Genomic DNA, 288,358 nt, shown 5'->3' on the forward strand with positions numbered 1-288,358 from the left:
AGGGAAAAGCCCTTGCTTAGTTTCAGGCATTAGAGGCTTCAGACAAATCTTCTTTACGAGTTTTGGAAGAGAGATTCATTGCTGCTTTTTCCTTGATGGGAATTCAACATGACACGGTAGCACACATCTACTCTTTCAAGCAAGGCGAGAATGAGAGTGTTAGAGACTGTGTAAATAGAATGAAGCAATACATTAATCGTTGCCCAGAAGATGAGAAGCCCGCCCAAAGTCGATTAATTTCTCTCTTCTTAAAAGGACTCAAAAATTCAACACTGCATACACATCTCTATGCGAAGAAGCATACAAATTTCAATGAGTGTTGCCATGATGCTATGGATTTCACCGATAACTTCAAATTCCAAGATGGTTCTGGCCCAGAGGTGAAACCTAGAGATCAGTGGGGTGATGACCAAAGTTCAGGGTCTAGCGCGCTAGTAAATCCAGACCAGATAGCTAACCTAGTACTACGGAGATTGGGACAGACCTATCGTCCACCCATGCAGCCACAACAACAGCAGCAGAGAATGAGGAGTGTACTTCCTACAGGTCCTCATCTTTGTGGAGCATGTGGCGGTAACCATAAAACAGAGGAATGTAATACCTTTTCTCCTCTAGTCACAAACCAATCCACAAAAAAGTGGTGCCAAGCCTGTGCTTGGAACTTTACCCACACCACACAGGAATGTACTCGCATTGCAAGAATGAGACAGGAACGTGAGCAGCCAAGGGGTGGAGTGGCTCCACAAATGTATCAACAGTATACTAATTTTGAACGTAAGCCACCGATGGCACAAGAGCAAGCACGACCTGTTCTTGGTGCTCAACCTCCTGCTCCTGGGACTGCTCCTGTGAGGGTTGTTGACTACGACAATTCAAATATGTGTAGAGAATTGGTAAACCCAGGCTATGTGGAAGAGGAATATGCATCATATTCATCCAAAGAAAATCTCTTTGAAAGTCCCACATACCCAAGCCCAGCACTGGACACTCAACCACCACTCAACCAGGGGAACAAAACTCTTTAATGTTGCTAGGCGGCTACCAACCTAGGACTCCAGGCCCCTCAGGTCAATGGCAGCCAAGGAAAGTAGAGGCCAAACCAATGGGCCCCTGTTATGAGTGCGGAGAACCCCATTGGGCTCGTGATTATCCACATCGCTCAAGGCAAGCATCTCGATCCAATACAACAGTACAACAGTTTCCAACAATTGAAAGATATTGTCTAGGGTGTTGTGTAGAACACTTCCCAAAGGATTGTCTGCTGAAACCACATGAGGAAGGCACCTCTCAACCAAAGGTCTCACTCAACCTTGTAGGCGCAGTTCCATCACCACCTTCATCTGAGAATGAGGATGTCGTGCCACTTAGAGTCATGACTAGATCACAGACACGAAACGCCGAAATACAAACTGATGAGACACCTCAAACTAGGGATGCAAAGACAAATCTAGTGGACAAGACCCTACAGTCCAATAGAAAAAAGACCACTAGGAGGAAGAAGAACCGAAACCAGCAAACTAAAAGTGTATCCACTAGTTCTCAAGATGCCTATAAACAAAACATGAGGGATCAAACTTTTACATCCCAAGAGGTGCATGAGGAACATCAACCTCAACCTCGGCCTAGTGATAAACAAGATGAGGCTAGTACGACTGAGGATAGTTCTGGGGGTTTTGTTTTTGTGGATAAAGTGAATGAGACTCTGGATGCCATCATTGATGCTCATAGAAGTCGCATTGCAGCTTTATCTGAGCTACCTAAGAAGCTTCAAGAATACCCAAACCCTCGTGAGGAGAAGATCAATCTAGCTGTACATCAGCACAACTCATTAGGGAAGCTCAGTCAATACTTGAGGGACCACCACCACCTATTCCTCGGGGCCCGACCTCTCTTAAGCCAACATTAGAAACCATACCAGAAGTGTCATCAAGTCGGGAAATGAAAAGTGAGCTCATTTCACAAGCTCATAGTGATAGGTCTGCACCAATTGACACCCAATTGAAAGGAGGCAATCTACCACCACCTAGCCTTGTCTTCCCATGCAATGATGAAGTTATTGATGCTAATGAGGACATGGCAAATGAGATGTGGGCTGGAGTTCATGAGAAAGTTAATGAGAACATGTCTTCTATTAGTTCGCCTCCATTCTCTGAGGTGGATTTTACCAGGGGCACGGAAAACAACTTTGGACGTCCAAGCATCCAGGAGGAAGTTCAAACAATTGTTTCTCCTAGAAGTAAGCAGACAATGAAAACCTTACCATCATATCTGGGAGAATATGAGAACTGTTCTCAAACCTTGAGGATACCCTCCATGCATAACAGAAGGACTAGGCTAGCGACTGCACACCTAACCTAAATGGGGGAAAAAGCGAAAATGCATGAGATTCATTTCACGACATGAAAAGTTCCCTGACTTTCACAGTGTAAAAGGGGTCCAGTGGAAAAAAAAGAGTATAGAAAATAGTCCTATTTGGAGGCTTATGTCTCCTAAACCGTGAGGCCCTAGTGCAAGATGGTATGGGAGTTGTGTTGGCCCTTCTTTTTGGTAGAGGCTTTGATAACCTGGTCCAAAATTCTCCATGCATCTGTCAATAAATGATCCATCCAGACTTCTTTTGCAAGCTATGCAATAAAAGGATGGTCATATAGCTTCATGCCATAGCTCTATTTCAAATTCTCATCTTCTCCCAAAAGTGAAAGGATAGATGCTTGCTTTGCCTTGTTGGACCATGTTGCTATAGAGATTTAATACTTCTTCTCTAAGGTAATCTTCATAGCATCTTCATATGGTAGACTCCATAAGATGAGCCACTCTTTTCCATGAGAGGAATTCACAATGGAAGATACCCACATGTACGTTGGGGAAGATATTGAATAAGGAGTAAGAGTTATTTTCTGAATTCGGGCATGGATATTTTCTCCTCCTACTCCTCTTTCTTAAATTAGTACTCAAAAGATTAATGTAAAGGGAAGGAAAAGCAAGCAATCAAATGCCTCCAAACTTACTATCATTTGATTATCTCTTTTGTCAATATTTGCAATTCGATTGCAAATATTTGCAATTTGATTGCAATGAAGGTTGCAATGAGGATGTGTTTGTTTTTTATTAAAGATATTACCTTGTCAAGATGTAAGGCTATGAATATTATAATTTAATTTAGATAGACTCAATTATCTCAACAGTAAAAATCTTTTATACATCATATTCAATAAATTTGATGAAATTTAGCATTGACAATATACTCGCTCTTTTATTTTTTGGTTGAACTTCTGAGGTATTGGAGCATTTGTCTCTATGAAGGTTTAAGACCATCCATATCATGGATGAATTTATGTTGTTGTTGGCGCATAATATATTTATTTAAAATTTTGAATGTCCATTAACCATACATTTTGTTTTCAACAGGATATGTTGAAGCATATAGCTTTGATTTCAAGTGTACAGAAAACTTACTATTGAGGTGGCACCAATCATTGGTGACTCATGTACCTAGAAGAAAAAGAGTTCCACCACTCCGAGATACAATAAGGAAACAAAGAAGAGTATTGATACTTGAACTCAATGGTGCTTTGCTTAAGATGTAAACTTGAATGTAACAATCTCATTGAAATTTGATTGCTTCTGGTGTTTTTAAACACCACACTCTTTGGAGATCCCTCAATTCTAAGGTTCCTTTTCCAAGTGTTCTTTGGCATTATTATCCCATGTTTTTACTTCAATGTCCCTTAAATTTGAGCATATATATCATAATTTATAATCTTGATATAGTGTCTAAGATGGGTTTTTATCTGTGGATCAATCGTAAACTTAGCACATTGTACTGTCATTGAGATTTACTTTTTGTTTTGTTGTTTCTAACACCACACCCTTTAGAGATCTCTCACTTCTAAGGTTCTTTTTAAGTGATATTTAGAATTCTTTTGGCAAATTAAATAAAGCCCATGTTTTTACTTCAATGTCTCAAAGTGGAGATAGTATTTAACATGTGTTGTATAATCTCAATTAAGTTTAGTGTCATGTTTCCCTTGTCCTTCCAATATTGTTGCATTGACGTATGTATCTATACAACTACAAACAAATACGCCAAATAGTTGTGTCAAGATATAATCTAATGGCACAAAGAGTGCACCAACAAATAGATGTTAGCTCACACTACACAAAAATACCGAGTTTCCAACCAATCCTATGAGAAATGGGACTCGAATAATTCCCAAAATTCCTAAATTTATCTTTTATCATCGAAGTATCGGGATGAGCCCTTTTAAAGCTCTGTATGGACAAGATTGCTTAACTCCATTAACTTGATCCGACCCATTGATTAAGGTCGAGATGTCCAGACAGATGCTTGACGACATGGAACAACAAATGTAGTCAATTCGTAAAGATATTAAAGCTACCCAGGATCAACAGAAGCAGTATGCAAATAAGAAGAGGATGACAGAAAGTTTGAAGAAGCAGACATGGTCTTCATTAGAGTACGACCCAAAAGAAGTTCTCTAAGTATAAGAAGTTATCTCCCAGATATTGTGGGCCATATTTGATTACAAAGAAAGTAGGTGACTTAGCCTATGAGCTTCTTGTGCCTCCTCATCTCAAAGCTCATAATGTATTTCATGTAAGCCTTCTAAAGAAATATGTGCCAAGCCCAAATCATGTACTTGATGATGAAATCCTAACCTCTTCAACCCAAGGGCAAATGGAACTCCAACCTGAAGAAATTCTTGATGTTCGAGAAAAGATTTTCAGGAACAAAATTCTCAGAGAATTATTGGTAAAATGGAAGTTCTATCCGTTTGAAGAGGCCGCCTGGGAGAATGAAGCCGATCTGTTTGCGGGATAACCTCCAGTTTGCGAGATGAGGACATCTCGCATTTTTCAAGTGGGAGAGAATGTAAGATTCCTCCCCAGCCTCTCAAGATGTCCAGCATCTTCCCCCTATAATCAAATCCCTCTTCAGAAATATAAAAGATCTTGTTTCTACCAGTTTTGGCCTAGAGAGAGAAAATATTCTAGAGAGAGATTATTCAGATTTTGAATATTTTTGGATAGAAAAAATTCTCATCTTATTAAAATAAGTTCCCCTAAAACATAAGTTCAAAAATATTTCCAGAAGGTGCATTAGAAATTAAGTATAATCTGTTCAAGAGGCATTATCTTAGGGGTCCAGATTTTTGAAAATTTTTAAATTAAGGTTCCTATGGACCAATAAGATTCATCCAAATAAAGGAAGGAGATAAATAGAAGAATAAAAAGAAAATCTCCCAAAAATGAGTAAATACTCACATAAGATGAAGAGTTGACTAAGGACAAGGTTAATAGTTAAAAAAGAGAGAGATATTTAGATGAAATGATATATTTTTTACACCTCAGTATGGGGGGATTCCCCTCATGAAGGAGGTGCCTATTTCACATGTGTGAGAGAGTTTTAAACTCCAAATAATGAGATATTTTTATCTCTCCTCTCTCCTGTTTCAACTAGATCCAAAAAGTGGACTAAACTGACCCAAAAATGGTCAAAATTGACCAAACTGATCTAGAAAATTCTAGAATCAGTTGGCTTGGTTAGAAGCTCACTTTTTCCTATAAATAGAAGCCTTCCCCTTTGTTGAAGCTTAATAGTGTTTTTGCACCTTTTCTTATAAATAGAAGCCTTCCCCTTTGTTGAAGCTTAATAGTGTTTTTGCACTATTACCCTACTTCTCCTAAGAGCCAGAAAATTATGAATTTACTCATAATTCATTAGTTCCCTCTTCTAAAGATTGGCCACTCTTGTTTCAACAAGAGTAGAACTCTCAAACCATCAAGCCAAAGGAAAGCTCTCAAATTCCTTCGTAAGTTGGAGATTCTTCTCTTTTCTATTCATTTTATGGTTTTTTATGATTTTTGTCTTCTCTAAATTGAATGTGATGTTATGCCTCATTGAAAAAAGGCATTCCCCTCTCTTCTTTAGTAAATCCAACCATTCTTATCCTAGATGAATGATTAATGGATAAAATCAAGTTTTTCATAATGTTTCTCTTTGATAAAGTAGAAAATGTTTACATTAGAATGAATTAAATACTCTTGGTGAACTTCTAATTAATTGTAGAGAGTTAAAATTTGAAAAATGATCAGCCATACTACGAAGGAGGTTATGGCAAAATTTTTCTAAAATTGTGAAAAATAAGTTTTACTTTTTTATTCAAAAAGAGTAATTCCCATCGTATATGTATTCTTAAAGTGTTATTTTTCATCCTAGATATAGAAAAATGCTTACTAAAAATATTTAATAAAAAGAAAGTGTTAAAGGGCTATTATCATCAATAAGCAATGTATTCTTCTTATTGCAAATATCTTGGCATTGATTCCAAACCTTGAGTAAAGGTTTAAACATAGCCTCAATAGTAGGCTTATCTGGCCTATACACTTTTCGAAGATTATGGATATAACATTCTTCTTGTCCCCACACCATAAAGAAATGATATTTCTTATGTGCATACTGTTGAAGAGTATTTACATAGGCACAAACATTCTTGTGTAGCATGGTGGACCAAATATTGGTTGCAAAAGTCTCTTGAAGCTCTTCATTAACCTTGAAGATGTTTGCAAAGCTGAATCATCGACATGATCTACCTCCACCATGTTGTCTTCATTATTTCTAGCATTTGAATCATGAGAGTTGATCTCTCTAGTAGGGCTTTCATGATGATGTTCTAGTTGAGAAATGTTATCTTCATCTTTCCCTTCTTTGTATATATCTGTAAGATTAAAATAAAATGCTATTACTTTTAGGATTTAAATAATACACCAAGGATAATACTAGTCATTTTTATATCTACACATATACTTTGTATCCAAACTTAGATTACTCAACATTGAGTGATGTACCATAATGAATTAGGAACCATATTACATGCCAAGACTTTCACATAAGGGTCAAACTTGAGTTTGAGCCTCACTTACAAGGGCAAAGTAAAGATCGCTCAACTTGAGATTGTGCCTTGTGTTAGAAGACATCCCCAAGGTTGGACATAAGTGGAGGTACGGCTCAAACTTAATTTTGAGCCTCACCGCTACACTAGGATATGGAGTAAGTGTAATTTCTTAATAGTAAGTGTGCATCATCATTTGTATTAGGCTCAAACTTAATTTTGAGCCTCTTAAGTTTGAGCCTCGCTGCTACACTAGGATATGGAGTAATTTCTTAATAGTAAGTGTGCATCATCATTTGTACCAGACGTTGGCATGAAATAAAGGATAAGTAGAATAGAAATATTCACTTTAATAGAAAAATGTTAAAAGTGAATCCAAAAAAGCCAATGTATTAATCAAAAGACTAATAATTATTTCAACAAATCCACACTTTGAACAAGACCTATGTTAATATTAGTAGTTGATAAGCTCCTTTCAATGATCACCATTCGTTGTACATTCATAAGCACTATCAATGCACTTTTCTACCTTTCTTTGGTTGAGAGCTTGATGGGCTATGAGCATGGTAGAGTGCTTTGCCTTTCTCTTCTTTGTAAGTGCTTGCTCCTCTTCTTACACCTGAGAGCTTGCCATGTCTTCAGCTGCTATTGTGCTTACATCAAGGACTTTTGTTTTGTCACCCTCCTTTTTATGTTTTGAAGAAGTTGCACCAGCATTTCTAGATGCTTCAAGTGCATTGTTCACTATGGCCCTACCTTTTTTCTCCACAATTTTCCTAACTTGAATGGTTGTTGTCTCCTTTTCAGGTATGGACTTTTTTCATGAATCCAAAGCCTTCTTTGCATGCCTCACCGCTTTCACCAGGTCCTCCACATTATCCACCCCTGAGTTGTTGTTTCGAGAGCATCCAGAGTAAAGATTGGTGCACCATGTGGTTGCGAGGTAGCGGGCGCTCTGCTAGCTTCCATTCCTGTGAAGCACCAAAAAAGTTTCAAAACCTTAGAAAAAAATAGATTTAAATGCTACATATCAAATCAAAACCTATCAAACTTAAGAAACTTAATACATGCTACAATTATTGATGCTTCACTTAGTTTTCTTGAATAGCGGGGGCCTCACTTGCATTTACTTAATCCATATAGAAGCTGGAGCCTAGATCTAAGTTGTGCACTCATATGCTAGGGGTACGCTAGCATAGAGAGGCAAAGCTCAAACTCAAGTTTGAGCCTTAAGGCGAAGTTCCATGTATGGGAGGCTTGAACTTAAGCTGGAGTCTAGATACAAGTTGTGCACTCATATGCCAGGGGTACACTAGTATATTGGAGCCTTAAGGCCAAGTTCCATATAGGGAAAATCCGAACTTAAGCTAGAGCCTAGATCCAAGTTGTGCACTCATATGACAAGGGTACACCAGCATATAGAGACAAGGCTCAAGCTCAAGTTCGAGCCTTTAGGCCAAGTTTTATGTAGGAGAGGCTCGAACTTAAGCTGGAGCCTAGATCCAAGTTGTGCACTCATATACTAGGGATACGCTAGCATAGATAGGGAAGGCTCCAACTCAAGCTGGAGCCTTAAGGCCAAGTTCCATGTGTTAGGGGCAAGGCAAAGAAGGCATTTTGGAAGGCACAATGGACGACAAGTGTGAAAGCCGGATTGAGATCCGAAGAGTTGTGGCCTTTTAGCCTTTTGGCGATCTATGTATTTGGCGGATTAGTTATCATGCAGCGTGTTCTGTAGGAAGCGCAAGATTCAGTATTTTGTCATATGTTTTGGCAGTTTGTAGTAGATGAAGTTTCAGTTTCTGTTTTGTTTTTCCTTCATGATGATGTAGCCTTGTTTTGGATTGATGAAGAAGCAGAATTTTCGGTGTCTTTGCAATTCATGTTTTGTCACATTCATTGTCTTTGTTCATGAAGAATGTTAGTGATGATTCTCTTCTCTTTGGCACGCGAGTAAACACTGGTCCGCAGAAGGATTTCCAGGAGGAGGAGCAGAAAAGTTTGGATGATGCTGATAAAGGCACAGGGGAGCTGGATAAAGACGAGAAGACAGAGGAGAAGACAGACAAGGAGGCAGTGAAGATTTCGGAGAAGGCACTAGATGCGGATGCGGATCAAGGGACTGCGGGTAACGAGTCCGCCTAGCGCTCCACCGGACAGTGCCAGGTGTTAGGGGCAAGGCAAAGAAGGCATTTTGGAAGGCACAATGGACGACAAGTGTGAAAGCCGGATTGAGATCCGAAGAGTTGTGGCCTTTTAGCCTTTTGGCGATCTATGTATTTGGCGGATTAGTTATCATGCAGCGTGTTCTGTAGGAAGCGCAAGATTCAGTATTTTGTCATATGTTTTGGCAGTTTGTAGTAGATGAAGTTTCAGTTTCTGTTTTGTTTTTCCTTCATGATGATGTAGCCTTGTTTTGGATTGATGAAGAAGCAGAATTTTCGGTGTCTTTGCAATTCATGTTTTGTCACATTCATTGTCTTTGTTCATGAAGAATGTTAGTGATGATTCTCTTCTCTTTGGCACGCGAGTAAACACCATGTAAAGTTAAGCATGGAGAATGAGCCTTAACACATAAGTTCCATGTAGGGGAGATTCAGTTTGAAGTTGGAGCCTTAAGGCTGGTGTACACTAGCATCAAGAGCAAAGGATCCAACTCAAGTTCGAGCCTTAAGGTCGGGGTACACTAGCATGGAGAACGAAGGCTCAATCTGAAGTTCGAGCCTTAAGGCCGGGGTACACTAGCATGGACACCAAAGGCTCAAACTCAATTTCGAGCCTTAAGACTGGGGTGCACTAGCATGGAGAGCAAAGGCTCAAACTCAAGTTCGAGCCTTAAGGCCGGGGTGCACTAGCATGGAGAGCTAAGGCTCAAACTCAAGATCGAGCCTTAAGGCCGGGGTGCACTAGCATGGAGAACGAAGGCTCAATCTGAAGTTCGAGCATTAAGGCCGGGGTGCACTAGCATAGAGAGCAAAGGAGCAAAGGCTCAAACTCAAGTTCGAGTCTCAAGGCCGGGGTGCACTAGCATGGAGAGCAAAGGCTCAAACTCAAGTCCGAGCCTTAAGGCCGGGGTGCACTAACATGGAGAACAAAGACTCAATCTAGGTCGAGCCTTAAGGCTAGGGTACACTAGCATGGAGAACAAAGGCTCAATCTGAAGTTCGAGCCTTAAGGCCGGGGTGCACTAGCATGGAGAGCAAAGGCTCAAACTCAAGTTCGAGCCTTAAGGCCAGGGTGCACTAGCATGGAGAACAAAGGCTCAATCTGAAGTTTGAGCGTTCAGGGCGGGGTGCACTAGCATGGAGAGTAAAGGAGCAAAGGCTCAAACTGAAGTTCGAGCCTTAAGGCCGGGGTGCACTAGCATGGAGAGCAAAGGCTCAAACTCAAGTTCGAGCCTTAAGGCCGTGGTGCACTAACATGGAGAACAAAGACTCAATCTAGGTCGAGCCTTAAGGTCGGGGTACACTAGCATGGAGAACGAAGGCTCAATCTGAAGTTCAAGCCTTAAGACTCGGGTGCACTAGCATGGAGAGCAAAGGAGCAAAGGCTCAAACTCAAGTTCGAGCCTTAACGCCAGGGTGCACTAGCATGGAGAGCAAAGGCTCAAACTCAAGTTCGAGCCTTAAGGCCGGGGTGCACTAACATGGAGAGCAAAGGCTCAAACTCAAGTCCGAGCCTTAAGGCCGGGGTGCACTAACATGGAGAACAAAGACTCAATCTAGGTCAAGCCTTAAGGCCGGGGTACACTAGCATGGAGAACGAAGGCTCAATCTGAAGTTCGAGCCTTAAGGCCGGGGTGCACTAGCATGGAGAGCAAAGGCTCAAACTCAAGTTCGAGCCTTAAGGCCGGGGTGCACTAACATGGAGAACAAAGACTCAATCTAGGTCGAGCCTTAAGGCCGGGGTACACTAGCATGGAGAACGAACGGTCAATCTGAAGTTCGAGCCTTAAGAGTGGGGTGCACTAGCATGGAGAGCAAAGGCTCAAACTCAATTTCGAGCCTTAAGACCGGGGTGCACTAGTATGGAGAGCAAAGGCTCAAACTCAAGTTCGAGCCTTAAGGCCGGGGTGCACTAGCATGGAGAGCAAAGGCTCAAACTCAAGTTCGAGCCTTAAGGTCGGGGTGCACTAGCATGGAGAACGAAGGCTCAATCTGAAGTTCGAGCCTTAAGGCCGGGGTGCACTAGCATGGAGAGCAAAGGAGCAAAGGCTCAAACTCAAATTCGAGCCTTAACGCCGGGGTACACTAGCATGGAGAGCAAAGGCTCAAACTCAAGTTCGAGCCTTAAGGTTGGGGTGCACTAACATGGATAGCAAAGGCTCAAACTCAAGTTCGAGCCTTAAGGCCGGGGTGCACTAACATGCAGAACAAAGACTCAATCTAGGTCGAGCCTTAAGGGTGGGGTACACTAGCATGGAGAACAAAGGCTCAATTTGAAGTTTGAGCCTTAAGACTGGGGTGCACTAGCATGGAGAGCAAAGGCTCAAACTCAATTTCGAGCCTTAAGACCGGGGTGCACTAGCATGGAGAGCAAAGACTCAAACTCAAGTTCGAGCCTTAAGGCCGGGGTGCACTAGCATGGAGAGCAAGGGCTCAAACTCAAGTTCGAGCCTTAAGGGCGGGGTGCACTAGCATGGAGAACGAAGGCTCAATCTGAAGTTCGAGCCTTAAGGCCGGGCTGCACTAGCATGGAGAGCAAAGGAGCAAAGGCTCAAACTCAAGTTCAAGCCTTAACGCCGCCGGGGTGCACTAGCATGGAGAGCAAAGGCTCAAACTCAAGTTCGAGCCTTAAGGCCGGGGTGCACTAACATGGAGAGCAAAGGCTCAAACTCAAGTTCGAGCCTTAAGGCCGGGGTGCACTAACATGGAGAACAAAGACTTAATCTAGGTCGAGCCTTAAGGCCGGGGTACACTAGCATGGAGAACAAAGGCTCAATCTGAAATTCGAGCCTTAAGACTGGGGTGCACTAGCATGGAGAGCAAAGGCTCAAACTCAATTTCGAGCCTTAAGACCGGGGTGCACTATCATGGAGAGCAAAGGCTCAAACTCAAGTTGGAGCCTTAAGGCCGGGTTGCACTAGCATGGAGAGCAAAGGCTCAAACTCAAGTTCGAGCCTTAAGGCCGGGGTGCACTAGCATGGAGAACGAAGGCTCAATCTGAAGTTCGAGCCTTAAGGCCGGGGTGCACTAGCATGGAGAGCAAAGGAGCAAAGGCTCAAATTCAAGTTCGAGCCTTAATGCCGGGGTGCACTAGCATGGAGAGCAAAGGCTCAAACTCAAGTTCGAGCCTTAAGGCCGGGGTGCACTAATATGGAGAGCAAAGGCTCAAACTCAAGTTCGAGCCTTAAGGCCAGGGTGCACTAACATGGAGAACAAAGACTCAATCTAGGTCGAGCCTTAAGGCCGCGGTACACTAGCATGGAGAACGAAGGCTCAATCTGAAGTTCGAGCCTTAAGACTGGGGTGCACTAGCATGGAGAGCAAAGACTCAAACTCAAGTTTGAGCCTTAAGACTGGGGTGCACTAGCATGGAGAGCAAAGGCTCAAACTCAATTTCGAGCCTTAAGACCGGGGTGCACTAGCATGGAGAGCAAAGGCTCAAACTCAAGTTCGAGCCTTAAGGCCGGGTTGCACTAGCATGGAGAGCAAAGGCTCAAACTCAAGTTCGAGCCTTAAGGCCGGGTTGCACTAGCATGGAGAGCAAAGGCTCAAACTCAAGTTCGAGCCTTAAGGCCGGGGTGCACTAGCATGGAGAACGAAGGGTCAATCTGAAGTTCGAGCCTTAAGGCCGGGGTGCACTAGCATGGAGAGCAAAGGAGCAAAGGCTCAAACTCAAGTTCGAGCCTTAACGCCGGGGTGCACTAGCATGGAGAGCAAAGGCTCAAACTCAAGTTCGAGCCTTAAGATCGGGGTGCACTAACATGGAGAACAAAGACTTGATCTAAGTCGAGCCTTAAGGTCGGGGTACACTAGCATGGAGAACGAAGGCTCAATCTGAAGTTCGAGCTTTAAGGCCGAGGTGCACTAGCATGGAGTGCAAACAATCTACGACGAGCAATGATTGACAAATTGCACACTTAGCGTGCAATCAAGTAAGCGTTTATATTGATATAGACAATCAATTAAAGAAGGACTTACTTGTTGCGTAAAGTATTCAATTAGATAAGGGAACACACGAAATGTAGATAGGCGCACGAAAGTCTCCGATGTCGCACAGACATGACGGATGCTTGAAGTGTCCGATGGCGTGTGGGCATGATGGTTTTGTAGGAAACAGAGGTCGAAACCAACGCAAGGCTGAGCGAGTACTTCACAGACAGGAAACACAGATGATTATGCGGGTGCCAAGCGGGGGGAAATTTGAAATCCAAATTTGAATTTGGTGAAAATTTGAAATTCAAATTTCAAATGGAGAGGTGATAGCCTCCGATTTTGTCACCAAAAAGGCTAAAAGATGCGGGGGTTTTATGACATTGTCATTATCTTGTCCATGATTTTGAGGCATCTATGCCTAGTTGCATCCTTGTTGTTATCATCTATGTAAATGTGCTTGGCTAAATAGCGGGTCCGCATATCATAAGCCAAAGCATATAAACTCTCTCTTGTGTTGACAAGTCAAGCCATAATCCTTGTACACATTTGAAGCCATAACCGAAGGTCTAAAAGTATGTAATGTTTTTCAAATTTGAATAAAGAAAAGAGGAAAGAGGGAGGACGTGTGATCTTGGGAGGTGTGGGAAGTTGCAACCAACTTTTCCTTTATCAACCCATGCACGACTTCTTTTCAACTCTCTTGAATTTGGCACAAACTCTCTTTCTTGGTTCTTGCTTCTCTGTGTGCTAATTCTTTCTAGCTATGGAGGGAGAAGATGAGGATGAAGAAGAGGATGATTTCATGCCTATCTTCTGTGTGCCTAATATAACCTAGGTTTAGGGTTTCTGTGTGTGTAAGGCTATGGTTTCTTAGAGAGAGAGAGAGATAATGTGTGTCTGCCATTCTTGAGTGCATCTTGAGTGATTCTTGCAGCTTTTATGGCTATGGGCTGAGCCCAATGCGTATATTTTGCATGTTTAGAGCCTGGATTTGTTGCAGATTTCGTGTGCTTGGAAGGCAAGTCATTTGGTGCGTTCGCCGAGAGATGCTAGCCACAAAGCTTGCAAGAAAGAAGATGGCTTCGAGAGGAAGAGTGTGGTGCTGTTGGACTACGTGAACAATTTGGAGGCGCAGCGGGAGGCTAAGCTGCAGGCCGACAAGAGGGCCCTCGAGGAGAAATTCCACCACTTCCTACTATTTCTTTTCACCTCGTTGGGCTATGGCTGGCATCCTTTTGCACAATGCAGACGGGGACCCCTTCTTTGCGTCAACCATGGAGCTCTCTGAGAGGCGAAGCTTGCCGATGCATCCCGCAGGTCTCATTAAAGTGAAGGGAGACAAACAATGCATCTGTTGGAAGGATCCAGAAAAAGCAATGATGCTTCTGAGGTCCAATCTAATGAAACTGTCCGACTTCAAAATCTGACTGCTGTTCAAACTGATTATTTAACTGACGGGGATGCTGCAAAAGATGGCCAAAATGATCAAAATTCAGGCTGGTTTGAAGTCAAGAAGAAAAGCAGGTCCAGCACAAAGTCTTCTATGCACAAGTCTACTCCTATCAGCAAAAAGCCAGTTGTACCACCAGGGAAGGCCAGAGCTTACACAGGACAGGATAGGAGAGAAGACTTACCATCCACACACAGAACAGCAAAAGATCTTGGGTGGCTATTAGGATGCAAAAGATGGAGCTGGATGTATGTTTACTGTAGTGGATAACATTGAAAGGTTGCCTGTATCACCATCAGCTGATCAAATGGTGCAGCTTGGAAAGGGCCCTAGAGAGTTGTCAGGACACCAGTTTAGTACAAAGCTAGTAGATACTCCAAAGTTTAAATGGGGGAACCTGGATGATGAAGACCTGGCACAAAAGCTACCAGTGGAGGATCGATTAGAGAAAATTACAAAAAAAAGCGTGCCCCTAAACCATCATGAAAGTGGAATGACCAAGAGGGAAGACTCGACGATATCTCTGGAAGGAGGAAAGCAGAGCTCTACAAAGGAATTAAATGGTATAAAAAGTGAAGATTCAGGGAAAGCATTAGCAGATTACCCTCTCACACCCTTCTTCACAACTTCTTCAACCCAACAAACATCACAGCTTCATCAAACTTCTCCCAAACATCCCCAAACTCTAAACTCCTACTCCATCTCCTACTTCTACACTACTTCATCTTCCAAACACATAGGATAAGGAGATACAACCTCTTGCTCACAACAAACCCATAAACTTCACAAAGAAAAAAACATCAACTCCCAACATCGAACACCATCCCCAACAATAGATACAAACATATAAGCGCTCCCTCACACAACATCTTCAACAAAGCCCAGCCACCCGATGCATCAGCCTTGCTGCGGAAAAATTCTCCGACGTAAGGATTTAAAACACGTTGCCCACTGTTTAGAAAGAAAGGTGCCATTGCTGGTCCATGCATGGATGTAAATGATGGATAAGCATCTCCAAATGCTAGTTGAGGCCCAAGAATCATATTGCTTGTAGTGGCACATGATGGAGGAGGAAACAACAGTACGCTTCCTTGAGAGTGGAAATTATCATGCCTGCTCAATGGTACAGCTGGAGGATGTGCAGATGACCGTGGGACAACTGGGCATGGATACATGTACGGGTTGGGTGCCAGATGAGAGACTTGTGAAGCAGACCCTCTCAAAGGGACAGATCTACTTGTCATGCCGGATATTACCCTGCCTGGGGGTTCAAATGTGTTCTCCACCCTACAGTCAGCTGATGAAATTCCAATCCAATTTGAAGCTCCACGTGAATGATGCCTTGCATGATTCCCCACATAAGTACTAGGGTTGAAATCCCTAGATGTTCCAACAAAACTTGGGTGATTGGTGGTCTCCCCTATAAAAGTATTGGTTCCACACCAAGTGACAGCAGCAGAGGAGACATTGCTTTGACTAAATGACGAGGTCTCAGGCAGACCAATATCAATGTTCCCTGCAAATTCTCGGTCAAAATTGGGGCACGAGCGCTGAGCAGGGGAAAATTTGAAATTCAAATTTGAATTTGGTGGAACAAATGGAGAGGGGAAAAATTTGAAATTCAAATTTCAAATGGGGGGGGCGGGGCGCTGGTGATGGCGAGAGAAAGGGGGGGCGGTTTACGAGAGGGGGGCTGGCATGGCGATCTGCAAGGGAGGGGTTGAAAAGATGCAGGGGGGAAGAGAGCTTGAGCTCTTGCAAGCACACACACACACTCACAAAACCCTAATAGAGAACACACAAGGTGAGAGGCTGAAATCTTCTTCTCTACTCAACACTCAACACACCATATACAAGAATAAGAGTACACACAATATGAAAGGTACTCAACCAAATACATACACGGGTTCTCTATAGTGTGAACCCGACTAAATGAGCTGGCGCTATAACTATGCCAGTCTCTAGAATGGCTGTCACACAGCCTGTCATCCCACTGGCCGCATATCACCCAAGATCTCACCAACCATGCCAGTGGTGTAAGTGTGGGGCCTATCCCCCAGGCGGGTCATCAGTGTCCACCGCCTCACTAGACAAGCTCGATATCTCAACACTCCCCCTCGAGCTCAACTCCATCTCATGTACACCAATTGAAGCCCTACATCTGCGGAGCTTCTTTGTACCCAATGCTTTGGTGAAGATGTCAGCTACCTGATCCTCTGTGCTGACATAAACAAGGTCAAGGTCTCCTGCCAAGACCTTCTCTCTGATGAAGTGGTAGTGGACCTCTCTATATGCTTCGCACACGAGCATTGAAATACTGGGTTCCTGGCCAACTGTATACTGCTAATGTTGTCACAGAAAATGACAACTTGTCTATCCACTGATAGACCCAAATCTGCAAGTAGCTTCCTCAACCAAGCTACCTCACATGCTGCCATAGCAGCTCCTCTGTACTCGGCCTCTGTACTCGATAGAGCAACCGTAGGCTGCTTCTTGCTGCTCCAAGTCACAGCAGCACTCCCCAAAGAAAACATGAAGCCACTGGTAGATCTTCTGTCTGAGATACTACCAGCCCAATCAGCATCTGTGTACCCATGTACACATATCTCTGTCCCAGTCTCATAGAATAGTCCACAATGCAAAGTAGACCTCACATACCTCAGTATGCGTCTCACTACATCCAAATGCGGTTTCCGTGGAACCTGCATAAACTGACTCACCAACCCAACAGCATAGCTCAAATCTGGCCTGGTGATCGTCATGTATATCAAGCTTCCTACTATGCGCCTATACATAGTAGGATCCTCCAAGATCTCTCCTGAATCTGCATTCAACTTGCCATTCTGATCTAATGGCATAGAAATAGGCTTACAACCTGTCATACCATACTTGGACAACATGTCCAAGCCATACTGTCTCTGCAATAATCCAATACCATGTGGTGACCTAATCACCTCAATGCCCAAGAAATATCTGAGCTCCCCCAGATCCTTCATCTCGAACTTCTGTCTAAGCAAGATCTTTACATCAAAGATCTCTGCATCATGGTCCCCCGTAATGATCAAGTCATCTACATAGATGACAACAAGCACAACCCCTCTATCACCATGTCTCACATACAACGAGAAATCTGCATTGGCTACATGAAAGCCAATAGTGACAAGATATTCAGAAATCTTGTCAGACCATGCTCTTGGTGCTTGCTTTAAGCCATACAAGGCTTTCTTCAACCTGCAAACATGCTCGGGGTGACCCACATCCTCATAACCAGGTGGCTGCAACATATACACCTCTTCTTGCAAATCCCCATGCAAGAATGCATTCTTTACATCCATCTCTAATGTAAAGACCATTGCTTTGACGTAGCCACTGCTATCACAACTCTCACCGTTGCCATCTTGGCAACTGGGCTGAAAGTTTCCTCATAATCAATCCCATATGTCTGCGCATATCCTTTGGCTACCAATCTAGCCTTGTACCTGTTTATGCTTCCATCACTGTTATGTTTAACTTTGTACACCCACTTGCATCCAATGGCTTTCTTGTTTTCAGGCAATTGCACTAAATCCCAAGTTTCATTTCCATATAGTGCATCCATCTCCTCGTCCATAGCTTTCTCCCAATACACATTTCCAACAACTTCATCAATGCATGTGGGCTCAACAACCTGCACAACCTTTGCCATATATGCATAGTGATGTGCCACATAACCATCATAAGTAAACCTTTGCACAGGGTTCTTCACTCTCCCAGATCTTCGCAGCTTTTCATTCATGGCTTCCATAGCCTTCTTTACACCAGGTGTTCTCATAGCTGGGATCCCAAGCTCCTCATCAACGCTCATATCTGAACCACTAGACTCTCCATCAACATGAGAATGCCCTGCAGAAATGTCAAGCATACCAAGGGGCTCAACCACTTTCTCTTTTCCTTTACGTGATGTAGTAATCACATTTGCAGGGCTGGTATTATGATGCAGCCTGCCACTCCATGGTCTATCAACAGACCCACTAGATGAGGACTCTCCTGGTCCACTCAAAGACTGTGATTGCTGACCTGCATTCTCTGTGCAACCACACTTCCACTCACATCAGACCCAACAGCTTCTTTTTCAGCAGCATACCAGCTGCTCATCTCATCTCAAAAACAACATCCCTGCTTACCCTCAACTCACGTGTAGCAGGGTTATAACACCTGTATCCCTTTTGCTCAAGGGAATATCCAATAAACACACATTTTTCAGCTTTCGGATCTAGCTTAGTTCTCAGCTCATCTGGCACATGCACATATGCAATGCATCCAAAGACTTTCAGATGAGACAAATCTGGTTTTCTGCCAGTAAACCTCTCCTCTGGGGAGTTACATCATGTATGGCTGCAGTTGGAGTCCTGTTCATGATGTATACTGTTGTAGAAACAGCCTCAGCCCAATAGCTATGCGGCATAATTTTCTCTTCCATCAATGCTCGCGCAATCTCAGCAATGTGCCTGTTTTTCCGCTCAGTAACTCCATTTTGCTGCGGAGTGTATCTGCATGTAAACTGTCTCCGAATACCATTCTTCCTTAAAAATTCAGAGAACTCATTGGAGAAGTACTCTCCCTCTCCATCTGACCTTAGGCACTTTACATATTTCCCTGTTTGCTTTTCAACCAAAACTCTGAAATTCTGAAAGTGACCTCACTCTTCTCCTTCATGAAATATACCCACACTTTCCTTGTGTGGTCATCAATGAAAGTCACATAATACCTGCAGCCTCCCATAGATATGGTCTTCCTAGGACCCCATACATCTGAATGCACAACATCTAGTGCATTTCTGCTCACATATCTGTTACGTGGAAACACATGCTTTGTTTGCTTCCCAAATTGGCATGCTTCACATATTTTCTGCATACCTTCCACTTTAAATTTTGGCAGCCCTGTCACAATTCCTTTTGTTTGCTTAGACTTCAATCTCTGCACATTTACATGTCCAATCCTTTTATGCCAAATGTCTGTGTCTGCAACAATTCTTGAACCATTTGCAAACATCGCAGCACTCATTTCAGGCATGTCTACATTCAATGTAAACATTCTGCCCACTCTGTTGCCTTTTGCAACCAACCTGCACTTGTCTTTAAAGTCTTCAACATAACAACCATCAGGGTTAAACCAAACCTGCAAACCCTGCTCAATCATCTGGCCAACTGAAACCAGATTCTTTGTTATGTTCGAAATGTGAAGTACATCTGCAAGGTACTTCACTTTGCCATCTTGCATAGACAATGGCACATCTCCAACATGGGCAATTGGATGAGCAGTGTCATCCCCTGTTTCCACAAAACCTGCTCTTTCCGGGTTTTTCATCTCCTTGAACCACTCCCCATGACTCGTCATGTGGTTCGAAGCGCCTGAATCCACATACCATACATTATCTTTTTGTGCTGCATCAACATTTTCAGACCTGGCATTCACGACATGCTGCATAACAAACAACCTTTCATTTCATGATCATGAGAAATGGCATGCTCATCCTCATTATCACGATCATCTCTTATTTCTTGATCATCGATCACAACATCTTCAATGGCATGTTCGACGTCATCTTCATTGCGGCTTGTTACATCCTCCATATGCTCCATATCAGTGAATGTATTATACATCACTTTGGAACGTGGTGCAATAGGGATGACGTACCACCATTTGATGTCATGCACCATTGGTAGATAGATAACCTACTCAAATACACATAGTACAGTAATTAATTAGCATATCAAAAGTCAAGGGGTACGCGAGTTTAGATATATATGTACATGAAACACATTAGTAAAAAAAATGCATACCTGCTCACATTGTTGTGGCAATACGAGCCTATCTTTCTTTGTTTGCCAGAACTTTGTAGAGTCAATAGTTACATATCCACTTGCATGGCGTTTTATCGTTGCATCAGGCCCTTTTTCCACCACGTCCATTTGCCATTTGACATCCAAAACATACACAAAGAAGCGACGAAAGTCAAGCCTAAATATGTCTTGGATTATGCCACAATAATCATCCATTTTTCCATTAGCTCCCTCAAAGCTACTAATGACACCGCAATCTTGTGTATTTCTCTTTTCATCAATTCTTTGTGTTCGAAAATGCTTGCCTTCACACCATATAGCATTGAACATAGTGCACTGGACCAAAATAGAAGCAATATTTGTGTAAGCAATGTGAATAAATATTAAAAGCAAATCACTTACAACTAATGCAAAACATTAGTTCTATGTACCTTTGACATGCATCCTCGTGCATACTCCCATTCTTCCGCCGTGATATGCAGCCCCTCGTCGCTCTCTGCTCTCTCCATTTCCTCATGCAACCAATCAACATGGATATCATTCGGAAGTGTTGCTAGATGTTTAGGGTACGCCTTCCGAGAGCCATGTTGCCTCCGAAAGAGAGCTCTTTTTGCTTGCCTTTTTGTCTTTGCATCCTCATATCTTGTAACCCATCTGCTCATCACATCACTATTAAGGATACAAGTGAAATTGAGATCATCAATCAATGTTCTGTCAATTACTTTACTCTGTCCTTTTCCTTGAGGCACAATAGAGGTCATCCTCAAGTCCTCTTCATTGCTCCATAGTCGTGGCAAAGAGCTGTCCACCTGACCAAGAAATTCTGAAATATATACAAGAGACTCTTGTATCAACCAACCCTCGGCCATGCTTCCTTCAGGCCTTGCACTTTGCCTCACAAAGTCTTTTAAGGTCTTCATGAAGCGCTCTAGGAAGAACATCCAACGTGCATGCACAGTACCACATAAAGCAATTTCGTCCACTAAATGCACAATGAGATGTAGTTGACTTGTGAGAATGGTTCGCGGAAAAGTCTCCTCTACCAAACAAACCACCTCCACTGCCATAACACGCGCATCATCCAACGTGGCTGGATCAATTGCTTTGGAACTAACATATCTGAAAAATAAATAAATAGTACGTTATACCTCATGCACGTTCATTTTGCAAGGTATAATGAAGGGTGATCTGAGCATGGGTTTTACATACCTCACAAGCTCGCCCATCTTATAAATACATTTTTTCAAACTCTTATTCGCACAATGGTCGATGCTAGTAGGTAGTATGAACTGCGCACATAAGAGCACATTTATGGTTTATGGCATTACAAAATTTAATTTCAACGTACATACAAGACTTGGAAAACACTTACTTGAAGCATCTTGTGCCAATCGTGGGACTTCAACCCATATAGTTGCTCAACGCCTCTTTTCTTAGTGGTTGTAAAGGCTCCCTTCAATGATCTCATGCATCCAGTGGGAGTACGCAAAGTGGTGATGGCCTGCTTTACCTGCTTCTCCTCTTTCTTTGATATAATCCATGGTGCAGGCGGAAGACGAACGTGCCCACCCACCTCTCGTGGCCAAGCTTGACGCATACGTCCTGCGACCCGCAAGTCCTCACGTACGCTAACATTGTCTCGTTTACCAGTAATATGTTCCCAAATACCAGATCCCACATTCTTGAAGATGTGCATGGGATCAAGAAGATGGTTGATCTTAAGATGGGTCCAATATGGCAGCCGGAAAAAAATGGAGTACTTGCACAAGGGATTGCTCTATGTGACCTTTAATCCAATTAGAGACTACACAAAACAAGATTGAAAAAACATCACTATACCTGTTCATGCCATCTGGAGGAAGAATAGTTGTAGACTCCCAAATACGCTTCCAATCTTTTGCACGAAGTGTTTGTGGAGGAATGTTACTCTTACTAGCAACATATTTAGGATGATCTGAGGGGAGAAATCGATGATGATTATCGAATATAGTCTTACACAAACCATCAGCATACTCATGTACTAACGAGGGGCCACAAACAGGACATGCATGTTTACCCGATGTTTTCAAACCTGTTAAAATATAAATAAAAGTTAGAATAATAAAGTCAAACCGTCTAATTAATATATATAGCCAATAGTAATAGAGTAGGGAGGTAATTAGAATTCTTACCAGAACAATCGCTGTATCCTGGAAAGTCATGCATTGTCCACATCAACACTGCTTTTAAGTCAAAGTGTCGAGAGGAGGGAGGCCTACTAATGTCCACCACCGCAACACCTCTCCATAGTTCCTCCAACTCATCAATCAGTGGTTCAAGATAAACATCCATATGCTTGACTTTATGTTTCCCTGGAATTAGAAGGGATAACATAAGATGTCCCTTCTTGATCGCCATTGATGGTGGAAGGTTGTAATTCACCAGCACAACTGGCCACACGCTGTATGCGGTGCTTTTGAAACCAAATGGATTCACTCCATCCATACCCAGGCCAAGTCTCAAGTTTCTGGGCTCTGTTTTAAAGCTGGGCCACTCATCTTCAATATGCTTCCAAGCAGGAGTGTCTGCGGGAATTCTCCACATGCCATCATCCGATCGATGTGAGGAATGCCATGACATGAGCTCTGCTATGGATTTGCACTTGAACATGTGTTTGATGCGAGGAATTATAGGAAAGTGTCGCAAGACTTTACGAGGTACATCAAAACTCTTCATATCTGTTCTGTACCTTGCTTCACCACAAGTGGGACATGTCAGAGCCTCCTTATGCGTCCCACGAAAGAGAATGTAATCATTGACGCATGCATGTATTTTATCATAATCCAGTCCTCCAAGAGATGTCACATATCGCCTCGCTATGTCTCTTGAGGTGGGTAGTCTATTTTCCTTTGGAAGCATGTTTGACAATAGCCTGCATCCAATATCATCAATTATAATTAGTCTTAAATCCTAAACCTTAAACCACTAATTCAAATTTATAAGTTAGAATGCTTACTTCAACAATGCGTCAAGACTTGCATTGCTCCATCCATAAACTGTTTGTATATTGAGTAGTTCAAGTGAAGCACGTAAAACTGAGAATGTGCACCCTTCAAACACCGGTGTCGATGAAGCTTTATAAAGATGCTCTTGTTCCATATCATCGTCGTCCATACCTTTGGGATCATCCTTAAAAAGATTCCGCACCATATCATCAAGCACCTCCTCTTCCACAACTTCGTGGGGTGCAGGGCTATTGTCGTCCCTTTCCCACTCATCTCTGACAATAGATCCCGAAGCTCCAGCATCATCTCGTCGACGCTTTACGTGCTCTCGTCGCGCGTAGGGTACCATGTTAGGGTGTGGTACTGCATCCTGCTTCAATTTATCAAATTATATGTTACAACTCTATTAATTTAATTTGGATACCATGAGTCATTTGAATACCATCAATTTACATCTACTCACCTCTAAACCTGTTTGATTCCATTCTCCATACATGGAGATGTGATTCAAGGTAATTCGACGTGCTCGTACAATGCATCCTTGACATCGATTACACATACATTTGATCCGTTGTCCCAACCACACATCGCAATTACGATGACGCATTGTCTCATCTTCCCCAGAACTGCTTGAAGAGGTTGATGACATCCTGTGTACAAATCAGAAAACACAAACTCACTATATATTTTTAATGAAAGCACAAAATCGCGTCTATTCACGCGGCTATCTCCTAAAATTCGCGTGTATTAACGCGGCTAATTCCTAAAAAACGCGTGTATTCACGCAGTTATTTTCTGCAAAACGCGTGTATCAACGCAGCTAAAAGCATATACACGCGAATATACCCGCCTTCATAAACGCGAACATAAACGCGGCGGCATATTTAAACTAAAAATAGCCCGCCTTCCCCAAATATAGATTTTGAACTTAGAAATCAACAGTGCATGCGTTTTCGCCTGTTTTCGCCTCTTCCAACAGCAAGGAGGGAGCAGAGAAAGGAGCACACACACGGGAGAAGGAGGGAGCAGAGAAGGAGCAGAGAGGACTCACTTTTCCAGAGGTGAGTCACTTTGTCCTGTGCCTTGTCTCTTTTTGTCAGATTTGTTTACTTTGCTCTTTGCTCTTTGGGTTTGTCTTCTTGCACACGATTGGGTTGCTGCATCCTGACAGGGGCGACAATGGCTGGTCCTTTTATCAGGACATTCTGTCTTTGTCGGGGGGTCGGGCTTTTCGAGAAAATTTTTTCGCAGGTCGCGTGTACGAACGCGTGTAGAAGCGCGTGTAACCTGTCTGCAGAGTTTTTTCACGCGCATATACACGCGTTTTTGGCCGGGTGTATACACGCGTTTTTTGACGGGTGTATACACGCGTTTCTGCAGACAGAAAACTGCGGCGTTTAGGGTTTAGGGTTTGCAGGCAATTGACTTGTGTAATGACAATGTGTGAGTAAAGAGACAGCCCATGATGTACATGATGATGTTTGTTACAGGTTCTTTATGGATATTCCAGGTTCTTCATCCGATCCATTTGCGTACAGCAATTGGTTGATGGAGATGATGAATCACTTTGGGCGCCAACCTGGTCCGGTTGAGCTTACAGAGTATATGTATGCCCATCCCCCTCCTTCCCTGCCTGGTGTCTGTTGAGATTCAAGCTCGATGTCAGTGTGAGCCAGCTATGCTATGTGCTGGCAGATTAGGTAGGAACATGTGTGAGACATAAATGACCGCGTGTCCAGCTGGTCATAGTGTGTGTGGACATTACATTAGGTTTACTTTGTAGTGTGGACATAACACTATGTTGTGTTCTCCTTGGTGTGTGTGAGAGAGATGGTGACTATGGCTTCTCTCCTTCTTTATGGTTGATGATTATGGATTAGGGTTTGCTTCTCTTGTGTGTGTTACATCCTGCTCCTGTTTTTTATCATGGTATCAGAGCCAAGAGCTCATTAGCTGTGTTGTGAGAGTGAGTGAGAGAAGAGGGAAGAAGAAGAAAAAGCTGTGAAGGAAGCCATTGGAGCTTGGAGCAAAGGAAAAGCTGTGGAGCACACACCGGCATCAGATCTGAGAGCTAAGGACCATTGGTGAGTGTAGCAAGACCCCCTCTGCGGATTGCAGGTATCAAAGAGCAAGTTCAGTGAAGATTGAAGGGCATAAAGCAAAGGAAAAATTCTGGTTTTTTCTCTAAGCTTTCATGGAAAGCTTGAAGTGAATGTATACTCTTGGCAAATGTATACACAAAGGCACATGTATTCGGGCTTGCAAATGTATTAACAAAGTGGACACAAACAACATACAGGATCTTGAAGCAGATTGATGCATACAGATTTGAGCAAAATCAAGTGAAAGTGAGTTTATGCAAAAATTTCTGGTTTTTCACAAAAACAGAAAACATACCCCCCCGTGGAGGATCAATTGCAGGAGCTAGAGGCAAAATTGAGCTAAACCCTTCATACCCAAGGTAGATTAGGTCATTGCTAAGAGGCCTATCTATTCAATTGTGATTTCCCCTCTCTCTACAGCCCTCTGGAGCAGGCGGTGCATGAAGATGCAGAATTCTGGACAGTTTTCAAAGCTTTCATCCTAATTCACTCATTTGGACACCAAATTGAATGCTTTAAAGCTTGGGGAGTTTAGCAAAGACATTGCTAAGGACTTATGATGCTTGGTTTCAGCTCATTTCATGGATTTGGAGCTCATTGAAGTGATTTATCAGAGGTGTGCAGGTTTACAGAAATTCTGTCCAGAAACAGAGCATTTTTAATCAAGGCATTAATCTTTGTCTATATCAAATTGGCCAAATTCCTCTGGTACAAGTAGAGTCCTATGAGTTGCTAAACTTTTGAATCAAAAAGTTTTGGATTTGGAGAAGATTTGAAGGAGATAGAGCAATTTTAGTGAGAGGTGGTACCTGACAGGTGCAGAAAAATTCAAACCAGAGGTTACAAAACTTGGTGGTTCTCATTCCCCTTGAAGAATTGGATCAAACCCTTCTAGGATATGTTGGAGCAATGTGTTGGGAAGCTAATGCAAGTTGAATCATTGCATTTGGACAAGATTTGAAGGATTTAGAGCATAATCTTGACTGGTTACTGGCGAGAATTTACTGGCGAGAAAAAAACCAGAAAATTTTTTGTGAAGGAGTTTCATTTGATTTCAACTTTGATCGAGTGTACATTGTTGGTGAACCATTGTGGGATGATAATGCACACAATTTGCAAGCATTTGATGTGATTTGGAGAGATTTGGAGCATTACAGGTACTTCGTACATTGTAATCGAAAGGGTACATCTACTCTATTTTTTTTTGCAACAATGGGAGATGGTCCGATACAGATTGTTGGAGAGAAGCTTGACCGCACTAACTTTCAAGTATGGAAGTTTCGAATGAAGAGTTTTTTGAAAGGCAAAGGGTTGTGGAGTCTTGTCTCGGAGGAAGACCCGGAGCCATATCTACCTCCTCAACCAAATAATGCTCAGTTACAGGCTCACAAGCAATGGGTAGAGCGGTCTTCGAAAGTGTTGCATTATTTTTCCATATGTGTAACAGATGCCTTGCTTATTCACATCCAAGATGCAGATACACCGAAAGAAGCATGGGGTATATTGTGCCGAATGTATGAGACAGACACTGGTGCAAGGAAAATACAACTTAAGCAACAGATTCACAGTGTAACACGAAGGAATAGGAGCATACATGAGTATGTTCAGGAAATCAAGGGTTATGCTGATTCCTTGTCATCGATCCATGCCCCCATGGATGATGATGATTTGGTTGCTCTCACATTGCGTGGTTTAGGCAAAGAATACAAATCTTTTGACACTTCCATCTCAGTAAGATTGGGAGGAATGCCAGACTTTAATGAGCTTGTGTCATTGCTCATTGTGGAAGAATTGAAGCTTGGCCTTGGTGGTATGAGTGTTACAGGTGGTGCATCCTCGTCAAGCAATGATGAACATGCAAGAAATCAAGCTTTTTACTCATCTAGAGGCTTTCGAGGCAGGGGAGATTCGCATCACGTGGACGTGGTGGTAATGGTCGTGGATGGCAGGATAGGCCTCCACAGCAGAATTTTCAGCCTTCATATGGTGCTCGAGGTGGTCGTGGTTATGCACCTCAGCGAGGCAGAGGTAACCCCCGTGGACGAGGACGTTGGCAAGGCCAACAAAATTCTATGCAAGATGTGGAATGCCATTATTGTGGCAAATATGGTCATATGGCGAGAGATTGCTTTCGCAAACAGAATGATTTGAGAGGGGGAAGAGCACAACGTGGTGGTCATTATGGTGGAAACTATGCACAACATGGTGGCAACTATGCATCAAGTAGCAATGATGGAACTGCAAATCATTTGTTTGCCATGAAGCATGTTGTGGATTCTATGACAACAAATGCTGAGAATGATGATACATGGTACATGGACTCAGGAGCATTAAACCATATGACATGTCATGGAGAATGGTTTGAGCACATGAAGCCAATGGATGTGAAGGGCTATGTGGAAACAGGTGATGATACCCAGCATGTCATTACACATGTTGGAAGTGTACCATTGGTCATGCATAATGGTCAGACAAAGTCTATGTCAGATGTGCTGTATGTGCCTTCGATCACTAAAAGCTTGGCCTCAGTTGGTCAAATGGTAGAACAGGGATTACAGGTTAGATTCAATGAGCATGGATGCTTCGTTGAAGACTTTAAACATGGATGTAGAGTGATTGCTAAAGGCAAGAAAGAAGGAAGACTGTTTAAGCTGGATGCTGGAATTCCTGAGCTAAAATCAGCCATGTTTTCAAAGAGCAATGGGATTGTGCAGGACATTGACATGTGGCACAAGAGGATTGGACATGTAAATATACAGAGATTAAAGAACATGCAAACAAGGGGCATTGTCAGTGGATTGCCTCGATTTAAATATAATGGACATATGCATGTTTGTGAAGCCTGTCAGTTTGGGAAGCAGGCAAGGTTGAGGTTTCCTAGAGAAGGAAACATGAGTAATAGACCACTTGAAATAGTGCACAGTGATGTATGGGGCCCAGCACAAAACCCATCTATCAAAGGAAGTCTATACTATGTGACATTTATAGATGACTTCAGCAGGATGACATGGATATATTTTTTGAGAGAGAAGAGTGAAGTGCTGGAAAAATTCATGGATTTTAAAGCTCTTGTAGAAAAACAATATGGCTGTTGGATTAAGTGTCTGAGAACAGATGGAGGTGGTGAATACACCTCAAAAGCATTTGAGCATTTCTTGCGGAAGCATGGGATAAGAAGACAGTTGACATGCAGGTATACACCTCAGCAGAATGGTGTGGCTGAGAGAAAGAATCGTGTCATATGTGAAGTGGCAAGGGCAATGCTCAATGAAAAGAGCATGCCAGATTACTATTGGGCAGAAGCATGTGCTACTGCAGTGTATATCCTGAACAAATCACCTACAGCAGCCATTCATGGAAGCACGCCTGAGATGCGGCTTACAGGTTACAGGCCAGATATTGGACATCTGAAAGTCTTTGGATGTGTAGCTTATGTTCATGTACCTGATGAAAGAAGACGGAAGTTGGATCCTAAAGCAGAGAAATGTGTCTTTGTTGGATATGCACAGGATCGCAAAGCTTACAAATGCTATAACCCTCAAACTAGATAAGTAGTCATCTCACGGGATGTTGTATTCGATGAGCTTGCTAGTTGGTATAAAGCCAAAGATGAGGGAGTCATTGACACACTTGAGGCGAATGTGCCTGTGAACTTGCCATCACAAGCAAGTTCTAGTTCTACTACTATGTCTGGGCCAGCAGAAGCTGAGAGTAGTAGCAGTGTACGTCCATGGTCAGGACGTCTGAGACATGAGAGTGTGAGCACTGGGAGTAGTGCTATGGATAAAGGCAAGAAGAAAGTCGAAGGAATTGGGATCACAGGTTATGAGTCCTCTAGTTCTGAGAGTTTGGATGAGGAGCTCGGGATACCTGTTGTACGCACACCTGGTGTTAGGCAGGACAGATATGTGCCACCACATGCTCGTGTTACAGGTGTACAGAGTGACCCGCATGCATTGCGGAGATCCCAGAGAGTCAGATATCCAGTGGAAAGATTGACATATAGAGATTTTGCTATGCATTATGCATACATGACATCTATGGTAAAGCATGTGGAACCTACATGCTATACAGAGGCTATTGGAGAGCATGTATGGCAGAAAGCAATGGATGTGGAGATGGACGCATTGGTCCATAATGATACATGGGACTTGGTTGCTCTACCAAAGGATAAGAATGTTATTGGATGTAAATGGGTTTACAAAGTGAAGTGCAAATCTGATGGGTCTATTGAGAGACATAAGGCAAGACTGGTAGCAAAGGGTTATGCACAGACCCAAGGATTGGATTATGATGAGACGTTTAGCCCAGTGGCTAAGATGGGCACAGTGAGAGCAGTCATTGCTATGGCTGCAGCTAATGGCTGGGAAATGCATCAGATGGATGTTAAGAATGCATTTCTGAATGGAGATCTACAAGAGGAAGTATACATGGCACAGCCAGAAGGGTATGTACACCCTAGATATCCCACTCACGTATGCAGGTTGAAAAAGGCATTGTATGGTCTGAAGCAAGCACCACGTGCTTGGAGTGATAAGATGAGCAGATATCTTATCTCACTTGGTTTTTAGACTTCTACAGCAGATTCTTCACTGTATGTGAAGAAGACACAGCATGGGATTGTTTTACTAGTCATCTATGTGGATGACTTGATTATTACAGGTGATCATAGTGCAGATGTGATGCATGTCAAGAAAGCTTTAAGTGGGAAATTTGACATGAAAGATCTTGGTGAGTTGAGATATTTCCTTGGCATTGAAGTGGTGAAAGATCATGCAGGTACTTGGTTAGTACAGCGCCAATATGCATTGGATATGTTGGCAAAGTATGGCATGACAGGGTGTAAGCCTATGAGTACACCATTGGAGCAAAATGTGAAGTTGCGGGCTGATTATGGCGAGGAATTGGATGATCCTTCCATGTACAGGAAGATGGTTGGTAGTCTCATATACATGACTATCACACGCCCGGATTTGAGTTATGCAGTGGGGCTAGTTAGCCAGTTTATGCAGAGCCCCAGGAAACCACATTTGGATGCAGTGAGACGCATCATGAGATATGTGAAAACCACAGCACATTATGGTTTATTCTATGAGAGTGGTAAAAGCTTGGACATACATGGCTACACAGATGCTGATTGGGCAGGTAGCGCATATGACAGGAGGTCTACTAGTGGATATGCTTTTACACTTGGAAGTGCCGTGGTGAGTTGGAGTAGCAAAAAGCAACCTACAGTTGCTTTATCCAGTACAGAGGCTGAGTACAGGGGTGCTGCCATTGCTACTTGTGAGGCTATATGGTTAAAGAGTCTCTTGGCAGATTTATGTGAGCCTCTTGATGGCAAAGTTGTCATACATTGTGACAACATGAGCAGTATACAGTTGGCAAAGAATCCAGTGTTTCATGCGAGGACCAAACACATAGAGGTCCATTATCACTTTGTCAGAGAAAAGGTGCTGGATGGTACAGTTGATCTTCACTATGTGAAGACTGATGAGAAGGTGGCTGATATCTTCACGAAGCCACTTAGCAGGGAGAAGTTTGAGTACTTCCGGACTATGTTGGGAGTACATGGGATGAGCTTGAGGGGGAGTGTTGAGAGTGTTGATATCCCAAGCTCATCTACATCTTCATCGGCAGTACATCATGAGCTTGAGAGGGGCTGTTGAGATTCAAGCTCGATGTCAGTGTGAGCCAGCTATGCTATGTGCTGGCAGATTAGGTAGGAACATGTGTGAGACATAAATGACCGCGTGTCCAGCTGGTCATAGTGTGTGTGGACATTACATTAGGTTTACTTTGTAGTGTGGACATAACACTATGTTGTGTTCTCCTTGGTGTGTGTGAGAGAGATGGTGACTATGGCTTCTCTCCTTCTTTATGGTTGATGATTATGGATTAGGGTTTGCTTCTCTTGTGTGTGTTACATCCTGCTCCTGTTTTTTATCAGTGTCTATACCCCTATCGCGAGTATCCAGGGCACTCCAGTGCCGTCTATTCCTCCGAGTCCGACGAGACGGCATGCAGCTTCTCCTCTTCCACGTCCACCGAGGAGACATACCTCGTCCCAGACACACTCACGTACACCCTCACAGCCACCATCACGTGCTCCCTCAGAGCCACCGTCACGTCAGGGCTCACAGCCACCGTCACGTAGACAATCCCCCAGTCGTGACTCCACCCGCAGCAGTAGGAAGAGTGGGAGTGGGGGAGGATGCGGCGGGTGCTTCGGTGGGGGAGGTGGGGGAGGTGGGGGAGGTAGTAGGGCACGGGGTGAGAGAGGAGATAGAGGGAGAAGAGTTAGAGGAGACAGTTCGGAAGAGGAGGAGATGAGAGAGATGGAGAGAGTGGTTTGCTATGATGTGACGGATAGGGGCGGGATAGTGATGGATGCGAGGGGGAGGGAGGTAATGGAATACATGCGTGGGGTAGTATCAAACTCATATAGAAATTGTTTTATTAAATTTAAAGATCAAAATAGCAGATTAGTTGGGGAGGTGATAGAGGCTGTACATAGTCGGTACCCCAATCCCCCACATGCTACATTCTCGGATGTATGGGGAAGGACGCGAATAAGGGAGATCTTAAGTAATAAAAGATCTCACCTTAAAAAACTCGCGTACGATGATCGGCTAAATGTAGCTGCGGGTGGCTATCCTGCCGAGAAACCTGCCACTGCGCACAAACGCGAGTGGAAGGAGGCAAAGAAACGAGCAGAGGGTGGCGTGAAGAGCAGGCAGCATGTGGAGGCACGACGGATCCAGATGGAGACCGTTGGATCTTCGCATTTCGGATCTGGCGGCGTCGAGTCATGGGAGGCAGAGTTCGTAAGTATCCTGCCACTTTATTTGATTGTTTACTTAATTCATTGATTCTATGAATTGTTTTAATCTTACAAATTGTGTTGATTATGATACAGCGACGGGTTACGGGGAGGAAGCCCACAACCCACGATACTGCGTATGCTCGCCGGCATAGCAAACGTGACACGTGGGCCATCTTCAGAGCCAAGGGACGTATTACGGACGCGCAGTTTGAGTTGGCCATGAGACCATACGGTCGACAGGTACTTGAAAATTCGTAACGAATGGTTTTGGTTTATTGAATTGCATATATATATACTTATATACTATATATTACTTGAACAGGCACAAGCTGCTGATGATCCACCGGCCGCCGCTGCAGAGGGTGGACGTGAGCACTACTCCTCGGACATTCCGACCGATGCGAGCTCATCTGAGCATGGGGGGAGCACCGAGTCATCATCTGGGTCTGAGTAGTACTCAGACTTGTAGTATCACATTCCATATTTAGGATGTGATTGTATATATTTTTTTGTAAACTCAAGCCATGGGCTACTTCGAGATATGGACTCCCTTGTATACATGTATGAAATTTTGATAGTAATATTGAATTGATTGATCGATAGTATTACATTCATGGCTGTCTTGAATCGTGTAATGACAATGCAGTATGCATTCATGTCGTTCTTGTCTTAATCTCCCTCGTGCATATGTTCTTCGTGGATGGTCTAATGGGATGGTCTAATGCACCAAAAACCCTAAACCAGAGAGTGCTATTGGGTGCTGGAATGCTGGAACAGTATTCAGGCACCAAATAGCACTCTCTGGATTTTTTTTATGCTCTCTGTTCGCGTGTATAAACGCGTCAACACTGCTAAAACTCGCGTGTATCTACGCGGATACCCTGGAAATTACGCGTGTATTAACGCGTATAAACTGGCAGTCACGCGTGTATAAGCGCATCTAAATTAAAAAAACGCGTGTATGGACGCAAGTAAAAACGCGTCTGGAACATGAACTGAGCAGAATGCGGCTATACACCCGTGTATAAGCACGTCTAATATAATAAGAAGCGTGTATAGGTGCGTGTATTAACGCGTCTGTATACAACAACGCGGGTATATACCCGTGTAGACGCGCGTCTGAGAGGTACTGTACACGCGGTTTTACACGCATGTCTCTGGCCGCGATTATACACGCGCTGATACACGGGCCCGCTACTTTTTTTCACAAGTCATTTTTAGCGGCTAAGAGCGCGGGTATGAGCCCAATCCCTTGTAGTGATATGCAAACTAATATATTATGCAAGTGAGGATGATAACTTTAATTGGAGCCTCCTAACAAACTAACATATGATGGTGAGGCTCATGAAGCCTCCTACTAACAAGCTAGCATTAGATGGATGGAGCCTAGCCTCCTAGCAAACTAGCATTGATAGGTGAGATTCAAACTTTGGTTAGAGCCTAAACTCATGTTGAGATTGAATTACATTTATAGTTCTGTGTACTACCGTAAAAACATCGCTTTAATCTTTCTTATTGAGATCTTGATTTTCTCAGGGATTGGAGGGTCTAAAACAAGGTGCTTCAGTGTTTCTCATTGATGGTTCTACAAAGGAAGGCACGTGGGGTTATTCATTCCATTGATGCATCTCAAACATGTGGTTTTCAATTCATTGGTGAGACATGTGCAGCAATACATGATGTTCAACAAAGCTTTGATGACACATTTCTCATTCCATTTGCCACAATGGATGCAAGAACAATGTCTCAAGCAGTTGGAAGCATCATCAAATGGCCATTGGTCAACCTTGTTATGGACAAAGACATTACTAATACCAAAGAGGATAATTTTGTGAAACTTCTTGTTGATCAAGAAGATCACTTTATAGATAGGGAGAGGTGAAAAGAGAAAAGTGTCATGCTCTAGGATGACAACAGATCTACAAAACTTGGCAATGGAGAAGGTATTACTGGTCCACGCATACGAGGCTATAAATTATAGAGAACTAGGGGAGAGTAGCTTGGGTGTCATTATAGAAGGATCTTTGCATCCCAGTTCAACTTGTGTTTCAGGTCTGAATTTGGTTAGTTTGCCGATCAGGCAACTCACATTTGATAATGGTGAACCATTAGTGAAGGACACAGAATCTTCTTCTATTGATGAGGGTATTCAAGATCACTTCATGCAAAAAAATATTGACAGACTAAACAATTCAAGTGATGAAAAAGAGGATGATGATGTAGAGAGCAATGATGGCGATAGTTCTGATGAGACAGACACCATGATGCCATGATCACTGACTATGATATCATTGAAGGGACAAATAAGAAAAGGAGCTATGTCCATAGGGTAAGGGTAATGATATCATGGAAGGGACAAATAAGAAAAGGAGCTATGTCCATAGGGTAAGGGTAATGAAAAATTACGATAAAACCCATGGAGCTAGCAAAAAATGTGATGTTGCAAACATTCACAACGTCGCAACCATTGATTGTTGCGAGAAGCGATGTTGTCAATTTGGAGATGGATCCAAAATCATGCAAGCTAGGGTACACTTTTGGGGACCAGAGCTATAGTACACGATACACATTTGTACGAGATTGCATGGGCATGGCCTATAGACAAGGTCAAGATGACGAGTGCTTTGATGGGAAGAAGGTTTGTAGTAAAGCATGGTATGTAATGCATGGCATTGGTAAGTCAACGTTCTATAGGCTCAAAAAGAAGTCTTGAATGGTGCATGTAATGTCAGTCATGGCAATAGTGGGATAATACGGAAGGGCATGACACATGTTGAGATGGCAAAATCAATCATACAGGGCTTCATAGATAATAATGCCGATCAAATGCCACATAGGTCAAGGACAACTAACATTCTCTGCACTAGCATATTGTTTCTCTCTATTGCTTTCTCTTTGCCTTTGCTGCTGTTGTAACCACTCACCTTTGCTGCTGTTGTAACCACTCACGTTTGCCTTTTATAACCACTCACCTTTGCCTTTTGTAGCTATGAAACATTGATGGCTAATTGACACCATACCTTGACTCAATATCCCAATGAAACGGTGTGGCCAGATGCAGAGGGTGATGAAGCCTACCTCTTGGGAAACTAGCATATACATGAGGTGAGGATTATCACTTTAATTGGGACCTCTTAATAGCAAACTAGCATATAAAGGTGAGGCTCAAACTTTGGTTGGAGCCTCCAAGCAAACTAGCATCTGTGGGTGAGGTTCAAACTTTACTTTCAGCTTCCTAGAAGCGAACTAGCATCCGCGGGTGAGGCTCAAACTTTTGTTGGAGGAGCCTACCCTTCTAGCTAACATATGCAAACTAATATATTATGCAAGTGAGGATGATAACTTTAATTGGAGCCTCCTACCAAAACTAGCATATGATGGTGAGGCTCATGGAGCCTCCTACTAACAAGCTAGCATATGCAGGCAAGGCTCAAGCTTTAGATGGAACCTAGCCTCCTAGCAAACTAGCATTGATAGGTGGGATTCAAACTTTGGTTGGAGCCTGAACTCATGTTGAGATTGAATTACATTTATAGTTTTGTGTACTACCGTAAAAACATGGCTTCAATCTTTCTTATTGAGATCTTGATTTTCTCACGGATTGCAGGGTCTAAAACAAGGTGCTTCAGTGTTTCTCATTGATGGTTCTGCAAGGACGGCACGCGGGGTTATTCATTCCATTGATGCATCTCAAACATGTGGTTTTCAATTCATTGGTGAGACATGTGTAGCAATACATGTTCAACAATACATGTGTAGCAATACATGTTCAACAAAGCTTTGATGACACATTTCTCATTCCATTTGCCACAATGGATAGATCACTTTATAGATAGGAGACCTAGAAAGAGAAAAGTGTCATCCTCTGGATGACAACAGATCTACAAAACTTGGCAATGGAGTAGTATTGCTGGTCCACCCATACGAGGCTATAAATTGTAGAGAACTAGGGGAGAGTAGCTTGGGTGTCATTATAGAAGCATCTTTGCATCCAAGCTCAACTTGTGTTTCAGGTCTGAATTTGGTTAGTTGGCCGATCAGGCAACTCACATTTGAGAATGGTGAACCATTAGTGATGAAGGACACAGAATCTTCTTCTATTGATGAGGGTATTCAAGATCACTTCATGCAAAAAATATTGACAGCCTAAACAATTCAGGTGATGAAAAAGAGGATGATGATGTAGAGGACAATGATGGCGATAGTTCTGATGACAGACACCATGATGCCATGAGCACTGACTATGATATCATTGAAGGGACAAATAAGAAAAGGAGCTATGTCCATAGGGTAAGGGTAATGAAAAATTACGATAAAACCCATGGAGCTAGCAAAAAATGTGATGTTGCAAACATTCACAACGTCACAACCATTGATTGTTGCGAGAAGCGATGTTGTCAATTTGGAGATAAATCCAAAATCATGTAAGCTAGGGTACACTTTTGGGGACAGAGCTATAGTACACGATACACATCTGTATTGGATTGCATGGGCATGGCCTATAGACAAGGTCAAGATGATGAGTGCTTTGAGTTCACATTTGATGGGAAGAAGGTTTGTAGTAAAGCATGGTATGTAATGCATGGCATTGGTAAGTCAACGTTCTATAGGCTCAGAAAGAAGTTCTTGAATGGTGCATGTAATGTCAGTCATGGCAACAATGGGATAATACGGAAGGGCATGACACATGTTGAGATGGCAAAATCAATCATACAAGGCTTCATAGATAATAATGCCGATCAAATGCCACATAGGTAAAGGACAATGATGCATGGAGCCCATGAGACCCAAAGTGTTCTACCACATCAATGTACAAATAGGTGGACATATTGAGTGAAGTGAATGACACACTTGTCTCATTGAATACCGGCCACTGTCACAACCATCATTCTCAAGATTATGGAACACAGAGTTCAGGACAGTTAGTTTATAAAAAACCAGCACCTTCTCAAAATGCGACATTTGTACGGCAATCAAGGTCAAGTTGGAATCAACAAAAAATCAAGAGGAGCGTGCCAGATACATGGCACACAAACAAGGGCACACATGTTGCAGCAAATGAGTTATAGAAATCTATACTGTGCTTGGAGGAGCTCTTCCAAAATGAACCCAAACAGGTATTTGTGTATTATACATGATAAGAAGACTGCCATACCACAAATTAAACCAGTTCCTAAATCTCTCAATGGGGTTGAGAGGCTTCCAGTATCATTAACAGGAATGCTCACTCATGGACATGGACAAACAACTTATGGTCACTTTGCCTTGGGGTTATGGCCAAGTGATCCCAACTTCACAATTTCATCTCTCTCAAAATGTTTAAGAAACTTAGAAAGAGTAGAGCAACACATGTATGGTGACTTGAGCTCACAAAACTCAGATGCAAAACCACGAACAGATCTTTTTGATTGTGTTTTGTTTACTATGGCCCTATATCAGCATATGGAAGTGCTGAAGGAGACAAACACATATTGCAAGTAGAGCATTAAGGAGACAGATGCAAAGACACATGTAGAAACAAATGTGGATACAGAGGGAAATCGTTCTTCACATATGCAGTCAGTCTTTCATACTAACACACATGTGCAGGATAGGGGCAATGGAAATGCCTCAAGTTTAATGCCATCAAATTCAAGGACATTTTTCAAGAGATTGCCAAGGACATTGTTGTTGCAACTTGACAATTGTGGTTCTGAAAATAAGAATCGTTATGTATTTGCCTATCTATCCCTATTGGTTTCACGAGGAGTGTTTGACATGTTGCAGCTTGGTTTTCTTATGGTTGGTCATACTCATGAAGATATTGATGCATTGTTTAGTCACTTCTCTGAGAAGTTGAGGAAACAAACCATTTTCACATTTCCACATTTTATGATCTTTAATGAGTGTGTTAGCATGCATCCAACACCCTTTCTCCTACAAAAGGTGGCAGACTTCAAAGGCTTTGTCAAGGGATGCTTACATGATGGAGCCGATAGCTTGATAGGACATTCAAAGCCATTGCAATTCAGGTTTTATATGAGTGATGGAATACCTTTGATGCAATACAAAGTACACCCCAAAAATGTTGATTGGTTACCAGAAAGCAATATAGAGTTATGGAAGAGAAATGACCAAGAGGACCCAAGCTTTCTGAAGGTTTTCCAAAAGTATTGCCACCCTTTGAGTATGTTAAGGAAAATGAGAAGGTTGTGGAGGGCTTAAAAAAACGTCAATTGGTGGAAAGAGCACTTGCAAGAGAAAGGAGACCAAAGTGATTATGGTAAGTGGATCAATTTGGTCCTTGCCTATTGGGAGAATCTTATGCTAAACATGCAGACCCCTAGTGCAAGGGAAGACATTGGATTTCATGACTTTTGGCCAAGGAGTGTGCGAAAAAGCTGAGCCTCTTAACCTTCAAGTGGAGGATGATGTAGATGAAAGGTTTGATGTAAATGAGGACCATTATTGTGGTCCAATGCGCAATAGACCTGCTAAAGAGTTCAACCCGACTCTTGATGTGTCTAAAGGAGATTTTGTGCTTGTACAACCTTGTGATGCAAATTACCCAATATGGTTGGGAGTGACAACAAGTGATGTTGATCAAAACAATAACTCGATAAACTACCTACAAGTTCAGATACAATATTGGGCACCAATTTCAAAGAAGAAGAATGCAAGTGATGTGGAGGTTTATAAGGATTGCTGGAACAAGTATTGGCGAGAGAATAGAAATGATCCTCAGCACTGGGAAGGCACTAGCTGCATCCCTTGGGCATGGAAGCCCAAGGGTGGATGACTTCTAGAGAAAATCAAGATTCGAAAGGATATAATACTCAAGGCCAAACAGAATCAATTGAATCAACATGAAAGTGAGACACAATCACAGGTCAGTGCAGTTGAGCAAGAATGATTTGTTAGCACATGGGCAACTAGCTTCATAATCTTTTAGCAATGTTGTACGAAGCTACCAAACTCATAGTTCAATCATTATTCAGATTGTAAGGCTTTCTTAAGCTTTTAGATTTATCGTTCACCCATTGTTCAAGAATTTTGATTCATGTTAACCTATGAAACGGACATTGAGACGTACTATGTTTTACGTCATTAATTTAAATATTCTGAGTCATGGGCCGGGCTTGTTGGCACCATATGTTAAGGATGAAGGGATTGGGTGAACGCCGATGAGAGGCGCACCTTGAATATCAGTAGGATAAGGGTTAGGGTCGCCCGGCCATGTATGGGCGCCCAAGTGTGAACGGCCAAGTCACCTATAAGAGTCAAATGTAACCCTAAAATCCTCATTCTCATGTGTTGTGAATACAAGAGTGCTCTTGCCTTATCTCTTTGGTTTCCTTCTCCTGCGTGTGTGAGAGAGAGAGAGAGAGTGAGAGAGCGATCGAGCACTGTGTAGCGGCACGGCGGCCGGAGAGGCGGTAGAGCGGCGACGGCGGCTCCTCCTTCACGGCTGCGACGCGGGAATCCTTCAAGGCGGTAGTTGAGCGGTGAGTGACACACCCTTTGGCATTCTGTTTGAGCTTCCTTCCCTGGTTGTATGCTTGCAGCCATTCATGGCTCGCATATGGTGTCCGTCGGCAAGTCCCCAGCTACGACCTGTGTGGCAAAAGCGCACATTTTTGGCGCCGCTGCCGGGGAGTTGCCCTGCACCAAGCTCCAGTTTGCAGCTCGGGCTGCTGCCTGAAGTTTAATTCACACTGTAGGAAAGCGACTGTGTGTTTGTTGTTGAGTTGTTTCCGTTTTTTGTAATCTGTTTCTGTAATTTGTCTTCTGCATTTCTGTTATTTTTTCGCTCCGCGTGTGGGCGTGTGATCTGTTATCTGGTTTTTTGGGTCGTGTGAGGGGGGATTTCTGAATCCCCAGACCTGTGCTGTGTGCGAACTGCGCCGCGGCCAAGGCTGAACCCTAAAGAAACCCTAGAAAACTTATCTCCCAAAAAAAACAGAAATAAAAAAATTATAAAAAATATAAAAAAATAAAAAATAAAAAATTAAATTTTATTTTTAAAGAAAGAACCAAACGTGTGGAGAGGAAAGATTTTTTAATTGGAGAAAAAATTTTTGAAAAGAAAGAACCCCAATTGACCCACGACCCAGGCCCCGGCCCCGGCCCGCGGGCCCCGGCCTCGGTCTCGGTCTTTTGATATATATATATAGGAGAGTGAGCCTCCATAGCTTTCTTTCAAGTGAGAGCTTATGGGAAGTTGTGCCCTATATGTAGCCCACTCACCAAGGAGTAAAGTGAGCATGTGGGATAAAGCCCTCACCCTTTCCTCCACAAGCAAATAGGCTTTTGCCCCTTCCCCCATAGGGAAACGGACTGTTTTGAGGACCACAAGAGCTCTGGATAGGCGAACACGGTGCTGTAAAGCACACTAGGACCCTTTGAACGATACGCTCGTTTTGAGCTATCACACGTCCTAGTCCAAGTTCGTAAGTAAGGGGGTCAAAAACGTGTTAAAAACAATCTAAAAACAAGTAAAAACAAGTAAAAACGGGGTGCGAAACACCTAAGAAACCACTTGTGTGAGTTTCAAGGGTAGTTACCAACGCACGTAGGGTACCCACGTCACATGCATCTATGTTCTGGTCGTGTGCTAGAGCCTGAACCACTAGAAAGTGTTTTAGTTTACGCAGGCTCACACCATCCCTCCACGTTAGCATCTTGGCCTTCGGCTGGAACCCAAGGGAGTGCAACCCAAGATCCACGAATAGTGGATAGTGACTCGTCCTCTGACTCAGAAGCCATGGAAGGACACCCTACCAAGAACCCTCAGGAGACAAGCCAAAACATGCCAGGTTGGGCCCCACAACCCGGATCTAGCATGTTTAGTCGTCTAATAGAGACCTTTAGTAGAGCTACACGCTTTGAGCATGCGACAAGCGAACTAAATGAAGAAGGAGGGGTAGTAGATTCACCATTCACATCTTATGTAGACCCTACCCTCCCAAAGAGTGTCTGTGTGGATATTCTACCCACTTCGTTTAATGAGGGCCCTACTGAGCTACCACATTCCGATGCTCTTCCTAAAGTAGAGGTCCCTAGAAGCCAATCCATAAGAAGTGACATTGCGTCCACTTCAAGAGAACCGTTTGGTACACCAAGTCTAGATGGGATATTTCTCAATGAAAATTGGGAATATGATCTACACACAGAGACTCTAACTGACCTATACACGGGTTACACATACCATGTAGGTTGGTTAGAAGTCCTACGATCTACATCTAGCGCCAGTAATCTAGAGGAGCAACAACAAATGATATGTGAGATTATTCATAGAATTATCCAATTTGAGAGGCAAAATAGGGGAGTGAACCTAGTTTCCACTGGCCTTATGAGATTTTTGGATACAGGCAAGGCCAAACAACCAACCCTATCACAATTGGAGACTCCCTCGGTGAGTCCCATAGACCCTTCGTATGTTGTTTCGCCTGGAGTCTCAATGCAGGTTGAGCCCACGAGTATTAACTTTAGCTTTCCAACCTTGGCTCAACTTTCCATTAAGGAATCCACAATGCCTACCCCAATGATGAGCATGACGGAAAGTGCACCTGTTTTACCGCTGTAGTTAGTACGATGCCGCTACCTAGTGGAACAGTACCTACAACAGCGCGTGCCAGTGCCTATCGACCATATGTACCTATTGCTACTCATGCTCATGTAGCTCCTACGCCTCTTAGTATGCCAATGGCGTATGCTCCACGAACGCCTTATCACAACCCTTATCCAAGAGGAGCTAGGCCTAGCCACATATCATATCCTACGTCGTTTGCCAACATACTCAGACCAACACCAACTCCTATCAGCCAAGCTATCCCAGAAGTGCCTCCACCAACTATGCCTGCTCACTTAGGTGATCTTGCAGCGTTTGCTCAGACGATCGGACGATCCATTGCGGAAAACATGCGGGGCATGCCTGATAGAGAACCTAGAAGCAAGGCAGTACAAGTGGCTAAGCTCACTCAAAACTTCAGTGGTAACGAGGATGTTAGGAAGCACATTGAAGTCTTTGAACACGTGTGTGATTCCTTGGAAGAGCACAATGAGTTGCATAAGTGTAAAGCCTTAGGCTTAACCTTGAGTGGGAAGGCCTGAGATTGGTATCGAACCTTAAGGGTTGAAAAGCACACTCACTACCCCACTCTCAAGAGATTGTTCTTGAAAGAATACATACGTGAGGGTGTGCTTTGGGGAGTAGCATCTCAACTCCAAAAGCTGAACGTGAGGAAGGGGAGTCAGTGAGAGACTTTATAAGTCGATTGAAGCATCTAAATTCTCGCTGCACTCCCGATGAACGCTTCAATAACAACCAACTCCTTGATAGATTCATCCGAGGATTGCGCCACGAGGACATTTACAATGGCCTAGTCATTAGAGGTCTTACAACGTGGGAAGCAGTCACTGCCAATGCAATCCAGTTAGAAGACAACTTGATGATTGCAGGTAAAAAGGTGTCTTCAGAAACAAAATCCGTTAGTTCGCAAGTATCTGGGCACGAGCCAATGACGGCGAAACCTATTGCCAAGGAGCCCAAGCTATCTGAAATGTCTGTGACCGACCTTCCTAAGGCTCTCCAAGAATACTTTAGGGGTAATCGAGCTCCTCAGAATAGCCATATGTACCCAAGAAGAGAGCAACAATGGTGTTCGGTGTGCTTAGGACCACATAGCACGAGTGAATGTCCCACATTCAGAGTCAAATTCAATGGGAATTGCAATGCATGTGGTAAGTATGGCCATCAATCTAAAGATTGCCTAACACTTAAGCGAATGTTGGCAAACCAGGCACCACTAGCTTGGTCAAACACACCTCAAGTACCCGCGCTAATGCCCGCACAACCTATCGAGCAACCGTCACTCACAGCACATAGTTCCAAGGAATCCGAATGTAGTCCAGTCTGTGCCGTTACCACCGCCAGTGCTAGGACCACAACCTCCACATCCACCAAGGATTACTCCAATAAACCAGATGGGTTGTGAGTCACATAGTGCATGTGGGGATTATGAAGAGGAGATAGACCCCACTGCTCCATACGGGATTGATACGTTTGAAATGATTTCCCAGTACTACATGGAGGATCATTTCGGGCAAGTTAAGCTTGTATATCAAGCGGCTGCTCTCACCACAAGAGGGCAAAACCTTAATACCTTGGCGAGGAGACCACCTCTTCAATGCTATGAGTGTGGTGGACCGCATGGTTACAAAAGATCGCTACTCAGATGCAACCAAATCAAGGGAGCACATCAGGAATGCCGGTACTTACATGTAATCGTTGTGGCATAGATCATTTGATCGCTCAATGTCCACATAATCCTAATGCACCCAAGATTACGCCATTGAATTTGGTTGAGGTCACCAACCAAGCACGAAGAACCACACCCGTTGTACCCGCGAATGTAGTTACACGGTCAATGCTTCAAAATCAAAACTACATTCTTGAAGAGAGGGATACTGCATCAATCGCTCAGGCAAAGAAAAAGAAAACACGGCGGAAGAGATCGCTTAATGCCACGAGCTCCAAGCCTAGTTCAAAGACTAACATAGGGACAGGAGACGACCCCGTGTATATGAATGATCCTGAAGATGATTCTGATTCAATAGAAACCATGGGGACCAAAGCCACTACCTTAAGGGAGGAACCCACTCGGGAGCTCAATGAAGGAGAATCAAACGAGTACATAAATAAGGGAAAACAGAAGGAAACTTCCTCGGCCCCACAACCAAGTCAGTTAATGCCCTCTCGACCACCCAAACTGACTGAGACTCCCCAAGACAAGCCACGTGGGCCAAAAACCCTTAAGAAAAAGCTTGGAACTTACCCAAACCCAGTTGAGGAGATTGAACAAGTGCAATACTTAAGGGGTTTTGGTGGAAGAAACACAAAGAGAACTGGAGCCAAACCCGAGAAAAATCAAAATTCCAGACACAGTGTTTCCTACACAAGTTCAGCCTCACAAGAGCCATAAACCGTTAGCTATACCGAGTATCATTCGGGAAGAAAGTGAGGATAGGACATCCGGAAGTGGGCAAACACCCTTCTTGCTGGAAAGAATGTTTAGTGAGGGAATGCCTGACCCCATTGAAGAGGAAGTAATTCCATCTTCACCAGTCCCTAGTCAAGGGGCGATATCTCGAAAAGTACCGTTGAATGTGTCCAAGCTAATGGATTTCATGTCCTCTGAGATCAAAACCACGATCATATCCAAATTATACGGAGATCCTGAGCTTTTCTTAGCTCTTCGGGCATTTCTCAATGGAGAACTAAAGGCGGGATTACCACAATTTGCAAATATGGATAGACCCGACACGCTTCAAGATGAAGGGGAACATTGGGATCTACAACCCAACCTAGATGAAGACTCGATCGTTGAAATACCTGTGAACAAGCTGGGTCAGTACTTTGAAGGGGACGAATCTAATGCCACCCTCCCCATTACTACCAAGGGATTAACTCTAAAGGGAATCCTTGATGGTGGGGCTGGAGTGAGCATTGTGACTAAAAACTGTTGGGAATCTATGGGAAGACCTCACCTCGAAGTCACAAACATAGTGGTTAAGATGGCAAACAGAACTATTGCTAAACCTATTGGAATGTTAAGGGACCTTAAGATCAAGGTCCTGGGATACAAGGTAAAACATACCTTCATTGTAATGGATTTCTCCAAGCATCCTATGTCATATCAAATGATCTTAGGATGTCCTTTCATGAGGGAAGCACAAATGGTGCATGACTGGTCGAAAAACCATGTCTATCTACAATTCCAAGACTCTGTCATTCGAGTTGATCTTGAGAATGGTCGTGCACATCCTTTAGGAAGCAAGGTTATCATCGATAATTGATCGGATACCATTGTTCACTCCGCCCCATTAAGGTATTGCTATACATGCAAAAAAGAGACTGATGATGGGAAAGATTCTCCTTATATGGATGTCCTACCGGGTATGACTGAGTCGGATAACGTGGATTGGGTACACCTAGCGGCAACCATAGACACATGGGGAAATAGAGGCACAAGTTGGGTAACACCTGAGGGGCAAAATATGCCACCGTTAGTGCCAATAAACATGATAGGTGTTATGCACTTGACTCCTGATAGCGAGAACGTGGCAAACTCCACCGACACTGAAAATAGCGAAGACTCTGACCAATGCAACTCTGAGTATGAATCTCAAGAAGAAACTGACCCTGAGCCTGATGGGAAAAATGAATCAAATATTCACCCAAATGTGGAAGCAAGGTGCTCAAGGCCTAGGACAGTGACCTCCTGCAGTTCATCCGAAAGTGAGGGGGACACAAGTGAAGATCGACCAAGTGAGTCCGAATCTGATAAAAACAAAAATCAAAAACTTGGTAAGAAGAAAATGAGACATAAGCACCAACGCTATCGAGCTAATGTACGCACTGCAATAAACAAGGAAAGATCCACTGCAGAATGGCTTAGTTATGTAGGAGCCATTGATGCTCATCGTCAGAAGTTAGTGGATAATTGGGGACAATACCTCCAAAGTGTCATGTGGTGTATTCCGCAACCTCATGACGTCGCCCAATTAGAAATTGATGAGAAGCCAAAACTAAGTCGTACTGCAAGAAGGCGGCAAAACCAAGAGTTGGCTCAGCAGCAAAAGGAAGTGGAATTGAAAGAAAAAAACCTGGCACAACAAGAACCAGTAGACTTACATCCCGCACCCGAGCATTTCAAATCATTTACCACAGGGGAACGTAAAGTGGTCTACACAAAAGCCCAACAAACGCCTACCAATGGGAGTAGCGGTGTCTACGATGACCCTGCAGTAGTTAAGGAGATAGACTTAGCAGATCCGGGTGAGGAGTCTAAACCAGTTTTTATTGCTCAAGACCTCACCAAGGCGGAAGAAGCTGCACTTACGAAGCTTCTTAAAGAATTCAAGGACATATTTGCTTGGACATATCATGATATGAAGGGTGTTCCAACCTCGGTGGTGCAACACACGATTCCAATGATTAGCACTGCTAAACCAGTCCAGCAACGTCCCTACCCAATGAATCCTAAGTACGCAAAGATTGTACAAGAGGAAATTGAAAAGCTGGTAAAATGTGGATTCATATACCCAATTGAGCACTCAGAATGGGTTTCTCTGATAATCATCGTGCCAAAGAAGAATGGGAAACTCAGAGTGTGCGTTGATCTCAAAAAGGTTAATGCAGCCACCAGAAGGGATCATTACCCCTTGCCATATTCTGAGCATGTGCTTGAAAGAGTGGCAGCAGCAGGCAAGGAGGCATATAGTTTTTTAGATGGGTACTCGGGTTACAATCAGATCACAATTGCAGTCGTGGACCAAGCTAAAACAGCATTTATCACGGAGTTTGGAGTGTTTGCCTTTCGCGTCATGGCTTTTGGCTTGACCAATGCACCTGCAACATTCCAAGGATTGATAAACACGGCCTTTAAGGAATATCTAAGGGACTTCTGTGAAGCTTTCTTAGATGATCTTTGTGTTCATTCCTCTTGGGACAAGCACTTGATGTGTTTACGAAAAATATTTGAAAGGTGTAGATTATATCGCATCTCCTTGAATCCTTTCAAATGCCAATTTTGGGTTAAACATGGAGTTATCTTAGGGCATATAGTGTCCAAAAATGGGATTTCCACGGACGAGAGTAAAATCAAGGTCATTCTGGAACTGCCACCACCCACCAACTACAAGGGAGTCCAACGCTTTATGGGCCACGTTGGTTATTATCGACGAAGGTTTATTCTCTTCTTCGCCGAGATAGCTCGACCATTGCATAAACTTCCTCTAAGATACCCAATTGAGTTACAAAGTCCTTACGTGGAGGTGCTGTATAATGCATTATTGGATACAGGAGCTCAACACAATTTGCTATCATATGGTGTGTGGTGTCAACTGGGAAAACCACCTTTATCCAAGAGTTCTATCCAAGTTCAAGGAATCAACAAGAAGAAAACCCCTGTCTCAGGAATTCTGCACACTCCGGTTGCCTATGATAAGGGAACCATAATTCAAAGCTTTTTGGTTATGCCTGCTGGTACCATGGAAGGGACTGTAATCTTAGGGCGCAAATGGATGATGGCCAGCAAGTGCAATATCGATTGGGCAACCAGACAAGTCACAACGCAAGAACCAACACTAGGTCTGACCGCTCAAAATCCCGCACCTAAGTCATCCACTCAAATATTAGATAATGAAAAATCACAAAGTCCAGTGGCAAAACCATCTTCGATTGTAGGCCACCCCTCTAACGCTTCAACACCAAGAGTGGAAACAAGCAAGGTGGTCCCTAAAGCTTCGCTTACTATGCCAAAGAGTACATACAAATGGGTCCCCAAAGCTTCGTTAACAGCTACTTCCCCTGCTCAATCTCGTTCAGCCACCAAGAAGCCTCCTAAAAGAAAAGCAGCTACCCACCCGAGAAAGGGCAATGTAACATTGCGATGGATCCCTAAAAAATTAATAGTAGCCCAAGGGTACCTCGAGGGGAATGACCAGATTTGGGTCCCTAAACATAAGCTGAATCCCTCTACATCACCTCTGAAACCTTGTAAACCGATTGTTGCCACCCCAATGACAATTCAAGACCGTGGTAAGGGAAAGGTAACAGAGTGCTCCGCACCACTTCTTCCAGAGTTAGTTTGGATTCCCAAACAATATCGATCAATACCACCTAGCTCAGGAAGGGGGGAGTCACATGAAGCTTCTAGCTCTTCATGCCAAACACACATTGATATAGAAGTTTCTACATGCTCTACACCTACTCTTGTCAACACCCAACAAAAAACCGATGAGTCTATGTCTCCCCTTGTAATAGTATCGTCGGAAACCATTTCCTCCATTCGTCAATGGGAGCATACACTACCATCTCTGCAATTGGATGTGGCCACAAGGGTCATAAAAAGCTATCTGCCCACATCACAACCTATGACCCGCTGGACAAATTGGTTCCAAGAGGCTGCAACATCATTGCAAATAATATGATCTACCCAAGGAAAGGGGGAGCATGTACTCACGCTCGACATTCTAATGCTTCCCCCTTAACCTTCTCCCCTGACCATGTAATTGCCAAATTCAAGGGGATGTATACATATAGCTTCATACATCAAAAAAAAAAACAAAGAAAAGAAAAATAAAAAATAGTAAAAAGAGCAAGAGCACAAAAAGAGGATAAATATCCGTATATATACAATCAAGAACTAGATTGACCTGTCATAAACCTACTGATGCTATATCTGTGTTTGCAGATATGGCAGATGCACGATCATCATACACTTCATCCACTCCCACCTTTGGTGAGAGGTATCATCTATACCTTTCTCAGATATTCCACATGTGCTATCCTGTAATTGAAACTGAATGGGATCGTATAGATGTACTAGCCAGAGAGGAAAATGTTGAGGAATTAGAATGGCTAATTCGCCTATTGACCATGACTGACCCCTACTCCGTAGAGGACATATCCCCGATAGCCCAATGCTTTCCTTTTCCACAAGATGACTATCCTCGCATGGTTACATTTTTGATGAGTTTATGTGGATGGGAAAATGAAAAGGAAATATCTGACAATGATGAATGGACGGATGAAACTCATGGCACTACTGAGGTTGACTTTATTTGTTTGGATGATGCGGATAGAGGCTTAGCCTTAGGGCTAAGACTTAGGGCTAGAGCCAGGACTCTACAACATGGCACTACTGAGGTTGACTTTATTTGTTTGGATGATGCGGATAGAGGCTTAGCCTTAGGGCTAGAGCCAGGACTCTACAACATCCTCTTACTGTATCCTCAGTAGTAGTGTGGTGACTGGTAGGTAGGTTAGCGTTTTCAAGTTTTTTCTAGTTTAGATTCCTTAAACAAGTCTTGAAATTTTCACACTGATGTGCCTCTCGAGGTATAGTGCTTGTTAGTTGATTGTACAGGTTGAAAAGTTTGAGGTGGGTTCGCTTTCAAGTCCTGAGACTACCGCAATGTTCATCAAAATATATCTACATCAAATTGCAAGCTGTCTCGTCAAATCAAGGAGATCTCCAATTACAGGTGTAATTCTTCCATACCCACTCTCTTTCATTTTTACTGTTCAATCAATTGCATAAACTATAATGCATGACCACACATGGAAATTGTCAATGTACTACTTAGTTTTTGAAGTTGCTTGCATGCTAGTGTAAATCATTAATGAGCTTAACTTTATTGGAAATATTCCTAGGCAGCATGCTGTCTTTAGTTAACCTTGGAGTACGATTGTCTTAGGTCTAGGGTCAAACCATCTTAATGTTTGACACCTGGCCATGTGTGTGTTGACCTCTAGGACATAGCTATTACCCCTTTGTCGAAAGGATGCAAGACAAATTATAGTTCAGGAGCAAAGATCAAAAGAAATAGATTATTAAAAAAAAAGCCTACAATAAATGGCAATACAAGTCTATGATGTGCTTTAATGTTGGCCTATTGCCTTATTGATACTTGGTAGGCGAGGAGTATTCTACTCCAGACCGCCGATGCCTTGGTTGGTAGGGGGTAGCCTTGCCTAAAGTGAGCTAATAGATTCCTGGATAATGCCTTGTGTTAAACATGGTACCAGGATCGATGTTAGTTTTGCCTTCGGAAGGTCGCCATTGTGTGTAAAAATTGTCACGTGCAAAAAAAAGAAAAAGAAAAAAAAGAGGCAAAAAGCTCCTGTAACTCTGATGTTTCTTGTTTCCCTAGGCTTGTGGTATTAACTTGTTGTTAGAGTAGACACAGTGTGGTCATGTGTTTATTTATTAAGCTTGGTTATTTTCCTTGACTTAGGCCAGTTATAAACCTTGATTAACCTTTGACACCTTGCTTACTCTTGATTTACTTTCAATAATTTTAAACTCCTGTTAATTTGCTACACTAGCTCATTCATGTGACCCTTAAACTAAGTTCTCATAGCAACATCCATTGTGGTCTAACATGCTTGAATTTATACACTTTATGTCTTTTGAATTCCAGCATACCTTCACTCTACTTCCCTGTTTTTAGACGGTCTACCACAACAACCCTCTCGAGCTTACCATACCATAGCTTCCGAGGACGGAATCTACATCAGGAAGGGGGCCATGTTAACCTATGACGGACATTGAGACGTACTATGTTTTACGTCATTAATTTAAATATTCTGAGTCATGGGCCGGGCTTGTCGGCACCATATGTTAAGGATGAAGGGATTGGGTGATCGCCGATGAGAGGCGCACCTTGAATATCAGTAGGATAAGGGTTAGGGTCAGCCGGCCATGTATGGGTGCCCAAGTGTGAACGGCCAAGTCACCTATAAGAGTCAAATGTAACCCTAAAATCCTCATTCTCATGTGTTGTGAATACAAGAGTGCTCTTGCCTTATCTCTTTGGTTTCCTTCTCCTGCGTGTGTGAGAGAGAGAGAGAGAGTGAGAGAGCGATCGAGCACTGTGTAGCGGCGGAGAGGCGGCGGAGAGGTGGTAGAGCGGCGACGGCGGCTCTGCGACGTGGGAATCCTTCAAGGTGGTGGTTGAGCGGTGAGTGACACACCCTTTGGCATTTTGTTTGAGCTTCCTTCCCTGGTTATATGCTTGCAGCCATTCGTGGCTCGCATACGGTGTCCACCGGCAAGTCCCCAGCTACGACCTGTGCAGCAAAAGCGCACAATTCAATACAGATGGTGATCTTTTTAATTCTATCACCTTGTCTTTCTTACAACTTAAAGTTACATTGAATATCCTTTCTTTGTTAAAGTTTCTATATGTGATATAAACAAACTTAATTCTGTGCATGTGTGTGTGTGCAAGCAAACTTACATCCCACCAACATCATATGTACTTGTTACAAATGTACAATAGTACATAAATCATATCGCATTATTCAAATGCATGTTGAGAACATCCAATAATAAATCTTGCATATCGCATAGTAAACATTGTATTGGATCTAACAAAGAATTGTCCCAAAATTGTGCATATTTTCCAAAATTCCTAAATTTGAGTTTCATGGCAAGAAGGACATTGGTACTAAGTGGGTTTACAAGTTAAAATGCAAAGCAGATGGTAGCATTGATCACTACAAGGCCAGACTTGTTGCCCAGCAAAAGGGGTATGCCCAGCAAAAGGGCATTAATTATGAGATGAGACCTTTGCACCCACATCTCATATGACTACCATTAGGTGTCTCATTGCTTTGGTAGCACATCATGGGTGGAATGTACATCAATTGGACATTAAGACTGCATTCTTGAATTGTGATTTACATGAGGTGTATGTATCACAACCTCCTAGTTTTTTTGTGAAAGGAGAAGAGTTTAAAGTATGTAGGTTGAAAAAGGCACTTTATGGCCTTAAGCAAGCTCCTAGAGCATGGTATGAAAAGATACATGCATACTTGGTTGTAAATGATTTTTGCAATAGTCCAACAGAGAGGAGTAAAGACACATTTTTGGTCATCGTTTTACATGATGACATGCTTCTCATGGAACCTGATATAGATCAGGTTTCAACCTTTAAGGTTGATTTGTAGTCATTGTTTGAGATGTCAGATTTGGGACCCTTGCATTACTATTTGGGGATTCATTTTATACAGTGCAATGATGGCATTGTTATGTTGCAGTCTTAATATATACAGAAGACATATGGAGACTCGAGTTAGTCTTCAAGATGCAAGAGACTCTTTTGATGATAGTTTGTAACAGCAAGCTGTTAGATCCCTTCTTTATGTGTGCAACACGAGGCTAGATATACATTATGCGGTCTCACAATTGAGCAGATTTATGCATAGCCCAAGTACAAAGCATTGGCATTCTGTTATGCAGATTTTTTGCTATTTATAGGGCACTCAGTATTTTGGATTATTTTATCCAAAGGGAACTGAGTCACAGCTGTGCATGCTTTCAATGATTCAAATTGGGCTGGATGTTATGATGCACAAGTGTCCACTAGTGGGTTTTACTTTCACCTTGGTGATTCATGTATATCATGGCATACACAGTGACCATTTCTAGCTGTGTGAAGGTGAGTACTGGTGGGTAGCTTTTATAGCTACAGTTGAGTGTGTGTAGCTCAGACGTCCTATGTGGCTGATTTGGGTGTTGGACAGTCGTCTAGCACTACGATTTTCACAGACATCCAGAGCGCATTAGGCAGTTGGAGATACCCAATGTTTCATGCTTGTACTAAGCACATTGAGGTGCATTAGCGCTATGTCAAGGAAAGACTCTCTGCGGTAGAGATCAACTTGGTCTATGTGTCTACACATGACAACATGGTAGATTTATTCACACAAAAGCTCTTCCTCGTTGAAAAGTTCAAAGATTTTCATAAAGCTTTGGGCTTACTACCTTTTTAGGATTGATCGGCCATACCCTGTACATGTTCACATCATCACTCTAGGGGAGATTTGTAACACTATATTATAGTGACATGTGAACACACTTAGGACCGCCGAGATAATTTTTCCCTCACTAGGAGGTTTTTTCCCTTGTGCGTATGTACACTCTCTTATCTACTCATTTTGGGCTGTGTACTTATCTTTTGTATCTCGCACACATTTGTTCATTCTAATCTAGTGAGTTTGTGTGATCTCAAGTCTCTCTATCTTGTGTGTGTGCATTGTTGCAACCCTAACCCTAATTTAAACAAAAGGTACAAGTCCGTTGTGTCTATTTTTTTATCATGAAACTGTGTGAGAGGACTTTGTAAGAAGGGCGGCATGATCTGGAGGAGGATATGTGCCATTCAAACAGCTTAATTACATAAATCTCACATATTTGGGGCTTCATGTAGAGAAACATATGTTTGTTCACCAAGAAGCTTTAACCAAGCATGATCTGTCCCATGCATTGCATACCCTTGGATAATATTAACAGTAGAGCCATGCCTTGACCTGTTTTTCATTTCTACTTATCCATGATTTTTGGGAAACATTTTTGAATGAATTTACTAATAGGCATACTGACATTCATTTTTGATATACCTTTGGATATGTAAAAGCATTTTTTCTACTATTATGTTTACATATTCAAATTATAAGTATTAAAGAAATTCCAACAATGTTTTGATCAAGGTAATATTCAAATATATATCTTTGATATAATGAATTTTAGTTCAATTCAATGTGCATAATTTGGATAATGTCAAATAATGGTTTTATATACATGTTTTTAAAAATATCGTTTTTTGAAGTTTGAAACTTATCTGTGCCTTCACTTTGTCACTCGGATTGGTCGTATGTTTTTGCTTAGAAAATGCTTGTCCCCCTATACACCCTAGTACTTTACCGCCTATTATTGAGATTCAAAAACCTCTAGACGTGCTGAGTGTCATCATGGAAGAAATTGAGGCCTCCACCCCTCATACTTTGATCCTTGATTAGTTCAAGGGACAGCTACCATATGGAAACCCTGAGCCCATCTCAAAAATGGAAGAAATTGAGGCCTCCACCCCTCATACTTTGATCCTTGATTGGCTCAAAAATGGAAGAAATTGAGGCCTCCACCCCTCATACTTTGATCCTTGATTGGCTCAAGGGATAGCTACCATATGGAAACCCTAAGCCCATCTCAAAAATGGATTTTCCACTCTCACTAGCACCTATTTATGGAAACGATGTCATGAATGCACTACTAAATATCCCCAAATTTTTAGACTTTATGGCCTGTATTAACCACATAGGTTAACATCATTTTTCAAGCGTGGTTATGCTTCTTGTAATCCATTATTATGTAATCGTGTGCTAAGCACTTACTGAAAAAAGATATATGGGATGACTTACGACTTGCGTAATGCCGGTCCTAGGAATGAGCCTAGATGTACATAGAGCTACGAAGTAAGTTCTGGGCCCCCAATTGTAAATGGGTAGCCGCCCATTGTAAAAAGTGAGCTCATGTATATAAGTGAATTATGAAATATGAAAAGACGTAATCCCATTATCACAATTGAGTCTTGCCGTCTCTCTCACACACACACTCTCTCGTGGTTATGGTATAGTGAGCTTGTGTTGGTGAATGCTTGGTTGTAGTGTGTGCATGGAGTGGATGAGTCTTGTATTCTCTTCTCTTCTCCTTCTTCTTGTCTCCATCTCAAGATCCCTCTTGCAAGCACATTGTCATTGAGTGGAGGTGGAGCTTTCCATAGCTTGCTTCTTCTTTTCTCACTACCCAGCTTGTGGATCTCCATTTGAGTGCCACAAATGGAGGTGGAGTGAGCCACTAGTGGCCTCACATTGGGGAGTTAATCATTGGGGTTGGATAAGTGCTAGTCTCCGAATTGACCCTTACATGGCATCATCCTCTTCTTCTCTCTAAGTGCTAGTCTCCGAATCGACCCTTACATGGCATCATCCTCTTCTTCTCTCTCTCTCTTGGAATCATCCTCTTCTTCTCTCCCTCTCTTGTGCATGGTAGTATGTTTTGATTAACATCTTTGGTGTTATTGTCGGCAGGGACTAGCATTTAGCTTAGGGTCCTCCTCCACACATTTTCACTTGCTAGGGCCATCACAGCCTGATTGGAGTGCAAATCCACTGGTGGTTTGCATGTTGGATGTGTTTGTTTTCTTGTTGTTTGATTTTGTTTACTTTTGCCATGGAAATCAATGGAGCATGAGGAGCGTCGAAGTCTTCATCGGATGGCAGGAGACACAAGTAGGTGCTTAATCCTTGCTCTTGAGATTCATGAATTTTTTGGTTTTTTTTAGCTTAATACTTTAATTATTCTTGGTTAATTAGGTTTTCTTAGGCATTCTAGGCATCATTGGGTAGCTAGAGACTAGCTCTAACCTCCCACAAAAAGAAAAAACCAAAAAAACATCAGGGAAGGACCCAAATCATCAGAAATCGGAGGATGAGAAGAGGCAAAATTTTTATTTTGTCTACCTTCTGAGAAGTGTATGGTTGTACCCTTCTCAATGCCAATGGTCGTGTCTTCTTTGCCATGACCGTGACTTCCCCAAGAGAAAATCTTCTAGAATCAATTGCATTAAAATGGGAGACTTCTCCTGCCTCTCCACCATCATCATCATGTCAAAGGATACACATGTCATACAAGTTTGATGGAGAAGGGTTTCACACTTAGCGAGTCCAAGTTGAGTATGCTCTCATGAGCAAGGGTTTGTGGCCTTTGGTGAAAGGCACAAAGCTGGTGGATTTTGATGATTCCAAAGTTGTGAAAGATGATGAACGAGCTCAATCCATTATAGCTCTAAATATGGACAAAAAACTCAACCATCATGTGGCCAACATGAAGACCGCGAAGGTAATGTGAGATAAGATAGCAAAGTTGTATGGAGCAAAGGGCAAGCACTGATGTATCTCTCTCAAGGTGAAATTTTTTGGCCTTGAAATGAAGAGTGGAGAGTCCCTTGGCGGCTTCATATACAACATGAAGAGCATAATGGGACAACTTGCAAGCATTGATGCAAGAATTAAAGAGGAGGACTTTGTGGGAAGGTTCTTCTCAAGGTAATTCCTGATGAGCTCCAATCTCGTCACCACCCTAAAGCACCTTCCCAACCCTACCTTCGAAAGCATCGAAGCGGCTCTCCTTGAAGAAGATCAACAACTACGTGTGAAGAACGGAGAATCTACATTGGCTTCTCCTCATACATCAAATGAGGCTCTTGTCATGAAGCATAACCTTAAATGCTCTTATTGTAACAAAAATGGCATACGGCTGATCAGTGTTTCAAAAGGTATCCCCATAATCTCAAATGTAGTAAGTGTGGAAAGCAAGGGCACACTACTTCAAGGTCTCACCAACATGCTTCTAAACAAGAGGTGGGAAGCTTTGTATCTAATACCTCTACTCCTAATGATGGACTCCTATGATAAAGGAGTGCTGTAATAAGTACACGTAACTCACAAGATAATTCTTGTACAAGCCTATGTTATAAAGGCTTTTTGTTTTTTAGTGTATGAGTATGTCCAATTCCTCCCCATGTCCCATGGTTAGCATTGAGGGGGGGTGTTGAAATTGTATGCTCGTGTTAGAGATAAGGTGTGTGTAGCAAACCATCTAATGTTAGAGATAAGGTTTGTGTGTAGCAAACCCTAGCCTAGAAGCTATAAACGGGTCAACTCTCTCTCAATATTGTGTGAGAGAGGGCATTGTGATTCCCTTGGGTCTATCAATGTATCGGTGGAAGATGATGACTTGGTAAGTGTCTCTTTGAATGGGCTTGGGCTTGGTGAAGAGTACAAGCCATTCAAGAACTCCATTGCAGTCAGCGAGAATATTCCCAACTTTCGGGACTTGGTTTTTATGCTGATCATAGAAGAAAAGTCTTTAGGTGAGGACTCTTCTTCACAAAGCAAGAACACATCAGAACAGGCCTTCTACTCCAGTTGAAGTAGAGGCACAAGTAGAGGTCGTGGTCGAGGCCAAGGTGGTGGCCGACAAGGAAATCAGAATTCTTGACAACAATAGTCCAATGATTCACAACAACAACCATACATAAGTGGAGGAGGTGAGTCTTTTCTTCTTGGGGTCTTTGCTTATCTGCTTCGAGATCCCCTTAGGTCTGGTTGCTCCTACCAAAACTTGTTCAAAGGTGAGGGTATCCAAATCATATTAGGCTATCGCCGTCTAAAGCTTTTCCCTCAGTCCTCACATAAACCACTGACTCAGTGTGGGTAGGGTAGGTTTATTGGGCTGATCCAAACACATTACAGTGCTCAAAATTTTGCTGCATAATCCTCCATTGGTGGCCTCTTCTTCAGACTCAACATTTGTAGCTTCTTCTTAATCTTCTTGCCTCATATTTGAAGCTTTTGGTGCTCTCCCTCTTGATTTCTCAAAGGTTCTTGATTCTGCCATTCTTTGCTAGTGTGCGGAGTCCCTTTCGAAAGACTTCTTGATGCGGTTGCCCTTCACTCCATGCAGCTTTCAAACTTTCTACGGTGGTACCACATTGATCTAATTGAGCTTTCTTCATTCTCTATGCACTATCCATTGCACTCCTACGACTCCCTCGTGAACATACCCACCACATAAGAATGTGCACACTTAATCTCTTATCTACCCCGACTAGCATTTCTATTTAGACTTGCTGTGTAGAACGAACCTTAGAAAAAACCTCCATATCCTATTCTCCTTGCTGGTGTACCAATTCCCCAATAGGATTTCCAAAAGTGTTGGTGTCTGGTGTAACATTCCCATCTTCATTAATACAAAAATATCCCTGTAATAGATGAATTTATGAGTTTTTATGGTGTAGAAGTCAGTGATTTTATTAAATGAGTCATTTCTACTTAGAATCTTCAAATTATGAGTCCAAATTTAAAATTTGCATGTGATTTTACCCTAATATAGGATTTTACAGCATCCAAAACAGACACCGAATCAAGCTTATATGCGAATTTTAGTTATTTTTAGTTTAAAAAAACGACGATCTTTAAACCTTAATAAATGCACAACTGGGTGTCCGATTGATGGATGGTCTGCACCTCAACGACCAGGGGGAACATCCTGGACATTTTTGTTCAAAAACATTTTCGCCCCCAAATCGAGCCGGTGCCCTAAATTTGGGAACCTCATCCCAAAAAGGATCGTACACACTCATTAGGGCCCCCGTACAATGGCCGCGTAAGGACCAAAGGCCGACCACCCATTGTATGGTCCACATGTACCGCCATGTGGACATCCACCATGCTGCCTCTGACCAAAAGGGTACATGCGTACCACACCTTTGCTTGTGCACCACCACCGTACGTTTCCCCAGGCTTATGCAGACCAGTGATCGCCACACTTTGATGGTACACCATCTGTGAGACCCCTGCCCTTCCACGATGCCCCCTCCGAGGATGCTAGCGGTGGAAGCAGTGTCAACCTCTCGCACGGGGTAGGGATCCACACTCGGGGCCTCACCCACGTATATCCAGACAAGAGACTAGCCCAGCGGTTCCTCTGAAACCGGAACCCGAAAAAACTTCCCTCGCCCGGAAGGCACAAGCGATTCTACCAAGAAAATCATCTAACGGGAGAATTGATCTAACAAGTCAAAGTCTTAACTAACCAACTGATTGGACCGAACCCAAAAGTCACATGGCTAGATCAAGGAAGAGACTTGCACTTGGTCCATAGAATCACCATTTTTCCTCCTTTAGAGGCACACTGATTCCCTCCCACAGAACAAGGGTCTTCCTAGGACTTAATCTAACTAACGTAACTTAATCGTAAGTATTTGTATCGTAGGAATCCCCCCGATCTAGCCTATGGGTTAGCCAACTACCCAACCACTGTATTGGTGGGATTCCTTTAGCAAAATTTGGTTATGTTTTTCCCGAGTACCAAGGAAAAGAGTTTCCAAGCCCCCTAGCCGACACTTCAAGCAAAATTCAAGGTAGTCATACCACACTTACACACCCAATATGAAATTGCCATTTTAACAGATTCGACTGTCTTTAAAATAATCTTTCAATGAAACCACAGTATAACTGATCATAATCCTCCCAAATATCGAGTCCATTGTTTTACAAAAATATATCATCCAGACTCTCCGTTGAAGACTACCTGGTCAACCCCAACGAGATCCAATATCAAAATTCAGTTCACAAAAGTGATTCCCTTCAATTCATCCGTATCTTCCTCGACGTACGCATGGGTGTCCTAGCAACCGCGAGCCCGTGCATCACCTGGTCAGAACCCTCTAGGATCCTACTTAGGTGTCCTAGCACTTCACTCTCAGGGACCGCTTCGTCGGTGCTCGCCCATCGAAAGCGCACCATTTTAACCATGCCGAGGCTGGTCAAGACCTCGACAGGCTTTGCCGAAGTGATCCCTCAACGACTCCCCACCAGCAGCACAACTGTTGCTGCAAAACGAGTCTCTCCTCAGTTAATCACATACCAAATGCTTCCTCCAGCATTCTGGCATAAAATAGTCCTTAAAAAAAAACAGAGGTTCTATGCAAGTAGTATTTCTGGTTTAAGTTTGATTCCACAAAACCCTTTTCCCATAATCCAGATTTTCTTAATGAGAATCATTGATCTCTCATCAGGGTAATCTACCCATTTGATTGAACTTCCAACTTGATTCTTGGTGATTTCAGTTAAAGGAAAACTATGCTAATTCAACGGTAGTCTATTCTTTGTGTCAAGATTTGGAATTGGTCTCATGAGGTTTTTGCTTGATTTGAATTCGAGAGATGGGGAAGTAGTTTACTGGCTGCCATTCTCACAGTCGTGGTCTAACCAAAATTATTCGGTTTACTTCTAACTTTGATTCCTAAGGATTTTCTTCAAATAAAAATCTACTGAACTTCTAATCGTAAGGAAAATTCTAACTTTATGAATTTCTTCCTAACCACAATAAAATTAAGAAATGGTCCTATATGAGAATATCAGGTTTTTATAAAAATACTCTTCTTCCACTTAATCCGATTTTGGGTATATATCAATTTGGTGATTTATCCACATAAAAATATCTAAGAATATTCTTTCCATCAATTTAATTATCAACCCTAATTTTTTAAGGTGGAATGATGGTGAAAATTTCTCTTTTGTCATCAAAATTAATTTAAATCTTTTTCTACTTAAAATACCATGAAAATTCATCTTATTGTAAGGTTCCCCCCTTCTAAAATAGGGGAAACACTTAAGATAGTCCACAAAGTCTTAACTTGAAGAAAATTTCCTATTCATCGATACCTTGACCATGTAGAGATTCAAGGATACGATTCATAGGTAAGACCTAGTCCTATCCTAGGGGGAGCATAATCTTCTAAAAATTAAATCACCCATAGGGTAATTGACCATAAATTGGGCAACTACTAGGCTTGATTTCTAGAGGCAATGCTTTTTTCCTCATCCATGCAAGGCATAGCCGCCGCCGCCGCTGGCCTAGTCTTCTAGAATACAGTTGCCCAAGAACTTATTTATCTCGCATAGGGCTTTCACTTAATCTGTTGGAAAGCTACCCGACTAATCGGGTCCACCCGTCCGTAGGATGGTGCCATCGGGGCATTCCATCCTCCCACTTTTCACCCTACTCACGTGTCAATTTGTTTTCTAATTAATCCTACCACATTGTTTGACATAAATAAACATGTTCCTTAATTAAGACCCTTTTCACAAGGTTTGTTAAAACAATCTTTTTACACAATACAATAATGCCAAGACAAGATTTATTAAAAAAAAGTTTATACATGAATCAATTTCATACAAGCCAAACCGGCTCTCTTATTCTTTTCCTTTATACTGTCGATGATCTAGAATTCGGCCTTCCAGACTCTACATGCTGGGCAAAACCCTATGGGACCATACACCTCATCGTCAACCCCGCTGGCGAGAGGACCATTAGGAAGTGAATGGGGTCTTCTTGGGCCCTTTAATTTGCCCAAGCCTAATCAAGGTGATTAAGGAATAGCCAAATGGGGGGTTGCCATGTGGACTGAAATGTTGGGTCTGTAAGAGAGGTGTAAGAGTGGTCAAAGGGTGCACTTTTTCCCCCAAAAAGAGGGGGAGGCAATTTTACAATTTTCGGACCTCCATAACTTCTACATACAAGCTCCAATTTGAGCGAAGATTATAGATCCGTGATCTACGCATCAAGAGCTTTCCATAGATATGTTACATGATATGGTTTTGTCCGCTAGATTTTAAATTCCATTTTCCCTCCAAAATTCAAATTCGAATAAAGTAGCCGTTTTGAAGCTTCTAATTAGAAAACATTTCTTCTTAAGAGAAAAGGTTTGACTCCTTAAACTGCCAAATAAAAGGGCCCAAGAAGCCTTCCATTGAGGTCCTAATGTCAAGCCGGCCTGTCCCCCTCTCAGGCTCCATCGCTCGATCCTCCGGCCTCTTAGAGGGATGTTTGCACACTAGGGTGGGCTATTTCACTGCACTAGCCTGGGCCCTCAGAACTAGGCAACATCACAATTACTCGCCTCAATCGGCGAACCTCATTCTCCTAATCGTATGAGGGATACCATGGGCCAACTTTGGGCCTTACTAATGTCTCTGCCGTCCGGCTATACAAGCACAAGAACGGGGCAGTATCAAGGCAGGGAGAGTTGTGCCTGTACCTTAATTTAACCAAGATAACAATCCATTTACTCAACTAAACCATAGGACTAGAATCCATGTTACCTTCTTAAGAAAACATTCCTTTTCCCAAAGATTTTTGCATTTCAACTTGAGATTGCGATAAGACATTCTTTATTTAAGGCATATGCTATTGTTTTAAAGAATACAAACTTTAACTAGTAAATCAATCAAATAGATCACTATTAACAATTAATAGAGAAGTCGGGGCCATACCTCAACCCCTAATAATGATATATAATTGCAAAACAAAATATGTATATACCTTATAGAAATTTGTCGTTTATCGTTGCCTTTGCTCTCGTTAACAAGAGCTTCAGAACTTGATATATGAGAATAGAGAGTCTTCTAATACCTTCTCTTACGATTGAAATCATCCAATCATCCCCAAGATTTATCTCCTCTTACTCCTACTCTGACTTTTCTCTCTTTCGAAGGTCTATGGCAAAATAGCCTTCTCTCTTGCAGGGCTACGGTGGGGTGGTTGCAAGATCAGGGTGCCCAGTTTTGTCCACTCAGGCACCCTGTAAATAGTAAAAAAACAGGCATTTGTTTACCTTTAGTGGCTAATCTCTCCTAGTAAATGAAGGAATTTCGTTTCAAGTTCTTTTGTTGAAACATCATATTCAAAGTTGGAAATATAGTTGCATAATTTGATTAAGCATTAGATAGTCAAAAGTCTTATTTTTCTTAGGTACAAAGTCAATGTATACACCCTGTCCCAAATTTGCGCTGATTCCATAAAATGCTAATATCTTTTACATATAAACTCATAAGAGATTCCCACTTTGTACCTTAGATCTTCACATAATATGGAGCTTAACTTGATTTTTCGAGAAAATTTTAAGATATTTGTCTATTTTCTTTAAATATTTCAAGGTCTTTAAAGTGTTATAATATACACCACTTTTTGTACCCACAATAGCTACCACTTAAAATCCTCAATCTTGTAGATCAAAAGAGTGGGTAGATACTGAGACATTAGTAGAATGTGGTGGTTAGTGAAAATTGCAAATCCAATGGTTGGATTTTTAATGATCTCTTTTTTAAAATTCTTCTAGACTATCAGAAGGCCTGCAAATATTAATAATCTAATTAGTAAAATTATATTTTTGATGTGAATCATCTAAAACCTATAGGGACTAGTGTACTTGTAATGGTGCGTCTACGGAAAAATAAATTGGATCACTCTAAGTATGGAAAGATCATTTGTTTATCATTTCATCATATTTTTAATTAATTTTAATTAATTAGACTAATTTATATTAATTTAAGTTATATTGGGTTAATTCAAGGGCAAGCATATTTTCTATTATTTGCTTGATCTCATTTTAATTACCTTGCCCCCTAAAATTTGCTCTCCAAGCATTGTCCCAGTCCATGGATAAAACTGGACACCCTGATCTTGCAACAACCCCGGTATACTATTCTCTCTTTAAAAGAAAAGCTATGGAGTCTCTTCCTCCGAAAGACTAGTTTTTCCTATGTAGAGACCTTGACAGAATTAGCAAATTGGTTTGGCCATAACTCTTTGATAAAAACTCAGAATATAGTCATATAGCCAGTCAAAAGAACCAAAAGCCATCTGCTCTACAAGCTTACGCGGGTAGAATATGCATACACGTTTGTATATAGCCACAAATGCGCCATCTTTAGAAACGCATTGCTTTTCCATATTCTTAGTATGGATGGACTCTAAATATGTAAAAGTACTCTAAATATGACCTCTTATCACCTAAATTCGAAATTCTATTTTTGGAGATACTTATCTCTTAATAGAACTATTCTTGTCTTCTTATTTCTTTTAGGATTTTTGGAGCTAATATTTTTATTTTAACACTTTCCTAATGTTTCTAGCCTTATCGTCTCACTCTTATCTAAGTACACTCTCTTTCCTTATTGAAATCTATATTAAAAGAGACACCTACATACATGGCTTAGGAGGGACCTTACAATCTCCTTCACTTAAAAGATTCGAGATGTCCTCATCTCGCGAGCTGGGATAGTATCTAAGTAAATCCTTCTGTCTCTTTTAAAGTGGTGTCCCCACTAGGTACAAATCTTCTTTTATCTAAACATTGTTCCGATTCCCTTATTTCATGTGTTTGGCTTGTTTTGTTGTGCCTCCAAAAGGTCTATTATTTTAAAGTTAATTGGCCTCATTATCCTAAGTTCATGCATCCATATACCTCTCAAATGCTATGAACCTTTGAATTCCTCTTATTCTATACCCCCATGTAATATGGTACTTGACAAATTATCATGGAGAAATGTAGGGGAATCAATCGTTTACGCAATCTAACCTATGATAGCAATTTCATAATCTTAGTATCGTCTTGTAAAATACCTCTATTCATCATGGCACATTACTTCACATGAATCTTGCACCAATCCTCTTCTATTTACTCATAGAAATACTTGTTGAATATCTTTAATCCTGCTATCCCTATTTCTTGACCTAATTTTTGCTCTAGCTCATGATTCCTTGTAGCCAGGGATGGGCTTGATATTCCTCTTAAACTAGGAGACCTCTTCTTGATTAACATGGAAGGACTCATGTCCTTCTCGACACTTTCTATATAAAAAAAAACTTTATCATAGTCTCTCTCTATAATTATGGCTTCTAAAATAGAGGATAGTTTTACATTCTTGATGAGGTTATTCAAAGGTAGATTAAGCTTCCAAATGAATCGATGAAGAAGAGTTACCTCATCCATCTCTAGAGCAAATCGGAGAAGTTTAACAAAAGTTTGGTGGTATTCTTTTAGGGTCTTCCTTTCTTGGGTTAGCTCCAAAAATTCATTCATTTTATCCTCTCGAAATCCTGGAGGATAAAACCTTTCATGAAGGTGTAATTTCATGGCATCCCATAACTGATTTTGGTTCTAGTGGTTAGATTGACAACAATGCTTCCAACTAAGTTTTAGACGCGAGCAAGGGTGAGCTTGCTTCTTTCATTATATTCATTAAAAGTTCAAAACTATAAAATACTTATCATAGCACCACATTTGATAAGATCTTCATTTGAAGGTAGTCATGATTAATACATCTAAGATCTTCATTTTTTTGAGAATTACACATCTGGTGCCTTGGGATTGACACATCCAAAGATTATCAGGATTGACACATCCAAAGATTATCAGGATTGACACATCTAAGATGATTAGTTTTTTGAAAATTACAGATCTAGTAGCTTGGGATTAACACATCTAAGAACATGATCCTCTGGGAATTACACATCTGAAGTTAGACCCATGTTTGTCTAAGATTGGTTCAAGATCTTGGATGATCTTCCTAGTGTAAAGCATCCAATGGATGGCATTCACACATCAACTATTCAAATCTTAATGGAGTTATAATCTTAATAATTTATAATATGCAAGTTAATGAGATATATCCTGAAAATTTCTCTAAACAAGTTTCGGTCTATCCTTCTAGTCATTCAGTCTCTCACTAGTTTCTTAATTTGATCACCCTATGTTTTTCCTCACAAAAGGTTTTCTTCCCAATCTTATTTCTCAAATTTATTGTACAAATATCTTGCGTGTGCACCTCCAAAATATAAGCACAATTTCATAGGATGATTGTCTCAACATGTGAGGATATTCAAATCACTTCTATGGCCAGTAGAGATGATGATTGATTCGTCCTCATACCATAAACAATCAATTGTTGATAGTTAACCTTTGATAAATAAATCCTAGGAACTAAGATCAGCTTTGATACCAATTGTAAGGTTCCCCCCTTTTGAAATAGGGGAAACACTTAAGATAGTCCACTAAGTCTTAACTTGGAAAGAATTTCCTATTCATCGGCGACACCTTGACCATGTAGAGATTCAAGGATATGATTCATAGGTAAGGCCTAGTCCTATCCCACAGGGGGAGCGTGATCTTCTAAAAATCAAATCACCCATAGGGTAATTAATCATAAATTGGGCAACTACTAGACTTGATTTCTAGAGGCAACGCTTTTTTCCTCATCCATGCAAGAGGCACAGCCGGCTGGCCTAGTCTTCTAGAATAGAGTTGCCCAAGAACCTATTTATCTAGCGTAGGGCTTTCACTTAATCTATTGGAAAGCTACCCGACTAATCGGGTCCACCCGTCCGTAGGATGGTGCCATCGGGGCATTCCATCCTCCCACTTTCCACCCTACTCACGCGTCAATTTGTTTTCTAATTAATCCTACCACACTGTTTGACATAAATAAACATGTTTCTTAATTAAGGCCCTTTTCAAAGGTTTGTTAAAACAACCTTTTTACACAATACAATAATGCCAAGACAAGATTTATAAAAAAAAAGTTTATACATGAATCAATTTCATACAAGCCAAACCGGCTCTCTTATTCTTTTCCTTTATACTGCCGATGATCTAGAATTTGGCCTTCCAGCCTCTACATGTTGGCAAAACCCTACGGGACCATACACCTTATCGTCGGGTGTTGTGGCGAGGACTCAAGCAGACCTGTCGCCCTCTCAGGCTCCATCGCTCGATCCTCCTGCCCCTCAGAGGGATGTCTGCACACTAGGGTAGGCTAATTAACTGCACTAGCCTGGGCCCTCAGAACTAGCCAGCATCACAATCACTCACCTCAATCGGCAAACCTCATTCTCCCAATGGTATGAGGGATACCATGGGCCAACTCCGGGCCTTACTAACATCTCTGACTATACAAGCACAAGAACAGGGCAGCGTCAAGGCAGGGAGAGTTGTGCCTGTACCTTAGTTTAACCAAGATAACAATCCATTTACTCAACTAAACCATAGGACTAGAATCCATGTTACCTTCTTAAGAAAACAATCCTTTTCACAAAGATTTTTGCATTTCAACTTTTGATTGCGATAAGACATTCTTTATTTAAGGCATATGCTATTGTTTAAAAGAATACAAACTTTAACTAGTAAATCAATCAAATAGATCACTATTAACAACTAATAGAGAAGTCGGGGCCATACCTCAACCCCTAATAATGATATATAATTGCAAAACAAAATATGTATATACCTTATAGATATTTATCGTTTATCATTGCCTTTGCTCATTAACAAGAGCTTCAGAACTTGATATATGAGAATAGAGAGTCTTCTAATATCTTCTCTTATGATTGAAATCATCCGATCATCCCCAAGATTTATCTCCTCTTACTCCTACTCTGACTTTTCTCTCTTTCGAAGGTCTATGGCAAAATAGCCTTCTCTCTTGCAAGGCTACGGTATATTATTCTCTCTTTAAAAGAAAAGCTATGGAGTCTCTTCCTCCGAAAGACCATAGCAATCTAACCTTCTCTTCTAAGATATTAGATAAGAATGAAGGGATATATACATCTCAAGCTCTAGAATTACCTTGAGGCTACTTCTGCCTTCTTACAGTTTTCCCTATGTAGAGACCCTGATAGAATTAGCAAATTGGTTTGGCCATAACTCTTTGATAAAAACTCAGAATATAGTCATATAACCAGTAAAAAGAACCGAAAGCCATCTGTTCTACAAGCCAGCACCGCGGGTAGAATAGACAAAAATGTCTGTATATAGCCACAAATGTCTGTATATAGCCACAAATGTGCCATCTTTAGAAACGCGTTGCTTTTCCACATTTTTAGTATGCATGGACTCTAAATATGTAAAAGTACTCTAAATTTGACCTCTTATCACCTAAATTCAAAATTCTATTTTTGGAGATGCTTATCTCTTAATAGAACTATTCTTGTCTTCTTATTTCTTTTAGGATTTTGGGAGCTAATATTTTTATTCTAACACTTTCCTAATGTTTCTAGCCTTATTGTCTCACTCTTATCTAAGTACACTCTCTTTCCTTATTGAAATCTATATTAAAAGAGACACATACATACATGGCTTCGGAGGGACCTTACAATCTCCTTCACTTAAAAGATTCGAGATGTCCTCATCTCGCGAGTTGGGGTAGTATCTAAGTAAATCCTCCTGTCTCTTTTAAAGTGGTGTCCCCACTAGGTACAAATCTTCTTTTATCTAAACATTGTTCCAAGCCCCTTATTTCGTGTGTTTGGCTTGTTTTGTTGTGCCTCCAAAAGGTCTATTATTTTAAAGTTAATTGGCCTTATTTTCCTAAGTTCTGCATCCATATATCTCTCAAATGCTATGAACCTTTGAATTCCTCTTATTCTATACCCCCATATAATATGGTACTTAAAAAACAAATCCTAGGAACTAAGATCAGCTCTGATACCAATTGTAAGGTTCCCCCCTTTTGAAATAGGGGAAACACTTAAGATAGTCCACTAAGTCTTAACTTCGAAAGAATTTCCTATTGTGACACCTTGAATATGTAGAGATTCAAGAATACGATTCATAGGTAAGGCCTAGTCCTATCCCACAGGGGAGCGTGATCTTCTAAAAATCAAATCACCCATAGGGTAATTGATCATAAATTGGGCAACTACTAGACTTGATTTCTGGAGAGGCAACGCCTTTTTCCTCATCCATGCAAGAGGCACAGCCGTTCGTCGCGCTGGCCTAGTCTTCTAGAATAGAGTTACCCAAGAACCTATTTATCTAGCGTAGGGCTTTCACTTAATATGTTGGAAAGCTACCCGACTAATCGGGTCCACCCGTAGGATGGTGCCATCTCGGGGCATTCCATCCTCCCACTTTCCACCCTACTCACGCACGTCAATTTATTTTTTAATTAATCCTACCACACTGTTTGACATAAATAAACATGTTTCTTAATTAAGGCCCTTTTCAAAGGTTTGTTAAAACAACCTTTTTACACAATATAATAAGCCAAGACAAGATTTATAAAAAAAAGTTTATACATAAATCAATTTCATACAAGCCAAACCGGCTCTCTTATTCTTTTCCTTTATACTGCTCCTTTATACTGCTGCGATGATCTAGAATTCGGCCTTCCAGCCTCTACATGTTGGGAAAAACCCTACGGGACCATACACCTCATCATCGGCCGTTGGGTGAAAGCAACCAACATTGCTTTTATTGAGACTATAGAGGCTTAGAAGTAGCACTCTTATAGCTTGGTACTATAGAGGCTGAGTAGTGCTGCTATGGCAACATGTGAAGTAACTTGGTTATAAAAGCTACTTGTAGATATGGGAGAGTCCATGGATAGGACTGTTATCATAGGTGCATGGATATATAGATATATATTGGTCTAGTAGTGTCTCAAATAGGAGATCTACTAGTAGCTTTATGTTTTTTTTGGAGTAGTGAGTAAGAAGCAACCAACGTTGTTTTTATTGAGACAATAGAGGCCTAGTAGGAGGCAACACTCGTATAGCTTGGTACTATAGAGGCCGAGTACATAAGCACTACATGCAGTTGACGAGTAACCTAGTGTATCATGCTAGGACATTGGTCGCTTTATCGGCTACCACACCATAGCATATGCCTTAAATAAAGAATGTCTTATCGTAATCAAAAGTTGAAATGCAAAAATCTTTGTGAAAAGGATTGTTTTCTTAAGAAGGTAACATGGATTCTAGTCCTATGGTTTAGTTGAGTAAATGGATTGTTATCTTGGTAAAACTAAGGTACAGGCACAACTCTCCCTGCCTTAACGCTGCCCTGTTCTTGTGCTTGTATAGTCGGAGATGTTAGTAAGGCTCGGAGTTGGCCCATGGTATCCCTCACACCATTGGGAGAATGGTGTTCACCGATTGAGGTGAGTGATTGGCTGCCTAGTGTGTAGACATCCCTCTGAGGGGCAGGAGGATCGAGCGATGGAGCCTGACAGGGTGAAAAATTGGGTCTTACAAATCCTTGTTCTAACAGCTATCTAAGTTGTTCCTCGAGTTCAATGGCTTCAAGAACTGGCATTTTGTACGTGCGCAGGGCTACTGGCTGAGCTCCAGGGATTAATTCTATCACATGATCTACTTCCCTTTCTTATTAGGCATTTAAGTTAGTTCTATTTTTGGGAATAGATCATCAAAATATTCTGGTTCTTTAGCCTTAAGCTTTGAGTCTACTGGGTTCATTTTGGGGTGGAAAGTTTGAAGCACTTCCGTGGACTTGGAATCTTTTAAAGTTAGACGGTGCAAGCTTTGGCGGGACCTTTAGTACAAAGGCTTTGGCAAAATCTTTTGCCATTCTTACTGCTTCAGCCATGGACACTGGCTTGGAATTTTTGACCAGTGTCGTCGAAGGGAGAACTAGGTAGATGGCTGTAGGAATCTATCTTACATGATTATGCTGTTTCTAAGATCTTCTACCTTGGTAAGGGATTTTTCAATGTTTTGTTTATCAAAGGGTAATTTGTGACAGAACTATTTGCCAAGGGCCCTTTGTTCTTTGGGTTAATTCATGTCTTTCCCTTCGACCCTCTTTTTTATGTTAATAAAAGTCTACAAAATGCGTGTCCTGTTTGGGTCAAGGTGATAGGTTTTCCCCCTTTGGCTGAGACTAGCTTTGCATGATATCGCTCAATCTCTTGGCCCTTGGGGTGCGCCAGTTCTCTTTCAGAAAAAGAAAGATGGAACGCTTAGACTCTGTGTGGAATATAGAGGTCTAAATCAGCTGCTGACAGTTAAGAATAAGTATCCTATCCCAAGAATTGATGAGCTTCTGGACAGGCTAAATGGAGCCCAGATCTTCACAAAGATAGATCTCAAATCCGGGTATTACCAGATCAAGATCAATGATCAAGATATACCAAAAATAGCCATCAATACTTGCTATGGGCATTATGAATTTACTATCATGCCATTCGGATTAACTAATGTCCCAGCTACATTCAATCACCTAATGCAAGACATCCTCAAAGAATACTTGGATGATTTTGTTCTAGTTTTATTTGATGACATTCTGATTTACTCAAGGAATGCAGCTGACCATGAGACTCATGTCAGAAAAGTTCTTGAGATTCTAAGGAAGCACCAACTCTTTGCAAAAAAGAGTAAATAGAAGCCTCCCCCTTTGTTGAAAAATAATAGTGTTTATGCATTGTTACTCTACTCCTGCCAAGCCAAGAACTATGAATTTATTAATAATTCACTAGTTTTTTTGACATTTTCCTCTTCCAAAGATTGGTGGCCACTCTTGTTACAAACAAGAGTAGAACCCTCAAACCATCAAGCCAAAGGAAAGCTCCAAGAAACTATGTAAGTAGAGATTCTTGTAATTTTCTTTATTGATTTTATGTTTTTCTAATGTTTATGATTGTTTGAAGTGATAAATGTATAGGTTTGATATTGAGAAGGCACCATATGAGGAGAAGTGATTATAGACCACACCCCGGCGCTTTCCAAAAGAAGTTGCATAAACAAGGACCAAGTGTGGTAGTTGTGTTTGGGGTAAGCTTTTTGTGAATCGGAAAGACTTGGAAGGCTCAAAGATTGAGTGAATGGGTTAAAGGGATGATATGATTGAGTGGGGAGAGGAGTAGTAGTGGAAGTAGTAGAAGAAGGAATCATAGTAGATGAAGTTGCTATAAAAGGCATAGATGATGTAGGGGGATATACCATAGAGGGCATAGAAGTATGTGCATAGGAAGGCATAAAGGACAAAGAAGAAAGAGTGTATGGATCCGTAGAAGGTAATGGATACGACGGAAAAGAGAAAGTAGAAGCACCTACCGAAGAAGGAATTGCACCAACTTCCGTTGTAGTAGTTGCCGGTCCAACCGTCGTAGGAGATGTAGGATCCATAGTATCTTCAAGTTTGCCTTTGCTTTTGGAGTAGAGGACTTCCGAGATCCCATACGGAGTGGAGGGTGGGAAAACACAAGAGAAGAAGTGTCATACCTCCAACGTAGCCAATAGATGGGCTGTCCACCAAGGAAGTATCTCCAAAATATGCACACAGATAGTGCAAAAACGCAGCCACAAAATGCAGCTGATATATGAACCAATAGACTCCGTAGGAACCACCAAAAGCAGTCTGTGAAGAATAACTCAAAAACGGTGAGGAATTTGCGAAAACTTTCTTCTACAAAGTTGTAGACCACGATGATTCCAGTAGGTCACGTGGGCACAATCCTCAAAAACGTATCCGTTTAGCAGATAATCAAGCATGTAAGAGCTTATGCAAAAAACGTAAGCGGAAATTCTGCATGCAAGCAGTCTGCGAAGAATAACTCGAAAACGGTGAGGAATTTGCGAAAACTTTCTTCTGCAAAGTTGTAGACCACGATGATTCCAGTAGGCTCACGTGAGCACAATTCTCAAAAATGCATCCGTTTAGCAGATAATCAAGAATGAAAAAACGCAATTAAAAGCGGGGTTGTTGAAGAGGACTAGAGGTAGAGAGGAAGAAGGATAAGGAGACTCTATGTGTGCCACCACCTTGCTCTGATACCATGTGAGAAATAAGAGATAAGAGAAGAGACAATGTACTCAAGAACTCATCAAAGAACCACTAGCCAACTTGATTAGAAATGAACTACAATGCCTCATATATATAGGAAAGTTCCTCCACCCTTTCCTCCACCCAAAAAGTGTGTAAATAGGAAAAAATGGAAATGAATGCTATAAATCCCAAAAATGCCTAGAGGCTAAAGAGTGTGCCACTAGTGTGACACCATCTGGAGATGACACCTATCCAACAATAAATGGAAGCTATGCCTTGATCGAAAAGCTTTTCCCCTCTCTTCTTAGAATCAACCCTTCTTTATCCTAGTTAAGTGATAATTGTTGGAATTAAACTTTTTATAATGTTTTCTCTTTTATAAGTGAATTTTGATTAATCTAGATTACTTCAAATCAATTAGAGTTAATTTTTAAGACAAATTAAGTAAGAAAATTTGAAAAATGGTCAGCCATACAAAGGAAGTTATGGTAAAATTTTTGGAAATAAGTATTATCTTTTATTATGCTAAAAGAGTAATCCTCCCTATCATTTCTATACTCTAAAAGTGTCATTTTCATGCATAGAAGATGCATATTGATTATTATTTTTATTATGAAAGTGTTACTTTCAAAAAAATAGATTTTTATGCATAAAAAAATATTTTTTTAAATTATGAAAGTGTTACTTTCATCAAAATAGATTTTTATACATAAAGAAAAAATTTTATTATTATTATGAAAGTGTTACTTTCATCAAAATGGATTTTCATGCATAAAAGAATATTTTTATTATTATTATAAAAGTGTTACTTTTATCATTATTGATTTTTATGCATAAGAGGATGCATAAAAGAAATTTATTTTTATTATAAAAGTGTTACTTTTATCATATTTGATTTTCATGCATAAAAGATTATTATTTTTAATTATAAAAGTGTTACTTTTATCATTATTGATTTTTATGCATAAGAGGATGCATAAAAGAAATTTATTTTTATTATAAAAGTGTTACTTTTATCATATTTGATTTTCATGCATAAAAGATTATTTTTATTATTTACAAAAGTTTTACTTTTATCATTATTAATTTTTATGCATAAGAGGATGCATAAAAGAAATTTATTTTTATTATAAAAGTGTTACTTTTATCAATTTTGATTTTATGCATAGAAAGATGCATAAAGAAATCTTTTTTTTATTTCAAAAGAGTTATTGTCATCAATTTTGTTTTTATGCATAAATAAATGCATAAAGAATTTTATTTTTAATTCAAAAGAGTTATTTTCATCAATTTTGATTTTATGCATAGAAAGATACATAAAGAAATCTATTTTTATTTCAAAAGAGTTATTTTCATCAATTCTGATTTTATGCATAAATAGATGCATATAGAATTTATTTTAATTCAAAAGAGTTATTTTCATCAATTTTGATTTTATGCATAGAAAGATGCATAAAAGATTTATTTTTATTTTGAAAGTATTATTTTCATTGAAATCGAACTTATGCATAGATAGATGCATAAAAGATTTATTTTTATTTTTGAAAGTGTTATTCTCATTAAAATGGAATTTATGCATAGTAAAATGCATAAAAGATTTATTTTTATTTTGAAAGTATTATTCTCATTAAAATGGAATTTATGCATAGTAAAATGCATAAAAGGTTTTTTTTAATTCGAAAGTGTTATTTTTCTTAAAATTGAATTCATGCCTAAATAGATGCATAAAAGGATTTTTATAAAAGTGTTATTCCTACTAAAGTTGTCTTTATGCCTAATTAGATGCGTAAAGAATCTTTATATCAAAAAAATTAGAATTCTCCTACATTCTATAAATACGTGTGATAGGAATCAGATAGATGTAAATGGATGTGGATGTATGGATGTATGTATGTGGATAAGGATGTATGAATGTCGAATGTGGATATGGATGTATGAATGTGGAATGTGGATATGGATATATGAATGTAGAATGTGGATATGGATGTATGGGATGTGAATGTGAATGTGGATGTATGGATGTGGGCATAGATGTGGATGTACGGATGTGGACATAGATGTGGATGTATAGATGTAGATATGGAATGTGGATGTGGATGTATGAATGTGAATGTGGATGTGGATGTATGAATGTGGAATGTGGATATGGATATATGAATGTAGAATGTGGATATGGATGTATGGGATGTGAATGTGAATGTGGATGTATGGATGTGGGCATGGATGTGGATGTATAGATGTAGATATGGAATGTGGATGTGGATGTATGAATGTGGATGTGGAAATGCATGTATGCATGTGGATGTGGATGTGGAAATGGATGTATGGATGTGAATGTGGATATGGATGTATGAATGCGGAGGTGGAATTGGATGTATGATGTGGATGTACGAATGTGAATGTGGATGTACGAATGTGGATGTGTATGTAGAATAATGAATGTGAATGTGTATGTGAAATGATGTATCGTTGATATGAGTGAATAGATGAGATGTGATGACATGCGAATTGGAATGTGAATATATGATATGTGATGTGAATGAATCTGTGGGGGTGATGAGATGGAAAATGATGTGATTGGATGAGAATGAGTACATAGGAATAAGTAATGTGGACTGATGAGGGATAATGTGGAAAGACAAGAGTTCATTATAGAAACTGTAATTGTGAACTGTTTGTAAATGACTGTTTTATGTCAAGAATGCTGGGGAAGCATTTTGACTGTCTTGAGAATGTGATCGTGGAGACCTACCTGATAAAGTTGCAACAGCTGACGAGAGTCAATGGAGGACGTCTCGCATTGACTAGCCTCGGTTAGATTTAAATGGTGAGCTTCCGGTACGGTGGATGAGGGACCAAGGAAGCGGCTTATGAGTGAAGCGCTAGGTGACCTACGAAGGATCCTAGAGGGTGCTGACCATACGGTGCTCGGGCTCTGGGTCACCGAAGATACCCACACGTGCATCGTGGAAGATATTGGAACAAGGAGTAAGAGTTGTTTTCTGGAACCGGGCATGGATCTGGTTGACTGACCTTGCTGGTCCTCAACGGATGAGTCCATGGCTCTTTTATATGGATCTGTTGGTTGATCTTGTTGATCTTCAACGGAGATTCCATCTTGATTTTTATAAGTGATTATATTGCCGGGTACTATAAGCTAGGAACTATTGAAAAGGCCCCTGAGTGGACAGGTGGTGAGCGTTCTGGTTGCCAATGATGCCATAGATACTCCGATGAAGGAATGATTTTGGAAATTAAGATTCAATCGGATATTTTGGAGGGTTGTGATCAATGATACTATGATTTCATTAAATGATTGGTTTAAAGATGGCTGAATCTGTGAAAAAAGGCAATTTCATATTGGGTGTGTAAGTGGCATGACTGGTGTTAAATTTGCATGAATATCCGGCTAGGGGGCCTAGGAACTCTTTCCCTTGTACCCGGGATAAAACCTAACCAAATTCTAAATTGGATCCCATCACTACAGTGGTTGGGTGGTTGGCTATGGACTGATGGATTCGTAAATCGAGACTCAATTTCTGTTTAGTTCGATAGATGAAGTAAATCCCAGACAAAAATTGTTCTATGGAAAAAGGATCAATGGTTGTGCCTCTCGATGAGGAAAAAAGCATTGGTCTCTATGATCCAAGTGCAATCTGTCCCTTGATCTGACTATGGAACTTACGAGTTCGGTCAGATCAGTTCAGTTAGTTAAGGCTTTTGACTACGTTAGGAAAAAGTTATCCTGGTGGAATTGCCTGTGCTTTTCGGGCAAAGGAAGTTTTTCGGGTTTGGTTTTGGAAAAACCGATGGATTAGTCTCTTGTCCTGATATCCGTGGGTGAGGCCCCGAGTGTGGGACCCTAACCCCGTGCAAGAAGTGCTACTTCCGCTACTAGCACCCCAGAATTCGTTGCACAGTGGGGTCAGGGATCTTACAATTTTGACATCAAATCATAATCCTGCACACACCCTACATCTCCGGAGCTCTGACAGAAACTCAACACACAAACCTTTGTATGAATGTATGCTCTTCTATGTATGTGTGTGTGTGTGTGTGTGTGTGTGTGTGTGTGTATGTGTTGGGTGTGTGTGTGGGAGCATATATTGATATCAAGTTCTACACCCCCTACTATTGGGCATATTGGGCACTGATGACATTAGTGGGGATGTCATAGTATCTAGTCCATACTATGCATGATGGAGCTGATGATTATATCGTCTTGTGGATGACTACCATGATTTTATAACTTGCACTCTCTTATAAGGAGATTTTGGGCATGTTCTTGGATTCATCTAGGTATATATACATGATCTTGTGCACACCATGCATATGTCTCTCATCCAAGAGACTAACTAGCATAATAAATAAGCATGCAAACCGAGTCGCAGAGCAGGATTCACTAAGTCCTGAGTTGTGGCCAACACTCTAGACTTCCTTGTAACAAATGTAACAAGCTGTGTTGTTTGGCTTAACACTTTTTCAACCCAAGGAAGTTTGCCAATTTCCTCAAACAAGAGGTCCAAAGAATGGCATGCACATGTAGTATAGAATATGGTCAGCCACTCCTGCTTAACCAATTCCCTAGCTCAAATGCAATTCAATGCATTATCCATACACACCTGCACAACATTCGTTGGCCAACATCGATGATAATCTGCATTCAATGTTGGAAAATAAACTCCCCAGACTTGTACTCCCAAGATGTGTCCAAACTCCCCAGACTTGTACTCCCAAGATGTGTCCAAACATTTCAAGAACACCATGCCATTGTGGAGCATGCCAAAAGTTGAGGATAGGCCTATGCATAGTGTCTGACTATCCATCGGAGATAATGGTGCACCCATATTTCTTCCATTTGTCCCGCACACCCATGATCTCATGACTGTTGCATTTGACCTCATCCACTAACTTAGTAGTGCATAAGGTATGGTCAGATGGAGGCACATATGAAGGACCAACATGTCCAATTACCTTCGCCATCTTCTAAAAGTAAGGACTCCTCATCACTTTCCAATGGGGAATGTCCTCCGCATAAAAGAATTTGTGCACTGCAATGGTTGCTTGTTTTCATGCTTGCACATTCCATGCATTTGCCAAATCCCCCTTTCCTTTAGACATCTTCCTCTTCTTGCATGATGTCCCAACATTTGCATTACCCCGCTGACTTGTGTGCTTCCTTGTGTGCCCATTGATGAGGATCCCACACCCCCTTGCATTTGAGATACATACCACCTATATCACTAACCAATGCATCCACAAATGCCTCTCAGCCATGAATAGTGCTACAACTATCTACATGCAATTTCCCGCAAACGTCTTTGAGCTCTTCTAATACACTGGGGGGTAAGGTCCAACACCATGGCGAGCCAAGCCCAACATGTGTTCCCTAGTGAAATATTTGCATTTGCAAGTGAATTGCCCTTTCCCAAGGGCCTTCACTTGAACAACATACTGCTACTTTGGTCGCTTAGTTCCACCCATCTATAAACACGGTGGTTTTGAAAAAACTTCATTAGGTGAGGAGGAGGCAAACATCGTAAATTGTAATTTGTGCACATGGCCTTTAGGTTTGAGGTTTGAGTCTTAACCACTAACTACGCTTGTGTGACATAAGGGTGAAAGCATGATAAGGTGGGCTGCAAACCTATGTCCTAGACAATGGTTTACAGATAATTTTCTAAATACATCTTATGATGATATTAAATCCAGTAATATTGGTTGTCTTCAAGTGTGGTAGCAACCAATGCAACTGGTAGAAAGTGTACCACCTTATCATGCTTTCACCCATAAACAATGTGAATGCACATTGCACACTTAATTGTCCTATCAAAATTGAATTAAAATGATAAATTAGCTCTGTAGCAAAAACAATTTAAAACAATCTACAAAGTTTTTTTTATGCTTCAAAGAGGGGTGGGGGGAGGTTTTGGGCCCCAACGTCCCATGAAACATGTTTTGATGGCCTTGAAACATGAAACTCTTGAAACACCTAAAACTTTTCATGTGTTGCCATTTTGCCCAAATTGAAGCACACATATGAAACTTCCTTTTTTTCATAAGTATATATACTATTTACCCCTTTATTTTTAGATATTGACATTTCGATCTTGTGTTTTGTTGTCTTTCACAAGGTGAAATGTTTCATACCAAAACCCCATATTTCGACATGAAATTTTTCGAGGTTGAAACATTTTGGTGGTCCCTGGCATCAAGCATGAGCACACATGTCATACACACACACACACACACACACACACACACACACACACATATATATATATATAAGAGAAAGGGAGAAATTGATGAAAAGAAGAAAAAATAGATTTTTGATTCGTGTAGGTTCGTTTTTGCATGTTCAGCCTATGTGAGCTTTAGAGGCTACTCTAGAGGGTGAAAGAAGTTGGCCCTTTACCTTTCAAGCTTGGGGACGGTGAAGGGAAGAGGTTTCTTATGTGAAAAGTCCAACAAACTGTAGCAGTTATGCATTGCATAGTCACATCAATTGACAAGCATGAGTTTTTTCAAAATGGTCAAAATTGTGAAAAATGCCCAAGTTTTAGTGCACCATCTGAAAAAACATAACATACATTTCCATACTCCGACATCCGCAAACTCCACATCAACATGCGGACACGTCTAAAAAAAACTATGACCCTGTGGAACTCCTTATCCGCCGATTATGGGTACTTACAAGACTCCTTCTGTGCCATATATGCCTCCTACGTATTTGAGCATGACTTACCCACCCAACACTCCTATGATGTCTTACACTTCTCCATATATCAAAGCTCCTAAACCCTTTCAGGACACAGAGGTAGCACTGTGAAGTTGGAGACCCTTAGTGGCTCTAGAGATTGCAAGAAGGCATTGCAATTTTTACAACAATTTGACACTGCCTTTAAGGGAGGGAACTATACGGAATCATCAAAGCTCACAAGGGTGGCCAGATTTCTTAAAGATAATGCACTACAATGGTGGCCTTCCACTCAAAACCAACAACTTGCATCACATACATGGGCTGATTTTAAGTGCTTTTTCTGTCATGTTTGGTTGACAGTAGCCTATGAAGCTGAGTTATTGGCTAAATGGAACAACTTGAAGGGGAGAGAAGATTTGGATCAACATTTTTGGGATGCTTTTCTTCCAATTTCTTTCTTCAAGCCAATTCCTCTTGTGTTGACCACTTGAAAAGTATTGTTGTGGACAACCTCCTCCACTTCTCAAGTACTCTTTGAAACATAGAGATGGATCATGTTCAATCCTTGGTGCATGAACCCTTACACTACTCGAAGAACACGAATGACCAAAAGCCTTTCAAATCGCAATTCAATAAAGAAAATACTACCTCCTCCCCTTCTTATTCACAGATGATTCCTGAGAAGCAGAAAGAGTATCTTAACGATTGCAAGTGCTTTGAGTGTGGAGAGACACGGTATCATTTTTATGATTGTCCCACAAATCCGAAGAGTAACAAGAGGAAGCAAGTGGATGGTGGATCTAAAGACAACTCAAAGAATTAACCCCTTCACTTGCTTGTTTTCTAATATGATCGGGGCACCCTCTTTGGATGAATCTACAGAATTATGTCGCGCTTAGGGTAAAGTGCAAGATTAAGAAGCTCTTATATTTTTTGACTCTGGGGCTTGTGCTATCTTTATTTCACCCAAGCTTGCTCGATGCTTGGGTATCATCGACTATGAACTTGGATTACAGGTGGAAGCCAACATGGTTGCCCTTGGACTATTGGCACCAGCCACTCCTCTTATTGTCAAATTACGTCTACATATCCAAGAATATGTGGGACAAGAAGATTTTCATATCATGGAACTTGATGGGTGTGATGTGTTGCTGGTTGGTATGCCTTGGTTCCATAATGTGAATGCAACACTCAGAAAAGGACTATTACTCCTTAACATAAAGGGAAAGAAGTTATTTTGGATGTAAAAGGGGAACCAATCAAACTCGTATCTGCATGTGCAGTTCTTAAGATAATTCAAAACAAGTTTGAGGTGGGTGGAGGAGGGTGACTTAGCAGATAGCCCACAGATTTTGGACCTTTATCTTGAAGCTTTTTAATTGGAGTCCACTATTAGTGGCTCTAAAGAGGTGGATTTGGGAGTGTCGTCTGGAGCATTATCTCATGCTCATGAGGGGGGTACCTCCACCCCCTAGATCCATGGGCAGAGCACTAACAAGGAGATCTTTGGGTTATTGGTGTTGCATCTACAACATTCCTCTAGGTAAGCCCTTAGATTTGTATATATGCACATAATGAATTGACTAAGTCTTGTGTATAAGATTTACTTTTGATAGATTTGATTATGAATGTATATTGCAATTTGTGATGTTACAACTAGAATGTGGAATGCTTGTACATGTTTCATGTTTTCTTTTCTTTACCTTGCAATCGAGGATGATTGCCTTCCTTTAGAAAGGAGGTATATAATCAGCCTATGTTTTTTTACACATGAAGCCACACATGACACCATTGTGCACATGCTACATGGCACTGTCATAAAGTATTTGATGACGTGGAAGTTGGGCACGCATATGTGAAGGGGATGATGGTTGTGCACACTCTCTAGAATTGCGGTTGATTCTCTCTAAATTTTTATATAATTTTTTTAACTTTTTTTTTACCCTATTTTGAAGGATTGCTTTTTTTGTGGTCTCTAGTCTTTAAAGAGTGCATCTCCTTCTACTGCTTCTTCACTAGTACAAGTTGGTTATTCTCTCTCTCTCTCTCTCTCTCTCTCTCTCTCTCTCTCTCTCTCTCTCACTCACTCACTCAAATGTAAGAATTTGAAGTTGAAATACTTGTAAGCATACGTAACACTTTCTCTTGGTCACATGCATGGACTTGGTTCCAGTGTAGATGTATGTAGTCATGTGTGTAGTTCATGACATACACATGAATTAAGAGACTAGCACAATTTGCAACTTTTACTGAATTAACTCACTAGTCTTCTTTACAGGCCATCAATCTACCTCATGTCCTATATGCTACTTAAATAAATCCATTTTTTTGTTTTCTATTATAATGGCATTCTAGAAGTAAGCTTGTTGCCATTTCATTTCAAATTTTGACTATATGCTAAATGGATTGTTGCATGTGATGACAGGGTTGACTGAAAATTCAAATGGTGAATCACCATTGGGCTTTCTTCAAGCTTTCATCTCACGAGCATTCTCAGGAACTTGCTACAAAATAATGGAGATCCAAAACCCAGTGATCCCTTATATTCACAAGCCATTTTCCCTACCTAAATGCCTGTTTCTTGTAGTACAAACATGAAAGTTCATGTTTGGGCTCTTTCACAAGAAGTTTTGGTCATTTTCCCTTGTGGGAAAGAGGACCCCTTTCTCTTATGTTTCCTTGTAGTGTTCAACATCATAAACTTTTACAGATGAGGCTCCGCATACCTAGCTAGGAGCAGTGGGGGGCAGGGGGCTGCCAGCCCCACTCTTGGGGTTAGCAGCTCCCCTTGCTGCCTAGCACCGCACCGCACCTAGCTAGGTATGCTATGCCTCACCTGTAGAAGCTCATGATGTTGTCGTAATCCACAAAGTGGGAATTATAGTGGTAAAATGTCTAAAAATTCTTGTGCTTCCTTGTATCATATTGGAGTGGAAGGTGGAGAGATGTGGATGTTGCATAGAGTCTTGCTTGGCTATCTAAAACATGGACATATCCTTATCAATTGGGGTGTGTAAGTAGTCATTGAGTCTGGCTTTGTCATTTGAACTTGGGCATGTCCATCTCATTTATGGACTCAAAGAGGTGTAAGAAGGCTCTCTCTCTCTCTCTCTCTCTCTCTCTCTCTCTCTCTCTCTCTCTCTCTCTCTCTCTCTCTAGAGAATGGACAAAAATGTAAAAGTTTCAAGGTGCTTGCATAATCAAGAGATTGTTTGACCAACAAGTACTCCATATAAAGTGATTGTTAGTATAATTCACGATTTTAAAAGAAGTGTGCAATGTAAGCAAAGAGCTTGTGAATTTCAAATTGTTAGGTAAAGAGTGATTGTAAGAAAGTCATTTTCCCTCACAACAATTTAATCAGGTCTGAAGACTAAATTTTTAATTCAATTACACTAGAGGCACACCAGTGTGAAGAGCACATGTGTCACATAATGGTGGTCAAGTCTTGTGTGTGTGCACATGGGTCAAGTCGTGTGTGTGCACACGCGCGCGCGTGCATGCATACACATGCATGCATGTGTGCATACACATGCACACGCCTATGTGCACATGTGTGTGTGTGTGTGCGTGTGTGTCTATGAGAGAGAGAGAGAGAGAGAGAGAGAGAGAGAGAGAGATGACCTATGAGACCATGGCGATACAACAATATCATCATGTGGATACATTATTTGAGGTACCAAGTGAAATGAGAATGAAAAATGGGACATCCCAAAGCTCTAAGAAACTGAAGCCAAAGCAAGCTAGGTGATGAGGAAAGCTAGTCTAGGGTATCACTCCTCTCAAAGTGGAAGGGAATGGTTGGTACAACTTGTGGGGGGGTTGAGGCCCACCAAAAGGGCTTGTATGATGTGTACAATCTAGTGTGAGGGGGGCAACTTTAGGAAAAGAAAACCTAGTAACTAGCTAATAGGCTAGGGTAGGAGGGGGGTGCCTATGAAGCCTCCACAAGAGAGAGAGAGAGAGAGAGAGAGAGAGAGAGAGAGAGAGAGGTTATAACCCCTTTGTATTTTAAAAAGGCATAATAGTGATTAAGGACAAAGAATGGAATTTGAAGTTCTTAGTGATGAAAATGGTTTAGTCACAAAGTTTCATCGAGGTAGAGTTGTAACATGTTGCATCAAAGAAATGAGCAAATTGTTTAGTTTCGAAGATTCATCAAGGTAGAGTTGTGCGTGTAGCATGTTCAGTGAATACCATCGAGCGATAGCTCAGTTACTAAAGTGTTTTGCTGTCAAAACCCAGGTTGTGGGTTCAAACCCTACTGGCTACCCCGATTGATGTCTTGCCCCTAATTTGTGGGATAAGGGGGTCCCATGGGTACTAAGCCCGCTTCGCTCCTCGTGTGTGTGATTTTCTCTCTAATGCCAAACTTTTAAAAAAAAACAAGAATAGCATACAAATTGAAAATGTATAAAACAATTTGGAAGAGAACCACCAAGCATCAGTCTACGTAGTGGCTGAACAAAGAAATGAGCAAATTGTTTAGTTTTGAAGATTCATCAAGGTAGAGTTGTGTGCGTGTAGCATGTTCAGTGAATACCATCGAGCGATAGCTCAGTTACTAAGGTGTTTTGCTTTCAAAACCCAGGTTGTGGGTTCGAACACTACTGGCTACCCTGATTGATGTCTTGCCCCTAATTTGTGGGATGAGGGGGTCCCATGGGTACTAAGCCCGCTTCGCTCCTCGTGTGTGTGATTTTCTCTCTAATGCCAAACTTTTTATTAAAACAAGAATAGCATACAAATTGAAAATGTATAAAGCAATTTGGAAGAGAACCACCAAGCATCAGTCTACGTAGTGGGAACAACTTGCTTACTTGCTAACATTAAGTAAAAGGCATTTAGACTTGCATTAGGGGAAGGTTGAGGTCTGTAGGGGCCCTTTAAGATGCCTTGTGATTAAAAGGTTATTAAGGAAAAGGGCCAATCATGTGATGCCATGTATACAAAAATGTTGGGTGATTAAAGGTGGTCAAAAGATTCTCTAGAAGATGCCTTTTTGTACTTTTCATTCCCAAAAAGTGGGGGGGGGGGGAGTTTTTGAAATTTTGGATATCTATAACTTCTACATATGAGCTCAAAATTTGTCGGAGATTAGAGATCTAGAATCTACTCGCTGAGCTCTTTCCATAGATATGTCACGTGATATGGTTTTTTCCACTCAATTTTAAATTCAATTTTGGCGAGAAACTTTGAAATTCAAACTTCTAGCCATTTGAAGAATAAGAAGGTATTTAAAGTCAAAGAAACTTAACATTTTAACAAAAAGTCATTAAAATCATAATATGGCAGCTTAAAGAGCCCCTATAGACCTCAACCTTCCCCTAATGAGAGGTTGGTTTTGATTTCAATAAAGAAGTGACATTAAAAGAGTCTTTTAAGTTTTAAATAAATTGGATATCCTTGTGGTAAAAAGCAAAGAGAATCTCAAATGGATTATAAGTAGATATTGTAAAAGATTTGAAACATAAAACACACACATAATGTTCCACCATAAAAAAAATATCCACTTTTATCTTGCTGACAATATTGAAGAAAAAAACACAATCATGTTCCTTCCAAGTTCCGACTGGTTGGGAAAAAATATCTTGCATAACCATAGACACGCATGCATCTCAACTATATGCAGATCTTTGTTCCCCATTGGAATCTTTTGCTAGATGGCATTCTTGAGTAGGGTATTTTTTTTCAGGATATTAGTTACCTAGTTAGCTTCTACATTGGCACTACTTTTAGATTATCCTATGTTGGAAAGACTTTGTCAAGTTGTTCCTTTTCCATCTTGATGTTGGCATTCTTCATATATGTGGTTGTTGAGGATCCCACATATTTACGTAACACGGGCAGGCATGTAAGCGAGATATCAATCCAAGATACTTCAAATTTTGAGAACAAGCACTTCGTAGACTGTTTTGAATGGCTTAACAAAACATTCAAGCTAGTTTTAGAAAAAATTTGTTGTGCTTCAAAAGTTAATAGATCTTGCTACATAACCTTTAAATTTATTGAGTTGTTGGACCTTAAACCTAAATAGGTAGAGATCTCTTTAGTTCACATTCCCTAGTTTGAACATTGCGTTATGAGAATGTGAGCCCCAAGATCAGGACTCAAGGATATTATTATAAATGTGCACTAACATGACACCTCAGCTATTAGAATTCAAATCACCATAATATTGGCATTTGAAAGATTTGAGACCTCAACAACTGCAAAGTAAGTGGTCCACTCCCCTTGGGTAAGGGGGCCAATAAGGAGGAGGGGACTGGTAGCACGGAGTGCGCACCCCCACTTTAAGGCAGATAAAAAGGAATATTCCTAGAACTTGGAGTAGGTGGCACCTTTTGATTTGGTAAAAAATACACTATAGACTCTTCATAACTCTCAAAAGTAGTAAATTTCCCATTAAAATTTAAAGAAAAATAAAAGAAATATTCAATATTGGACTCTTTTAATGCACATTTACACAAGGATTCTAAATATATGGTCACATATGAATTTCCACTAAAAATGCAAAATCCCCCCAAAATTACTACTTTCCCCAAAATGTTGGCATAATACTGGCCCCCTTACCCTAGTCGGTGGTCAATGGAGGAACAATCCCAGCCATCTTTTGGGATTATAATTTAGGGTAATGGGACAACAATGCAAAGGACTTCAACAACTCAGTAGGGGGAAAGAAGTTGTAAATAACCAATTAGCTCTTTACAACTCAGCAAGTTGGAATCATGTTGGTGTTGGCATGTCAGTAGAGCTGGAATGATCCTCCTACTGGAACATTAACAACTTTCCTCTTGCACAAGTTAAAGAATGTTGACATGTCAGTAGTCACAAAATTCATATTCTACATGAAATGCTTGATGTAATTGATATAATTTCACCCTTTCCATGAGTCATGACACATGATGGCCAAGAATGGCAATTAGTCAACAATACCTTAGAGAATTAAGCACCCACACAACGTGGGTTAACCATTAGAAGTAGCTCAATCCTTTTTCTTATGCCACTATACCATGGGGGTTAGTACGTTAGTATCACCTTCTGCAAACTTGAATAATAGCATCTCAATCATGAACCCCAACATTGTCACTTTTTGTTAGAAGTACTCAATTGCCTCCAAAGGAGGCTTCTTTCCAACTTACCGAACCTTTTTCCCAAAACCATCGAGCCAAGACTCGTAGATGACAAAACTCAGAAGCGTTTGCACTCCTTAGCCGCCCTGCTCTTGAGGTAGTTGAACGGATATACAAAGGATGTCAAGCCTTGGTAACATGTACTTCTCACATGCTAAAATAAAAACCGCCACACACCCCCCCGCAAAAAAAAACCCCAAAATTTTATTTCAAAAGAACCCTTGAAAATCCCTGAAGAAAAACTAAGTAGGCAAGCCTACCTAAGCATGCCTGCTTAACATTCTTCTCAAACAGGAAGCATTACATCATAATGGCTCAAAAAGTACAAATGCAAATGCATCGTTCCAAGCTAGTTATGATAAGCCTCTTTTTCAACAGTAATCACTTCAAATTCCAACTTTGATGTCCTCCATTCACTCTCCAAAATGCACTCTTACTCTGCCAGATGCAAACACACAACCAGAAGAGTAGACCCAACATAGCACGATCCAATCCCTTGTTCTTTTTAGAAAGTGGACATACAAGAAGTCAATCTTATCAAGAAGCAAAAAATCCCGATAGAAAAAACAATCATAATTACAAAATTTCCATGTACAAAAGTTTTAGAGTTTATTTGACACCCTGATCCACACATAAAGATACATTTATGAGTGAATTCTACAAAAAGTTCAGGTATCACCTCAAGTAGACACGTTTTTATTGCCATTGAACAAATAAAATATGCAATGGAAGAAAATTACCAACATAAAATTTTCCTCAAGAACCACATACAAATGCACCTCTGTACAAAATCTTTCACCCACATGGCATGTTGGCTCCATCTATTTAAATTTTTCCTCGAGACCCATACGTTTTTCTATTTGGACATGTAAAAATGCATGTTGGCTCCATCTATTTACCCACAAGTTCAAGCATGGTATAAGGGGGAAAAATCAAGCCTTCTCAAAAACAACATTATCACCACACTTCTTTGTCGAGCTATTCTTATTTATAGAAAACTTTAGCCAAGGCCTGAAATTCAACCAGCCACAACTTCTACATAGCCACTAGTGAAACCCAACTTATGATTTACGACATCTCAAAAATTGCATGTTGCAAAAGCAAGAACCCAACTTCTCCAAAGGCAACAGGATCCTATTTATTACAAGTTTTTATCATGAAAAGTTTACAATAGTATTCGACAAGGGAAAGTTGAGATACCCCTAAGTAACCCTACAATCAAACCCAAAAGGGCTTTCATTCATATATATCTAAGAGCTCATCTTTGACTTCTATAGTGAAGAAGCATGTGACAAACCACTAGCTACTATACCATAGATAGATCTACTTTACAAGACTGTGGCATTGTTAGCCAAGGACTATAATGCACAAAGAACTCATTTTTTTCAATAATGACACTTAAAAAGCTACAACAGAGACTACAATGAATGCAAGGAAACTACGCGTATGTATATGTTATTATGTGACAACCTAACCATGTTTACGTCGTGAGATAGTCCGAGCACTTTTGCTTTAGAGTGTGCTCTTCATCTGCCTCATCCTCTTCATCCTCATCTGCATCAATTTCTCCATCCTTGTCATCCTCTGCATCTTCATCTTCTTAGCAATTTTACTTTGTACACCAAGCTTTCATGGCGATAACTCTTACTATAGTTTGGTACTAAATTTTGTGTGAATCTATAGAGAATGTGCTAAGATAAGGTTTCTGCATGGTCTTTAAGGCATGCTAAACTTGGCATTTTTTGCATTGTCTTCAAGATTTCATGATGACTTCTACTACATGAGCATGTCTGTTACACTTCTACTGAGTGTGTGCCTTGGCTATTTGCAGCATTTTTGAGGAAATATCGTTATCCTAATTAGCATTATCACAAGTACTTTGCATAGAGCTCCTACACCTTCGGTAGCTTGCTTGCTTACATCCACATCTAACGGCTTGCCCATGAGAAACGGGTGAACTTTAATTGTTCTCCTATGGTAACTTGTAGCTGGATATGTTAATGAGATATTTCATCTCATCAGATATGTCAGATGCACTGACCTGCTTAATGCGATCATGGGATCCACCACCATCACGGTTTCCAACACTCAGCATGACAATGTGCCCTTTCTCACTAGACCATGAAATTCGAACACAAATCTTGTGATTTCTTATGTTTTCTATAGCATGTCTCGTGCATATGCCTTTTCAGATAAAGTTTGTGGAAATAATTAACATCTACAGTGGATAAATTTGATGCACTATCTCTCTCATGCACATAGCCATAGTGATCACTATCTCTCTCATGCACGTAGCCATAGTTATCACTATGTTGCAAACAAATCTATGCAGGTCACAATCACGTCAGTGAAGGTCTGATATTTCAATTTCTTTTTTGTTCAATTCTTGGACCGTGAAATTCCTTTTCAATTGCCCTAGGGTTCTTCAACCCCCACTTCTAATGCACTTCATAGGTGCATAATATCAAAACATGATCCAACGCATGCAAAACTTCGGTGTATGAATCCTTTTGTACTTCCTCTTAGCACAACCTAGTGCAAAGTCAAAAATTACCAAAGTAATCAAGACATGTCATAAATCAGCCAAACAATCTTACTACATTGGGAGTGTCTAAACCAAAAAGACCTTCTCCCCTACTATTTATTAGTTGACCTCAACTGAAAGGCCTTTAAATAAGCCTGTAAGATCTCTTGATACTCTTGGAAGAAGTCCTAATCAACCCACTTAGCATCCATTGCTGAATAATTCTTAAACTTGACAAGATGTTGTCTTGTCATAGGTCCTCTTGGACCCTTTCTTTCCTTGTGGAAGATAATCTATTCAGGCTATAAAACCCACCCATTTTTGGTGGATCTTCTACAACTAGTTCTAATGGTACTAGGCCCTTAAATGGTCGAAGGAGACTTACATAAAAAGCATTATGAATGCACTGCGATGGAAGTTCTACTCGGAAAGCCACATCATTAATCAGCTCCATAATCTTGAATGGGCCATAATATTGAAGGTTCCCTTCATCTTTCGTAGACATGCTTGCCCGAACCGAAGAGGAACCCAATCCCCTTTCTTATAATCCACCCGCCTTCTTTCTTATCAGCAGACTTTTTTTCCATGTTTCTCCTGAGACCTTTCGATGGCCACCTTCACCTGAGAATAAGTTGTATCCAAGTCTAACAAACTCATCAATTGCAAAGATCTAATCCTTAGAGTAGGTGGCACGACTACTCTGCCCATAAATAAGCTCTAATGGAGCCTTCCCTATATTGCTATGTGCTTTGTTGTTATATGCAAATTCTTAAGGAGGGTACTTTTTTCGAACCGACTTCTGATTAGACACATAGTACTATAGAGTTCACTATCTCAAATGACCATCCGTCTGTGGATGATAAGATGAGGAAAAATCCAACTTACTCCCCATGTTATCAAACAAAACTCTCCAAAAGAGGCTAGTAGTATGTGGATCTTGATCTCCGATGATAGTACAAGGCATCTTGCGATGTTTGAACACTTGGGCCATAATTTATAAATAAACGTGCCATATGCTCCGCTTTGATGGTATTCCTTTAGGCAAGTTGAAGATAAAATCCATAGTCATACTTTCCCAAGTACCATTTAGAATAGGCAATGGCATACTTAGCTTGGGGTGGCCATGTCTCTTTATAATGTTGCATAGGTGGTGGGTGGACACGTTCAAGGCATGGGCAGCTACACTACATTCACACAACGCACCGCCCTCGTATTCAATCTCATATTCAAACCACGGCTAACCACCACTATCCACTAAAGAAAGACATGTACATATGGCATAGTATCTTAAGGAATATTCTCAAAAAATTCCTCCAAGCCGCTGCCCCTACCTAGGGGGCCACTTCCCCCCCAGAACCCCCAGTCCGGACCCCAGCTAACGCTCCTACCCCTGATCATCTCCTACCATAAATGGGTCACAGCAAATGACCCCTTCTAACATCTAAGCTATGATTCCCCCCATAGTTACATGCACGATAGGCTTCTCCTCATAATGGGGGCTTTACAAAGGGGGCTTTACAAGTGTGCAACACAAAACCAAAGTAGGACATGGTTGAGAGGTGGGCATTGAGTATACTAACATGCACATCCTTTCATAATGAAGGCCAATAGAAGTACCTCTCCATGAGCTCTATAGTAGCAATAATACCCCTATGTCCTGCCACTAGTGGGATATGAGACTCCTGCATGACTTTTTGTCGTCGTAAGTCCTTGGTGACACAAAGTCGTCAATCCATCAATCACAAAAATTCATCTTGAAGAGCATAATGATCCATAATGTGACTATGCTACAATTGAGAATAAATATCACCAAAGTCCTCATCACCAACATAAGCTTCTCGCATAAATTCTAAATCTTGATAATAGGCCTGTGAGATAGCATGAATCTCGAGTGTTGTGGTCTACTTGCCTGATGTATGGACAATCAAAAGCTCCTTCTCATAGTAGATGAAAGCACTCCTTTTTGGGGAAAGGAGTTGCCTGCTCTCATATGCTATAACATGTCCTTTTTGTTGTAAAGTTGCTCCAATGTAGTCTCTCGAAGCATCACAATAAACCTCAAAGGGCTTCTTAAGGTCTGATATCACTAAAATTGGTCTTATAGTTAGATTCTCTTTCAGGATCTTGAAGGCTTTTTGTTGTGTATGTCCCCATGGAAAAACCACTTTTTTCTTTGTAAGATCCAGCAAATCTTCAGACAAAATGCCGGTAATAAGAGCGTATCTTGGAAAACTCCGAACGGCTTTCAACTCTAGCCAATTTTTTATGGCATCTACCTTTGTTGGATCCATTATGATCCCATCCTTTGATACTATGTGACCCATCTCCTCGTCTTACTTTGTGTTAATGAAGAACTTTTCCTCCCAAAGCTCCTTGAAGGCATGAACCAAATGCTCTCCACACCTAATCAGATGTTCGCAAACTAAAAGTCTTCATGATAGAAACAGAATCTATCTGTGTGGTTGACAAATATCTCTTGGTGATGTTCCCTCACATGAGATGTATTCTCTAGCAGCCCATGCTGCAAGAACACCACCTATATGTAGCTTGCATACATGACATATTCTAGCATCCCATACTACTAGAATGCCCCCAATACACAAGTGCATAACCATAAGCCATATATCTTCAACATCGAAGAGTCCTTTTCAAAACTATTCTCTTAGGATTCCATTTCCTCTTTGCTTCCCTTTTTCTAGAGGTGGGTTCCTCACATCTCTTGGTCCCTTTGTAAAGGAGGGTCTTTTTGCCCTTTGGTTCTTTTACCTTCTTGCTTGGATCCTCAAAAAATTTGCAAAAGCCTTTTTGTTCTATCCACTTGGCATCCATAGCCAAAAATATCTTGAGTTTGAGAAGATATTTCCAAATAAACTTTCCACTTTGAACTCTTCTCCGCTTTTGAGGCTTAGCCTTCTCTTTCAGCCATAAAACGTGTCCCATAACTTCGAGCAAGAGACTTAAGAACTCTGGATTTTTCCTAGCCTATCTTGCAATCCGTTCTTGGTTTTCTTTACATGCTACTAAAATCATTTGTTAAACATTTGCATGCTCTTGGTTACCATAAAGCTACTCTATTTGGGTGCAATAGATCTTTGGAGAAGTGTATAGAATCCTTTATCATACTCAATATGTGGAATTACATGCCCAAGTACTAGCATGTATCCATAGCTCCATCTTTGCTTTATTGTAAGTTTCGGAGTTGCATATTTGAATCACCAACATTATGATTCTCTTTTTGGCTATCTAGAGCCACCACCCATGCGACTCACCCTTGAAGTTCTTCATGCACTTGAAATGTAAGCGTTTTGCAATCTTGTCCATCAAGTAGGAGCATCCTAGTCATAGGTGTTTCGAGGTTGTCAATAGAGCCCCCATCTTGCTCTTTGGCCGAAACCTTTGGTCATACTCGCATTCTAGTATCATTGAACGTTCTGTATTGATGGTTAATATATTCAAGAAGATAACTCATGGTGTTTGGCAATTCTATCTCCCATCATGCCATCATAAGTCCCTTGCCTTGATGAGTCGTGGGAATACACTATGTACAGTATAACAAAGGATTCCCAAAAAAAAGTTCTATTATGAGCTCCTTGGGATAGGCCTAATGGAGCTCATCATTTTACCACTACCATTCTTATGAGCTCCTTGGGTATATTACGTTGCACCCGTTTTGACTTTCCTTCTTACGAGTGCAGCACTCCTCATCAATGCAAGATATCGAATTTCATGATGTAATTCTCAAAAACTTAGGAATCCATTTAAGACATTAGTTGACTTGATTGAGGAATTTGAATCAGTGAATACATAGCATCAAATTGAAGGGTCAGACACATAGAAACCATCCAAGTTGTCTGTAGTAGCAATGCACTTTTCGAGCATGTCTGCCCAACTGTACCCTGCAGGTGAGTGGCATCTCCATCTACGCTCCACAACTCTATCAATGGCTAGATCAAAAGTAGCTAACCAACCATGGAGAATAGTTTGATGCATGCACAACTTTGACAAACTTCTCAAAATATGCTCTATGCTTAAGCTCTACTTTCCCATGCTATGCACATTTCTGGGTCCTGTGTATGTTAGATTCACAAATTAACAAACTAGATAGTCCCTCTCTCACCCCCCAAATGAGATGCAAAGACATGTCAAGATACAAGCGTAAACCAAAAACAGATGTTACAACTGTAAATTTCACACAAATACATTAGCATATTGTAAAATGCCAACATTCGTCTGACAACATTCCAAAAATCTAGTGGCAGCGCTTCTGTCTGCTCTTGTCCAACACAATGCCACATCCACACATCCAATACAATTATCATTGTTAACATTATACTCTCCTTTATCATCAGGCATTACATATAGAATGTACAGATTGAATGCCTCTTGCATCGGGGCACAAATCATTGCAGCACCTTTCTTTAAAAATCTTCTTGCATCTCGGACTCAAGGCTTCAAAGAAGCAATGGAATGCATTGAAGAAGACTTTTGCTTTGTTCAAATGCTCTAATTCACGAGGGAATTCCCTAAAATTAGGTACAAAAGCCTTCCAAAAACACAGGTTTGGTAGGAGAATCTTCTTTGCTGTAGACTATCCATGGCATGGATCAAAAACCATGCAACCAGCTCTCCCCTTTCCCCAGCAGATGCAATGCCACCATTGACCAACAACGAACTCAATTGACGTAGTTGCTGCTGCATCAACTCTTTGTTTCTCCTCAAAGCACTTGCAGCTGCTTCATTTAAGGCACCAGGCTCAGACAGAGAAGTGCAGAGCACATATTCCCTCGATGCCAAAACATGCAAGCATGCACTCATGTGCAAAGCCACAAGATCCTACGCAGCTGAAGATTGAGGACAGACATCCACTCCTATATGCGACGTCTATATAGGAGTGGACAGACGTCCACTCCTATATGCGACGGCCCAAAAGCACCAATGACATGTGCGAAGACCGTAATAGGTTATGACCTTCTTCTGAATAGTGATGGAAAATAGGTTTTAGGACCTCTTCTTCCATTTGGAAAGTTACTAGCATGTACTTTTTTTTGGAAAAAATATCTCAGAGGTCATTCACGTGCGTAGAGCGCCTAAGCTAATTAGCGCAAACAGACACTCCTTTGACCCAACAAAGAGTACGCCAGGCTTCTTGTTGAGGCTATAATGGGTTGTGAGAAAATATAAAAAGCCAAAAAAAGAGGAGAAAAAAGAAGGGAAAAAAACGTGTGCTTGCTCATTAAGGAGAAAATAGGCAAAATCAAACATGGCAACGATAGAGGGATTACTAGGGGTTGAACCCAATGGCTGACATCTTTAAGCCATTGAGATCTATGCCCCAAATGCACCTCCCAATACCATTGGCCATGCCTATAACAAGCGTGTCATCGAGTTTTACAGCCCCTGTCACTTTGATCCCACTGGGCTTTGGTCCCTTACCTAACATTCCCACTAATCTTATAGGTACCAACCCTTTTCAACCTCTGGATAATGACACCTTAGATATACTGACTAGTCTAGGAAAGGGGGGTTGCCCAAGGACTGATTGAGTCCCTATACCACATCAAGAGCACTCACATACGACCTCAGTGACTCATACAAAAATACGGCCGTACAAATTTCCACAATCATGGGAAAATACGATAGAACAACAAATCTTGTTTAATTCATACAAATGTTTGAATAGAGATGTGAAGCCTTTGAAAATCCCAATTGTCCCACACCAAGGTACATGCGTTGGACCTATGTTTAGAGGGAAAGGCTAGTCGTTTGTCACATTGATGCCCGTAATCAAGACCAACTTCAAAACCTTGAAAATAGCCTTTATCCATGGCTTTTCAAGACAAGGTGATAGGTGGAGTGCAGCAAAAGAACTCTATTCAATTGAGCGTAAACCAAATGAATCTATTAGAGACTTTATCCTACGGATAAAACTCTTGGACTCACGATGTGAGTCATGGGAAAAATTAAACGATTTTCAATTGAAGAGATGTTTTATGATGGGCTTAACGAAAAATAGCTTACACAGCTTGATCATTGTATCCAACCCAGAAACATTCAATCAATGTTGTAAAGAAGCAGTACTACGTTTAGATGACAACATGCTGGAAGATGATCATGCTACGAGGTGTCCCTCATCTAAACCAAGTGAAGCAGTACTACGTTTAGATGACAACATGCTGGAAGATGATCATGCTACGAGGTGTCCCACATCTAAACCAAGTGAAGCAATGGAAAAAGAAAGATTGATCTCAGAATTGTCATTCCCCAAATTCTATGCAGCCTTGCTTAAAAGCTTTCAATCAACATCTCTAAGAGAAGATGAGCTCCTTCAAAACCAACCATCCTTAATGCCTCTACAATGGAGGAGTGAAATGCCTTGTGTTCAGTGCAATCATTATGACCATCCCAATCCCCATTGTGCATACAAGGCACCTGTTTTTCTATACTACATATATTATAAATCCTTTGATTCATGATACCAAAAAGTGTCCTAATTCATCAAAAATTGACTCAAAACCTCCATCTCCCGTGCACCAAACATAAACAGTCCAAAGGGTAGAAACCACTCAAGAGGAATTTAATCAAACACTTTAGTGTTTCTATTGTTGTGGACCTCACAAAGTGGTAGACTGCATAGTTTGGAGTGCTTCCATGCCCCCATACACTTTATAACCCATGTGTGAAAACGATTTGGCATTGATCACATGTTCCAAGATTGTCCAAGACGAGTTGCTTCAATGTAACTTTTCTGATAAAATACAACTCTCAACATCTTAAGTGTACAAAACGGACAATTGTCCATGGTACTCTTGAATATGCTTACATGCTTACAAGCTAAGGCACGAGAAACGATAAAAAGAACGCAAAAGATAATACATCAACATGGGTAGAAGAACATGCTTTAAAGCAAAAACCAAAAGAGAAAACAAAAGCTTTTGAACCTAAGAAAAACAAGAGACAACAAACTATTGAAACCAAGGTTGAATTAAAGGATAGGAAAAAGGAGCCTGTGGAGGACATAAACCCAAAACATGATGCAGAAGCATCCACATTAAAAGCTACCACACAAACCACAAAACCCATATGTGTGACATAGGATACAAAAGCCCAAAAGAAAATTTAATCTTGTCACATGGGCAACATAATGAAAAACTGACGATCCAAAGAAATTCAGAAGATGAAACAAGTTCTAGTACGTCAGTGAGGATAAAACAAGTTCTGACTCTTCACTCAGTGCACCTCATAAACCAATTAAGAAACTAGAACTCACCCAACCACCCTAAATTGAAAATCATGATCACATGACATATGTGGAACGCAAAAAGCAAGCTCAGGAGATCATGCTTAGCATGGTTGAGTGTCTTACAGAATCACCAGTTGTGATTGGGCCTAATAATGCCAAACCTAAAAAAGTAACCAAAATACAAATCCTGGAGGAGTACCGCTTCCCTTTTCAAGAGGAAGACATACTCTCTATAGAAGATCCATTTGAGACAGATTGCACGATTTATGCACCTGAGAATGCACGTGAGGAATTCGATAATTCCCTTACGAAATTAAAGCAGTCTCTCAAAATTTCATTTGGAGGAATGGTCTTCTCTTATGGTACAGCCAACATAACATAAGCACTTGCACCTTTAAGGGCTCAACATAAATTATACCAAGACATAAAAAGCTCCATAGAACAAGACTATGAGGATTCGCAAGTTTCCAAAGAGAACTCATTCAAAATTGTCAGAGGGACAAGTGTGCCAGTATACACATTGGAAATTCTTGAAAAAACTGAGAGCCAAAAAGAGGAAGTGAGTGGGAATATGAAACAGAAATGGGATCTAAAGCTGAAACAAAAATTGAAACATCCATGGTTCCTCTTGAAGATTCTATCATCATATGGTTATATTTCCCTACAAGTAATGATGTTAAGCGCAAACGCATGTTGATTAGCTCTCAAGCTAGTCATAACATCATGACAATAGACACTTGGGTGTCATTGGGCAACCTAAACTTATCCCTATGCAAGAGAAGCCCATGGAAAAAGCATTAAAGTTATAGGTTACTTTAGTTATGCTACTCAAACAATCGGTGGAGATGTGGAATTTACATTTCATGTTACCCTAGATTTCCTTGAGTATAATGTCATCCTTGTTGTTGGAACTTGGATATGTCACTCGTTGTAGATGAATCCATGCAAACGGTCGCCTTGAACACTCTTGCAGGCAATGTACAATTGCTATTATGGGAGGAAAAGAACTTCCAACATATCTGTAACATACCCATCTTCACTCTAATAAAGAAATGTCCATGTAATAGATGAATTTATGAGTTTTTATGGTATAGAAATCAATGATTTTATTAAATGAGCCATTTTTACTTTGAATCTTCAAATTGCAAGCCTAAATTTAGAATCTGCGTGCAATTTTACTCTAATATTGGATTTTGCAGCATCCAAAAATGGACACCGGATCAAGCTTATACGTAAATTTTGGTTATTTTTAGTTAAAAAACGACGACATTTAAACCTTAATAAATGCACGACCGGGCGTTCGATTGACTACACCCCAACGACCAGGGGAGCATCTGGATAAAAAAAAATTCACCCCCCGGGCAGCAGTCCGCCACGCAAATCGAGGCCAGTGTCCCAAATTTGGAGACCTCACCCCAAAAAAGGGACCGTACACACTCACCAAGGTGCCCGTACAATGGCTGCACAAGAACCAAAGGTTGGCCACCCACCACTGTGTGGTCCACACACACCGCTACACGTGGACACCCATGCTGCCTGTGTGACCAGATAAGGTACATGCTGCCTATGACCAGATAAGGTACATGCTGCCTCTGACCAGATAAGGTACATGCATACCACTCCTTTCCCTATTAAATGCCACCATACCTTTTCCCCAAAGCCATGCAGGCCACTGATCCACATCCTTTGCTGGCACATTGTCCTTTCGATCATACTTTGCGTGCAGCGCCCACACCTGTACCCCACAGCTATATAAACCCCTAGGGTGTTCCATGGGCAGCACGCATTTCTACATAGCCTGCACTATGTCGTGTCGCCATTTGTACCGCCCTCTGTCCCTGCACAGTGTACGCTGTAGTAGTGGAGCCACCCCTCTCAACACCTCCTCATTTGTACGATGTAGTAGTGGAGCCACCCCTCTCAACACCCCCTCATTTGTAGATAAGGCAACTTTTCTCAACTCCCCCCTTGTTAGAAGACAGTGTCCTTGGCTCTCCCCCCCTCGTGTGAAGAGACTTACACTCAGCAAAACGTTTTTGTTAAGGACATCTCACAAATTCCCCCTCCCATTTGTGTGGACTTTAGCAAGAGGTTTTGACCTTAGAGAGGGTTCATGCACTGTGGTCTTTTGCTCATACGGTGAGCAAACAATCTCGAAATTGAGATCTGGCTGGAGCATTATGATCACGACAGCGAGCACTACAAGGCAAAGTCCAAGATGGCTCTATCCCGAAAATGCCAGAATATTACCTCGGGAGGAGCACGCAATAATGAGATTGGAGAAGATGCTCCTAATGCGGCTCCAACCCTCCCGTTACAAGCCCCTTAAGGAAATGGTAGCCAGGTTAGCTTGGTTATCTTTTAAAGAAGAGTTTTTTTTCTTTAATATTAATGTTAATAAATGTGTATCTTTTCCTTTTTTAAAAGAAAAGTGTATGAAACTACGATTTGAAGTGATGCTGTATTCAATGAATTGTATTGAAATTGTTATCTTTAAGAGAAAGAGTGCAAGTTTTTCCTAGCTTCGACGCTAACTCCGTTCCGTGCTTGTGTAGCACGGCGGCATCATTACAAAAGCCCGAGATTGGCCCAAGGTATCCCTCATACCATTGGGAGAATAAGGTTTGTTGATTGAGGCAAGAAATTATGATGCTATCTAGTTCTGAGGGTCCAGGCTAGTGCGGTGAATAAGCCCACCCTAGTGCGTAGACATCCCTCTGAGGGGCGGGAGGATCAACGAGCGACGAAGCCTGAGAGGGCGACGGGCCGACTTGAGTCCTCGCCAGTGGCCCCAACGATGAGGTGTATGGTCCTGTAGGGTTTTGCCTAGCATGTAGAGGCTAGAAGGCCGAATTCTAGATCATCGTGGGAGTATAAAAGAAAAGAATAAGAGAGCTGGTTTGGCTTGTATGGGATTGATTCATATATAAACTTTTTTTATAAATCTTGTCTTTGGAATTATTGTACTATGGCAAAGGGCTATTTTAACAAACCTTGTGCAAACCTTGTGCAAACCTTGTGAAAAAGGGCCATTAAGGAACATGTTTATTTATGTCAAAACAGTGTGGTAGAATTAATTAGAAAACAAAATTGATGCGTGAGTAGGGTGAAAAGTGGGAGGATGGAATGCCCCGATGGCACCATCCTACAGACGGGTGGACCCGATTAGTCGGGTAGCTTTCCAACAACAGATTAAGTGAAAGCCCTATGCTAGATAAATAGGTTCTCAAGCAATTCTATTCTAGAAGACTAGGCGAGCAGGGCTATGCCTTGCATGGATGAGGAAAAAAGCATTGTCTCTAGGAATCAAGACTACAAGTTGCCCAAATTATGATCAATTACCCTATGGGTGATTTGATTTTTAGAAGATCACGCTTCCCCTGTGTGGGATAGAACTAGGTCTTACCTATGAATCATATCCTTGAATCTCTGCGCACGGTCAAGGTGTCGATGAATAGGAAATTTTCTCCAAGTTAAGACTTAGTGGATCTTAAGTGTTTCCCCTATTTTGAAAGGGGGGAATATTACAATATCTTTTTGAAAAAAGCCCTAGGATTCTGGTTGGATTGAAACTTTCCAATAAAATCACCACAGCTTTATCCAACTCTTTATCCAACATGAGAACACAATCTCATGACCCTCGAGTTATGGGATTTGTTAGGTCCACCAACACTCATGGCTCATCCTCCTCAAAGAATTCCCTTTACACAAGAGTTGAACATGCCATGTTTAAGGTACTTTGAATATACAATGTATATAGAAACTAATCCCCTTACTTGTAAGTTTTTTGTAGTTGAGTATGTGTTGGAAGAAAATTTGATCTTGGGGGCATGAATGGGCTATTTATGCCCAAGCACCAGTGTTCTTTGCTCTAGCGATAGAGTCATCATGATGGTCAACGACAAAAAGTTGACAATATCATACTACAAGGAAGAGGATCCAACTTTAATGGATTTCTATGATGGTGAACACAAAAGGTTACAAGCCTCTTCCACAAAAGCCCCTTACACAATGACCTACCACCTGTGTCAACAACTGACTCTGAGCCGGCTCACACTGACATCGAGCTTGAATCTCAACAGCCCCTCTCAAGCTCATGATGTACTGCCGATGAAGATGTAGATGAGCTTGGGATATCAAGACTCTCAACACTCCCCCTCAAGCTCATCCCATGTACTCCCAACATAGTCCGGAAGTACTCAAACTTCTCCCTGCTAAGTGGCTTCGTAAAGATGTCTGCCACCTGCTCATTAGTCTTCACATTGTGAAGATCAACTGTACCATCCAGCACCTTCTCTCTGACAAAGTGATAATGGACCTCTATGTGTTTGGCCCTCGCATGAAATACTGGATTCTTGGCCAACTGTATACTGCTCATGTTGTCACAATGAATGACAACTTTGCCATCAATGGGCTCACATAAATCTGCCAAGAGACCCTTTAACCATACTGCCTCACAAGTAGCAATGGCTGCACCTCTATATTCAGCCTCTGTACTGGATAAAGCAACTGTAGGTTGCTTCTTGCTACTCCAACTCACCACGGCACTTCCAAGTGTAAAAGCATATCCACTAGAAGACCTCCTGTCATATGCGCTACCTGCCCAATCAGCATCTGTGTAGCCATGTATGTCCAAGCTTTTACTACTCTCATAAAAAAGACCATAATGTGTAGTGGTCTTCACATATCTCATGATGCGTCTCATTGCATCCAAATGTGGTTTTCTGGGACTCTGCATAAACTAGCTTACTAGCCCCACAGCATAACTCAAGTCCGGGCGTGTGATAGTCATGTATATGAGACTACCAACCATCTTCCTGTACATAGATGGATCATCAAGCTCCTCACCATAATCAGCCCGCAACTTCACATTTTACTCCAAAGGTGTACTCAATGGCTTACACCCTGTCATGCCATATTTTGCCAACATATCCAATGCATATTGGCGCTGTACTAACCATGTACCTGCATGATCTTTGACCACTTCAATTCCAAGAAAGTATCTCAACTCACCAAGGTCTTTCATGTCAAATTGCCCACTCAAAGCTTTCTTGACATGCATCACATCTACACCATGATCACCTGTGATAATCAAGTCATCTACATAGATGACGAGGAAAACAATCCCATGCTCTGTCTTCTTCACATAGAGTGAAGAATCTGCTGTAGAAATCTGAAAACCAAGTGAGATAAGATATCTGCTCATCTTATCACTCCAAGCACGAGGTGCTTGTTTTTCAAACCATATAGTGCCTTTTTCAATTTGCATACATGAGTGGGATATCTTGGGTGTACATACCCTTCTGACTGTGCCATATACACTTCTTCTTGTAGATCTCCATTTAGAAATGCATTCTTGACATCCATTTGATGCATTTCCCAGCCATTAGCTGCAGCCATAGCAATGACTGCTCTCACTGTGCCCATCTTAGCCACTGGACTAAACGTCTCATCATAGTCCAATCCTTGGGTCTGTGCGTAACCCTTTGCTACCAATCTTGCTTTCTGTCTCTCAATAGAACCATCAGATTTGCACTTCACTTTGTAAACCCATTTACAGCCAATAACATTCTTGTCCTTTGGTAATGCAACCAAGTCCCATGTGTCATTATGGACCAATGCGTCCATCTCAACATCCATTGCTTTCTCCCATACATGCTCTCCAATAGCCTCTGTATAGCATGTAGGTTCCACATGCTTCACCATAGATGACATATATGCATAGTGCATAGCAAAATCTCGATATGTCAATCTGTCAACTGGATATCTGACTCTTTGGGATCTCTGCAATGCATGCGGGTCACTCTGTACACCTGTAACTCTAGCATGTGGTGGCACATATCTGTCCTACCTAGCACTAGGTGTGCGTAAAACAGGTATGCCAAGCTCCTCATCCAAACTCTCTGAACTAGATGACTCATAACCTGTGATTCCAATTCCTTCGACTTTCTTCTTTCCTTTATCCATAGCACTACTCCCAATGCTCACACTCTCATGCCTCAAACATCCTAACCATGGATGTACAGTACTACTCTCAGCCTCTGCTGCTAGCCCAGACATAGTAGTAGAACTAGAACTTGCTTGTGGCAAGTTCACAGGCACATCAGCCTCAAGTGACTCAATGACACCCTCATCTTTTGCTTTGTACCAACAACTAGCAAGCTCATCAAACACCACATCTCGTGAGATGACCACTTGTCTAGTTTGTGGATTATAACATTTGTATGCCTTTCGATCTTGTGCATATCCAACAAATACACATTTCTCTGCCTTAGGATCCAACTTCCTCCTTCTTTCATTAGGCACATGTACATAAGATATGCATCCAAAAACTTTGAGGTGTCTAATGTCTGGCCTATAACCTGTAAGCCGCATCTTTGGCGTACTTCCATGAATGTCTACTGTAGGTGTTTTGTTCAGTATATACACTACAGTAACACATGCTTCTGCCCAATAGTAATCTGGCATGCTCTTTTCATTGAGCATCGCCCTTGCCACTTCACATATGACTCTATTCTTTCTCTCAGCCACACCATTCTGCTGAGGTGTATACCTGCAAGTCAATTGTCTTCTTATTCCATGCTTCCTCAAGAAATGCTCAAAAGCTTTTGAGGTGTATTCACCACCTCCATCTATCCTCAAACATTTAATCCAAGAGCCATATTGCTTTTCTGCAAAGACTTTGAAATCCATGAACTTTTCCAATACTTCACTCTTCTCCCATTGCTTATGAGCAATAAGCTGCTGCTTTGTAGGTTGTCGAGGTAGCTCAGGCTCTAGCTCAGCACCTGTAATGAGATTCCAAAATCCTTTTCCTTTCAAGAAACTCTTTATCCTGTACTTCCATGCCTGGAAGTTCTTCCTATCCAGCTTTTCACCAACAATCTGTACTGGATTATCCGACATGTTTGCTCAATGCATACACCTTCCGCACACTTCCAAATCTGTAAATGAGCCTTCCTCAGCTCAACCACACTCCAATGAATGTTCCAGATACTCCAAAGTAACCACAAATCTTCAAATTTGATGAAAAAAATCAACCTGTATGCATCCAAGATGAACTGGCTCATGCAGTCCGAGATACCCTATTTTGATGCACCTTCCAAGGCTCCAAATCACAATGTAGTGGTGCAATCAAGTATGGGAAACTTGCATTGACACCTAAACAACCTCAATGTAACCAGAAAAACCAGTAGTAAAATGGCTCTAATTTCTTCAATATTTGTCCAAATTGAGCAACCAGGAATTCATTAGCTTAGCAATAGTGTCCATCAACTCCATGTAAGAGGAATTTGTCCAATTGTATAAGACCAAAGATTAATTGCTCAATTAAAAATGCTCTGCCTGTTTAATCAGCTCATTCCCAGCTCAATTAGGCATAATTCATCAATCCAATCACATAGCCCTCTTCTCCAAAGTGTATAGCAACCAATTTCTAAAGCAATTGTGAAAGGAACCAAGCACCCAAGTAGAAATCGATCTCCTCGTAGCCAAAATGAACAAAATTCTGCCCTGTTTCACAGTAGGAGCTGCGCCGCCTGCTGTAGGAGGGTTTGGGAGTGTTTGAAGTATCAATTGATGATAGAACTATGAAAGACCATATGCACTCTTTGTCCATCAAAGCATTTGCAATATCCACACAATATGACGGAAAAGGGGCCCCATTGCCCAAATGCATCCACAAAGTCGATGGTGAGGATTGTTGAGGACGCGCGTTGAAGCTTGCCGATCTCCCGGCCAAGCTCTTCTCACCCCTTCACCGAGTTTTCCTCCAAGGTGAAGGTTGAGGCCATTTCTTCACACCGGTGTACCTAATCCCCCTTTGTACCGCTTTACCATGGCAATCACGGCACAAAGAGTTCAAGCCATTCTCCCCTTGGCCTCTCCAACCAATGCCAAGGTACCCTCACACATTGCTAGATTCTATAGAAACTTGAAGTGGTAGCAATGGTGAGTGTAGGTACAAAATGATGTGGATAATATCAAATGATAGAACAAGTTTGTTGGCTTACAAGTATTGAGCATGACTCATGCCCTTTTACAATTTAGAACTCATCAATAAAGCATGGACTCATGCCTCAATCCATCATCCAAAAGCTCCAACACAAACCAACAATTCACAATGCCCTCACCATGGCATTTGCATAAGCATTTGTTAACCACAATCAAGGCATTTGCAATTGCATTCCAACAATCCCTTTCACACCATATTGACAAATGCATGCTTCCAAAACTTATGCTCTCTTATGCCCATGTGTAAAACATAGCATTGGCATGGCTATGTATAGCATCCATAGTGTCCATATGGCATCAAGATGAGCATGAGGGACTCCAAAAACATTGCATAAGCTTGCTATTCCATCAATGGCATGCCAAATGAGACATAATGAAGAAAATCCCCCAAAATGTGATCTATGAATTGGCCAAGCTCATGTGGAATCAATTCCTTTCACCATTGCCATCAATAATGCATGGAGAAGCAATATTGGCATGTGAATGGTCAAGCTTTAATGGTTAATTTCTGAAAATTAGGGGAGTTTGAATGTGTCCAACCCTAATCCATTCCCAAGCTCCACCAAATGCTTCAAACTTGCAAGAAATTTATCAAACCACTCACCAATGTCATCCGGAAAGCTTCAATGGTAGAAAATGTTGAAGAAGCCTCTTGTTGAAGAAAAACGTAGCCTCTCTTTGCTCTGAAATTTGCAGCCAAAGAACACCTCCCATGTGCTTGAACATAGCTTGAAAATATGCTCCAAACAATGGCTAAGAACCCTCTTGAATGGCTTCCATCTCATGAGGTAGTAGAGCTAGGCTTCACCTAGCTCTCCCTCACACGAATTCAGCGATTTTGAGGCGGCAGCCTGCTGCAGCCCGCCGTTTTTCTCTCTTGCTTTCCTCATGAAGTGAATAAGCTACCAATGATGCCTATCAAGTGTGTAAGAGCTTAGCAATGCAAGATTTCTCACAGCCATGGAAGAATGAACAAAAGCTGTCCAATCTTGAGAAAAAAATGTGAGTGAAGAGGTTCAAAAGATAGATCTCAGTGAGCTCTACAAAAACCCTAAGGTTTGGCATCAAAACGGGTAAAGGAAGAGCATCCCATGGCTATGGAAAGCTTAGGAAGAAGAAGATGATTACTAAACGTGATTAGCAGAAAAGTTACTTGCAATTAGTCACTTGCCCTAAGTTTTGGCCCGACTGTCCCAAATTTTTGGTCCAGAGGCCCAAAATTTGGTCCAAAAATGGCAAAATTGGCCAAAATCACTCAAAATTCAAGCAATTTCCATGAAATGCTCACCATCTCCATGAGATTAAGCAAGATTAGAGAAGATTTGTCAAGAATCACTCAAGGATTACAAGAAAATGAGAAAAAAAATTTAAAAGAAACTCAAATTTTCAAGCAAATTTTCCCAACAACCCATGCATGCCCATGATCAAAATCAAGAGCTCTGATACCAATTGGAATGAAGGGATGTAATGCATGAAAAATATGAGTAATCACCATGTAAACATGATGCCTAAGTGTGTTTAGTCTCTCACCAAGAGAATGGAAATAGCCTTCCACAAGCCAAGAGAGAAGCCATGAGCTCCAAGAAACATAAGTTTCCATTTCTAAAAATGATCATCAAAAGTTACAACCATGGTCCAAGTCCCGTCTTTTATACATGGACTTGTCCCATTATTAACCCTATTGAATAAAGTTCCTACTTTATTACACCAATTTTCTTTCATAGTTGGTATTGAGGGGGGGTATTAAGAGACTAAGGTTTTGTAAAAGGGAAGGAGAAGGGTGTGTGTGTGAATGGACTTATGGTCCACTAGGTCACCTATTTAAAGGTGGAGCTAGAAGGCATTTTTGTATGGAGCAAGAAGCCTAGTTGTATTTTGAGCAACTTAATAAGCCAGATATTTTCTTGTATTTTGTGATTCTCTCTCCTCCACATCTTTGATCTAGGATGAGCACCACGAAATTGTAACATCATTATATCTATCCTCACCACATCTCATCCATTCACATCTACCTATATCCATATCACATCACATCACATCCATTCACATTGCATCTCATCCATTCACATCTATCTCGATTCACATCACATCACATCACATCCATTCACATCACATCTCATCCATTCACATCTATCCCGATTCACATCACAACACATCTCATTCATTCACATCTATCCCGATTCACATCACATCACATCCATTCACATCTATTTACATCGCATCACATCACATCACATCCATTCACATCACATCTCATCCATTCACATGACATCTCATCCATTCACATCTATCCATATCCATATCACATCACATCCATTCACATTGCATCTCATCCATTCACATCTATCCTGATTTACATCACATCCATTTCACATTACATCACATCCATTCACATCACATCTCACATCTCTTCACATCCACATCCACATCCATTTACATCACATCTCTTCACATCCACATCCACATCCACATCCACATCCATTTACATCACATCTCATCACATCCACATCCATTTACATCACATCTCATCCCATCCACATCTCTTCACATCCACATCCACATCCATTTACATCACATTCACATCTTATCACATCCACTTACATCTTATCACATCCACTTACATCTTATCACATCCACTCAAACCGTGTCACATTGCATTCACATCTTCTCACATCGTATTCTCATCTTATTCACATCATATTCACATCTATTCACATTTAGTAACATTTTCTACTTTCGATACCGATGGGACTTTTTCTAAATTTCTGCCAATTGCTTAGCCTAGTTAAAGGTACTTTTTCTCGATGGATATTTTCATATTCTTTCTCAAATTTCTCAAGTGAAATATATTCAATATTCTTCTTTTGAGTAAAAGATTCATGGGATTTACAAAAATCAATTCTACCCATATTTTCCAATTATGCTCAAAATTCCACTTTTGATAATACTCATAATTTGAATTATGCTACAAATTTCCCTTTTTCTATTTGAATTATGCTACAAATTCCTCTTTTTCTATTTAATTTCTTGGATCTCAAATATAATGGTAATTCCTCTTGTTGCATTTAATTGATTGAATTTCAAATGTCATGGGAATTCCTCTTTTATCATAAAATAAATTTATCTAAAATTTCTCTTTTCTTTAATAAAAATATCCATTATTTGAAATATGTCAAGAATTTCACTTTTACCAATTAAATGATTGAATTCCAAATATCATGGGAATTCCTCTTTTATCATTTCAATTTTCTTATACATAAAATAAATTTATCTAAAATTTCTCTATAAATTCAAATAAAAATATCAATTAATTCAAATATGCCAAGAATTCCACTTTTACCATTTAAATGATTGAATTCAAAATGTCATAGGAATTCCTCTTTTATCATTTTAATTTTCTCATACATAAAATAAATTTATCTAAAATTTCTTTTTAAGTTAAATATTCATTATTTTAATATACCAAAATTTCTCTTTTTTTCATTTAATTACATGGATCTCCATTATCATGGGAATTCCTCTTTTTTCATAAAAATAAAAATACCAAAAATACCTCTTTTCTTAATTTATTTATTTATGCATAAATACTAAAAATTAGTTTTCCATGAATTTGATGAAAATCATTCTTTTAGCATAGGATGTCCAAACCTAGAATATGGTAGGAAGTCCTCTTTTCACATTATGCATAAAAATGAGTTATGTATTAATTTCTAAAAATTTTACCATAGCTTCGCTGCTATTACTGATAATTTTTAATATTTGTATAAAGAATAAGACTTTGTAATACAATTATGATATAATAACTATCCTTAGACTTAAATCCAACGTATGGAATTGAATCATAAGTTTACCATAATTTTATTTACATATAAAAGCATAAAAATCCATTTTCTCAACCTCTAGCTTAACAAGCTTAGAGATTGATTTTGAATTAAGAATTTATGAGAAGCATTCATTTGCTTAAGAATTAGTCATAGGAATGACTATTCTTTTGGGGAGAGAGAGATATACTTAAAAAGCATCCTAATTAAGTATAATGATTAATTTTTTTGTGATTAATCATTAGAATTCTTATAGAAAGCTTGATTTGCATTGAAAACAATTAATTTGAAACTTCTCAAGCTCGAGAGGGGTTGAGAAGTGAAATCTTTTGAGAACATTAATGAAAACCTTGAAATTACTTCTTACCTCTTGATTTGGCTTGCTTCTTTATCTTAGTAGCAGGAAGCCCCCAACTAATCAATTGGTTTAGTATGTTGAGAAGAAAGCTCCAAGGATTGTTAAAGAGAGAGGGAAGCTCCAATTTCTCCAAAAGTATAGGATTTTTAAGGGATAATAGAAAATATGAGTATTTTAATGTAATACTAGCATGATATAGTTCACAGATGAGAATACAAAAGAATGAGGGTCTATTTATAGGTGAGGGAGGCCACTAACTGAGTCCAACTAAGTTCTAGAATTTTCGAGCTTGAGTTTAGTTGAATTTGGACAAGATTTGGACTAGTTTGGCTCCCTTTTTGATTTGGTTTGATCCAAGAGAGGAGAGAGATAAAAATATCACAATTTTTTTGAATTAAAAACTCCCTGTCTCCTCCGTGCAACGAATTCAAGGGTGCTAGCAGTGGAAGTAGCACTTCTTGCGCAGGGCAGAGCCTCTCATTCGGGGCCTCGCCCATGGATATTTGGACAAGAGACTAACCCCTCAGTTCTTCCAAAACCGAACCCAGAAAAACTTCCCTCACCCAGAAAGCACGGATCCATCAATCCAGCCTAGCCCCATCCAGTAGTCCCATGGATTAGCCAACTGCCCAACATCTATAGTGATAGGATTCATTTAGGAATTTGGTTATGTTTTGTCCCGGGTACTAGGGAAAAGAGTTCCAAGGTTCCCTAGCCGGTGCTTAACAATATTTTAATGAAACCATAGTATCCCTAATCATAATCCTCCAAAATATCCAGGTTGAATTCTAATTTCCAATCATTCCTTCATCGATGTACCTATGGCATCATTGGCAACTAGAATGCTCACCATCTGTCCACTCAGGGGACTTTTCAATAGTTCCTAACTCATAGTACCTAGAAATAAACTCACTTATAAAAATCCAGATGGACTCTCCATTGAAGATCAGCAAGATCAACCAACAGATTAATATAAAAGAGCCATGGACTCATCCGTTGAGGACCAGCAAGGTCAATCAACAAGATCCATGCCCGGGTTCAGAAAACAACTCTAACTCCTTGTTCCATTTTCTTCCTCGACACACGCGTGGGTATCTTTGGTGGCGACCCAAAGCCCAAGCATGGTGAGCACCCTCTAGGATCCTTCGCAGGTCACCTAGCACTTCACTCATAGGCCGCTTCTTCCTTGGTCCCTCATCCACCGTACCGAAAGCTCACCATTTAAATCAAACTGAGGCTGGTCAAGACCTCGGTCAACCTTGCTACGTGAGACGTCCTCCATTGACTCTCCATCAGCTTGCAACTTTATCACTTAGGTCTCCAATCTCATTCACAAGATGGTCAAAATGCTTCCCCAACATTCTTGACATAAAATAGTCATTTAAAAATAGGACATAAATACAGTTTCTAACGAACCCTCCTCTTTTCACATTTTCCACATCATTTCTAGTTATTCCACATTCTTCTACATCAATTCACATTGCTTAATCCACATCCAATCATATGTATTCCCATCGCCCTTCATCCATTCTCATCTAGTCACATCATATTACATCTATCCTTCATCCATTGTCATCTAGTCACATCATATTACATCTATCCTCATCACATCTCATCCATTCACATCTACCCATATCTATATCACATCACATCATATCCATTCACATTGCATCTCATCCATTCACATCTATTTCGATTCACATCACGTCACATCACATCAATTCACATCACATCTCATCCATTCACATCTATCTCGGTTCACATCACATCTCATTCACTCACATTTATTCTGATTCACATCACATCCATTTCACATCACATCACATCCATTCACATCACATCTCATCCATTCAAATCTATTTACATCACATCACATTCACATCCATTCACATCCATTCACATCTATCCCGATTCACATCACATCACATCCATTCACATCACATCTCATCTAGTCACATCTATCCATATCCATCTCACATCACATCACATCCATTCACATTGCATCTCATCCATTCACATCTATCCCGATTCACATCACATCTCATCCACATCTCTTCAAATCCCCATCCACATCCATCTCTTCAAATCCCCATCCACATCCATTTACATCACATCACATCCCATCCACATCCACATCCCTTTACATCACATCTCATCCCATCCACATCTCTTCACATCCACATCCACATCCACATCCATTTACATCACATTCACATCCACATCCACATCCACATCCATTTATATCACATTCACATCTTATCACATCCACTTACATCTTATCACATCGACTCACATCCTATCACATCGACTCACATCCTATCACATTGCATTCACATCTTATCACATCGTATTCTCATCTTATTCACATTGTATTCACATCTATTCACATTTAGTAACATTTTCTACTTTCGATACTGATGGGACTTTTTCTAAATTTCTGCCAATTGCTTGGCTTAGTTAAAGGTACTTTCTCTCGATGGATATTTTCATATTCTTTCTCAAATTTCTCAAGTGAAATATATTCAATATTCTTCGTTTGAGTAAAAGATTCATGGGATTTACAAAAATGAATTCTACCCATATTTCCCAATAATGCTCAACATTCCACTTTTGATAAATACTCAATTTGAATTATGCTAAAAATTCCTTTTTTCTATTTAATTTCTTGGATCTCAAATATCATGGGAATTCCTCTTTTTGGATTTAATTGATTGAATTCCAAATGTCATGGGAATCCCTCTTTTATCATAAAATAAATTTATCTAAAATTTCTATTTTCTTTAATAAAAATATCCATTATTTCAAATATGTCAAGAATTCCACTTTTACCATTTAAATGATTGAATTCCAAATGTCATGGGAATTCCTCTTTTATCATTTAAATTTTCTTATACATAAAATAAATTTATCTGAATTCCAAATGTCATAGGAATTCCTCTTTTATCATTTAAATTTTCTCATTTATAAAATAAATTTATCTAAAATTTCTCTTTAAATTAAATATTTATTATTTTAATATACCAAAATTTCTCTTTTTTTGATTTAATTACATGGATCTCCATCATCATGGAAATTTCTCTTTTTGCATAAAAATAAAAATACCAAAAATTCCTCTTTTCTTAATTTGATTATTTATGCATAAATACTAAAAAATTAGTTTCCCATAAATTTGATGAAAATCATTCTTTTAGCATAGGATGCCCAATCCTAGAATATGGTAGGAAGTCTCCTTTTCCCATTATGCAAAAAAATGAGTTATGTATAAATTTCTAAAATTTTTGCCATAGCTATTAGCAAAGGCCTGGTGATATTCCTTGATGGTTTTGCTCTCCTGCTTTAGCTCTAAGAATTCGTTCATTTTGGTTTCCAAAAATCCAGGGGGACAAAATCTCTTTCTTAAATAGGTTTTTAGGTCGTTCCAGGACTGAGTATTTCTGTCCAGACGGTTGGTGTCACAGTGGTTCCTCCATGCTACCCTGGCTGTTTTCACTATTTTCAGCCGGGCGCAAGAGCCATTTTGCTCCGCTAATTGTAGTGTGTGACGTCAAAATACTCTTCCATAGCTTCCACCCGTTTCTCCACAGCCTCGCCTAGGTTCTCCCCTTCTCCCTTGAAGGGTCTTGGTTGAGTCCTATGAAGAGGCTTGCGAACATCAGGGTCAAGCTCATCATCTTCAGAGAGAGGGTCTGGCTGACGGCCACGGTTTCCTCGTCTCATGATTCTGCCAAAAATTTATATATTATTAATTTTTTATTTTGATATCATCCACAAGATCCTAAGACTTAAGAGGTTCGGAAAACAATTTCTTAAACAAGACAATTATCTTATTGGCGATGTATGACATATATCCGATAATAGATTTTTCTTTATCAGATCAATCACTTATACAACAGGAAATTTTTCTTCAGAAAACATTTTTATATTTATATAAAAGTTGCAATATGTACATAGAGCAGCTCGGCTCTAGAATCACTGCCTCAGATGTAATCGTATAAAGAAGCGAAACTGTGAAGAAGACATACCATGGTACACATGATTCATTACACAAAGAGGTGCTGTAATTCTATTCCTAGGGATAATGCGGCTAAGAAGTCTAAAAAATTGGCATGAAGTTCTAAAGTTCCTGGGTGAATGATCAAAGAGCTGAACATGCTGAACAAGCCCTAGTCTTATCAAAATCATGGCCAAGGAAACATTTTGCCTGAGCCTTCGATGCTATGACTGGTACTGACATTAATGCGCCGTCCTCCATTGAACCACATATACCGACGTCGCTCAAGAGGATCAGGAAAGTAAAGACTCTCAAAATGTCGAGTGAGTCTCACTCTGCTCATTCGAGGTTAGCCACCACCCTACCACTGGAATTGGTGGAACCAAACGAGTACTCACCCACCCATAATTGAAATGCCTTTCTTAACTTTAGCTTTAGAAAACAGATACGCATAAAACTTTCATATAAAAATAATCCATTGACAAAACAAATATGGTCACAAATTTCATAATTCAAAATTTCCATTCAATCCCTTGTTTCACAAAAATAGTACCACTCTGGACTCTCCGTTTGGGACCAACTGGTCAACAAACGAGATCCAGTAACAGATTACAATAATCATTTCATCACCATACATATATACATCTTTCTCGACATACGCATGGGTGTCCTAAGCACCGCGAGCCCATGCATCGCCTCGTCAGGGATCCTCCTTAGGTGTCCTGGCACTTCACTAGCGCTTTGTCGGCCCTCAAAAAACCATAAAATGAATGGAAAAGAGAAGAATCTCCAACTTACTAAGGAATTTGAGAGCTTTCCTTTGGCTTGATGATTTGAGGGTTCTACTAAGACTTGTTTGGAAACAAGAGTGGCCACCAATCTTTTGGAAGAGGGAAGGTCAAAAACTAATGAATTTTGAGTATAATTCACTGTTTTTGGCACTTGGGAGAGGCAGGGTAACAGTGCAAAACACTATTGAGTTTCAAAAAAGGGGAAGGCTTCTATTTATAGGAAAAAGTGAGCTTCTAACCAAGCCAACTGGTTCTAGAATTTTCCAGATCAGTTTGGTCAATTTTTGACCATTTTTGGGTCAGTTTTGCTCACTTTTTGGATCTAGTTGAAACAGGAGAGAGGAGAGATAAAAATATCTCATTATTTGGGAGTTTAAAACTCATTCAAGCATGTGAAATAGGCGCCTCCTTCATGAGGGGAATTCCCCCATTTTGAGGTGTCAAAAATGCATCATTTCACCTAAATATCTCTCTTTTTTAACTATTAACCTTGTCCTTAATCAACTCTTCATCTTATGTGAGTATTTACTCATTTTTGGGGGATTTTTATTTTATTCTTCTATTTATCTCCTTCCTACATTTGGATGAATCTTATTGGTCCATAGGAACCTTAATTTAAAATTTCGAAAAAATCTTCACCCCCCTAGGATAATGCCTCTTGAACAGATTACACTTAACTTCTAATGCACCTTCTGAAAATCTTTTTGAACTTCTGTTTTCGGGAAACTTATTTTAATAAGATGAGGTATTTTTCTATCCAAAAATATTTAAAAACTAAATTACCACTCTCTAGAAGATTTTCTCTCTCTAGGCCAGAACTGGTAGAAACAAGATCTTTTATATTTCTGAAGAGGGATTTGATTACAGGGGAAGATGCTGGACATCTAGAGAGGCTGGGGAGGAATCTTACAGTTTGCAACATCACATTTTTTGCTAGCTCCATGGGTTTTATCGTAAATTTTCATTACCCTTACCCTATAGACATAGCTCCTTTTCTTATTTGTCCCTTCAATGATATCATAGTCAGTGATCATGGCATCATGGTGTCTGTCATCAGAACAATCACCATCATTGTCCTCTACATCATCATCCTCTTTTTCATCACTTGAATTGTTTAGGCTGTCAATATTTTTTTGCATGAAGTGATCTTGAATACCATCATCAATAGAAGAAGATTCTGTGTCCTTCACTAATGGTTCACCATTCTCAAATGTGAGTTGCCTGATCGGCCAACTAACCAAATTCAGACCTGAAACACAAATTGAACTTGGATGCAAAGATCCTTCTATAATGACACCCAAGCTACTCTCCCCTAGTTCTCTACAATTTATAGCCTCGTATGGGTGGACCAGCAATACTACTCCATTGCCAAGTTTTGTAGATCTGTTGTCATCCCAGAGGATGACACTTTTCTCTTTCCAGCTCTCCCTATGTATAAAGTGATCTTCTTGATCAACAAGAAGTTCCACAAAATTATCCTCTTTGGTATTAGTAATGTCTCTGCCCATAACAAGGTTGACCAATGGCCATTTAATGATGCTTCCAACTGCTTGAGACATTGTTCTTGTATCCATTGTGGCAAATGGAATGAGAAATGTGTCATCAAAGCTTTGTTGAACATGTATTGCTGCACATGTCTCACCAATGAATTGAAAACCACATGTTTGAGATGCATCAATGGAATGAATAACCCCGCAAGCCTTCCTTCCAGAACCATCAATGAGAAACACTAAAGCACCTTGTTTTAGACCCTGCAATCCCTGAGAAAATCAAAATCTCAATAAGAAAGATTGAAGCGATGTTTTTGTGGTAGTACACAAAGCTATAAATGTAATTCAATCTCAACATGAGTTCAGGCTCTAACCAAAGTTTGAATCTCACCTATCAATGCTAGTTTTCTAGGAGGCTAGGCTCCATCTAAAGCTTGAGCCGTGCCTGCATATGCTAGCTTGTTATTAGTAGGAGGCTCCATGAGCCTCACCATCATATGTTAGTTTGCTAGGAGGCTCCAGTTAAAGTTATCATCCTCACTTGCATCATATATTAGTTTGCATATGTTAGCTAGAAGGGTAGGCTCCTCCAACAAAAGTTTGAGCCTCACCCGCGGATGCTAGTTCGCTTCTAGGAAGCTGAAAGTAAAGTTTAAACCTCACCCACAGATGCTAGTTTGCTTGGAGGCTCCAACCAAAGTTTGAGCCTCACCTTCATATGCTAGTTTGCTATTAAGAGGTCCCAATTGAAGTGAAAATCCTCACCTCATGTATATGCTAGTTTCCCAAGAGGTAGGCTTCATCACCCTCTGCATCTGGCCACACCGTTTCATTGGGATATTGAGTCAAGGTATGGTGTCAATGAGCCATCAATGTTTCATAGCTACAAAAGGCAAAGGTGAGTGGTTACAACAGCAGCAAAGGCAAAGAGAAAGCAATAGGAGAGAAACAATATGCTAGTGAAGAGAATGTGACATGGAAATGAGCAAATGGACATTGGATTTGAGACTCTTCTCCTTCGTGAGACTCAAACTCAAGTTTGAGCCATTGTGCATTATATAGATTTTAGTTGAATTTTTAATCGCATAGTTTATAAGTATATTTGGGTGTATGGGGAAAGAGGGAAGAAAAGAAGAAATCTCAAGCTCAAGCTCAAGGCTCAAACTTGAGTTTGAGCCTTGTCTATTACACAAGTAAGTAGGAATAGAGCTAGGATAATCCCATAGAACAAGTGGGGTTGGGTGAAGATGGGTATATAAACAAAAGTGAAAGTAACTATAATCAAAAGACCTGGGACCTGGCCTGGGCTTGGGCTTGGGGAAGAAACCAAAACCCAACTTTCTGCCGCATCGGGATGGGACGATGCTCCTCCGACTTTGTGCCGCACTCCTCGGGCAATGTTGCGCGGCCTCCTCTCCCATCCAGCGACACCACCGCCCCTCCTCTCCCGTCCGGCGCACCTCCCGTCTCCTCCTCTCCTGTGCCATGCCCTTGCCCTCCTCGGCGCACACCTCGGCCCCTCCTCTCCCGTCCAGCGCGGCACACACCCCGCCCCCCGCCTCCTCCCGTCCGGCGGCGCCCCCGCCCTCACCCCGGCCCCTCCTCTCCCGCCGTCCGGCGGCGCCCCCGGCCTCGACGCACACCCCGCCTCCTCCTCTCCCGTGCCCCCGTCTGGCGGTGCCCCCTGGCCCCGATGGCCTTCTTCTGCGCAGCACACGCCCCCGCCCCTGACGGCCCATTTCAAAATTTCCCCTCGGCGGCCCAAATTTGAGTTTCAAACTTTCCCCCCAAATTTGAATTTCAAAATTTCCCCCCTTCCCCCCAAATTTGAATTTCTAAAATTTTTGCCTTTCGCCTTCCCCACCAGCCTCACAAAATTTTTGCCTTCCGCCTTCCCCCCACCGACCTCACACAAAAAAAGAATGTCCGGCCGACCTCGCGTTTGAACCAGACAAAAGGACCTGCGAACCCTAGAGTGATTCTGTGTGGTGAGCGAACACGATTCTATGTGGTGAGCGTGCAGTGCTCGTAATCGCCATCACGCACGCCATCGTACGCAATAATCATCTCTGTTTCTTGTCTCTGAAGTGCTCGCTCAGCTGCCCTGCATTTCAAACAGTTTCTTTCCCTCCTCCCGCAATTGACACATCTGCATTGGTTCCGACCTCTGTTTCCTGCAAAACCATCATGCCCACATGCCATCGGGATACTTCAAGCATCCGTCACACACGTCTGTGCGACATCGGAGACTTTCGTACGCCCATCTGTGTTTCGTGTGTTCCCTCATCTAATTGAATACTTTACGCACAGCAAGTAAGTCCTTCTTTAATTGATTGTCTATATCAATATAAATGCTTACTTGATTGCACGCTAAGTGTGCCATTTATCAATCGTTGCTCGTCTCGTAGATTGTTTGTACTTCTTGCTACTCTCTTTTGTATCTTCACATATGTCGAGAACTTGTAAAATTGATCTTTGTGCACATTATATAATCTAAAAGACAAGGGTTCCCTATATAAACATGGTATATGTGTCACATATTTGAGTGCACAACTTGGATATAGACTCCACCTTAAGTTCGAGCCTCCCCTACATAGAACTTATGTGTTAATGCTCAACCTAGATTGAGTCTTTGTTCTCCATGTTAGTGCACCGGCCTTAAGGCTCGAACTTGAGTTTGAGCCTTTCCTCTCCATGCTAGTGCACCCCGGCCGCCTTAAGGCTTGAACTTGAGTTTGAGCCTTTGCTCTCCATGCTAGTGCACCCCGCCGGCCCCTTAAGGCTCGAACTTGAGTTTGAGCCTTTCATCTCCATGCTAGTACACCCCGTCCCCTTAAGGCTCGAACTTGAGTTTAAGCCTTTGCTCTCCATGCTTGCACCCCGGCCCCTTAAGGCTCGAACTTGAGTTTGAGCCTTTCCTCTCCATGCTAGTGCACCCCGACCCCTTAAGGCTCAAACTTCAAATTGAGCCTTTTCTCTCCATGCTAGTGCACCCCGGCCCCTTAAGGCTCGAACTTAAGTTTGAGCCTTTGCTCTCCATGCTAGTGCACCCCGGCCTTAAGGCTCGAACTTCAGATTGAGCCTTCATTCTCCATGCTAGTGTACACCGGCCTTAAGGCTCGAACTTGAGTTGGAGCCTTGGCTCTCCATGCTAGTACACCCCGGTGTTAAGGCTCGACCTTCACATTGAGCCTTTGTTCTCCATGCTAGTGTACACCGGGGCCTTTAGGCTCGAACTTGAGTTGGAGCCTTTGTTCTCCATGCTACACCGGCCTTAAGGCTCGAACTTGAGTTGGAGCCTTGGCTCTCGATGCTAGTGTACACTGGCCTTAAGGCTCGAACTTCAAATTGAGCCTTTGTTCTCCATATGCTAGTATACTCCGGCCTCAAGGCTTGAACTTGGGTTTGAGCCTTTGCTTTAGTGCACCCCTAGCATCTGAGTGCACAACTTGGATATACACCCCACCTTAAGATCGAACCTCCCCTACATGGAACTTATGTGTTAAGGCTCATTCTCTATGCTTAACTTTACATGGAACTTATGTGTTAAGGTTCATTCTCTATGCTTAACTTTACATGGAACTTGGCCTTAAGGCTCCAACTTGAGTTTGAGCCTTGCCTATCTATGCTAGCATATCCCTAGCATATGAGTGCAAAACTTGGATCTAGGCTCCAGCTTAAGTATGAGCCTCTCCTTACATAAAACTTGGCCTCAAGGCTCGAACTTGAGCTTGAGCCTTGTCTCTATATGCTGGTGTACCCTTGTCATATGAGTGCACAACTTGGATCTAGGCTCTAGCTTAAGTTCGGGTCTCCCCTATATATGGAACTTGGCCTTAAGGCTCCAATATACTAGTGTACCCCTAGCATATGAGTGCACAACTTGGATCTAGACTCCAACTTCAGTTCAAGCCTCCCATACATGGAACTTCGCCTTAAGGCTCAAACTTGAGTTTGAGCCTTGCCTCTCTATGCTAGCGTACCCTTAGCATATGAGTGCACAACTTGGATCTAGGCTCCAGCTTAAGTCGAGCATCAATAATTGTAGCATGCATTAAGCCTCTTAAGTTTGATAGGTTTTGATTTGATATGTAGCATCTAAATCCATTTTTTCTAAGGTTTTGAAACTTTTTTTGTGCTTCACAGGAATGGAAGCTAGCAGAGTGCCCGCTACCTCGCAACCACATGGTGCACCAATCTTTACTCTGGATACTCTCAAAACAACAACTCAAGCTAAAAGTGTCACTCCTCCTAGAATTAAGGTGGATAAAACCTTCGAATTGAGTAACAAAGAAGGAGTAAAATGGTTTGTGGATAGCTACGATGCTAGTGCAAACTTCAAAGGAGTCCTCCATTTGTTTCTGTCTCAAGGTGATACATCATATGGAGACATGGGGATTGTGGTAGGCGCTAAGGATGATGTGGATGCAAGAGCAAACCCATGCTTCACATGCACCGTATTGCCAGAAGGAGAAACTACAAAAGCAAATAAGTTTTTCTTATCATTGGACACTTTTCACCCATCAGACATGACTGGCAGTAAACTAGGAGAGGACAATTCTATTGTAAAGCTAGGATTGAAGATCATTGACTTTTCCAATCAAGAAGACTCAGGGGTGGATAATGTGGAGGACCTGGTGAAAGCGGTGACACATACACAAAGAAGGCTTTGGATTCACAAAAAAAGTCCATACCTGAAAAGGAGACAACAACCACTTAAGTTAGGAAAATTGTGGAGAAAAAAGGCAAGGCCATATAGTGGAGTGCACTTGAAGCATCTACAAATGCTGGTGCAACTTCTTCAAAACATAAAAAGGAGGGTGATAAAATAAAAGTCCTTGATGTAAGCACAATAGCAGCTGAAGACATGGCAGGCTCTCAAGTGCAAGAAGAGGAGCAAGCACTTGCAAAGAAGAGAAAGGCAAAGCACTCTACAAAGGTTCAAGAAATCTCTTCAAAGAGGCAAAGGACAAAACCAGCAAGTTATTCAAAGGAGATAGATGCGTCCGATGACGAGCTAATGGAGGTTGAGACTTTAAACAAGGGCAGCAAAGCAATTATCTCATTAGAAATAAAGAAGGGATATTACCCCTTTGGTCTAAATGAGGTCTTCAGCATTGATGTGATGAAATGTTATCCTGCTCCTTCAAACTATGTGTATAGAAGGTTAAATAAGGATTGGGTTCATATTTTGACCCAAGACTTTATTGAGGACCCAAAGCAAGAGGAGATACTTGCAATTTTGATGCCTTGTAATCGTGCTACGAAACAACCCCTTGATAAACTCACAAAAGAAGATATTCATAAAGTTGAATATTGGATTACGTATGTTCAACACTCCATTAGTGGTGCTGCAAAAAGCTTGCAAGCTCTAAATATGGCTGTAGTGACCCCTCAACTACATCAGCAATAGATCAAAGATAATTGTAAATTGCCCGCCGCCCAAGATTTCTCGTGACATTTCTAAGGATGCAAATTTATTTGTTGCAAAGTCAATGCAAAAGGAGCCATTCCTCGATCAACTTCTACAAGCTCGAGCACAATGGCATGCAAAGGGTCGTCCTAGTAAACCTTTGCCTGGTGTCAATCAACCCAAGATGGACGAGTCTTGGAAGGTACTCTTTTGATTCTTTGCTATATCTTGGTAAATCATAGACATACATTACTTCTTCTTTACTTTTCATAATATCTTTTACGGATCTATAGTTTCAAGTGTAGCAGTAGCATAAGAAAGATGCATGTGAGGCTTCTTCTCAAACTGCATAAACTTAATAGTTTGGTTTGAAATTGAACTTCAAGCCTCACCTCTCTGTGGTGGTGTAGCACTTGCATATCTAATTGTGGTTCGAACTTAAGATGATGCCTAGAATTCCTAAGAAAATTTAATTAACCAAGAATAATTAAAGTATTAAGCTAAAAAAACCAAAAATATGAATCTCAAGAGCAAGGATTAAGCACCTACTTGTGTCTCTTGCCATTCGATGAAGACTTCGACGCTCCTCATGCTCCATTGATTTCCATGGCAAAAGTAAACAAGATCAAACAACAAGAAAACAAACACATCCAACATGCAAACCACCAGTGGATTTGCACTCCAATCGGGCTATGTGATAGCCCTAACAAGTGAAAATGTGTGGAGGACCCTAAGCTAAATGCTAGTCCCCACCGACAATAGCACCAAAGATGTTAATCAAAACGCTGACATTTAAAGAGAAAAAAACACATAAGAACTTCGATTTCCCAACAATCCTCCCTTTGATGTTGGTGATGTTGCCTTTTTGGGATATCCTTTTTTTAGGGTATTGTGGCTTCACAAGGGACTTTAAACACATTCCTATATAGTAAAGTTGAGTCTATCTAGCAAATTTGGACAAATTTGCTAGATCTCAACATACTTTTTTAAAATTCTATCTAGTAAACATGATTTTCTATATATTAATGTAGCAAATCACATTATCTATCTAGCAAATAAGTGGTTCTTATTTAGAAAATGGTAATATCTATATAGGAAACAAAATTTACATCTAGTATAGAAATATGAATATCTCTATAGGAAATTAATCGAATAAGTTTTTTATATAGCAAATAGCCTTTCCTATATAGCATTGTGAGGTTTCTATATAGTAAATACATGGAAAACCCACCTCACAAGTACCAAAGAAATGAAGTCTATATAGCAAATTACAATATCTATATAGAAAATATAACTTTCATCTAGTAAAAGAGTGATCTCTATATAGTAGAAACAATAACATATATAGCTTAGAACTCATGTGTATATATATGATCTTTAACTAAAGATTTCAATATTCATAAAACAAATCGAGTATATTAGTATTAAGAGAGCAATCAATCTACATAAATAAAAAATCATTATATTTTTGAAAAGGGTTTTAAATTTACAATTAAGAAGCTCTATTTAAAAAACTTGTATTATTCTCGTAATATGTATCCAAATTCAAGAAAAGATATTTGACTTCATAAAATCGATATACATCCACAAAGACCAATTTTTTTTAAATAACAATAATGATATTTGTATTAGCCATCCTCAACCTAAACAATTATCTCACACACCCTTTCTTCGTTTTACTATTCTCTCTCTCTCTCTCTCTCTCTCTCTCCCTGCTCTTAACATAAAATCATATTATATATATATATACATACATACATACATACATACATACATATATATTAGAGAGAGATTGAGCGACAAAAAGCAGAAAGAGTGAGAGAATGGGTAAGAGGGTAGAGAGATAATGATAGGAAGAGAGGGTGTGTATGTGTGTGTTTATGAGAAGGTGTGTGAGAAAGAAAGAGAGATCATGTGAGAGATCCTGTGAGAAAGAGAAAGAGAGATCAAAAGAGAGATTGAGAAAGAACGAGGAGGAAAGGAGGCATGGGGTTAGAGAGAGGGGGATAGAGAGAGTGTGTGTATATCGAGAGAGAGAGAGAGAGAGAGAGAGAGAGAGAGAGAGAGCCAAGCTAGAGAGAGAGAGAGAGAGAGAGAGAGAGAGAGAGAGAAGTAAGCGAATGTGTTTATACATGAGCAAATGTGTTTATGCATGAGAGAAAGATAGAAATAAGCAAATGTGTTTATGCATGAGAGAGAGAGAGAGAGAGAGAGAGAGAGAGTAGAGAGAGAGAGAGAGAGAGAAGAAGGAGTGAGAATAAGAGAGGATGAGCAAGAGAGTAGAGAGATAGCGAGAGGAAGAGAGGGTTAGTGTGTGTCTATGAGAGAGAGAGAGAGAGAGAGAGAGAGAGAGAGAGAGAGAGAGGTAACGAGGCGGAGAGATAATTATGAGAGGGTTTGTGTTTTTTTCTCTCCAAAGGATAAAAAGATAGTGAAGTAGAAAGTGTGTGTGTGTGTGTGAGAACACGTAAAGAGAGAGATTGAGAGATATAAGAGGGAGAAAAGGAGATATGAAGGTATAGAATATATAGAGAGAGTGTGTGAAGGAAAAGATATATATATATATATAAATCTCAAAGACATTGAACCATTTCAAAGACTTTAAGAATGAGGATTACTATAAGTCCTCGTCTTGAAGAAGTATGATGGTACCAATGTCAATTAACAAGTTATTTAACATTGAGGTTAATTACATGTTCTAGCACTTATATAAGTAAATAATACGTGGGCTTGAATGTATGATATCTCTTCAAATTAATGATAAATTGGTGAACCCGGTGGTGGGTGGTGTATAGGTACGAGGATGCTCGTTTGGTGATCACATGTAAGCAAGGTGGTCTAACAAAGCATTTTTTAAATGCCAAAATGCCTACATGCATGTGTAACTATGTATATTTTGAGTGTTTCTTTAATTTGAGACTCATCTCAAGTCTAAAAGAGGGTCATCCCACATAGAGTATTGAAAGATGCCTCTCTTGATCCTAAAAGAGTGTCATCCCATATATAATATTGAAATATGCCTCTCTCTCTCTCTCTCTCTCTCTCTCTCTCTCTCTCTCTCTCTCTCAAACACACACATGCATGTACACACACACACACATACACATGCATGTACACACACACACACACACATTCACTTTTATTATCTTAATCCCTCAAATTTTTTTTATCTCACTCACACATATACATTTAGATTCTCTCTCTCTCTCTCTCTCTCTCTCTCTCTCTCTCACACACACACACACACACACACACACACACACACACACACACATGCGCGCACGCATGCGCGCATGCACGCACACCCACCCACCCCCACGCGCGCATGTGCATTGGGCAGGAGAGTCAATGGGGGTGATCCTAGAAAAAATGTCACAGGACCTTTTATACTTCTTGAAGAAATAATTAAAAACTCACAAATACATCAAAGATAAAAGCATAGAATTGAATCAAATTAATATGATAGAGCATAGCATAGCATAAAACAAGAGAAATAAAACATCACCATTAAGACACTATTGGGTGTGCAATCTCCCCCTCATGTATGTAGCTCCACTTCCACGACATGAGTATTTTGAGAATTCTTATTCACAATAGATAGCCCAAGGAGCTATTGATAGTTGTGCTTACAAAATTGGGCGTGATTTTTCACTTTTTTACAAAAATAGCTCAAACACTAGAGCTTGTTCACACACTAAGTGTAAATAACCAAAACTCTTCTAACTTATGTGCTAGGAACATAGGAACGCCACGCATAAGCATGCATAAATAATATGTACAGATATTAGGCACGTGACCAAAAAAATAATATGAAATAATAATGCTCCGAGATGATATACACAAGATCCTCCATGTGCGACATGCGCACTACTCATCACCTATCTCATCACCTATCTCACAAATGTAAACACATTAGTTGTTTCAATTAATTACGCTTCTCTGTAATTAATCCCAATATGAAACGTTGATAGGCACAAACGCAACATACACTTACCACTTATTTCACTACAATGAGAGTTCCATTATACACATCATCTAGCATGCCACTTGTTACTCTTTCAATTAGCGTGGCACATCAATTTCATAAACCACTTATTACACTTTAACTGTGTGCAATTGTCTAGCATAGTCCACTTGTTTCACTTTGGTCACAATACAGTTGTCAAGCATAGCACTGCTTGTTACACCTCAACAACATACACCCATCAAGCATGGTCTCAAGCTACACAAATAGCACTAGGTAACCAGTATTTAATGTGGGGTCACCCATGATACCAATTCACTAGGTAACCAGTATTTAATGTGGGGTCACCCATCAAGCATGGTCTCAAGCTACACAAATAGCACTAGGTAACCAGTATTTAATGTGGGGTCACCCATGATACCAATTCACTAGGTAACCAGTATTTAATGTGGGGTCACCCATGATACCAATTCACTAGGATGGCACACTAGCGTTCGGGCATCCCCGTAGTACAGCTAAAGGGTGGACATTACTAAAGGGTGGACATTATGTAACATCCCTCTTGCTTGGATAAGCAATTGACCTCCGTTGCATTTTTTCTTATTGCAAGCACAAAGGAGATCAATTGTCGTATAATATATGAATTCAAGTATCTTCTCTAATTATAATAAAAAACATTATATGAAGGACTTCTATGTGTAATAAATTATAGTGTGTCCTATACTACGATAAACTATCACACACAAATCTAGAGATAAGTATGCATCAAAATCCTTCACATAGGATTAATCTCATGTCCCATACCAGAAGACTAATACATAGTGAAAATTTCATAAAGTATAGTTCAAGATGGAAGAGCCAGTTCCTCCAAGAAGTTATACTTTTGATGCATAAAAACTCTCCTTGAAATTTACAAAAAGCATTAAATAAAATTTATTGTAAGAATAATCAAATGAAATAAATATGTTACCTTGAGTCAGAGTAGTCATCGTGGTATTTTGTTCTTCATCATCGTCGTCGATATCATCATCGATCATGGGGTGAGTCCAAGTGAAATAGATATCATGGGGTGAGTCCAATCTCGTTACACCTGTAACACTTCTTTGAATCGTGTTTATTAGCTTTTACCGAATCATCTACCTTAGTGTCAAAACCTGAGTTATGGGAATTAAGAGATGTACTAAATGAGTTTGGAGAGGTTTTAGGCTTCAAAAATGTTGATGTCAAGGTTTGGGGTGTCATTAGTTTCTTAGGAAAACCATTTTTTTGTTCACAATTCAAGGCTAAAGAAATAGCCAAGCTAAGGGAATGCAGTCAAAATATATTCACCTTTGATCGAATTGTAGGTTTTAGACCTGCTATGAACTTTCTTCTTTGATCCTTGATGCGAATCTTCTTGATTACTTGTATTTATAATAAGGTTTGCCAAAACATATCCACATAAGCCGATATATTCTCTCTATCAAGCTGTCTGAATATAGACCATCGTTGTTGAGCCTTAGCTTTGTATTGTGAAGGTAGAAAATCTTTCTTGATGAGTTCCTGAAATCTCTTCCACGATTTTGGTTTTCACTTGCTGGTTCTAATAATGTTCCACCATAATGTTGCATTGTCTACCAAGTGATTGGTAGCACATTTGATTTTGTCCTTCTCAAAGAATTTATCCCCCGAAAAAAATCATCTAGTTGATTGAGCCAAGCAAGTATGGCGCGCGCGTCCTTCTTGCCATCAAAATTCTTGAAAGTAAAAGCTTTGTAGCTAATCATCTTTTCTTTTGTAGATTCATGAGCTCAAAGGGCAGCTTGTATGGCTCTTTGAATTTGATCACCATCAAAATCTGAAGATGTAGCATTGACATGTCTATGTCTCTTTTTGCGAGATAACCTATCTTCTAGATCCATTTTTCTCAGCATGGATCTGATTTTGAAGTGAGTGAAGTTGTTCTTGAATGGTTGGGGGTAGAGGATTCATGAAGAAAGAGAGATGTGAAAAGATAAAGATTGCAAATTTTAAATGTAGAAGTGGAAAATTTACTGAAATAATAACAATACTTAGCTTTCACCCACAATTTGTAAGAAGTTGGAAGCTCGTATGTCGAAAAGTAAGTGGGAAAATTAATATTTGTTGATGTCAAAAAATCAACTAATAACCATGGATCCGAAAATCTTCAAAAGCTTGAGAATATTACTCAAGAAATGCATCCGATGTAGAAGATTACTCCTTCACGCCAAAATAAATCCAAGTAATAGCTCGTTGAAGAGGTCTTCAAAAGAGTTGAAGATTTGTCGAGAAGAAAATGCCTTTGTCCACTTGCAAAAATTGTTTTTGTTTTTGTAAAACTAAAATGCCTTTGTCCACTTGCTAAAATTGTTTTTGCTTTTGTAAAAAACTCTCTCTTTTTCTTCCTTTTTCTTTTTGTTGGAACTTAAAGAATATAAAGTTTAGGAAATGAAAGCTTATCACTTTTGTTGTATGCATCATCGTGTAGTATGAATAAGTGGAACTAGTACTCAATCCACGCGTTGCTGCCATATGTTATAAGCTTTCATAAAGTAATAGGCTTATAATAATTTAAGCTTAATGTTTAAGCTCTTTTTTAAAAAAAAAGCATGCACAATGCTTGATTAGCTTTGAGTGGGTGACTCTAAGTCGGTGATGATCTCCTTAAAATCAGCTTGCAAAAATTCAAAGAAAATGCGAAGAAATTGGAACCCACATGCTTAATCGGTACATATATAACCGTTTCCTCTCCTCCATCTATGCAGAGATAATAAGATTTATAAGCTTCAAGCTTATTTAAGCTTATAGTAGATAATCTTTAGCCACCAAAAGAGAGATGCGGGCTCTAAGAAAAAAGAATTTTGCTCATTGCTGCTACGAAATCGCCAATTGGGTGGAAGTTGAGAAACAGAAACCCGCCTATGCTGATTAGTCGCCTATTGTGCTAATTAAATTAGGTAATTTTTGAATAGTAAAAATTGCCTTCTTGATAAAAGAAATCGCAGCCCTGCCCGTCTTTTGAGAAAGAAGAGAAAAATCATGAACCCTCCATTATACAAATCCTCCACCACTGGTCACTAGTATCCAAAAAACAGAGAATAGCAGTGTGATTCTTATGCCTCGCTCTTTGCATCTATAAGAAAGGATCTCCAAACCATATTCAATTTTGCCAAAACCACTTTTGTGAAACTTAGCGCGGTTTCTCTTCCACAATAGTGGTTTTGCAAGAAGGAGTGACATCAATTGCTAGCCTTTGATTCCAATCTCCATCGAAAGGTCTACAAAATTCCCATGAACCATTCCACCTTTGTCCCAAGAGTTCTTGAGGCTTTGTCTCCTTTACCCTCTAGATTTTTGTCAGCTTATTTCTTTTTCTTCAAGTGCAAGTACCCATAGCTTTGATACCACTGTCACACTAGACCTTTTGTACTTCTTGAAGAAATAATTAAAAAATCACAATACATCAAAGATTAAAGCATAGACTTGAATCAATTTGATATGATAGAGCATAACATAGCATAAAACAAGAGAAATGATATAGACAAGATCCTCCATGTGCGACACGTGTACTGCTCATCATCTATCTCACAAACGTAAACACATTAGTTGTTTCAATTAATTGCTGTTCTCTAAAATTAATCACAATATGAAACGTTGATAGGCACAAACATAACATATACTTACACTTGTTTGACTACGATGAGAGTATCATTATACGCGTCATCTAGCATGGAGTGTATTGCCACTTGTTACACTTTCAATTAGCATGGCACATCAATTGGATAAACCACTTATTATGCTTCGATCGTGTGCAGTTGTTTAGCATAGTCCACTTGTTTCACTTTGACCACAATACAATTGTCAAGCATGGCACTACTTGTTACACCTCAACAACATACACCTATCAAGCATGGTCTCAAGCTATACCAATAACACTAGGTAACCAGTATTTAATGTAGGGTCACCCACGATACCAATTTACTAGGATGGCACACTAGCGTCCGGATGTTCTCGTATAACTAAAGGGTGGACTTTATGTAACAAAAAAAAGATTAAGAGAAAAGGATAGAGGAAATGAGATAGGAGGTAGAGAGATAGGGAAGATAGAGAGAATGTGCATGTGGAGGGAATGGGGAAGAGGAGAAGTGTGCATGTGAGGGTGTGTGCATGCATACGTCTATGAGACTCTATGAGACATGAAACGAGAGAGATTTAGAAATAATGGGAGGATGAAAGGATACGTGAAGTTAGAGATGTAGAGAAGGGGAGATAGAGCTAGAGAGAAAATGTTATAAGACCGTGGTACATGGAGATTAGATTATTCCACAAATTAAATAGTAAAAGAAATAAACCATAACATCATAGCATAAAATCAAGAGCATAAAAATCAAAGAACACAAGATTGGGTGCAATCTTCCCCTGACGTGTGTGGCTCCACTCCCACATGTGGTATTTAAATCATATTCATAAATTTAGCCTTTGGAGCCATAAATAACATAGGTTTTCCAAAATTGGGCTTTTACAAAATTGAACCTTAGTCCAATGCTTTTAAAGCATCTTATCAAAAATAAACCTTGCCCAACATATGTACAATGGGCCAACCATACAAAATTAACAATTTAACACACATGTGCTTGGCTAGATAATGGCATGATTCAAATTATGAGTATTTGTCAAAAGTGGAATTTTGAGTATTATTATTTTTATTGGAAAATATGGGTAGAATTGATTTTTGTAAATCCCATGAATCTTTTACTCAAAAAGAAGAATATTGAATATATTTTACTTGAGAAATTTGAGAGAGAATATGAAAATATCCATCGAGAAAACTTGGATAATTCAGAAAAGAGAATCTGGAATCCCTCGGAGGATCGAGGATCCAATGAGTAAACGGAAGTTTAGATTTAGTTCTCATTAATGAAGCTTAAGGAATGAAAATACAATATGTAAATGCTCTTTTTGAGTTTTTACTATTCAATTCTGATAAAGTTTATTTTTTCTTTTTAAACCTTCAACAACACTCTGATAAGTAGATTCAATGGGATCGAGAAAAAGTACCTTTAAACTAGGCCAAGCAATTGACAAAAACTTAGAAAAGTCTTATCAATATCGAAAGTAGAAAATGGTACTAAAAGTAGATGTGATGAGATGTGAATGTGATGGGGATGAGATGTGAATGGATGTGATGAGATGTAAATAGATGTGGATGTGAATGAGAATCTGTGATGATATGTGAAAGGATGTGATGTGATGTTAATGGATGAGAATGAGATGTGATATGATAGATGTACATGTGAATGAATGGATGGATGTGGATAGATATGAAAGTGAATGAATGAATGGATGTGGATGAATGTGATGAGCTGTGAATGGATGTGGTGTGATAATGATAGATGTGGATGTGATGTAATGTGGATGGAATGAATGTAGATGTAACGTAATGTGGATGTAATGTAATGTGGATGGAATGAATGTGATGTGATGTGGATGGATGTGAACGAGATGTGATAAGATGAGGATGGATGTGACGTGATGTGAATGAATGTGGGATGTGAATGGGTGTGATGCATGTGAATGGATGTGATGAGATGTGAGTGGATGTGGTGAGATGTGAATGTGATGTGAATGGATGTGATGTGATGTGGATCTGGTTAGATATGATGTGGATAGATGAGATGTGATATGATGTGGACTTGGGTAGATGTGAATGGATGTCAAGTGATGTAAATAGATATGAATGTGATGTGATGATATGTGGATGTGATGTAGATCTGAACGAATGTAGATGGATGTGATGCGATATGAATGAGGTTGTGGAGACCTATGTGATAAAGTTGCAATAGCTAATGGAGAGTCAATGGAGGACGTCACACGTAGCAAGGTCGGCCGAGGTCTTGACCAGTCTCAGTTTGATTTAACTGGTGAGCTTCCGGTATGGTGGATGAGGGACCAAGGAAGTGGCCTATGAGTGAGGCGCTAGGTGACCTGCGAAGAAGGAGCCTAGAGGGTGTTGACCATACGGTGCTCGGGCTCTGGGTCGTCGGAAGATACCCACGCGTGCGCGCCAGGAAAGAAATTGGAACAAGGAGTTAGAGTTGTTTTCTGAACTCGAGCATGGATCTGGTTGATTGGCCTTGCTGGTCCTCAACGGATGAGTCCATGGCTCTTTTATATGGATGTGTTGGTTGATCTTGCTAATCTTCACAATGGAGAGTCCATCCGGAGTTTTCTTATGTGATTATATTTTCGGGTACTATGAGCTAGGAACTATTGAAAAGGCCCCTAAGTGAACAGGTGGTGAGCGTTCTGGTTGCCAATGATGCCATAGGTACACCGATAAGGAATGATTTGGAAATTAGAATTCAAGCTAGATATTTTGGAGGATTGTGATCATTGATACTATGGTTTCATTAAAAGATTTTTTAAAGACAGCTGAATCTGTCAAAGAGGTAATTTTATATTGGGTGTGTAAGTGGTTTGACTACCTTAAAGTTTGCTTGAACCACCTACTAGGGGGCCTGGGAACTCTTTTCCCTGGTACCTGAGGCAAAACATAACCAACTTGATGAAAAACATGTAGAGGGAGAGGAGACACACACACAAGAGCAAACCCTAATGTATTAGTCAAAACCCTAACCATAGAGGGAAGCCATGTCCCATCTCACACAATGTATAAAGCCATAATCCAAAAGCTACAACCCACTACTTGTGTTGTGTCCACACACAGCTAACCCTAGCTACTGTCCACACAACTATGACCAGCTGGACGCGGTCATTTATGTCACACATGCTACTGCCTAACATGCCAACACATAGTGCAACTGGCACAAGCTGACATCGAGCTTGAATCTCAACAGCCCCTCTCAAGCTCATGATGTACTGCCATATATGAAGATGTAGATGAGCTTGGGCTATCAAAGCTCTCAATATTCCCCCTCAAGCTCATCCCATGTAGTACTCCCAACATAGTACGGAGAAGTACTCAAACTTCTCCCTGTTAAGTGGCTTTGTAAAGATGTCAGCCACCTGCTCTTCAGTCTTCACATACTGCAAATCCACTGTACCATCCAACACTTTCTCTTTGACAAAATGATAGTGGACCTCTATATGTTTGGTCTGCATCCTGAAAAACTGGATTCTTGGCCAACTATACGTTGCTCATGTTGTCACAACATGAATGACAACCTTGCCATCAATAGGCTCACCCAAATCAGCCAAGAGACTCTTTAACCATACTCCTTCACATGTAGCTATGGCTACACTTCCAAATGTAAAGGCATAACCACTAGTAGACCTCCTGTCATATGAGCTACCTGCCCAATCTGCGTCTATGTAGCCATGTGCATCCAAGCCTTTACCATGCTCTAAATGAGACCATAATGTGCAGTGGTCTTTACATAACGCATAATGCATCTCACTGCATCCAAATGAGCTTTTCTGGGGCTTTGCATAAATTGGCTTACTAGCCCCACAGCATAACTGAGATCCGGTCGTGTGATAGTCATGTAAATAAGACTGCCAACCATCTTTCTATACATAGATGGATCATCCAACTCTTCACCAAAATCAGCCTGCAACTTTACATTCTGCTCTAAAGGTGTACTCATTGGCACCCTGTCATCCCATATTTTGCCAACATATCCAATGCATATTGACGTTGCACTAACCATGTCCCTGCATGGTCTTTGATCACTTCAATCCCAAGAAAATATCTCAATTCACCCAAGTCTTTCATATCAAACTGCCCACTCAATGCCTTCTTGACATGCATAACATATGTAGCATGATCTCCTATGACAATCAAGTCATCCACATAGATGATAAGCAAGACAATCCCATGATCTGTTTTCTTCACATAGAGTGAAGAATCTACTGAAGAAACCTGAAATCCAAGGGAGATAAGATATCGGCTTATCTTATCACTCCAAGCACGAGGTGATTGCTTCAAACCATATAATGCTTTCTTTAACCTGCATACATGAGTGGGGTACCTCGGGTATACATATCCTTCTGGCTGTGCCATATAAACTTCCTCTTGTAAATCACCATTTAGAAATGCATTATTTGATGTATTTCCCAACCATTTGCTACAGCCATAGCAATGACTGCTCTCTCTGTTCCCATCTTTGCAACTGGACTAAATGTTTCATCATAGTCCAAGCCTTGGGTTTGTGCATAACCCTTAGCTACCAGCCGCGCTTTATGGCGCTCAATGGAACCATCTGATTTGCATTTCACCTTATAAACCCATTTGCAACCAATGACATTTTTGCCTTGTGGTTGGTAAGGCAACCAAATCCCAAGTTTCATTATGGACCAATGCGTCCATCTCAACATCCATTGCCTTCTCCCATACATGCTTCCCAATAGCTTCTATATAGCATGTAGGTTCCACATGCTTCACCATAGAGGTCATATATGCGTAATGCATAGCAAAGTCACGATATGTCAACCTGTCAAAACTGGATACCAGACCCTTTGGGATCTCCGCAATGCATGCAGATCACTCTGAACACCTGTCACTCTAGCATGTGGAGGCACATATCTATCCTGCCTTGCACCTGGTGTGTATAAAACTGGTATGCCAAGTTCCTCATCCAAACTTTTTCAACTTGACGACTCATAACATGTAATGCTAATTCCTTCAACCTTCTTTTTCCCTTTATCCATAGCACTACTCCCAGTGCTCACACTCTCATGTCTCAAGTCTCCTGACCATGGACGTATAGTGCTACTCTCAGACTCTGCTGGCCCAGACATAGAAATAGAACTTGTTTTTGTGGCAAGTTCACATGCACATCAGCATCAATGGAATCAATGACACCCTCATCCTTTGCCTTGTACCAACAACTAGCAAGTTCATCAAACACCACACCTCGTGAGATAACCACTTGCCGAGTATGTGGATTGTAACATTTATATGCCTTGCGATCCTGTGCATACCCAACAAAAATGCACTTTTTTGCCTTAGGAGATAGCTTCTTCCTTCTCTCATTTGGTTCATGCACATAAGCTATGCTACCAAACACTTTAAGGTGTCCAATGTCTGGCCTAAAACCTGTAAGACGCATCTCTGGCATACTTCCATGTATGGCAGCTGTGAGTGTCTTATTAAGTACATACACCACTGTGGCACACGCATCTGCCCAATAATAGTTTGGCATGCTCTTTTCATTGAGCATTGCCCTAGCCACATCACCAATGACTCTATTTTTCCTCTCAGGCTTGCCTTTGGCAATGACTCTACATCCATTTTTTAAATCCTCAATGAAGCAACCATGCTCATTGTGCGAATCTATAAACCGTGTTCAACCATTTGACCAACTGAGGCCAAACTCTTTGCAATAGAAGGCACATATAAGACATCTGCCACCATAGACTTTGTTTCACCATTGTGCATCACCAATGGTACACTTCCAACATGATTGAGTGATAGCATGCTGGGAATCATCACCTGTCTCCACATAGCCTTTCACATCCATTGGCTTCATATGTTCAAACCATTCACCATGACAAGTCATATGGTTTGATGCTCCAGAGTCCATATACCAAGTGTCATCACTGGCACACCATGTGCCATCATAGATCCCACGACATGTTTCATGGTTGGCAAATAAGTGATTTGCACTGCCATCATGACTGCTTGATGCAAAATTTCCACCATTTGCATAGTTTTCACCATGTTGTGCAAAGTTTCCACCATGTTGTGCAAAGTTTCCACCATGTTGTGCTCTACCCCCTCTCAAATCATTTTGTTTACGGTAGTAGTCACGTGCCATATGACCAATCTTTCCACATTTTGCATAGATGCTTGTTGGCCTTGCCAACGTCCTCTTCTCCCCACGAGGATTACCTCTACCTCTTTGAGGTGTATATCCATGACCACCTCTAGCACCATATGAAGGCTAAAAATTCTATTGTGGTGACCTATCATGCCATCCACGACCTCGTGATGCAAATCTCCCCTTGCCTCTAAATCCCCTTTGTGAATAGAAAGCCTGATTTCTACCATGATCATCATGGCTAGTAGATGCATCATGAAAAGAGTCACTGAGTTTGATTTCCTCAACAAGCAAGAGTGAAACCAATTCATCAAAATCTGGTAAACCTATACTCCAAACAGAGATAGATGTATCAAAAGACCTGTACTCCTTGCCAAGACCACGCAAGGAAATGTTTACCAAATCATCATCAGGCATGGGGGCATTGATAGTTGCCAATGCATCTGCATACTTGTTTATCTCTTGTACATAATCATGAATACTCCTTCCTTTCTGCTTCACATTATGATTTTGTTATCTCAATTGAGACTTACGAGCACTAGTATCTGTATCAAACAGCTTTACCAAAGTATCCCATGCATCCTTGGGGATTCTCAGCATCATGTATATGTATGAGTATAGCATCCAAGATAAATATAGACAAGTAATGCAAAACTTTGTATGCTCTCTCTAACCATTGTTTATGAGCTACAACTTGTTGTTATGTAGGTTGTCGGGGTGGATCCGTCGGCTCTGGCTCCGCACCTATAACAAGATTCTAAAATCCTTTTCCTTTCAGAAAGCTTTTAATCATGTACTTCCATGCCTAGAAGTTCTTTCTATCCAACTTCTCACCCACAATCTGTGTATTGGGTTGTGACATATTTGCTCAATGCAAATGCACCTTCCGCACACGTCCAATTCTTTAAATGAGCCTTCCTCAGCTTAACCACACTCTAATAAGTGTTCCAGATACTCCAAAGTACTCAATGAACTTCACTGTTGATGTAGAAAATCACACTGATTGCATTCAAATTGAACTGGCATATGGAGTCCAAAGTACCCTCCTATTTTGGTACCCAAACAAGCTCAATGTTGCATATTAACACCAACCAAGGTGCATACATACCAGAAATATCAAATCCCTATCTCTATTTTGAGAAAAACCAGTAATAAAAACCAGTAGGGAAAGAGTTCTCATTTCTTCAATTCTTGTCCAAATTGAGGGACCAGGCATTCATTTTGTGTAGCAATGATGTCTAATAACTCCATGTAAAATGAATTAGATCAATTGTAAAATTTGAGAGAGTAATTAGTCAATTAATGATCCTCTATTTCACTAATCGCTATTTATAGCCTTTTTAATTATCTCCAAAATGCATAGTTGCTCCAAAAAACCTTATAGCAACCTTCTCCTCTGTGTGTATCACAAAATTGCTAATAAGATTTTGAGATTAATCAACCACAAAGCTAGTATTTGACCTCCACTTTGCAAAATGATGAATATTCTGCCCTGTTTTAGCCTTCAGACTGCGCCACCTACTATTGGGGGGATATGAAGAGTTGGTTGTGACTATTGAAGCTAATGAGGGTTCCCAACGCACTCAAGCCACCAATTGGTTGATTTTTGCAAGAGACCGGCTCCAATTGCATCAAAATTGAACCTCTATTCTCTGTTTTTGTGAGGGCTTCAAAATAGTATTTTTCCAATCACTCCAATGCATCAAATTCATTCTAAGGCTTGCACATGAGTTGCCAACACATTCCCATTTGCCAAATACATAAATATTTGCCAGATTTGCAACCATTTGCCTCATACATTCACCACAATCAAGCTTCAATGGAGAGCTTGCAAAACAGAAATTTTTCTTTGCTTTGGGCAACTCAAATCTAATGTTATTTGTGTTTTTGCACCTGCAATCTGCAAAAGGATGTTTAGTATTCCTTACCCAGTAGGCCAAGCTCTCAGATTTGGTGAAAATCGATGTGCTCCAAGCTTTACAGCTCAAATGGCAAGCTCCCCATAGCTTCTTCTCCCTCTTCTTTCACTCACTCTTCATAAACCCTAATAGAGAGCACTAGGCTCTGATACCATGATGAAAAACATGTAGAGGGAGAGGAGACACACACACAAGAGCAAACCCTAATGTATTAGTCAAATTCTAACCATAGAGGTGAAAAGATGCAGGGGGGAAGAGAGCTTGAGCTCTTGCAAGCACACACACACACTCACAAAACCCTAATAGAGAACACACAAGGTGAGAGGCTGAAAATCTTCTTCTTCTCTACTCAACACTCAACCCACCATATACAAGAATAAGAGTACACAATAATATGAAAGGTACTCAACCAATACATACACGGGTTCTCTATAGTGTGAACCCGACTAAATGAGCTGGCGCTATAACTATGCCAGTCTCTAGAATGGCTGTCACACAGCCTGTCATCCCACTGGCCGCATATCACCCAAGATCTCACCAACCATGCCAGTGGTGTAAGTGTGGGGCCTATCCCCCAGGCGGGTCATCAGCGTCCACCGCCTCACTAGAGCTCGATATCTCAACACTCCCCCTCGAGCTCAACTCCATCTCATGTACACCAAGCGAAGCCCTGAATCTGCGGAGCTTCTCTGTACCCAATGCTTTGGTGAAGATGTCAGCTACCTGATCCTCTGTGCTGACATAAACAAGGTCAAGGTCTCCTGCCAAGACCTTCTCTCTGACGAAATGGTAGTGAACCTCTATGTGCTTCGTACGAGCATGAAAGACTGGGTTCCTGGCCAACTGTATACTGCTAATGTTGTCACAGAAAATGACAACTTGTCTATCCACTGATAGACCCAAATCTGCAAGTAGCTTTCTCAACCAAGCTACCTCACATGCTGCCATAGCAGCTCCTCTGTACTCGGCCTCTGTACTCGATAGAGCAACCGTAGGCTGCTTCTTGCTGCTCCAAGTCACAGCAGCACTCCCCAAAGAAAACATGAATCCACTGGTAGATCTTCTATCTGAGATACTACCAGCCCAATCAACATCTGTGTACCCATGTACACATATTTCTGTCCCAGTCTCATAGAATAGTCCACAATGCAAAGTAGACCTCACATACCTCAGTATGCGTCTCACTGCATCCAAATGCGGTTTTCGTGGAACCTGCATAAACTGACTCACCAACCCAACAGCATAGCTCAAATCTGGTCTGGTGATCGTCATGTAGATCAAACTTCCTACTATGCTCCTATACATAGTAGGATCCTCCAAGATCTCTCCTGAATCTGCACTCAACTTGCCATTCTGATCCAATGGCACAGAAATAGGCTTACAGCCTGTCATACCATACTTGGACAACATGTCCAAGCCATACTGTCTCTGCAGTAATCCAATACCATGTGGTGACCTAATCACCTCAATGCCCAAGAAATATCTGAGCTCCCCCAGATCCTTCATCTCGAACTTCTGTCTAAGCAAGATCTTTACATCAAAGATCTCTGCATCATGGTCCCCCGTAATGATCAAGTCATCTACATAGATGACAACAAGCACAACCCCTCTATCACCATGTCTCACATACAATGAGAAATCTGCATTGGCTACATGAAAGCCAATAGTGACAAGATATTCAGAAATCTTGTCAGACCATGCTCTTGGTGCTTGCTTTAAGCCATACAAGGCTTTCTTCAACCTGCAAACATGCTCGGGGTGACCCACATCCTCATATCCAGGTGGCTGCAACATATACACCTCCTCTTGCAAATCCCCATGCAAGAATGCATTCTTTACATCCATCTGATGTAAAGACCATTTCTTTGACGCAGCCACTGCTATCACAACTCTCACCGTTGCCATCTTGGCAACTGGGCTGAAAGTTTCCTCATAATCAATCCCATATGTCTGCGCATATCCTTTGGCTACCAATCTAGCCTTGTACCTGTTTATGCTTCCATCACTGTTATGTTTAACTTTGTACACCCACTTGCATCCAATGGCTTTCTTGCCTTCAGGCAATTGCACTAAATCCCAAGTCTCATTTCCATATAGTGCATCCATCTCCTCATCCATAGCTTTCTCCCAATGCATATTTCCAACAGCCTCATCAATGCATGTGGGCTCAACAACCTGCACAACCTTTGCCATATATGCATAGTGATGTGCCACATAACCATCATATGTAAATCTCTGCACAGGGTTCTTCACTCTCCCTGATCTTCGCAGCTTTTCATTCATGGCTTCCATAGCCTTCTTTACACCAGGTGTTCTCATAGCTGGGATCCCAAGCTCCTCATCAAGGCTCATATCCGAGCCACTAGACTCTCCATCAACATGAGAATGTCCTGCAGAAATGTCAGGCATACCAACGGGCTCAACCACTTTCTCTTTTCCTTTACGTGATGTACTAACCACATTTGCAGGACTGGTATTATGACGCAGCCTGCCACTCCATGGTCTATCAACAGACCCACTAGATGAGGACTCTCCTGGTCCACTCAAAGACTGTGATTGCTGACCTGCATTCTGTGCAACCACACTTCCACTCACATCAGCCCCAACAGCTTCTTTTCCAGCAGCATACCAGCTGCTCATCTCATCAAACACAACATCCCTGCTTACCCTCAACTCACGTGTAGTAGGGTTATAACACCTGTATCCCTTTTGCTCAAAGGAATATCCAATAAACACACATTTTTCAGCTTTCGGATCCAGCTTAGTTCTCAGCTCATCTGGCACATGCACATATGCAATGCATCCAAAAACTTTCAGATGAGACAAATCTGGTTTTCTGCCAGTAAACCTCTCCTCTGGAGTTACATCATGTATGGCTGCAGTTGGAGTCCTGTTCATGATGTATACTGCTGTAGAAACAGCCTCAGCCCAATAGCAATGCGGAATATTCTTCTCTTCCATCAATGCTCGCGCAATCTCAGCAATGTGCCTGTTTTTCCGCTCAGCAACTCCATTTTGCTGCGGAGTGTATCTGCATGTATACTGTCTCCGAATACCATTCTTCTTCAAATATTCAGAGAACTCATTGGAGAAGTACTCTCCCCCTCCATCTGACCTTAGGCACTTTACATATTTTCCTGTTTGCTTTTCAACCAAAAATTTGAAATTCTGAAAGTGAGTGAACACCTCACTCTTCTCTTTCATGAAATATACCCACACTTTCCTTGTGTGGTCATCAATGAAAATGACATAGTACCTGCAGCCTCCCATAGACACGGTCTTCGTAGGACCCCATACATCTGAATGCACAACATCTAATGCATTTCTGCTCACATACCTGTTACGTGGAAACACATGCTTTGTTTGCTTCCCAAATTGGCATGCTTCACATATTTTTTGCATACCTTCCACTTTAAATTTTGGCAGCCCTGTCACAATTCCTTTTGTCTGCATAGACTTCAATCTCTGCACATTCACATGACCAATCCTTTTATGCCATATGTCTGTGTCTGCAACAACTCCTGAACCATTTGCAAACATTGCAGCACTCATTTCAGGCATGTCTACATCCAACGTAAACATTCTGCCCACTCTGTTGCCTTTTGCAACCAACCTGCACTTGTCTTTAAAATCTTCAACATAACATCCATCAGGGTTAAACCGAACCTGCAAACCCTGCTCAATCATCTGGCCAACTGAAACCAGATTCTTTGTTATGTTTGGTACATGAAGTATATCTGCAAGGTACTTCACTTTGCCATCCTGCATAGACAATGGCACATCTCCAACGTGGGCAATTGGATGAGCCGTGTCATCCCCTGTTTCCACAAAACCTGGTCTTTCCGGGTTTTTCATCTCCTTGAACCACTCCCCATGACTTGTCATGTGGTTCGAAGCGCCTGAATCCACATACCATACATTATCTTTTTGTGCTGCATCCACATTTTTAGACATGGCATTCACGACATGCTGCATAACAAACAACCTCTCATTATCCTCATTATTTCTACTTGAGGATGCATAGTTGTTTTGCTGCACTTTCCCATTTTGCATGTCAGCCTGCTTCTTATAACATTCTGACTGCACATGTCCAGGCTTACCACAATAATAGCATTCACGTGCATCATTATATTGCCTTTGCCAATTTCCACGGCCTCTTTGACTCCCCCTGCCTCTGAATTTGCCTCTTCCACCTGCGTGTTGTTGTTGTTGTTGATTCTGGGACTGTTGTTGCTGCTGCTGCTGGCCATAATTCTGATTACCTGTTCGGCCACCTCCTTGACCACGTCCACGGCCTCCTCTACCTCGTCCTCTTCCTGAACTCGTGTAGAAGGCCTGTTGCTCTGAACTGTTTTTGCTTTGTGAAGTCTGTTGGTCTTCACCCAAGCTCTTCTCTTCGATAATCAGCATAGACACCAAATCTGTAAAGTTGGGAATGTTTTCCCGAGTCTGAATAGACGTCTTGAACGCCTTGTATTGTGGCCCGAGACCACGTAGACAGACTTCCACCTTGTCATCATCACCTACTGACACACCAATAGATGCAAGGGATTCCACAATACCCTTTATCTTCAACGCATAGTCATTCACAGACATGCTCTTTTTCTCCACAGTATGAAGTTCATTCTTCAACTGTATCTTACGTGCCTTGGTATTTGTCTCATAAAGCTTTACCAAGGTGTCCCACGCCTCCTTGGGGGACTTGGCATCCTGAATGTGCCCAATCATGGTGTCCTGTATACTAATGGAAAGCCAATACATAACCTTCCTGGCTCCTTGGTTCCAGTCTTTAAACTCTTTCACATCTGCAGCAGTCGGATTTATATCCGGTATCTCCGGTGCCTCTTCATGCTCACCTTCTATGTAGTCCCAATAGCCTTTCCCCATCAGGAAATTCGTCAACCTGAACCTCCAAGCATGGAAGTTATTCTTATCCAGCTTCTCAGCCACAATCTGTGTTATGCCATCATTAGACATCTTGCCAAACACACAATTTCACCAGAAACTGCACTCTGGTTTTTCCTGCACAAATGCTGTATTTTCTGCAGCGGTACTGTAGTACTCTCAAATGTCACAACTAGTGACTTCAATGCACATACATACACCCAATGGCAACTGTAGACCTCTTTGCAGCACCCACAGTGTCTGCACAGTCAATCTGTCTTCCTGCAGTTCTTAAAACAGAGTTCTGCAGAGAACTGATGACTTACCCGCAGTGCTCGAAATCGCCTGCTTTCTGAAAAAATGGAGGTCCAGACGCGCCCGAAACGCGTTTTTGGCCCGAAAATATCAGTCCGAAGGACTAAATACAGTCCAAAGGACTGTATAGTTGCCCTATAGCTTCACTCCCGCGAAGAAAGCTCCTCAATCGGAGATCGTTTGCCGGTGCCTCCCGTAGAGCTCCCGACAAGGGTGTAGTCACCAACACAATAGGGAAGAGTAGTTGTAGCTCTTACCCTCGTACCGCTTCCTGTGGTTCTCTTGCTTGCAGCTCAGCCCTTAGCACAAACCAGGCTCTGATACCATGAAAAGATGCAGGGGGGAAGAGAGCTTGAGCTCTTGCAAGCACACACACACACTCACAAAACCCTAATAGAGAACACACAAGGTGAGAGGCTGAAAATCTTCTTCTTCTCTACTCAACACTCAACCCACCATATACAAGAATAAGAGTACACAATAATATGAAAGGTACTCAACCAATACATACACGGGTTCTCTATAGTGTGAACCCGACTAAATGAGCTGGCGCTATAACTATGCCAGTCTCTAGAATGGCTGTCACACAGCCTGTCATCCCACTGGCCGCATATCACCCAAGATCTCACCAACCATGCCAGTGGTGTAAGTGTGGGGCCTATCCCCCAGGCGGGTCATCAGCGTCCACCGCCTCACTAGAGCTCGATATCTCAACAAGAGGGAAGCCATGTCCCATCTCACACAATGCATAAAGCCATAATCCAAAATCTTGTGTTGTGTCCACACACAGCTAGCCCTATGAGGCTCAATGTTGTTAAGTTACGATAGTTGAAGTAAATCCCAGATAACCCTTGTTCTATGGAAAAGAATCAACGGCTATGCCTCTTGATGAGGAAAAAAGCATTGGTCTCTATAATCCAAGTGCAAGTCTCTTACTTGATCGGACCATGTGACTTGTGGGTTTGGTCGGATCAGTTTGGTTAGTTAAGACCTTGACTGTGTTAGAATAGAATTTTCACGGTGGAATCACCTATGTCTGTTGGGCGTTCCGGATTCGGTTTTGGAAGAACCGAGGGATTAGTCTCTTGTCTAGATATTTGTGGTGGACGAGGCCCCACGTGGGAGACTCTGCCCTATGCAAGAAGTGCTACTTCCGCTGCTAGCACTACCAAATTCATTGCGCATAGGAGGCAGGGATCTTTCAGCTGGTATCAAAGAGCAAATTGGGTAAAGTGGATCAAACGTGAAGCAAGAAATGTTGAAAATTTACGAAGTACCAATAAAAGATTGTAATTGTGTGATGAAATTCATACAAATTGATATTTAGAATGAAGATTCATAAATTGAAAATTGGGTCTTCAGATGGAAGTACCACAATTGTATGGAATCCCTGACCTGCTTGAGGCCTAGATATGATGGTATTTACCTTATAGCTCCAAGGACCATGACTACCCGTATATATCGTGGGTATATCTGCAGCTCTTTACTGACAATATATATGAGTAAATCAAAGACCTTGAAGTTATAAGCAAAAATGCTATTTAGAGGATGAATTCGAATGCTAGTTGATATGATTTTTGAGTTCTGGTTGAGAATTGATGAATTGATTTGGATTCTGATTGAAAGATGAGAATTGATGAATTGATTTGGATTCTGATTTGAGTTCTGGTTGAGAATTGATGAATTGATTTGGATTTTGATTGAAAGATGATGATTTCTAAATTTTGGTTGAAATAAGATAAGTTGAACAAAGCCATAATGAGGATGAATGGGAGGAATCCCAGTGATGATGCTAGTAACTGGAAGACGATTATGACTTCAGCAAATCACTATGAGATTAGTGGATTGTGTTGATAGATTACTGTTGTTTGACCTTTTTGATCCAGTGGATCTAATTAAGGGATGACAAATTGAAAACCTGCATAATTGAAATTCCCATGGAGGAATGTTTAGATGAAATTTCCAGTCTGATGGACCATTATTGTGTTAAGAATATGAATTAATTATTCTCTGGTAAAGAGTTCTGTATGTTCTTCTTGTAGAAGGGATCTTTATCCTAGGATTCTATGGGGGGGCTGATCAAATTATAAAGAACCCCAGAATCAGTTGGATCTAAAGTTGGATTTGAATTATAAATAAAGTGGTCTTTTCACCTGAGCGTCTTGGTTAATTTGGAAAAAAAAAGGGACGTAACAAGAATTTTCGTATTGAGATAGGATCATGGATTAAGGTCATCGTGCTCGGAATGTTAACCCCCAACGCGAGATGAGGAAGAGCTCGACCCGGATGTTTGTAAAACTCTTCATAGATCGTAGCCTGGACCTTTCAAGGGTGAAGGGGAAAACTTGGGTGAGGCTGTGGAGAAGTGGATCGAAGTAATGGAAGAATACTTCGATGTCCCGGGTACAATGAGAAAAGTAAAATGGCTCTTGCAAAGCTGAAGATAGTAGAAACAGCCAGAGTGGCATGGAGAAACCATTGTGAGACAAACTGTCTGGATCGGAACACCCAAACTTGGAATGATCTTAAGATTCTATCCTCTCGGCTTTTTGGAAACCAAGATGAATGAATTCTTAGAGTTAATCCAGGGGAGCAGAGATATTGAAGTGTATCACCAAGCGTTTTCTCTCCTCCTCAAGTACTCGCCACCACTGCTGGGATGAAGAACAGCTGATGGCCAGGTTCATTCGGGGACTGAACGAACCCTTGAATATTCTAGGGAAGAATGCCAAGCCAGTTTCCATGGCCGAAGCAGTGCTGATGGTGGCGAAGGATTTCGCCAAGGCCTTTGATATCAAGGTCCCACCGAAGCCAGGATCATCATCTTTCAAAAGATTTCTAGCTCCAAAAGGTGATTCCAACTTTCCACCGCCTAATAGACAACAAGGTCAAACTCAGGATATGGGAAGTTCCATAATGGAAGAAAGGTCTTTTTCCTGGAACACAATCCCCTGGAATTTCATAAGTTCCACCCTTGAACAAAGAAGTGAAATGCTATAACTATTAAGGAATTGGACATCGTAGTATGAATTGCCCAACTCCTTTTGGATCAAGGTTTCCACGGTAGGGAAGTCAGGGACCAAGATTCTAGACTCTAGCTCCTTCCTTCTAGAGTAATTAGGTTCCTTTCCGTCAAAATTAGGGAAATCCCAGAGGTAGACCCTCTAACCAACCCTCAGTTTCAATCCCAAGTAATGCAAGACCTCCACCTCAGAATATTTAAAGTCAAAGAGAGATGTTCCCAAATTGGTCGTCCACTTCCAACGCAGTAACGCTGGAAGTGATTGAAGAGGAAGAAGATGAAAGAGATTATACTCCACCTACGAGATGAGGACATCTCGCATTTTTAAGTAGGGTAGGATGTAAGATTCCTCCCTCGAGATTTTGAGGTGTAAAGGTGTAAGAACCTCCCCATCTGTTCTTGTAATTATTCCCCTCTTTGAAATAGAAGAAAGATCTTGTTTTACCCTATTCTGGCCTAGAGAGAGAAAATATCTAGAGAGAGATAATCTAAAATTGAGATATCTTTGGATATAAAAACCCTCTTAGTGTCTAAAATGGATTCCCCTAAAACAGAAGTTCAAAATGAACTTTCTAATGTGCATTAGGAATTAATTAAAAATAGTATAAGGGACCTTAGCCTAAGGGTCTACATTTTCAAAAAACAATAGATTATGGTCCAATTAAGGTTCCAATGGGCCAATTGGATTAATCCAAGTGTTGGGATAAGATAAATCTAAATAATAAAAGAAAATATCCAAAAATGAGTAAATGCTCGTGCATAAGATGAAGAGTTGACTGAGTACAAGGTTTATTAGTTAAAAATTATGAGATATTACTAAAAAAATGAGATATTTTGGAATAATGATGCATTTTTGACACCTTGATAAGGAAACGGGGACTCTTGAGGTAGGCATCTCTTTCACATGTGTGGAAGGGTTTTTAATTCAAAGATAATGTGATATTTTTACCTCTCGTCTCTCTTGGATGAAACCAAATCAAAAAGGGAGTCAAACTGGTCCAAATCTTGTCCCCCAAACTGAACGTGGAAAATTCTAGAACCCAGTTAGACTTGGTTAGTGGCCTCTCTCACCTATAAATAGACCCTAAATCAATTGTAAGTGGATATTGGAGCTATACCATGCTAGTATTATATTAAAATAATCATATTTTCTATTACCCCTTAATTTTTTCTCTCTCTTGGGAGCTTGGAGCTCTCTCTCTCTCTCTCTCTCTCTCTCTCTCTCTCTCTCTCTACAAAAACTCTTGGAGTTGCTCTTCTCCTCTTGGTGGACCAATTGATTGGTCGAGGGCTTCACTGCAATTAGAGAATCAAGCCAAACTTGGAGGTAAAATCAATTTTTACGGTTTTTTTCAATTTTCTCAATAACTTTCTTCTTCTCAACCCCTCTCAAGCTTGAAAAGCTTTCTAAATGATTGTTTTAATTCAAATCAAGCTTTCCATTAAAGTCTTAATGTTTAACTAAGAGAAAGTTAATCTTTACGGCTTAATTGTAATGCTTTCTTTAAGCAAATCTCTCTCTCTCTCTCTCTCTCTCTCTCTCTCTCTCTCTCTCTCTCTCTCTCTCTAAAAGAATAGTCATCTTTATGGCTAAATCCCTTGAAAAAGGATTCTTCTCAATGATAGTCTCTTAATTCAAAGCTAAACTCTAGGCTTGAAAAGCTAGAGACTAAGAAAATGATATTTTCATGATTTTGTGCTATTAAAATAATGGTAAATTCTTTTAGATTGTTTATGAGTAGTTGAAAACTACTCTAATTCATTCTAAATGAGAAATGTATTATCCTAACAATTTGGAAAAAGAGGAATGTTGAAATTAGCTTAATCTAGTTAGATAATCATAGTTATATTTAATTTTATGGTTAAAATCATGATTTAAATTCATAGTTTGATTTTAAGCATAAAAGAGGAACTACTATCATATTTTCATAACAAGCTTTTATTCTTTTAGAAAAGAATTAAGAATTATCAATAATAGCACAGCGAAGCTATGGTAAACTTTTCAAAAAATAATACATATCTTATTTTTATGCATAATACTAAAAGAGGACTTCCTACCGTATTCTAGGATTGGACATCCTATGCAAAAAGAATGATTTTCATCATATTCATGAGAAATAATTTTTTGTAATTATGCATAATTAATTGATTATGAGAAAAGAGAAATTTTTTGTAAATTTATTTTTATACAAAAAGAGGAATTCCCATGATATTTGAGATCCAAGTAATTAAATGGTAAAAGAGGAAATTTTGGTAAATTTACTTTTATATAAAAAGAGAAATTCCCATGATATTTGAGATCCAAGTAATTAAATGGTAAAAGAGGAATTTTTGGTAAATTTATTTTTATGCAAAAAGAGGAATTCCCATGATATTTGAGATCCAAGTAATAAAATGGTAAAAGAGGAATTTTCGGCATAATTCAAATTATGAGTATTTATCAAAAGTGGAATTTTGAGTATTTTTATTTTTATTGGAAAATATGGGTAGAATTGATTTTTGTAAATCCCATGAATCTTTTACTCAAAAAGAAGAATATTGAATATATTTTGCTTGAGAAATTTGAGAAAGAATATGAAAATATCCATCGAGAAAACTTGGATAATTCTTATTCAGAAAAGAGAATCCGGAATCCCTGGGAGGATCGAGGATCCAATGAGTAAATAGAAGTTTAGATTTATTTCTTATTAACGAAGCTTAAGGAATGAAAATACAATATGTAAATGCTCTTTTTGAGTTTTTACTATTCAATTTTGATAAGGTTTATTTTCCTTTTTTAAACCTCAACAACACTCTTAAGTAGATTCAATGGAATTGAGAAAAAGTACCTTTAAACTAGGCCAAGCAATTGGCAGAAACTTAGAAAGGTCCTATCAGTATCGAAAGTAGAAAACGGTACTAAAAGTGGATGTGATAAGATGTGAATGTGATGAGATGAGATGTGAGTGGATGTGATGAGATGTGGATGTGAATGTGATGTGAATGTGATGAGATGTGATGATATGTGAAAGGATGTGATGTGATGTAAATGGATGAGAATAAGATGTGATGTGATAGATGTGCATGTGAACGAATGGATGGATGTGGATAGATGTGAATGTTAATGAATGAATGGATGTGGATGAATGTGATAAGCTGCTGTGAATGGATGTTGTGTGATATGGATAGATGTGGATGTGATGTAATGTGGATGGAATGAATGTGATATGATGTGGATGGATGTGAACGAGATGTGATAAGATGAGGATGGATGTGATGTGATGTGAATGAATGTGGGATGTGAATGGGTGTTGTGACACGAAGTTCGGGTTTGGACTTCGGTCACTTCTTAGAATCAAAACACACTTGTATGAAACCTCACAGCCTCCTCACCTCCCTTTCTCTCCCTAGGTTAAGATAAAGATATACACATCAAAGGTGAGATCATAATTCATGGAAGGGAAGATGAAAGGCTCTAGAGAAGCAAGAATTTCTGCCAGTCTTGCAGCTCCAAACAAGAGGGCGATTCTTTGTTGGAAGAAAATCTTCCGACTCAGGATTATGTGAACGGAAACATACAGGGAATATTGGTAAGGTTCATCCGTTCGAATTGGGCGATTTGGACAGAACATATTAAAGAAAATGAATATAGCAATCACTTACAAGAGGATAAGACACATGGGGTTTGCCTTTTGATAAGAGATTAGGAGAAATTAATCATGATTAAGAAGAAATAATGGCCAAAAGTCTATAAAAACAAGGACACACAGAGAGTTGCAGTTTTAAATCCATATAGGCTGTGCAAGAGAAGATTATATAGATGCGTAGAGCTTGAAGAGATCTTCACGTCTATATAAAAACTTTCAAAATTGGGCAACCGAGCGAAAAGTTATGAGCATTTTACTACAAGACTATAAAACTGCCAAAATTCTATAAAAATAGAGATACACAGAGAATTGCATTTTTAAATCCATATAGACTGTGTAAGAGAGGATTAGATAGATGCGTAGAGCTTGAAGAGAGCTTCGCGCCCATATAAAAACTTTGAAAAACGGACAACCGAGCGAAAAGTTATGAGCATTTTACTACAAGACTATAAAACTGCCAAAATTCACCTAAAAATTAGCAACTTTGGGAGAAATTCTAATCATCAATGATGTAAGGGATTAAGAAATTAGTTACATGAGTGGAAAGAGCATAGAAAGAGCTTCCTAGCCATATGATCAATTTTAGAAACCAATACCCGAGTGATGAGTAATTACCGGTTGAAATTTGGGTATTGGATCACAAAAAACTGCACTTCTCTCTCTTTGCATGAAACCTCAATTTTCATATAGCCTCTTGCCTTTCATCTCTTCCATGATTCAAGCTAGAGGGTAAGGGTTAACATTGCTCAGCAGACAATCGTAAAGATTTACCTATGGTCCCCAAAGTCTTTCCACATGCTCATAATTACCGCTAAAACCATTGGTATCTCCAAAGGAGGGCGGCAATAAGGCAAGGGCTACTTTGAGAAGTCACAGGCCCGCCAAGATAATTACTCCTTATCCCACTTATCATGAATCATCAAAGAGGTCCAAAATTGGGTTAAGCATGAGGAGCTAATGCTAAATGAGACATTCACATGTAAAGAGAGTGTTTGAATAAGTGTTTGAATAAGGGTTTGAAAGATAATCTGAGAATGGCAATGACACAAAATGCTCAATTGAGGAGGCTCATTCCTTGATTTGAAAGGGAGAGGAGGGCTCCTTTTATAGGTGGAGAATCACCCTCTCTTCCATTGTTACAAATTACAACATAAAAATCTTCAACCCTTCAGTGACATAAGGGTAGATGTCACCATCAATTGTCCTCTTAGGCTAAGTCTTCTATTGATTATTAAATTGAAGACTTTTTGACTTTGAGAGTGTGATGAGATAATAGCCAAGTCTAAGTGGCATGTAGGTGGAGATCCCACTTACACATGGCGGAATTCTCCTCTTCCATGTAGATATTCTAGAAGAATCTTTCCCAATTATGCACCTACACACACTCCTCCACATGCCTTCCACACTCCCCAACTTGTAGCCTTATGGTGAATACCATATTAATAATACAATAAAAATCCATGTGAGCATGAAGGCCCACTTTTATTTTCCACATCACTAGCCTATCTACCACACCAAAGTATTTATCAAGCATACTTGTGGCATTTACAATGTGTGCACCCTAAATCAAGTAAAACCATTATATTTGAAGATAGAATGCTGTTATCGGGGTAGCCGCCAAGCCGCCGCATCACCACGCCGTTATTCCATTGTGGTGGGCACCGCAATCTTCTTGGACAAGCTTCCACCTTATTACCATTGCGAAACCATCAAAATATGCACAAAATTAACAATGAAAGATATCAAATTTTCAGTTTTTTCTACTAAACCATTACATTGGGGATAATAGGGAGTTGACATAGCATGCTTTATTTTTAATTTCTGCACCAAAGCTTCAATCAAGTCATTCCTGAAAGACCTCCCCCCATCTGTAAGGATTTCCAATAGACACCCAAATCGGGCACATATGTATTCCCTGAGAAAGGATGCCACATCCACTGCTTTATTATTGACCATTGCCTTTGCTTCTGCCCACCTTGCATAATCTGTGGCCACCAATATGTAATACTTCCCATGTGAGGAACGAGGAAGTGGGCCCACAAAATCTAATCCCCACCTTTCAAATGGACCATATATGCTGGGATAGGGTTTAAGGGTCCGGGAACCAATTGCTTATGCCCATATGCCTGGCATACTTCACAGCTTCTGCACCACTCATAGACATCTTTGCTGAGTCGAGGCCAATAATACCCTGTGTTAAGGATCCTCCGAGTTGTGTTGGCTGAGGCAAAGTGACCTGAACATTCATGACATAATTCCATAATCCTTTTAGATTCTTCCAGGCTCACTACCCTCCTAAGAATCTTATCCTTACCTTGCTTGTAAAGAACATCCCCTAGAATTGTGTAAGGATGAGCTTTCCTGGTAAGCCTTTGCTTCTGTTGAGGATTCAATCCAGGAGGGAAGTATCCTATATCTAAATAGTGTTGAACATCTTGGAGCTCAGGCCAACCTGTATCCATTAATGCAAGAGTAGCTACTTTGAAAGAAGCCAAGGTTTTAGTAGCCAATTCATCAGCCTTTTGATTATCCTTCCTGTTAACATGCACAAATTTACAAAACCCAAAAGCTTCTTTTAACTCCATTGCCCTTTTATACAATTCTTGGAGATTAGGACTCCTTGCCTTATATTCTCCTTTCATTTGTCGGATGACCAATTGTGAATCCCCTTTAACATCTACCTCTTTAATTCCATCTTTTATGCAATCTTCTAATCCCCAAATTAATGCATTATACTCAGCCACATTATTTGATATAGCCTTTGGAAATTACCTACCCTTGGCCCATACCTCTTTTCCTTCTGGATCAAATAAAACTATCCTCTCAGCCCCACATTGCCTGGAAGGGCTAAAGGCTCCATCAAAATGCATAGTCAAATAAAACTATCCTCCCAGCCCCACATTGCCTGGAAGGGCTAAAGGCTCCATCAAAATGCATAGTGAAAGCAGTTGGTGGTGTCTCCAAATCTTCATACACTTCTTCCTTTGCTCCTGTTTCTTCTTCCTCTTCCTTCCTGGTAAGCAAATCTGCAAGAGAGGCCCTAGTGGTGTTTTTTGTAATAAAAGTGAAAGAGAATTCTTGAAGCTCATAAATCCACTTTGCAAACTTTCCTCCTGCAGGATTGGGTTTGCGGACCAAGAATTGTAAAGAAGGTTGAGATGTGAGGAAGAAAAAAGAGCGAGGTAACAAGTATGACCTGAACTTCTTTACTGCAAAAACAAGAGACAAACCACCTTTCTCCATTTCACCATACCTCTCCTCGGCATCAGTGAGTTGTCGGCTTGCATAATACACTGGTTGCATATGCCCTTGCCCTCCCTTTTGCAAGAGTATAGCACCCACTGAATGTGATGAGACACTTGGGTTCACATAAAAGTCCTCCCCCCACCTAGGAGGCTGCACAATTGGACTTTGACTCATGCATTCCTTGAGCAAACAAAAAGATTGAATTTGATCGGGCCCCCATTGGAAAGAAACATTCTTCTTTGTCAACAAATTTATAGGATACATCTTCTCAGAGAACATGTCAACAAGGCGTTGGTAATACTTTGTTTTACCCAAAATCCTCCTTACCTCCCATACATTGGTAGGTGGTGGGAGGGCCACAATTGCCTGCACCTTCTCAGGATCCATCTCTATGCCTTCTTCTGAGATAACGTCCCAAGAGAACCACCTTCCTTCGTGCCAAGCGGCATTTTCCAGGATTAAGACACCCTTTTGCATCATCAATACTCTGCAAGGCCAACCTCAACTTTTCCAAGTGATCCATGCGGCTTGAATAAATGCAAAAATCATCCAGAAAGACCCTTATAAACTTCCCTAAGTAAGGTGCAAATACCTGACTCATGAAGCGTTGAAAAGTTGCTAGTGCATTGGTCAAGCCAAATGGCATCACCCTATAGGCATACACTCCCCAAGGGGTGATAAATGAGGTTTTCCTTTGATCTTCTTCACAAATCCGGATTTGGAAGTATCCAGAGTATCCATCACACACTGAATACAACTCATGACCTGCAACTTGATCCAAAATCTCATCCTGAAAGGGTAGAGGATAATAATCCCTCTTTGTGCATGCATTCAGAGGACGAAAGTCCACACACACATGCCATTTTCCACCCTTTTTGGGAGTGACTACAACTGGGGAAATCCACTCTGAATTCTCTACTGGAAAAATAAATCCAGCTTCAAGCAAATTAGTTACCTCCTTCTTAAGCACCTCTGCTTGCACTACTCCCAAACGCCTTAGCCGCTGTACCACTGGCTTACTTTGGGGCTTGAGATCAATCTTGTGCTCTACTAGGGTAACTTGGCGTACTTGTGAGTAGCTGTTTGCAAAAAGGTTAGGAAATCCATCCAACATTTTTAAGTAATTCTCCCTTTCAGTACCTGCTATGGACTCGTCAAGAAGAAGTTCATTCTGTTGGTGAAGACTAGTGAGGTCCACATCTCCTTTCTTGCACATGGTTGAAGAAGCTTCCCCTTCTAAGGCTCCATTGTGTTCAGCATCCCCTCGATCCCTTCCCAGGGAAAGACCAAATGCAACTCCCTCCACCTCCCCTTCTGAGATGGAATCCTCGGAGCTATCACTTGTCTCTTCTTCATCGGATGACTCTGACTCTGAACTTTCGGAAGTTGAAGGTTCACCTCTTACCACTTTCTTGCGACGACTCTTGATGTTGTAGTGGACCTTCTTATTCTCACCTTGTAGAATAAGATCACCTGTCTCCCACTTTTGAATTGCCTTCACGTGGCGAAGCCATGGCCTACCCAATATCAATGGGTAAGCCCTAGCATCAGGCTTTGTAGGAATGACCTGAAAAGTTGTAGGCACAGAAACACCACATACATCCACTCCCAAATTCCTGACAATTCCTAAGGTTTTCACCCTAGTATTATCAGCAAGTTTGATGCGATAGGGAGAGTTGGTAGAAGACAACTTTAAATCAGCATCTTTCATTGTTTTTTCACTCATGACATTGATTGACGCACCTCCATCAATGTATGCATTAGAAATTGTTTGCCCGTCATCAATGATGACATCAATCACACAGGCACATCATCTCCTACATCAATATCCACTTTTTGAACCATAGGAGTCCCACTATCCCTCTTCTTCTTTTTCCTAGATTCCCTTGTGCTAGCCAGCTTATCCCATTCCTTTCTGAGCTTGGGAGAGAGTGCCAAAAGCTGCCCAAATGTGATTTGTGCTGTTTTCTCCCTAAGATCTGTTAAGAGGTCATATCGAAGAGATCCTTGTCCAAGAGGAAAGTCAGATTGTCCAATTTTTCTCCTAGATGACTTCTTCTTCTTCTTCTCCTCTTCTTCAGATTTGTCTTCCTGTTCTTCTTCTTCTTCTTCTTCTTCTTCTTCTTCTTCTTCAGATTTGTCTTCCTGTTCTTCTTCTTCCTGACTCCTAGTTTTACGACCCCTTTTTGCCATTAATGGCATCAATGTTTCCTCTTCTTCTGAGCATATTTTCTCTAAAAGTGCTAAACTTTTATCCTCACTTTTTCTCAACTTTGGACACTCAGTGCGATAGTGCCCCTTCTCTTGACATTCATAGCATGTGACACTACTTCTATCCCTAGGTTTATCCTCTGCTCGTGGAACCCTAGGTGGCCTTGCATTGACTAAGTGTAACTTCAAATCAGCAAATTCTGCCATAAGTTGTGCAATGTTATGATCCAAGGATGGAGCTTGTACCTGAGATGTTGAGGCTATCTCTACTCGTGGTGGGGTTGGCATATTCGGAGAAGATTGGAATGTGGACTCAATATGAAGAGTGGCCTCCTTCTTCAAAGCAATACGAAGAACCTCTTTAAAATTAGTGGGATCTTTGCTAAGAACTTTTCCATGCAAGCAGGGATCCAAAGCCCTGATAAACTTGCTCATCTTAAGGTGCTCCATTGCTAAAGAACTCTTTGAATCTTCCATAGAAGGTGAAGAAGAAGAAGCAACAACATGTAAAGCAGCTTGTTGATATTTGATGAATAAGGCTTCATACCTCACTGAAAAGGCAGAAACTGACTCTCCATCCTTTTGGAAAATTTGATCCAATTGCAATAGTAAAGCATTTGGCGACTCCACTGTCCCAAATCTCTCCTTCATTGCTTTGGTCAACCTTTCCCAATCATTCTTGGACTCCTCTGGCAAAGCCTCATGCCAAGTGAAGGCCACACCCTCCAAGAAATCTGGGAGTATTTCTGCCCTCTCCTTCCTAGACCAACCCGTTAAGCGGCATGCTCGGTTAAACTCTCGGAGATAACTCCCCGGGTCTTCTCCTTCTGATCCTTGGAACACCGGAATGTTGAACATCTTGCACCAAAAGATGAGTAGCAACAAGGGAAATTTACTTTTTCAAAATAACTTTTCTTTAATCATGCGGGACCTTGAGGTTAAAATAGAATAATTCTAAGTAAAACCTGCCCGCCGTCTCCACCAAAAGATGTGACACGAAGTTGGGGTTTGGACTTCGGTCACTTCTTAGAATCAAAACACACTTATATAAAACCTCACAGCCTCCTCACCTCCCTTTCTCTCCCTAGGTTAAGATAAAGATATACACATCAAAGGTGAGATCATAATTCATGGAAGGGAAGATGAAAGGCTCCGAAGAAGCAAGAATTTCTGCCAGTCTTGCAGCTCCAAACAAGAGGGCGATTCTTTGTTGGAAGAAAATCTTCCGACTCAGGATTATGTGAACGGAAACATACGGGGAATATTGGTAAGGTTCATCCGTTCGAATTGGACGATTTGGACGGAATATATTAAAGAAAATGAATATAGCAATCACTTACAAGAGGATAAGACACATGGGGTTTGCCTTTTGATAAGAGATTAGGAGAAATTAATCATGATTAAGAAGAAATAATGGCCAAAAGTCTATAAAAATAGAGACACACAGAGAGTTGCAGTTTTAAATCCATCTAGGCTGTGCAAGAGAGGATTATATAGATGCGTAGAGCTTGAAGAGAGCTTCGTGCCTATATAAAAACTTTCAAAATTGGGCAACCGAGCTAAAAGTTATGAGCATTTTATTACAAGACTATAAAACTGCCAAAATTCTATAAAAACAGAGATACACAGAGAATTGCAGTTTTAAATCCATATAGGCTGTCCAAGAGAGAATTAGATAGATGTGTATAGCTTGAAGAGAGCTTCGCGCCCATATAAAAACTTTGAAAAACGGACAACCGAGCGAAAAGTTATGAGCATTTTACTACAAGACTATAAAACTGCCTTCGCCTTAAAAATTAGCAACTTTGGGAGAAATTCTAATCATCAATGAAGTAAGGGATTAAGAAATTAGTTACATGAGTGGAAAGAGCATAGAAAGAGCTTCCTAGCCATATGATCAATTTTAGAAACCAATACCGGAGTGATGAGTAATTACCGGTTGAAATTTGGGTATTGGACCACAAAAACTGCACCTCTCTCTTTGCATGAAACCTCAATTTTCATATCGCCTCTTGCCTTTCATCTCTTCCATGATTCAAGCTAGAGGGTAAGGGTTAACATTGCTCAGCAGACAATCGTAAAGATTTACCTATGGTCCCCAAAGTCTTTCCACATGCTCATTATACCGCTAAAACCATTGGTACCTCCAAAGGAGGGCGGCAATAAGGCAAGGGCTACCTTGAGAAGTCACAAGCCCGCCAAGATAATAACTCCTTATCCCACTTATCATGAATCATCAAAGAGGTCCAAAATTGGGTTAAGCATGAGGAGCTAATGCTAAATGAGACATTCACATGTAAAGAGAGTGTTTGAATAAGTGTTTGAATAAGGGTTTGAAAGATAATCTGAGAATGGCAATGACACAAAATGCTCAATTGAGGAGGCTCATTCCTTGATTTGAAAGGGAGAGGAGGGCTCCTTTTATAGGTGGAGAATCACCCTCTCTTCCATTGTTACAAATTACAACATAAAAATCTTCAACCCTTCAGTGACATAAGGGTAGATGTCACCATCAATTGTCCTCTTAGGCTAAGTCTTCTATTGATTATTAAATTGAAGACTTTTTGACTTTGAGAGTGTGATGAGATAATAGCCAAGTCTAAGTGGCATGTAGGTGGAGATCCCACTTACACATGGCGGAATTCTCCTCTTCCATGTAGATATTCTAGAAGAATATTTCCCAATTATGCACCTACACACACTCCTCCACATGCCTTCCACACTCCCCAACTTGTAGCCTTATGGTAAATACCATATTAATAATACAAGAAAAATCCATGTGAGCATGAAGGCCCACTTTTATTTTCCACATCACTAGCCTATCTACCATACCAAAGTATTTATCAAGCATACTTGTGGCATTTACAATATGTGCACCCTAAATCAAGTAAAACCATTATATTTGAAGATAGAATGCTGTTATCGGGGTAGCTGCCAAGCCGCCGCATCACCACGCCGTTATTCCATTGTGGGTGCCGCAATCTTCTTGGACAAGCTTCCACCTTATTACCATTGCGAAACCATCAAAATATGCACAAAATTGACAATGAAAGATATCAATTTTTCACGTCACAGTGTGATGGATGTGATGAGATGTGAGTGGATATGGTGAGATGTGAATGAGATGTGAATGGATGTGATGTGATGTGGATCTGGTTAGATATGAATGGATGAGATATGATGTGGATAGATGAGATGTGATGTGATGTGGACTTGGGTAGATGTGAATGGATGTCAAGTGATATAAATAGATGTGAACGTGATGTGATGACATGGATGTGATGCGGATCTGAATGAATGTAGATGGATGTGATGTGATATAAATGGATGAGATGTGATGTGGATATGTTGTGACGTGATGTGATGAGGATAGATGTGGATAGACGTGAGTGATGAGGATAGATGAGGATAGATGTGGATAGACGTGAGTGATGAGATGTAATATGATGTGATTGGATGAGAATGGATGTAATATGATGTGATTGGATGAAGACGATGGGAATACATATGACTAGATGTGGAATAAGCAATGTGAATTGATGTAGAAGAATGTGGAATAATGAGAAATCATCTGGAACAATGTGAAAAGATGAGAGTTCGTTATTAGAAATTGTATTTATAAAACCTGTTTTTAAATGATTCTTTTATGTTAAGAATGCTAGGAAAGCATTTTGACCATCTTGTGAATGAGATCGTTGGACACCTAAGTGATAAAGTTGCAACAGCTGATGGAGAGCTAATGCAGGACATCTCGTGTAGTAAGTTCTCGGCCGAGGTCTTGACCAGCCTCGGTTTGATTTAATTTGTGAGCTTGCAGTATGGTGGATGAGGGACCAAGGAAGCAGCCTATGAGTGAAGTACTAGGTGACCTGCGAAGGATCCTAGAGGGTGCTGACCATACGGTGCTCGGGCTCTAGGTCGCCGCCGTGAAGATACCCACATGTGCGTCGGGGAAGAAATTGGAACAAGGAGTTAGAGTTGTTTTCTGAACTCGGACATGGATCTAGTTGATTAGCCTTGCTGGTCCTCAAAACGGATGAGTCCATGGCTCTTTTACATGGATATATTGGTTGATTTTGCTGATCTTCAATGGAGAGTCCATTTGGATTTTTCTTATGTGATGATATTTCCGGGTACTATGAGATAGGAACTATTGAAAAGGCCCCTGAGTGAACAGGTAGTGAGTATTCTGGTTGCCAATGATGCCATAGGTACACCGATGAAGGAATGGCTGGAAATTAGAATTCAAGCTAGATATTTTGAAGGAATGGCTGGAAATTAGAATTCAAGCTAGATATTTTGGAGGATTATGATCAGTGATACTATGGTTTCATTAAAAGATTATTTTAAAGATAGCTGAATCTGTGAAAGAGGTAATTTCATATTGGGTGTGTAAGTGGTGTGAATATCTTGAAGTTTGCTTGAAGCGCTGGCTAGGGGGCCTGGGAACTCTTTTCTGGATGTAATCAAGCCACAGAGGGACCATTGGATGGGGTCAGCCCAAGCATACCATCTCCACCACACATGAATATTCTGCATTATAAAGAGTACATTAGGTGTTATAAATAGTACCAGGATAGGTAATGCATGTATACCATGCAAGGTCTGTTAACAACAAACAACCACAAGAAGTTTTGGATGTTTTCCCTTGTGGGAAAGGGGCCCCATTCCCTTTGTTTTTCCCTGTAGCATTCAACATCATGAGCTTCTGCAGAGGAAGCATCACATACCTAGCTAGGTGCGGTTGGGGCAAGGGTCTACTGCGCCCCCACCGCACCTAGCTAGGTATGCAGTGCCTCCTATGCAGAAGCTCATGATGTTGTCATAATCCGCAAAGTAACTTTCTAAATGGATCGTATCACTACAGTGGTTGGGCGGTTGGCTAACCAATGGGATTGGATGGGGTTAGGCTGGACTAATGGATCCCTAAAATGAGACTCAATGTTGTTAAGTTACGATAGTTGAAGTAAATCTGAGATAACCCTTGTTCTATGGAAAAGAATCAACGGTTGTGCCTCTTGAGATGAGGAAAAAAGTGTTGGTCTCTATGATCCAAGTGCAAGTCTCTTCCTTGATCGGACCATGTGACCTGTGGGTTTGGTTGGATCAGTTTGGTTATTAAGACCTTGACTGCATTAGAATAGAATTTTCATGGTGGAATCGCCTATGTCTACTGGGCGAGGGAAGTTTTTCCAGATTCGATTTTGAAAGAACCGAGGGATTAGTCTCTTGTTTGGATATTCGTTGGTCGAGGCCCCGCATGGGAGACTCTGCCCTATGCAAGAAGTGCCACTTTCGCTGCTAGCATCCTGAATTCATTGCGCAGAGGGGGCAGGGATCTTTCAACAAATGCCCAGCAGTGGAAATAAAACCAGTTAAAGAGTATAGGTTACTACCTTTCTTTTTAAGCATGGCATGACCAAGTGGTTTCCTTACCACCATTTTTTTTGCTTCTTCGGTTATGGCGTGGTTACAACTGTAATGCACTTTCCTTTGACACATAGATAAGAGTAGCAAACCGCATGGTACACATGCTTGCAAGGTAATATGAACATACCAACAATAGAGTGGTTTACTTCAAATCCAAGGCCACACCCTAGGCAACTTTCCGTCACAAGCAAACTATCCTCATGTAGAAGAATCTTTGGCGGTTGTGGAATGATCATCATGCTAGAGTTCTCAAACTTCACACCCATCATGAAAGCTCTACTAGCACCTGCTTTCTCTACAGCCTCATTCTTATGGTTTAAATCGGCCTACAAACACAGACAAAGAGGCAATGAACATGGCATGGAGTTTCTTCATATGTAGAAAACACATATGACTTTGCTTTTTCTAGAGCTTCTCTAGTGATGTAAATTTTATCTTGAAGATACCACTCTTCTTGTTCTTGTGCATCATGGGGCATGTTATTTGATGGACGCATCATGGTGTGGTGCAAGATGCACTTTGCCTCCTCTACCTTCGTTGTCGTTGTACGAAGAGAAGAGCTAGCAATGTAGCTTCTTTGATGCACTCGATATTCAGTAGATTGTCATCTATCAATGTTTGTACCTAACCTGAGACCTCCACCTCTACCCCATAGAGGCTACCTTGTGCCAACAGAGTGCATGTGTCCTGAGAGAGTGTTACACCACAACTCATAGATGACATCGACTATACACCTGCCTTGCACATCACCTTAGTTCTTTTTTTGTGCAATTACCATTGACACTTGTCTTCTTAGCAACGTGCTCCGCAAATACAGCCCACTTCATTAGGATCGATGTGAGAGGCCTGTTGCTCTGAACTGTTTTTGTTTTGTGAAGATTGTTGGTCTTCACCTAAGCTCTTCTCTTCTATAATCAACATAGACAACAAATCTGTGAAATTGGGAATGTTTTCCCGAGTCTGAATAGACGTCTTAAACACCTTGTATTGTGGCCCGAGACCACGTAGACAGACTTCCACCTTATCATCAAAATTTAGCTATTTGTTAATTTATTTAATAAATATATATAATTTAAAGGTAGACTTTTTTAATTATTTTTTAAAATTTTAATTGAAACACCAATAAATGCAAGGGATTCCACAATACCCTTGATCTTCAATGCATAATCATTTACAGACATACTCTTCTTCTCCACAATATGAAGTTCATTCTTCAACTGTATCTTTCGTGCCTTGGTATTCATTTCATAGAGTTTTACCAAGGTGTCCCACGCCTCCTTAGGGGACTTGGCATCCTGTATGTGCCCAATCATGGTGTCCTATATACTGATAGAGAGCTAATACATAACTTTTCTGGCTCCTTGGTTCCAATCCTTGAACTCTTTCACATCTGCAGCAGTCGGATTAATCTCCGGTATCTCCGGTGCCTCTTCATGCTCACCTTCTATGTAGTCCCAGCCGTAACCCTTTCTCATCAGGAAATTTGTCAACCTCTTGAACCTAGGAAATTTGTCAACCTGAACCTCCAAGCATGGAAGTTGTTCTTGTCAATCTTCTCAACAATAATCTGGTTTATGCCATCATTTGACATCTTGCCAGACACACAAATTTACCAGAAACAGCACTTTGGTTTGTCCTGCACAAACTGTTGTATTTTCTACAACTTACTGTACTACACTCAAATGTCACAACCAGTGACCTCAATGTGCATACATACACCCAATGGCAACTGTTTGACCTCCTTGCAGCACACACAATGTCTGCACAAGCAATCTATCTTCTTGCAGTTCTTAAAACAGAGTTCTGCATAGAATTGATGACTTACCCGCAGTGCTCGAAATCACCTGCTTTCCGAAAACGGAGGTCCTAACGCACCCGAAATGCGTTTTAGGCCTCAAAAATTTAGTCCGATAGGAAAATGTAGTTTCTCTATAGCTTTACTCCCGCCAAGAAAGCTCCTCAATCAGAGATCATTTGCCAGTGCCTCCTGTAGAGCTCCCGACAAGGGTGTAGTCACCACCACAAATAGGGAAGAGTAGATAAAGCTCTTACCCTCATACCGCTTCTTGAGCTTCTCTTGCTTGCAGCTCAACCCTTAGCATGAACCAAGCTCTGATACCATGAAAAGATGCAGGGGAGAATAGAGCTTGAGCTCTTGCAAGCACACACACTCACAAAACCCTAAAAGAGAACACACTAGGTGAGAGGCTGAAAATCTTCAAGCAGCTCTCTCTCTCTCTCTCTCTCTCTCTCTCTCTCTCTCTCTCTCTCTCACTTGCTTGCTCCTTGTCTATTCTTCACACAACACTCAACACACCATATACAAAGATAAGAGTACACACAATATGAAAAGTTACTCAACCAAATACATACTAGGGTTCTCTATAGTGTGAGCCCAACTAAATGAGCAGGCGCTATAACTATGCCAGCAGTCTCTAGAATGGCTGTCACACAACCTGTAATCCCACTGGCCGCATATCACCCATGATCTCACAAACCATGCCATTGGTGTAAGTGTGGGGCCTATCCCCGAGGTGGTTCATCAGTGTCCACTGCCTCACCTCACTAGATGAGCTCGATATCTCAACACCAACATGGGCAATTGGATGAGCAATGTCATCCCCTGTTTAAACTAAACCTGGTCTTTCAAGACTCTTCATTTCTTTGAGCCACTCACCATGACTTGTCATGTGGTTCGAAGCACCTGAATCAAGATACCATACATCATCCTTACATGCTGCTACATCATTTCCAGACACAGCACATGTTGCATAACAAACAACCTCTCACTATCCTCATTATCTCTGCTAGAGGATGCATAGTTGTTTTGCTACACTTTTCCATTTCGCATGTCACTCTGCTTCTTATAGTGATCTGCTTGCACATGCCCAAGCTTACCATAGTAAAAATAGCCTCGTGTATCATTTTGCTACCTTTGCCAATTACCACGAACCTCATTGACTCCCCCTACCTCTAAACTGGCCTCTTCCACCTATATATTGTTGTTGTGAATCCTAGGAGTATTGCTGCTGTTGACCATAGTTCTGATTACCTATGCCACCACCTTGGCCATGTCCACGACCTCCGCCTCGTCCTCTACCTGCACTTGTGTGTAGAAGGCCTACTGCTCTGAACTGTTTCTATTTCGTGAAGACTGTTGATCTTCACCCAAGTTCTTCTCTTCAATGATCAACATTGACACCAAATCTGTGAACTTGGAAATGTTCTCCCGAGTCTAAATAGACGTCTTGAACGCCTTCTTGTATTGTGCCCAAGACCACACAGACAGACCACCCAGACACACTTCCACCTTATCATCAACAGAAACACCAATTGATGCAAAAAGGGATTCCACAATGCCCTTGATCTTCAAAACATAATCATTCACAAACATATTCTTCTTTTCCACAGTATGAAGCTCATTCTTCAACTGAATTTTTCGTACCTTGGTCTTAGTTTCACCAAGGTGTCCCATGCCTCTTTAAGTGACTTGGCATCCTATATACGCCCAATCATAGTGTCTTGTATGCTGATAGAAAGCCAATACATGACTTTCCTTGCTCCTTGAATAGCCCATGAGCCAAAAGAAAGAGGAGTTGTGAGCCCCATACGTTTGGAGTCTCCATAGCCTTCATCACATCCTCCACTACTAGCGATGAGAGAGAGAGAGAGAGAGAAGCATGTTCAGCCCTGCACCTCCTACAGCTGCCTGCAAACAACAAGCAGTCCTCCTATGCGTGTAGTTGCTGCAGTAGCCGACTCCTCCCAAAGTGGAGCCTCCCACCAAAAAAAGACTAACCCTCCCCAAAGGTCCATGATCTCCAAAAAAAAGGTTGTTTTGTATGTTGGTTTTAAACCTTTGTGCCCCCCCATGGGGTTATGAAAAAGGACCTTATTAATACCTAGGGTCACCTTGACCCCAAGTATGCACCTTTAATAAATATCCTACACATTGACCACCATGTGCAATGTTCACTAGCTCTTTCCATGCTCTCCAAGTCCCCTAGGGTTAGGGTTAGGGTTAGGGTTTACAAGCATAAGCCAGGGATACACTGTACGTGACGAATTACCAAAAATACACAGGGCCGTGGCATACCCCCCTCTTGAAAAATGGCAAGCGTCCTCGACTGCATCTTGGTGATACAGCAAGGCATCAAAGCAGAACCACACTAATAAACGAATGCTGCCCATACAACAAAATATCAGCCATGTGATTCAAAAGAGAGTGCAAAGTACAATATGGCAAGATCACTAGATAAGCAGATGTACTGTCAGTTGTCAGTACCTTTGGGTGAGACAAAAGCTGCACCAATTGACCCCTCTAGATGACATCTGAGCCTGTCTGTAAAATAAGGGAGCGGAGGTGCTACTTCCCTCTTGAGCATCAAGAAATGCTCCAAAACTATGCTCTGCTGAACCTCTCTCTCTCTCTCTTAAATCTCTTAAAAGTTTGAATTCATAAACATGGATTGCTAAACTTGCAAAACTCATGATACAGAAGGCAGTGTGAGACTTGTCTGTGAGTGTGTGACAGGATCCTTAATTACGAATACTTCCGTTGCATGTTACACCGGCTGAGCCTCATCCGATACACTGAGGCTAAACTTGCAAAACTCATGATACAGAAGGCAGTATGAGACTTGTCTGTGAAAGAATCCTTAATTACGAATACTTCCGTTGCATGTTACACCGGCTAAGCCGCATCTGATACACTGAGGCTTTAAATCATAACCTTAAGCCGTAACTACTTGGTAACACAGTCTAGCATGAATCAACAAAAAGCCATCTCTAAGAGTATAATGATCATACCGTTGACCCGTAGACACCTGATCATAGATCCTGCCAAAGTCCTCATCCCCCATATACTGCTCTTTCATCTCATCAAGCTCATGATGATAAGCAAGTGAAACTATTGAGATGTGGCATGCAGGGGATCAATCATAGTAATCACAACCTTAGGCTACAATGAATGGTTACAATGAAGATCTATCAATAGATCTGTGATGCGGTCCTAGATGAGGATCCTTCTCGCAATGAGAGGGATAGGTTGAATCCTCATGATGAGGACTATTCCCTGCTCCAATGCTGAGGTCCACCACTTGAATGCCAGCTTTCCTCTATGCAAGAGGGTAGGGAGATGAACTATGTGTTGAATATGCTGTCCTATACTGTTGATCTGCTTCTCCTTTGCTCCCTAGATAGGAAACACTCAAGAGAGGTGAGTATGCTCAGATGATTATGTTGAAATGATGCAATGGCTTATTGTGCTGTAAATGATACTGGTCGAGAAGATAAACTATTGTTGGCCAGGTGTTAATGCTCACGACTGCCATAAATATTCCTTTAATGTTGTCGTCTCTATTGTAGAGATGTCAGCAGCTGGTCATAACAACCCGACTTGGTGCCATAAATGCTCTAAATGCTAGAAATGCCTTATGTGCTGAAGATAGGGCTTAACCAATCCCATACATGCTAACAATGCTTGGAAAATACTTGGATATTGACTGCTAAATGTATGAATAGTACCTGATTAAATATTTATAATGCCTAGATGATGCCATGTCACTTGTACACACCTAGGTGTGCACATGACATGAGACCTGTAGCTTCCTTGAGACAAAGCATCTACCACTCTTTTTGCCTTTCACATACACAATCTAAAAGTGGAACATAGATAAAAAGTTGGCCCATCTCATATGTTTCTCAGAAAGCTTAGTCTCCCCTCCCTCACATTCATTGCTTTGTGCCTCTTGCATGCCTTAGTGCCTCTGCATTTTGGCGATATTGAGAGTAGGTCCATACCAGCATTTCTCTCCATCTCTCTCTCTCACTCTCTCTCTCTCTCTCTTGTGTTTCCACTTTCCCATCTTCCACTGTGCATCCTTCAGATGCATTCCTTCAATGTGCGTAGGTTAAGAACTAGTGGATATTCATGGCAAGCTAGGTTGAGAATTTTGATTACATTGATAGTCATAAATAGAGTTCAATCAAGTTTACTTGTGTTTGATTCCTCTCTCACCATGGACTATGGGTATAGTTCTTCCACTTCCTTGTGTACCCATGGCGGACCTAGGGAAGGCTAGCTTCTTGATAGCTATCAAGAGGATATTACGATCATTAGGCCACTCCAGTGAGGAGATCGAGCAGGATTTGGCGGAGTATCAAGAGGATATTATGATCATTAGGCCACCCAGGGAAGACTGACCTCACCCGCACAACGAGCTAAATCAAGACATGAGGGACAACTCTTAATGTTGACAGGTATCTTTTGTTTCTTCACCATTTAAGATAATTTTTAGCATTGTCAGAGATTTAATTTCCTCTCACTTGTTTTGTAGAGCTAGACATGATGTTGCCATTACATCAGACACAACCATGCAAGGAAAGGCGAGAGGAGGTATTTTTCATATCACCATAGATTGATGATAATATTTATCAATGTCGGTTATTTAATTTGCTATTATCTATTTTGCAAGGATACACAGGATCCCCCTGCTGAGAGGTGTGACATAGAGAGAGGTGTGAAACTTGATTAACGTTGTTTTGTATTTATTAATATTTAGGGATTCTCTTAGTACAATTTTTAATTGCATACAGTATGCATTGTAGTTCTAGCATACATGGTTCTCGTCACACCATGGAGACTCCACCGATCGCGCCCGCTTCTCTGGTAGATGCACCTCCACGACGCACCTATATAGGTGACCTACACATAGAGTGCATCATCGACGATAATGGTAGCATCGTTGTGTCAGGGGGCACCAATCTTTCGTCATCAGATGAGAGATCTTGTAGATCTCTATATGCCACATATATACATATTATGGGCGTAAGTGAATTTGACTTGTTCTCTTTAGATGATGATTGTATTTTTAATAATGTGATTAATAAACATAGTTTATATTTAAATTCCAGTGATCAGGATGAAACAACAAAGTAATACGTGATCAATAAACATAGTTTATATTTAAATTCCAGTGATCAGGATGAGACAACAAAGTAATACGTGATCACCCAGTTGGAGAGAGGGTTTGGAGTGGGATGGAGCCGCAAGGGGATCCTTTCAGAGTTTGCTATGTTATTGAGATATCGACGCGATATGCACGATAAGATAATACTATTTTTTTCTTGGATATAGACATATACATATTTGGTGATTCTATAATGTTTGTGGTTGAAAACGTATGGAAAAAAACTATGGCCCTAGAATAGTAGTGTACCTTTTTTGTATGTAGATATTTGAGTAAACTTTGCATGTAGTTTTCCCGTTCATCTGCACACATTGTGTCAAAAGAACAGAGTCTATGGGGAATCGAACCCCAATACATAGCCAATATGGCTAGATCACCAAGAGACTCGCAAACCCTAAGGTCCATGTTAGTAAATTTCTCAATAAAAAGAAAACATATATAAAAACACTTTTAAAAAATCACTTACCAACCTGTTAGATATATCAACTTTTGGTTGCATTAGATGCCAACCTATTGAATAAAATCCAAAAGACAATTTTGAAGTCATTATATCATCCAAACATGAAATCTATTAGACAAAGTCATCGTTGTCTCGTGTAGCTTCTTGTACTTCTTGTATTGGGAGCTCTATGTTAGGTGGGATAGACATAGCTATTACTCGCTCTAAGCCACTATTCAAAATATCTTCATATCTCTCATGCTCTTTGGATATATCTTCTTCTTTTCGTATCCTTCTTTAAATTCATCTTGTTCATTTTCTTCTTCTACTTGATCTTCCTCATGTGATATTACATGTGCCTCGACTCTAGAATTTGCACTTGAATCCTCAGTCATCACTATAATATCTGACAATGAGGAGTTAGTGTCGTAAAAAATTCATTGACCACATGTATTCACATGCACTATCTGCCACCATGGATTCCCATTTGGATCCTTGAAAAAAATGCTTGTTGACAGTGCTCTGGATAAACATAAGGTTATTTGGTGTTCCACAATAATCTTGATGAGTCGATAGACCAAAAACCGATGCATTCTTTTCTCATGGTAGCATCTCTATCTTTGTATATTGCACAAAACCAATGAACTTTTGAAATGACATGTAATGACAAAAGTATGGTATTAAACAAGTTTCTTATATGTCATTAATAAAATTGATTCTATTCTTTATTGATTAATACCTTCTTCATGCAACCATAGTTTACTTCATAAATGCTCTCTATTTCTCCAACATAATCAAGGTCATCCTCGATGAGGTTTGTGTCACGAGCACTTGCACACATGAGACAATTATTGGAATTTGGCAATCATAAACGAGTCATGAGTAACTTTAGTATCATCTATTCGCTTGACACGAAGATGTTGGGCATAGGTGAAAGATCCCTGCCCCCTCCGCACAACAATGAATTCAGGGGTGCTAGCAGCGCGGAAGTAGCACTTCTGGTACAGGACGGCAGGGCCTCTCACTCGGGGCCTCTCCCACAGATATCCGAACAAGAGACTAAGCCCTTGGTTTATTCCAAAACCGAACCCGGATAAGCTTTCCTCGCCTAGAAAGCACGGGAAATTCCTCTAGGATATTTTTATTCTAACATAGTCAAGAGCCTTAACTAACCAAATTGATCTAACCGAACCAGTAAGTCACATGGTCAGATCAAGGAAGAGACTTGCACTTGCATAATAGAGACCAACGTTTTTTTCCTCGTCTCACAAGAGGCAGAGCCGTTGATTCTTTTCCATAGAACAAGGACTATCCGGGATTTACTTCATCTATCGTAACATAACAGAATTGAGTCTCATTTTAGGAATCCATCAGTCCAGCCTAACCCCATCCAGTCCCATGGGTTAGCCAACCGCCCAACCACTGTAGTGATAGGATCCATTTAGGAATTTGGTTATATTTTGTCCCGGGTACCAGGGAAAAGAGTTCACAGGCCCCCTAGCTGTTGCTTCAAGCAAACTTCAAGATAGTCACACCACTTACACACCCACCAATATGAAATTGCTTATTTCACAGATTCAGCTGTCTTTAAAACAATCTTTTAATGAAACCATAGTATCATTGATCATAATCCTCCAAAATATCCAGGTTGAATTCTAATTTCCAATCATTCTTTCATTGGTGTACCTATGGCATCATTGGCAACCAGAATGCTCACCACCTGTTCACTCAGAGGCCTTTTCAATAGTTCCTAGCTCAGAGTACCCAGAAATATATTCACCTATAAAAATCCAAATGGACTCTCTGTTGACGATTAGCAAGATCAACCAACAGATCCATATAAAAGAGCCATGGACTCATCCATTGAGGACCAGCAAGGATAATCAACCAAATCTATGCTCGAGTTCAGAAAACAACTCTAACTCCTTGTTTCATTTTCTTTCTCGACGCACGTGTGGGTATCTTCGGTAACCTAGAGCCTAAGCACCATATGGTTAACACCATCTAGGCTCCTTGCGGGTCACCTAGCGCTTCACTCATAGGCCGCTTCCTTGGTCCCTCATCCACCATACTGGAAGCTCACCATTTAAATCGAACCGAGGCTGGTCAAGACCTTGGCCGACCTTGCTACGCGAGACATCCTCCGTTGACTCTCCATCAGCCGTTGCAACTTAATCACTTAGGTCTCCAGACCTCATTCACAAGATGCTCAAAATTCTTCCCCAACATTCTTGACATAAAACAATCATTTAAAAGCAGGTCATAAATACAATTTCTAACAAACTCTCATCTTTCCACATTATTTCTTGTTATTCCACATTCTTCTACATCAATTCACATTGCTTAATCCACATCCACCAATCATATGTATTCCCATCGTCCTTCATCCATTCTCATCTAGTCACATCATATTACATCTCATCATAACATCTCAACCATTCACATCTACCCATATCCATATCACATCACATCACATCCATTCACATTGCATCTCATCCATTCACATCTATCCTGATTCACATCACATCTCATCCATTCACATCTATCTCAATTCACATCACATCACATCACATCTCATTCATTCACATCTATCTCAATTCACATCACATCACATCACATCTCATTCATTCACATCTATCCCAATTCACATCACATCATATCCATTCACATTGCATCTCATCCATTTACATCTATCCCGATTCATATCACATCACATCCATTCACATCACATCTCATCCATTCACATCACATTCACATCCATTCACATCTATTTACATTACATCACATGTCATCCATTCACATCCATCTCATTCATTACATCCACATCACATCACATACATCCCATCCACATTACATCACATCCACATCTCATTCTCATCCATTTACATCACATCACTTCCTTTCACATATCATCACATCTCATCACATTCACATCCACATCCATTTTTACATCACATCACATCCCATCCACATCCACATCCACATCCATTTACATCACATCACATCCCATCCACATCTCATCACACATCCACATCTTATCACATCCTATCACATTGCATTCACATCTTATCACATCATATTCTCATCTTATTCACATCTTATCACATTGTATCACATTGCTCATCTTACAGCACATTCACATCTTATCACATCCTATCACATTGCATTCACATCTTATCACATCGTATTCTCATCTTATTCAGAGCGTATTCACATTTAGTAACATTTTCTACTTTCGATATCGATGGGACTTTTTTTAAATTTCTGCCAATTGCTTAGCCCAGTTAAAGGTACTTTTTCTCGATGGGGATATTTTCATATTCTTTCTCAAATTTCTCAAGTGAAATATATTCAATATTCTTCTTTTGAGTAAAAGATTCATGGGTTTTACAAAAATCAATTCTACCCATATTTCCCAATAATGCTCAAAATTCCACTTTTGATAAATACTCATAATTTGAATTATGCTAAAAATTTCTCTTTTTCCATTTAATTTCTTGGATCTCAAATATCATGGGAATTCCTCTTTTTTCATTTAAATGATTGAATTCCAAATGTCATGGGAATTCCTCTTTTATCATAAAATAAATTTATCTAAAACTCCTCTTTTCTTTAATAAAAATATCCATTATTTCAAATATGCCAAGAATTCCACTTTTACCATTTAAATGATTGAATTCCTATTGCCATGGGAATTCCTCTTTTATCATTTAAAATTTCTCATGCATAAAATAAATTTATCTAAAATTTCTCTTTAAATTAAATATTAATTATTTTAATATACCAAAATTTCTCTTTTTTCATTTAATTACATGGATCTCCATTATCATGGAAATTCCTCTTTTTGCATAAAAATAAAAAATACCAAAATTTTCTCCTTTTTTAAATTAATTATTTATGCATAAATACTAAAAATTGGTTTCCCATGAATTTGATGAAAATCATTCTTTTAGCATAGGATGTCCAATCCTAGAATATAGTAGGAAGTCCTCTTTTTACATTATGCATAAAACTAAGTTATGTATTAATTTCTAAAAAATTTACCATAGCTTCGCTGCTATTGTTGAAATATACAAGTAAATAGGGTGTGTGCGGGAACAAGCCCTTAGCAAGAGGCTGTAAAAGAGAATCTGTAAATGTGAGAGAAGCTGTGAAAAGGTGAGAAGTATCTACTGGGAGAGAATAAAGGGTAGCATGAGAAGATTTAGGAGGTGTGGAGATATTCTGGGAAGAGGTGGAGAGAATCAAGCAAAAGAGGTGGAGTGAATCAAGGAGAGATCAGTGAGATTAGATGCTTGGATGTAAAATCTATAAATTGAGGCATTGGCCTAATGAGAGTTTGCTAGTTTTTTATTATCCATGCCTACATTAAGCTATCAGTTAATTGCTCACTAATCATGTCTTAATTATCATCTAATCTCTTTTCTAATGATGTTGATTCTAGCATTTGATCCACCATAGCTCATCGCATTGCTGCAAATTTAACATGGTATCAAAGTCTAGCTTAGAATCCATCAAATTAATGATCCCATTATCTTGCTAATCACCTAGCTAATCAAGATTAGTTGACAATTAAATTTTTTACCTCTTTTTCAAAGAGCTTCTGTACCCCCAGCTGGTGGAGGGGCTTGATCTCCCTCCACTCTTAACAATAGCCTCCAAGCTCTTAGCCACACATAGCCACAAGTCCCAAGCTTCAGCCCATCAAGACAAACCAGCAAACCGCTAGTGTAGAGGCTACAGAAATTCGTGTTTTTTCTAGCGCCTTTTTTTCTGAAGAAAATGGAGATCTTGTCTGCACCAAGTACAATGGCTCTAATTCCTCTTGGCCCTAGGGGTTTTCAAGGATGCTCTACAAGCTAGTGAAGATAGTTTTTTATTTGATCAAGTCTACAGTGAGATCTAAGCTCTTTATCAAATCTGCAGGGTGACTTTGGTAAAACAGAGAGTAAGCATTCAATGTTTGGTCAAATCTTATGTTTCTTGGCTTAATCCTCTACTATAATAATTTCTATTGATGGACTTGAAAGGATTTGAGCTCATTTGAACTCTAACTCCCCTCATAGTCTGTTTTTTGCATACAAAATAGAGGATTAATTTACTAATCAGTGATCAATCAGTACTAATCACTATATTTTGGTACAATTGAGGGTTCAAATTAACCATTGGGTATCTGATACAGATCCCTATAACTTCACATTGTAATTCGAAGATGGTTTGATACTCCAACCATTCCGTACATATATTTGTTACCCTTGGTTTAATGTAATTTTTGGTAAATTTATGCTGATAAATCTGTTGTAATCATCACCTAAACACTAGATTGATTTGTAAAAGGGTAGACATTGCCCTTGAATCTTGAAATTAGATCAAGAGGTAAGTCCCCCTTCACATCATGAAAGTATGGCACAAGAGATAGCCAAATTTAATGGGGAGTAGTTTTACACATGGCAGACAACCATGTATCTGCTCAATCATGAGGAAAAATCTGTGGGGGCCAATTGAGGGAAGAGATGAATGCCCAGAGGTGAGAGGGAAAAATGAGTGGAAGGGCAGGAATGAGAAAGCATTAAGACTTATCGCACTCAGTTTAAATTATGAAATCATTCATCACATCACAGGGATGCATGGGATGAACTCAATAAATTATTTGGCACTCAAGCAAAAAGTTCAAAGATAAATCTATTACTGCAATTCTGCAAACTGGATATGAAAGAAAGTGAACCTTTAGTCACACACTTGAACAAATATAAAAGCATTAAGCAACAACTGTCAGCTCTATTGGCAAAAAGGTAGAAGATGATGAGGCACTAGCACTGCTTCTGAAGAGTGTGGACAAAGGTGAATATGAAAACAATGTAGAAACATTAAAGAATGTACCTGAATTGAAGCTGCAGGAGATAGAAGGAGCTCTACTAGAGCAAGAGACCAGAGTCAAAGAGAAGAAATGGCTGGACTCAACAGCTGCTGGAGAAGAAAAAGCATTCTTCACCCGAGGAGGATTCTCTTGAGGACGAGGATGAGGAAGAGGCAAACTAGGAGGAAGGACCTTCACTTGCCACCACAACTGTGGAAAGCCAAGACACATGGCAAGAGACTGCTACAGCAAACCCAGTGGAGAAGGAACGACATGGGCAAACTTCATGGAGGCTCCTAATAAGGAAGTGGAGTAAGATCATCTTTTCTGAGAGAGAGAGAGAGAGAGAGAGAGAGAGAGAGAGAGAGAGAGAGAGAGAGAGAGAGAAACCCCACAACCCAATGTAACCTATCCCAACAGAGTAAAACCATCTCTCTGAGCCACCGAAGATGTAGGCCATGTGGTGGATGTATGTGTGAGCACTTTAGTCAAGGTCACGGGCAGTTGTAGTAGCCTTGGACACATAGAGAGAGAGTGTGTGTGTCAAGGACTGTGATTTTAGAGACTTGAGGCACTGGTCGCGAACTATCAAGTATAGGGAAACTTGGTATAGGGTCCAGGTGTGCTAGGATTATTCACTTGAGGGGAGGTGTTGAAATATACAAGTAAATAGGATGTGTGCGGGAACAAGCCCTTAGCAAGAGGCTATAAAAGAGAATCTGTAAATGTGAGAGAAGTTGAAAAAAGGTGAGAAGTATCTACTGGGAGAGAATATAGGGTAGCATGAGAAGATTTAGGAGGTGTGGAGATATTTTGGGAAGAGGTGGAGAGAATCAAGCAAAAGAGGTGGAGTGAATCAAGGAGAGATCAGTGGGATTAGATGCTTGGATGTAAACTCTATAAATTAGATGCTTGGATGTAAACTCTATAAATTAAGGCATTGGCCTAATGAGAATTTGTTGGTTTTTGAGTATCCATGCCTACATTAAGCTATCAATTAATTGCTCACTAATCACGTCTTAATTATCATCTAATCTCTTTTCTAATGATGTTGATTCTAGCATTTGATCCACCATAGCTCATCACATTGGTGCAAATTTAACACAGCTATTACTGATAATTTTTAATATTTCTAGAAAGAATATGACTTTATAATACAATTATGATAGAATACTATCCTTAGACTTAAATCCAATTTATGGAATTAAATCATAAGTTTATCATAATTTTATTAGCATAAAAGCATAAAAAAGCTATTTTCTTAACCTCTAGCTTAACAAGCTTAGAGATTGATTTTGAATTAAGAATTTATCAATGAGAAGCATTCATTTGCTAAAGAATTAGTCATAGGAATGACTATTCTTTTGGGAGGAGAGAGAGAGATATATATACATAAAAAGCATCCTAATTAAGCATAAAAACAAACTTTTTGTGAATTAATCATTAGAATTCTTATAGAAAGCTTGATTTGCATTGAAAATAATTAATTTAAAACTTCTCAAGCTTGAGAGGGGTTGAGAAGAAAGCTCCAAGGATTGTTGAAGAGAGAGAGAAGCTCCAATCTCTCCAAAAGTAGAGGATTTTTAAGGGATAATAGAAAATATCATTATTTTAATATAATACTAGCATGGTATATGTGAGGTGAAAAAAAGAAAGAAAACCCTGCCTCTATAGCCCTTCCACCTCGCAAACTTGGAATACACACACGAACGGGGGCACCACCAGCCACCCCACCGGCTGGAACAATTCTCGCACTTCACCACCCAACCCACGCACAGACAGACATCATAAAATAGGGGCACCATAGACCAAGATAAACACCCAGCAATATATTCCAAATCACAATTTCATACAAGCTTCTTCCGACACAGAAGCCTTACTCACACAACCCACAAACACACAGGCTCAGACCTGTCTCACTGCCGAGGATACACCACATCCCCAATCACCACGGACCACTCGCCTGCCTGCTGTACCAGCCACACCAGAAAGAACCCGGCCACTCTCACTTCTGAAGGCGCCCACACCAGCTAACCCTCAAGTCTCTACAGCCCATCACTTCTGCATGTGTCGTCAGCTCAGCAGCTCGACCATCATCTCTCTCTCTATGCTGATCCTCTGCCAGCCTCACAACAAACCCAGGCAGCTTATCTGCCTTGCTACCGGCCCACCACCAAGCAGCAACACCTATCCTTCTCTCTGTCTTCACTCAGCACCCTGCTCTCTATCCACAGCCCTGTCTCCTAGGTGGCCCACACCAGCCAACCTGTCACTTGCAGCTTATCTGCTCCCTTTTTGTCCTCGCTAGCAGCTCCCTTTGATGCCAGCACCCGTCTCTTTCCTCGCTAGCAGCTCCCTTTGATGCCAGCACCCGTCTCTTTCCCACAGGCAGCGCCCCACCAGCCTCTGCCTTCTCCAACACGCATGTCCTCCATGCTTGCCTTCAGCACCTACCTTGCCCATAGGCGGCTTCCACTTGACCCATCTCTGTCAGCCCGACCTGCATGTCATGCTCTCCACGCCTGCAGCAGCTACCCACACTCTATAGGCTCACCAGCCTTCACGACCCAGGTTGCTTCACTCCACGCACCAGAGCCGTCCAGCAGCCCGACATCTCTGCCAGCCCTTTGTCCTGCACATCCACACTCCCTTCACACGGGAGGCTCCACCCGTCTCTGCTCTACAGCTCACCAGACGACGGCCCTACTACCGGCTGCAGCTTGTCAATCCTTCGACCAGCTGCGCCCCACAGTGCGCATCCTTTGTGGCCTGCAGTTTACGCCCAAGAGAGCCCCCCCCAAAACAACTCGGCCGCCTCACCTTTTACTGCACGTTGCCGACTCGCCACCTTCTCTGCCTTTCCAGAACGTCGCGTTGGCAGCCAAGCGAATAGCCATGTGGCCTCTAATGAATTGGCCACGTTATCTATATTATCATTCATTTTCTTTTATTTCCTCCATCATGGTTTCATTTCACACCAATGTCCTTTGCTACCTACACACCTCTTTCTCAAGGCAACAAGGGCCCTCTCAGTCTTTAATGCCCATGCCTCCATACATATTCTTCAAATGCAACTCTCCAGTGACCGTTGTATTTCTTGGACGCCCACACAAATTCAGACGACCGAGTGCTGAATATCAACTCAAGCTGACCATGTTCCAGACCGGCCTCAAAACAAAACCATCCACAAAATCACTCTGCCAATGCATTCACAGGCAAAACCTTCACACACGCCACACATCCATATGTACACTGACCAAAAAGACCTCTCAAAAAAACGCTTGACATACTTTGCCACCCCCCATCTGCTAGAGCATTCATGCTCAGCAGCAGAAGACAATTCCAGTAGTCATCCACCGGGATCAAAAGGAAACATCTGTTCACCATCCCATTCCCCAGCATCCCTCAAACACCATGGCTGCATCACTGCACACCAAACATCAACCACAGCCACAAAAACATTCACGTCCACTATCTGATCAGCATTCATCGACTCTGACCACACAGCATCATCTTCAAGCCTTTGCTCTTCACCCACAACCAACCTCCCCATCTTCAAAATCTGTGGCATTCCAGCATTTAGCATCCCATTCATCATCAGTGAAGGCCAGGTTCTAGCATCTTGACCTTTCTGCACACCAAGATCCACATTCTCTCCACCATCAGCAGCATCCACAAGCACTTCCAGCTCTACTGGTTTAGACCCCTTGTCATCCATGGACTTTGCTTTCAGCATTTCAGCAACCCGCAAAGAAGCCTTAGCTACACTCTCGATCATATCTGCATCCATCTCCACCTCTGGCTCCTGTTCCTCCAGGCTAGCAATCAGCATCTATGTACCCATGTACACATATATCTGTCCCAGTCTCATAGAATAGTCCACAATGCAAAGTAGACTTCACATACCTCAGTATGCATCTCACTGCATCTAAATGCGGTTTCCGTGGAACCTGCATAAACTGACTCACCAACCCAACAGCATAGCTCAAATCTGGTCTGGTGATTGTCATGTAGATCAAACTTCCTACTATGCGCCTGTACATAGTAGGATCCTCCAAGATCTCTCCTGAATCTGCACTCAACTTGCCATTCTGATCCAATGGCACAGAAATAGGCTTACAGCCTGTCATACCATACTTGGACAACATGTCCAAGCCATACTGTCTCTGCAGTAATCCAATACCATGTGGTGACCTAATCACCTCAATGCCCAAGAAATATCTGAGCTCCCCCAGATCCTTCATCTTGAACTTCTGTCTAAGTAAGATCTTTACATCAAAGATCTCTGCATCATGGTCCCTCGTAATCATCAAGTCATCTACATAGATGACAACAAGCACAACTCCTCTATCACCATGTCTCACATACAACGAGAAATCTGCATTGGCTACATGAAAGCCAATAGTGACAAGATATTCAGAAATCTTGTCAGACCATGCTCTTGGTGCTTGCTTTAAGCCATACAAGGCTTTCTTCAACCTGCAAACATGCTCGGGGTGACCCACATCCTCATAACCAGGTGGCTGCAACATATACACCTCTTCTTGCAAATCCCCATGCAAGAATGCATTCTTTACATCCATCTGATGTAAAGACCATTGCTTTGACGCAGCCACTGCTATCACAACTCTCACCGTTGCCATCTTGGCAACTGGGCTGAAAGTTTCCTCATAATCAATCCCATATGTCTGCGCATATCCTTTGGCTACCAATCTAGCCTTGTACCTGTTTATGCTTCCATCACTGTTATGTTTAACTTTGTACACCCACTTGCATCCAATGGCTTTCTTGCCTTTAGGCAATTGCACTAAATCCCAAGTTTCATTTCCATATAGTGCATCCATCTCCTCATCCATAGCTTTCTCCCAACACACATTTCCAATAGCCTCATCAATGCATGTGGACTCTACAACCTGCACAACCTTTGCCATATATGTATAGTGATGTGCCACATAACCATCATATGTAAATCTCTGCACAGGGTTCTTCACTCTCCCTGATCTTTGCATTTTTCATTCATGGCTTCCATAGCCTTCTTTACACCAGGTGTTCTCATAGTTCTCAGCTCATCTGGCACATGCACATATGCAATGCATCCAAAGACTTTCAGATGAGACAAATCTGGTTTTCTGCCAGTAAACCTCTCCTCTGGGAGTTACATCATGTATGGCTGTAGTTGGAGTCCTGTTCATGATGTATACTGCTATAGGGGTGGTTGCAAGATGAGGGTACTCACTTTCGTTCACTCTCTCTAAAATTGGGACATCCATGCATCTCGGGCAGAGTACCTCGATCGTGATAGTGCCGCGAATCAAAAGACGACACGTGCCTCCCGAGTCTAAACCGACAGATCTCGATCGAGATGCCAACTAATGCCACGCTAGCAGGTCCGGGTTTCCAGGCGTCATCCATGTCACCAATACATGTCACCGCCACCACAATATCTCGATCGAGATATCTATGCCACTCGGATCCACATCAGGGCCACGCTGTATCCCCGTAGGCATATTTGACTAGCACATCTCCATCGTCCACGTATCTCGAATGAGAAATTTACATCCAATCGCGACCATTCATTGTTCGAGGTAATCGGATACAATCTCCACCGTCCCCATATCTCGATCGAGATACTGAGTTCAAATCTCAGCCGTCCAAATATCTCGATCGAGATACAGAGATTCAATCTGCACCGTCGGAATATCTCGATCGAGATACGTAGATGCAATCTCCACCGTCCAATTATCTCGATCGAGATACGGAAACGCAATCTATACCGTCCATTCACGTACGCTGGAAGATGCGATCTCGGCCGTTTAAATATCTCGATCGAGGTATATAATGAATCTTGACCGTCGAGATACCTTGTCATGGTAATGCCTTTAGATCGTGGCCGTCCATTTACCTCGAACGAGATAGTAATATCAAATCTCAGCCGTCGATCCTTCCCCAACCCTAGAATTAGGTGTGTACCTTGGCCGTATGTTGCACTAACCCTAATATCCAGAGCGTTAATCTTGCAAACCCTAAATTGCATGATGTTACCGAACCTCGATCGAGGTTATAAAATCGGAAAACTTTTTTTTTGCCTCATTTTCACAAGTCGTTTTCACTCTCTTGCTCTCTTGATTTGGATTAGTATTAGTGAGCCCATTAGCTTTGTTTTTAGCTTCATTAGTGCTACTTAATTAGCACTAAGCATTAGACCCTTCACATTAGACCCTTCACATTGGACCCTTCACATTTGGCTTAGGTTTTAGCATGGAGGGCCACGAGGAGGGCCACGAGGAGGGACGCTCATCTATTGCGGACCTCATCGCAGAGATAGACCGCGAGTTAGCGGCTATCCGTAGTAGTAGGAGTGCTAGAGACACTCCGTCTACATTACATATCGTGGCAGACTTGGAGGCGATGCTTGCGTCCCTTCGTAGCCTTCACGATATTGTTTATGTAGATGAGTGGATAGCCCACCATCGCGCTGCTCCTGTGTCACATGGCCTGACATATCGTCAGGTCTGTGATCTTGCTCCTATTAGGGATGGGGCTTTCCTAGATCGTTTCCTCGATAGTCGTGGGATGAGACCGGGGGGGCGGGCAAGCCCCTCACTATTTCGCGGTGTTCGCATTCTCGTATGGCGGCACATATCTATAGTCGATATGTTGCCGCATATGGGAGGATGCCGAACAACCGCCAAATTCCCATATACTTCGCAAAGCAGTTATATGCGGAGTTTGTCTTAGGGAAGGAGGTCGATTACACCAGCCATCGTCCGGGTGGTGGTGCTGGCCGAGGCCGTCTCCAGGACCAGGGTAGGCGGCCTCCACCAGCCCTTCGTGTAGCACCTACCACGGATCCTTCATTTGTGCCATTGTCGACAGTAGAGGCTCTTGGCACGCAGGTCGGCATTGACGTACGGAGTACCACGGAGAGCATCCACCAGCACGTGGTGCGCCTATTCTCACAATCTATACCGACGACAGATGTGGAGGTATTTACATATATATTACGTCTTAAGTTTTTTTGGTCATTTATCTTCATGTTTATATGTACTTTTCTATATTTTTACATGAGCAGCATGGTTGATTGTGTCACGCAGGTTCCCACACCTACCACTTAGAGGCTCACTCTCAGGAGTTGGTAGAGGCGAGAGCGGAGATTGATCGCCTCCGAGCTGCATTACAGATGGCAGAGGCAGCTACTGCAGAGGCACAACATCTGAGAGAGTCCGACATCCAGCAGGTAGGTTTCTCTTGCACGTAAAAGACTTATAATTAAGGTCCTAAGTTACAAATTTCTTTAAGTAATACCTAATGAGAGACTAATCAATTATTTTAATGCTTTACTTTTTTGCGTAGGCTCGGACCGAGGTAGAGAGCTCCAGAGCTGAGGCACAGCATCATCAGATTATGGAGCAGATTGCCCAGCACAGGGCAGAGCAGCTGATGCTGCATGTTCGAGAGTATCGTAGATCATCGGACGTGACAGTGCCTTACCTACCGTTATATCCACCGCCTGTCACACAGAGGTTTTTCGACGACCTCTCCCGCAGGATGCACCACCCTTCCTACGTGATGCGTGCTGCTGTTTATGTATCGAGGACATTGATAGTACAGGAGGATATGCCCTAGGATGTGGACATATTTTCCACTTGTCTTGCATCACCCAGGAGCTCGTCCGGTTCTCAGCATGCCCATCCTGCCATGTACGCGTCGACCTAGCGACGTACAGGGTATTGGGCATCGATGATCTTCACCCAGGCCTTGTACGAGTAGATGCCAGGACTGGGAGGCCTGTCGACTTTACATCAGCTATGGACTTGGGACTCGACGCCTTCGACGATAGAGCCCAGGAGCCTGAGGTGCCTCCTGAGATAGAGTGGAGCTCACATGAGTTCGACGCTTACCAGAGAGTCCTACATGAGAGCCAGGTGACAGCATATGAGCGCGTGGGTGGTGCTGGCCCTAGTGGCACAGCGGGTGATGGTGCTAGCAGCAGTGCTGCTTCTCATGAGCAGCGTGTCCTTATAGCAGAGGAGCTTACACGAGCAGAGTGGCAGACACGCACCATTGCAGATTATAGATTTTGGGTTTACAGACAGAGGCGTCTTGCATTAGCACGACGTAGAGAGAGAGAGAGGGCCATAGCAGCTTTTGGGACTCGTGAGCTCCCGAGTACACCGGCACCAGCTCACGATCCTGCGTTTGAGGCAGACCTCCCCGCAGAAATTCGACGACCCCCGCAGCCGGCACAGCCTCCTTGACGTGCACAGCAGCCTCGACGCGCACGTCGACCGGCAGTTAGAGATGACGATTTTGATTGGGTTGCTGTTGATAGTGACTAAACTCAGACTAGCTGGGTTAGCTCACTTACATTGTACTTAGATTTTTGGGCAGTGACTAACCTCAGACTAGCTGGGGTAGCTCATTTTCATTCTGATGTACTTATTTGATATTTATATCATTATGAGTTTTCTCATTATTGAGTATCATTACATTTTAGTTGATGTTCTTGATTTTATTATATTTTTTAACACTTTGGCTATCATATTGTTTGTTGAAAATCTCCATGCCATCGTACCCAAACATGCTCTGATGGGGACCAAACTTTGCAAGCATGGGGAGGGGACCCACCCCCACATGCTTGCAAAGTTTGGTCACAATCAGAACATGTTTGGATTGGTAATTGGTGCCCAGTGCCGGTTTTTGAAGTCTCTTGGTGCTTAAGAGGCCATGGAAAATCCGGGCCTTCCCCATACCATCGTACCCAAACATGCTCCGATGGGGACCAAACTTTGCAAGCATGTGGGGGTGGGTCCCCCCCACATGCTTGCAAAGTTTGGTCACAATCAGAGCATGTTTGGATTGGCAATTGGCGCCCAGTGCGGGTTTTTCAAGTCTCTTGGTGCTTAAGAGGCCATGGAAAATCCGGGCCTTCCCCATACCATCGTACCCAAATATGCTCCGATGGGGACCAAACTTTGCAAGCATGTGGGGGTGGGTCCCCCCCACATGCTTGCAAAGTTTCACAATCAGAACATGTTTGGACTGGCAATTGGCGCCCAGTGCGGGTTTTTCAAGTCTCTTGGTGCTTAAGAGGCCATGGAAAATCCGGGCCTTCCCCATACCATCGTACCCAAACATGCTCCGATGGGGATCAAACTTTGCAAGCATGTGGGGGTGGGTCCCCCCCACATGCTTGCAAAGTTTGGTCACAATCAGAGCATGTTTGGACTGGCAATTGGCGCCCAGTGCGGGTTTTTCAAGTCTCTTGGTGCTTAAGAGGCCATGGAAAATCCGGGCCTTCCCCATACCATCGTACCCAAACATGCTCCGATGGGGACCAAACTTTGCAAGCATGTGGGGGTGGGTCCCCCCCACATGCTTGCAAAGTTTGGTCACAATCAGAGCATGTTTGGATTGGCAATTGGTGCCCAGTGCGGGTTTTTCAAGTCTCTTGGTGCTTAAGAGGCCATGGAAAACCCGGGCCTTCCCCATACCATCGTACCCAAACATGCTTCGATGGGGACCAAACTTTGCAAGCATGTGGGGGTGGGTCCCCCCCACATGCTTGCAAAGTTTGGTCACAATCAGAGCATGTTTGGATTGGCAATTGGCGCCCAGTGTGGGTTTTTCAAGTCTCTTGGTTCTTAAGAGGCCATGGAAAATCCGGGGCTTCCCCATACCATCGTACCCAAACATGCTCCGATGGGGACCAAACTTTGCAAGCATGTGGGGGTGGGTCCCCCCCACATGCTTGCAAAGTTTGGTCACAATCAGAGCATGTTTGGATTGGCAATTGGCGCCCAGTGTGGGTTTTTCAAGTCTCTTGGTTCTTAAGAGGCCATGGAAAATCCGGGGCTTCCCCATACCATCGTACCCAAACATGCTCCGATGGGGACCAAACTTTGCAAGCATGTGGGGGTGGGTCCCCCCCACATGCTTGCAAAGTTTGGTCCCCATCAGAGCATGTTTGGTTTGGCAATTGGCGCCCAGTGCGGGTTTTTTAAGTCTCTTGGTGCTTAAGAGGCCATGGAAAATCCGGGCCTTCCCCATACCATCGTACCCAACCATGCTCCGATGGGGACCAAACTTTGCAAGCATGTGGGGGTGGGTCCCCCCCACATGCTTGCAAAGTTTGGTCACAATCAAAGCATGTTTGGATTGGCAATTGGCGCCCAGTGCGGGTTTTTCAAGTCTCTTGGTGCTTAAGAGGCCATGGAAAATCCGGGCCTTCCCCATACCATCATACCCACCAAACATGCTCCGATGGGGACCAAACTTTGCAAGCATGTGGGGGTGGGTCCCCCCCCACATGCTTGCAAAGTTTGGTCACAATCAGAGCATGTTTGGATTGGCAATTGGCGCCCAGTGCGGGTTTTTCAAGTCTCTTGGTGCTTAAGAGGCCATGGAAAATCCGGGCCTTCCCCATACCATCGTACCCAAACATGCTCTGATGGGGACCAAACTTTGCAAGCATGTGGGGGGGACCCACCCCCCCACATGCTTGCAAAGTTTGGTCCCCATCAGAGCATGTTTGGGTACGATAGTATGGGGAAGGCCCGGATTTTCCATGGCCTCTTAAGCACCAAGAGACTCGAAAAACCCGCACTGGGCGCCAATTGCCAGTCCAAACATGCTCTGATGGGGACCAAACTTTGCAAGCATGTGGGGGGGACCCACCCCCACATGCTTGCAAAGTTTGGTCCCCATCGGAGCATGTTTGTGTACGATGGTATGGGGAAGGCCCGGATTTTCCATGGCCTCTTAAGCACCAAGAGACTTGAAAAACCCGCACTGGGCGCCAATTGCCAATCCAAACATGCTCTGATTGTGACCAAACTTTGCAAGCATGTGGGGGGGACCCACTCCCACATGCTTGCAAAGTTTGGTCCCCATCGGAGCATGTTTGGGTACGATGGTATGGGGAAGGCCCGGATTTTCCATGGCCTCTTAAGCACCAAGAGACTTGAAAAACCCGCACTGGGCGCCAATTGCCAGTCCAAACATGCTCTGATGGGGACCAAACTTTGCAAGCATGTGGGGGGGACCCACCCCCACATGCTTGCAAAGTTTGGTCCCCATCGGAGCATGTTTGGGTACGATGGTATGGGGAAGGCCCGGGTTTTCCATGGCCTCTTAAGCACCAAGAGACTTGAAAAACCCGCACTGGGCGCCAATTGCCAATCCAAACATGCTCTGATTGTGACCAAACTTTGCAAGCATGTGGGGGGGACCCACCCCCACATGCTTGCAAAGTTTGGTCCCCATCGGAGCATGTTTGGGTACGATGGTATGGATATTTTCAACAAACAATATGATAGCCAAAGTGTTAAAAAATATAATAAAATCAAGAACATCAACTAAAATGCAATGATACTCAATAATGAGAAAACTCATAATGATATAAACATCAAATAAGTACATCAGAATGAAAATGAGCTACCCCAGCTAGTCTGAGGTTAGTCACTGCCCAAAAATCTAAGTACAATGTAAGTGAGCTAACCCAGCTAGTCTGAGTTTAGTCACTATCAAGATAGAGATCTAGTCAGCAGCACCCTCTCTAGCTCTCAACTGCTCTAGAATGCTCTCATGGTCATCCACTCGAAGCCGAAAACGAGGGTGAGAACTGTGTTTTCGGCTCTGTAATACTCGAACAAGAGTGAGCCTGGTAGCAACCACTAGATGAGAGAACTGAAATGCCTCTAACTCCCACTTCCACTGCTGGAACTCAAGACTCCCCCGATGAAGTCGAATCTGCTGGTAGAACCGGCCTGCCACAATCATGCTATGGGCGTCATAAGAAAACCCATGATCATCCACTGTATCCTGGTCAAGCATGCACTTTGGCCTAGTGCAACTCATCAGATAGTAGTCTACTCCCTCGCTATTTCCCTCACTGGCAATAACAGCAAATACATCACCCTCCTGTAGCAAATCTGTCAGGTCATCATAACTGACCATGAACGCAGGACCTGTGTGCTCATCAGACACCACTGGATGTGAAGGATGCTCGGGGGAGAGGAATGTCTGTATCCATGCATCTGCCCATCCTCTCGAGGCACAATGTGACCAATCGCCATCCATACATGCTCCACAGAAGCATGCAAACCGTCGTGTGTAAGCCCAAGGTGCCAGGTACTGTGTCACAGTCATGGGAGGCTCTACGGTCAATCGTGCCACCATCCACATGCCAAAAAAATCTCCTGACAATCCGAGCATCACGTTTGGGGTACGATGATGCTGCACTCCCACACAAATGTTGGGAGCACCACTCGACTACGTGGCCCGCATCTCTGAACCGCTGAGCATCCTGTCGCAGCTGATGACGCCTCAAGGCACGTTTCACACACGCGCCTGCACCATCATGCTCACCCTTCCCGTGACCAGTCTCAAAGAATGACCAAATCACTGGGATACTAGACTGCACATGCCACCTATAAATCCATAAAAGATAGTCTTAGTTATTGTTTTCTTTAAGATGTTCTAGTGAATTTAGTTTAATTGTAATGTAAGAAAGCCATAAGTACAACCTGTAGAGCCAATAGAATTGACGTGATGACTTGAACTGTGCGTCACAACCATCCGACCAAACCCATCGCTGGACATGTCTGATCCCACAATCTCCTAAAAAATCGTCATGGAGACGAAAACAGTGTTGCACAAAATGTGCATCATGTGAACGATCATCACTGATATAGAAATGATACTCTCGAATAATGACACGGGTCTCGGGGGTACTCGCTATCCCATCTACATGAGCCTCTGCATGTCGATAGCTAATGTGGACCAAAATAGCAACCTGGTGAGGTAAGCAATACATACGTTTAGGAGACAAAAAATCAATTAAGTAATGTAGCTCAAACATAAAACAAATATTACAAAATATAACCATTACCTGCTCTGAGAAGTAATACTCAGATTGTATCTCCTGAAAAGGTGTGAAAGTGTAGTTCTCTGCAAAATCAATCACAGAGACGACCACACCAATAGGAAACTCTGCTAGGCATGCTCGGAACTGACGATCCTGCCACTTGGCACAATGACTGTGCCGTATGTAGGGGTAGATCTGCTCCCTAAATGTGGCTGTGAAGTGACAACGTGGTGTATGTTTGTCCACGAGCTGCAACTTCCTGGACTGTCCACCACTCTGGAGCTGGTGTGTCACATACTCATAACGTTGCCATGCCACTATCTCTTGGTCACTTGCATCAAGATCTACCATCTGTAGATGTGCAAGTGAACCACATGATGTGCAATTGCTCTCCACACAAGGCATCCTATGGAACTGGGCATCCTCCGTGCGTGCACACAAAAGAGAGTGGATGAAATCACGTGGACTACGAGGCAACTCTCTATGCCCACTAAGAGAACGGAACACATCATAAAAAAGTTTGAACTCAACATGGTAGCGACAACAACATGTGTCACGCTGACGTGAGTACCTCACAAACCAAGGCTTACACCCCTCAAATGACCTTTGCCCAATTTTAAGCTCTGGATACGAAGCCACAAACTGAGAATACAACTCAGTTTGGGACATTTCAAGAAAGCAAGCACCGTGCTCAATGAACACTCCTCTTGTCACTCTCTTACGCAAAGCTTTCTTGAAAACTGGCGATGCACGACAATTCTCCTCCCAAAAACTTTCTATCAACGTTCTAGTGGTTTCATCTAGTAGGCGATCATGCCTAGCTACACGACCACTACTCGCCCACATAGCACCAACCTCATTGGCATCTAAACTTTGTCGCCTAATAGACCCAACTCTAAGTGCGTGTGGTGCTATGGAAAGGATGCGAGATGTGGCACTAACCTTACCCTTCATTTGGGAGCTACTTATGGCTGCCACAATAGCCCGTCGAGCAGCCAAAGCGTCCGCAGAGTTCCTCTTCTTGTTAACTATATAGGAATGACGAACACTTTGTAGCACCGCCATGCCAGCTCTCCTCTCTCTTCGACCTCCAATGTCGGAAAGCGCCCTGCAGTTGGCCATGTTGGGCAGATCAATCAAAGCATCAAGCACACATGCCTGTGATGAAGACGTGAGGTCTTTGAAATAGGATTGGAAGATTGCATGGGCACGACGATGTGCCCCTGACTTTGATAGTTCTTTCCTATCCACACGAAGGGCGCCCAAAGGAGGGGGGGTGGGTTCTTGTAGAAGAGAGGACTCAAGAAGGGCGGGTTCATGTGGATTATCTAAACTAAGGGGTAGTGGGGGGGAAGAGGGCGAAGGGAGAGAAAGTGGAAGAGGAGGAGCAAGGCTTGGATCATCGCCAATGGAAGGTGTTGCTCGTTGACGTGCTCTCCACTCTCTCTTTCTCTCACGAGCTACCCTTCTCCTCTCCTCCTCTTGAACTTGGTGGATGGGGGGGAGTCTAGTCCTATCACGTTTCCGACTCCTACGACTTTGAGAACCCATTCTCAAGGAAGCTAAGAGAGAAAATATTATAAAGGCTCAATGATGGGATAGTACTACAGATAAGTGTGGGATAGTACTAGAGATGTGTGATTATATAGGAAAAATAGGTTATCCACTTCAAATCTCACTGGATTTCCTATCTAAGATTGATTGGATAACTAAGATAAACATAAAGATAATTAAAGATAAACTATTATCCACTTAAAAATTAATATTATTTATAATATTTATTAACAAGTCTAAATATTTATCATTACTAGATATATAAATATATCTTTAAAGAAATCTTTTATTTTATAATTATATAACTGCTTTTTTTAAATAAAGTATTTTTTTTAAATTTTATTCAAAGGTTTATTCTACATAAAAAATTTTCAAGAAATATAAAAATAAAAAATTTATTTTTTTTAAATTAATAATATGATCTTTAATAATATTTTTATTGATCTAATCCCAAAATATAATCCTTTAAAATTAGTGATTTTAAATTCTTTTATTTAATAAGTTACATATATTTTATTATTTAATTTTTTATATTCTATTTCTCTAAATTACTAAATTAACTTTTCCAAAAATATGTTTTTGAAAAAAGAGGGGAGGTGAGAAGGAGATGCCACGTGTCACAAGCGTGCATGACACGTGGCATTCTCTTGACATGTGGCACTATTATGGTTGATGTGGCAATTCCATGATGTGGCATGCCATGTCACCATGTGCGAGGTGGCATGCAAAGGTGGCAAGATGATGTGGCATTAATGATGACTAGGGTTGACCATGTTGACATGGAGGGTGGAGGTGGCAAGCTGAGGTGGCAAGCTGCTTATGTGGATCCTCTCGATGCTCACGTGGACATAAAGTGACATGCATATATAAGGTTTGGGCCTACCCAAGCCTCACACATGGAATGAAACCTAAGCTGTGAAGTTTACCAAGCCTAGATTTCCAAACCTAACTAGGATTGGTTTTAGACTTGAAAAGGGGAGAGTGGACACAATATGGGAATTTTCACTTGGGAGGATTGAAAATGGACCTTCCCATACTCAAATCAAGCCAAATTTTTTTTAATAAATTCATGGCAACAAGAGTATTGATCCCTTGAGTTTTTAGATTGAAAGATTCAATATTTAATTTTCTAGAATTAAATTACTATTGATTTAATGGGCCTCTGACAGTCATAATAAATTTTCCAAAGTAAATCTACAAAAATCAAACCGTTAGATTTGTAATTTTATCTTATACCCACATTATACTAATCTTTCCCAATCTAATCATCACTAGATCCATACAATTTGAGCATTTTAAATGGTAGATGTGGTGGGAGGATAAAATAGTATGTTTTTTAACAATTCTAATATCTTTTAAATAATATAGAAAATAGTAGAACACATCAAAAATTACTCGATAAATCAAGTTAAGCTCTATGTTATTTGTATTTGTGATATGCAAAGTGGGAACATTGTATGAGTAATAATGTAAAAGTTATAGGCAATTTACTCACATTCACTATACTTGTCTAAACCTAGGACAGGGCCTGTATACAAACTTGGTTCCCAAAGAAAAGGGGATTTGCAATTATTGGATATTCGATCAGATTATAGTTTTAGGTGCCCAACTTTGCATATGATGTTTCATTAGAAGACCTTGAAGTGAAACTCCTTGGCTAACTATGAGAGATTGGCTATTCTTCTTGAAAAAATGCCTGTTTTTCAGCTAAAGCCAAGGGCGCCCACGACATGAAACTAGATAACCTCATCTTGCAACCACCCATAGAAACAGCCTTAGCCCAATAGCTATGCGGCATATTCTTCTCTTCCATCAATGCTCGCACAATCTCAGCAATGTGCCTGTTTTTTCCGCTCTGCAACTCCATTTTGCTGCGGAGTGTATATGCATGTAAACTGTCTCCGAATACCATTCTTCTTAAAAAATTCAGAGAACTCATTGGAGAAGTACTCTCCCCCTCCATCTGACCTTAGGCACTTTACATATTTCCCTGTTTGCTTTTCAACCAAAACTTTGAAATTCTAAAAGTGTGTGAACACCTCACTCTTCTCCTTCATGAAATATACCCACACTTTCCTTGTGTGGCCATCAATGAAAGTCACATAATACCTGCAGCCTCCCATAGGTATGGTCTTCGTAGGACCCCATACATCTGAATGCACAACATCTAGTGCATTTCTGCTCACATATCTGTTACGTGGAAACACATGCTTTGTTTGCTTCCCAAATTGGTATGCTTCACATATTTTCTGCATACCTTCCACTTTAAATTTTGGCAGCCCTGTCACAATTCCTTTTGTCTGCATAGACTTCAATCTCTGCACATTTACATGTCCAATCCTTTTATGCCAAATGTCTGTGTCTGCAACAATTCCTGAACCATTTGCAAACATCGCAGCACTCATTTCAGGCATGTCTACATTCAATGTAAACATTCTGCCCACTCTGTTGCCTTTTGCAACCAACCTGCACTTGTCTTTAAAGTCTTCAACATAACAACCATCAGGGTTAAACCGAACCTGCAAACCCTGCTCAATCATCTGGCCAACTGAAACCAGATTCTTTGTTATGTTCGGTACATGAAGTACATCTGCAAGGTACTTCACTTTGCCATCCTGCATAGACAATGGCACATCTCCAACATGGGCAATTGGATGAGCAGTGTCATCCCCTGTTTCCACAAAACCTGGTCTTTCCGGGTTTTTCATCTCCTTGAACCACTCCCCATGACTCGTCCATGTGGTTCGAAGTGCCTGAATCCACATACCATACATTATCTTTTTGTGCTGCATCAACATTTTCAGACATGGCATTCACGACATGCTGCATAACAAACAACCTTTCATTATCCTCATTATTTCTGCTTGAGGATGCATAGTTGTTTTGCTGCACTTTCCCATTTTGCATGTCAACCTGCTTCTTATAACATTCTGCCTGCACATGTCCAGGCTTACCACAATAATAGCATTCACGTGCATCATTATATTGCCTTTGCTAATTTCCACGGCCTCTTTGACTCCCCCTGCCTCTGAATTTGCCTCTTCTACCTGCGTGTTGTTGTTGTTGTTGATTCTGGGTCTGTTGTTGTTGTTGCTGCTGCTAGCTATAATTCTGATTACCTGTTCGGCCACCTCCTTGACCACGTCCACGGCCTCCTCTACCTCGTCCTCTTCTTGAACTCGTGTAGAAGGCCTGTTGCTCTGAACTGTTTTTACTTTGTGAAGACTGTTGGTCTTCACCCAAGCTCTTCTCTTCGATAATCAGCATAGACACCAAATCTGTAAAGTTGGGAATGTTTTCCCGAGTCTGAATGGACATCTTGAACGCCTTGTATTGTGGCCCGAGACCACGTAGACAGACTTTCACCTTGTCATCATCATCTACTGACACACCAATAGATGCAAGGGATTCCACAATACCCAGAATAACATAAAAACAACTTTCTTTTCCACCAAATTCTAGAAAATTTTGCCCTAACCTCCTTTGTATGACTGACCATTTCTCATTTTTATCATTCTTTATTTAACTTAAATTAACTCAATTTAGATTTATAGAACTCTAATCTACATAATTTCTAAATTCAAGAGAGTAAACAATAAGAAGAGTTTAATTAATCCCTTAGTTAATCTTTCTAGGATTGAGAAAGGTTGGAATGAAAAGAGGAAAAGAGGGTGGCCTTTTCATCAAAGGAATAGCATTTAAATTTAATTCAAACATTTGCAAAACATAAAATTTAAGAAAACCATAGATTTTTCATTAAACAAGTAAGAAAATTAGCTTACATTGTAAACTCTCCTTTGGTTTGAGGGATTGAGGATTCTACTCTTGTTTGAAGAAAGAGTGGCCACCAATTCACTTTGGAGAGGATTAGGCCAAAAATAATTAAATTATTAAAAAATTCATTATAGATGGCTCAAGGCAGGAGGAGCAAACTGATTCTAGAATTTTCCAAATCAGATTGTTCAATCTTTGACCATTTTTGGGTCAGTTCAGCTTACTTTTTGGATCTAGTTTTAAAACAGGAGAGAGGAGAGATGAAAATATCTCATTTTATTGATTAAAAATTAGAGGTAATGATGAGAAAAAGGCACCTACTTCATGAGGGGAGATCCCCACTCTGAGGTATCAAAATTCAATTTTTTAATTCTTTTATTTGGTCCTTAGTCCACTCTTCATCTTATGTGAGCATTTACTCATTTTTTTGGGGGAGGGGAGTTTCTTTTATTCTTCAATTTATCTTCTCCCTACATTTGGATTAATCCTATAGGTCCATAGGAACCTTAATCTAAAATTTTCAGAAAATCTTGACCTTTAGGCTAAGGTCTTTTGTGCACATTATAATTTATTTCTAATGCACCTTAGGAATTTCTTTTTAAACTTCTATTTTGGGAGAATTTTTTTAATAAGAAGGGATATTTTTCCATCTAAAGATATCTAAAAACTGAATTACCTCTCTTGAATATTTTCTCTCTCTAGGCCAAAACAGGTAGTAGAAACAAGATCTTTTATTATTCTGAAAGGGGGATTGATTACAGGCAAAGAAACTAGACATCTTGAGGGGCTGGGGAGGAATCTTACATCCTCTTCCACTTGAAAAAACGCGAGATATCCTCATCTCGCAAATTGGGGGTAATCCCGCAACAGTTCGGCTTCTTTCTCCCAGTGGCATCTTCAAAAGGATAGAACTTCCATTTGACTAATAACTCTCTCAGAATTCTATTCCTCAGAACCTTCTCTCGAACATCAAGGATTTCTTCAGGTTGGAGTTCCATCTGCCCTTGGGTTTTGAAGAAGTTAAGATCTGATGCTCCATGTCATCAAGCATCTGTCTGGACATCTCGGCCCTAATCAATGGGTCAGACCAAGTTAATGGTGTAAGGCAGTCTTGTCCATACAGAGCTTTGAAAGGGCTCATCCTAATACTTTGGTGATAAGAAGCATTATAGGCGAATTCGACTAGGTGTAGATAGCTTAGCCACTTCTTGGGTTCCCTGCCACCCACAGCATGACCGAAGTATATCTTCAATTACTTGGTTCACCCTTTCTGTTTCGTCTTGGGGTGGTAAGCTGTGCTGAAATCCAAGAAAGTTCCTACTGCTTCAAAGAATGCAGTCCAGAATCTTGACGTGAATTTGGGGTCTCGATCACTTATTATTCTCCTAGTAGGTAGGCCATGTAATCTGAATATTTCCTTGAAGAACACTCTGGCCACATCCACTGCAGTGTAGGTTTTTTACTGGAATCAGATGGGCAACTTTGGTTAGTCTATCAACTACCACGAAGATGTAGTTGTAACTTGATTGCAGTGAAGGTAGTCCAATAATAAAATCCATACTGATACATTCCCACTTCATCTGGGAGATGTCTAATGGATGTAACTTCCCAAGCATTTTTACTCTCTTGGCTTTGACTTTCTGACATATCAGGCATTGACGTACATGATTAAGTACATCCTTTTTTAGTCCAGGCCAAAAGAAGCTTTTCTTTATAGACATGTAGGTCTTGATGAAACCTGGATGTCCTGCTATAAGGCTATCATGGGCTTCATTCAGAATTTGGACCTTAGTTCCCTCATCATTGGGAATGCATAGCCTTCTATTATAATACATAATTCCTTCATCCAGGCTATACCCTTGAACTCTGTTCAACTCCTAAGGAGTTTTTCTTTCCTGCATAAGTAGGGTAGCAATAGGGCGCCAAAGAATCTATCCTGCATGATCTTCTCTCTTGCTTTATTAATCAATGGATTTGACACCACTGTGAGGAGGCTTTTCCGCTGAGGGCATTTGCTACCACATTTTCTTTGCTTGGACGATACTTGATTTCAAAATCAAATTTCTGCAGGGTCTGCATCCACCTTCTTTGGCGTATGTTGAGATCCTTCTGAGTGAAGATCCACTTTAAGCTCTGATGATCTGTCATCAAAGTGAATCTTTGACCCAATAGGTAATGTCTCCACAACTTGAGGGCATAGACTACTGATAGTAGCTCCAAGTCGTGGACAGCATAATTTCTCTCATGCGTTCTGAGTTTTTGGAGTTCATAGGCCACTACATGAGCGCACCTCCCAGGGTAAAACCACTAGCATCAATTTTACTACCTCAAGGGTTAGAGAGAAATTTGGCAACTTCAGAACAGGATTGGTTACCAAGGTGGTCTTCAGCTTATCAAAAGTGCTCTAACACTTGGGAGACCATTGAAACGAGGTATTCTTCTTGAGAAGATTAGTCAGGGGGAAGCTATGAGAGCATACTTAGGTATAAAAATTCTATACCAACTAGTTAATCCCAAGAATCCCTTGACTTCTTTCACTATCTTTGGTTCAAGCCAATCTATGACTGCTTGGACTTTTGTGGAATCTAGAGAAATTCCGTCTTTGGATAACAGAAAACCCAAGTATTCAACATGATCGTCGATAGAGAAAGTGCATTTGCTCTTTTTTGCAAAGATTTGGTGCTTCCTTAGAATCTCAAGAACTTTACGAACGTGAGCTTCATGGTCAGCTGCATTCTTTGAGTAAATCAGAATATCATCAAAGAAAACAAGAACAAAATCATCCAAGTATTCTCTGAGAATGTCCTGCATTAGGCGATTGAATGTAACTGGGGCATTTGCCAATCCAAACGGCATGATAGTAAATTCATAGTGCCCATAGCGAGTATTGATGGGGCTGTCTTTGGGATATCTTGATGATCTGGCAATATCGTGATTTGAGATGTATCTTTGTGAAGATCTGGGCTCCATTTAGCGTGTCCAGACGCTTATCAATTCTGGGGATAGGATACTTATTCTTAACTGTCAATTGATTGAGACCTCTGTAATCCACACAGAGTCTTAATGTTCCATCCTTCTTTTTCTGAAAGAGAACTGACGCTCCCCACGGTGAAACATTGGGTCTTACAAACCCTTGTTCTAACAGTTGCCTAAGCTGTTCCTTGAGTTCAATGGCTTTTGGGACTGGCATTTGTACGTGCGCTAGGCTACTAGCTGAGCTCCGAGGGTCAATTCTATCTCATGATCTACTTCTCGAATCGGAGGCATCTCAGTTAGCTCTGCTGGGAATAAATCATCATACTCACTTAACCATTATGGTTCTTTAGCCTTTAACTTTGTGTCTACAAGATTCATTTTGACAACATAAATGAGCTACTTCTTTCTAAGTCCTTTCAGTAACCTAGAAGCTTTTACTAATTGCAAATCTGGGGATCCAAAAATTCCAGTTCCTTGAACTTTGTTCCCGTGAAGGTCATTGAATGAAATGATTCCATTGTTACAGTGAATGTGAGCTTGATTTTTGTGGAGCCAATCCATACCAAGGATTCCGTCGAAAACTCCCAAAGGTAAAACTCTAAACTGAATACGATATATCTCATGGATGTGAAAAGAATCTTCCCATTGGCCAATTCAACTTGCATAGGTTTCCCTGATTTTTGTTTTAAGACTAGCTTACACAAGCATCCTGGGGAAATAAATGAATGAATACTGCCTGAATCAATCAAAAGCTTAAATGGCTTACCCTTATACTCAGCTGGAGCATGGATGACAGAGAATTGATGATTTGGCCCTTGGTTTTCAATCGCGGCATAAATCTGACCTCTTTCCTCTTCCACTACTTCTGCTATCGTAACTGCTCTGGCTGCTGCAGATTGGGGCGAAACTCTTTCTCTTTGGTTACCCTAATTCTAGGAGGGAGTTTTGAGATTACTTTTGAATAGAGGCAGACGGTTGAGCTGGAGTCCTCTTGGGATTACCCTGATTTTAGCGAGACGAACCCTGATTTGACTAATACGAAGGGTCTGGTCTCTGCACTTTGGGTCCTTGACTTTCGTGTCCTCTTAGCATGGAGTCGGGCAGTCTTTAAGCTGGTGACTGAAACCCTGACACCCAAAACACTTGTTCTCACTTCTAAGCTCATCCCTCTAAATCCTTGAAAGAGGTGGGGCTCCTGAGAAAGTGTTCTGAGGGAAGGGTCTTCCTTCACTTTTGAATTTCCTAGCATCTTGATTCTGATTAGAGCCTTGCTGCCTCTTTGGGGGGGTGGAAAGTTTAGAGCACTTCTCGGGGTTTGAAACCTTTTAAAGTTTGAGGGTGCAGGCTTCGACGGGACCTTAACAACAAATGCTTTGGCAAAGTCCTTTGCCATTCTGACAGCTTCTACCATTGAGACTAGTTAGGCATTTTTTACTAAAGTGTCCAATGGCTTGTTCATCCCTCGAATGAATCCGGCCATAAGCTGCTCTTTATCCAAAAGTGGAGAATATTTGAGGAGAAGGGCAAATGCCTGATGGTATTCTTCAATCGTCCGGCTATCTTACTTCAGTTCCAAGAACTTATTCATTTTGGATTCCAGGAGAACAGACGGTTTGTCTCGCAATGATTCCTCCATGTGACCCTGGCCGTTTCCACAATTTTCAATCTGGCGAGAGCTATCTTGCTCTTCTCGTTATAACCGGTTACATCAAAATACTCTTCCATTGCCTCAATCCATTTTTCCGCTGCTTCTCCTAATTGTTCCCCTTCACCCTTAAAGGGACCAGGTTGGGATCAGTGCAGCGCTTTACGAATGTCCGGATCTAACTCTCCATCATCGGAAAGAGGGTCCAGTTGCCTACCACGGCCCGTGCGCCTCATGATTTTGACAAAAATTATTTTTGTCAACTTAACTCTGTCATCAAATTTAAGACTATTTAATTTTGAGATTTATTTCTTAAACAAATAAATATTCAATCATAATTCTTGAAAACAAGATTCATTCTGATAATTTTATTAACCAATATTCAACCACGAAAACAATTTGGAATCTTTTGTAAAACATCATTTATTATCAAAAGTTTTTGATATATACATAGAGCGTCTCGGTTCCAAAAGTCACCGCCTCAATTGCATATGCATAAAAAGGCGATACTGTGATGGAGACATGCTGTGATAGACACAATTCATCACTTATAATGGTGCTGTAATTCTTCTCCTAGGAATAAAGCAGCTAAGAAGTCTAGAAATACGGCAAGAAATTCTAAAATTCCAGGGTGAATGATTATAGAGTTATATATAATGAACAACTCCTAGCCTTATCAAGATCATGGTTAGGGAGATATTCTGTTTGAGTCTCTTTCGTTGATTGGTATTGACGCGAATACTTCGCCCTCTAGAGAACCACATATGCTGACGTCGCTCTACTAGATCAGGAAAGTATAGATCCTCAAAGTGATGAGCGAGTCTCACTCTACTTACTCGGGTTGTTGTAGCAAGTTGATGAGATTTTCAAAGGCAAAGGTGATCATATCCTGACTCTGGGAGAGTCCAAGAGGAATGCTAGACGGATTTGGGGTATCCATCTAAAAATCCAGTTCAATTTATGAAGTTCATTTCAAACATAATCTTAACAAGTGAAAACATTATTTCCCAGATTTACTTTAAAATTTTAGGCAATTTTTACTGTTGTTTCGTAAGTTTACAACAACAGCACTCTGATACCAGATGTGAGACCCCTCTGCCCCCTTCGCGCACCGGATTTCCGGTTGCTAGCAGCAAAACGAAAGTAGCTTCCTCTTGCACGGGGCAAGGTTTCCCACTCGAGGCCTCGCCCTCGAATGTCCGGACATGAGACTAATATAGTGGTCATTCTGAAAACCAAAACCAGGAAAATTTTCCTTGCCCGAAAAATGGGGACGATTCTATCTTTTTGATTTTCTTAACGAATTTTCTAACGACGTCAAGAGACTAAACTATCCTTCACCTGATTAAACCAGATAGAAGGAAAACTATCACTAAATCATTTGAGAAAATCAACGCTTTTTTCCTAACCGAAATCAAGCACAGCCGCCGCCGTTGATCTACTCATTTGAGAAATTCTTAAGATTTTTATTTAACTACTCGAATTCTAAACGTACTCCTATTATTTCAATTTAATTATTAAAATTCCATCGAGTCCCTTGTTTCTAAAAAAACAGTATCACTTTGGACTCTCCGTTGTTGAGACCAACTGGTCTCAGCAACAACGAGATCCAATAACAGATTACAATAATCATTTCGTCCATTATACATACATATCTTTCACGACATACGCATGGGTATCCTAGGCACCGCGAGTCCGTGCATCGCCTGGTCAAACCCTCCAAGATCTTTCTTAGGTGTCTTGCCACTTCACTCAGGGACCGCTTCGTCGGTCCTCGTCCATTGTACCACCAGAAGTGCACCATTTTTCAACCATACCAAGGCTAGTCAAGACTTGGGCAGGGCTTGTCGTGTGAGCTATCCTTTGAATACTCCCTGCCAGTTGTTGCAACCGAACTTCCCTTAGAAAAACCTATACCAAATGCTCAATCCAGCAGCATAATGGCGTAAGACAGTCCTTTAAGAAAATAGGGTTTCTATGCAAGTTTTTAGTTTGATTTTCTTTTGAATACAAGGAGTATTTCTTGAATCAGTATCCCGAAGACTTCTTGATTGGCATTCTAAATTTCATACCAGAATTCCTCGAATTCTATAACCTTGATCCACATATCAATTCAAAGGGTCTCAAATTTAGTTTCAGATTTGGCATGAGTTTTGAGTGTATTTTTCTAAACTGGTCACACCTTCTTTCCTCGAAATTGGCGAAGAGTTTGGCTTGGTCATAATTTGATTCAAGATTCGAGTCAGATAAGATTTTTCTTGAACTATCCTTCTCGAAAAGGTTTAATAATTCAGTTACTATTTTACTGAATGTATCGTCAGCTGTTACCTTTGGAGACTGGTCAGCGCTTGTGTGGCTGTAGTGTTTTATGGGTGTGTGGCGATTGAGAGCTGTGTGGTGCTAGAGTGGCTACGCAGCCCACATGAGTGAAGAAGCCAGAGGCAAGAGCCTTGCACCAGTCACGCAGGCAGGCGGGCTGGTACACGTAGGCAGGCGGGCTGGTATACACACAAGTGGACAAGTATGCATACACACGCGACGCTCCAGTTGGTGCACGCAGGGCGGGTGGTGCACGCACGCACGTACACGGGCTGGTACATACGCACGCTTCACTAGTGTTTGTGAAGAGCTGGTCCTCGTGTGTTACATCTCCATGGGGGCGACTGGTGCTGTGTGATTTCGCCCTACTCATTCATGCAAAATTAGAGCTACTTTCGAGCTTTCGTGAAGAGCTCATAGCGCTAGTGGTGAGCAGTATGGCGACTACCTGGTGGCCATATAGCTCGCCTGGAGACGCTCGTGCTTCGCCAAATCTGTCGCTCGTCTTTTTGTTTTGTTGTGTTTTTTCTTTTTTCTTTTTTCTTTTTTCTTTTTTGTGTTTTGTTTGTTTTTTTAATTATCTTTGAAAATATATATTTATATAAATTATGTATATAATATATATATATATAAGAAAAATAAAAGGAGAGGAGGGTCTCCTTTTGTTTGTTTTTTTAATTTATTGAAATTTTTTTTCTTTTTTCTTTATTTTTTAAATAGAGAAAAAGGGATCATTTTATCAATGAAAAATTCACAAGTAAGGGATTTTTTAAATATCCCTTGAACGCATGTGATACATAGGGTTTCTTTGTAGTGCACCCCGTGAGGTGTAAAGTCCACCTATAAAGGTGAACTAGAGATTCTCTGAAGTTTCTCCACCTCCCACGACCTACATCCTAGGCCACCGTCCAGGGTGTAGACCACTATGTTCATAATGATGAACTGGAGACTTCTATGCAGTTTCTCCACCTCGGACTCATACTAGTCCTTGTTCAGACCACCCTACAATAATGTTATCAAGTCGGGATGTCCATGTGTGGTCCATTATTGAGGACTGTTATTAAATAATAAAGGTCCATTGTCTAATTAGCAATGTAGCCTAATTGGTAGTGTCCATTATTGAATAATAACAATCTAACGTAGCATGTAGCCTAGTTAGCAATGTGTAAAATTTAACCCAAGCCATCTCTAAATCAGATGGCCTCCTAGGCCACCATCTCATATGAATGCGGGAATGTCGGGTGCTCGTGAGCTGCTCAACCATGGCTACTCCTCATAATGGGTGCCATACAAACAGCTGCTAGTATCTGTATTATGTAGTGTAAGGGTGGGGAGCATTGATACCAACAAAAAAGATATAAATATAAGTATATATATGCAAACACACATGTATACATAGCCATATACATATATGTATATGTATACGAAGAGACACGCACACACATGTATGTATGTATATATATGTATATATATGCATGCATACATGTGTGTATGTGTGTATACATATATACACACACACATGCATGTGTGTGCAAATATATATATATATACACACACACGTGTGTGTGTGTGTACGTGCAAATATATATATGTATACACGTGTGTGCAAATATATACACACACGTGTGTTTGTGTGTATGTATATATATACTTACATGTGTGTGTACAAACACACGTATATATGTGTGTACGCACACATGACATGTAAATATATATATGTATGTAACATAGATACAAAATAATGATAATGGATGGACAATAATTTGTATTGGTCAATGGAATTTTCTATTGACCGTATATGCTCAGCTCCACACACTGTCAACAACGCTCTTCATGCAACCGCCTTACCAAAAAAGAAAGCTTCCTTGGTCAATCAAGATAGAGTTGAGAAAGCATTGACATCACAAGTTACAACCGTACCAGTTACCTTCTACAAAGATTTGTTTTCATGCTGCTTTTGAGGTTAGTAGCACAAGATGAACATATATTTTTCAAATTGTAAGGACCCCCAAACTACTAAGATCTTGATGATAATGGTGAAGTAAAGAAACAGGCAGGACATGCACAAACAAAAAAAAGGAGAAGGAAAAAACATGTCATAAAGACCTAATGAACAACCACAAAAAGTTCTCTTTTTTCCTTGGGAGGGTTGAGGATGAGACATCCACACTACTGTTTGTGAAAAACTAAGACAAAAGGACAAACTATTTATTTGCACAGTAAAGACAATGTGAACTAAGACAAAATGACATACTATTTATTTGCACAATAAACACATACTTATGTATTTGCATAGTGACCACCAAATCTGTCTACCACAATCTTTTACACTAGTTTCACCGAGGATTTACACAACATGAGCAGGAATATATTATCATTTCTCCAAACCTATTTCTATGTAACCAGTCATAGGGAAAAGAGCAACACTTTCATGATGCAGCTAGCCTAAGCTGAAACTTGGCAGATTTCATAGCTGCTGTAATCCCTGTAAAGGATGTATTACGTTAATAAACAGTGATAAATGTCAATCACAAGAAGATGGCATACTGCACATGCCTTGTGATGGAAAAACCTTCCAAAAACTTGCATACTACATAACCTTTTGATGGGGTACGATCATAGATTGTGATGTAGAAAGTAATGAAAGGAAAAAGATGTCGGTGTACATCTCCTGCAGAAGCCTGTGAACAATTAGTGGGTCTAAGCCTGTGAACAATTATCCTACATACTACAAAAATTATCTCCTAGTTGAGAATTACTCCTGCAACAACACAGACAAAAGAGGGAGAAATAAGGATGCATAAAAACAGAGCAACCTCATATGTTTTTCTTAAGATGAAGCCCATGTTTCCAAGAAAAACATAGACCAACTCCCTCCCTGATGAGCTCATTCACCTTGTCCGCGCTCTTTTTCGCTATTTCAAGGCCCGCATCAGCTTGCGCTCCAGGCCTTTCTTTGTAATCGAATCTGCAGCATGTGTAATAGCATACGCCAGAATACAGGCTGGGGTAACTTTTAGCAACACACGAGCCATCAAGAAGGTTGTAGCCTTCAGTTGTTTCTTGAGCTTGGAGTTCTCCTTTACCAGCATGCGGAGAAGGAAATATGACTCTGCTCTGCTACAGGAGCATGCTGGGAAGAAAAAGCACCCGAAATTTGTTGATGCAGCACCTCTTCGCAGACCTCACATGCATCACATCACACAGATAGAGAGCAAGAAACCCAACAAAGAAAGCAAGGAGCACAGACAAGGAGGGAGCGAGCGAGCGAGCAAGAGACAGATAGATAGAGAGAGAGAGAGAGAGAGAGGGCGCACTGCCACAATGTTTCAGTCATGTCCAATGGATATATCGATAGTGGATTATCGTCCTCTCTTTTGCTATTCCGATTCAATAGCATAACATAACATAACATAACATATGTCAAGGAATGGTTGAAAGGTTGGAATTTCAGTTTTCCTCATCTTTGTTAGAGTCGTGGTTGTCAAATCATTACATAATTTTACTAATCAATGCCATGTTTTACCTATATTTTGAGGTCTTTATCATTAGCAATAATTGGGGTAGTTCAAATTTGTCAATACACACATGAACCACAAACCTACTTAGCTATATCCGCCACCATTATCACAACCCACTTTAGAGCAAGAGAGTGAGAGAGAGTGTGTACGTAATTTATTATAATAATGGACAAGGTCTCCACCCAATTTCAATGTATTGATGCAATATTTGTGCGCATTCATTTTTTACTTCCACTAAATGTTTTCACATTTTAAGAATCTTACAATATTAATGCCAAAAATGTGAATGCTTAAGTGTTATAATGGATATTATATCCTCATCTCCCTCTCTTCAGCTATTTGGGTTCAGCTATTTGGGTTCATTTCTGATAATCTCCCTCTCTTCAGCTATTTGGGTTTATTTCTGATAATCTAAATTCATGATGCGAAGGTAGTCAATCTAGTTGGGTTTGCTTAGTCTTTTCATAAATTAAACTTCATATCCCACACCATATCAAGGAGCATGCCTATCCCATTCACATTTTAAGAATATTACAATATTAATCCCAAAAATGTGAATGCTTAAGTGTTATAATGGATATTATATATGTATCTCCCTCTCTTCAGCTATTTGGATCCATTTATGATAATCTAAATTCATGCGAAGGTAATAAATCTGGTTGAGTTTACTTAGTCTTTTCATGGATTAAACTTCATGTCCTACACCATATCAATGAGCATGCCTATCCCATTCACATTAGTACCCTTTTAAATTGTGTTTTCTACAATGTGCTTCCAACTGTAGTGTAACAACCTCGTAACACAATTGTGTTTATGTCAAGAAAGGTTAAAACATTCAATTTTCTTGTTCTTCAATGAGTAGATTGTTAGGGCCATGGTAGTCAAATTATTTAAACTCCAATGATTGTTCAAATTTGCATAATATTTGTAATGAATCTATGATGCCATCCTTCCCATGGTGAGGGATAGCTTCATAGTTCGGCATGATATCAAAAAGGTGGCATGACCCATCCATTTGCACCCATTCCAAGATGCGATCCTAACCATTTACATATCTCAATCAAGGTATGAAGTCGAATCGCGACCGTCAAACATACCTCAATCGTGGTACTCATTCAAAATCTAAGCCGTTCATGTACCTCGAACGAGATACCTATTTCAAATCGGAGCCGTCGATCACCACCAACCCTTTGTCTCACTAACCCTAAAATTGTGCACGTAAATCCGGGAAGTTGATCTTGCAAACCCTAAAATGTATGCCACCGAACCTCGATCAAGGTTATAAAACCGGAAAGTTTTTTTTTTCCCCTCATTCTCTCACATTGTTTTCGCTCTCCTTTCTCTCTTGATTTGGGATAGCAATTAGTGGGCTCATTAGTGTTTTTTTATAGCTTCATTAGTGCTACCTATAGCACTAAGCATTGGACCTTAGCATTGGGCCTTTCACATTGACCTGCCCGTTTGTGTTAGGCTTAGGTTCTAGCATGCAGTCACGCGAGGAGGTCCATAAGAAGGGCCACTTGTCTATTGTGGACCTCATCTTCATGGAGATCTTCACGGAGATAGACCGCGAGTTAGTGGCTATCCGTAAGACTGCTAGAGACACACCGTCTACATTACATATCGTGTTGGACTTGGAGGCGATGCTTCATCCCTTCTAGCCTTCACGATATTATTTATTTAGATGAGTGGATAGCTCACCATCGCATTGCTCTTGTTTCACATGGCCTGACATATCGTCAGGTTTGTGAGCTTGGTCCCGATTAGGAATGGAGCCTAATTAGACCTTTTCCTTGATAGCCATGGGATGCGGCCTAGGGTGGGGAAGCCCCTTACTATTTCACGGTGTACGCATCCTTGTATGGCAACACCACACATCTATAGTCGATATGTTGTCGCATATGGGAGGATACCGAACAACTGCTAGATTCCAATATACTTTACAAAGAAATTATATGTAGAGTTTATCTTAGGGGAGCAGGTGGATTACAGTAGCCATCGGCCTGGCAGCGATGCTGGTCAAGGTCGTCTCCAAGACGGACCAGGGTAGGCGGCCTCCACCAGCCCTTTGGGTAGCTACTATAGATCCTATGTTTGTGCCTTTATCTACGGTCTTGTCTACGGTCAAGCGACCCACTAGGCACCCAGGTGGGTATCGATGTACGAAGTACCATGAAGAGCATCCAACATGTTGTGCACGTATTTTCATGATCAATACCAACATATGTCGAGGTGTTTACACACATATTTGTTACTTCTTAAGGTTTTTCATATCATTTTTTACATATTTATATGTACTTTTCTATATTTTTGAAATGAGCGGCATGGTTGTGATTATGTCACTTAAGGTCTCACACCTACCAGTGAGAGACTCACTCAAGAGTTGATAGAGGTGAGAGCAAAGATCGACCGTCTTAGAGCAGCATTGCAAACCGCAGAGGCACACCATCCATGAGAGTCTGACATCCAATAGGTAAATCTCTCTTGTATGTAAAAGAGTTATAATTAAGGTGTAAAGTTATAACTTTATTTAAGTAATATCTAATGAGAGAGACTAATCAATTATTTGTATGCTTTACTTTTTAACTAGGCCAAGACTGAGGTAGAGAGTGTGCTAGAGCTGAGGCAGAGCAGCACATGATTATGGAGAGGATTGTATAGCACAGGGAAGAGCAATTGATGCTACATGTTTAAGAGTTCTGTAGATCTTCTGACGTAACAGTGTCTTACTTGCCTCTATATCCATGGCCTGTTTATGGAGGTTTTTCGACGGCCTCTCCTTTAGGATGCACCACCATTCCTCCACGATGCCTGTTGTGCTCTATGCCTCAAGGACATTGACAGTACTGGTGGATATGCTCTGGGATGTGGACATTTGGAATGGGAAAGAGTGAGATTTTCCATGGCCTCTCAAGCACTAAGAGACTTGAAAATTTGCACTGGATCCTAATTACTAATCTAAACATGCTTTGATGATGACTAAACTTTACTAGCATGTGGGGGTGGGTGCCCCCCACATGCTCGCAAAGTTTGGTCACCATTGGAGCATGTTTGTGTGCGATGGCATGTGGAAGAGTTGGATTTTCCATGGCCTCTCAAGAACTAAGAGACTTGAAAAATCAGCACATGGCGCTAACCACTAATACAAGCATGCCCTGATGATGACCACTTTACGAGCATGTGGGGGTGGGTCCACCCCACATGCTCGAAAAGTTTGGTTAGCATATCGGAGCATGTTTGGGTACGATGGCATGGGGATTTTCAAGAAACAATATGATAGCCAAAGTGTTAGATAAGTCCAAGAATCATGAACATCAACTAAAATGCAATGATCCTCAATAATGAAAAAACTCATAATGATATAAACATAAACTAAGTACATTAGAATGTGAGCTAACCCATATACTCTGGGTTTAGCCACTAAGTTAATAGATCATGGCATAATGAAAATGAGCTACCCTAGCTAGTCTGAGGTTAGTCATTGCCAAAAAATCTAAGTACAATGTAAGTGAGCTAACCCAACTAGTCTGAGTTTTGTCACTATCACAATGACAACCGAATCAAAATTGTCATCTCACATTGTTGGTCGGCGTGCACATCAAGGCTGTTGTGTACATCGAGGAGGCTGTGCCGGCTACAGGGGGCTTTCAAATATCTCCGGGGAGGTCTGCCTCAAAGGTAAGATCATAAGCTGGTGCTGACCTGTACTCCGGAGATCACGAGTCCCATAAGCTGCTATAGCCCTCTCCCTCTCTGTATATGGCGTGCTACTGCAAGATGTCTCTATCTGTAAACCCAAAATCTGTAATGGATAATGGTTCGTGCTTGCCACTCTACGCGTGTAAGCTCCTATGCTGTAAGGACACATTACTCATGTGAAGCAGCACTGCTCTGCTAGCACCATCACCCGAGGTGCCACTAGGACCATCACCACCCACACGCTCGTGTGCTGTGAGCTGGCTCTCCTGAAGGACTCTCTGGTATATATTAAACTCGTGTGCACTCCACTCTAACTCTGGAGGCACCTCAGGCTCCTTATCTCTATCATCGACGGTGGCATCGAGTACCCCCCATATGCTCGCAAAGTTTGGTCACCCCATCAAAGCATGTTTGGATTAGCAACTAGCGCCCAGTGCATATTTTTCAAGTCTCTTAGTGCTTGAGAGTCCATGGAAAATCTCACTCTTCCCCATGCTATACCCAAACATGCTCCGATGGTGACCAAACTTTGCGAGAGCATGTGGAGGAGACCTGCCCCACATGCTCACAAAGTTCAGTCAGCATTAGAGCATGTTTGGGTTAGTAATTAGTGCCCAGTGTGGATTTGTCAAGTCTCTTAGTGCTTGAGAGGTCATGGAAAATCTCACTCTTTCCCATGCCATCGTATGCAAACATCCTCCGATGTGGTGACCAAACTTTGCGAGCATGTGGGGGGGACCCACCCCCACATGCTGGCAAGGTTTGGTCAACATCGGAGCATGTTTAGATTAGCAATTAGTGCATAGTGTGGATTTTTCAAGTCTCTTAGTGCTTGAGAGACCATGGAAAATCTTGCTCTTCTCCATGCCATCATACCCAAACATGCCCCAATGGTGACTAAACCTTGCAAGCATGTGGGGACCCGCCCCCACATGCACGCAAAGTTTGGTCAACATTGAAACATGTTTGGATTATAAATTAGCACCCAGTGCGGATTTTTCAAGTCTTTTAGTGCTTGAGAGGCCATGGAAAATCTCGCTCTTCCCCATGCGATCATACCCAAACATGCTCCAATGGTGACCAAACTTTGCAAGCATGTGGGGAAGGCATAATGCAATTACTCCTACAAATAACACAGACAAAAGAGGGAGAAATAAGGACGCATAAAACACAGCCTCATACGTTTTTCTTAAGATGAACCCCAGCTCTCCAAGAAAAATGCAGACCAACTCCCTACCTAATAAGCTTATTGACCTTATCCGCACTCTTTTTCACTATTTCAAGGCTCGCATCTGCCTGCGCTAGTCCTTTCTCTGCAATTGAGTCCATCTTTGCAAGCCTTTTCTCTGTAATCGAATCTGTAACACACATAATAACATGCGCCAAAACACATGCTAGGGTAACTTTTAGCAACACGCGAACCATCAAGAAGGTTGCAGCCTTCAGTTGTTTCTTGATCTTGGAGTCTTGCACTTTATTGTCTCCTTTACTAGCCTACGGAGAAGCGCGTTCCTCCACAAGATCATGCTGGGTGGAAAAAGCACCCGAAACTTGTTGATGATGCCCCTCTTCACCCTGTTATAGACCTCCATGCAAAGCCCTAACGCATGCATCACACAGACAGAGCAGCCTAATCAATGTTTTGAAATTGCCATGGATACCATTAACAAGCATGAGCAGGTACAACAAATACCATCAAGAGCTACTTAGTTGCATCATCCACAATTTTATTTATCTTATTTAGAGAGTGAGTTATTTATTCTACAAACAATGGATGAGGTCTCCATCTAGTTTCAATGTATTGACACTATATATTTGGGAGCATTCATTTTTTAATGACATTTCCACTAGAATGCATTTGCATTTTTAAGAATCTTCTAAGATTACTGCAAAAAAATGTGAATGTTTCAGCGTTATCATGTCCACTAGATAGATATATCCATAGTGGATTATCTTCCTCTCTTTTGCTATTCCGAATTTGAGAATACAGTTATTGTCTCTCAAGGATTGGGGGCTAGGGTGGCACTCTATTCAATCCCATAAATGTGCATTCGATCATGTATTTGAGACACAATAGTGCAGTCCTTTTGAAAGTGTGCATTACTCTCACATGTATACATCATGTAAGTCTCCCAATGGAAAAAACCTCCTTCCATGCACTTATTAATGTATAAAGAGAAGCCCCCCAAGGTTATTATGATTAACAAAGCATAACTCTAAATGATAACTTATTAATGTATAAAGAGAAGCCCCCCAAGGTTATTATGATTAACAAAGCATAACTCTAAATGATAATTTAAATTCATCAAGATAATGAATATGGTTGAGTTTACTTAACCGTCCCATTTTCTAATTGTGCTTCCAATTTTAATGTAATAGTTTCCTACTAACATAACATTCTTTATGTCAAGGAATGGTTGAAAGGTTAGAATTTCAATTTTCCTCTTCTTTGTAAGCGTGCATTGTTAGGGTCATGGTTGTCAAAGTATTTAAATCATCACATAATTTTACTAATCAATGCCATGCTTTACCTATGTTTTTAGGTCCTTACCATTAGCAAAAATTAGGGCAATTCAAACTTTCTCAATACACGGATGAACCACACACCTACTTAGCTACATCCTCCACCATTATCACTCTGCTCTTTAGAGAGCGAGAGTGAGAGAGAGTGTGTATGTCATTTATTATAATAATGGATGAGGTCTCCACCCAATTTTAATGTATTGATGCAATATTTGTGTGTGTTCATTTTTTATGACATTTCCACTGGGATGCTTTTACATTTTAAGAATCTTACAATTATATTAAAGCCAAAATTGTGAATGCTTACGTGTTATAATCGATATTATATCCTTATCTTCCTCTCTTTAACTATTTTGATTCATTTATGATAATTTAAATTCATGTGAAGGTAATCAATCTGGTTGAGTTTACTTAGTCTTTTCTTGAATTAAACTTCATATCCTACACCATGTCAATGAGCATGCCTATCCCATTGGTATCTATTATCCCTTTGATTTTTTTGCCAATTGTGTTTTCTAAGTGTGCTTCCCAACTGTAGTGTGACAACTTCATAACATAATTGTGTTTATGTCAAGGAACTATTGAAAGGTTAAAACATTCAACTTTCCTCTTCTTCGAATGCGTAAAAATGTTAGGGCCATGGTAGTCAAAGTATTTAAACCCCAATGATTGTTTAAATTTTCACAATACTTGTAATGATTCTATGATGTCATCCTTCCCATGGTGAGGGATAGCTTCATAGCTCGGTGTAATATCAAAGGTGGCAAGACTAGTCACACTCTTAGGGATATTGAGTTACAAGTCAAATCGATTCTCAATGAGCCAGTAATTATTGGTGTGATATTAAAGGTGGTAAGAGTAGTTGCACTCTTAGGGATATTGAGTTTTAAGTCAAACTGATTCTCAATGAGCCATTATTTATTGGCTGTGATATTTCAAAAGGTTTTAGAACGAACCAACATGGCTTTCTAGTACTTGGGAAAAGAATACATGTATTCACACAAGGGAAAACTAATTGCCATCTATTCCATATTTCTTCTAATGGTGATAAAGGGGTTAATCAAGACCACTCGAATATGGTTTAAGTCTTTCCAAAATTTAAGGAGTTTATGGTGGAAAATTTCAGTGTGTCCACTAATAGTACATGTGAACAAAATTAGTCTATGTGTTTCACAAAAGAAGCTAGCCTTTTTTATTGTGAACAAAAGCAATCATCAATTGATATTGAATTCACATGGGAACACTTTCCTAGGTTTATAAAAATATTTGCCTAGATTTCTGATATACCTCCAATTGGATATTTGGAGCTTCAAGTCTGTGAAATAGCCCTTACTTCTGTTTATGTGTTTGTGCATATGAATCACTCTTATCAGTGGATTAGATAGGTATGCCACATGTTATTAGTTTGTGTGTGTGTGTGTGTGTGTGTGTGTGTGTGTGTGTGTGTGAGAGAGAGAGAGAGAGAGAGAGAGAGAGAGAGAGAGATTTAGTGAAAGACAAGGCTCTATGCCTACAAAAAGACATTGTACTTGATGAATCTAGAATACAACATCTAACCAATCCTATTGAGTTCGTGCAAATCATATCTCTTGAATCTTATCATATCTCTCTTCTCTCTTTCTTTAGTATCTGAGGCTTGTGTCCATATGAAGAGTAGTTGCCTTGTATTTACAAGTAACATGGATATATTGTATATCTTGGACTTGTATCTCAAAGAGTCTATCTGAATTATCTCAAATATTAATGGCAATATTAGTGTAAATTATCTCAAAAATTCAAGTGTGACTATTGTGACTATGCATCTTTAAATTATCTTGAATATTCAAGTGTGACTACACTAAATTATCTCAACTATTAATGGCAATGCTAGTGTAAATTGTCTCAAAAATTCAACTGTGACTACTGCGACTATGCGTCTTTAAATTGTCTCGAATATTCAATTGTTTATCTACATATGATTGTCTCTAAATTGTTTGCATAATAATTGCTTATTTGTATATGATTTTTTTCGTTAAATCTAATAAAATCAATTATATTTCTTTGTGAATACAGATTAACCAAATGGCAGGGGTGAAGCAACTAGTGAAGGATATAGACCTCCGTAGGTTGAGGGAATAGATCATACATACTACAAGAGGAGAGTCATAAATTTGGCGAGCAAGATCTGTCAAAATTCTTTGAGGAAATACCAAATGAAGAAGGTTTGGAGGGAGATCCCCTAGCACTTAAGGACGTGAAGAAGCTATGTCCTTCCCACTTTGTACGTGACACTTTGTTCCGGATAAGTGGTCGAGAAAAGGAGGGGTCCTCCCCACTAGAACTCTCTAATCTTCAGCATGTGGGATTGGCCAAGGTCTTACTTCTAAGGTTTATACAGAAAGAGAGAGCAATGCCAAACAACAGTCAAATGGAATTATATTTTGTTGAACACGTGTACATCCAAGATATCCTAAAGAGACGAGTAGATTGGACCTCTCATCCAAAGAATGCAAGAATTGTTCTAGGTAGACCTAAGGAACAAGCATCTACACAAAAAGAAAATACTCCCTTGCCAGCACACGAAAGCGTCTCGTCATCTTGTTACACAACGAGCATGAGAAGATCATCGAGATGGCCAACCAAGGGATTGCCCTTGAAAGCCAAGGACAAACAGCAGAGAGTGTGACTAAAAGGATTTCTTGACTTGAAGCATAGGTTGCATCACTGGGCGCAGAGAACCAAAATATCCATGAAGTGATTGCATGCTATCAAAGTCCAAGCAATGTGTTAGCTGAGCTACTCATCAACATTGATGATCTACTTGGAAGCCCAGCATGTGTTGGTGTTGGTTCTAGCTGTGGCCACTTACAAGGTGCTCATGGTGGTGATTTAGATGGAGGCATCACCTAGGGTGATGCACAAGACTTATCTTAGTGATACAAACTCTTTTTTAGATATTTTTGTAGAGTCAAAAACATTTAGTTGTGAAAGATGATTTAAAGCTACAATGGCAACCATTGTTTTTGAAAATATATACTTGTAAAAATTTGATGTTCTATTACATGTTATTAAGTATTTCAAGTTGCATTATATGTTAGTGAGTGATTATTTCAAGTTGCATATGATTATTAGTGAGTGAAAACACATGTTGATGAGGACAAGTACATTATTCTTCTACTAGCACTGGCACTATATCATCAACTTCATCCATATCTAAGGCTCGGGGGGGTCACTCATAAATATGTAAGCCAATCACGTGGGTACACACACACACACACACAGACAAAAGTCCACGAATCGTTTTCATTCTGTTTGAAATGATAGGGGTTGCTCGGACTTTGTCTCTCTTTCCCACCTGCTCGTTGTTTGGTATGCCTTGGGACTTTCCTAATGCTCCTATCACTATATTTAGCCAATCATTCAATACAAATTTGGACAATCCAAACCTATCTACAATTTATAGCTCACTCATATTGGATGCTTGCTTAATACTAACCATTATTCAGGATTCGCCTAATGCTTCTCTTATTATATTCAATTTATAGCTCACTCCTATTGGGGACTTGCCTAATGCTCCTCTTGCTAGACCTCACGTCTCTATTGGGGGCTTGCCTAATTCTAACCCCCCTTATTGGGGATTTGACTAATTCTTCTCTCACTATTTTCAATTCATAGCTCACCCTAATTGGGGACTTGGCAAATGCTTTTCTTACTAGATATTGCCAACCATTCAATATAGATTTGGACAATTGTTTAAATCTATCTACAATTCATAGCTCACTTCTATTGTGGGGACTTCCATAATGCTCCTATCACTACACATCACCCTTATTGGACTTGCCTAAGGCTAGCCCTTTTTGGGGACTTTCCTAATGCTCATATCACTAGATTTGGCCAACCATTCAATATATATTTGTACAATTGTCCAAATCTAACTACAATGCATAGCTCACTCCTATTGGGGACTTCCAAAATGCTACCCTCACCCATATTGCAGAGCTACCTAAGGCTAACCCTTATTGGGGATTTGTCCAATGTTCCTCTCAGTGGATTTGACCAACCGTTTAATATATATTTGGATAATTGTCCAAATTTATATACAATTCATAGCTCCCTCTTATTGGGGACTCACCTAATTCTTCTCCTATAGATTTGACTATCCATTTAATATAAATTTAGATAATTCTACAAATCTGTAAACAACTCATATCTTACTCCTATTAAGAACTTTCCTAATTCTCTTCAGAATAGACTTGGCCAACCATTCAATATAATTATCCAAATAAATATGCACTTCATAGCTCACTCCCTCTCATATCCCTTTAAAGTATTTAACTAAGTCTAATAATTTAACTTCATCCCTCTAGAGTACTCAATCATGATCTGATTTCCTATGTAAATGTTGAATGATTAAAAATTTTAAAGATCTACAAAATGTATGAAACTAAGTTGATGACATCAAACTTTGAATAAGTTCAATTTGTCAAAGAGGAAGAAATCATCCACTGTTGTTAAAATCTCCAAGGGAAGCTCAAGGCTTGAGATTTCTGATGGTGTTAATGATGACAAGGCATGGACTTGGTACCTTGCCTTCTACAATGAAGAGGGGAAGCCAAGGAAACATGTACAATTGTTTTCATTACAACCCAACAAAGAGACATACAAAAATCTTGGTGTAACATGCATTATTTGAGGGGATTGCAGGAAATTGAAGGAGTTCCATACATTTTTGTGGATATTAGAGACTCTAATAAATCATACTTATTGGATGTATTTTCTTATGATGATGCAAAGATGAAGACCGATGGTGGTAATGGGTTGGTGTATAGAGGAGGAGGAGGATGAGTCTATGATAAAAAAATAGATAGATAAATTTTAGAAGGTTCAAGCCAATATTTCAAAGGATGAGGATAGAGGCAAAACAAAAATAGTGAATCGAAAACCACAAACATCATCTACTTTGGCGACAAATATAGTTGGTCTTTCCATTGTTCCATTTGGTGATACTTCTATTGTGGTGGACTATGATCAAACAAAGAAGAATCTTGCAAAAAAGAGTAGGGAAGGTCACTCACCTCATACCTTAACCTTGATGTCCCATACCATCAAGAGATATGACATCATTCCAACACTATATAGCTCTAGTGTGAAATGGTAGGTGAGTAGATATAATCCTCTATACCAGAGAACACCCCTTGAGTGTGCCCCATGCCCCTATTACATAGGAGGGCCCTCAAGTGACTCTTGACTCTCCAATTTCCATGTGTGACCCTTGGATGTCTGACCCTAACCTCAACCCTTAAGGTTAGCCCTAACCCATGCTCCACTAGAGCTTGTTCCCATTCTCCCATGCTCACAAGCCTAATGTGGGTTAGCCTCCTAGTATATGTACATATAATGTGCACATAACATACTTCCCCTCTCTCAAAACATTGCACGCCCTCTCAGGCTCCATCGCTCGATCCTCCCGCCCCTCAGAGGGATGTCTGCACACACTAGGGTGGGCTTATTCACCGCACTAGCCTTGGCCCTCAGAACTAGGCAGCATCATAATCTCTCGCCTCAATCGGCGAACCTTATTCTCTCAATGGTATAAGGGATACCTTGGGCCATTTCCGGGCTTTGCTAAACGACGCTGCCCGGCAATATAAGCACGGAATAGAGTTAGCGTTGAAGCCAGGAAAAACTTGCACTCTTTAAGGATAACAATTTCAATGAAATTTATTGAATACAGCATCACACAATTCGTAACTTCATACAAATTTATGTCATTATTTTAAAAGAAAAAGATACACATTTATTAACACTAATATATAAAAAAACTCTTGCTTTCCTCTAACTAGAAAAATCTTGGAATCCAATGTTTCTTCTTGAATGATCTTAATATTCTCCTCATCTAAACCTTGTAAACACCTGAAGATGCTAGCAGTCGGTTGTCTCCCACCCTTACTGATATCATTACTATGCTCAGCACGATAGGGTAGTGATCCATCTCTATATGCATCCATAATCCATGTCTCAAACATGTCATCTGCGCATATTATCATGTGTGCATCCTTTGTGCAACACTATCACCAAATGCAACTCGTGCTAGCTCAATAAATTGCTGAGCAACATTCTCAACATTAGGCAATGTTACAAACTAATTTATCAATGATAACCAATAATAATATATCAATGAGGTATTTCTAAAAAAACCAAATATTGAAGGTTGATAGTTACTTACATCCCATTCCGCATGTTGTTCACTTCCCTTTGCAACTCCTTGGTGAGATTTTGCAGGTCTATTGAATGCAATCCATTGATCCCTTACTTTCTTTAGATTATCATGATATGGAGATTGTTGCATTATATTTTGAGATTCTAAGTTTGCTATTTGAGATAATTCCACACTCTCCTTTGGAGGGCAATTTTGCACTATCCTTGCCACCCTTTCCATATAATACTTCTTCTTTGATTCATGACTTTATCAGTCACACTCTCTATGAAAACTCTAGCTGCATAAATGGAGTGTTGAAAAATTATCCAATACTTGTATTTATGAAGACGATCTCTCCTCACTATCTCCAAAGGTTTGCTGGTGGCCTCATCAAAAGGTATTAGATTAGCGCATGACACAGGTGGTCTAGAATTCAATCCAAAGTCAAGAGCTAAATTTTTGACATGCTTCTTGCTCAATTTTCTGTAGACATATATTGCAAGAGCTTGTATAGAGTTTCTCACTAGGATGTGAAAAGTATCTTGTAGTTCAAATGGGTAGTATTGCTCATAAGTGACCAAGGCTTAGTGTGCTTTTCATATAATTTAGATGAGCTAGAACAGAACCTTCCATCTTTAAATCTAAGTTCAAAATTTTTTGCATTTGCTCCAAAGAACTTATTAAGTTCTTCCCAAGCTTCATTGGATGTATCAAACCCATCTATGTGGTGAAACTCAAGCCCAAAGCAATTATTGCAAATGCCTTTTTATCACTATCCCTTGTGGTTGGCTTTCTTTCTTTTCTATTGGCTATATTACATTGTTGTTTCTTCATTAGAATGAAGTTGATTTTTGTTTGCCAAGTATGGAATAATTTCCCATCAAATTTGTTAAGAGTGCCCATGATTGAGGAATATCTTACCCTTGGCTTGAAGCTTAAGAGAAATTTCTAAATCCGTTACAAAGTTTTAGCTCACACTTTCCCTCTTTGGCAAAAACTCTAATTGTTTAAAAAGTGATACAATCATGCAAATTGCCTTATATAGCTCAAGGCATGTACATCATGAAGGTAATATGCACTATATATGAACATCTCTCGATGAAATCTCTCATATGAAGATTGATTTAATAAAAGATTTAAAATATATGTGTATATGAACACCCATGAGATGAGACACCAATGACTTTTAGGTTAATTAATTTTTCTTTTTAATTTTTTTTCCTTTTTTTCCTTTTTTAAAATAAAATATTTCTCTTTTTTCTCCCTTTTTGTGGAAGTCAACAAATGACGGGCATATTGCAAGTGGTGCAACTCAGAGGAGCACTAACACGGGAGATCCAACAATTTGTTATTGCTGGTGGTTAAGAGGCGAGGAGGGCGACGGATAGTAGAGGTGCAGAAGCCAAGCTAACTTGCTCTTGCTCTATGTGGGAGGAGATGGGCAAGGCAGCCTCCATGTGGTGACAGTGGTGTTGCCAACCGTTTAGATTTGTTGTGCTGAAGTGGACACAGGAGAAGATAACACACGTGCTGAGGTAGTCTTTGGCTAGCGTTGAAGACAACATCAAAGGAGGCAGCATTCAATGGGCTCAGTGCATGGTGGGCACTCAAAACAAAGCAGCAAGCTCTGATACCAACTGTATGCTTTCTAGAGTTAGGATTAGAAGAGGAACACATTGGTTATGGGGGATCGAAGAGATCGATGGTGGGTGCTAAATTAGAGAGAGAAAGAGAGAAGAGATATGATAAGATTCAAGAGATATGATTTGCACGTTAATGTCTAGCCTAGTTTTCTAGGCTCCATGCATTCACAAAGCTAAATTTATGCTGATGCCAGCCTTGACATCCCTAATCGCATGGTTTTGCTTATTCGAGCAATTAATACAACAACTTCATCATTTGGAAATGGCTTTGGAATATAATCAAGCAAGGGCTTGATTTGGAAACTCATAGAATATACATATTAGGACTTATATTAAGGAGGAAGACTTGTAGAAAAGCATTTAGGTGCAACATGTTTGTATTTTTGTTGCCACTCTGTCTTTGTCCCTGATCTTTCATTTGGAAGCTTCAAAAACTGGTCTAGGTCAGTAGAGCGCTGATTCAGGTCAGCAAGGTGTTAGCTGAGTATCAATAGGAGTACTCAGCTAGGATCAGCCGAGTATTAATAGGAATCAGTTGAGGATATACAAGGGTCATTCTTGTCTTTTTGGGTTGAAAGGAAGTGATATAGGGTTTTTGTATGACTCCTGTCAAATTTTTAGTCAGTTCAACAGCAGTAGGGCCAGATTTGTAGAATTGAAGGGGAAAGTGTTTCAAAGTCAGCAGACATCAACTGTTGTCAGCCTTAAGTCTGTGTGGAGTTGAGTCTTGGTGGGATTTGAGGTTTTTGAGAGAGTGGAAGTGTTAGAGGGCATTGGAGTGGTGAGATCCGACTCGAGGCTTGAGTCAGCTAAGGTAGCTAAGTTAGATTTCAGTGTGACCAGGAAGTCAGTAGGGGGGAGAGCTGATAGGATGAATGAAATTCTGAAGCAAGGAATTTGAAGTTTGTTGATATTGGAGGATATTTTTTTGACTAGGGTCAGCAAACAAGCATCCGACTCAAGCTACAGTAAATAAAAATGATCAGCTTCTAGGAATTGTTTAGTTAGCTTGGTGTCAGTTGTTGAGGTTAGTTGAGGACTTAGGAGTGAAGATTAAAGCTGTGGGAGGTCAGATCTGGTATGGGAGAATAGCTGGAGGAGTGAGCTGAATATGTTTGAGGGGTTTTGAGGTGTCAGACTGTGTTCAAAGCTGTGGGAGATCAGATCTGATATGGGAGAATAGCTGGAGGAGTCAGCTGAATATGTTTGAGGGGTTTTGAGGTGTCAAGTGAAGGGCTTAGGATATCGATAAGCTGAGTTGATTGGTGCTTTGGATTTGTGTTATGCTAGTATTGTGGTACTAGTTTATATTTAGTGTTTACATTCAGCCCCTGAAATTCTCCCATGCATACACAGAGCGACACACATGTATATTTTTTGAAATATATGAATACATCAGTTGAAATTCACAAGATATTGAATATTTTTGTCTCTTTTTTTTCCATTAGAAACATGTCAAGTATGCTAAAAATTGGATGTCATACTATTTTACACAGCTTTGTATCTAACAAGTATGCTGAAAATTGAATGGCATACTATTGTACACAGCTTCATGTACCTCAGGGGATAGAACAAACAGATTTTTGTTAACTGGGTGTGGGTCCATTGGAAATTTGATTGCTTATACAAGATGCGTCGCTATGAAGGCCTTGAACTTGTCATCCCCACAACTCATAGGTTTGCTCGTCTTTAGTTGCAAAGAAGTACGCTTTCACAATGAAAAATCTCATTAATGACATTCCCCCATCCATATTTTATAGGTCTCTTGTAGAGCTCTTTCTCCTTTGTGCATTTCAAGATGTAGAAATTCGCATTCTCTGGATTTCCTTTTTCAGCTGTTGTCACCGTCGTGAAATTTGTCTCCTACAAGAAGGACATCACTAAGGGTATCATGGTGCCCTTTGTAGGTGGCCTCCTCAATGTTTACGATGTTAACATCAATGTTTATGATGTTAACATCAATGTTAAAATTGTCTTCTTCAGTGCCATCTATCAATGGTTCAAGGGTGAGACTAATTTGTTGCATCCATGTAAGATTCCTCCTCTTCTATATCTAGAAGGTTAAGACATCTCTGTACACCTTTCCCTTGACTTTAATCTTTGAAATAGTTCGTTTTCTCTTAAATTGACTTAGAGAGAGAAAATGTTGTAGAGAAAGGAAATACAATTTTGAGATATTTTTGGATACAAAGTTACCCTTTAATTTTAAGATGAATTTTCCTAAAACAAAAGTTTAAAAAGAGTTTTCCAATGTGCATTAGAAATGGAAAGAGAGAGAGAGATTGGGTAAGCAAAAGAGAAAGAGATTGTGTGTGTGTGTGTGTGTCAGAGAGAGAGAGAGAGAGAGAGAGACATGGGAGAGGTCAAAAAATGAGCGCACCACGAGCTGCTTGTAACTGTTTTTTTTGTTTTCAAGATTTTCAAATGTACAAAATGTGCGAGAATTTGAGGGAAAATGACTTTTTTAAATGTCTAAAAACCAATTTAAAAGCCATGTCCAGGACAAAGTTTTCGAGTCCACCTTACCATGCATCCACCTAGCAAGCTCACACCCTCTCTCAAGGACAAGAAACAAGAGTGGATTCTAACTCTAGGGTAGAGGGGAATGAGATCTCCCCCACCCATGACTTCATTATATAGAAAATACACTGCCACTTGTCAAGCATGGGTGAAATTTCATGGATTACAAAGAATGAGGTGTGGCTAAACCTAATATGCACATCAAATGAATAATACCATGTGAATAAATCATATGCACGTGCACTTGGAGTGGACAATGAAGCTCAATGTTGACCTAGGTGTTAACCCAAGGGGTTTACATTCCCCCATCTCTAATGCACATCTAGTCCATCGGACGTGGAAAAGGATGTGTAAGGTGAAAGTACAATGAGGAAATATAAAAGAGATAGAATCATGAAACATAATAGGCCAAAGAAGATAAAAAAGACGTGTCGATATATGAAGCCCATGCGAAGGAGGTATATGAAGATCCTTCACCTACAATATGAAGCATATGTCAATGAGGAGAGGTGACAGGTGTTCCCGCACCTCTAATATGTAGCCCATCCTAGTATCCCAAATGAAGATAGGGAACTCAATGGCCTCCCATAAGTGTATGCCTGGATCCCAAACATAGGATGCTAAGGTGGGTGCCCAAGCAAACTGCAGTGTACTAGGGGTAGTCAATAAAGCATATGTCAATGGTGAGGGTATGGTCCAAGGATCATCCAATGTGGATCCTGGATCCCAAATAAAAGTGGCTAGAGTTGGTGCTCTAGGAAAGGCCATAGATGTATAAGCACCATGAACCATAAGGCCTAATATGATGATTATGGATCTCCAGACTCTAGATAAGGCATGAAATCACAATGAGGATTCCCCTTAATGAATTTATCATGAAGTGGGGAGACGAATTCCTAATAAAAAGAGCAAGCCAATGGATGGGAAATAGTCGGTGTGTCAAGGCTATGTGTTGCATAGTGGCCATAGACACTGGCTGAAGATGATGTGAAGTGGCTTTCTTGATGATGAGGATAAATGTAGCTCAACCAACTGATGAAGTAAACATCCCTATAACCTCTTTTGTGTTCTTGCTATGTTGAGATTGGGCATACATTTGTGACCCGTATAGCTTGCATATAACTAAAAAAGGAGTTACCATATTTGCAGACAACTAGCTTTGTTGGATTTCAAACTTCATGATGAGCCCCTTTGCATATACTCCATTTTGTTGTTAACTTGATTTCCATATTATTGGTTTAATGAATCTTGGCCTTTTGGTTGAATATCTTTGCTTTTTCCAATTGTTGATTCACAACTTCCACCTTTATGTTGGTGTTACCTCCTTGCAAATGTTCTTTGATTTTGTTAAAGCAGAATGCCTCCTTGTGAATGGTCTCAAAAATGGAACCAAGGTGTAGCCTTTTTGTGCTCTCGGGTCTTCGCACACCATTGGAAGATACATAGGAGGCCTGAGCCCCAAATTCTCTCAGGGATGAGGATGAAGAGAGAGAGAGAGATTTAGAGGAACTACACTACCTAACATCCTAATGAATGAATAAACAAAGGAATTAGCAAACGTAACTATCCAAATCCTTGGGCACAACCTTCTCTCTAATGCCATGAACAATCCCAATGATAAGATTAAGGGTTGTCACACATAGAAAATCTCACCATCCCACGTGCAGTGAACCTAAGGGAAGATGGTAGCACTCTCCCCATCCTCCTCCAAGAAAGATGCAAAAACTTAAGCACATAAACCTCCCTGTTGGAACTCAACCTCACACCTTCTCTCACTAGCCACATGGCAAGAAGAAGTCCAAGAGATTTTCCACCCTTGCAATACACACTCTCTTATACAAGAACTAACAAAGAGGACAAGGGGAATAAGAGGAGACTTTGCACAAGAGCAAACTTAAATTCTCACTCAAGGACAAGACAAGAGTGGATTCCAACTACCTGGTAGAGGGGAATGCGTTCTCCCCCACCCATGACTTCATTATATAGAAAATACATTGCCACATGTCAAGCATGGGTGAGATTTCATGGATTACAACCAACAATGAGGTGTGGCTAAACCAATCACCATCATGCCTTAAGGTATACACCATATAATATGTGCATCGAATGAATAATACAATGTGAACAAATCATTTGTGCATGCACCTATAGTGGAAAATGAAATGCAATGTTGGCCTAGGTGTTAATCCCAGGGGTTAACAACCAAAGATTACAACAATTGCAAGTTTTAGGTACTGTCTTACATTCATTGATGATCGCACTAAGAAAGTGTGGTTTACTTCATGAAAGAGAAAGTAAGGTGTTTGCTCACTTTTAAAGATTTAAAGACTTGGTTGAAAAGGAAAAAGCGATGCACATTAAATGCCTAAGATTGGATGGTAGGGGAGAATATATCTTTAATGAGCTTAATGATTTCTTGAGAAATTAAGGAATTAAGAGGCAATTCACATGTACACCCCGCAACAGTAGAAAGAAAAAATAAGCACATTATAAAAGTTTCTCATGCCTTGATTCTTGAAAAGAATATATTGAATTATTTTTGGGCTAAAGTAGTATCGCAACTATTGTTTACATTATGAATATAACCCCCATTGCATGTGTTGATGGCATGATGCATGTATAGAAGTTTACAAGCATAAAAGCAAATGTGTCTCACTTGAAAGTATTTGGATGTATTCCATCTGTACAATGTTCATGATGTAGTGAGAACCAAGTTGGATCCAAAGGAAGAGACATGTATCTTCATTAGTTATGCTTTGGAGCAGAAAGGTTATAGATGCTATAGAGAAAAGACATTATCTTAGATAATATGAGTAGCTAATGTGCACTAGTGAAGGAAATTGAAGATGTAGACGTAAGAAGTAATGATGATGCCCCACATGTAGAGTAGTAATTGTAGGTTCTTAGTGGACTTGGAGAGTCCTCTAGTAGTGGATTTGGTGTTAGTCCACGGTTAGGCAAGTCAAGGACAGATCCACTTGTAACTTGTAAGGTAGCTTGGTTTCAGATGATACTTGGTGATATGGGTGAGTCCATGGATAGGGTCATTGACATTTATTATAAGACAACTTGAGCATCATGGTGAGTAACCTAGTCTATAATTCTAGGATAAATCATATCGAGGTGCACTATCTTTTTATGAGGGAGAAGGTTCTAGTAGGTGATGTAGATCTATTATATGTCACACAGAGGATCAGGTGACTGATAGCTTCACCAAGGAATTGGGTACATAGAAGCTACACATGTTTAGGAGCTTACTTTCAGTATAGTGTGTAGATTTGAGATTGAGGGGGAGTGTTGAGATATCGAGTTCAAGTAGTGTTTGTAGACATTAGAGACCTTATTGGGTGATAGCTTCCACACTTACACCACTAGCATGGTTGGTGCAATTATGGGCAATATGCCATGAATAGTTTACAAGTTGTGATAGCTACTTTTGTCTATTAGAGTCATGGCATAGTTATAGCGCCAGCTCAGGTGGTCAAGTTCACATGACCAATGTTGTATGTTTTAGTATAAGAGTACTTTTCCTTATAGTACATCCTCTTACCTCTTTAGTTTGTGTTATAAAAAGGAGAAAAGAATAGAAGAAAATTCAGCCAACCATCTCTCTTGTGTGCTTGTCTACTCTTGTGTGTGTGTTTGCTTAAAAGGAGATCAAAGTCATCTTCTCCCCCACATTATTCTCATGAAGAGGACCCCCTTGAAAGATGTAACAAGGGTGGACGATGCAAGAATCCGCACATGAGGATTTAAGATCCCAAGTGTAAGTGCTAAGATCACGTGTGTGTTTTTTTAGTCATGAAGCTTTAAAATACGCTTAGTATTATGATCCCAAAAAAATAATGGGGCATGTACCTACATCATTCAATGCCATGAAAGATACCTATCACTAGCTAGATAGCTAACAACAAGCGCAAGAATTAATTAAGAGAGACAAAATTACAATGACTAGATGGGATACAGCACATAACCGAAACCCTCATATAATTTAATTATCATGCTTTTCGTCCTTCTTATAATATGAAATTTATTACATGTTTTTTTTAGTCATGAAGCTTTAAAATACGCTTAGCATTATGATCCCAAAAAAATAATAGGACATGTACCTACATCATTCAATGCCATGAAAGATACCTATCACTAGCCAGATAGCTATATTAAGCCAATATCCAGCCTTTAAAATACGCTTAGCATTATGATCCCAAAAAAATAATGGGACATGTACCTACATCATTCAATGCCATGAGATATCACTAGCCAGATAGCTATATTAAGCCTATAGTTGAGGAGCTTCGTGTTCTATGGGAGGGCATTGAAGTTCATGATCTCTATGCATACAATAAGAGCCCTAGCCCTTGTGTATACTAGAGCTTAATGCATTTTCAAGAGAGCTATCATGCGTGTGAATAAAAATTACTTCCATACCTATTAGCATCCACCAATGTGGCATTTAAAAATTCCTTATGTATAGAGCTTAATGCATTTTTAGGAGATCTCTTGAAAATGCATTCAGCTCTATGCATAATTTCTTTTTAAAAGAGAGCTCTACTCATATGGTAAGAACCCTTATGTATAGAGCTCAATGCATTTTCAAGAGAGCTTCCATGAATCTGAAGAAAAATTATTCCCATAGCATTCGTCGGTGTGACATTTAAAAAACGAGTATTGGTTTAGACCTTAATGTAAGAGAATATAAAGTCGACAAGTGAAGACTTAACACTTCATTAGAGTGGTGACCTACAAGATAAAAAATGAACATAACAAGAGAATATTATTTGAATACATCTATTTGCATACTTTTGAAAGAGAGGTCTATGCATAAGATAGGCTTTTACACAAATTTAGAGAGCTATATCTATGTATAGAGTAGGCCGACGCAGGTATAGAACATAGATAGAGAGTTGTGTCTATAAGGAAGAGCCCTGTGTAGATGTATAGAACTTAGAGAGTATTATGCATGCATAAAGAGCTATATCCATACAAACAAAGCTATATCCATGCATTCTATGCATAGAACTCATAGAGAGTCCTATGCAATCATAGGGGGAGAGCGTTTTGCATGCATAGAGCGTATAGATATACCAATGTATATATAGAGAAATCTATGTATGAATAAAGATCATACTAGAGAGCCCTATACATGCATATAGAGAACTCTATGCTTACAAAGGGTTGATAGAGAGGCTTATGCATGCATAGAACTCTATCCATAAGGTGGAAGTCTCTATGCATTTGTAGAGCTCATAGAAACCCCTATGCAAGAATAGAGAGCTATATCCATGCATAGAGAGCACTCTATGAATGGATAGGGAGAACACTCTCTAAGCACCCTCTCTATGCATGCGTAAACCTCATAGAGAGAACACTCTCTAAGCACCCTCTGTAAACCTCATAGATAATTCTATGCATGCATAAACCTCATAGAGAGTTCTATGCATGCATATATATCTCTATCCATATAGATTTCTATGTATGCATAGAGAGATCTATCCATAAGGTAGAGACCTCTATATATACATAGAGATATATGTCCATGCATATATGCATATAACACTATACACATATATAGAGCTTATATAGAGGTGTATGCGTACATAGAGAGCTCTATCAAAAAGGTAGCAATATCTATGCGTTCATAGAGAGAGATATCCATGCATATAACACACTCTATGCTTGCATAGAGATTATATAGAGCCATATGCATGAATAGAGCTCAATGCATTTGCATAAGGGCTCTACCTTATGAATAGATCTCATAGGGAGATCTATGCATAATGTAAGATGTCTTATGCAAATGCATAGAGCCTAATGTGCTTGCATGAGACCTTTTATGTGAAAAATAAGTACTCTTATAGAGAGAGTGGGTTTAGAAATTATCTTAAGAGTGCAAGGACTTGAAGATCAAAACCTTTGGTGAAGTTAGTGAATAGAACAAAATGAAGGACTTGAAGATCAAAACCTTTGGTCTAAGCAATCATCCAAACATCTCTCATGATGATCATATGATGTGTAATCCTAGGGCAACCTTATATGAGGAAGTCGTACTGGTCCATCTACCTACCAAACTTTTTGAAGTGAACTTAAGGTTCACTCAATGGCTAGAGGATTTCGAATGCTATGACTAGGACCACATAGGACAATGTGCGACACACATGTAATAGATGAGCATTATGACACGGATTATTATGCACCATTACTTGAACCTAAGGATGCACAGGAAATTGTATGCAACTTCTGGCCACTATTGATGTACTTACTTCCATATTCAAGGGGTACCATCTATGAGACAGCTGGAAGTGAGATCACTAATGTATGCTTGGAGTGGTTGAACTCTTTAAGTCAACAAAAATCCCACGCAGTAAGAGAGCCCGTTTGCTTACTTGCAGGAATTATCCACCAACACAATATAATTTAATAAGAAGGATTATTATAAAAGCCTTTCAGGTGGATGACCGAAATCCGTCCATGCAAGTATAAACTGTATATTGATACAATTGGCACACATATTTAGAATTGTGAAGATGGCACAAAATTGTGCAAAATTTCATCTTTGAAGTAAATTAAAACTTCCATCTGCCCTACATCATCTTCAAAATGTATGCATGCTGCCAGAATACGCCTGCAGCCAGAAAAAGAGAAATTTAGAAACATAACAATGATAGGCTAGCAACTAGTAGTCACTGCTGAGAAAATCCCTACCCCATGCCTCAGAGACTAGCAAGTCTTAAACCAGCGACACTAATTAGTGAAGAATCTCAAAGCCCATCCAAAACCAGCTAGCTATCTACCCCATGGTGAGGAAATTTACCTGTCTTTACGGGTTCTTTTTTATCTCAACACCGTTTTTGTATGAAAACCCTACGCCGAGCCCTTTCCTGATGGGTCTGTGACCCCATCAGCACTTTCCCTAGCAATTGCAAGACTCTCCTTATTGCCAACTAAGTCGACTCTGTTCACAGCATCCTGCACGAGCTCTTCAGCTCTGTTCACTGCATGCTTGGGAAAGCAAGGCCCTCCTTGCCGACTAAATCAGGGTAGCAGCATGCGTATAAGCCTGTGTCTGTTGCTAGCGAGCATAATCTTGCTGCAAGGGAAGAAAATCCAGAACAAACAATTTTTTGAGAACCAAGGAGAAGGTAAGGAGAAGGTGTTCAGAAATTTTTGGAAGATATCAAAAAAATGGCATTCACCATGTGCAGAAGGTGAATGCCATCTTTTTCAATATCTTCGAAAAATTTCTTTGGACCATGTGCTTATCTTCTCCTTGATTCCCAAAAACTGCTTATTCTGGCTTTACTTGCCCTGCAGCAAGATTATGCTCGCTAGCAACAAGCCCAGGCTTATGAGCATGCAGCATGCTACCATTGTTCTCCGCCCATCATCTCATCTACATAGCCGTTGCATCCTTGCATCTCAAGCAACAAAGGTCTTTCCAGCACACTACACACACAAGAGAGCGAGAAGAAGAACTAGCGAGTGCATAGAGAGCTGTTGCCTTTTTAATATGCGCTTTTTTTTAAAACCAACAAGCGCAGGAATTAATTAAGAGAGACAAAATTACAATGACTGGCTGGGATACAGCACATAACCCAAACCCTCATATAATAATTATCATGCTTTTCGTCCTTCTTATAATATGACATTTATTACAAATGCAAGTGAGAAGGGGGGAGAGCCATGAAACATAAGGGTTGTAGATGATGATAAAAGTGGCGCATGTACTTGAATGGTGGCAGATATCAAATGAGTGTGGGGGTGTTCCCAAAAAAGATGTATCCTTGGGTAAAGGAAAGATCATCCTTAATAAGAGAAAGAGTTTGCTAGTATACAATGCTCGATGGTGAGAACATGCACAATATGGGGAGTATGTGAATCTCCTCATATTGCACTATGATGTGGTCCAATTGATATGAGTAATAGATGCGTGTGACACTGATAAAACTTGTTTGAACTTGGGGGATGGAGTAATGCAAGGGTCAAAACAAAGTAAATCGCTATGAAAATGTGTGTAGAAAAAATCCACGTGACACTAGAACAATAAAACAACATGTGGAAAGCCATGTAATGCCATAAAGTGCAATGAATGTCGATACATCATCTCATAATGGTGGAGAGGACCATAGTGTGCACTTAATGATATCACCGAAATCCTCTCAAGCATTCTCGAGGAACGAAAAAACACCGTGCCAATCGTTGTACCACCTAAGAATGTGCATGAAGCTCATAGCATGGGAACTTTTACATGGTAGCAGGATGGTGTTGAGAGAAGGTGATAAATGTTATGATATGATTCGAAAAGAAGTGCATGTAAAGCAAGGTACAAATACATGTCAAAATGGGGTTCATGTGCATGAAAACATAAAAATCTCCTTTTGCTTCCTTTTGGAGTTTGGATATTTTATATTTTCAATTGGATATTTTAGAGCTTTATATGTATGTGTGTGAGCACCCTCTAAAGTATGTTTTTCTCTGTGTGAGTGTGAACCCACTCTTATGAGAGGATAGGATAAGTGTGCCACATGGCATCCAATATATGCGTGTGTGTGTATGATTACTTTTGGTCAGAATGTAAGGCTTACAAAAGTATTATACTTGGGAAAGATTATACATCAATCAAATCTCTAATCATTGAATCATGCAATCATTGTATCTCTCTAGATCTCCTCTCTCTGTCTCTCTCTCTCTACTACTACTACCACTACCACTACCACTACCACTACCACTACCACTACCACTACTACTACTACTATATAGTGAGATCACTATACAGTGAGATCACTGGTCCACCATAGCTTAACCATCAACTGTCTAGCTCTACCATGGATTTTAACATGATATCAGAGACAATCTTATGGTTCTAATACCAATCTTCTGATCTCTGTGTTAATAGTCTTGTGTAATACCATTGTTCGTTGTTGTGACTACATCCAACAGCTCATTGCCAACCTTTTTCCCACCACTGCCTCCATCAACTAACTTAGATTTACTACCCTCTTACTGCCCATGTCATGGCCTTTATCAACTTGTATGTTTCACAGCAGCTGCTACCGACATCAAATAGCTCGTGTGCAAGAATAATCTCACCCATTTGCTGGAGTTCAATGCCACTTAGTTTATCAGAAAGGTGAATGTTTTGGTATCAATAGCCAAAGGTCTTTTCATCATGGGATTCTATTGGGGTGAGCCCACCTCTACTCATGCATCTTCATCTGTTCTCAGTATTCCCCTCTCAACCAAAATTCATGACAATGATGATACTTATGGTAGGTATGATGAGCATGTAGGCATGACAATGATGGTGTACAATGCTCGACACTTCCCAATTATGGTGCCCATGTATGCTAGCCATGATGGTTTACATTGCTGTGCGAAGTTAATGTATATGTAGAGAATGGTAAGGATGCAATGATAGAGGCTTAGTATGTCGATTAGCTTCCACCAATGTATCAAAGCCCCCAACCGTAATAACTACCAAAGCGGAGATTCAATAGAAAAGTGAGGACCGCCATGAGGATATCATGTCTAGTAGACATGCCTAGCCACACTAAGGGGGGGGTCGGGTCTGGAGGATTCAGCCACTCCTAAGGGATAGCTGAGTCGATGATGTTGAGCCTATCTATACCTCCAGATCTCTATCTGCACCTGCAGTGTGGTAACTGCACGTGGTCAATCCAATCTCCAAAGAGACCTAGCTGGTCCCATTCTCAAGGCGCCCAAAGAAACATGCGGTTGGGCCTCTCTTGCACCTCGGGCGGCAACTGCATGTGGGCAATCAAATCTCCAAGAGACCTGGCCAGTCCATGCTCAAGGTGCCCCAAGAGACCTAGCTGGTCCCATGCTCAAGGCGCCCCAAGAAACATGCAATCAGGCCCATAACAAATGGCCACTAGCTAAACGGATCAGGGGGTTCTAGACCAAAGGCTATCGAAGCCGCTCTTTTGAGGCAACTGGAGCTATCTGTCTAAGGGCTGGCCTAAGATGATCCCAAGCACGAAGTATGCTGGCTGCAAAAAGCCAGGCTAAAACCATGGGCTCACGTCTCTTTGAAGATCCATCTGGTACTCTGGGGGCGTCCAAGGGCCCCCAAGACTCGGAGTGCGGGTTGAAATCTAGGCCAATAGGAAATCCTTCTAGGGGGGTCACCATCGAGAAGGAGGCCTCTAACAATCAGCTTGCCGAGCAAGGCATGTCTCGAGACAGGGGGCAGCCAGAAACAAAGGAGGAGGGGGTACGGGGAGCATTAAGCTATGCAGAGAGGGGGGCTGGCAAAGGAAAAAACAAAGGGGCAGAAAAGTGAACAGGGGGGCCAAGGAGCATGTAGAAAGGGGGCAGGCAGAGGGGCATGTAGAAAGGGGGGCGGGCAGCGCTAGAATGCGCAGAGAGAGGGGGGACAGGCAACAGCAGAGCGAAGAAAGGGGACAGCACAAAAGGAGGGGTAGTAGAAGTGCTACAAAGGGGACGGCTGAGGTGTTCAGTGGGGGGGCACGGGCGACGCAAGGTAGGGGGAGCTTACACACTAATGCGCATGCCTATCCCATTTAGTATCCCTTTAAATTTTTTTCCCAATTGTGTTTTCTAAGTGTGCTTCCAACTATAGTTAACAACTTCGTAACACAATTGTGTTTATGTCAAGGAACTATTGAAAGGTTAAAACATTCCATTTTCCTCTTCTTTGAATGAGTAAATTTTTAGGGCCATGGTAGTCAAAGTATTCAAACCCCAATGATTGTTCAAATTTGCACAATAGTTGTAATGATTCTATGATATCATCCTTCCCATGGTGAGGGATAGCTTAATATCTTGGTGTGATATCAAAGGTGTCAAGATTAGTGTCACACTCTTAGGGATATTTAGTTACAAGTCAAATCTATTCTCAATGAGCCGGTAATTATTGGTGTGATATTAAAGGTGGCAAGAGTAGTCACACTCTTAGGGGATATTGAGTTACAAGTCAAAGCAATTCTTAATGATCCAGTATAATTATTGGTTGTGATATTTCAAAAGGTTTTAGAATGAATTAACATGGCTTGTTTTTTGGAGGTTAGTCCATTAAGAAGTAGTCTAGTACCTGTACGGAAAAGAATACAAGTATACACACACAAGGGTAAAATAATTGCCATCTTTTCCGTATTTCTTCCAATGGTGGTAAACGGGTTAATTAGGACCATTGGAATGTGGTTTATACCTTTTGTTATAATTTAAGGGGTTCATGGTGGAAAAATTCAGTATCCACTAAAAGTACATATGTGAACCAATTTAGTCTATGAGTTTCACAAAAGGAGCTAGCCTTTTTTATTGTGAACAAAAGCAATCATCAATTGGTATTGAATTCATATGGGAACACATCCCTAGCTTTATAAAAATATTTGCCTAGATTTTTGATATACCTCCAATTGGATATTTGGAGCTTCAAATGTGTGAAATAGCCCTTACTTATGTTTATGTGTTTGTGCATATGAAGCACCTCTTATGAGTGGATCAGATAGGTATGTCACATGTTATTAGTTTGTGTGTGTGAGTGATTTGATTAGTCAAAGATAAGGCTCTATTCCTACGGAAAGGCATTGTACTCGATGAATCTAGAATACAAGATCTAATAAATTCTATTGAGTTCATGCATCGTATCTCTTTGTTCTCTCTACTTCAACACCCACTATGCCTCCACCATGGATCTCTTCGCTTGCCCATAACCAATGCATTGCTTTGCTAATCCTAACTCTAGAAAGCACACAATTGGTATCAGATCTTGCTTCATTGTTTTGAGCACTTGCAGCTTTGTTTTGAGTGCCCACAATGCACTAAGCCCATCCAGTGTTGCCTAGCCAACAACCCCTTCAGCACGTGACATCTTCTCCTACCTCTGCTTCACCATAGCATCTACTCTTAGGCATGCTTCTCCTACGTTCACTTTAGCACGACGAAAGTGGCAACCCATTGGCGACACCACTCTCACCACGTGGAGGTTGCCTTGCCCATATCCTCCCACATAGAGCAAGAGCAAGCCAGCTCGGCTTCTGAACCTATGCCCTCTATTGCCCACCTTGCCTCTTAACCAACATCAACAACAAACAGTTGGGTCTCTCACATCAGTGCCTGTCCGAGCTCCACCGCTTGTAGCGTGCCCGTTGTTCGCTGACTGCCTCAAAAGAGGGGGAAAAAAAGAGAGAAAGATTTCATTTTTAAAAAAAAGAAAAGAAAAGAAAAACCTTAAAGTCTTTGGTGTCTCATCTAATGGGTGTTCATATGCACATATCCTTGGAAGCTTTTATTAAATCAATCTTCACACAAGAGCTTTCATTGGGAGGTGTTCATATATAGTGCATATTTCCTTCATAATGTACATGCCTTTCTTGAGATATACAAGGCAATTTACATAAGTGTTACACTTTCTAAACAATTAAAAAGTTTTCACCAAATGGGGAAAGTGTGTGAGCTAAAAACTCTATAAAGGATTTAGACATCTCTTTTGAGCTACAAGCCAAGAGTAAGACCTATCCTCAATCATGGGCACGCTTTAGACATCTCTTTTAAGCTACAAGCCAAGAGTAAGATCTATCCTCAATCATGGGCACGCTTGAAAAATTTGATGGGAAATTGTTCCATGGTAAACAAAAATCAAATTCATTCTAATGTGAGAAGAATTTAATAAGTTCTTTGGAGAAAATGAAAAGAACTCTAAAGTTAGCCTTCTCATAAAATTCTTTGATTTAAAGATGGAACTTGAAGGTTTGTTCCAACTCATCTAATGGTAGGCATCAAGATGCCTATAGAAGAAGATATAGTCATTGTTGTACTTCTAAAAAGTCTACCACATGAATATTTTAGAATTTGTAAACCCTCACAAATCTTCCTTCTCCCAAATTGGCAAACATTGAATCTTCAATATTAGAAGAGGAGAAGAAGGTAAAGAAAAGACAAGCACAAGGGGTCTACCATGATAATGAAGGGGCCTCTACTGAGGCCAAAATTATTGATTAAAATTGGTCTTTTTGAGACAAATAGCTAAGTGTAGTTTGACGTGTTTCACTTCTAAGAAGGGAAAGCATAAGTACAACTTGGATTCCTTGAATGAGGACCAAGAAGCGGAGGACACTTCGGATGCGAACTCAGATTCGAATTCAGATGTAGATTCCAAGAATCAAAACTGGAAGAAGCGTAGCCATAAGATGATAAGGAAGTACTGTTGGTAGTATTAGCAAAGTTCGCTGGAGGAAGTGTGGGGCGAATTAGATCCAAGTTTCATAGGAGGGGTTCAAGAAGATGACCCGATATTGTGCAATCTATGAGACCAACACATAGCAAAAAAGCTTGCCGATACAATAGTCATGTTCATCATCTGCCAAGCCAAAGGTCCAGGGAAACCCTGTGTTTCCATCCAACAAGAGGTGCCTATCAATCCGATAAATGCTAGTGCTCCACCATATCATCTCTATGGGTGCAACAGATTCGGAGATGTACCTCGAGGCAATTTTCACTGTTACTATTGTGAAGTCCGAGGTCACTGTAAGTCTAAATGTCTAGTTTGGAAGCGTCACTATTACTATTATAAATCCCCAGGTCACTGTAAGTTTGAATGTCTAGTTTGGAAGTGCCATCAAGGGGAGCAACTACAACAAAATCAAGCAGAGGGGTCTACTTCTTAGGCTTCGGCAATTAATATGGTCCAGATTGAGTCTGTTTTGGGTGGAAGACAATCCACCAATGGTTGTACTAGCGGTGACACTTCTCAGGCTCCGACAATTAATATGGTCCAGATTGAGTCTTTTTCGAGTGGAAGACAGTCCACCAATGGCTGTACTGGTGGTGACACATTCACTCACAGGAGCATGTGTCAAAACAAAAGCATGATTTGCCAAGGGCAAAGGACAAACCCTATGTAAGCTCTTTGGCATGCAGTTTTTTTATTTTTTGATGCTTTGTATGGTTTTTGTTAATGTTTTTGTTGTGATTCATGTATAGCTTTGTGTTTAGAGTAGGATTACTACTTGTTTGAGTGAAAAAACTTGAGATTTGGATGATTAGAAAGCTTAATCATGAGAGTTTTTGCTTAACCCCTAGACTACATTTCTTAATTTTTAGCTTAATCTTGTTTCTTTTTCCTAGTTCCTTTGCATAGATAGGTTAGAATAGAACCCTAATCCATCATAGAAGCTAAAAATTATAAACTATCTCTTAATTTTTACTAACTATTACTAATCTATTGATTAGTGTGTTAGTGGACTTAAAGAGAGCACAAAACCAAAAAATTGAACCTAATTGCTTGTAATTAGACTAGTTGGAGTGGCATTAGTGTTATAAACAATTACCTTGACCCAAATCCATGGTTAGTCCACTCCCATTAGCCTTAATTAGCTTGAATTAGTACTAATTTGGTCTCTTTTGTCTAATTTGGTCTCTTTTGTCTAATTTTCCCCCTTTTAAGTGGGTTAATTAGAGACCTAACTAGTGAGATTATTTAGGTCTCTTTTGTCTAATTTTCCCTCTTTTAAGTGGGTTAATTAGAGACCTAACTAGTGAGATTATTTAGGAATAATTGCACCTTTGTATTAGCCTAAACATTACAAATTCACCTATCAAATCCCCATGCTTAAACTCCTCACCAATTAGGAGTAATTCGAGGACAAAGAAGAGGGTTAAAGAGTGATTCACAATGGAATTAAGAAGATTAAACATTAGTTAAGTTAGAGTGCCTCTAAATTAGTCAAAATTAACTAATTGAGAGGAAGTATCTAACTTCAGCCTTTCCATCACGATGTCTTCGAGGGATAGCACTGTGAGGTAGTGGGGCTAGAGCAGAGTTGGGACCGAATGCGTTTCGGTTTCCACCTTGGCACATTTCCCACTCATCCATCTCTAGCACATCCCGCACAGCATTTATTCATATCCTTCAAATATTATTGGATTTTGTAATAATATGCATGGCATGGAAAATTCAAGGAATAATACCTCTTGTTGGAGCATTGTCAGTGTTGGCACACTTGGGCTTTGCATGCAAGTTATGGATGAACTTTGTTGTGGGCTATCTCTATTTTTTTTATAAGTATTATATAATTTTTGGTTTGCGAGATTCTAGATACATAAAGGACCTTGGTAAAGGACTTAAGAGAAAAAAGGGGAAGCTGGACTTGGGGGTGAGTTCTTTGTGCACAATCACGATGTCTTCGAGGGGTAGCACTGTGAGGTAGTGGGGCTAGAATGGAGTTGGCCTTCCACTTTCCACCTTGGTACATTTCCCACTCATCCATCTCTAGCACATCATGCACAACATTTATTCATATCTTACAAATATTATTGGATTTTGTAATGATGAGCATGACATGGAAACTTCAAGGAATAAAGCCTCTTGTTGGAGCATTGTCGGTGTTGGCGTACTTTGCTCTTCTGCATATTCTATCTTGCCAACTTTGTAAGTAATCCTTTGCATCTGCATCTTCAGCATGTACATCACCTGTGGGCAATTGCCAACGGCGTGACCACTTCTTTACTTGTGCATTGAGTTGTTATAGGAGTTAAATTCGAGTATCTCTAGATAATCTACCTAATCTTTTTTATCTACCTTGACATAATTGCAAATATAGTCTTCGATGTCATAATCGATCATTTCTATTTGCCCATCTTTTTGTAGGTGGTATTCTAACAACATGCATAGTTGTGTGTCGAGCAACTTGAACAGCTCTCTCCACATGTTGCTCATGAACCAGCCATCTAGGGATGCCATGATAGTTAAACACTTGACTGAAGAATAGTTTTATTGTTTGATACGTTGTCAATGGTGGCTTTGCTAGGATAAAGTGTGTTGTTTGGCAAAGTAATCTATGACTACCATGATTGTGGTGTAACCATGCAGGTTGATGATGATATCAAGTGTCACGGAGTGGTGGCTACACCTGGTTGCATTCGGGGCCTCAAGCCAGTTGATTCTAGCCCTAAAAAATTTCTATAAAGATGTATGCATCTACATGGGAGATACCTTTGAGGTGGAGCATTGCCTAGCCTAACCTCTCTTACCTAGGTTAGATACACACCAACTTAAGGGCAAAGGGATCTCGTGCATCGAAACCCTTTGTAAAAAGTCGCTCTCTTGTGAATATAATTTGGCATTTCTGTTTTGAGGAAAAACATCCCTTGTCTCATTTTTGCGCAAGGTCGTCGATTACGTTTTTGGTTATAACTTTTGAATATGAGTCCGTTTTGATATTTTAGGGCTGGAATCAACCAACTTGAGGCCCTGAGTGCAATGGTAGCAACTGTTTTGTGAACCGTGTGTGTGGAACCTTTGTATAAGAAATTGTGTAGATTTGAGTGCTGAAATATCAAACTTCAACTTACTTTTGCCATTAATATTAATTCACCCTTTCAAAAGAGTGCCGTCTTTTTTTTGTTCTTTCAGAGTTCGAGAAAAGATGAGTTCGCTTTTTCTTGGAGCCTGCTCAACTATTGAAAAATCCACATCATCTTAAGAGGAGAAGGAAAGATGCCTCCTCAATTTTTTTCAAAAAATACTCATAATTGTATGAAATATTTGAAGAAAATGCATGCTCAAAATTGTGTTTTCCTCTTTAGTCCAGATTCATGCAAGATCACTCAAAAACATTTCCCAAACACTAGGTTCTAATCTAAACACATGAATCCACTTTAGTGCAAAATGGATGTATTTAAATAGAATATCATCCACCATTTTGTACGGGAGAGAAGTGATATAGGTGGGATATAGGCTTAATATGCTAGTGATAGCTATCTTTCATGGCATTGAGTGATGTAGCTCTATAAATGGCAAATGTCCCATTATCGATGGCAAGGGGATCTCATGCTGTCGAAACCCCATGAGTCACTTCCATCATCTTGGATCCGTCTTTGTAAAATGTCACTTCTTGTGAATATAATTCGGCATTTCAGTTTTGTGGAAATACATCCCTTGTCTCATTTTTGGGCAAGGCCGTTGGTTACCTTTTTGGTCATAACTTTTGAATACGAGATCTCATTTGACATTTCAGGGTTAGAATCCTTCGGATGATGCAGGCCCCGAATGCAATAGTAGCAACCGTTTTGTGACACTCGTAAACCATGTGTGTGACACCTTTGCATAAGAAATTGTATAGATTTGAGTGTTGAAATATCAAACTTCAACTTGCTTTTGCCATTAACATTGATTCACCCTTAAAAAAGAGTATATTATTTTTTTTGGATTCTAGCAAGGTTCTAGAAAACATGGGTTCGCTTTATCTTGGAGCCTGCTCAACTTTTAAAGAATCTACCTCATATTAAAAGGAGAAGGAAATATGCCACCTCCAATTTTTCAAAAAAATAGTAGTAATTTGATGAAATATGAAGAAAATGCATGCTCAAAATTGCATTTTCCTCTTCAATCCATGGTGAGGAGTCATGTAAGGTTCACTCAAAAATGTTTCCCAAACACTAGGTTCTAATCTAAAAGTGAATGCACTTAGGTGGCTTTAGCTACAATCCAAAAGCTCTCAAAGTTGAATATACATATCTAAACAGGAAAGGGATTGCTAAGAATAACATAGAACCAGTGGACTGGGGGGATGAACCACCTATATACAAAGCAAAGGACTTGTATGAAAAGGTGTACTCCACTGTGTGTCTCCCCTCTGGTTTATTCAGCAAAGGGTCCCCCCATGGACTATCCTATGGGACGTTGTAAATTCCTCCTCTCTTAATATATTCGTGTTTCTCCAAAATAAAAATAAAAAATAAAAGTGAATGCACTTTAGTGCAAAATGGGTGTATTTAAATATAATATCATTCACCATTAATTGAGTAGAATTAAAGAGACGGAAGTTATATAGGCTGGATATAGGCTTAATATAGCTATCTGGCTAGTGATAGGTATCTTTCATGGCATTGAATGATGTAGGTACATGTCCCATTATTTTTTTGGGATCATAATGCTAAGCGTATTTTAAAGGCTGGATATAGGCTTAATATAGCTATCTAGCTAGTGATAGGTATCTTTCATGGCATTGAATGATGTAGGTACATGCCCCATTATTTTTTTGGGATCATAATGCTAAGCGTATTTTAAAGCTTCATGACTAAAAAAAACATGTAATAAATTTCATATTATAAGAAGGACGAAAAGCATGATAATTATTATATGAGGGTTTGGGTTATGTGCTGTATCCCATCTAGTCATTGTAATTTTGTCTCTCTTAATTAATTCCTGCGCTTGTTGTTAGCTATCTGGCTAGTGATAGGTATCTTTCATGGCATTGAATGATGTAGGTACATGCCCCATTATTTTTTTGGGATCATAATGCTAAGCGTATTTTAAAGCTTCATGACTAAAAAAACATGTAATAAATGTCATATTATAAGAAGGACGAAAAGCATGATAATTATTATATGAGGGTTTGGGTTATGTGCTGTATCCCAGCCAGTCATTGTAATTTTGTCTCTCTTAATTAATTCTTGCGCTTGTTGGTTAAAAAAAAGCGCATATTAAAAAGGCAACAGCTCTCTGTGCACTCGCTAGTTCTTCTTCTCGCTCTCTTGTGTGTGTAGTGTGCTGGAAAGACCTTTGTTGCTTGAGATGCAAGGATGCAACGGCTATGTAGATGAGATGATGGGCGGAGAACAATGGCAGCATGCTGCATGCTCATAAGCCTGGGCTTGTTGCTAGCGAGCATAATCTTACTGCAGGGCAAGTAAAGCCAGAACAAGCAGTTTTTGGGAATCAAGGAGAAGATAAGCACAAGGTCCAAAGAAATTTTTCGAAGATATTGAAAAAGATGGCATTCACCTTCTGCACATGGTGAATGCCATTTTTTTGATATCTTCCAAAAATTTCTGAACACCTTCTGCTTACCTTCACCTTGGTTCTCAAAAAACTGTTTGTTCTGGATTTTCTTCCCTTGCAGCAAGATTATGCTCGCTAGCAACAGACACAGGCTTATACGCATGCTGCTACCCTGATTTAGTCGGCAAGGAGGGCCTTGCTTTCCCAAGCATGCAGTGAACAGAGCTGAAGAGCTCGCGCAGGATGCTGTGAACAGAGTCGACTTAGTTGGCAACAAGGAGAGTCTTGCAATTGCTAGGGAAAGTGCTGATGGGGTCACAGACCATCAGGAAAGGGCTCGGCGTAGGGTTTTCATACAAAAACGGTGTTGAGATAAAAAAAAACCCGTAAAGACAGGTAAATTTTCTCACCATGGGGTAGATAGCTAGCTGGTTTTGGATGGGCTTTGAGATTCTTCACTAATTAGTGTCGCTGGTTTAAGACTTGCTAGTCTCTGAGGCATGGGGTGGGGATTTTCTCAGCAGTGACTACTAGTTGCCAGCCTATGTTGTTATGTTTCTAAATTTCTCTTTTTCTGGCCGCAGGCGTATTCTGGCAGCATGCATACATTTTGCAGATGATGTAGGACAGATGGAAGTTTTAATTTACTTCAAAGATGGAATTTTGCACAATTTTGTGCCATCTTCACAATTCTAAATATGTGCGCCAATTGTATCAATATACAGTTTATACTTGCATGGACGGATTTCGGTCATCCACCTGAAAGGCTTTTATAATAATCCTTCTTATTAAATTATATTGTGTTGGTGGATAATTCCTGCAAGTAAGCAAACGGGCTCTCTTACTGCGTGGGATTTTTGTTGACTTAAAGAGTTCAACCACTCCAAGCATACATTAGTGATCTCACTTCCAGCTGTCTCATAGATGGTACCCCTTGAATATGGAAGTAAGTACATCAATAGTGGCCAGAAGTTGCATACAATTCTCTGTGCATCCTTAGGTTCAAGTAATGGTGCATAATAATCCGTGTCATAATGCTCATCTATTACATGTGTGTCGCACATTGTCCTATGTGGTCCTAGTCATAGCATTCGGAATCCTCTAACCATTGAGTGAACCTTAAGTTCACTTCAAAAAGTTTGGTAGGTAGATGGACCAGTACGACTTCCTCATATAAGGTTGCCCTAGGATTACACATCATATGATCATCATGAGAGATGTTTGGATGATTGCTTAGACCAAAGGTTTTGATCTTCAAGTCCTTCATTTTGTTCTATTCACTAACTTCACCAAAGGTTTTGATCTTCAAGTCCTTGCACTCTTAAGATAATTTCTAAACCCACTCTCTCTATAAGAGTACTTATTTTTCACATAAATGAGAGGTCTCATGCAAGCACATTAGGCTCTATGCATTTGCATAAGACATCTTACATTATGCATAGATCTCCCTATGAGATCTATTCATAAGGTAGAGCCCTTATGCAAATGCATTGAGCTCTATTCATGCATATGGCTCTATATAATCTCTATGCAAGCATAGAGTGTGTTATATGCATGGATATATCTCTCTATGAATGCATAGAGATTGCTACCTTTTTGATAGAGCTCTCTATGCACGCATACACCTCTATATAAGCTCTATATATGTGTATAGTGTTATATGCATATATGCATGGACATATATCTCTATGTATATATAGAGGTCTCTACCTTATGGATAGATCTCTCTATGCATACATAGAAATCTATATGGATAGAGATATATATGCATGCATAGAACTCTCTATGAGGTTTATGCATGCATAGAATTCTCTATGAGGTTTACAGAGGGTGCTTAGAGAGTGTTCTCTCTATGAGGTTTACGCATGCATAGAGAGGGTGCTTAGAGAGTGTTCTCCCTATCCATTCATAGAGTGCTCTCTATGCATGGATATAGCTCTCTATTCTTGCATAGGGGTTTCTATGAGCTCTACAAATGCATAGAGACTTCCACCTTATGGATAGAGTTCTATGCATGCATAAGCCTCTCTATCAACCCTTTGTAAGCATAGAGTTCTCTATATGCATGTATAGGGCTCTCTAGTATGATCTTTATTCATACATAGATTTCTCTATATATGCATTGGTATATCTATACGCTCTATGCATGCAAAACGCTCTCCCCCTATGCTTGCATAGGACTCTCTATGAGTTCTATGCATGCATAATACTCTCTAAGTTCTATACATCTACACAGGGCTCTTCCTTATAGACACAACTCTCTATCTATGTTCTATACCTGCGTCGGCCTACTCTATACATAGATATAGCTCTCTAAATTTGTGTAAAAGCCTATCTTATGCATAGACCTCTCTTTCAAAAGTATGCAAATAGATGTATTCAAATAATATTCTCTTGTTATGTTCATTTTTTATCTTGTAGGTCACCACTCTAATGAAGTGTTAAGTCTTCACTTGTCGACTTTATATTCTCTTACATTAAGGTCTAAACCAACACTCGTTTTTTAAATGTCACACCGACGAATGCTATGGGAATAATTTTTCTTCAGATTCATGGAAGCTCTCTTGAAAATGCATTGAGCTCTATACATAAGGGTTCTTACCATATGAGTAGAGCTCTCTTTTAAAAAGAAATTATGAATAGAGCTCAATGCATTTTCAAGAGATCTCCTAAAAATGCATTAAGCTCTATACATAAGGAATTTTTAAATGCCACATTGGTGGATGCTAATAGCTATGGAAGTAATTTTTATTCACACGCATGATAGCTCTCTTGAAAATGCATTAAGCTCTAGTATACACAAGGGCTAGGGCTCTTATGGTACGCATAGAGCTCTCTTTGAGCTTTATGCATCAGGGAAAGGCCTTATGCAAATGCATTGAGCTCTATGCACACATAATACTCTCTTTGAGCTCTATGCATACGTAGTGCTCTCTTTGATCTCTGTGTATGCATAGGACTCTATCTTTTAGATAAAGCTCTCTATGTATTCATATATCAATCCATGCATGTGTAGAGTATACAACACATTATCCATGTGCATAGATCTCAATTAGCTGTATGCATGCATGGATATAGCTCTCTATGCCTGCAAAAGACCCTCTATTCATGGGTATAGCTCTCTATACATAGGGCTCATAGAGAGCCCTGATCTCTATGCATGGATATAACTCTCATAAAGAGTGTTATACATGCATAGAACTCTTTGAGCTCTATGCATACATAGAGGGCTCAACCTTATGGATGAAGCACTCTATACATACAAAGAGAGCTATACACATAGGATTCCAACTTATACAAAGGGCTCTCTATGAGATCTATCCATGCATAGAAGACTATCTTATACATTGGGCTCTCTATGAGCTCAAATCCATACAAAGAGCTCTCTATGCATGTATAGAGCTCTCTATGAACTGTATACACGCATATAGTGTTTTATGCATGGATATAGCTCTCTATGCTTACATAAGGCTCTCTATGAGCTATGTTCGTACATAGAGGACTCTTTCCGTGGAGGAGGTGTGCAAGAAAGCTCTGTCCGGGCTGAGGGCTCTCTCTCTCTCACACACACACACTCTCCGGGCTGAGGCCTCTCTCTCTCTCTCTCTCCCCCACACACACATACACAGAAGATATGGAGAATTTAAAACATTATCATTTGCAATGCACGTTATCATTTCTAACGATGCCTTGCAGATGAAAACTCGCTAAGCAATGCTTTTATTCAACTTTTATCTCAACGAATTGTTCACTGAGTACGACAACGGCGAGCCCAGGCAGAAACTAATACTAATGAAGGGGAGTTGTTCACTGAGTACGACAACGGCGAGCCCAGGCAGAAACTAATAACGAATTGTTCACTGAGTACGACAACGAATTGTTCACTGAGTACGACAACGGCAGAAACTAATAATAATGAAGGGGAGTTGCAAGAGTACCTGGAGCTTGCGAAATCGAAGAGCCTGCCGCTAATGGAGAAGATGACGAGGGCGATTTCAGCGTCACAAAGGACTGAGAGCTCGTAGGCTTTTTTCAAGAGGCCGCCGTTTCTGCGCTTGGAGAAGGTGACCTGCCGGCTGGTGGTCTTCTCGATTCTTCTGATCTGGATCTTGCCGCGGCCAAGAGGGGGTCCAGCCTTCTTGATACAGTGATGCAGGCATCCATCATCCTCCTCTTCAGCGTCCACCAGGGAAAAGTCCACGTCCCCACGCGGAGCCTCTCCATTAACAGTCTCCTCTAACATTATCTCAGACTCTCTCGTGGTCTCCTCACCAAAATCTGTCATTCTTTTGCAAGCGTAGGAGAGGAAAGATGCACACGCGCAGCGCTTTCTTTAGACAGAGGCACCCTGCGAGGGCTAGGGCTAGACTTTTTTAGGGCAGCATACAGCTAGGAAACTGCCACTGCGACTAGGGTTAGGATTTCTTAGGGTAGCAAACAGAGAGAGAGAGAGAGAGAGAGAGAGAGGGAGAGGAAAATGCGTATTGTGTCCAAACAGCACAACCTGTCGCACAGTCGCTAGCTTGAAAGGAATTCCGTTAATGTTTATGTACGGGGAAATACATGGACCACGTGATTGGCCCTCTCTCGGTGCCCGAAAACCGCTTACGTTGCCCGCTTCTGACGCCTCCGGTTTTCCATTTTTGACCTTCAAGCTCCCGTTTCATGCTCTTTTTCCCTAACACGACAAACTTAGCGGACAACTTCAAAAAAAAAATTCCGTTTCATGCTCTTTTTCCCTAACACGACAAACTTAGCGGACAACTTCAAAAAAAAAATTTAAGTCGACTCCTCCAGTAAACTTCTTAGATTTTATTTTTTATAAACCACTGCTTTCGAAAGAGAAAGCACTTCTAAGTGATGGCATGAAACTACCAGAGCCAACTGCTCAATCATGTTACATGAAGAACCAAACATTACTCCTATAAATATCCAATATTATGAAATTTTGGGCCACAATATTGTTGTTCTACTTCTTGAGTATCTTAGTTTAAACATCAGATCTCATGTGGAATAAAATGAGTGTGCCGGGGCTATCAATGTTTTGATGGGCTTTTCTTTTCCTAGCCCCTCTACCCTACAAAGAGAAGCTTCTGGTTAATGGAGTATTTTGGATGGGTCCCAGGAGTGAGAGCAACTTGGGGGTTATTCATACGTACACACTACAAGTGGTTGTGGCTTGCAACAACTAGTGGCCCGAATGCATGGTCCAATAACCTAACGAACACATGAATTGGAGCCACACACATACAACAGACACATGAAATGGAGCCATGCATGCATAGATTTCCTGATGGTTGGAAATGTGTGTAGTCTTGCCTCGTGTGAGCAACTTGTTGGATAGTTTTGATGAAGTGAACATCATGCACAATTTTTAGAAAAAATCATCTGTTAGAGCATAGTCACAAACTTAACCATAAAATAAAGATAGTTTGTTTGTGGCACAACTCTACTTGTGCGAAAAAAACATTGATATGTCACCATGTGCTCTAGTCATTTGAAAAGTGCATTGTCAAAATACTATTTTAACTAGTTTGCAAAGAAATTAGCAAGAAACATCCATCACTCATTTGCTAGTCTTGTTTGGAATATCGATGGTCTATGCCTAAAAAAAATATCATGTCAGCCTATAATTTGAAGGGTGGGATACCCTTCTAAAGAGGTTTTATCCTTTGCAAGAAATGAAAGAAAAAATAGACCCTTCAATAGGAAAACCACTTTTGGAAATGAAATAGTATGCACTTCCTATAAATTTATGTAAAAGTGGAGGTTTAATGTGGGCCTTTCAAATGGAAATTCATGAAAACTCTTTGAATTCAAGGGTTATGAAAACTCTTTGAATTTATATAAAAGTGGATTTAATGTGGGCCTTTCAAATGGAAATTCATGAAAACTCTTTGAATTCAAGGGTTATGAAAACTCTTTGAATTTATATAAAAGTGGATTTAATGTGGGCCTTTCAAATGGAAATTCATGAAAACTCTTTGAATTCAAGGGTTATGAATCCAAACTAGATTTTTGATCAATCATTGTGGATAAATTTTTCGTTATGTTTAATTGTTTCTACAAGCCTTGTCCTGGACCAAACTTGAAAAGAAGTGCACAAAACTAGAAAGTTACCACTCAAAGATATTAAAAAATACGGAGCATGGAGTTATCTGGGATCGTAGACACCCACCCTCCTGTCACTTGGGTAAAGTGGACGAAGCTAATAGTGAAAGACTAAACCTTTGAGGGTAGGATGACTTACTTAGGGCCCTACCAACACTATCTTAAGGGTGGGCTATCCAGAAGAAGTTTCCTTCTAGGATTTTTCTAAGAAAGACCCAACATCAAGGAATGGAGGGAAGTCCTCCAAGATAATTTTCATGATTTAATTCTTGTTAAAATATTCTCTCTCAGGTTTACCAAATCCAACATCTAAGGCTGACCCTGTCCAGTCTGGTTAGCCAATCTGCCCAACCACTCAAGCGAAGAAATTCGTCGTGTCTTTTTTTGTTTCTCAGCCCCATTGAATTGGAGAAATTGTAAATGTCTTTTTTATTTTGGTTTTGGGGGGGTTTGTGCTTGGGTACAAGAAAAATCACTCCAATGCCCCCTAGCTAACACAATTTATATAATCTTATGCATATATTGAAAACGCACAGACCAGCTAAACATTTAATTATTTCCAATTTGTAACCTCTTCAACTTTACCGAAAATCCTTATCGATTCCATACACCAATAGAGTATGCTTTGGACCAATTGCTTTAGTTCCCATTATGCATCAGGCTATTTCCTTTAGGTCTTGGACCAATTACTATGCATTACAGAAAATCAAAACTTTTTTTTGGGGCCCTCTAAGAAATTCTTCATTATCCTATTTATTTGATGTCAAGAATGTGTAAGAAAACAAAACATGATCCAAAAGAAACATTATAATATCCCCACTTACTAAAAAGTTGAATCTATTTAGATCCCAGTACATTTAAGATGGAATATATGATCCTAACAATTTTACACATCATATTAACAAACACTAACTACTATACACACCTTATTGAAAGTATTTTTTATTTAATATTAAACATTGAATTCACCATATTTTTAAATTTAGAGGGTAACAAACAAGTTTTGCACCATTAGTCTTGATTTGGTATGATAAAAGGTCTCGTTTGTATCAACAGATAACCAAAAAAATGGAAGGAGGTGAACTTTCAAACCAGAAGAGGCTTTATCATCTTCCTATAGATCTTGAAGCAGATTATGATCCATTTCAAAAAAGGAGAAAGGGTCCACACATTAGTGCTAGAGAGAGAGAGAGAGAGATAGATCAGGTCTGCTCGAATAGATATCAAGTCACTTGGCAGTTGCATATGTGTACAAAAACTAATATAAAAAAGAGAGAGAGAGAGAGATCAGGTCTGCTCGAATAGATATCAAGTCACTTGGCAGTTGCATTAGGAGAAAGGGACCACACATTAGTGCTAGAGAGAGAGAGAGAGATCAAGTCTGCTCGAATAGATATCAAGTCACTTGGCAGTTGCATGTGTACAAAAACTAATATAAAAAAGAAGCAACATACAAATCAGAAAAGATTGTTGAGTGTTCAAAGTTGAAGAAACTACTTTGAAAGTGAGAATGAAGAATTGCAAAAGAAAAAAGAGAAACTTAAAAAGCAAGAAGAAAAGAAACTCTATTAGGTGAAAGACAGAGAAAGAAGAAAGTTTGCAATCTTGCAAAGTTGAAAGCAAACAGTGGAGGATGCAAGCGTAGAGTGTGACAGGCAAGGTAAGAATTATTACTAATAATTTTCAGTTATTATTAAATGTAATTTTAAATGAGTAATAGATTAGTAAGATATTGTTTTGTCAATTATTGAGAACATAATTTATTCTTTAGGAATATATTAGAACCAAATAAAGAAAATGTGAATCCTAATAACCTTCCAATCAAATAGATGAAAGAATTGCTACCTTCTAGTGAGCTTCACATCCAAGGAAGACAAAGTCAATGCACATATTGAACCAAGCAAAGAAAAAAATATTGACTCAAAATGTAAGTGTTCTAAGGCAGTTTAGACAACTCAAAAGACCATAGGGTTTACAATCCCTAAGGCACCATTTTAGAGACTTCTAAGAGAGGTTTGTGATTAATGGTCTTTTGGATTGAGGTGGCCGCCCGAGAAGTGCAATCTACACCCTTTCAGCAGGAAGCAACAGAGGATTTCCTCACAGAATTCTTTCAAGACATTATGTTACATGCACATAGGTTGACAATCATGCACAAGGACATGGAGACATTAAAGAGGGTACGTTGGAGATATGACAAGCTTCTTCATCCTGTGGAATGGGTGGACATAAAAAATGAGAGATATTCTCCTAGTAACACCATCAAGAAAGTCAAAGAAGGAAGGTGAAGAAGTGGAGGTGGTAGAAGTGACACATGATAAAAACATAAGGGGGTAAAGCACTTTATGAAGAGTCTCTCAAGAAAATAGATATCCTAAAGGTAATACTCTAGCTGAAGAGACTACCCTCCAAGACATTAGAAACTTGTAAAGATTAGCAGATCTTGGGGATAGTGTGAATATTGTTATAGATGAGATTGATGCTGAAAGTATGATTGCACTTAGCAAACAATGTTTGATGATCTTGAGAAAGACTTCAACTGAACTATCTGACACAATAATTCTTGTGGGTTTAAGGTAATTTTCTTATTATCTCATTTGATAGTTCTATGTTATAGGCTATCTTTGGAAGCACTCTCAAATTAATTTTATTTTTACAGGATTTTTAAGTCTCAATTATCTCCAGATGTGCAATCAATGACATTCATCTTGGATCCACAATTTAATCCTTTTTTAATGAACCCAAAAGAATCAAATAAAAATCTAGCAAAGAGGTTCACACATTGTAATTTTGAATATGTCAGCTTAATCTTCTTTCCATACCATGAAGAGAAAGTTAATTACTAGAGTTTGTCCTCAATATTTTTTACCACTATGAAGGAAGACTCATTATCCTATTCTTATGTTGTTATTAGTAGCTCCCATTTGAGTCTTGTGGTAATTGATGTCGTTGACAAACAATGCGCGCTTTCAATTCTCTTAGGAATACTCAAAACGAACTTGGATTGTATGTACTATTAGTTTCTTTATGTTTAGTTAATTTATTTTAATTTCAAGCTACTAAAATATCATGTGTTGTAGATGTTTGAAGAGACTTTTCTCTATGCTGGGTCATTTGTCTCTAAATATTAATCTTCTTAGGTCTGTAACTCCACTTTGGATTTCTGTAGGTACCTCTTCCTCTTTTCTATGTTTTAAAACTTTTTCTCCTGAATGAAAATAGCCTAAGGTTTCTATTTTCTGGTATATAGGTACCACCTCAACATAATGGTTTTTCATGTGGGTGGAGAACTTTAATCCATGCAAAGTACATGTTTAATGTGTATTTCAAAATAGACAGACCAAAACTGCTAAACACAAAATTCTCAAAAAACAATAATGTGATGCAAAACCGAAAGATATAACAGAATTTAATCATTATTATTTTTCAGACTGCACATGGCCTCAAAGAGTTACAATGATGTATATGTGGATAGCTTTAGAGCTAGTATGACAAGTATAATACTTGACCATGCCAGAAGAGGCCCCCCTCCTGTACAAGAGACACCTCAATCCTAGTAAAAGATACAAGGGAGGCCTCCAAATTTGGCACTATAAAGGATGATATCAAAATTGAAGTTCCAACTATAGATACTTTTGGTGAAGCCAAAACCATAGAAGATAAGCCCATGGACAATAGAAGAGCATGTTAAAGTAAAGCTATAGAAGAATCCCCATTTGCTGAAGTCAAACCCACATAAGAATTCCCATCTAAAGTAAAAGATACAGGGAGGCCTCCAAATCTGCCAGTACAAAGGAGGATATCAAAATTAAAGTTCCAACTATAGATACTTTTGGTGAAGCTAAAACCACATAAGATAAGCCTATGGACAAAACAGAAGAGTATGCTGAAGTCAAACCTACTTTAGTAATAGAATGCAATTGTATATTTTGATGACGATAAAATGTCATCCTTATTACTTTGGTACATACAAATATCGAATAACACCTTACCTGTATTTAGTTAATCATGGAAGATATTAAGAATGTAATTTGGTATATCTCTCCAGTGTATAATCTTTCTCTTCTTTGTAATACTTGTTTTCATGTGATGTTATTCACATGAATTAAAATTACTAATTCAACGTAAAGTTAAATAAAAAAGCATTACATTGAAATTACTTTTCTGTTTTTAATAATGAATGTAAAGCTCTTTGGCAAATTGGGTTCATTTTAGGTAAGAAGATCATGGCACAGTTGAGCGAGTGTGCCTAAGAGATATAATAGCCAATAATATTCTCCCTTCATATGCCTCTATGTTCGTAAATTGATTTCCTTCACCAGATGTATTGAAATCCTGATCCATTGGGACAATTTTGTCACCAATGAACTGACTGCGTTGATAATAGAAGGATATCATAAAATTTTGAGATCCAATCATGTACTTTACTAGAACTATTTTTTGCACAACTTCATACACCACCTTATTGGAAATTTTCTTATCCCAGCCATAATCAAGAAAATCAAAACCTTTTTCTACAACATTAACTCTCTATGTGAGCATTGTCTTGCTAACCTTTATTGGGTACTGGCTGAAAAACTCTACAAACACTAAAATAGGCATGTATATGTTCACTTTAATAATTTTTGTTGCAATACTTGGCCATAATGAACATTGTACTTCTATAAAGAGTTTGGCTCTATAGGATTCACTAATAGAACCATTTGAATTGGCCAGTCTATAATATTCCATGATGGTAATTGTTGTCTTTCTAGAATACCATATGTGTGTTGGTTATCCATCAACTTATAACAATGGTCATAAAAAAAAATACCCGATTGTGCCAATTGTGTTACAGATCTTCCTCTGTAATGAACTTCTCTTATTGTCCCATGCAAAACATCAAATAACCCCAATATGCATTGTACAGGCTTCCATTCTTCATAAGATGATGGATAAACATCTATATCAATAGAAACAAAACCAAATTTGTAGTTAGATAATTTTTAAAATTAAAATAGTAAAGAGAACATGTTTATCTATCATTTTTTAGGCACTTATAGTTTGGTCTATGTTGTGGAAGATAGTCTTGATAGTCACTCTTTGTGCATATAAACATGCTAGATCAATATTGAAGAGCGGTTCTCTCTACCGTGCAATATAGTGCTCATAGAGTACTACCAATCAACAAATGTGTTGAGAAACACAATGTCAATCCGAGGACTCGACCCGATTAGTGCATGAAGGCTTATCCCTTGCGGGAGAGCTCACATACACGAACCACCACTTGACGATTCAACCATTCAACACCTCAATCAATCTCTCAATCCCTTAAACCCACTACACTAATCAAGAGAACAAGCAATGCATGGTAATCTCTTAATCCCATTCAAACATTGATTAAATCTTAGCTTTTCCTAATGCAAGCAAACCCATAAGCGTGCATCTACTAACCCACAAGATTAAGCAAGCATAGAATGTAACATTCACAAACCCACAAGCTCATAGAGAGAGTCTATCCATGAATAACTCATTGCCAATGAAGTGGGCAAGAGCTTGCATCAATGGAGACTACACACACACACTACAAGCATGCATACACAAGAGAAAGAAGGAAGCATTCAACTAATCATAGATTAATCTACTTCAATGATGCTAAAACAGATTAAGAGAAAGAAGTGGAGCTATACTCATTGGAGCTTGATGCTCATAGAGTACAATAGAGAGAGAGTTAGAGAGTTGCCATAGCTTGAGAGCTCAAGAGCTTCACTTAATAGCTTATGAGAATGGCCAAAAACGTCCTCTTCTTTAGCTCTTAGAGGTAAAATTTATCTATGAGATTGAACACACTGAATGGGTCTCCCCTATTGTAGCGGTGCCCAAGAAAAATGGAAAACTTCGAGTGTGTGTAAACCTCAAGAAGGTAAATGCAACTACTGTACGTGATCATTACCCACTTCCAATCACGGATCATGTTTTGGAACGTGTTGCAGGGAAAAAGGCACATAGTTTCTTGGATGGATGCTCCGGTTACAATCAAGTGTCAATTGATCTGAAGGATCAACACAAGACAGCCTTTGCTACTACTAAAGATGGCATCTTTGCCTATCGTGTTATGCCATTTGGTCTATCAAATGCACCTGCAACCTTTCAGCGGTGGTTACTGAGTCATGTATTCAAGGAGTACCTTAGGCTATTTCTTGAGATCTTCATGGATGATTTATGTGTTCACTCACAAGAGCGTGATGATCATATAGAACACCTCAGACTTGTGTTTCAAAAGTGTCAAGTTTATCGTATATGCTTGAATCTTGACAAGTGCAAATTCATGGTAAGACAAGGGAAGATTTTGGGCCATATTGTTTCTCGCAATGGTATTTCAACAGATATGGATAAAATTGATGTCATTGTCTCATTACCTCGCGCTATCAACCCTAAAGGGATACAAATATTCATGGGACATTGTGGCTATTATCGTCAATTCATCTACATGTACGATGTCCTAGCTAGACCATTATATGCTCTTCTTGTAAAGTTTAATTGGACTGACGAGTGTGAAGAATCCTTTGAAAAGTTGAAGCAAGCATTAGTGTGTCTGTACCCATCTTACGGGCACCAGATTAGAACCAAATCTTTCATGTCCATATTGATGCTTCAAACTTTGCAATTGGATGTATTTTGGCTCAATCCGGAGAACATAATAAGGATTTCCCAATCTCATATGCTAGTCGACAGTTGAACAATGCTGAGAAGAATTATACCACAATAGAAAGAGAAGGTTTGTCCAGGATATATGCAGTAAAAAAGTTTCGCCATTACCTTTTGGCAAACAAGTTTATATTTTTTGTGGACCATCAAGCACTGCTATATTTGGTGAACAAGCCTTGTGCAACTGGAAGGATTGTGAGGTGGTTTGTCATCCTTCTTGAGTTTGATTTTGAAGTGGCAGTCCGAAAAGGAACAACTCATCTTAGGGCAGATCATTTGTCTCGAATCACCTCTGGAGAAGCTCCTGTGGGTGTGGATGATGTTATGTTAGATTCAACACTTTTCCTTGTAGAGACAGGTCCTAAATGGTTTGAACCCATCTTAGAAATTTTGACAAGTGGGCAGATACAACTAGTGGGTCCTAATGTGGACCTATGGCGACCATTCAAGTTAATCTCAGGGAGATTATATCGTCAGGGTAATGATGGAGTGTTGCGGCTTATACCTAACCCTGACGAATATGAGGAGATCTTGGAATGGGCACATGAGAGTATTGGTGGAATCCATGCATCAGCTACTACTTGTGTGCAACGTATAACTCAGGATGGGCAATGGTGGCCTACCATGCATGCGGATGCTGAAAAATTTGTTTGTAATTGTGCTTCGTGTCATATTCAACAACCAATTCATAACGTCACATTATTCCAAATTTCAACTACACCAAGTTGGAGTAAGTATATTGTGGACTATCTTCCGCATGGTCATACTGATCGAACAATTCCTAAATATCAAAAGCATGCTATTGAAGTTGAAGCGGCGAACTATATGCTGATAGAGGGCCAACTCTACAAGAGGGGCAAGGATGGCAACTTGCGCATGTGTGTATGTGAAGCTGACTACTTGAAAATCTTGACTCATGCACATGCAGGTGTTGGGGGTGGACACTTTTCGGGCAATACCACAGCTAAGTTGATTAGGTGGTCTGGGCTTTGGTGGCCAACCTTACAAATGGATGCCGAAGAATATGTAAAACGTTGTGACGATTGTCAAAGGGCCAAACCTCCCATCACAAAGGACAATATGCCATTGCGGCCTATGTTAAGCACACGTGCTTTTTCCAAATGGGGTATTGATTTTGTCGGTCCCATTAAACCTCCAGCTCATCACACGCATGCCGAATATATTATAGTCGCAACTGACTATTTGACCAAATGGGTAGAGGCAAAGGCTACAGTAAAAAATGATGCCAGAACCACAGCCAAGTTCTTGTATGAGTACGTGTTTACACACTATGGCTTACCTATTGAAATCGTTAGTGATCAAGGTGTGCACTTTGTGAATGAGGTCATAGAGTTTTTACTTCAAGAATTTATGGTAATTCACAAGCGTTTTGCACCCTATCATCCCCAGACCAATGGTCAAGCTGAGAGTACTAACAAGATTCTCTGCACAGCACTCACAAAGATTGTTGAGGGACATAGGACTGATTGGGAGCAAAAGTTGCACTCAGTTCTTTGGGCATATAGAACATCCTATAAAACATCTGTGGGGGCATAAGCCCTTTGAGCTTGCTTTTGGGCTAGATGCAATTCTTCCCATTGAATTTCTTGTACCTACTCTAGGAGCTGCTAAACAATTGGACTGGACTGGTCATGAGCTTTCTCAACGCATTGATGAATTGGAAAAGCTTGATGAGACTCGCTTATTGGCGGTAATGGGGATGTATGCCGAGAAGAGGAGACAAAAGCAATGGTATGATCGAAATGTAACAACTGGCCGATTCAAAAAAGCGGACCTTGTGCTCTTGTACACACTTAAGAAGCATAAGTGAAAGCTCAAGAAACGTGGCTTAGGACCATTTGTGATTAATGAGCTTACTCCTAGTGGTGCAGTGCGTTTAGAGACACTAGAAGGTGAGCAAATGCCTAACTTCATTAATGGAAGTCATCTCAAGAAATATAATGAACCACTAAATTGAAGCCATGCTTCAACAAATGCATGCTGCCAACACACGGAAAGAAGCACATGACCTACTTAAACGTCAGGCTCAAGAAGAAGCTAAAGCTAGAGTTGCAAAAGCCAAGGAACGTCGCAAGGCTTTTGTGTTGACCTTACAGTTGGCTACTGATGAACAATATGTCGATCCTTTCAATATTCACGTGTGTCTTCATCTTCATGAGACTACCTACTTTGTCTCTGCCTTAATTGACTCTGGTGCAGATTATAATGTTCTCTCATTTGACACATGGGTAGCCTTGGGACAACCAACACGTGCACATTTCTATTGACTTACGAAGCTTCTCAGGTGAAGATAACCCTATAGAGGAAAAATGTGTCATTATGATGTCCATTCAGGATCACCAGATGTCAGTTCCCTTTTATGTGGCTAGTAAGTCCAAGGCAGTGGTAGAGGTTGTTCTTGGTCAATCATGGTTAAGTGCTACCAATTGTTCATTAGATTGGAAGAATAGACAATACAAATTGCAAATTGATTCTGATTGCATCTTGGGATCTGCTGCTCCAAGAGTTTTATCATGTCAAAAGGGTGGTAGTTCTACCTTACACAACCCACTTTCAACATCTTCTCTTCAAGCTCCAAGATAAATGATGTGTATAATCGATGAGTCCTCAAGTGAGGGCCATGGCTGGCATGTTCCAACTACTCTAGTCACTGCTCAAAGAAGGCCAGGCAAGAAGGAATTGTCAATTTGGCTACCCAAAGATGCGTACAAACTTGTACCATCTAGCCTAGCTGCTAAACCTCCTAAAAAGCATATCTTTTCCAAGCCTAAACCTCATATTGTTACTCATTGGGTCCCAAAGCATGTTCTTAAAGCACAAGGCTATTATGAGGGTGCAACCGCACTTTGGCTTCCCAAATGCCATGGTTTGCTAGAGCTAGAAGAGTGTATCAATAAGATTCCAAAAGCCACTCTTGGTTTTTCATATCAGTGGGTGCAAAGGAAATCAACACAACCTCTTCAAGATAGGATAGGTGGTTGTAATAGCACCTATAAATCTCCTTGTGTTGACCTTTCCCAAACATGTATTGAATCACCAGTTGTCTCAACTTCTCCTTGTTACACAATTTCACCATCAACTTGTGTACCTAAGACAAATCCACCAACTTTACATGAGTCTCCTTTGAGCATAGATTCTAGCACTTCACTGCCTAAATCTTCTTATCTTGCTTAGATTCCTCGACAATTGCTATCCTTCCCACCTCTTAAGAAGGACATACCCAAAACCAAAGGTAAGGCATTAACACTACAATTGAAGCTCTTTGGTAGATCAGTGTTTGAATAGTCTTACTTTTACTAATGTGGTTCCTTATGCCTTTACAGGATTGCATTCTTTTTGAGATGATCTTATCTACATTGTTTTTTATAGGGATTGTAATGATGGATATGAGCGTATAAAGTTTGAAGTTTCTAAATTTCATTATTCTACGCCCATATACCTCCTGATGGATACTTGGCAAGATACATGTCCACCATGCATTGACCCTGATAGTACTCAACCTGAACATCGCGGGGGTTATAGTGCTCCTCCTTTTCAAACTCATTCTAGGTACTTTTATGATCCCTTAGGTAAAATTTGCTGTGGGCATCACTTTGTCACTTTATTCTATCAACAGCATCATCCATTTCCACATTGTCAAGAGTGTGCAGCACGACTCGTATTAAGGGAAGCTTCACACATTTGTTGGCTATGCCGCTCTTACTTTTGACGATATGGCACGGGCTTAATGAAACAAATTGTGGAAATTACACCCCAACGCCATAACCTTCTTGATGTGAGAGTACCAGACCGAGGACCAAATCAACGTAGATTACCTGAGGAGGTTCAAGCACAACAATGGAGGGATACATGCATAAATGACTTGCAACCACCTATCTTGCAAGCCCTTCTTCTGCCACCCTCAACATGTCAATTTTGAATCACTATGAGCAACTACATTGAGAAATTCCAAAATCAGGATTGTCTGGTTAACCTTCCCATAGAAACAATACCATATTTTAGCGAGGAAGCACTCCTTCCTCTACCACCTTCTCCAGAGGCTGGCTTTTGTACAAGGTTGTCCTTGCATCTTGAAGTGATTGATATCATCTTTCCAGCAGAAGTGGACACGGATCCACCACAAGTGCAAGGGTAAGCTCATCAACTCCACAATAAGATCAACAAGCCAGGGCACTTTTCTCCCACCGGGTTTTGCCCCTCGGCTATATTCGGTGATTGGCACCAATAACAAATTTTATTCTTTTCTTTTCTTGTTTGTTAATAAGACATTTTGTAGAGATCTCAGCTAAACAAGAACATACAAACACGCCCCAATAGTCCACCTACGGTGCACACAAATTAGGAAGGGGGGAGACATGCAATCCCTACAAAGAGCAAAGAGAAGCAATCTGCACATCAGCAATGCATCAAGACAAACGCACAACATCAACGAGCACTACAACAGGTGTATTCAAATCATAATCTTTTGTTCTTTATGTGCTTTTCACTTTTGCATATATTGTTTGCATGCTCACAAACAGTTGGCTGGTTTCAGTTTTAAATTAGTTGTTACTATGTGGTGAGTGATTTCTAGATTCTTAGAGGATTTAGTAGAAGGTATTTCTATTTGAAGACAGTGTAAGACATATACCAACGGAGTATGCCAATTTCTTATGCTCTAGAAGTATATTAGTTATCACTACAAGATAATGCTGCCATACACGCGATAAATTACGAACGCGTGTATGGTCGCGCTTGTATTTGAATAAAATCGGGCGCGTGTATTTTAGCATTTAAATTCGCGTGTATATTTGCATTTATAAACGCGTTTATATACACGCAGTAATACACGCATCTATACACGGTAATATTCACGGATTAATACACGCTATTATACACGGATTAATACACGCCACTATACACGGATTAATACACGCATGGCAGAGAAAAAACTGAAGAAAAACTGAATTCCTTTACAAAATTAAAAACTATTTTCTTTAAACCATCTCATAGTACATTACAGTATACATCATTACACAATCCCACTACATGCATTTACAAAATTAAAAACTATTTTCTTTAAACCATCTCATAGTACATTACAGTATACATCATTACACAATCCCACTACATGCATTTACAACAATGAAATATATTCAAAAATAAATCATGCATATGAGATGATAGAAATGTCATCAATTTAGAACGTACAGTGACGGATTGGTTAGGGTTCGATCTCATCTTCAATAAGATCCATCCTTACCAAACGATCAACATCAATATCCATTTGATCAATTTGTAAGGCTACGATTAAATTTATTCCACTATCGATATTCTGTACTCCATTGATAACGGTATCGATGTCCTGATCATCCTCATCAACATCACCATCATCCTCAATGGTAGGGTCATTCTCATGATCATGAGAAATGGCATGCTCATCCTCATTATCATGATCATCTCTTATTTCTTGATCATCGATCACAACATCTTCAATGGCATGTTTGACATCATCTTCATTGCGGCTTGTTACATCCTCCATATGCTCCATATCAGTGAATGTATTATACATCACTTTGGAACGTGGTGCAATAGGGATGACGTACCACCATTTGATGTCATGCACCATTGGTAGATAGATAACCTACTCAAATACACATAGTACAGTAATTAATTAGCATATCAAAAGTCAAGGGGTACGCGAGCTTAGATATATATGTACATGAAACACATTAGTAAAAAAATGCATACCTGCTTACATTGTTGTGGCAATATGAGTCTATCTTTCTTTGTTTGCCAGAACTTTGTAGAGTCAATAGTTACATATCCACTTGCATGGCGTTTTATCGTTGCATCAGGCCCTTTTTCCACCACGTTCATTTGCCATTTGACATCCAAAACATACACAAAGAAGCGACGAAAGTCAAGCCTAAATATGTCTTGGATTATGCCACAATAATCATCCATTTTTCCATTAGCTCCCTCCAAGCTACTAATGACACCGCAATCTTGTGTATTTCTCTTTTCATCAATTCTTTGTGTTCGAAAATGCTTGTCTTCACACCATATAGCATTGAACATAGTGCACTGGACCAAAATAGAAGCAATATTTGTGTAAGCAATGTGAATAAATATTAAAAGCAAATCACTTACAACTAATGCAAAACATTAGTTCTATGTACCTTTGACATGCATCCTCGTGTATACTCCCATTCTTCCGCCGTGATATGCAGCCCCTCGTCGCTCTCTGCTCTCTCCATTTCCTCATGCAACCAATCAACATGGATATCAAAACTGTCCCTAACATGTGCTTATAACCCTGAGGGCAATGGTAAAAGTGAGCGAGGACATCCTCCAATCATTAAAGCTTTGGCTAACCAAAGCAAACAGAACATACTACCTCTGAAGATTTCAAAATCGGTGAAGCATTGACATTGTCACTTGACAACATATTGTCTGTAGGAAAGTCGAGCAGTAGCATTACTGTTGACAAGGCTCAGGGAAAGGCTCAGGAAGGTGATGCAAGGTGGCAGCTTGCGTGGCATGCGAAAGTTTTTTTTAAAGGAATTTCCGAATATTATGCAGAAAATAAGGAGGCGTAGTATTTCAAACTGGGAAATGGCGATTTTTGGGCTGCAAAAGGTGAGGGAGCTCCGACTCTCTTGCGGGAAAAGGAGAAATAACCAGAAAGCGGCGCATATCGTCAAGGTGTGTGCAGAAAATGTGAAGGAGAGCGTCATCTAACCAGGGATTTTAAAATCAAAAAGGCGACTACTGTTTATAGCTTCTTGGGGTTAGAATTTAAAGAGTGAATTGTGTACTATCAAAGGAGATGATTTTCACATCATACGTATTCTGTTCCTTGCGCAGTCGGCAGTGAAGCAGCCGTATAGGGATTAGCGAAAATCAAAGAAAAATTCACTTTTTTTACTTTCAGATAAGTGAATTTCATTTTTGTTTATTATTACTTACGATTTGGAAAATCGTTATAAAACCTTTAAGGTTTTGGAGAATGAGAAGGTTTTGGATTTGGAGAATCTTGGAATAAGAAAGCATCAAAAATACAATAAGATTCCTGGAATTTGGGTTTTATTTTCTACTTGATTGGATTTTGGAATGCTAGACATGGAGTTTCCTAAAATCACATGAGTATGTTATAGATATGCCATATGTCATCTTTTGCTTGTGAGTTGTTGGAATCTAAAAACAGGTTTTCAGGAGATAAAGAGACACCTTGAAATGATGGAATTGGTGTCTCTTGATGTATGTGATGTTGTGAATGGTCACATGTATATGGGAATTTTTTGAAGATTATGTTGTGCCTACATGTGATTAGTTTGAGGCATTTGGAAAAAGAAGTCAGGAAATCTATGCTTGGGACTGGACATGCTCTGGGATACACAATTTATGTGCAATCATCAGGCTGAATTTGGGGATGTATTGAAGTGAATTAGCACATGTATATGTCATCAAAAATGGAGATGTCTTATGCTCCTTGGAGAGTTATGTGTGTGTGTTTCCTTGCTGGGATTTGAAGCTACTCTCATAGCCAGAAGTCTCGCACTTTCCTAGCGACACCGCACATGTCACGACAACGGATATCTAGACAAGAGACTAATCCCTCTGTTCTTCCAAAACCGAACCCGGAAAAACTCCCCTACCCGGAAAGCACGGGCGATTCCTCTAGGATATTTTTACTCTAATGTAGTCAAGGTCATCACTGACCAAACTGATCCAACCGAACCTGTAAGTCACTTGGTCAGATCAAGGAAGAAACTTGCACTTGGATCATAGAGACCAATGTTTTTTTCCTCATTTTGAGAGGCACAACCGTTGATTCTTTTCCATAGAACAATTACTATCTGGGATTTACTTCATCTGACGTACCATAATAGAATTGAGTCTCAATTTAAGGATCCATCAGTCCAGCCTAACCCGATCCAATCCCATGGGTTAGCCAACCGCCCAACCACTATAGTGATGGGATCCATTTAAGAATTTGGTTAGGTTTTGTCTCAGGTACCAGGGAAAAGAGTTCCCAGTCCCCTTAGCCGGGTCTTCATGCAAACTTCAAGCTAGTCACACCACTTACATACCCAATACAAAATTACCTTTTTCCACAAATTCAGTTGTCTTTAAAAATAATCTCTTAATGAAATCATAGTATCACTGATCATAATCCTCCAAAATATCCGATTGAATTCTAATTTCCAATCATTTCTTCAATGTATCTATGGCATCATTGGCAACCAGAACGCTCACCACCTGTCCACTCAAGGGCCTTTTCAATAGTTCCTAGCTCATAGTACCCGACAATGTATTCACTTATAAAAATCAAAATGGAATCTCCATTGAAGATCAGCAAGATCAACCAATAGATCCATATAAAAGAGCCACGGACGCATCCGTTTGAGGGGACCAACAAGGTCAATCAACCAGATCCATGCTCGATTTTAGAAAACAACTCTTACTCCTTGTTCCAATATCTTCCACGATGCATGTGGATCTTGTTAGTTGATCTAGCTGATCTTCAATGGAGAGTCCATATGAATTTTATGAATAGAAATTGAAAAAGTTGGAACTTGGACCCTAGAACTGGAATACTGAGGAGGATTATGATGGAAACACTGTGAATTTATTGAAATTCTATCTTGAAAATAGTTGAATGAGAAAAGGCAATTTCATATTGGGTGCGTAAGTGGTGTGTCTATTTCATATTTTCGCATGAGTGCTGACTAGGAGGCCTGGGAACTCTTTTCCCTAGTACCCAAGACAAAACACAACCAAATTTTATAAAGAGGGATCCCACCAATACAGTGGTTGGGCAGTTGGCTAACCCATGGGCTGGTTGGGGTTAAATTGGATCGGTGGATTCCTACAATAAAGTTCAATTTTGTTCAAGTTACGATAGTTGAAGTGAATCATGGATAATTCTTGTTCTATGGGAAAGAATCAACGGCTGTGCCGCCTCACTTGAGGGGAAAAAAGCGTTGATCTCTATGAACCAAGTGTAAGTTTCTCCTTTGATTCGGCCATGGACCCGCGGGTTTGGTCGAAATACAAAGGATAGTTAAGGCTCTTGATCCCGTTAGATAAATTTTCGTTAGAAGATTTTCCTAGAGGAATTGCATATACTTTCTAGGCGAGGAAATGTTTTCTAGGTTCGGTTTTGGAAGAGCCGTCACACTAGTCCCTTGCCTAGACATTCGTGGACGAGGCCCCGAGTAAGTCGCTCTATCCTGCATAGTCGTTATTCTACTGCCTGTCTTTTAGTTAAACTACAAGGTAGGGGTCTTACAATCTATGCCATAAGTGTTCCATACAATTACTACAATAACATGATAATCAAAGAACTCTCAATGATGTTGGATCATGAATGAGAGTAAGCAGAGATTGAATGTTGGGATCTTGTGTTTGTTATAGCCTTAACATCCCATGCCTCATCTCTATATATATAACCCAACTTTATCTCCCAAAAGACTCTACTAACATACCAAGCTTGTGATGCATATGTGGACTTGACTCTAGCCGGTGAGCGTTTCTTGCAAAAAAAAATGTACGACATGAGATGCACATTGGTGGAGCTTAGCACCATTAGGGTTGAGTTGTTCATGAGTTAGTGCTCTCTTCACTACATTCCCTACACCGACGTGCTCTCCATTTCCATGACTAGAGCCAAAGAAATTCCATGTCATTTTCAACCTTGTGATGGTAGTGTACTTGGAAACAAAGTAGAAAGGCCTTTTTTCTTTGAATTGAGATGCAACACCATCAGACCAAAGTAGAAAGGCCTTTTTTCTTTGAATTGAGATGCAACACCATCAGACCAAACTCAATGATGTTGTAGGGGAATGCCAAAAAGTAATACCCAATTATAATGTATCATGAAACAATGTTGCACAAAATGGGTATCATGCTTCTTATCATCATCAGAGATATAAAAGTGTATCATTTTGTGGATGTCACCTGCAATGCGAAAGTATGTAATGTGTACAAATATGGACACTTGGCTTGAATACCAGTGCATTAACTGTATCTCAGTTTTCTCCTTGAAAGAGCAATTCTTAGCAAATTCTACAATAGGTTAATTGCACAAGCATTCTTTGTATTACTTAATGTGCCACCTGTACACAAAATTATGTTTGATAAACTTTTTGAGCTGATCCTTGAACATTTGATTCAATGCCTTGCATGACATTTCCTTGTGTATTAACTCTTTCCTCTTCTTTATCTTGCCATCATCAGTGGTTTCTCATTCTATGTCCTAAAAGATCTTCACGATGAGATAAGCCGACCAACATATGCAAATTCAGCTCGATATATTGACTTCCATGTACTTGTGATGCTCTTGTAGGACTTCTTTGCACCCTTGCCAGCCACCTGGCTGAGAACCCACATTAGGAATGACACAATCACATTGACATGCTTTGCCATGCAACCCAAAAGTATATCCTCTAATCTAGTTCAAGGCATCTTTAAGAATGACATCTGAACATGTGTTATGCAGCAAAACAAGTGTATCGATCCTCAAGCTTGCACACAAAGTATGGCTTTAATTTCTCAAAATCTCATTGATAAATTGGTGCCTCTGGATGCATCTCCTTAAAAACCAAATATCGTTCAACCTGCAATATAAAACCATCATAGCAAGTTATACTTTCAGTGGTTTGTAATTATAGGTTTCTAGGTGTATGCAGTTGGTTTACCAACCGTATCTTATTGGTTTAACACCGATACCATATTGTTTCAAAATCGGTGTTGTCTAAAGCAAAGATGATCTTACCTTATATCTAATGCATGTTGCATAGAGATAATGTTCCAAATGATATCATGCTGGTATAAAACACTGGTATCATATGGCCACCCCAAGTTCTCCTTTCGATCTTTACCTGGTATCATACCATTGTCTAATTGGTATAATACCAGTTAGAAAATTTACTAAATACATAGTACATTAGAGGAGACCTTGCCTAGAATGATAGTAGTGTTCAACTGACCGATCTTTTTCCTATGGATAGTGTTAGTTGTATACAGTTATCATTCCACAACTAGTATCATACTGGTTAGGGACTGGTATGATATTGGTGAAAAAGCCTATTAAGCTTGTTTTTGCTATAGCCTTAGTGTGAAACGTGCCCTAACAGCTGCGGCGGCAGGATGCTAAGCGGTTCAGAGATGCGGGCCACGTAGTCGAGTGGCCATTCATAAATATAATTGGAATAGACCTTTTAAGAAATATCTCCTCAGAGTTTCTAGGCACTTTCACTACTTCAAGTGTATTTCGTATGCCTTGTATTAGACTTGTCTAGTTCCATAATGGAAAATTGTTGGAAATTGATAAAAAACAGAAGAAGGAGAGAACACACACAAGAGATGCAAACCCTAATCCATATCCATCAATCATAAAGAAGGAGAGAAGCCATAGTCATCATCTCTCTCACACACACAAAGGAGAACACAACATAGTGTTATGTCCACACTACAAAGTAAACCTAATGTAATGTCCACACCACACATGACCAGCTGGACGTGGTCAAAAACACACCACACGATATCTATCTACCATACTGTCACTCTGTCAGCACCCATGTGCTATCCTCCAGCTGTATACGAGCTTAACATTTCAACACTCCCCCTCAAGCTCGACATGTCCATCTCTAGGACTCCCAATCTAGTATGGAAATACTCGAACTTATCCTTACCAAGTGCTTTGGTAAAGATATCTACAACCTGCTCATCTGTCTGTACATATGTCAAATCAACATGCCCATCTAGCACCTTCTCTCTGATGAAATGATAGTGGACCTCAATATGTTTGGTCCTGGCATGATAAACTGGGTTGCTAGCAAGCTGAATACTACTCATGTTGTCACAATGAATGACAACTCTCATATCACTCTGTAACCTGACATCATCTAGCAACTTCTTCAACCACATAGCCTCACATGCAGCTATGGCTACTCCACAATACTCTGCCTCTGTGGGTAGATAAAGCAACTGTAGGTTGCTTTTTACTGCTCCAACTCACAGCTCCACTACCAAGACTGAAAACATAGCCACTGGTAGACCTCCTGTCATATGCACTACCGGCCCAATCTGCATATCCATAGACATGCATGTCTTTTCCTGACTCGTAGAAAAGACCATAATGCACGGTAGTTTTGACGTATCTCAGAATACGTCTCACAGCATCCAAGTGAGGTTTACGAGGACTCTGCATAAACTGACTCACCAAACCAACTGCATAACTGAGATCGGGCCTCGTAATGGTCATGTAGATAAGGCTACCAACCATTTTCCTGTACATGGTGATATCATCAAGCTCATCACCCAAATCAGCCCTAAGCTTCATGTTTTGCTCTAATGGTGTCAACATTGGTTTGCATGCTGTCATACCATACTTTGCCAGCATGTCAAGTGCATATTGCCTTTGCACCAACCATATACCCTTGCTTGTTCTAATCACCTCAATGCCAAGAAAGAACCTTAAATCACCAAGGTCTTTCATATCAAACTCTTTGCATAAAGAGGCCTTAACCTCATCAATGCCTTTCCCATAATCACCTGTGATAATCAAATCATCAACATAAATGACTATCATCACAATACCATCATGTGTCTTCTTCACATAAAGTGAAGAGTCTGCATTTCCAACCACAAATCCAATACTGACAAGATATCTGCATTTCCAACCACAAATCCAATACTGACAAGATATCTGCTGATCTTGTCACTCCAAGCACGAGGTGCTTGCTTCAAACCATAGATTGCTTTCTTTAACCTGCAAACAAAAGTCGGATATTTTGGATGTACATATCCTTCTGGCTGTTCCATGTACACCTCTTCTTGTAGTTCACCATTCAAGAAAGTATTTTTTACATCCATTTGATGTAAAAGTATTTTTTACATCCATTTGATGTAAAGCCCAACCTTTTTGTGCTGCTAGTGTAATGATAGACCTCACTGTAGCCATCTTTGCCACTGGGCTGAAAGTTTCATCATAATCAAGACCATAAGTTTGTGCATATCCTTCCAGCCTTGCCTTATGTCTCTCTAGGTTGCCATCTGACTTGCACTTTACCTTATACACCCATTTGCAACCAATTGCATTCTTTCCTTGAGGTAACTCAGCCAATTCCCATGTATCGTTTTTGTCCAAAGCATCCATCTCTTCATCCATGGCTTTCTCCCATACATGCTCTCCAATAGCCTCTGTATAGCATGTAGGTTCCACATGCTTCACCATAGATGTCATGTATGCATAGTGCATAGCAAAATCTCGATATGTCAATCTTTCAACTGGATATCTGACTCTCTGGGATCTCCGCAATGCATGCGGGTCACTCTGTACACCTGTAACTCTAGCATGTGGTGGCACATATTTGTCCTGCCTAGCACCAGGTGTGCGTAAAACAGGTATGCCGAGCTCCTCATCCAAACTCTCAGAACTAGATGACTCATAACCTGTGATTCCAATTCCTTCAACTTTCTTCTTGCCTTTATCCATAGCACTACTCCCAGTGCTTACACTTTCATGCCTCAAACGTCCTGACCATGGACGTACACTGCTACTCTCAGCTTCTGCTGCTGGCCCAGACATAGTAGTAGAACTAGAACTTGCTTGTGATCGCAAGTTCACAGGCACATTAGCCTCAAGTGAGTCAATAACTCCCTCATCTTTTGCTTTGTACCAACTAGCAAGCTCATCAAACATCTCGTGAGATGACTACTTGTCTAGTTTGAGGGTTATAACATTTGTAGGCCTTTCGATCCTGTGCATATCCAACAAATACACATTTCTCTGCCTTAGGATCCAACTTCCGTCTTCTTTTATCAGGCACATGGACATAAGCTACGCATCCAAATACTTTGAGATGTCCAATGTCTGGCCTATAACCTGTAAGCCGCATCTCAGGCGTGCTTCCATGAATGGCTGCTGTAGGTGTTTTGTTCAGGATATACACTGCAGTAGCACATGCTTCTGCCCAATAGTAATCTGGCATGCTCTTTTCATTGAGCATTGCCCTTGCCACTTCACATATGACTCGATTCTTTCTCTCAGCCACACCATTCTGCTGAGGTGTATACCTGCATGTCAACTGTCTTCTTATCCCATGCTTCCGCAAGAAATGCTCAAAAGCTTTTGAGGTGTATTCACCACCTCCATTTGTTCTCAAACATTTAATCCAACAGCCATATTGCTTTTCTACAAGAGCTTTGAAATCCATGAACTTTTCCAGCACTTCACTCTTCTCTCTCAGAAAGTATATCCATGTCATCCTGCTGAAATCATCTATAAATGTCACATAGTATAGACTGCCTTTGATAGATGGATTTTGTGCAGGGCCCCATACATCACTGTGTACTATCTCAAGTGGCCTGTTACTCATATTTCCTTCTCTAGGAAACCTCAACCTTGCCTGCTTTCCAAGGCTTCACAAACATGCATATGTCCATCATATTTGAATCTAGGCAATCCACTGACAATGCCTCTTGTTTGCATGTTCTTTAATCTCTGTATATTGACATGTCCAATCCTCTTGTGCCACATGTCAATGTCCTGCACAATCCCATTGCTCTTTGAAAACATGGCTGAGCTCAATTCTGGTATGCCTGCATCCAATTTGAACAACCTTCCTTCCTTCTTGCCCTTGGCAATCAATCTACAGCCATGCTTAAAGTCTTCCACAAAACAGCCATTCTCATTGAATCTTACTTGCAGTCCCTGCTCAACCATTTGGCCTACTGATGCCAAATTCTTTGTAATGGATGGTACATATAGCACTTCTGACATATTCTTCACATTTCCATCATGCATCCTCAAAGGCACACTACCAACATGTGTTATAAGATGCAGAGTATCATCTCCTGTGACCGCATAACCATTTGTATCCAATGGTTGCATCTTCTCAAACCACTCACCATGACATGTCATGTGGTTTGAGGCACCTGAATCCATATACCATGACTCATCTCCAGCATTCTGAGAATCCATTGTCCCCATAATGTGCTTCATTGCAAAAAGATGATTTGAACTCCCATCATTGTTACTAGTAGATGCATAATTTCCATGTTGTGGTCTTCCATTCCTGACATCATTCTGCTTTTTGTAACAATCTTTTGCCATATGTCCAAGTTTGCCACAATAGTGACATTCAATCCCATTCAAATTTTGTGGAGGACCTTGTCATCGTCCTCTACCACGAGCACCTGTTCCAACTCTCCCTCTATGGGATTGAAATCCACGACCTCCACGTGATCCAAATGATGATTGTGAATTCTGAAAATTTTGATTTGATTGTGGTTGAGTAGACTTGTCATTCCAACCACGTCCTCCACGGCCTCGAGGGTTAAATCTCCCCCTGCCTCGAAAGCCTCTAGATGAGTAAAAAGCCTGATTTCTTTCATGCTCATCATTGCTTGACGAGGATGCACCACCTGTAAGACTCATACCACCAAGTCCAAGCTTCAGTTCTTCCACAATGAGCAATGACACAAGCTCATTAAAGTCTGGCATTCCTCCCAACCTTACTGAGATGGAAGTGTCAAAAGATTTGTATTCTTTGCCTAAACCACGCAATGTGAGAGCAACCAAATCATCATCATCCATTGGGGCATGGATTGATGACAAGGAATCTGTATAACCCTTGATTTCCTGAACATACTCATGTATACTCCTATTCCTTCGTATTACATTGTGAATCTGTTGCTTTAGTTGTATCTTCCTTGCACCAGTGTCTGTCTCATACATTCGGCACAATATACCCCATGCTTCTTTCGGTGTATCTGCATCTTGGATGTGAATAAGTAAGGTATCTGTTACACATTGAAAAATAATGCAACACTTTCGAAGACCGCTCTACCCATTCCTTGTGAGCCAGCAACTGAGCATTATTTGGTTGAGGAGGTAGGAATGGCTCCGGGTCTTCATCCGACACGAGACTTCATAAACCTTTGCCTTTCAAAAAACTCTTCATTCGAAACTTCCACACTTGAAAGTTAGTTCTGTCAAGCTTCTCTCCAACAATTTGTACTGGGCCATCTCCCATTTTGAATACCTGTGATGTACCCTGATCAATGCTTTCCAAAGCTCCAAATGATTATGAACCAAGCTCAATATGTGCTATACATATGCATTAACACCACAAATGACTTCATGTTGCATAAGAACTTCATTTGTATCATCAAAATTGAAAAGGGGTAAAGTTGAATTTTCTGGTTTTTTCTCGCCAGTAATGCCAGTAACCAGTCAAAGATTATGCTCTAAATCCTTCAAATCTTGTCCAAATGCAATGATTCAACTTGCATTGGCTTCCCAACACATTGCTCCAACATATCCTAGAAGGGTTTGATCAAATTCTTCAAGGTGAATGAGAACCACCAATTTTTGTAGCTCCCTGGTTTGCCTTTTTCTGCATCTGTCAGGTACCACCTCTCACTAAAAGTGCTCTATCTCCTTCAAATCTTATCCAAATTCAAACATTTTTGAATCAAAAGTTTAGCAACTCATAGGAATCTACTTGTACCAAAGGAATTAGGCCAATTTGATATAGACAAGGATTAATGCCTTGATTAATAATGCTCTGTTTCTGGATAGACTTTCTGCAAACCTGTAAACCTCTGCTAATTGAGTTCAATGAGCTCCAAATACATCAAATGAGCTGCCCCAAATGTTATCTTGCTCTCAATCACACTTTTGCTAAAGTACTCCAAGCATTAAAGCATCCAATTTGGTGTCCAAATGAGGGAATTAGACCATAATCATTGCAAACTATCAAAGAAGCTGCTCTAGAATGCGCCGCCTGCTCCTGAGGGCTATAGAAGAAGGGCAATTCACAATTGAGGTGATAAGATTCTTAGCAATGACCTAAACCAGCTTGTGCTTGAAGGGTTTGGCTCAATTCTTCCTCTAGCTTCTGCAATCGATCCTCCACCGGGCATATGTTCTCTGTTTTTGTAGAGTCCAAAAAACCAGAATTGTTTCCTTCACAAATTGCTTGTAATGCATCAATTTTCCATGCAATGACTTGCCCCAAAGTTGCTAATACATGTGTTCATTCACAATACATGAGAGCCTCAGTGTTTGCTTTGCATTTGATCCAATATGTATTTGCCAAGTCACACTCCTTCATAAGCTTTCCATTAAAGCTTCAAAACAGAAATTTTTTGCTTGCTTTTGCACCTTTAATCTTCTCTTACACTTGCTCTTGATGCCTGCAATCCGCAGAGGGGGTCTTGCTACACTTACCAATGGTCCTTAGCTCTCAGATCTTATGCCGGTGTGTGCTCCACAGCTTCTCCTTTGCTCCAAGCTCCAATGGCTTCCTTCACAGCTTTTTCTTCTTCTTCCCTCTTCACTCACTCACTCTCACAACACAACTAATAAGTCCTAGGCTCTGATACCATGATAAAAAACAGAAGCAGGAGAGAACACACACAAGAGAAGCAAACCCTAATCCATATCCATCAATCATAAAGAAGGAGAGAAGCCATAGTCATCATCTCTCTCACACACACAAAGGAGAACACAACATAGTGTTATGTCCACACTACAAAGTAAACCTAATGTAATGTCCACACCACACATGACTAGCTGGACGCGGTCATAAACACACCACACGATATCTATCTACCATACTGTCACTCTGTCAGCACCCATGTGCTATCCTCCAGCTGTATACGAGCTTGACATTTCAACAGAAATTTCCTTTCATGGAGTGATTTTGGAGAACCTAAGATAATATATTAAACCTTGTCTTCTTGTCTAGAACCTTGGTCCGCTAATTAAAGTACTAAACAACGTCGTTGCATATTGTTTGACGCTTCTACTTGTTTGCACTGTGCCTTGCATTATGCTATTGTTCTTCTTGTAGCTTAGACTTCATCCTTGTATGTTGTTATTGCTTCCTTTGTGCATGATAATCCTTGATTGCATTGGAAGATAACTTTACACGTGGCTCGCAACTCTCTACATAGCCTGAACTTCTACATCTGCCTCTAAATGCTTAGGAATCTGAAAGGTCCATGCGTATGTGTGTGTGTTAGTGAAACAATAATAAGGGGTCTGCAAATAGGCATAGAGAGAGAGAGAGAGAGAGAGAGAGAGAGAGAGAGAGAGAGAGAGTAAACAACAAGGCGGCAGTGATGCACAGGGCATCAGCAGTGATGTAGGTTTAGGGTAGCAATGATGCAAGTTTAGGGTACAAAGGAGATGGAAAGAGAGAGACAGATTGGGTAAGCAAAAGAGAAAGAGATTGTGTGTGTGTGTGTGTGTGTGTGTGTGTGTGTGAGAGAGAGAGAGAGAGAGAGAGAGAGAGAGAGAGAGAGAGAGAGAGAGAGAGAGATGGGAGAGGTCAAAAAATGAGCGCAGCACGAGCTACTTGTAACTGTTTTTTTGTTTTCAGGATTTTCAAATGTACAAAATGTGCGAGAATTTGAGGGAAAATGACTTTTTTAAATGTCTAAAAACCAGTTTAAAAGCCATGTCTAGGACAAAGTTTTTGAGTCCACCTTACCATGCATCCACCTAGCAAGCTCACACCCTCACTCAAGGACAAGAAACAAGAGTGGATTCTAACTCTAGGGTAGAGGGGAATGAGATCTCCCCCACCCATGACTTCATTATATAGAAAATACACTGCCACATGTCAAGCATGGGTGAAATTTCATGGATTACAAAGAATGAGGTGTGGCTAAACCTAATATGCACATCAAATGAATAATACCATGTGAATAAATCATATGCACATGCACTTGGAGTGGACAATGAAGCTCAATGTTGACCTAGGTGTTAACCCAAGGGGTTTACATTCCCCCATCTCTAATGCACATCTAGTCCATCGGACGTGGAAAAGGATGTGTAAGGTGAAAGTACAATGAGGAAATATAAAAGAGATAGAATCATGAAACATAATAGGCCAAAGAAGATAAAAAAGATGTGTCGATATATGAAGCCCATGCGAAGGAGGTATATGAAGATCCTTCACCTACAATATGAAGCATATGTCAATGAGGAGAGGTGACAAGTGTTCCCGCACCTCTAATATGTAGCCCATCCTAGTATCCCAAATGAAGATAGGGAACTCAATGGCCTCCCATAAGTGTATGCCTGGATCCCAAACATAGGATGCTAAGGTGGGTGCCCAAGCAAACTGCACTGTACTAGGGGTAGTCAATAAAGCATATGTCAATGGTGAGGGTATGGTCCAAGGATCATCCAATGTGGATCCTGGATCCCAAATAAAAGTGGCTAGAGTTGGTGCTCTAGGAAAGGCCATAGATGTATAAGCACCATGAACCATAAGGCCTAATATGATGATTATGGATCTCCAAACTCTAGATAAGGCATGAAATCACAATGAGGATTCCCCTTAATGAATGTATCATCAAGTGGGGAGACGAATTCCTAATAAAAAGAGCAAGCCAATGGATGGGAAATAGTCGGTGTGTCAAGGCTATGTGTTGCATAGTGGCCATAGACACTGGCTGAAGATGATGTGAGGTGGCTTTCTTGATGACGACAAACTTAGCGGACAACTTCAAAAAAAAATTTAAGTCGACTCCTCCAATAAACTTCTTAGATTTTATTTTTTATAAACCACTGCTTTTGAAAGAGAAAGCACTTCTAAGTGATGGCATGAAACTACCAGAGCCAACTGCTCAATCATGTTACATGAAGAACGAAACATTACTCCTATAAATATCCAATATTATGAAATTTTGGGCCACAATATTGTTGTTCTACTTCTAGAGTATCTTAGTTTAAACATCAGATCTCATGTGGAATAAAATGAGTGTGTCGGGGCTATCAATGTTTTGATGGGTTTTTCTTTTCCTAGCCCCTCTACCCTACAAAGAGAAGCTTCTGGTTAATGGAGTATTTTGGATGGGTCCCAGGAGTGAGAGCAACTTGGGGGTTATTCATACGTACACACTACAAGTGGTTGTGGCTTGCAACAACTAGTGGCCCGAATGCATGGTCCAATAACCTAACGAACACATGAATTGGAGCCACACACATACAACAGACACATGAAATGGAGCCATGCATGCATAGATTTCCTGATGGTTGGAAATGTGTGTAGTCTTGCCTCGTGTGAGCAACTTGTTGGATAGTTTTGATGAAGTGAACATCATGCACAATTTTTAGAAAAAATCATCTGTTAGAGCATAGTCACAAACTTAACCATAAAATAAAGATAGTTTGTTTGTGGCACAACTCTACTTGTGCGAAAAAAACATTGATATGTCACCATGTGCTCTAGTCATTTGAAAAGTGCATTGTCAAAATACTATTTTAACTAGTTTGCAAAGAAATTAGCAAGAAACATCCATCACTCATTTGCTAGTCTTGTTTGGAATATCGATGGTCTATGCCTAAAAAAAATATCATGTCAGCCTATAATTTGAAGGGTGGGATACCCTTCTAAAGAGGTTTTATCCTTTGCAAGAAATGAAAGAAAAAATAGACCCTTCAATAGGAAAACCACTTTTGGAAATGAAATAGTATGCACTTCCTATAAATTTATGTAAAAGTGGAGGTTTAATGTGGGCCTTTCAAATGGAAATTCATGAAAACTCTTTGAATTCAAGGGTTATGAAAACTCTTTGAATTTATATAAAAGTGGAGGTTTAATGTGGGCCTTTCAAATGGAAATTCATGAAAACTCTTTGAATTCAAGGGTTATGAATCCAAACTAGATTTTTGATCAATCATTGTGGATAAATTTTTCGTTATGTTATAATTGTTTCTACAAGCCTTGTCCTGGACCAAACTTGAAAAGAAGTGCACAAAACTAGAAAGTTACCACTCAAAGATATTAAAAAATATGGAGCATGGAGTTATCTGGGATCGTAGACACCCACCCTCCTGTCACTTGGGTAAAGTGGACGAAGCTAATAGTGAAAGACTAAACCTTTGAGGGTAGGATGACTTACTTACCAACACTATCTTAAGGGTGGGCTATCCAGAAGAAGTTTCCTTCTAGGATTTTTCTAAGAAAGACCCAACATCAAGGAATGGAGGGAAGTCCTCCAAGATAATTTTCATGATTTAATTCTTGTTAAAATATTCTCTCTCAGGCTTACCAAATCCAACATCTAAGCCTGACCCTGTCCAGTCTGGTTAGCCAATCTGCCCAACCACTCAGGCGAAGAAATTCGTCGTGTCTTTTTTTGTTTCTCAGCCCCATTGAATTGGAGAAATTGTAAATGTCTTTTTTATTTTGGTTTTGGGGGGGTTTGTGCTTGGGTACAAGAAAAATCACTCCAATGCCCCCTAGCTAACACAATTTATATAATCTTATGCATATATTGAAAACACACACACCAGCTAAACATTTAATTATTTCCAATTTGTAACCTCTTCAACTTTACCGAAAATCCTTATCGATTCCATACACCAATGGAGTATGCTTTGGACCAATTGCTTAAGTTCCCATTATGCATCAGGCTATTTCCTTTAGGTCTTGGACCAATTACTATGCATTACAGAAAATCAAAACTTTTTTTTGGGGCCCTCTAAGAAATTCTTCATTATACTATTTATTTGATGTCAAGAATGTGTAAGAAAACAAAACATGATCCAAAAGAAACATTATAATATCCCCACTTACTAAAAAGTTGAATCTATTTAGATCCCCGTACATTTAAGATGGAATATATGATCCTAACAATGTTACACATCATATTAACAAACACTAACTACTATACACACCTTATTGAAAGTATTTTTTACTTAATATTAAACATTGAATTCACCAGATTTTTAAATTTAGAGGGTAACAAACAAGTTTTGTGCCATTAGTCTTGATTTGGTATGATAAAAGGTCTCGTTTGTATCAACAGATAACCAAAAAAATGGAAGGAGGTGAACTTTCAAACCAGAAGAGGCTTTATCATCTTCCTATAGATCTTGAAGCAGATTATGATCCATTTCAAAAAAGGAGAAAGGGTCCACACATTAGTGCTAGAGAGAGAGAGAGAGAGAGATAGATCAGGTTTGCTCGAATAGATATCAAGTCACTTGGAAGTTGCATATGTGTACAAAAACTAATATAAAAAAGAGAGAGAGAGAGAGATCAGGTCTGCTCGAATAGATATCAAGTCACTTGGAAGTTGCATTAGGAGAAAGGGTCCACACATTAGTGCTAGAGAGAGAGAGAGAGAGATCAAGTCTGCTCGAATAGATATCAAGTCACTTGGCAGTTGCATGTGTACAAAAACTAATATAAAAAAGAAGCAACATACAAATCAGAAAAGATTGTTGAGTGTTCAAAGTTGAAGAAACTACTTTGAAAGTGAGAATGAAGAATTGCAAAAGAAAAAAGAGAAACTTAAAAAGCAAGAAGCAAAGAAACTCTATTAGGTGAAAGACAGAGAAAGAAGAAAGTTTGCAATCTTGCAAAGTTGAAAGCAAACAGTGGAGGATGCAAGCATAGAGTGCGACAGGCAAGGTAAGAATTATTACTAATAATTTTCAGTTATTATTAAATGTAATTTTAAATGAGTAATAGATTAGTAAGATATTGTTTTGTCAATTATTGAGAACATAATTTATTCTTTAGGAATATATTAGAACCAAATAAAGAAAATGTGAATCCTAATAACCTTCCAATCAAATAGATGAAAGAATTGCTACCTTCTAGTGAGCTTCACATCCAAGGAAGACAAAGTCAATGCACATATTGAACCAAGCAAAGAAAAAAATATTGACTCAAAATGTAAGTGTTCTAAGGCAGTTTAGACAACTCAAAAGACCATAGGGTTTACAATCCCTAAGGCACCATTTTAGAGACTTCTAAGAGAGGTTTGTGATTAATGGTTTTTTGGATTAAGGTGGCCGCCCGAGAAGTGCAATCTACACCCTTTCAGCAGGAAGCAACAGAGGATTTCCTCACAGAATTCTTTCAAGACACTGTGTTACATGCACATAGGTTGACAATCATGCACAAGGACATGGAGACATTAAAGAGGGTACGTTGGAGATATGACAAGATTCTTCATCCTATGGAATGGGTGGACATCAAAATGAGAGATATTCTACTAGTAACACCATCAAGAAAGTCAAAGAAGGAAGGTGAAGTAGTGGAGGTGGTAGAAGTGACACATGATAAAAACATAAGGGGGTAAAGCACTTTATGAAGAATCTCTCAAGAAAATAGATATCCTAAAGGTAATACTCTAGCTGAAGAGACTACCCTCCAAGACATTAGAAACTTGTAAAGATTAGCAGATCTTGGGGATAGTGTGAATATTGTTATAGATGAGATTGATGCTGAAAGTATGATTGCACTTAGCAAACAATGTTTGATGATCTTGAGAAAGATTTCAACTGAACTATCTGACACAATAATTCTTGTGGGTTTAAGGTAATTTTCTTATTATCTCATTTGATAGTTCTATGTTATAGGCTATCTTTGGAAGCACTCTCAAATTAATTTTATTTTTACAGGATTTTTAAGTCTCAATTATCTCCAGATGTGCAATCAATGACATTCATCTTGGATCCACAATTTAATCCTTTTTTAATGAACCCAAAAGAATCAAATAAAAATCTAGCAAAGAGGTTCACACATTGTAATTTTGAATATGTCAGCTTAATCTTCTTTCCATACCATGAAGAGAAAGTTAATTACTAGAGTTTATCCTCAATATTTTTTACCACTATGAAGGAAGACTCATTATCCTATTCTTATGTTGTTATTAGTAGCTCCCATTTGAGTCTTGTGGTAATTGATGTCGTTGACAAACAATGCGCGCTTTCAATTCTCTTAGGAATACTCAAAACGAACTTGGATTGTATGTACTATTAGTTTCTTTATGTTTAGTTAATTTATTTTAATTTCAAGCTACTAAAATATCATGTGTTGTAGATGTTTGAAGAGACTTTTCTCTATGCTGGGTCATTTGTCTCTAAATATTAATCTTCTTAGGTCTGTAACTCCACTTTGGATTTCTGTAGGTGCCTCTTCCTCTTTTCTATGTTTTAAAACTTTTTCTCCTGAATGAAAATAGCCTAAGGTTTCTATTTTCTGGTATATAGGTACCACCTCAACATAATGGTTTTTCATGTGGGTGGAGAACTCTAATCCATGCAAAGTACATGTTTAATGTGTATTTCAAAATAGACAGACCAAAACTGCTAAACACAAAATTCTCAAAAAATAATAATGTGATGCAAAACCGAAAGATATAACAGAATTTAATCATTATTATTTTTCAGACTGCACATGGCCTCAAAGAGTTACAATGATGTATATGTGGATAGCGCTAGTATGACAAGTATAATACTTGACCATGCCAGAAGAGAACCCCCTCCTGTACAAGAAACACCTCAATCCTAGTAAAAGATACAAGGGAGGCCTCCAAATTTGGCACTATAAAGGATGATATCAAAATTGAAGTTCCAACTATACATACTTTTGGTGAAGCCAAAACCATAGAAGATAAGCCCATGGACAATAGAAGAGCATGTTAAAGTAAAGCTATAGAAGAATCCCCATTTGCTGAAGTCAAACCCACATAAGAATTCCCATCTAAAGTAAAAGATACACAGAGGCCTCCAAATCTGCCAGTACAAAGGAGGATATCAAAATTAAAGTTCCAACTATAGATACTTTTGGTGAAGCTAAAACCACATAAGATAAGCCTATGGACAAAACAGAAGAGTATGCTGAAGTCAAACCTACTAAATAGTAATAGAATGCAATTGTATATTTTGATGACGATAAAATGTCATCCTTATTACTTTGGTACATAAAAATATCGAATAACACCTTATCTGTATTTAGTTAATCATGGAAGATATTAAGAATGTAATTTTGTATATCTCTCCAGTGTATAATCTTTCTCTTCTTTGTAATACTTGTTTTCATGTGATGTTATTAACATGAATTAAAATTACTAATTCAACGTAAAGTGAAATAAAAAAGCATTACATTGAAATTACTTTTCTGTTTTTAATAATGAATGTAAAGCTCTTTGGCAAATTGGGTTCATTTTAGGTAAGAAGATCATGGCACAATTGAGCGAGTGTACATCATTGCCTAAGAGATATAACAGCCAATAATATTCTCCCTTCATATGCCTCTATGTTCGTAAATTGATTTCCTTCACCAGATGTATTGAAATCCTGATCCATTGGGACAATTTTGTCACCAATGAACTGACTGCGTTGATAATAGAAGGATATCATAAAATTTTGAGATCCAATCATGTACTTTACTAGAACTATTTTTTGCACAACTTCATACTACACCTTATTGGAAATTTTCTTATCCCAGCCATAATCAAGAAAATCAAAACCTTTTTCTACAACATTAACTCTGTATGTGAGCATTGTCTTGCTAACCTTTATTGGGTACTGGCTGAAAAACTCTACAAACACTAAAATAGGCATGTATATGTTCACTTTAATAATTTTTGTTGCAATACTTGGCCATAATGAACATTGTACTTCCATAAAGAGTTTGGCTCTATAGGATTCACTAATAGAACCATTTAAATTGGCCAGTCTATAATATTCCATGATGGTAATTGTTGTCTTTCTAGAATACCATATGTGTGTTGGTTATCCATCAACTTATAAAAATGGTCATAAAAAAAAATACCGGATTGTGCCAATTGTGTTACAGATCTACCTCTGTAATGAACTTCTCCTATTGTCCCATGCAAAACATCAAATAACCCCAATATGCATTGTACAGGCTTCCATTATTCATAAGATGATGGATAAACATCTATGTCAATAGAAACAAAACCAAATTTGTAGTTAGATAATTTTCAAAATTAAAATAGTAAAGAGAACATGTTTATCTATCATTTTTTAGGCACTTATAGTTTGGTCTATGTTGTGGAAGATAGTCTTGATAGTCACTCTTTGTGCATATAAACATGCTAGATCGATATTGAAGAGCGGTTCTCTCTACCGTGCAATATAGTGCTCATAGAGTACTACCGATCAACAAATGTGTTGAGAAACACAATGTCAATCCGAGGACTCGACCCGATTAATGCATGAAGGCTTATCCCTTGCGGGAGAGCTCACATACACGAACCACCACTTGACGATTCAACCATTCAACACCTCAATCAATCTCTTAATCCCTTAAACCCACTACACTAATCAAGAGAACAAGCAATGCATGGTAATCTCTTAATCCCATTCAAACATTGATTAAATCTTAGCTTTTCCTAATGCAAGCAAACCTATAAGCGTGCATCTACTAACCCATAAGCTTAAGCAAGCATAGAATGTAACATTCACAAACCCACAAGCTCATAGAGAGAGTCTATCCATGAATAACTCATTGCCAATGAAGTGGGCAAGAGCTTGCATCAATGGAGACTACACACACACACTACAAGCATGCATACACAAGAGAAAGAAAGAAGCATTCAACTAATCATAGATTAATCTACTTCAATCATGCTAAAACAGATTAAGAGAAAGAAGTGGAGCTATACTCATTGGAGCTTGATGCTCATAGAGTACAATAGAGAGAGAGTTAGAGAGTTGCCATAGCTTGAGAGCTCAAGAGCTTCACTTAATAGCTTATGAGAATGGCCAAAAACATCCTCTTCTTTAGCTCTTAGAGGTAAAATTTATCTATAAGATTGAACACACTGAATGGGTCTCCCCTATTGTAGCGGTGCCCAAGAAAAATGGAAAACTTCGAGTGTGTGTAAACCTCAAGAAGGTAAATGCAGCTACTGTACGTGATCATTACCCACTTCCACGGATCATGTTTTGGAACGTGTTGCAGGGAAAAAGGCACATAGTTTCTTGGATGGATGCTCTGGTTACAATCAAGTGTCAATTGATCTGAAGGATCAACACAAGACAGTCTTTGCTACTACTAAAGATGGCATCTTTGCCTATCGTGTTATGCCATTTGGTCTATCAAATGCACCTGCAACCTTTCAGCGGTGGTTAATGAGTCATGTATTCAAGGAGTACCTTAGGCTATTTCTTGAGATCTTCATGGATGATTTATGTGTTCACTCACAAGAGCGTGATGATCATATAGAACACCTCAGACTTGTGTTTCAAAAGTGTCAAGTTTATCGTATATGCTTGAATCTTGACAAGTGCAAATTCATGGTAAGACAAGGGAAGATTTTGGGCCATATTGTTTCTCGCAATGGTATTTCAACAGATATGGATAAAATTGATGTCATTGTCTCATTACCTCGCGCTATCAACCCTAAAGGGGTACAAATATTCATGGGACATTGTGGCTATTATCGTCAATTCATCTACATGTACGATGTCCTAGCTAGACCATTATATGCTCTTCTTGTAAAGTTTAATTAGACTGACGAGTGTGAAGAATCCTTTGAAAAGTTGAAGCAAGAATTAGTGTGTCTGTACCCATCTTACGGGCACCAGATTGGAACCAAATCTTTCATGTCCATATTGATGCTTCAAACTTTGCAATTGGATGTATTTTGGCTCAATCAGGAGAACATAATAAGGATTTCCCAATCTCATATGCTAGTCGACAGTTGAACAATGCTGAGAAGAATTATACCACAATAGAAAGAGAAGGTTTGTCCATGATATATGCAGTAAAAAAGTTTCGCCATTACCTTTTGGCAAACAAATTTATATTTTTTGTGGACCATCAAGCACTGCTATATTTGGTGAACAAGCCTTGTGCAACTGGAAGGATTGTGAGGTGGTTTGTCATCCTTCTTGAGTTTGATTTTGAAGTGGCAATTCGAAAAGGAACAACTCATCTTAGGGCAGATCATTTGTCTCGAATCACCTCTGGAGAAGCTCCTGTGGGTGTGGATGATGTTATGTTAGATTCAACACTTTTCCTTGTAGAGACAGCTCCTAAATGGTCTGAACCCATCTTAGAAATTTTGACAAGTGGGCAGATACAACTAGCGGGTCCTAATGTGGACCTATGGCGACCATTCAAGTTAATCTCAGGGAGATTATATCGTCAGGGTAATGATGGAGTGTTGCGGCTTATACCTAACCCTGACCAATATGAGAAGATCTTGGAATGGGCACATGAGAGTATTGGTGGAATCCATGCATCAGCTACTACTTGTGTGCAACGTATAACTCAGGATGGGCAATGGTGGCCTACCATGCATGCGGATGCTGAAAAATTTGTTTGTAACTATGCTTCGTGTCATATTCAACAATCAATTCATAACGTCACATTATTCTAAATTTCAACTACACCAAGTTGGAGTAAGTATATTGTGGACTATCTTCCGCATGGTCATACTGATCGAACAATTCCTAAATATCGAAAGCATGCTATTGAAGTTGAAGCGGCCAACTATATGCTGATAGAGGGCCAACTCTACAAGAGGGGCAAGGATGGCAACTTGCGCATGTGTGTATGTGAAGCTGACTACTTGAAAATCTTGACTCATGCACATGCAGGTGTTGGGGGTGGACACTTTTCGGGCAATACCACAGCTAAGTTGATTAGGTGGTCTGGGCTTTGGTGGCCAACCTTACAAATGGATGCCGAAGAATATGTAAAACGTTGTGACGATTGTCAAAGGGCCAAACCTCCCATCACAAAGGACAATATGCCATTGCGGCCTATGTTAAGCACACGTGCTTTTTCCAAATGGGGTATTGATTTTGTCGGTCCCATTAAACCTCCAGCTTGTCACACGCATGCCGAATATATTATAGTCGCAACTAACTATTTGACCAAATGGGTAGAGGCAAAGGCTACAGTCAAAAATGATGCCAGAACCACAGCCAAGTTCTTGTATGAGTACGTGTTTACACACTATGGCTTACCTATTGAAATCGTTAGTGATCAAGGTGTGCACTTTGTGAATGAGGTCATAGAGTTTTTACTTCAAGAATTTATGGTAATTCACAAGCGTTTTGCACCCTATCATCCCCAAACCAATGGTCAAGCTGAGAGTACTAACAAGATTCTCTGCACAGCACTCACAAAGATTGTTGAGGGACATAGGACTGATTGGGAGCAAAAGTTGCACTCAGTTCTTTGGGCATATAGAACATCCTATAAAACATCTGTGGGGGCATAACCCCATTTGAGCTTGCTTTTGGGCTAGATGCAATTCTTCCCATTAAATTTCTTGTACCTACTCTACGAGTTGCTAAACAATTGGACTGGACTGGTCATGAGCTTTATCTCAACGCATTGATGAATTGGAAAAGCTTGATGAGACTCGCTTATTGGCGGTAATGGGGATGTATGCCGAGAAGAGGAGACAAAAGCAATGGTATGATTGAAATGTAACAACTGGCCGATTCAAAAAAGCGGACCTTGTGCTCTTGTACACACTTAAGAAGCATAAGTGAAAGCTCAAGAAACGTGGCTTAGGACCATTTGTGATTAATGAGCTTACTCCTAGTGGTGCAGTGCGTTTAGAGACACTAGAAGGTGAGCAAATGCCTAACTTCATTAATGGAAGTCATCTCAAGAAATATAATGAACCACTAATTGAAGCCATGCTTCAACAAATGCATGCTGCCAACACACGGAAAGAAGCACATGACCTACTTAAACGTCAGGCTCAAGAAGAAGCTAAAGCTAGAGTTGCAAAAGCCAAAGAACGTCGCAAGGCTTTTGTGTTGACCTTACAGTTGGCTACTGATGAACAATATGTCGATCCTTTCAATATTCACGTGTGTCTTCATCTTCATGAGACTACCTACTTTGTCTCTGACTTAATTGACTCTGGTGCAGATTATAATGTTCTCTCATTTGACACATGGGTAGCCTTGGGAGGACAACCAACACGTGCACATTTCTATTGACTTACGAAGCTTCTCAGGTGAAGATAACCCTATAGAGGAAAAATGTGTCATTATGATGTCCATTCAGGATCACCAGATGTTGGTCAATCATGGTTAAGTGCTACCAATTGTTCATTAGATTGGAAGAATAGACAATACAAATTGCAAATTGATTCTGATTGCATCTTGGGATCTGCTGCTCCAAGAGTTTTATCATGTCAAAAGGGTGGTAGTTCTACCTTACACAACCCACTTTCAACATCTTCTCTTCAAGCTCCAAGACAAATGATGTGGATAATCGATGAGTCCTCAAGTGAGGGCCATGGCTGGCATGTTCCAACTACTCTAGTCACTGCTCAAAGAAGGCCAAGTGTCAGGTGAAAATCTGAAAGGTATTTTGGATCAATGTACATATGGTGCGTGTGGTGTGTGAATAAACTTTGCCCTGAATGCCCTGGCAAGTGTACAGGCCGAGTGGTTTGGTTGAAAGCTGGTATATGCACGTGTTACTTCCGGAGAAAATGCTGGAGATCTGGGAGTTCTATTGCATCAATATGGTGTGCAGATGGATACTAAATGCAGAGCACCGACTGGAAATTGATGGGCAATCGTCGTGTTTGGCAAGATGATGATGTAGCTGACGAGAATGCAGACAACTCTCGCATTTATTGGAAGGTTCGGCGCGGTGTGATGATCTGGAAAAGTATAAGGAAGGGGCTCTTGTAATAGTAGTGGTGGCCATAATTATGTGGTTTGGAGGCTTTTTAGAAAAATATTAAATATATAATATGGCCAATTTAAACAGCCACGTGAAGGCATGGGTGGTCGCCAGCTTAGAGCTCTAGAAGCTGGTGAAAGTGTCGAAGGCGAAAAAGACGAAGGCGGCGGCCGTTTTGAGGAGCCGGGTGCAGTGAGAAGAGAGTCGCCTTGCGAGTGGGCTGCAACGCCAGAAGAGAGACCGCCTGGCGACTGGGGAAGCCAGGGAGCTGAGTACAAGAGGCCGCCGTGTTGTGAAGCAGCTGGGCTCTATTGTGCTGGGGAGAGTCGACTGAGAGCCTTGTGTGTGTGAAGGCCGGCGCAGAGTCGCTTTGCAGGTAGCTGGTCGTGTGGGCTCTCGGGCGTGAACTGCAGCCAGGTGGAGCGAAGAGAGGCTGGGACTCTCCCGTATGAGCTACAGTGAAGCGTCAGGGCTGCAGCTACAGACTTAGAGTGGTCGAGCTGGCAAGAGCGCGGAAGAGTGGTAAAGAGTTGGGGACTATGGTCGCTGCGTTGAGCTAAAGAGGTGGTGGGGCCTCCGTGTAAAGAAGGGCAGCAGCAGCAGGTTAAGAAAGGCACAGTTGTGTGCATGAAAAGGGAGCCGCCTGGGAGCAGCTGGCGATGGGTGCTGGCGAGGACAGATGAAGGGTGCGCAGCCATCAAGAGTGCAGAGGTGGTGGGCCTTGTGTGTTGGTTATAAGTGGGCTGGAGTACAGCCGGGTGAACAGAGGAAGAGGCTGGAGGTCTCTTGGGTGATGTCTAGTGTGGGCATCTGATTGGAGCAGCAGAGAGGGCTGCTGTGAGGAAGGGTACATGAGATGTGGCTTGGGCTAGGTATCTGGGATGCTGCGGTGAGCAGTGGGTTGTGGTGTTGAGGATTGTGCGAGGCTCTGGTGGTTGGTGAAGCTGCTGGTCACGACATACAGAGAGTGGGAGCTGCTGAGTGAAGGTTAGCTGGTGTGGGCGCCTTCTGGTGAGAGTAGCTGGTCTTGTGTGGGCGGTGATTGCAGGCAGTGCGTGGATGCTGACCAGAGAGGGAGCCTTGGGTTTTTGTGTGGGTTGGATGCAGAAGTGGTGCTGATGTGTGGGCTGGAGACAGTGGGGCTCGCCTACGACAATTGGCAGGTAGCAGCAGACTGAGAGTAGCCAGGCTACAGAGAAAGTGAAAAAGGGTTGCTGGTGTGGGCGCCCTCTGGAGATTACAGGGACCGGGAGACAGAGGCTTGGTCGTCAGACGCAAGGGTGTGATTCCCTTGGCAGTAAATCCTGGCCAGAGTCCTGGTCTTTGGTGTATTTGCTGTGTTTATACAGTGTGTATGGTGTTGTGTTTTTTGCTGAATGATCATCTGTCCTTCATGGTTCTGAGCTGTCTTATGGTGTGGGTGGGTGGCGAATGTTGAGAGAGTGTTCCAGCCGGTGGCTGGTGGTGCCCCGTTCGTGGTAGTGTTTCCAAGTTTGGGAGGTGGAAGAGCTATAGAGGCAGGTTCTTTCTTCTTTTTTTCACCTCACATCCTTCTGGTGCCCCCACTGAGGAGTTGCTCAGGCATTGTGTGACTGAGGAGTGGCTCAGTTTGACTGAGGATAGCTCAGGGATTTCTCTTACGAGGGTGTATGCCGCCCCAGAGTGAGAGATTGAAGGAAGGTGTTTTTGGGTTTTTGCTTGGGATTGGAAGTGAAGTTTGGGGTTAAGATGATGTCTTATCCAGAGTTTTATGGTGGTTCGAATGAGGATGTGGCGGACTTCTTGGAAAGGATGGAGGTTGCATGTATAAGCAACCATATCAGTGAGTCGATACAGGTGTTGCGGCTGCTGAGCATCTGTTTGAAAGGGGATGCAAGGACCTGGTACAGGGCTTATGAGGAGTCATTGAGGGATGCTGTTCCACGCATTGAGATGACTGAGAATGGATTAAAGACAGCACTCAGCAACAGGTTCAAGAAGATAGAAGACCCCGACAAGGTTTGGCATGAGGTGCAAACTCTGACACAAGGTGAGTTTGAATCAATAGATGATTATATGAAGAAATTTTCTTTGCTATGGGAAACTCTATGCAGGGCTTTAGGAGAAAATCAGGTGCCGCCTGATATGATGAAGAAGAACAAGTTTGTAGCTGGACTTAAGAGGAGTATTCGCTGGAAAGTGGAATTGAAGAAGCCCAGGTCTTATGAGGATGCGGTAGAAATTGCTAAGTCAAAAGATTGGAAGCTGCAGCGAATGAATCAGCTGGGGATGATTCCAGTTGTAGCACAGCCGGAGATGCGTAGAGTGGAAGCTACACCCATGAATGCCGTGATTGAGAGGATGAAGCCCACTGAAGGTCAAGCAATGCAGATGGTGCCTCAAGCTAGTCAGGGAGTACCTATGGTTCCTGCAGGTTCTGATGAGGGATTGCGGCAGGATATGAAGCAGATGGTTGATCTTATGAAGAATTTGAGCTTAAATTTAATGGGAAGTACAGGTGGTGGACGTGGTAGAGGCCGTGGTAATAATTATGAGGGGGGAGATGGACAAGCAGGGTATGGACGTGGTCGCGGTAGGGGCCGTCATTTCATTCCTACATGCTGGAATTGTGGTGAGCTAGGTCATCTGAGTACAGATTGTGATAAGCCTCAACGTATGGGTGGTGATATGTACCCACTACCTTCACAGCTACCGAATAGGTCAAATGATTATGGTATTGATATCAGGGATCAAGCAGGTCCGAGTGGAATTACAGCTGAAGAGAAGGGAAAAGCTAAGGTGATAGATGTGGTCACCCTTGAAAAGACAAAGGAAGCAGAAGCAGATGTGATGCCTTTAGGGAAACGGACGTCACAGGAAAGGGAAAGCAAGGATGCTGCAGGGCCCAGCAAGAAGAAAGGTAAAGTGAGGGAAGGAGAAGATGTAAAGGTCAAGCAGAAGAGGAGGTCTCGTAGGAAGTTTCAGGTAACTGATTTTCCACTAGGGGGTGGGCAGGATAGCTACAGTTTGCAGGAGGACATGGCTGAAAGGAAGGCTAACATTACTTTTGGGCAATTGATAGAGTTAGCTCCTAATTTGAAGCGTCAATGGAAAAGACTTGTGAATCCGAGAGAGAAGGAGCCTGCCAAAGGAATAGTGACTATTCTATCTGTCCAGGAGTTACCTGACATATGTCCTGTGGTGAATGTGTGGTATAAAGGGAAGAATCTGGGAGAGGCATACATAGATGGTGGAGCACAGATTTGTGTGATCACATTGGCAGCTGTGGAGAGGCTTGGTCTTGATTTTACTGAAGCGTCTGGATTTCGAATTCGGTTGGCCAATCATCAGAAAGTCAAATGCTTAGGTATGGTTAAGGAATTAGAATTGGAAGCTTTTGATGTGAAGGTGCTTGTGGATTGTCATGTTATGCCTGCAGGAATGGGTGCATTCCCCATTATTCTGGGAAGACCATGGCTGAGAGCGGTGAAGGCTGTTCAGGATTGGAGGAAAGGGGTTATTACTTTGTATGACAGGAGAGGTGATAAGAAGCAATTTAACATGGATAACCAGAAGCCTGTCAATGATGAAGAAGAGAGTGAAGCTGATTCGAGTGATGACACGACCAGTACCACTACTAGTGAGGGAACAGATGATACTTCATCCAGTGAGGAGGATGCTGAGATGGATGCTGTGGTTATTGATGAGGAAGTGCTTGGTGATGAAGTTGCTGAACAAGAAGAAGCTATACATGAGGAATGCGAAGAGGTACAAGTGAATCCTGAACAAAGGTATGCCTGTGATGTGAAAGAGCTTGCTTTTGAGTCTTTGGATAATGAACCTGTGTGGGATGAGTGGGAAATAGACAGTCTACAGGATGATGAGCCTGAGTTGGAGATGGATGATGAGATGTGTATTAATGTTAAAAAAGCCATGATCAGAATTGAGGCTATGAAGAAAGAGAAACACCAGAAGACTTTGAATGATGCTGCTGCTATGGATGAGTCTATGGATGCTGTAATGGATGAATCTCTTGGTGGTTTTGATGAAGATGAGGATACAGGAACTGAGGTGGATGCTTTGGCAATGATGCCTGTTGAAGAGGAGTTTGTTTTGCCTGTGGTAGCTGGTTCTGATAGTGAGGTTTCTTATGTTGATGGACAGCAAAGTGTTATGGTACAACAGGTTTTTCTTGATGAAGCTTTCATCAATTTTTACCCTCAGCAGGAGTTGCTGCACTGGTTCTCCGATATTGGTGCTGATCGTATCAGGGATTTTGGGATTGAGATGAGACGGGATGGTGTGTATGTCAGGAGCTTTGTCTCCAGAAGCTCTGGTGTTGTATTGTGGGAAACGGGATGGAAGATTATGCCTGTGGAGGATGACGGTGTTTCTTGGATTACCTGGAATAGAGATGTGCTGGTTACACTGTGTGATGCTCAGAGAATTGATGGAGGGAAACGTGGTCATCGGAGGAAAACATGGTTATATGCTTTCTGCTGATCATAAATGATTCAGCAGGCTAGGGGTTGGGCAAAGTATGTCAGGTGAAAATCTGAAAGGTATTTTGGATCAATGTACATATGGTGCGTGTGGTGTGTGAATAAACTTTGCCCTGAATGCCCTGGCAAGTGTACAGGCCGAGTGGTTTGGTTGAAAGCTGGTATATGCACGTGTTACTTCCGGAGAAAATGCTGGAGATCTGGGAGTTCTATTGCATCAATATGGTGTGCAGATGGATACTAAATGCAGAGCACCGACTGGAAATTGATGGGCAATCGTCGTGTTTGGCAAGATGATGATGTAGCTGACGAGAATGCAGACAACTCTCGCATTTATTGGAAGGTTCGGCGCGGTGTGATGATCTGGAAAAGTATAAGGAAGGGGCTCTTGTAATAGTAGTGGTGGCCATAATTATGTGGTTTGGAGGCTTTTTAGAAAAATATTAAATATATAATATGGCCAATTTAAACAGCCACGTGAAGGCATGGGTGGTCGCCAGCTTAGAGCTCTAGAAGCTGGTGAAAGTGTCGAAGGCGAAAAAGACGAAGGCGGCGGCCGTTTTGAGGAGCCGGGTGCAGTGAGAAGAGAGTCGCCTTGCGAGTGGGCTGCAACGCCAGAAGAGAGACCGCCTGGCGACTGGGGAAGCCAGGGAGCTGAGTACAAGAGGCCGCCGTGTTGTGAAGCAGCTGGGCTCTATTGTGCTGGGGAGAGTCGACTGAGAGCCTTGTGTGTGTGAAGGCCGGCGCAGAGTCGCTTTGCAGGTAGCTGGTCGTGTGGGCTCTCGGGCGTGAACTGCAGCCAGGTGGAGCGAAGAGAGGCTGGGACTCTCCCGTATGAGCTACAGTGAAGCGTCAGGGCTGCAGCTACAGACTTAGAGTGGTCGAGCTGGCAAGAGCGCGGAAGAGTGGTAAAGAGTTGGGGACTATGGTCGCTGCGTTGAGCTAAAGAGGTGGTGGGGCCTCCGTGTAAAGAAGGGCAGCAGTAGCAGGTTAAGAAAGGCACAGTTGTGTGCATGAAAAGGGAGCCGCCTGGGAGCAGCTGGCGATGGGTGCTGGCGAGGACAGATGAAGGGTGCGCAGCCATCAAGAGTGCAGAGGTGGTGGGCCTTGTGTGTTGGTTATAAGTGGGCTGGAGTACAGCCGGGTGAACAGAGGAAGAGGCTGGAGGTCTCTTGGGTGATGTCTAGTGTGGGCATCTGATTGGAGCAGCAGAGAGGGCTGCTGTGAGGAAGGGTACATGAGATGTGGCTTGGGCTAGGTATCTGGGATGCTGCGGTGAGCAGTGGGTTGTGGTGTTGAGGATTGTGCGAGGCTCTGGTGGTTGGTGAAGCTGCTGGTCACGACATACAGAGAGTGGGAGCTGCTGAGTGAAGGTTAGCTGGTGTGGGCGCCTTCTGGTGAGAGTAGCTGGTCTTGTGTGGGCGGTGATTGCAGGCAGTGCGTGGATGCTGACCAGAGAGGGAGCCTTGGGTTTTTGTGTGGGTTGGATGCAGAAGTGGTGCTGATGTGTGGGCTGGAGACAGTGGGGCTCGCCTACGACAATTGGCAGGTAGCAGCAGACTGAGAGTAGCCAGGCTACAGAGAAAGTGAAAAAGGGTTGCTGGTGTGGGCGCCCTCTGGAGATTACAGGGACCGGGAGACAGAGGCTTGGTCGTCAGACGCAAGGGTGTGATTCCCTTGGCAGTAAATCCTGGCCAGAGTCCTGGTCTTTGGTGTATTTGCTGTGTTTATACAGTGTGTATGGTGTTGTGTTTTTTGCTGAATGATCATCTGTCCTTCATGGTTCTGAGCTGTCTTATGGTGTGGGTGGGTGGCGAATGTTGAGAGAGTGTTCCAGCCGGTGGCTGGTGGTGCCCCGTTCGTGGTAGTGTTTCCAAGTTTGGGAGGTGGAAGAGCTATAGAGGCAGGTTCTTTCTTCTTTTTTTCACCTCACACCAAGCAAGAAGGAATTGTCAATTTGGCTACCCAAAGATGCGTACAAACTTGTACCATCTAGCCTAGTTTCTAAACCTCCTAAAAAGCATATCTTTTTCAAGCCTAAATCTCATATTGTTACTCATTGGGTCCCAAAGCATGTTCTTAAAGCACAAGGCTATTATGAGGGTGCAACCGCACTTTGGCTTCCCAAATGCCATGGTTTGCTAGAGCCAGAAGAGTGTATCAATAAGATTCCAAAAGCCACTCTTGGTTTTTCATATCAGTGGGTGCAAAGGAAATCAACACGACCTCTTCAAGATAGGATAGAGGTGGTTGTAATAGCACCTACAAATCTACTTGTGTTGACCTTTCCCAAACATGTATTGAATCACTAGTTGTCCCAACTTCTCCTTGTTACACAATTCCACCATCAACTTGTGTACCTAAGACAAATCCAACTTTACATGAGTCTCCTTTGAGCATAGATTCTAGCACTTCACTGCCTAAATCTTCTTATCTTGCTTAGATTCCTCGACAATTGCTATCCTTCCCACCTCTTAAGAAGGACATACCCAAAACCAAAGGTAAGGCATTAACACTACAATTGAAGCTCTTTGGTAGATCAGTGTTTGAATAGTCTCACTTTTACTAATGTGGTTCCTTATGCCTTTACAGAATTGCGTTCTTTTTGAGATGATCTTATCTACATTGTTTTTGATAGGGATTGTAATGATGGATATGATCGTATAAAGTTTGAAGTTTCTAAATTTCATTATTCTACGCCCAGATACCGCCTGATGGATACTTGGTGAGATACATGTCCACCATGCATTGACCCTGATAGTACTCAACCTGAACATCGCGGGGGTTATAGTGCTCTTCCTTTTCAAACTCATTCTAGGTACTTTTATGCTTCCTTAGGTAAAATTTGCTGTGGGCATCACTTTGTCACTTTATTCTATCAACAGCATCATCCATTTCCACATTGTCAAGAGTGTGCATGACTTGTATTAGGGGAAGCTTCACACATTTGTTGGCTATGCCGCTCTTACTTTTGACGATATGGCACGGGCTTAATGAAACAAATTGTGGGAATTACACCCCAACGCCATAGCCTTCTTGATGTGAGAGTACCAGACCGAGGACCAAATCAACGTAGATTACTTGAGGAGATTCAAGCACAACAATGGAGGGATACATGCATAAATGACTTGCAACCACCTATCTTGCAAGCCCTTCTTCCGCCACCCTCAACATGTCAATTTTGAATCACTATGAGCAACTACATTGAGAAATTCCAAAATCGGCATTGTCTGGTTAACCTTCCCATAGAAACAATACCATATTTTAGCGAGGAAGCACTCCTTCCTCTACCACCTTCTCCAGAGGCTGGCTTTTGTACAGAGTTGTCCTTGCATCCTGAAGTGATTCATATCATCTTTCTAGCAGAAGTGGACACGGATCCACCACCAGTGCAAGGTTAAGCTCATCAACTCCACAATAAGATCAACAAGCCAGGACACTTTTCTCCCACCGGGTTTTTCCCCTCGGTGATTGGCACCAATAACAAATTTTATTCTTTTCTTTTCTTGTTTGTTAATAAGACATTTTGCACAGATCTCAGCTAAACAAGAACATATAAATACGCCCCAATAGTCCACCTACCGTGCACACAAATTAGGAAGGGGGGAGACATGCAATGCCTACAAAGAGAAAAGAGAAGCAATCTGCACATCAGCAATGCATCAAGACAAACGCACAACATCAACGAGCACTACAACAGGTGTATTCAAATCATAATCTTTTGTTCTTTATGTGCTTTTCACTTTTGCATATATTGTTTGCATGCTCACAAACAGTTGGCTGGTTTAAGTTTTAAATTAGTTGTTACTATGTGGTGAGTGATTTCTAGATTCTTAGAGGATTTAGTAGAAGGTATTTCTATTTGAAGACAGTGTAAGACATATACCAAACGGAGTATGCCAATTTCTTATGCTCTAGAAGTATATTAGTTATCCCTAGTGGTAGCTACCTCTTAGGTATGGGCTAGGTGCTATGATTAATAAAAAATTTACGAAACACATGCCCTAGAAATTATATAGAAGTGACTTGCTTGTCTATTTCTTCTTTTATCTTTCGTGCAAAATTCTCATTGTAAGTATAAGGACGTTGCTTGGAAGGCTTTGCATCCTCTCGCAATGGAATTGTATGCTGACATATGCTTGGATCAACTCCTTTGAGGTCTTTATAACTCCAAGAAAAAACATCGCGATACTCCTTTATTGTTTGAATTAATAACTTCTCCTCATCTAAGGAAAAGTCTGTGGCAATCCACACATAGCGAGGCTCTTCTCCTGGCTCAAGGATATCAAATTTTTTTGCATCTTCTAGACCATCATATGAAACCCCTGGCATGCTTGGCTTTTGTTGCATGGGCTGTTGAAGAACAATCTTCCGATCTTGAAGAGTGTACTGTGTGAAGTTGGGGGGAACATTGAGACCTTGTTCTTGTCCACTTGAGTCATCACTAATTGAGGACCATGCAGTTTTGAGCTCTCTTTTGCAATCTTGCATGAGAGTTTTTGGTTCAACCTTTATCTTTGCACTTCCGACACTCTCTTTTGAATCTGTTTGAGATTTGAGTTTTTGTTTTGGTCTCTTTGTTTTTTTGTAATTTTTGCTAACAGCTTTTAGCTTTTCTCCTGGTTGGAATCCATCTGATCGTTTTACTTGGTCTTTGATACTATCTTGTGCTTGGACATAGTATAGATATCCATTCTTTCCTAAGAAGTGAGGTGGTGGTCGAGAGTGTTCATTCTTAAACTCCTCGTTTTCTTTTTGTATTCTCTCACGTCATTCCCTCTCATCTTGTTTATGGATTCTCTTATGGCTCTTACAGCATTTACGTTTAGGTCGGCTTCGAGGGATCTCTACTTGAACCTCCCTTCCTCTCAAGAGTAAGCGTGCCTTTCCTAACTCTTCCTCGGGGATTATCACATCATCATCAAAATCAGAGTCCCATATGTCTTCCTTATCAGCATCATTAGCAGATTCGAGTGTTAAATCTTCCACTGAGACTTCCTTTACATGCAGTGCTGTTGTGGATGCATCCCCATAGTACAAATCATCTAGAAGGTCACGTGGTTGTACCATTCATATAGGAATAATGTCCTATCCATTTGAGTCACAAAATTGAATTGGCTTAGGTAAAGCACATGTCGATAATGTTGCAAGGACATGACTCCATTCTAGGGGATCAATTAAGTGCTCAGGGAAGTGTTGTGGAATGTATGCCTCATCTGATACACTTAGATTACCCTTAAGTCTCTGAGTGTTGAAATCCTTACATGAGGCTCCACACATCCACAGATCTTCTCACCCATCTGACGATGTAACTCTTGAGCCCTCAGATGAAGCAGAATCAAACTCATCTATTGGAGACCGCGTTACATCACGATATGAGTGATTCTTTAGGTTGACCCTTGTGATGACAGAATCATGTCGGAGGTACAAATAATTATATCCCCAATCTTGAATCATTTGAAATTGTCGCATGAATGGTCTACCCAATATCACTTCATAGTTTGGATGCTTTTCAAAATCCACTACTGCAAATGTGTGCTCATATTCAATCCCACATGTGGTGACCAATATGTTCTCTAGCAGCCCAATGGGATGTTCTAAGCTTCCATCTGCTAGCTGCAAGCGCATCCTTGTACTCCTAATAGCTGGTTTGCCGCCCAACTTTTCCCAAATGGACCTTGTCACAAATGCCCACTCCTGCACCACTATCAAGTATTGCAGTTGAAGCTACTTTTCGCACTTCTAATGGGAGGGTAGCATTTCCCTGATCGTCCTCACAAAATTTTCCTACTTTGTTGATAGGAACTGGCATAACATGCTTTGTCCTCCGGGTGTAAAGTACATTGATGGTGGTGACCCTTTTGTAGCAATACCTGCTCTGACAAACATGTGGCAATATCATTCCACAACTCTGGTCGAAGCTTTATCAAATCAAGCAAAGGTAAGGTACAAGCCATTGGTGCTGACAAAATAGCTTGCACGATACC

The 288,358-nt window shown here is 40.6% G+C and overlaps 1 protein-coding gene across 6 annotated transcripts; it reads right to left on the bottom strand.

Moving 5' to 3' along the window:
- Positions 1-22,247: 22,247 nt before the first annotated feature.
- On the bottom strand, positions 22,248-239,245 carry LOC147623465 (agamous-like MADS-box protein AGL1). 6 transcript variants are annotated; one of them, XR_015269381.1, is made up of 3 exons: positions 238,561-239,241; positions 198,671-198,908; positions 198,135-198,456 (listed from the first exon to the last, which is right to left on the bottom strand). XR_015269381.1 is itself a non-coding variant. In XM_086821625.1 (3 exons), the coding sequence occupies exons 1-3, from the start codon at positions 238,905-238,907 to the stop codon at positions 198,243-198,245; spliced, it is 447 nt and encodes a 148-aa protein (XP_086677751.1). In that variant the 5' UTR covers positions 238,908-239,245; the 3' UTR covers positions 198,135-198,242. The 6 variants fall into 6 exon arrangements, 4 of the variants coding, with proteins under 4 accessions (XP_086677755.1, XP_086677751.1, XP_086677754.1 ...); XM_086821625.1 differs by lacking the exon at positions 198,671-198,908 and having other exon boundaries at positions 198,135-198,260; positions 198,375-198,456; positions 238,561-239,245; XM_086821628.1 differs by lacking the exon at positions 198,671-198,908 and having other exon boundaries at positions 198,135-198,260; positions 198,375-198,446; positions 238,561-239,243.
- Positions 239,246-288,358: the final 49,113 nt, after the last annotated feature.

This window comes from Cibotium barometz, chromosome 27, assembly GCF_041138505.1.
Source record: "Cibotium barometz isolate CiBa-2024 chromosome 27, ASM4113850v1, whole genome shotgun sequence".
In the NCBI taxonomy this organism is placed as follows: Eukaryota; Viridiplantae; Streptophyta; class Polypodiopsida; order Cyatheales; family Cibotiaceae; genus Cibotium; species Cibotium barometz.

Coding starts and splice junctions, on each gene's coding strand:
- LOC147623465 (XM_086821625.1), bottom strand. CDS start 238,907: ATGACAGATTTTGGTGAGGAGACCACGAGAGAGTCTGAGATAATGTTA. Junction 198,457..238,560: donor TTCGATTTCGCAAGCTCCAG/GTACTCTTGCAA, acceptor AATTGTTCACAG/GCTTCTGCAGGAGATGTACA.